This window comes from Carassius auratus, chromosome 37 (assembly GCF_003368295.1).
Source record: "Carassius auratus strain Wakin chromosome 37, ASM336829v1, whole genome shotgun sequence".
NCBI classification, from domain to species: domain Eukaryota; kingdom Metazoa; phylum Chordata; class Actinopteri; order Cypriniformes; family Cyprinidae; genus Carassius; species Carassius auratus.
The window spans coordinates 15,658,705-15,947,062 of record NC_039279.1 but is presented as its reverse complement, the minus strand read 5'-3'; the positions used below and the strand labels follow the sequence as shown (position 1 = coordinate 15,947,062).

The window sequence follows — 288,358 nt, the reverse complement described above, 5'->3', positions numbered from 1 at the left end:
TTCTCAGCTGATCAGGTCATAGTTGGTTGCTGATATTGCCGGCAGTTTCCAAACTCTTGATTTCTCCATGCCTTTGTTTTTCCTAGTTCTAAATGACTTCATCTTTTCTTTTAGCATCCAAATGGCTTGCTTTTCTTTCAAAGAATGTCGGCTTCCTCATATTTATACTATTTTGTGTGTGTCATTATCAAATTCAAGACTTAGAATGCAGAAGCAATGGATATAACTGATAAAACATTTTCCCTGCTTTTAATATCTGAAGATTTAATGCAACAGGACACAGCTGAACACTTAGAAAGACGTATATGTAATACATATTTTTGGCCAGTTTTCAAATGATTTTTTTCTTCAAATAAAAGTTAGAAATGTTAGCTGGTTGGCTTGAATCATGGCTTTTTACCACTTTATCAAAAACTTATAACAAAAATAAATTGAAAAAATACAGACAGGCATTTTTTATTTTTATTTTTTACAAACTACCTGGGTAAGTTTTGTTTTATCAAATTCTAAATGTTATCCTACTGAAGGACATATGCAAGTGTTCTTCATTAGTACAAACTAAGGGGCTCGACACACACACCCACACACACACACACTCAGACTCTTCCTCTGTCATATGGAATCTCGTGGGTGGCACTGGATAGGCAGAGTGCTCTGGAAATAGCTCAGGAGCAACCCCTCTGTTTCTCCAACCCAGATTTCCTTTTCTGAGGTCAGCGCAAGGGCTGGAAGTGCTGTGCTGCAAACCTCCAGTCTCCATGGCCGACCGCAGCGGCTTCTCTCACAGCACTTCAAGGGCCCGGCGGCGGTGACCAGATGGCCCACCTCGCTGGAGCATCACGAAGACTCTACACTGATTCACCAGGACTGTTGGACACACTCAATATAGTTGGGAACACAGAGTGAGGCTATACATGACGTGTGTGAAGCGTGAGAGGAGATGTGTGTGAAACACAAAAGAATGACGCCTGGTTAAGACATTTAAGGGATGAATGAAAAAGATGATTCTTATTCTTATGTCATTCTAAACTTACCTTCTTCTATGGAACACAAAAGAAGAGGTTTCATGTTGCTCTTTTATATATATATATATAATGAGACTAGATTTTCTGCGGCCACTGTGTGACTGTATTATTCTGTATATTCACTGAATGTCTTGCCTTGAAAATCTTTTTGACAGTTGTGGTGAACATTCACTTTTTACCGTATGGAAACAGCAGCTTGGCATTCAATACAGCAACATTCAGTTATAAAAATAACTTTTTTTTGTATTCCATGGAGGAAAGAAAGTCATACAGCATTCAAAAAAAGGGTGAATAAATGATGGCAGAATTTTCCTTATGAAAACAGTGGGTTCAGCTAAACCAATGTAAAAAGAGGACACATCAAGTTTTTTTTATTTTATTTGAAAATGTTAGTATAAACTTTATGTTTCCATTTTTACAGTCATTTTTACTCTGGCCAATGTTTTTTGAGCTTTTAGAGGGCTTTACATTTCCTTTTCCTGTGGTTTTCGCAGACAAGAACAGCCAAACCCAGATGTAGATGCTCCGCTGCGGACTTGAATGTGCCAGACAGACAAAGGCACAGAAGACAAATCAAGGCCATTTATTTGTATTTATTTCTTCTCAGTGGTTTTTGCATTTTGCGGCCCAGACACACAGACCCCATGGAGGATATTCCTACTAGACAGCTGAATATATATATATTTTTTTTTTGGACAGCTGACTGACTTTGTGGTGAAGGTAGAAATCACTAACGTCATTCCCATGCTTCTAAAGAGTGACAAACACTGTGACTTGGGTAGAGATGGTAGTATTTTCCTGCACAGAGCAATAGTTTACAACTCCAAATACCCATGCTCATCTTTTTAAGCTGCGATTTTTTTAATACTGACACTAAACAGAAACACACTGTCACCCGTGTAACACAGTGTAATGACCTCACTGTCAGCGAAACGTATGGAACCAATTTAACGCGCTCCCCTCTCCTCTTCCTGTGCGGATGTGTCAAATCTGCACACATCTGGGCCCTCCTCCAGATTTACAACAACCAGACCCCTACATATCAAGATGAAACAACAAAAACTGAGAAACCGCAACAGCCTGACGCAGACAGCAAATATGAGACCAAAACATGGGCAGGAACGCCTCACAACTGGACAAAAATCCCAAGCATGCATTCACGCTCACGTCACATCGCACTTTCGGACAATTATGATTATTAGAGAAGTGTAGAGGTCAAAGTCTTAAACAGTTATGGCAGTCACTCTTTCCAAATGCAGATCAGCCGGACAAGTAATGCATGCAACCGTAAATCAAGGACAGACAGGTTCTGCTGTTTGGCACACCTTGGATGAAGCTCTTGCCCCGAGGTAGATTCCCTCACACACATGCACACACACACACACACATGGCTCATTCTTTGGCCTGCTTTCACATGCTGTGGGGAGTGTTGGATGCCTGGCCTCTCTGGTCAGGTCTGTTGCCAAGCCTTAGCCCAGAACTGAGAGGTCTGTGTTTGCTAGCACGGAGCCTAAGAGCTCTCCTTCAACCTCGTTTCTAAATACACTGCGGCTTCAAGGAACAGCTCTCTCAGCAGCTGGGCCGGCAGCCATGGAAAATGTAGACGCAACTAGAAAAACCAGGAAGAGGGAGATGTGGAGGTGTTATTTTGTTTTCTGAGGTTTTTAACCCCCCCTTGCGAGGGGTTCATTTCATGCGCTCATAAGCATTTCTGACAGCTCGTGATTTTCTTAAAGGTTTCAACACGTTGTTAAAGCTGGCGTCCCTTGAGGAATCTATAACTGTCGTTTCTGCTCATTTGGTTTCTTTGTTTGCTGTGGCCTTTAAAGCTGAGTCATTTGTCCAGGTGCTCCATTCATGGGCAAATTCACCTGAGCAAGAGAACAGAAACCAAACGCAGCACACCGTCATGTTGGGCGACATGTAAAGTAGGCTGCCCGAGAGCCACGTTCAGGGGAACTGATGTAGTATTCAGCTGCTGAGTGCTATAATTATCTAATGAAATTACATACTGCTGATCTGGCAACGTGGGTAAGTTAGATTTTTACACCCCACCTGACTTCCAGTCGTATAATGACAGTCTTTCACTCTAATGATGTGTGTAATATGTTTATTTACTACGGCCCTTTCACTATAATGACATGACATTTTACACGTCAGCAATACTACGTCAATACGCACTCGAGGATCTGGCGTATAGAATGAAAATAAAATTTTGCATTTGTGTGTGGTGTTTCTTTAGTGGCTTTAGCAGTGCTAAACTCTCCACCATGATGTTAATAGTATTGTCTAGTGGCATGAATGAAAGAAGAACAGCTAACAGTTTATAATAAAAACAAACAAATGCTGAAACAACTTAAATAAATACAAATAAAAACAAACAAAAAAAAGAAAGAGAAAGAAAAACAAACAAATAAATGCTGAAACAAATAATAATAAATAAATTTATGCTTATTCTAATAAATAAATAACAAATACTGATAACTTAGAAAGAAGAAGGAAAGAAACAAACAACGTCGAAAAACGAAAAAGCTAATATTTTAAAACAAACAAATACAGATAACAAGAAAGAAAAAAGGTAAACATTTATAATACATAAGAAAACAGATCAATACTGATCAGAGCTTAGAAGAAAGCTGATAATTTATAATAAACAAACAAATAAATATTGATAACTGATCTTAGAATAAATTGATTGATTAATTAAAACTGATAACAACTGAGAATAAAGAAATAATTATAATGTTTCATAATAAACAAAGAAAGAAAAGAACTTTAGAAAGAAAGGAAAAAAATTAAATACATAAATACATATCACAAACAGGTATAAATAGATGCTGATCTGTATCTGTCTACAATATATTTCTTTAAAAGGTGTCCATTTGGGTGCTTGTGAAACACATACAGTGGGGCTAAACTGAGCAGCGTTCTTCAGAAAAATCTTTAAGGTCCTGCAGATTCTTCAGTTTTCCAGCATCTTTGCATATTTGAACCCTGTCAAGCAGTCACTTTATGATTTTGAGATACATCTTATCACACTGAGGACATTTGAGGGACTCAAACACAACTATTTAAAAAGATTCAAACATTTACTGATGCTCCAGAAGGAAACAAGATGCATTAAGAGCTGGGGGGGTGAAAACTTTTGAACACGATGAAGATGGCCAAATTTGTCTTATTTTGTGGAAATATATTTTTTTTCCATTTAGTTCTGCCCTTCGTAAGCAACAGAAGATACTTGTATGTTTCCCGGTACACAAATTAAGTACAATTTACCTTGATCTTCAAAAGTTTTCACCCCCCAGCTCTTAATGTACTTGTTTCAACACGGCCAAACTGTTTCAGAAAGATTTCATAGCAGTTAATGGTTTTACATCTGTATGAACTGGTTTAGAATAATATGTTGTAGGAAAAGTAAACTGTTATGAAGAAGCCGTTTAAATATGAGGCTTGTTTATGACGGAGTTTACAGATGAGGTCACTCCAGATCCTGATTAAAGAACCTTCAGTGAGCCTCGCAGTAATTGCAGGTGCAGACAGACCAGTCTGGGATTCTGTGGCCAGTCAAAGAGTGATTCAGTCGGATAAGAAACTGATGGAGCCATCACTCAAAATTCAAACGCAACTGGTCGATGTCGAGCCGAGATCACAAGTCTGTTGGCCTCCTCTTGGAAGCTTATCAAAATGTTTGATGGTGATGGCAATCAAAATCTAATCAACACAGTTTGGAGGTCGTCCAATAGAGTTCCTTAATCACTCACTGTCAAATCAAAATGAAAGCAGCACTAAACCACAGCTAATCAAACAGGTATCTGAAGAAAATCAGAAACCAGCCAATTTCCACAGCCATTTTCCCATACTGTAGGTTTTCTCTGGTGCTTTGTTAACACAGACATTGAGTGTTTGGAATAGCCAACTTTTATTCCATGAGAAAGCATACATGTTTAAAGAGCTGATGGATTCATATGATGTAATTAGTACGAAAACATTCAGATAAAAGTCTGAATCAAACTAAAAGGGAACGTTATAAGACATCTTAAGATATGAAGATATTATTTTATGTAAAAATCATTGAAACAATGTGTATTTTGAAAAGAGCCATACAAATTTAATTAAAAATAAAAATTTGAATATCACATACTACCGTATTACTGTTACTTATTTTTACTGCAATATGTACACAATTAGCAAATTTGCACTGAATTGCCACATGACCAAAATGTGGTGTATGTGTGTGCATATAAAGGCTATATATGAATGGATAGATGGATAGATAGATTTTCTTTTTTATTTCAGGATAAATATTTAGCTCCACTCACTTTGCATTAATGAAAAATGAATGCAAAGTGACAAGGTCATGTGATAAAAGTTTAGCATATTACGGTTTAAACTTATCTTTGCATAATATGTATGGTTTCATCTGTTTAACCCAAGAAACTCACAAATGAGGAACATTACGAGCAATTTCTTGGACCGGGCGGTCAAGCTAAAGTAGAACACAAACTACAGCAGAAGTGAAATGAAGAAAATGCATGCTAGCATTGTCTTCTCACTGAGTCTTTGCTGCTCTGTGTATAAATGTCCTGTGGCTTATTTGTCCTGGTGTGTGTGTGGTTCAAACTGCGCACAACTCCTAGTAACCCAGACTGCAGCAGTGCATGATGGGAGACGTGGGTTTGGTGCTGTTTGATCTCTATAGGAGAGATGCAGAGGGCTTCCTCTCTAATCACTCTCTCTAAATGAAGGTCGGCTCTGCAGACAGGAGATCCATGCGGAGGTGAGGGTGAGGGAGGTGCACTTCTCTGTCTGCTGTCTCAGTGCACAGGTGTACCCACATCCAACTCACCAAACAAACATGGATGTTTCTTCAATAATGAATTAGAAATATTAAAGAGATGATTTAAATAAAGCATAAAATAAAACCAGTGATGCATTACATTTTATTTCGCAATATTTATTCTGCATAACCCTGTAGGTTTGCTGAGGCCCTCTAGTGGGACCTGGACACCTGTTTGAGAACCATCTGAACAGAGCATTACATTATATAATGGTTTTGATAAGTAAAACTTTTGCATAACACCTCATCCATGCAACTAGGTGTCAATATAAAGGGCTGTTCACACCAAGGTTGATAACTATAACTATAACTACATTACCGTCCACATCATCGGATGATAATGTTCAGTTTATTGTAAGTGCGTGTTAAAGTTAAGACATCTGCTTTTTATTCGATTTGTAGTCATGTCAGTCTCAAAACAGCACTACTTGGTTAATCTATTCAAACAGCGCATTTGAAAATCATTTGCATGAGACAAAGGTCAGATTAGTGGGATTATTAAAAAATATTAGACTAGAGAATACAGACTAACCAATCAGAATGAAGTATTCCAGTGAGTCACTGTCACAACAAAGCAAGTTCTCCACCAAAATTTTCATTAGGACCCCAAGCAATCCTACTGGCTCAAATAACTTTTATTGGGTACTTCCTTTAGTGCCTGATTAGAATTCCTACAAAACCATATTATGATGTTTGAACAAATTTATAATGTCCATTAATGTCTTACATTGTAGCATAGCATACAGATACCCAATTAGCATGGTAGCTTAGCTTAATCACTTTGCACTTTATCCTACATGTTTTTTTGCAATAATTCAGTTATAAAAAGAACAACGTAAAGGTGTTCCATAATTGTTATTAATTAACAGTTTATCAGGTGAAAGAGGTTACAATTTGTTGTATAATGCACTATAGAATTTTATATTTTAGATGAATATCATTTGTATGTACTTGACAAATATAAACTTTTGAGAGACCAAATTCGAGGGGGGATCCTATTTGTCACAGCTCTGAAGTACACAGGCCGTACTTTATACTTTTAACATTTTTCTGAGCATTAGTGGAGTTTATAACCAGAAAAACGCCAGAAAACACCAAAAATTCCCAAAATGACTTTACAAGTGCGACAAACAGACACGCTCTCTCTCTCTCTCTCTCTCTCACACACACACAGAAAGCATTGTGCTATACTTAAGAAGAATTTGTGTTTGTCCCGGTGTCTTCATTTATTTTGGTGTAGGTGCTGTGGGTGGGTGGATCGTCTGGGTCTGTTTGTGCTGCGTCTCTTTTTTTGTTTGGTGTATTTAAAGAGACTCAACATTCCAAGTTTTTCTTTTTTTCTCTCTCTCTCTCTCTTAAAGGAGCTGTGATGTGTTGCAGCAGTTCTGAGTGTAAGGTGTGGGTTCTGGCACAGCTTTGAGCTGACTGAAGCATCGCACTGCCATGCTGACAAACAGCACAACTGACGGAAATATGGGACTGCAGGTTTCAAGAGTTTTTAATTGTGCGTGTATGTGTGTGTGTGAGAGAGAGTTGTACTTCCTGTCTACATTTCTCTGGCCCACTTAGACAGTGAGGGAATCTGGGCGGACTGCTGGCCACATGACATTTCTGTGCTCTTGCAGAGTGATGTGTTCAGTCCTTCCCTCCCTCCCTCTGCAGCTCTTCAAAGCTTCGACATGTCATCTTCCACCACAAAAACAGAGGTGGGAAGACTCACTGGCGCTACCGCTGCCTCAGGGTGTCTGGCGCTAAAGCCGCCTGCAAATACAGCAGGCAGCGGAGGAGGGGAAGAAACTTACCGTATGTATTAAACAAGCCTTGTAAAGTCGACGGACGGCATCAAACTCTGTGAATCTGTGCATGCTTGTGAGCAATAGTTAGATATCAGGTATAGTTTTCTAGTACACTTGGTGCCCTGGTTGTGTTTCTTAGTCAGAACCATTACATAGATAATCTACTATCCAGCCATTACCACAGCATGAACGGTAGCTCGTTTTAAACACATGAAAGTCTGCACAAGGCCATAATTTAGACTCTTTATATGTAATGTTGTGAAGATGGGTCAATAATGTCATTCTACACTACACTACTCTTTTTTTATATTATTCAAAGAAGTCTCTTCTGCTCACAAAGGCTGCATTTATTTGATTAAAAATACAGTAAAAATAGGTTTATTCTAAAATATTATTACAATTCAAAAAAACTCTATTCTATTTGAAAATATGTTGATATAAAATATGTATGATGATTTTCAGCATCATTACTTCAGTCTTCAGTGTCACATGAGCCTTCAGAAATGATTCTAATATACTGATTTGCTGCCCATGAAATATAGTATTATTATCAGGGTTAAAACCGTTTTTGCGGATTGGCATATTAGAATTATTTCTGAATGATTTATGTTTCCAAATGTTACAAATATTGATGTGTGCATTCATCAAGCTCAACTATTCACCACTGTTGTATTGTTATTATTTTGTTTAATGTTCATAATATTATAATTTTGTATATACAAATTTTATGTTTATGAATCACACATATCAAGGTTTTAAATACGATCTGACAGGTCATAATATTTTGTACCAGGGTTGCAAATTATAAACACTACATTTACAAAAATAAAAAATAAAATCAGGATGTATTTATTCATAAAAAGCCCCAACCTAATTGTAAAAGGACAGCACATAAATCAAATATTAATCTGTGACATACATCCAGGCTCATTATAATAGGCTAAATAGTCCAAAGAAAAATCCTCCTAGCAGCATGACAGACACTACAGCCATATTATTTTGAAACTAGTTATTATTAATGTGGAAGTCAGTATAGCTAACTGTCAAAATTTAGCATTACTTAGTACAGCTATAGCTACTGTAACTGCTAATGATGTGAAAAATCTGGTGGGAAAAAAAAGTATTTATTTAAGTTTTTTTTTTTTTACTGTTCTTGCAGATAATATAATATTAATTAAATAAAAGGGCACTTAAGTGTAATTAAAGAGTACACTTTTAAAGTACACTTTCATAATTGTTTCTGAACACTTAAATTCACTTAAAAAGTGCACTTTGTAATAATTTCTAATTTTAAATTATTATCTTTAAATAATCTTTTCGTTTTGATGTGCTGACTAACATACTAAAGCCAATGTAAACTACTTATGTGGGTCAAAAGAACTCAAAAGTTCAACTAATTGCATTTAATATAAACTTAAACTATAATACATTTTCATCTATTGTAAATATGCAATCCATGTCCGAAAACATTACATTCAGTTCACTCTTAAGTATATTATTTTAAAGTATATATAAACAATCCTATTTTTAAGTAAACTGTCAGACAGAATGCAATAGATGTAAGAGTAGCTTAATGTTCAAATATACAGTTTAGCACTGCTTTTACTAAAATATTCCATAATGCGACAATCCCACGATTGTTTTATCAGCATATATAAATTGATATATAAGTTGACTTATAAACATATCACATTTTTGTTGCTTGAATAAAGATTAATCTCTGTAGTTTATGCATATAGACTACAATTTGTAGTTTATGTGAAGATTGTTTTAAGTTCACTTACATTTATAGTTTATATTTATATTTATAATTTCTATTAAATGTTAAAAATAATGGCTTTCAATTTGTTGAATGGCTATAAATTAAATGCTAAAATAATAAGACATCAGTTGCAGAATTGGTATCAAAAATACTGGCCTTTGTTAATAATAAATTAAAGAGATCCCATTAAACATACTTAAAATATAGCACATTTATGTTTGTTTCTACATTAATTTGGAGGTTCACTGTGAAATTATGACGATATATTAATATGCTATAATCACGTTTAATTACAGAAACGTCCAATTATTATTATTATTATTATTATTATTATTATTATTTTGAACCACTAACAGACAGCACTAATGTTACCCTTTTATAGATGTTTGTGTTGGTAATATTAGTTGATTTTACTGCTGAATATCCATTTAAATTAAATTTCTAATTTTATAGGCCCCTCAGAAAGAGATCGGGATGCCCTTGGCCCCCTTCAAATTTTCAATTCTATAATCCGTCCCCCAAATGAAACTAACTGAATGGCCCTGTCCTAGAGTTTAAATCAGTGACATCCATTTTAATGACTGCTCTGTGGTAGTAACTGTAGGAGCACTTTAAACACACTAGATCTGATAATTACAGAGGAGGTCAAATAGACATGAGGGACACGTCAAGAACTAATCTATTCTGACATCACTGACACAATGCCACATTATGAACATCGTGGACATCTGTCCTGTTGTACAACGCTCCCAGTCTACCCATTATGCTCTTGGCTTTTGCACCTCTGTGGTTCACCAAAGAAGCTAGATATTGGCTGGAAGACAAAGTAAGCAACTTTGACCATGCAAAGCAGAGCACTGTAGGGTGTTGTGAACAGTGCAGCCACAAGATTGGACTAAAAAAATATTTTACTTCATTCATTATGTATGCTATCGAAATCCCAAACTGGTGAAAGGAAAAATGTTAGGACATAACCATGATAACAAGCTTGCAGGTTTGGTTTCTGCATGCAGCCGTGTGATCAGCTCTAACAGGCTAAGAGCTTGCCTGACAAATTGAAGTCAGTGACTGTTAAAAATGGTAAATAACTGCTTGTGATGACTGTTATATCGCTGGCAAGAGAATTTGTTGTTAATGACATAGTGTACGAGTCGAGTGTGTATATCAGTGCATGCGGGTTATTGTTTATAAGGCACCCACATCAACACACAAGGTCTGTGAGAAAATGTCATTGTGTCCATGTCTGATGTTTGTTTGAATTAGCAACCGTTCTCTGCACAACATCCTGGTTTGCACCTAGTAAAGTGGTGGGCATGTAAATACTAATGCCAAATAACCAAAATAGGTTAATATGTTCACCAGGTCTTTCTCAGGACCAAACATTCGCAGTGTTTTCCATTTCAAATAAGATTTAATTATAACTTAATATGTTTTATGTATATTTTATCTTTATTAATATTTTACATTTTTTATGTATATACGTATATTCTATTTCTTTATCATAATTGTTAACAATAACTTTATTAAATTATATTCTATATATATATATATATATATATATATATATACACACACACACATATATATATATATATATATATATATATATATATATATATATATATATATATATATATATATATATATATATATATATATATATATATATATATACACACACACACACATATATATATATATATATATATATATATATATATATATATATATATATATATATATATATATATATATATATATATATATATATATACACATCCCCTTTTTATGGTGCTCTTATACTACACTAAGTATACAATATAGTACATATTATACTGTATACTAAATATATACTACAAAATGCCATTTATTATCAAAAGACAGTGCTTGCATGTCTTGGATCTGCTTCATGTGTTTCTCAGGCACAATGTATTTTTGTGCTTTGCAACATCAGTAAATTGTTTTCTCGTGTGACAACAAAAATTCTAATAAAAAAATGACAGCTGTCTCGTGGGATCTGGAGGTTTTCTGGGTTGTGTTGGTGAAATAAAAAACCAATGTCACTGCCTCCTTCTGCTCTCATAGGCCACATAATGTGCCATGGGCCTCAAAATCACAGACAAATGACTCAAGGAACATGAGAATCAGGCCTTTGGGATCAAATATGCAATAGAACACTCTCTCTCTCGCTGACAATTTATAGCTCTGTGCTATGTTACGCCCGCTATTGTGACTTACTAAGACTGTCTGCACCGTGCTAGCAATCCAGAACATTAAATAACGTGGCACTGAGAGGATTTTGGCACCATTACCTGACATGTAGTTTTTATCCATGGGGAGTTTTTGGTGTGAAATTACATGGAAGTGAGGAACAGCTTGAATTGGGTCTTTGAAAACAAATAGATCCAACGAGTCTTAATAGTAACTTATAGGATAAAAGAAGGTGGTTTTTATTTTATTTTTTACATACAAGTGTGGTTGTGCTTAATTTTACACTCATCACATTTTAGCCTCTTGCCAGTACATAAGTTTAGTGTCAACGGCCTGTGAATGTGAAAGGACATAAACATGCTATGAGTCCGTAAAATCACAAACAACTACAACAACCATAAATAAGCCACAACTGTACAGTCAAAATGCCACTGACTAGTCATCTTCTTATGAAAGCATTGCTGGATATTTCCATGCATCCTTTAACAGTTACAGGAGATGATCCAAACATGAACGTCTAATATATCAAAATGTTGGGATTGTGCCACTGTTGTCACAGAAGAAGTATGATTGGGAATTACACAAGCATTCATAATTAAGCCGAAGGTAATCACATGCAATCCATGTTTCTTTGAAAATGCAAAATCCATTTGAAGTGTGTCCTTAACGTTTATGCAAGATAATGATTGGTTATTAATGTGTATCTGCAGATAGAGAGAAATATTAAATATGGGTTGCAAGTCAAGCTAATGTTGGTAAACACAGCATGACTTCTCTAGAAAAAAAAGAAGGCAACATGGACCTGTCAGGACAATTTTACCATTTCAAAAATGAAACGAGACTGCCCTCTAACGGTAAAATGAGAATCTGTCACCTAAGAGCAACTTGATTTTTAAAGGTTTTAGTAAAAGGGAAAAATAAAAGAATTTCTAGGCATGTTTGAGAGGTAAATATGATGTTTTCAGAGTTTATATATATATATATATATATATATATATATATATATATATATATATATATATATATATATATATATATATATATATATATATACTGAACTAGCCCTTTAATACTTGACAGTATTTTAATCTCACATATGCTCATAAGCATATATATATATTTTGAAAATAAGGATCTCTACCCCATGAGTTGAAACATTTTAGTTGCAAACTAAGACACTTAATGAGTTTGCTACCAGCAGGAGAAACCATTTAATCAGAAATTAAAAAAGGGCTTAGTACTGAACCCTGTGGGACTCCAGGATAGAAATTTTGTTTAATGTGTAAACCCAACCTGTATGACTTAATATAATTTCATAAATTTAGACACCAATAGTTTGTGCGTAACAGTCTTCAGTTCTGTTGCTGTTATTGAAGCACAAGTCAAGACAATGATGAATTGCGTGACTAAAACGAAGTGTCATCTCTGAAGAGATACTGGCCTCACCCTGGTAAGATCACACCTAAGATAAAAGGTATTGGTTGAAGCTACTTTGTCCATTCAGCCTGGTTATATGATGACTCCATGGGAGGAGACCTCAAAAATCTTCCAAGGTCAAGGACCAAGTAAACTTGTCAGACAGGAATTGTCCCCAAGCAAAAGTTTACAATCCTGCCTTTATACACAACAGCTGCATCTGAGTGGTGTCTGATTTCCATGAAAGGCACAGAAAATCTTGTGAACAATTATACCTGGTCAAATCAAATGAATAAAAACAAGCTGAAGTATTCATCCCTCTAAGAGCAAAACGAAAAGCGATTTACCAACCGGTTTAGCAGAATAATAACGAGTATATGTAAATCCTGTGTTTATTGTACATAATGTTCTTTCTAAATATACAAATTTTGGTTATTGACCTTACACGCATGGGTGTTTTGTTTGTCTATATTTTTAGAGATGAACCTGAAGCTAATGTTTATCTAAGTGGATTACAAGATGCCAATGTGTGTGTGTGTGTATATATATATATATATATATAAACTATATAAACTTTATATATATATATATATATATATATATATATATATATATATATATATATATATATATATATATATATATATAAAGTTTAAATGAATGCAGTAAATGGAAATTAATTTAAATTAAATTAATATAAAATTTATATTAAAATTAAATACAAATTTATGTAAATCTATAAAATAATTTATTTAAAATGAATTTGCATGTACCATCTATTTCAAGAGCAGTAAGTAATGAGACTGATGCATAATTTGTATTTCAGCCATTGGCATATAAATTTATTTATAAATATGACATTTATATTTATAAATGTTAAATGGAGTCTGATGGACTCGATGGTTGTTCTCACACACATGCCCAAACTGGCATTTGGCCGATTTGACAGGGAATCTGTCATCACAGAACTAAAGCACAAAGATTTAACAGTGTCTTCTTTAACAAAGGAGGCAGTTTTCATCTGTTGACAGGGTTCCTGTCTTTATTCTATATAGACACAGTCTATAGCTGTACATTTATAGTCTCTCTAAGTACATTTCTATATTAAAAATGTATGATGTTCACTTAAAGCACAAACCATTAAAACTGGTTTAACAGAATTTGTCCAAATTTGTGCTTAACACTAAAGACACAAAAATATTTTGCTTAGATTGTAGCTAATCATTTCCCCGAAAACTCAATTAACGGTTATGAACAAACGTCATATTTTAGAGATATATGATCTACTTGCACAAGGTGACACTCAGAGCAAACTGCTGGTCCATTTCTTTAAAGCTTTCCATAGCTTTTATTCTCGAAAATGAATCGCTTTAAAGGCTGACAAAACCTGTTCCAGCACATGCTGTTCTGCTCCTCTAAATGCAAACCTGGACCTGCAACAGGAGAAAAAAAATCACCTTACTTCATCTTCAACAGATTTCAAATATCAGATTCAACTGTCTGGTTCAAAAAAGGCTTCGGAAAAGACAGGACAAGTTGAACTACAGATACAAAAGCAAGAAACGTCTCGTCACATCTATTAAAAGCAACAATATCAGCCATCGCATGATTCACAAAGGAAGAAAGATCTTAAGGAAATGTCATTTGGTCAAAGTGAATGCACTCAAGAAATACAGATTCCCAGTCACGAATTCCCACCAAGATCACGACACTCCTCAAGAGAGCGAGAAGAGCTTAGCAGTATAAGTGCAGTATAAGCCTTACTTTAAGACTAAACTTACTTTAATTTGCTTTAGCAGGGCTATACAATTATACAATTATATATATAATTACAATGATATATATATATATATATATATATATATATATATATATATATATATATATATATATATATATATATATATATATATATGTAAATAAAGGTTGATAGTGAAATCAATTCAATTTATATTTTTTGTTTTTCAAGATTTTTCTTGTATATATTGTCTTCGATTGAAATCAATATATATAGTTCACACACACACACACACACATATATATATATATATATATGTATGTATGTATACTGGTGATGGTCATATAATTAGAATATCATCAAAAAGTTGATTTATTTCACTAATTCCATTCAAAAAGTGAAACTTATATATTATATTCATTCATTACACACAGACTGACATATTTCAAATGTTTAATTCTTTTAATTTGGATGATTATAACTGACAACCAAGGAAAATCTCAAATTAAGTATCTCAGAAAATTTGAATATTACTTAAGACCAATACAGAGAAAGGTTTTTTTTTAGAAATTTTGGCCAACTAAAAAGTATGAAAATGAAAAGTATGAGCATGTACAGCACTCAATACTTAGTTGGGGCTCCTTTTGCCTGAATTACGGGGTAGATCAGTCTGTGGCACTGCTCAGGTGTTGTGAGAGCCCAGGATGCTCTGATAGTGGACCAACACCAGCAGATGACATGGCACCCCAAACCATCACTGACTGTAGAAACTTTACACTGGACCTCAAGCAATGTGGATTGTCCAGTCCAGTCCTTTTTGAAGCGAGACGCTTCTGACGCTGTCTGTTGTTCAAGAGTGTCTTGACACAAGGACTGCGACAGCTGAAACCCATGTCTTGCATACGTCTGTGCGTATTCTTGAAGCACTGACTCCAGCTGCAGTCCACTCTTTGTGAATCTCCCCCACATTTTTGAATGGGTTTTGTTTCACAATCCTCTCCAGGGTGCGGTTATCCCTATTGCTTGTACACTTTTATTCTACCACATCTTTTCCTTCCCTTCGCCTCTCTATTAATGTGCATGGACACAGAGCTCTGTGAACAGCCAGCCTCTTTTGCTCCTTGTGCAAGGTGTCAATGGTCGTCTTTTGGACAACTGTCAAGTCAGCAGTCTTCCCCATGATTGTGTAGCCTACAGAACTAGACTGAGAGACCATTTAAAGGGTTTTAATGGTTAATTAACTGATTAGAGTGTGGCACCGGGTGCCTTCAATATTTAACCTTTTCACAATATTTGAATTTTCTGAGATTCTGAATTTGGGATTTTCCTTATTTGTCAGTTATAATCATCAAAATGAAAAAGAAATAAATATTTGAAATATATCAGTCTGTGTGTAATGAATGAATATAATATACAAGTTTCACTTTTTTAATGGAATTAGTGAAATAAATAAACTTTTTGATGATATTCTAATTATATGACCAGCACCAGTGTGTATATATATATATAATGCAAAAAAAAAAACTAACTAATACATGAAATGTATTAATTGGATTTAAAAATACATATCAAAAGCTGGTTATTGTATATTTAAAACAAAATTCAGATCTTAAATTCAGATTATTAATTTAATATAGTTTGTTACAGAAGTCTTACATGCTTCTTAACTGTTTTTGTTAAAAAACTGCAATCTCAACAGATGGAAATTTGATAAGCAATTCAAATACATAAATGTCAAATTAAGTGTAATTATTATTATTATTGTATATTTTTTTTGTCAAAATACTGATCAGCTACTATCAATGGTATATTCCACCATAAATATATTCCTAGTATGGGCAAACAGTTGAGTATTACATGGTAATATGGTGTCAGCATTGTCGGACCCCATTGAATGAACGGTTTTCATATGCAAATGAAGAGCCTCTGAATCTTTTTGATTCAGCACTCAACGTTAGACCTCTGTGGGCTTGGAAGCGCATGAGTGGCGTTCAGGTGAAATTATCGAAAATTGGTTTCTTGCTTTGTTAAGCACCTGTGGTGAGATCAAAGAGCACAAACCCTATGTGTCATCTAGGTTTCAGTGAGAGGTGTTTGTGTGAAGCACGATACGTTAGTCATTTGAAAAAAAAACTTTCAAACTTAATTGTCCACCGAACACAAACAATGCATCAAGCTTTTGAAGTACTTTTGTATAAGTGAATTTTAATTGCTTCAAAGAACCACAATTAATGGTTTCCCAGACGATTCTCAGACGTTGACGTAATCAAACACTAATTTCTTAATTTTAATAGCTACAGTACCAGTTCATAGACTTGTACGAATATGTACACTTTAGATAACAATATGTACCTTTTAAAGCTTTTTATGCACATCTTCGGGAGCTATCCATGCCAATTACGACAGTGGTATATTTTCGACAGTGGATCCACTCAAAAATCTACATTCAGTGGCTTTAAGCTATTATTATATGTAATTTAGGCATGAATAAGAACATTTGTAGACTGTTAGGTTAGGGTTAGTAGAATAAGTAAAAGTACTTGCAAAGTTACCTATAGATAATAGAATAGACTATTTCCGGCAACTTGTCTTCTTTCGGTTAGCACAGGTTTAGCATTGCTTTTTTGGAAGTCATTGATCTTAGCCCTCATTGGTCTAAGCTTGTGCACCTCAGCTTAGCTTAAGTTTTTGAGTTATTTTCTTTTTTTTAAGGGTAAGATAAATAAGGACTATGACTAATCAGTTCCAAAAGAGATGTGCTAATTTAAAGAAAACAGACTGATAAAAAGACTGATCCAGTATTTGGTAACAATAAAGCGTACTGATACATTCATAAGCACATTTTTTGTAGGCCAGTCATTTTGGGTAGTTGGCATACCCTGTGTAAGTAAGCAAAGTAAGTCAGTTTTATTCCAGTGTGTTAAACAGAATATATCCTTAAACCACCTTTTAACAGATCACATTCTACTAAGTGGTATAACAAGTTACAGTAAGCAGCAGTTTCTTCAATGGCAAAAAACAATTAGAGTTTACAGTTTTTGTAAATCCAGGCTCATTTGGAAGCAATGATTTGTTTGTATTCTTAAATTATATCCACTACCAATCTTACTTAATAATGGACTAAATAACACATCAAAAATAAAACACTGTTTCATGAATTATTTTGCATCTTCATTGACGTGTGATGGGTCGATAAATCAAAACCTGGGAAACCTACAACAAATGGAGTCACTGATCACTCAAGTCAAGTGGCGGTTATTTTGCAATAAATGCATTATGTGAATTGATTATGGCAGAGAGATGGTGTGACGAGGGTGGTTTTGGGGTCTGAGAGCTGGGAGGGGGTTGGCAGCCGTATGGTTATAAATGCAGCCGCCACTATCTGAAGAACAGAAAAGATCTGTGATTTCAGAAGACCCTCCTGCTGGCTGGACAGACTGTACTGACGGGGAAAAAAAAAAATCTCTTAGCTGAGAAAGATTTTTCTTTTGTCTTTTAAGCTCATTTTTCAGTAGTTTTTACTTATCATAATCATTTTATTGACACACTTTGGTTCCTTATGGAGATTTGGAAACTCTCAGCGTTTATGCTCACCATACTTGCTCTTGCATGTAGTGTTCAAGGATTGTCTTTCACTCTCAACAGAGACCACTGGATCTCAGATAACTGGGAGGTGAGTCAGGTTTTATTTGATTCGTTTATTATTAAGGAATCATAAAGGTTATGATTAATAAACTAATTACTGCATTTTTTTATCCACTACAAATATTGGTACTTGTTTTTTTTTTTTTATTCCAGCGTAAAGCCAAAATATACAGTGTCGTATTCACATCCATCAAAATGCTTTGCTTGTTTAACAGGATGAACCAGTGGAGGAGACACTAGCCAGCCAAGTGGCCAGTCTACTCAAAAGATCCAAATCTCATCCATTCTATGGACTTATGGGCAAACGCTCCAGTAAGATTTAAGATTTGGTTTTGTTGGCTCTGGGGTGCAAAACAGAGAAAAAAAAGAACTGAAAAAAAAGAAAGAAAGAAAAAAAAAACTGGTGGTTCCACATTGGTCAGTTTGTTATATGTGTTGCATTGTAGTTACTAATACTTTATTACCACCACCACAAAAAAAAAAAAAAAAAAACTGGTGTCTAATTTAAAATAAAAGGTAAAACAACTCAAAGAAGTATTAAGATTTAAAAATTAAGAATCAACTATTAGTGTGCCATTTCAGTTGTTCTTGCATAACTCGCTGTTTTATTACTCAAATAACTTTGTAAATGATTATATTTACAACATCTATAAAAAAAAAATTTGACAACCTGAATTTATATCCCTTACCCTTTAGAAGTTTTCCAGCCTGTGAAAATGGAACGAAGAAGTGAGTAAATTCACTGAAATTAAATACTTCCTTAGATTACTATATATATATATATATATATATATATAATAATCATGTTTATAACATATCAACACGCAGGGTTTGTGTAGGTTTTATGAGGGCAAACTGAAGACTTTTTTTATTAAGAAAATTTAAGGAATAAAATAAAGGGAACACAGTATTTCAATGTTCTCTAAGTGTAAACGTTTAAGGAGCACACACGGAGTTGTATTAGCAACTGTTTGAAAATATAACCCTCATTGCATGTTTCATAAATTGCAAATGTCTAACGATTCTTAAATCAATATTCATACAAAATGGCATATAGGAAAGATGCATAGTTTGTGTATTAAGCGTAAAATCAAGCAATTTCTCAGAAAACAAGACTCAACGGTCCGGTTTCACAAATGGGGCTTAGCTTAAGCCAGGACTAGGCCTTACTTAATTTAAGATATTTAAGCAACTTTTACAAAATTGCCTTAGAAGAAAACATTAAGCTGTGCATCTTGACAGAACAATGACACTGACGTATTTTAAGATATGTCAGAGCACGACGTTTTCAGTCGAGACCGCTCAAACATGCATTTTAGTTCGGGTCTAGTTTAAGCCTTGTCTGTGAAACTGGGGTTATATCTTTATTTTGCATGGATCTTGATTTAAGGATGTTCTTAGAATCAAGGCAAAAATATTGAGGAAGATATTAAGTTTTGCAGTGTACGCAACATTTAATGCCATGGCTATGAATTTGAGATTTTCGGCTTCTATTTGAGACCTCTCTAAAGCCTTCAAAGACTTTTTAAGACCAGCAGAAAACCCATACATCCCAACAGACTTTTTTTTGCCATGGTCTAAATGTCTTGATTAAAACCAGCTCTATTTCCTCAAAGGGCATAAGGGGGACATGTTTGTGGGACTCATGGGCAAGAGATCTTCAGGAGGTATGGCTTTCCTCTGCTCTACGTACACAGGTAGTAAATGTTTTCAGACAGTCTCTCTTACAGGTGTTGGTCAAAGAAAGTAAAAACCCACAGATTTACACAGCACTGCTAGATTCAAGGTGAAAAACTGATTTTCATATTAATCTGCAGGTGATTTCAGAAGAACAATCCCAGAGAGCAGCACAGCCATGGACAAATCTGGAGATCTGAACAAACAAACAGGTAGAACACTGAAAGAAGAACTGTATTTATGCAAACATGATGAAATGAACCAGCAGTTTATAAAGTTGAAATCATGATGTTTTTGACACGGCAGATGTGCGAGAGGAATGGAACAGACTGCAGTATTACTGATGACATTATCCAGCACTATTACAGACTCCACCAGTCTTCGTGAATCAATATACAATAATTCTTGACTCTTAGCTGGCACCAACATTAGAATTCAGAAGAACATCATTTGGGAGTAATTTTAAGCAAGGAAATGTCTTGCTTCAGGTATCAAATGTGATGTAATAAAAGTATCAAACAGGAGTTTTTTCTCCAGTTCTGATTTAAATGAAATCATTTTCACAAAGATTTCAAGAAATAAACTTTGAAGTGTGTAATTAAAGCAAACCGAAACTTTTTTTTTTTTTTTTGTGAGGCCCCCCTTATTTTACTACATTCTATTGATGAGAAACTTTTTTTTGTTTAAAAAAAAATAAAAATAATTGTACTTAAAAAAAAAAATACATTCTGGGGCATAGACAATACTTTGGCCAAATAAAAATATGAATGAAAAAAAGCACTGTATAAAACAAAAGTGAGAGATTCCAGAGTTACAAGGGGGATATAAAGAGACAAAAATGACACTAACAGCTGAAGCCATTGTAAAAGACATTGTTGACGGAGTCATAAAAAAAGTTATAACGGCAGTAAGAAATGTAACACGCAAGTCCATTAGGTTCCTTTGGGAGGGGTCCATTTCAGAGAGCTGGGGTCTATGGTCTTGTTGTTGTTGCCCCTTTTGGTCTCTTTGGCCTTCCACTCATCAATCAGGTCCTGTACCATTCAGAAACAAAAGAGAACCAGAGTAAGAATAACAAAGCAAACATACACTGGCAAAAAATATCCTGCTAATATTTGCCAGAGATTTCACATTTTATGACAATAAAACATGCACAGGGTCCTTCACACAGACAACATTAGGCTAACACACAACACTAAAATAATCCAATAAACGTTCACTGAACAACAAAACACCCAAATGTGCATTTACTGATTATAGAAATAAGAAGAACTACACATATAATCACACAGGGACCTCTTGGAATCTCCTTTTTCTATTGTGATTCATAGTTTTCACTTAAGTCTTGCCAAATTTGACTTTTACTGTAAAATGACATACTGTAGTGGTAAACTATTTACAGTTCATTATTACCTAATGCTTTAACAAGGAAGCCATACATAATTTGTATCACTGGTCAAATTGGTTGAGCAGGAACATGTGTACACAATAACTTAGTCTAAATATTTCTTTATTTATTAAACAAATGTGTAATGTCTATTTTAATGCAATATTTCTGCAAGAACAGCGTAATGCGTTAAGTAATGTAATTGCTATTAAATAAACTATAATGAAAAAAAAAACATTTTGAAAGATTAATCCATCATCATCAAAGTAGTTCATTCTATAAAAACAATAGCCCTATAAAATAAATAATAAATGAAAAAAATATATATACACACACACACACATTACAGGCTGTAAACATCTGTGGTTTTAATAAAGACAAAATTAGCTGATACCTGTCGCTTCAGGACCAGATGCTTCCCTTTCCAGTACTTGAGCATCTGAAGTGACTGCAGAGTACTGACAATGTCCACAGGATTCACTGCTGTCTCCTGACTGATCTCTGAAGACGACCAGAAATAAAAAAAAAGAAGCTGTGACATGGATGTCTTCAAACGCTTCCTTGTGAGACAGGGGCAACTTAACTTACCCTTGATGGAGATCTCTTTGCCCTTAAAGTTGCACATATACCGCAGCAGCACTTCCTTCCAGTAGCTGCGATAACTGATGAGACCCAAATCTGAGAGAGGACGTTCTGGAGAACCCACCTTCTCTTCAACCTTTGAGAGCAGGTAACCTAGAACCATGACAAACAAAGACTGTGATGCAAGTGCTGAGGAATAACAGTGGCAGAGATTATGACATCACAACTGCAACTGTTCTGAAATAACTCCAATATTAACGGGAACGGTTACAGTTTTAACTTGCAAATGTTTATGTCAAGTACTGATGCCATAGAGGCTCATGATATCGGTGTTGGTGAAAACACAGATGGTATTGCAGGCTGCAGATATACAATTGGATGTCACAGAATTTTGATTATACATTGGTTTGAAATGTTTAAATCCAGAAAAATTTAAACAGACAACACAGAATTAAAAAAAAAAACAAAAAAAGGAAAACCTTTCATAGGGCCCTATTATTGTAACAAATTTAAAATACAATAAATTACTAAATAATAAATTTAAAGTTTTATTATTTTGACTGATTAGACATATGTTTTGATTATTAAAATATAAATGGAATTCAGAAATATGAAAATTAAAAAACTAATTTGGGAAAAGCAACATTTTGGAGGAAACAAGTATTCATATAGGGCTTTAAAATGAATTTGTTAAATTTCTACTAAATGAGTGAAGTGAGTGAAGTGACATTCAGCCAAGTATGGTGACCCATACTCAGAATTTGTGCTCTGCATTTAACCCATCCGAAATGCACACACACAGAGCAGTAAACACACACACACACATTGTGAGCACACACCCGGAGCAGTGGGCAGCCATTTATGCTGCGGCGCCCGGGAGCAGTTGGAGGTTCAGTGCCTTGCTCAAGGGCACCTAAGTCATGGTATTGAAGGTGGAGAGAGAACTGTACATGCACTCCCCCCACCCACAATTCCGTCCGGCCCGAGACTAGAACCCACAACCCTTCGATTGGGAGTCCAACCCTCTAACCATTAATTCGACATGCTTTTAGATTACCATCTAGATCTTCATATCACTGAATTGAGCTCATATAGAGATGACACAGGAACTCACTGAAATCAATGAGCATCTTGCCGTAGCCCTGCCTCATGTACTGTGGCATAGTCAGGATACAGGACACATTGTAATTCAGGAATGAGTTCTTCTCCTGCAAAGAGAGGAGAGTATGCATAAGACACAACAACTCTTCTGTCTTGACTTAAAAGACACCATAGGCTAACATTTCTCAAAAATGTTCATAAAAGTAGCATTATATTAGCATGTTCTGCTGGGTCACGAGACGTACAGTACTCAATAGGGTGAAGAAGTGCTCTTCTGTCTGGTTAGTATCCCCACAAAACACTTAAGACTGGTTCAGATTTGTATTTTTTAATTCACATAATTTGGTCCTTACACTGGCACTCCATCCCTGATTCCTTATTTACATATTCAGAACAAAAAACCTCAAAGATCAAAACAGATGTCTTAAATTAACTGTCCCTAATTTAAAGCAGCATCCAACAATGGTCCAGTCAAAGCTGTTACAGCTACCAACAGTTTTTGTTGAGGTCTGTAAAATTAACAAATTAAGAATGAAAGAGGGGCAACAGTTTAAAACACTTCCTTTTGATGTGATGCTCAAACTAACATACTGCAGGAATATTTATTTTTTATATTGGAGATAATTATTTGTGCTGGCTCACACACTATGTAAATTAATCTTAAGGTTGAAATGCAAATGTGTTGACAAAGTGCTTATATTTTTGTGCATTTCAGACCAGATCATGTAATTCACAACAAGTAGCCTCAAGCACCTCTTTACCTTTGAGAAATATCCCACGAGGTGACAGCCTGTGTTATCAGCTTCAGTCATGACATAAAACAGGAAAGGCTCCACATCATAGTACAATGTTTTATGGTCCAGAAACAGCTTGGCCAGCAAACAAAGGTTCTGGCAATAGATCTGTTGGGGAGGGGAGGAATAAAATTCATGTTTATCATCAAGAGCCTAGAAGTTCATGTAAGAGTGGAAACAGTCAATGCCACAAATCAACAAACGCATCCACAACCAATCAATTACATTAACATCACTTGCCCACCTTGTTCTTTTTCCCATCAACCTCAAACACGGAGATGGCACCTTTTCTGTAGACTTCATCCCCAGGAGGGTGTTTCCACACACATTTAGCCTGCATAGATCACATATGACAACATGTCAAATTTAACCCCTGTATAGATTCAGCCAGTACTACCACTGAACTAAATGTTTAGACATGCAACCATAACAGATTATTTAGGAAAGTTTAATTTCATACCATGTGTCTGCGCAGGATGGTCTGACTCTTCATATACTTGAGGCAGAACTCACAGATGTACAGACGCCCCAGACGGGCGTATTCCTCAGGGTAGGGAGAATGGTACCAAGTGTCGAGCTCATAACGGCCAAACAGGATGGTCTTGATCATGTTACTGCCCTCTGTGATCTGACCCTGCAGACGCAGCTTCTCCTACAAACAACAAAAACCTCAGACATCAAATTTATACAAAAAGGCTAATTTAGCTAAAATAACACATAAGAACTAGGCTTGGGCGGTGAAACCAAAATCTAGTAATCACAGTAACAATATACCATCATATGGTTATTTATATTGAAAAAATAAAATAAAAATACATACACACACACACACACACACAACCAAGCTGCAATGACCATAATTTAAATACTTAAATTATGACATCTAAAATGACTATTATCTTCATTTGCAATTTGATGGGATGAAGCTAAAGGGTGAGATTTTAGTCCTTTTTTTTTTTTATTTGAGCTGCAGAGATGCACTGCTATGTCAGAAGTGTGTAAACTACGAGACATGTCTGTTCATACCAGATCCTCTGCTGCTCGGGCCTGAGCTTTCCTGAAGAGCTCCAGATCATAATCACTGGTGATGTTCTCCAGCAGTGGTTCACGCGTGGTTCCGTGTGTCTGTCTGTGTTCCTGATACATCAAAAAAGAAGAGATGTAGATCAATCACATATACAAACACATCATTAATACCACCAACACATAAAATATAATGGAATTATATATATTAATTAAAAGATAACAATTTTTAACAAGAGCTAAATTGGGTTGGCCTACAAAAATACATCACTGCAGGACTTGGCGTACATAAAAAAAAAAAAAAAACATTAATCAGGGATGCATACTCACCAAGTATTTATAAACACTAATCCTTTATTATTTTTAACTTATATATTTTAACTTACAGGCGTGCAATAAAATTACATTTAAAGATTCACTTTTCATTCACAAAGATAAAATGAAAAAAATATCTCTCCTGGTGGAAAACAAAGACTTTAAAGATGAAAATGATATTACCATTATAACCAGTAGATGGCAGCAGAGGATCACACATTAGCTAAGTTTCCTTTCCACTCCCTAGCTTTTTTTATGTCTTGCTTTTGGATATCTTATAAGATGACTATATTTATTTATTTTTTTTTACTTTTACTGTACTGAAATATAAAGTATAGCAAGTTCAATAAGCCTAGAATGGTTAATTATTCAAATATTTAACTAGTTAATTACAAATTAAGTTATTAATGGTAAAATAATTAAATAATGTAGTGAATATTTTAAAATATTTTTAGACTTAATTTAAAAACTTTTTTTATTTGCCGTAAAAAGGACATATCAAAAAGGGTGATTTAAGTTTTATCTTTATATTGATATAATCAATGACTACCATGTGCTTGCTTTTTTTCCTCAATATAATGGGAAGATCTGCGAGTGTGTAGGACTCTGTGAACCTGGGAAAACAAAAATGATTTCAGAGTGAATTCTGACTAACCTACAGCAAACACCTCTGACTGGCCATTGCTTTCAACAGAGATGCCTGTGATTAGCTATAATACTCTGCAACACTGCAAAAACACATAAATAGAATCTTTTGGTTTTGTCGAAACCAAAACGCACACACAGGATCATTTGAAAGTGGTTTCCTCGAATGGGTTCAGAATTGAGTTGGTACTACTGGTTCTATAAAAATACTCCCACTCCCCACCCCCCAAAACAATTTTTCAAACTCACCAGATCTACATGAATCAAAATGGCAAATTTTGTCAAAAGGTGACAAGTTTGCATCCCTGCATTTAGAAACATTTGAATATAACACTGAATGGATGCTATTACCATGTACTTCTCTTTTTGGTCTTTTGTCAGTCCAGAATCCCTCCTCTTCCTCATCTCCATGACCTTCTCTTTATATCGAACTTGTCTTGGAGTTGGTGCCTGTGGAAGAGTAATGCAAATTAATATTACATCCCACTTTACAAAAAGGTACATTGCGTCTCGTCCAGATAAAGCTCTTCATGGATAGCTCATCATTCATCACCTCTCTGTGGATACCACAGAATTTATGGCTTGCAAACAATCACAACCCATCTTAAAAATAGAAGGCACCATGCTGCTGATGTTAGGCCTTCACGCAAGTGTCATCTTAGTACAAAAGCACGCATGCATTTAAGAGGCATTAACACACTTGTGTGATGTTTGTTTAGTGTTGAGTGAACATCTGCTTGGCGAGCACCTGATGTCGAGTAGCGTGTCTGTTCTCCTCGTTCTGTCCCTGACTGCGCTCTTCCTCTTGTTTCTCACGCTCGATGGCTTTCACCTGATCAGGACGACAAGCACACAGAGATAAACAACAGAGACCGTGCTAAACAACACGGAAAAGGATAAACCACACATGCCCATGCAAAATAATCACTGCAATTTAGTGGTTGACAAAATGATGTTTTTAACTGTCGAAGCTCATTCCATCTAAGAAATACACAAAATAAAAAATAACAGCAAATAAAGCAGACAAAAAAAGTATACTTTGGGCTTAAAGCACCTTGCACTCATCTGCTGAGAGGTTATGGTAGAGAGGGCATCCTGATATGGCGAAATGTCGCTCATGTTTGCCTGTTAAATGTCCTGTACAAAAAAAAAATACAGAAAAGTAAACAGATTTTAGCTTTAAACCTGACAACAAATAATCCATTCAAATTTTAAATGTTTTAAAAAACTGTGAACATTGCTGTTTTCCAATTAAGCTCTTGTAAACCATTAGCACTGGATTTTATTATTAAGCAGATGCAAGAGGAAATTAATCTGAAGAGCAATTACCTAGAGAATTGCACCCAGGTGTGGGGCACTTCATATTGAAGTTGTAGCTCTCGTGAAAGCGGCGGCGTTTTGGACGATGGGAGGGATCGCTGCCAGAGTCTTTCTGGTCTTTAGTCACGCTCTCATCGTGGGATGCATTGGGACTGGATATGTCAATGTCTGATTCGGATGAGGGGGCATTTCCTGTGGGTGTCCTGGGGGGAGACTCATCTCTCTCTGCTACTTGTTTCACATCTGGTGGGGCATCTAGGAACAGAAAGAACATCTTATAAACATGTAAAGATGTCAAACAGAAAAGAATAAAAGCTTGGCAGCATGGAATTTAATACAACTGTAACCTTCATGAATAAAAGAAGAAAAACACATCACAGTAATGTATTATGTTCAGTATGTATGTATATAATTTCTTTTTGGGCAGGATACATTCATGTTTAAAGCATCCAACTTTGTGAATAAACTAATAAACTGATTAGACATTTTCTTGCTGATTTTAAAGCATTGTCCTTTTTTTTTGTTGAGAAGTTGATTTATTTATATATATATATATATATATATATATATATATATATATATATATATATATATATATATATATATATATATACACACATACATATACATACACACACACACACACACACACACACACACACACACACACGTGTATATATGCATGTATATAGATTTGTCTGCAATTTATATCTGTGTGTGTGTGTGTGATATATATATATATCACATACATACACACACACACACATTTATTTTACAAAAAAATGTACAGGACACATTCGTTTATTATTACAGCATCCAATTTTGTGATTTTCTGATTTATTAAAGAGTAAATCAACATCAAAATATTTTTAAGGGTGTGGTAATGCTGGTGAAATTTTGCAGGCACAAATGTCTATTCTCTTCAACCATATAGTAAACAATACTTAAAATTCTTTAACATGTTTTACTTTAACACATACGTTTATCCAAAGTGTATCAAAGTCAACACTTTCTGAAGCGTTTTGGACAACTAGCACTCCGAAGTGCTTCAAAATCTACATACTGACCAACTGTTGGAGGTGCTAATACATCAGCAGTGTGTTTCTACCTTGAGAGCTCTGGCTCAGGCGCAGTGATGCTCGGGTCAGACGGGTGTTATTGCGCTGATGGGCTTCACTGTGGGAGCTGTCGGTCTTCTCATGATCCCCAGAGTCATCAGAATCAGCAGTCCCTTCTGAACTACTGCCTGCTGTTCTCTGCAAACACCATGTAAACAGCTATATCACCACGCACAGGTAAGTAAGTCAGACTAGATAGAATAATTAAATTTGCCGAAAACATAAATACAGACAAAAACATAAAAAGCAAACAGAAATATTTAACTAATTATACAGTCTGAAATGTGTTTTTATACATCCCCACCTAAAGCCAAACAAGCTAATGTTAACTAGCTTCACTATAAGCTTAAAACACACAATTTCGGAACCACTTCGGTGGTTTTCGATTCTTCCGTGATAAAATGTTAACTGCTAATACTGTTGACAAATATTCTTAATATTTTAATTGAAACTATATTTGTCCAAAAATGTAAATAAACACTGAGTTAGCAGTTAGCGCGCGCTGAGGCTAATTTACTGACACAGCTCTCGCATTTTCTCTCACCTTTCTCCGCGGCATGTTCTCCTCGATGAGTCCAACCGCTGCACTTTACACAAATTTGTCAAATGGAAATGTCTGTTTTCCTCTGTCTGATGTAATACAGCAGCTGTGTGTTCAGAAGTTTGTGTGTTTCTGTTCTCTTCTCCCCGACTGTTCACTCTCTCGCGACTCGCGCCACACCGAACCAAAGCGGAAGTGACGTCAGAATCAAAAACATGATGCCCCCATACGGCATTCACGGGTGCTAGCCGATGGCATACGGCGAGTAGAGCCGCGAGCAGCGAGGACAGACGTGTAGAAATAAGTTTGGACTTGTTATGACGGAGCGATACTCGTACAAATAGGCTACAAACCATGATTTTCTGGTTAATAACATCTTTATTTGTGGATTTTATAGAACATTACGCAAATATAAGTATTTCAGCGTGAAACCTACGTTTTGCTCATTTCACAATGAGTTTATTTTCTTAAACTACAAAAACCCTAAAGATGATGTGAAATAAAAATGCATTTAAACTTTTTTTTTTTTTTTTTTTGCCATAGAGTAGCCCTAATATAATAAAAAAAAAGTTTTATTTTTCTTTTATGCAGCTGATCCTAGTGTTCTAATACAAATGTTGTTGCCAAGTTTTGTGTAGGCTACAAAAACGTATTGATGTTATGCGAAAATGTGTTTTTAATATTTCAGACTAGAGGCAATGTTTTATGTGATTATTTTATTAAACTTTTTATTTTTTATTTAACTCTATATTATTTCCACAAGTTAAAATGGCTGATATTTGTTTAAAAAAAAAAAAATAAATCAAAAGGTTATTTATTATGTTTACACGAATATCCTCTTCTGTTCTCATGAAATCAGTACTTTATTTTAAGGTTTAAACTTTATAACAATGATGCAACTTTGAATGTGCATTTGAATTTAGTTGTAAATTACAAAATATTGATATAACGTGCACAGACTCTACAGATGGCGCTGCAGGCATATTACATGTGCAACGAGAACATTTTTAATGACATGAAACATGTTTCAGTAACATCTATCTATCTGTCTGTCATCCATCCATCCATCCATCCATCCATGTCATTCCTCTGATCATTGTTTCCTTGTGGTTGTAGACAGCATGCATGGCTGTTAGACTTTGTTAACTGGAGAGACTGGGAACATGAGGAGGAAGATGGCATTGCAGAATATAAGCAGTATGTGGATGTAAGTCACTTCATCTGTTGATGGGTGATGCAACCTGTTATCATTTCATGCACTGACAAATTTGTGGCATGTTGAGTTTATGACAAATGTAAATAATTTCTGTAAAATGTAATGACTCTTTTGAAATGCAGATGCTTAATAAAACGAAGTACAAAAGAGAGCCTCCTGCAATGGATATAATGGACAATCTTGTAAGCATCTGATACAGTATCATATGGTTATACAGCCTTTAGTTATTTCTTTTCTGTATCGAGGTCATCATATGAAACCTGTTCTTTTTTTATAGAGTGACTGACAGAGCACCACTGCCCATGATGAGCCTGGACAGTTTTCTAAAATGTTAAATGAGCAGTAAAAGCCAATTCACATAGCCCCAATAAATTTGCCATTGTGAGCTAGACTAGACACACTAGTGTGTGTAATATGAATGACTCATGTAAGTGTATGTAATATGTAACTGTCTTTTATAACCTTTGTTACAAACAAATGTGACCCTGGAGCACAAAAGCAGTCTCAAGTCGCTGGGGGTATATTTGTAGCAATAGCCAAAAATACGTCAAAAATTATAGCTTTTTCTTTTATGACAATAGGATATTACGTAAAGGTCATGTTCCATGAAGATATTTTGTAAATTACCTACTGTAAATATATAAAACTTAATTTCTGATATGTGGTGTTAAGAACTTAATTTGGACCAATTTAAAGGCAATTTGTTAAATATTTAGAATTTTTTAGTTGTATCTCAGCCAAATATTGTTATATCCTAACAAACTATACATCAATGGAAAGCTTTTTTATTCAGATGTATAAATCTTCATTTTGAAAAATTGACATATATGACTGGTTGTGTGGTTCAGTGTCACAAATCATCCTTGCTTTGTCAGAAACAAATTTAGATGTGTATTTATTTGGGATTTAAAAAAATGCAACTAAGGAAATGTTTAATGTTTTTTCAGATGCTTTATAATGTTTAATATATATATATATATATATATATATATATATATATATATATATATATATATATATATATATATATATATATATATATATATATACACCATACATATAACTTTTCTATTTTACTCAGTACATCAATTACTGTCTTGTGAAGTGAAAAGCTGCCAGTTTCTAAGAAATCAATCATGAAGGCATTTTGCAGTAACTTTAAGATATCCCCTCTGGCTAAAATACCAATCTATAATCAATAAAACCTCTAGTGAAAAGGTCTCACATCAACATCAACATATTTGTTTAGAACTGTTTTCACTTGTAACAGTGCTGATCTGTGCATATTTCTCTCCTTATTCAAATGAGATTACTTACTATATATACTATACTATACTATATATCAGTACTATATATCTTACTATATATACTATACTATACTATATATCAGCTTTTTATCAGCTGTGTGGACTCTCATTCTGACGGCACCCATTCACTGCAGATGATACGTTGGTGAGCAAGTGATGGAATGCTAAATTTCTCCAAATCTGTTCCACCAAAGAGACAAACAAATTTAAATCTTGGATGTTCTGAGTGTAATTTTTTTTTTATGTTTGTTGACGCCCCCCCCCCCCCCCCTCCAAAAAAAATGCTAATAAATGCTAATTCACTCACAACAGGCAATTTATTGCTTTAAATCATCACTGAATATACAGTATTTCCTACAAGAAAATGGGACAGTTTGCATCAGAGGCCCACTTTAGTTTTTTGCATGCACAGCAGGTCTGCAAGCACAAGCGTTCACTACTGTTACGCATGGACAGCACTTGCTCAACTCTTTTTATTCAACAGGATTGTGCCATCATCCTTTACGTCAGCTGGAAAAAGTGACCCCCTTGACTTAGGCCGAGAGAACATGCAAAGATGTGTGTGTGTGTGTGTCTGGATAAGCTTTTGCCATTTTATTACAGCTCATTCATGCAGTGGAGCGGAAAACAGCTCAAGCAGTCATTAACCTTACCTCTCTTTAAATGACTCTTGGTATCATTGTTCATGCAGAAGTCCATTGGCCAAATCTTGTTTATCAGTGCGTACAAAGAGGAAGAGAATCACTCAAGACTCTGTACTACAGTGATAAAAAAAATGATAAGGAGGGAATGATTGCTGAGGTGGAAGCAAAACATCTTATGATTACAGTGCAAGTGTATTGTGATTTCTTGCAGAATTTTTCAATTCTGTCATCATTCACTTACATTCATATCATTCCAAAACTGAATGGCTTTCTTTCTTCTATAGTATACAAAATAAGATATTTGGAAGAATATACTGGTTGTGCTTTTACATAAATCAACTTTTACAGTACAGTGACTGGAAACTGAAGCTTTTAAGGACACAAAGCCAGCATCAATGTATTATGAAAGCAGCAAATCCATCTTGTGCACTATTTACCAAAATGTGTACATATTATGATTTTTTTTTTTAATGAAGCTGCTCACCTAGAAAAAACTATTTTCTATTTTAATATATTTAGAAAATAAATGTATTCCTATGATCAAAGCTGAATCTTCAGCGTCATTACTCCAGTCTTCATTGACACATGATACTTTCAGAAATCATTCTAATATGCTGATTTGCTGCTTAATTATTTTTGATGGTTCTTATATATATATAAATGTTATTTGATCTAAAGATCTAAAATTGCATCTTCATCATTACAAATGTGCAATTACAAAATACATGACCTATTTCAATAGAAGTTACATTAAAGTATATTTTAGTTTACCATAAATGCTTGTCATTACATGGGGCAGTACACTTTTACTGTATTTCAAAAACAATGTAATTATTAATTGACATATAAAGATGTACTGACGTCCTACATAAGTGGGTCAGAAAACTAATTGCATTTAATATAAATTTAAACTGTAGTACATATTTATTGAATTGTAAATAACATGAAAACATTATTCAGTTCACACTGAAAAGTATATAACTTTTTTTTAGTATTCTAATGTGTACTTCTTTTTCACAAGAGTGCATGGAAATACATCTCACCGTCTGATAGAAGAAATAAAAGTTTTACAGGTTTGGCATGATATGAGGGTGCAAATAATGCAAACATGTTTGCATTTACTAATATATATATTTTTTTTTTCAGCCAATGCATGGCCAAATAGCAAGTGGTGCATTGTTTGGGACAGAACAGCGCTGTGTGCAGCACACGTACCACCTGTAACCTTCAGTAAGGAGTGAAAAACATTGATAAGGATGTTTGTGCAGTCTGTGATGTAACGGGCCGGACAGATTCTCCAGGCCACAAGCCGCATAAACAAAATGTTCTGAACTTTGGCCTACTACGCCCGTCACTAACCCTTACAGAAGAACACATTTTTAAACATGTATAAGAGGTTAGAGAAAAGTAGGCAATGCAAGTTAATATTTAAAAGTAGGCCTCAGAAGGGAAAATGAATCACTGTGAATATGAAAAAAAATGCAAAGAAAAAAAAGTGTTCTAAATAAATTGAATACATTTTTAAAACTCACTTTTTAAATACGATGCATTGATTTATTTTCACTTTAAAACACTTTTACTCAGAAACTATTACATTTAGCTATTAAACTTAAGAAACCACAAGTAACACTTGTAAAAGTAATATTTTAAAGGCTAAACTACTATTTTCTTATAAAATGTAAAATAATGATTTTATTTACAAATGTGAAAAAATCATTTTTACAATGCACTACTGTAGGAAGCCTCTGCACCTGGACTCACTGGAACTGGAAAGAGGTGATAAGCTTGAAAAGTATCAGTGAACCAGAAGCAAACACCACTGCAAACATTGTTTCATTATTCAACATCATGTGCAGTTAAAGTAGTTAGTAAGTCAATCTGAAAGATATGCATGCATTCATTCAACTAAAACAAAAAAACAAAAATCTATCCGAGACACAATATTTCATAATTAAAGTCATAAAAAGACACCAAGAGATATCCAACATTTATTACTGCATGCAATCACTTATAATCTTAATATTTGAAGTAATACAATATAATTGAAAAATATATTAAAAAAAATTAAATACCCATTTGCAAAAAAAATAAAAAATAAAAATAAAAAATGCAATCTAATGTGAATCATCTGCTGTTCATCTAAAGCCAGTTTTTGGTAGGATATTAAAGTGTAGCTCCAAATAATACATAGATGAATGGTGCTATAAATCTTATATAAGTTACTGAGCTGAATGATCCCTTTAACAGCCGTCATATGAACAATGTACAGAACCCAGCCTAATGTACAGAGCATGACTGAGGGACCTTTGAACAGAAGATGTGAATGAAAGTTAGTTAGTGAATGGACCAGCCGCCTTTAAAACCATTCACAGATAACAAGATATGCAGAGAGCAGCCATAATCTGAAGACTTGCCAACAACTAGCTCCAGTTATCTGGGAGAGATCTGTTAAAGAGCTGATTACAGCCACATCGATTCATCAGAGTCATCATCTTCAAACGTTTCTAAAAGACAAGCTCATTATTGCATTAAAAGGATGCAATTCTTTCAAATGAATTATTAAGCAGTTTAGCATAACCTTTAATTATTTCTATGGGTTTTTGATATAAAAAAGAAAATTGTCTCTGACTATGTAAAGGTCAATAAACCTCTGCAAATGTTAGATTAGTTTAGGCTGTAAAATGTCATATGGTGCAACTCCCAAAAATGTATGAATTATTATTGTTATTCTTTATTAATGTATGAATAAAAAATAAAGATCAAATAAAAAATAAAGTTAAAATAAAAAATATTTCCTAATTTTTTCATGAACAAATACATTTTCACTTGCTTTATGAAATGTAATGCAGAACATTTTTCTAAAATATTTAAAAACTATACCTTAAAAAGGTTTTTTATATATAATGCTGACCAACTTTTCATATTTAATATTGTTTCTAAATGACATACTGTAGGGGGAAAAAATCACTAAAAGGATGAAATGCTTTATGAAAGTTCTTTTTTTCTCATAATCTTGTATAGAACTATTTTTTATTTTCTAATTATTTTTCACAAAACTGCTACACTGCTTATTAATATTTGAAAATCATTTGTCTGCATCAGAAAAATACCTGTTATAAAAATAAAAAAAAGTTGAGGTTATGAAAGTAATGTGGTGCGACTCCCAAAAAAATTAACCAATATGAATACAAAGTACATTTCAAAGAACTACATTTCTAAGATCTTTTCTTTCTCTCTTTCCTTTTAAATTGATAAATGGTCAGAGGGCAGTTTTGCAGCTTCCCATCCTGTACATGCCATATGAGGTATTTTATAAAGAGCACACTGCAAAAATGTTTGCTGAGCCACTGCATTTAACTTGAAAATCAGCATTAAATGTCCTTTTCATGCTTGCTTTTTGATGAAATCCAACATATGACTCCAGGAATGAGTGCAGTGGGAAGCACCAAGGCCACAGCGCTCTTGCAGAATGACAGAAGGTAGAAAAGTAACATGTTGCTTGAGGAAAACGTCATCTTGTCCAGGAGCTGCAGCAGCACCAATGACACGCCGATGCATGCTGCCCTGACCGAGACGCTACCGTGATTCTGGCCTGCTGTTTGACTGTAGCCTGACAGGTGAAGACCAAGCCCCAGACCAAAAAGTGTGCCCATGTTCCTCAGCAGGCTGGCGAAGGGGGTGCTGTCCAAAAGGACCCAATCTGGATTGATGCACCATTTCTGGGCCTTAGCCAATGTCCACAGCAGATCCACACCCACAGCTTTCAGAAGCACATAAAAACCCACGGCGAAAAAGAGCAGGAACAGAGTCACGCAGACGTACTTCTTCAGACTAGCGCTGTAGATCCACTGCACTCTGGAAAATATTTCTGCTACAATTATACCTGGGAATAAAAGACCATCTATGTGAGCACTGATGCACTAAAATGGATATAGTTGTGCTAATTTTCATTGTGCTTTTCCAAATTGTAAATAAAACAGATATTATTGTAGTAGGTTTTACATGAAAGGTTCTGTTTTAGACTTTTACTTTCAAAATTTAATGTTCAATGTTACTTGCAATTAATTTTTTATGTTAGTGAAATTTACAAGCAATTTATGAGTACAAATTGTTTAAAAGTAAATCCTACACCAATTCTCTTTCAGATGAGCATGTTTTTAATATCTGAATTAAAAGTCGTTTTGATATTTATTTTGGAGGCAATAAAAGATAAATACATAAAATAAAATAAATACATAAAAAAAGAAAGAAAAGAAAGAAAAAAATAAATAAATAAAAGAAACGCCCAAATAATGTATTAGTATTTCTAAAAAAATAATTGTAATAAAACTGCCTCATTCCTTAATAATAATAATATTAATAATAATAATAATAATAATAATAATAATAAAATTAAGAAATGTTATATTTAACTAAAACTAAAACCATTAAAAAAAGTTACTGAAGTAAAATAAACATTAACTAATATAAAATAAAATGTAAAAACATTTTCTAATTTAAATCGAGATGGATGACAAAGCAACATTTCTCATATAAATTCAACTCGATGTACTGGAATAACTAGAACTGAAAAACATTAATAGGAGAGGAGATACCTACCTGAACAAACTCCACTGATAACTTGGTGTGGGAAATGAGCTGCCAGATAGACTCTAGACATGCACACCAGTAACTCCACCAAACCCAGAAGCATCCAGAGCATCAGCTGCAAACATCTGGAGGCAGGCGTTGTATTAAAACAGTGGTCTTCTTTAGATGATCAAGCACAGATGTCTCAAACTCACCTATATTGTAAAGGAGGTGGTTTTCTTTCAGCGACAATGGAAAGCACTGCTGTAACCATCACATACCCAACACCCGCAGAACCCATGGCGTGACCCGACGGGCTTCCTGCCAAAATTTAAACAAACGTGAATTATAATAACAGATTAGAAATATCAAATCAGAGATTGTGTGGTAAAAGCAAACGCTGTTTGATTAGACATCTGTACAGGAGCCTAAACTGGGCTGCTGGTTTCTCAGTCCTGAACACTTGTCAGGCTGGGAGACCAGCTAAATCCAGCTTAAACAAGATAAGACCAGCAAACCAGCCTAGGCAACATACCAGCAGCTATTTAGATAAAATATCAGTTCAGGACATGTCATTTATGGGCCTTTTTAATTGATGCGGGGTACTATTTCAGTTCAAGAATGAGTGGATACTTGCCAACATGTGTAATATCGGTAGTAAGTAACACATATGACTTCATTCAAAGGCGGCCCTTCAACTGGAACACTACGATAACATGAGGCGGATCCGTTTCCACATGAAAGATTAAAACTGCTACCTTGCTTAAATTGCATAACTACCCATTTAGAAAGTAGCAGGTTTTAATTGGAGATTCATGCACAACATGAATGTAATAAGAAGGAGATTTAATATTCAATCAACCATGGTTTATTTGTGAAGTACACCCCAAAAGATTAGGCTTACCAGACATGAAATGATGATTTTTAGTTGAAATAAGTTTATTATGTGAGTTAAAAAGAGTCTGTAGAGTAAAAAGCCATTATACAAACCCGTTTGAGCACAAAAGGCTGTGACAGACCCATCAAAATCAAGTATTTCAGATAGTTGTGCAATAAATACTGTAATATACCTGGTCCAGTTTCACATGTGATGGAGAATTGCTGCAGTTCAGGACGTTTTATAGGACCATAAAACCTAGTCTCATGTACCCACCAGTACGGCCTCTCACCGAACAGCACCCTATGAATATATCATAAAATAATATGGAAATGCATCATTAAAAATCATTTGTTTTAATTGTATAGGAAAGAAAACATGCAGCATAATAATAATAATTCATTTAAATAAAATAATATAATATAATGTAAAACATACTCCAATGTATGTTTTTTCTTCACCTTGAAATATAATTTTTTACAGTGTAATAAATTGGATGAATTGCATTATCAGAAATATTATAAATTCAATTATCAAGTTAAGCATTAATATTTAAATGATTTGTTTATATTTATTCATTATAAATCATTAAATTGTGTTCTATGTTTTCATTGTGCTGTAATATTTAATTTATATTATATCTGATAATTCCCCTATTTATTTACTGTAAAATTTATTTTATTTTTTTTACTGTGTAATAAAATTGGTGGAAACTACTGGAAATATTATAAATTAAATTATCAATTAAAAATGAGTTATTTCTAATAACATTAAACATTGTGTATATACGTTATTACATAAACATTAATAAAGTAACTGTGTTCAATGTGTTATTTGTGCTGCAGTAGTTAAGTTATTAGATTTCTGATAATGCACCGATTTATTAAACCATAAAACTTATTTCACATGTTATTTGCCATTACTTAATCTTATTTGTGAAGTTTACTAGCCATTTCTGAGTGCAAATTGGTTCCAAGTCATTTCTTTCATCCAGCATAATCTTATCCTGTTTATTTACACAAACTGATGAGCATCTCACCACTTCAGCACCAGGTTCAGCCAGTCTCCAACCACAGCCACCCAGATGAGTTTAACACCTATGTCTCTGCGCAGATGAAACCAAATGGGAAAAAACACAAAGAACGTGGTGTGGAGATCGGCCACAGAGGACACCCACTGAAACAGATTCTCGTAGTCCAGGTACTCCGTCTGCAAATGGATGGCTAGGTTCACTCCCCAGCTGTGGAGCAGGTCCATCTCTGCAGTCTGAGATCGGGACGGTCACCCTGCAAATGTGGAGGACAGACACAGGGCACAGGAATGGGGATCAAACTGCAGATACGAAGGCAGCCTGCCAGGCTTCATCCAACCATTTCTTTTCTAGTTGGACTTTATTCAAGGCTAGATGGATTGGTTTTGTTTGCATGTTGACTGGAGAAGTCAGAGGCCCTCGATTTCAGGACCTTTCACCTGTGATGACGCTGATGGGACATATGCTGATAATATGCTGAGTGGACAGACTGATTAGCTTTGTGATGTCACTGGAATGATACATTTAATACAAATATTCTTTTTTAAAAAAATGGTTTTAATGGTTCTGTCTGGCTTTTGATCATTTGTCAGTCTGCAAATGAGAAAAAGAATGAAGCATACTGTCCTCATGACTAATTCATTTATCCATTTGTGTTTTGACTTGAGACATTTAGTTTTGGTGTACTTCATGGTATTGTTTCTTACAAACAAATGTTTTAAGAACATTGGGCTTTGCTTAAGCATAATATAGGCATATTTCTAAAGTTTAATATACTTTAAAAGAATATACTTGCATGCAAATTTAATGTAATGTTCAACGCCATTCGCCAGCCTGTTGAGGAACATGCGCACCCTGTTTTTTTTAAAATATACTTTTAAGATTTTAGGTACACTATAAATTTGCATTCTATGGAAGCCCATTTACGCCACTGAATAAAAAATAAAACAAAGTAATTGCGACTTTATAATCCAAAATTCTGACTTTTTTTCCTCCGAAATTGCGAGTTTGACAATGTCTGACAATTCTGAGAAATAGACAGATTTCTAATTCTAAGAAATAAAGTCAGCATTGCGAAATAAAAAAGTTTTTTGTCTCACAATTGCGAGTTTATATGCCGCAATTCTGACTTTCTTTTTTTTCTCACAATTACGAGTTCGTATCTCACAATTATGACTTTTTTTTTTTTAAGTCATAATTGTGAGCTTATATCTCGTAATTCTGAATGTATAACTTGCAAAACTTGCAAAAAAAAAAAAAAAAAAGTCAGAATTTTGAGATAAAAAAATCGCAGTTACCTTGTTTTATTTTTTATTTAGTGGCGGAAACATGCTTCCATCGCATTCAATACAATTAAGCACATTTCTTTTTCACAAGGGTTTGGATTTGGGGAAGTGTGTGAGGGCCCCACTTTTGTCTTGGAACCAAAATATCATAGAAACATGGGAGTGGGCTATTTTGATTAGCATACTGAAAAGTGACCAATCCAAAATCGTTGCAGGGCGTTTTGTACCAGCAAACGCCATTTTCTTCTATTCTGTGCGAAGATGATCTGTAAGCAATTGGAAAGATAAACAAACAGTACAAGTATCAGCAACAACAGACTAACAACTAACAACAGCTATGCTTGTCATTTAAGCATCAGTGATCAATTTAATGATTGATTTGTGTAACACACATGTAAACAAACAAATTCAATGCAAATCAGCAAGTACCTATGTAAGCAGTCTGTGAGCAACAGGTTCCCATAACACCGAGATTATCTTCTAAATAGGATTCCCCTGTTTTGTTTGGGTACATTTTTGCCCTGGTTTTTCCAAAAGTCAAAAATGACGTAGGCCTATAAAATAATCACAAAACGTGCTTGTTTAGTCAAAATAAATAAATAAGATACACTTGTTTTACAATAGGACATTATTTAAATTGTAAAGTATTTACACTTGAAATATCGTATTATGCTTATTTAAATGAACAAAAAATGAGTAACATTTATACACAATAAGGTAACATTTTAATATTAAAATAATGCATTTAGCAGATGCTTTTATCCAAAGCAACTTAGGTGCAGTCAGGCTAACATTTTTTACCTAACGTGTTTTCTGGGAATCGAACCAACAACCTTTTGCGATGCTAATGCAATGCGCTACCACTGAGCCACAGGATCCCACAATAAACATATAACACGAAAATATTGATAAATATGGAATGATGCAAACCTTAGGATTCATTTTTTTATGTAACAAATTAATATTTCATTTGTAAGAATCGCTCATAACCTAAAGTTTTATAAAGCATGTAAATAGACATTTTGATCAAATTTCGAATATTAATAGATATATTCATATCTTGTTATAAGTAAATACATTTTTATTTTATTAGTACACTATATATATGAAGAAGGTGTTCCTCAGATCCAATTATATATATATATATATATATATATATATATATATATATATATATATATATATATATATATATATATATATATATATATATAATTGGATATATTTAGAAATAGAGTTACAGATGTTGACAGAGGTTGGATGTGTTTCTGATGTCACAGGTTAGTTCAATGATTCACTGCTACGTCTTTTCTATGTTCTTTTTCTCCTGAACTTGTTTGTGTGTTATCTCTTCTGACAGGACACACACTGTCTTTTTTTTTTTCTGTTCCACTTTGTGTTTTATTACACATGTGCAAGGTTCAAAGATCGTTTTGTCCATGCGTTGCGGTGGTGGGCCTGCTAGTATAAAAACCACAGGCAGGCGCTGGAGGACTACCACTCTTGACCAGCTCTACAACACATAGGGCCTTAGAGAAAGTCTAAACATGAATGCTGTGATGGACACGGTGCACGGGTTTGGCGTGAGTAGCACCCAATACCTGCAGACCCATTACAAAGATGCCCAAGGATGGTTTCTTTTCGTCTCCTTCGCGGCAGATCTGAGGAACACCTTCTTCATCTTCTTTCCCATCTGGTTCCATCTGAAAGAATCAGTCGGGATCAAGCTCGTCTGGGTGGCGGTGATAGGAGACTGGCTCAATCTGGTCTTCAAATGGTAAGCATAACGTTTTTACTGTCCAATGATATCATATGTTGAATTTTAATGTAGTTCTATTTATCTATTTAAGGATCCTGTTTGGAGAACGTCCTTACTGGTGGGTCCATGAGACTTCTTACTACATCAACGGCTCAGCGCCACATATTGAGCAGTATCCCATGACCTGTGAGACCGGCCCAGGTGCGTCCTTCTCCTCTAAAGTACCATAGTAATCCACTTATCACCTGTTCCATCATACATCAAAAGAGCACTTTGATCACGTAGCTGCTTCTTGATGCAGGAAGCCCATCTGGTCATGCTATGGGGGCCGCTGGGGTTTACTACACATTGGTCACTTCAATACTTGCCATAATGCTGAGCAAAGAGAAGAAAACCTCATCTAAGAGCCTGTAAGTCAATCTTTATCACAATTAAGCTATTTTAACACCGCTTCCGTTTCAAAATATATAGTTGCCTCTGCAATATTATTTATGATGTACTATGTTTTTCAATCAGATACTTGCGTGGTTCACTTTGGACGCTCTTCTGGACGGTCCAGGTCTGTGTTTGTCTCTCTCGAGTCTTCATCGCCGCTCATTTCCCACATCAAGTTTTCGCAGGAGTTATTTCAGGTAAGCGGTTCAGAAAACCATCATTTAAAAATATCGGTTTTCTAATTTAATATATTTAAATATATAATGTTTTCTTGTGACGCAAAGCTGAATTTCCAACATCTTTACTCCAGTCCTCAGTATCACATGATACTTCAGAAATCATTCAAATGTGCTATTTTGCTGTTCGGGAAACATTTATTATTATCAGGGTTTTACTGCTTAATATTTTTCTGGAGACCGTGATACACTACCATTCAAAAGTTTGGGGTAAGCAAAAAACATTATAATAATTTTATTCAGCAGTGATGCATTAAACTAATTAAAAGGGACAGTCAAGACATTTAATTTTACAAAATATTTATATATATATATTTTTTAATGCTTTCTATTCATCAAGAATCCTACAAAACATGCATCACAGTTTCCACAAATATTAAGAAGCAAAAAAATTTTTTAACATGGACTATATTAAGAACCATTATAAATTAATTAAAATGTATTAATGGAGCACCAGTAATAATGGATAATAACTGGGCAGCATATCAGCATATTAAGAGTGATATATGAAGGATGCTCAAAATTCAGCTTTGCGTCACGGGAATAAGTGACATTTTAAAATAGAAAACACTTCTATACAATCTTTACTGTATTTTAGATCAAATAAATGCAGCCATGGCGAGAATAAGAAACTGCTTTTAAAAAAAACACATACACACAAATCACAATTATTCCAAACTTTTGACTAGTAGTGTACCTGTTAAGGAGCATAACAATTTTAAAAATGTTTTTGAGGTAATAAAATAAAGGAATTTGTTTCTTGTTTTTCACAGGTATGATTGTTGCGGAGGCCTTCAACAGACAGAAATGGATCTACAGTGCCAGTCTAAAGAATTACTTCAACATCACAGTGGTCCTGCTCTCTTTTGCGGTGGGCTTGTACCTGCTGCTCAAAGCTCTGGGTGTGGATCTGCTGTGGACGCTCGAGAAAGCCCAGCGGTGGTGCGTCAATCCCGCCTGGGTCCATTTGGACACCACACCGTTCGCCAGCCTGTTAAGGAACATGGGCACCCTGTTTGGTCTGGGACTCGGCCTGCACTCCCCACTGTACACGGAAAGCAAGAAGAGCAGCAGCGCTCAGGTCAGGATGGCCTGTATCGTCGCCTCTCTGTCTCTGCTGCATCTCTTCGATACCATCAAGCCTCCCACACACACGGCTGCCCTCTTCTACCTGCTGTCTTTCTGCAAGAGCGCCACCGTTCCCCTCGTCACGGTCAGCATCATCCCATACTGCATGTCCGGAGCCCTCAGTTTACAAAGCAAAAAACAGCTTTAAGCTGGAAAAGAAACCGCACAAGACTGTGAGCAATTACACAACTATCTACAGTATTCCAAACTAACGTGTTTTTCATAGTTCATCCCGTCAGTCGAAGGAGCACTACCAATGAACAACCTGCCTGTTTAAATGGGATGCAGATACTTAGTTTAAATTAAGCACTGGTATATAACATTAAGGTGAAACGTTGTGTGAGATTTGTAGTTTTAGTGTTTTTTATCTTAGTGCCTTTGGATCTTCATGAAAAGGTCTGGCATTTGTGTTTAGTTCTTTTTTGAGAACTGAAATTATGCATTACAGTATATGTATAGGACGAAAAATTCTGCCCTTCCTAAGATGTGGACGTTTTTGATGTATTTTCTGTAATATTTTATTTTTTTGGAAATGCTTTAGGTTGTTTTTAATAAAACACTGAAAATATAGCTTGCACAGTATTGTTGTTTAATTTTTTTTTTATTATTATTTTTTTACACATTTTAAATAATTTGTACAAAAACACAAGGTTTGTTGACACATAATGTATCGAGATTTTACACTAAATTTAATTTACAATATATATATGAATGCATTTTAAAACTATTAATATTTGGTGTTAAGTAGTGTAAAAAAAAAAATATGAAAGAATTTTAAAAACTTCTTTTGAACAGTTTTAGATGGCGTATTTATGTCACCCATAAACACATTTGATTAATCAAATCAACTCCAATAAAACAGGTGTGAGTCAAGTGAGGACCTTATCTGAATTGCACTATAAATCCATAGCTTCAAAAACAATATCAACTGGAAGATTGTTTATTGGCACAAGCTCTGTGCTACATCATACAATACAGTCTTCAATCAGCTTTATGTTTGGTGATCACTGGCCTAATAAAACAAAACTTCTGCTCTAAATGTCCACACACTGATTTTCCAGGTCTGTTTTGTGAATTAAAACGTGAACAGTTCACCCACAAATAAACACTGTCATAATTTAAATATTGTTCTGTTCAACACACATAGACCTCCAAAGACTTATAGCACATGACATTATAGCTTTTTTAGGAGAGAGCCAAAAACCTGCCAAATCTAACTGTATGGAAACGAGTGGCTTGAACATTCTGCAAAATATCTCTTTTCATATATCCATGCACATCAACAGTTATATGAATTTGGAATGACATGAGGTTGAGCAAATGATGACATAACTGTCAATTTCAGGTGAACTGTTCATTAAACTACTTTGACAAACAAAAGACAAAAAGATGATCCACAGCCCAGTGATTCAAAGCAGTATATTACATACACATATGCATACAGTATATAAAAGATGTCTTACTACTGCTGCTCATTCTAATTCACAATTCTTGCAATTATTATTACAAACCAGTTCAATGGCTAATAACTTACCAGTGAATTAAGTGCATTATGATGATTTCTGAAGGATAACTTCAAATGAACAAAGCAAAAAATAAAACTATTTCAACTTCATAGGCCATGGAGTCAACCATTCTGATCAAACGAAGACAATCATCAAACGACTCAATCATATAACCCTGAGTTGGTACTCTTAAAATTATTACTAGTAAAATTATTTAAACGTGAAGGTCCAAAAAAAATCACAAGCTGGCTTTGAAGCATCAAGTCAGAAGATTAATATACAGTACATTATATTTTTGTTGATGGACGGGAAAAATAGTTATGTGGTTCATCAAAAACAGAAAAGGAGCCTCTATCAACTGAAGGTGACTGTTTCATTGATTGCTACAGAATAATCTAGTTCTGATGCGTCGTAACATGAGGCATGTGTTTGGTGTAGACGGAGTCTGGATGATCACGACAGCACCTGGATGTCAGTGTGTGTCTGCCGTCCTTTTATTCCTCTCCTGCGGTGAGTTTGCAGCAGGTCTCCTTCAGTAAAGCCTCAGCTTCTGCTCTCTTCACCAAACTATTGGCTTTACCCTGGTAACGTCCAGCCTTCCCTGCTCCTTTACCCTGCAGCAGCTCTGACACCCTGCACACCACGACACAAACACAGGAGAATGTGTTTCAGAAGACTCCCACCTACTGGAAGAAGCGCTGCACAACATAAATCTACATGCAACCTTGGAACAATGTGAAAATTCAGTCAGATTTAATATAGCATCATTCGCTTGACAGTCATTCTCATGAAGTCAGTAACGCCAAAGCAAAGGAATATTAGCAGTCAAACTAGATGGAAGAACGGTTAACAGAGTTCAGTTGTTTCTGTGTCACGTCTATGTAACTCTTTTCTTTTCATGTCAGTGTATTATTGTGGTATCAAATATCTGAGATGTGAAAATCACTTTACATGCAGACTGACAGTATTTGCTCGTCTTAGTGGGTGGTTCTTGTTCAGATTAAGCTGTCACTATTAACCCATTAAAGGGGGGTGAAATGCTATTTCATGCATACTGAGTTTTTTACACTGTTAAAGAGTTGGATTCCCATGCTAAACATGGACAAAGTTTCAAAAATTAAGTTGTACGTTTGAAGGAGTATTTCTGTTCGAAAAATACTCCTTCTGATTTGTCACAAGTTTCGGAAAGTTTTCTTCGAGTATGGCTCTGTGTGACGTTAGATGGAGCGGAATTTCCTTATATGGGTCCTAAGGGCACTTCTGCTGGAAGAGCGCGTGTGCCCGTATAGCAGAGCACTGAGAGCACAACAGACTTCACTGATCAGAGAGAGAGCGTCGCCAAAAGTCACAAAAGGAGTGTGTTTTTGGTTGCCAGGGCAAGACAACTGCACAGATTACCAAAAAAAAACAGCATTAAGGGACCAGTGGATGGAGTTTATTTTACAGAGCATCAATGGAGTTGTGCAAGTGTTTGTTCCCTGCATTTCGAAGATGCTTGTTTTACAAACAAGGCCCAGTTTGACGGCGGATTTGCACATTGTTTATTTCTTAAGGATAATGCAGTCCCAACTAAAAAGGGTCACGATCGTGTGTTGGAACCGCATGCGGTGAGTAAAACTGCTTCAAATATCTCTGTGTTGTTAACTTAGCTATCGGCGCGTAAGCACATCAAGTAAACAACATGCGATGTTGTCATCAAACTGCACTTTCCACATGTACAGCTTGTTTGGTTGGTTTTTTCCTCACGGTAATGTCACAGCTTCCAAACGCGCTCAACACAAAAGCCTACTGTCGCTCGTGATTCTTTAGCTCCGCCCACACGTCACGCCTCCAGCTGGTCGTGTTTTTCCGGGAAAAATCGGTACAGACTATCTTTCTCTTATGAATATAATAAAACTAAAGACTTTTTGGAGTTATGAAGGATGCAGTACTACTCTATAGGTACTCAAGATTAACAGGATATTGAGTGAAAACGAGCATTTCACCCCCCCTTTTAAAGCCTACTGTATCATATTTGATATGCAAATTTCTAAGGCCTGTAAATGATCAAAATGACCAAAACATGATCAAAAACCTGTTTTACATAATCTACTACATGCCTTCTGTCATCTTGATTGACAGTTTAATTATTTTTTTTGTAAGAAAAAAGCCTTTTAGTGGCTTCATCTTAGGTTTAATTGTTATCCCTACATAACTTTTTAGAAAAATCATGTTAAAATGTGAGTATCACATGAGATACATGAGGCTTTTGAGGAATGCTTATCTCTCAGTTATCATTACATTACATGATATATTTTGACCCCACAACTAAAAACTACAGAGCTTTGATCATAAAACTGAACATCATGAAAATAATCTTAAGACAAAACTTGGTACAGATAGTTAGACAACTGCTATCTATAGGCATTTTAGCAAGTAGTCTACTTTACTGTTATAAAGATCTCCTTGATTTGCATTAAAAGCTATTTAATCTTACATATCGGCATTAGACCGTAAATCTCAGCAACTGCACAAAATTATATATTTTGCTTAGTTTGGGCCTATGAATAAAATGGAGATGTTTTTTCTTCCTCGAGTATGAGCTCCATATTCTTACCATATCACATTATGAGCCATAAAAGCCTGATGTACCAAAATTGATTAAATAAAAAACACATTAAAATATATGTTTTCTAGACTTTGTGAAAATTTTGAGTAATTATTCCATTTAAACAATTTTGATTTTGCTTACTATTATTTAATATGTCAGGCTTCACAGGGTTAAAAATTGGCAGAATGAAAGGGAATAAACTATCATAGGTCTCACCGAGGTGCCACTTCAGTGACGGTATTCTCAGGCCCTGCGAGCAGGAACAGTCCTGCACCCTTCTCCTCGCCCACGGTCAGAAAGATCACTGTATCCTACACAAACACAGCATTGACAGAATAAACCACGCTCCAACCTCCAGAACCTCAGAATAACAATGCAAATACATTCCGTTCAATGTATAAAAGATGTGCTTCACCTGAAATCCAATTTCATTGGCGATGATGTTCATGAACTCATTATCACCGTCTTTACTGTGAAAACAACAAGGATTATTATCAACCAACTTGGGTGCAACTTTTGAATCGACTAAAGGCTTCAACAGAAGAAGTCAAACACACTTGTGCATGCTGAAGAAGTTTCCTCTGTCCGGTTTGTTTTTGAAGTTCTGCGCTATCAGAACAGCCATTTCCCTCAGGATAATTAGATTACTCTGTCAGAGGAACATAAAGGTAATGATTAATAACTGCAAAAGTGAAAGATTAATCCTGCAGAATGAAGGTTTTACCTTCTGAAGTCGTTTGACCGTCTTCTGTAGCTTGTCCACAGCATCAACATGCTCATCTGCCCCTGTCCTAATAAAGCACAACGCCAAACATTAGTTCATGCTAGAAGAAAAGCAGACCGGTCACTTGACTCCAACTCACTTGAGAAGGCCGGTCAGTGATTTTTCAATGCTGTAACTCTTTTCAGCATATTTCAGCACTCTGTTGCCAGCTATGAAGATCAGATTGGTTTTATTCTTCTTCCCTTTTTCGGTCCCCAAAATCTTTATAACCTAAGGAGAATTGTTTTTGAGAGATTAATCAGTAGAATAGCTCTGAATAAGAGAGTAAACTCCCCAGGTTAAGGTAAGACAGGGAGAGGAGGGCGGACCTGAAGGTGACTGAGGTTGGACACATGAGTCCCACAGCACATGTTAGCATCTACACCCTCAATGTCCACGATTCTGATGGGACCAGCAGGGTCATCAGGAAGACCGCGGCTTCTCACCTGTCCATGAGAAGAGCCAAAATTGGAATTGATAGTGTTGCGCAAAGTAGAAGTGAATTTGGAGGTAAAATTAATTTTTTTTAAATTAATTTTGTTGTCCACAATTAGGAAAGAAGGGAAATATTTGCTAAAAATCTAATCAAATCAAAATAAAGGCAATTGAAAACAAAGAATGTTTTCATTGCTTGTCTCAATTTAAGATGGATTTTACATTTTGCTTTTAATTTCAGTTTTGCAGTTTTGTAGCTCAGTTTCTATTGAGTCATTTCATATAATTTTATCAGCAAGAATGCATTTATTCATTCAAAAGTTAGAGTAAAGACTATCATAATGTGATAAAAAAAAAAATATATATATATATTAAACAAATGTTCTTTTTAATCCTGAATTAAAAATGTATTATGGCTTCCACAGAACAGGACAACCCTTTTCAACACTGATAATAATGATGAAGGTTTCTTGAGCATTAAATCAGCATAGTAGAATGATTTCTGTATGGATCATGTGACACTAAAGACTTAAGTATTGATGCTGAACATTCAGCTTTGCATCACAGGAATAAATAATATTTTAAAATACATTCAAACAGAAAAAGAGATATTTTAAATTGTAAAAATATTTTACAATATTACTATGTTTACTACATTTTTTTATAAAATAAATCCACCCTTGGGAAGCATAAGAGACTTTCTTTTAAAAACAAATAAAAAATATTAGCAACCCCAAATGTTTGAGCAACAGTGTATATTACACTTTTCCACTTTAAATTTATTTTATTCCAAATTATAATTTTTTTTTGCATTGTTTTATTTTACATTTAATGCATGTTGTGTGATATATATTGCGCATATTGAATTACTGATTAAAGATAACTCACTTGTTCTCTAGTTTGGGTTGTACAACTTGAAGTGTGTAAATGTTAATGAAAATGTGATTCCTTTAAAGACTAAAAGCTGATTTCTGAAGGTGCACACATGCCTTCTCAACAGCAGGATCATCAATGGACAGGAGATTGACGGCGACTGGAACGTGTGCACGAATCTTCTCATTCACAGCCGCCTCCAAAGCCTCCATCTCTCCGGGCTTCACCGTGGCTGTGTCCAGCTCTATGCTGCTACGCTGACGTCCCAATTCCCTGAATCATAGCCAAGCCGAGTGATTTCACATTCAGAAATCAAACGTATTTCCCAAATCATTAAACAGATCCTGCCAAAGCTCTTACCAAGAAGTAGTTTTGTAGCCAAACATCGTATCAGCCAAAGCTGTGATCAAGTGTTGACCTTTAAAAATGAAAATAAGCATGTGATGAAATTAGTTTAAGCTTGATTTAACCCTATAAATCTGCTCTATCATATTTGATATGCATATTTCTAAGCCCTCTAAATGATCAACATCATCAAGTTTGTGGTAGAAACCTGTTGCACACAATCTAGTAGATGCCTTATGTCATCTGATTAATAAATAATTTTATTTTTTATTTTTTAGTAAGTAAAAGGCTGTGTGTGTATGTTTTTTTTTTTTTTTTGATTAGGCAACCATATAAATAACTTTTTTATTGTTAGTAATTACTGAGTGGACTGAAGCAACTTAGGTTTACTTGATGATCCATATCATTCATAATTTTGTTCCTCTCACGTCACAATCATCATTGCATTGCATTGCATTATATGTTAATATAATGCAATGCAAAATAAAAACTACAGAGCTTTGATCAGAAAACTAAGCATTAAATATCGTTTTACTGAGACAACTGATTAGGAAATAGCAATAATTGATATTTGCATGCATTACATAAGTAGTCCTTACCCGAGTGTTGCTGCATGTGGTCAAAGCGCCGTTCCCAGTTCAGTTTGATGTGCACCTCCTGACCCTCCTCCAGGGCAGAGCTGATGAAATGCACCGCATCTGGACCCTGTCTCAACACACGCAGGACACTGACACCTCCAACCGTCCCACGATCATCAGGCTGGACATGGAAAACAATAAAAAATCAAGCTCACGCAAGGAAAAGTATATTCAAGGATCGTTTACTTCTGTTTACCTGCATGCCATTAGAGAGGGGGAACTCACCTGTCCTCCACCCTCCGGAAACAGAATCGTGTCTTTCAGTTTCAGATTAAAGCCCTTCAGCTTTTCTTTCTTTCCATTATTCTCTAGGGTTAATTCTGCAGGCACGCAAGAGACTACACATGTGTCGAACTGTAAAAAGAAAATTGACAAACAACATGGACAATGGACTTGAACTCTTGCAGTGACAAATGCATTTTTTTAAAGTACCTTAAAATATGTTACTGTTAATATCAGCATGTGTAATTATTTTACATGAACTTTATGTAACGAAGGAAATTCTCTGCAGCTGTCACTGTTGTACATGTGCTGTCACTGAAAACATTGTTCACTCATTCAGATTATGTTCGACATTTATTGCTCAGGCGATACACGTGCAGTGAAATATCATACGATCTGAAAAAGCCAAATACCTCTTGCATATAACTGTCCCTCTGACACTGGAAAGCCATGTTTCGACTAAATGTAAAGTACAAGTGATCGGTATTTTTGCTACAGTAAAACGCAACCGAAAGTTAAAAGATGGTCGTCGTTTTCAAAATAAAAGTCTCAAACAGTAACAGTAATTTAGTGTGTTACTGGTTACTTGCGGTGTCTTTGTAATCATTTAAGAAATTTACTAGCAATTTTCTGAGTGAAAATCGTTCCCTAGCATTTTCAAGCAATTCTTACTTCAGAAGCGTGAGTGTCAATGCATTAAACCCAGAGGTGTAAAAATTTTACTCAAGTGAAAGTACAAGTACTCAGTGAAAACTTTGCTCAATTAAAAGTTCTGGTCAAAATCATACTTGAGTAAAAGTAAAAAAGTACAACTTTAAATTGTAGGCCTACTCAAGTATTAAAAAAGCAGAAGTACTTTTTTTCTCACAGACAATACAGAAGAATGGTTAAAGGGAGAGAATGAAAAAATGCAATGGCACAGGTCAAACATGTATATTTAGTTTAACAACAACAACAATTAAAATTAAACTCAGCGGAACACCAAAAGTAAATAAAAAAAAATAAAAAATACAGGGAAAGGGATTAAAAGGAAACTCCGTCATTTCCAGCCTCATGCCATACTATATGACTTTCATTTATCAGATGAACACAAACTAAGAGTTTTAGAGAATAATAATAATAAAAAAAACTTTATATAATGCAAGTGTATGGGACATCCAAAAATGAGACTTCAAAAATTATACACAAAGAGAATGATGACAGTAACTCATGCAACCCCTCTTAATGAATCACTGTCTTCTTAAGTGAAACGATATGTAAGAAAAATACAAATACCAATATTTTAATCTTGACTGTCATGTTCACTTTGTGTGGTTTCTGAAGTAGTCCTGTCCCCTTGCATTATATGGACTAAAAATATTTGCTAGTGTTCATGTGAAGAAAGAAAGTCATAAACATCTGGGATGACAGAGGTTCAGTAAATTAATGCATTTAGGAGAAATAACACTTAAAGCTGCAGTAGGTAACTTTTGTAAATATATATATATTTTTTTTACATACTGCTCCTGGTAAGAAAACAACCAATCAGAGCTGCGGTCCGTAACTTTTGTTGTGTTCAAAATGTAGAAAAATGTATATAATAAACGAGTACACCATGAATCCATTTTCCAAACCGTGTTTTTAGCTTGTCCTAAATCACTAAGGTGCACCTATAATAAGTGTTTATATTCGGACTATTTTAGATTGCTTCGGGGATACCGCGGCGGAGTAACCCAGTACCTTTGTGATTCTCCATAGACATAAACAGAGAGAAGTAGTTCCGGCTACGATGTTCTTCCGCAAGAACTTAAAGCTACCGTTGGAAATGGCAAATGTAAATGATATAGGCATACTTTATTTTTAATTTGTCTTTTGCACCAAACTTTGCACATACGGAATAGAATATTAACATTTAAATACTGATAGCCTGCATTTCCGTTTTGAAAACCTCATTACCATTTTTCATAGGTTATAGGCTACATTTTAAGTGTAATTTTGCTACTTCTTGCTTCATACGTTAACTGTCCAGAAGATGGAGCAATGGACCACAAATTACATTTAGACTAACGGCCTATTTCGTGGATATAATTATAGGCTATTAAATGTTTTAAATGCGGCGTACTAACGTTATATTATAAAGAAGGCTATTCATAAAACGTCAATATGTGTGTTGCATGTGTATTTATTTGATATATTATAATATATAGGTAATATTATTTATATGCAATAAAAAATAATGCAATAAGTCACGGACTATGGCAGGACGTTTTATCCGCAATAGAAAAAAAACAAAAAAACAATCAATAACTGCTTTCAACTGCAGACAACAGCTCATTAACTGTGAGATGATATGGCACGACTTCGATTTTCCCATTCTCATCCTTTTTGCTCCCCCCGATTTCCGTGCAGCTCCCAACACATGCGTAGTGAGCGGCCTAGAGACGCTTCGTTACGTCTGCAGGCTCTTTCAAAGGGAGCTTCTCCAAGATGAAGCTCAAGGCACTTGAGTCCTGTGGGTTTGTGAAGACGAGCGCTCGTGGTAAGGCTTTATGCAATCCATTCACTGTGTTCGCCGCGCGCGTTTCAGTCTCACAGCCGAAACTCGAACATTTGAATGGTGTTGCGATTACAGCGGATACAATGTTTCATCTGTTGATCGTCGCAACTTTCCGAATGCGTACAGTTACTCGGATTCATTCATGCTAGAGCTGCTGGTGTAATTTTGTTGTTTCATCTGTTGTGAATTCATCACGGCGCGTGTGCATGAACGTGGAAATGTTTGATTTATGTTGTGTTATCGAGAGGTGGCACGGTGATGGTATTTGGGTTTGAATCTCTCACAAGATGCAAATGCTAGCCTACTAGCATCTTCTGTGGTACGACGACTTCCTTTTTTTTATTATTTTATAGTTACTTCAGTTTGATTAAATTTTAGAAAAGCCCCTGGCTACAGGTTCCTGTGCCATGCATAACTGTCTACTGTAAATGTCATGAAATATCAGGTATTTGTTTTCAGCCTGCAGGAACCCAGCAGGAACCCCATAATAATGGATTTTTGTATTTTAAATGGAATTGTTTTTGCATTGCTTTTTTTTTTTTTTTTTTTTTTGCACTTTTCTTTTAACATTTTCAACCAAAAATATGATGTAGTGACTGTTAAAATCTGAAAAGTGGCCAACCAAAAAACTATAAATGAAAAATTAAATCAATAGTTTTAAATCTTACAAGCAAGTTTGGGCATCCTGACATTAAGTATGAAATACATTTATAAGTATAGAAAACTATACTATTTTGTCTAATAAAACAAGTGCTGTTAAATTATTAGTGTTATTAAAAATAAGCTGGAAGTGCAAAACACTTTATGATTAGGTTCAATTCATTTTATACATTTTAAGTTGTATAAACAATATTTGTTCATGTATTATGAACACACTCAAATTACCTGTATAATAGTGTATATATACATTAACCTAGATTAATACTTTTTTTTTTTTTTTAGAAAATGTTGATTTTTAAAATAATTAAATTAATAAAAAAATAAATTTGTTAAAAACTTTAACTAATGCTAATAAATTAAACCTGACTGTAGGGTGTTATGAGGATGAAAATGGGGGAAAAAAATGGCATGAACAATGAAATGAAATTGGCTGGGAAATAAAAAAGTTTTGTATTGCATTTTAATTTATATTTGTTTAACTTAAAAAAAAAAAAAACCTCTAATATCTTACATAATAGTGTTTATTTAGCTGCATGGCTGAAATATAAACCATATGTTTCGGGTAGAAATGGTGTTTTTGGTTTTGTCGGTTGAAATAATGCTGCATTTGTCTAGCTGGTTTCTGTACAGGCGTTCTCAGATGACTAATGAATATATGTAATTAGGATTAAGCAGGATACATTTATTAGCTGGTGGGAAAACTGTAGCCTGTGGTGATCTCTGGGTAATTGGATGTCTCTCAGGTGTGTGTGTGTGTGTGTGTGTGTGTGTTTGTGTGTGTGTGCTCGCTCTGGAAGTCACTGGAAACTCAAGGCCTGCAGCTGGGCTTCAGTCCCATAGGGCTAAACTAGAAACTTACAGAAATGTTAAGTTGTTGTTTGCATGCTGTTGCGTGTTTTCTATGCAGAAAGTTACTCAACTTTCCATAAAGCCGTTTCCTGCTGTATAAAAAGTCAGTTCCTGTGAAAAGGACAGAGTGGCATTCGTTATTGACGTTGTCTCTGTGGTTGTTGACTCTTTTATAACCAAGAGCTCCAGTCTGTTTATGGAAAATATGAGACATGCGCACTGTGTGGAGACACATGCTTCTAGTATAGACTTTTACATTGGAAACTGTTGTGTTGTCAAATGGCTGTGGATTAGGGATGCATCGATCTGATTCTCAGGATCGGTATGGGCTCCGATACTGGCATTTTCTGCGGATCGGGTATCGGTCAGACAAGACAAATCCAAATCCGATATTGTGCGTATACTATTATGTTATTGTTGAGCCACACGAAAGTCACAAAAACATTATAAAGCAACAAAACATTTTTGTGCACTATATTTCAGGTGTTCTGAAGCTGTTCAATGTGAGGTACAGATTAATATAATTACATTCAAGTTCACCTAAACTCTTCTTTCTGCTGCGGCTGTCTGTCATCCTCCATTCAGCAATCAAACTGCGTGTTGCGTTCGGTTACAGTCAAAACGATGAAATTTCAGACTAACGTGGTTTTGAGTTCTGAAACTTACAGGATGTTTTTAAAGTACTAAGACCTCTTACATGTCAGAAAAATCAAGCAAATTTTGATTCCTCAGTTAATGACCCCTTTAATGGATAGATTTATTAAGCATTTTGAACCGTATGCAACATGTACAGGCAACAAGGCAAAATAGACTTCACCTTAAACTATAATTGGGCAATTATTTTTTTCCTTCCAGGCAGCATCGCAATAGTTTCATGGTTCTTTGTTGTTATTGTTTTTAAGACAATTTTTTTGAGTTGCTGATCAGTAAAGCATATTTAAGAAAAAATACAGAAAGGTACCAAAAGATAAAAAAAAGAAAAAAAGAATGACAAACCATTTAGGCTCGGGCGAGTGATTTGACCAGCATATTTTTTTTCACAGAAATATACAACACAGTAAATTTTGTTGTGATCAAAGAGTTACATTTTTAAAAAAGTAGGGCAAATGCAATAAAATCAAAAGGTACAAATGATTCTCAAAAAATAAAAACAAGTAATTGATCTACATCCTGTGGTTGTATGTGGCTGTTATTCTTGAGGCACTCATAATGAAGCTCTCAGTGTTGGAAAGGCCAGAAACTGACTCTCCCCAAAGACTCTTAGCGTGTGAATGAGGTCCAGTCTTGAAACCTTAAACCAACACTGAAGGACCAGACAATGGAAAGTCTTGTTCACATTAAGATTGGAACAAAAAACATTAATAAGGGAAGTCGTGGCCTAGTGGTTTGAGAGTTTGACTCCTAACCCTAGGGTTGTGGGTTCGAGTCTCGGGCCGGCAATACCACAACTTAGGTGCCCTTGATTGTCCTGAAACTTGTTTTTAATTTGGCGTTTGCGTTATCTTTCATTGATAACAAGTCTAGCATTCATGCTTGTGGTTGCCAGATGTGAATAGCTTTAAGCCCCCCCCCCCCCCCCCCAAATTTTTTTCTCCTTTAATGAAACTCTTTCTTCCTGGTATTTAATTTAATTTATGCAATCTTGCAACACTCACAGATGACGGAACAAGTGCTGCTGATGATATGAAAACATAAGAGTTTAGCGATTTCTCCACAGCGATATTCTGCTTACATAAAGGTGTCATATATACTATATGTGTTTTTTCACAAGCCATTTGTACTGTTTGTGTTACCAAATGTGCCATGATCAAACTTTCACTGAGTTTCAATAATGGATCTGTTGTGTTTGAGGAATAAATGCGCTTTTCCTACTTGTGATAATAAAATGGGGAAACATGTACATAAATTGGAATTGTTGGAATTCATATTAAGAGTTTCTAAAGCTTTTACTGTGCATGTTGCTTTCCCGTTTGTGAACAAATTGTCACTTAGAAAATGTAATGTGAATACTGATGACAAAACACTAACCAAAACCATGAGTATTGCATCATCATAGTTGGTTAAATTTAGTCAGTGTATTGTCAGCTGAGGTTAGTTAAAGGACACATGAAATGTTATTGCATTTTCCTGCTGAAAAAACAAAAACAACAACAACAACAACAACAACAAAAAACACCCTAAACCCAGCCTAAGCTGGTTGACTGATTTTAGTTGGTCATCCAGCCCGGTGTTTGCTGGTCAGAAGGCTGGTTTTAGAGGGGTTTTGACCACTTCCTTAGCTGGTCAGGCTGGCAGACCAGATTTTTAAATTATTTTTTTTCAGCAGGATAGAATAATCGTTATTAATAATCAGGATTGTAATATAGTGGTCATGTGACGTAACCGGTGAAGCTGCTTAACACCGGTAATCCCGTCAACACTGGAGTAATTGCCCAAATCAGACACAGAAGCCAAGCATTGGTTTTGCTTTATAAAGCTTAAGTTCATAGTTACATGTAGTAACAAGTGTGTTTATTACTCATATCAACAAGTGCAATTCTAATTGTTGTTTCACCTTGCAAAGTCAAGCATGCAGAAAAATGTATCCGTATAAAGCAGCATCTCCCACTTTGATATCCGACTTTTTGAGCTGCTTGATTTGAAGTGCTTCCAAGTTTGTGCTCATGTTTGTTGGTGTGAACTCAAGATATGTTGGTAATGCTAATTCAGTTACAGCCTATGGAATGTGTGTGTTGAGGAGTTTCAGAGAAGACAGAGAGTGATTCAGAGACTCAATGGGTCTATTGTGGTCTGTCCTTCCCCATCAGCAGTAGTTTTAAAGTAGTTGAACATTTAATTAACCTTTCACTTCCCAGGTTTTTGGGGTTGGGAGATAGCAAAACAACGCAATACAGCCTTTTCATATATGCCTGTGTATGTATGCACCCATATAACAATGATGATCAGTAATATTTACCCAAATACCAACATACATTTTTAGATTTTTGTTGTTATTATTATTGTTATTATTGCTTTATTGTTTTAATTTTGGATATTTATATTGCAAGCTCATTTCCCATCTCAAGTGAGTGCTTGAAGTAAAATAAACTATAATATATTAAAATACAAGTAATTAATTATTTATAAGTAATTATTTATAATATATTTTTTATTTGTTATATTATTGATGTATTGGTGGATTATAATTTTTTTTAAAAAAATTTTTAGTGATTTAATTATTAGATTTTAATCTACTTACTAACCAACCCCCTGCAGTATTCTCTTGAACCCCAGTTTGGCAAACCCTGGTTTAAAGGATAGAAATATATATTTTTACAGGAACGTCCCTCTAATTGAAATCACATTAGCCTGACTGCACACTACACACTTTTGAGAGGAAATCTGATCTACAGGAATAGGATCATGTTGCGTAACTAGTATCTTGGCATTGGAAATGGAGGGTTTTTCTACTTTGGATTTTGAGCTGGTTCTTTTGGCATTTTAGCAGCTGTTAGAAAGGCATGGCTCATGGCTGGCCCAGGAACTTGAAGAATGTTTATGCCACAGTATAAACAATGAACATTTGAAATGTTGTGCAACTGTGAAATTACATGTTGTATGTCTGAGGAAAACAAACAAACATTGAATGTATGTTTGAATGGGAAGATTCCAGTGAGACTCTCATGGGACATGATGCAGCTGATTGTGGCATAGGACAGCTGAATTCGGGATGGAAGATATGTGCGCAGGAAGTGGGAGAAAGTATTTTAAAAATACAATGTTACTTAGATGTTATGTTTTAAGGTACAGTTATTTTGATAAAAACATAAACAGTTTACAGTAGTTATGTGTGAAAATGACAAAAATAGTCATAATATCTCAGTATTTTCTGGAATTTTGTCAGTAAGATTATTAGACCACATTTTGCTGAGGGTGATATTGTGCTGGTATTTTGACCGGTTTTGGACTGCCGTGGACAGCTGACCCCCAAAGCTTTTGATGATCTTCATATTCTATGCTGTGGTTTCTTTGCAGGAGTAACAGTAATTAAATTTTCCAACATTTTAAAATAGACTTTTACCTTTTATGGGCCTTGTTACCTTTACAAACCCTATTTTTTTCTAACTAATTAAATGCATGCATTATCTTTTGTGTCAAATTCTTATGTTTAATCAGTAAATTCAGTTAGTAACACACTTTAGGACTGTCACCAATCAAAAGAAATCAGTATCAACAAAATTTGTGTTTGCTATGCAGAGATGGCATAGAATCTGCATCTGAAGTTTAGACTGTTTAGAGAATGCAGGACATAAATGCATGTAACCTTAATTATTTAACTTAGCATTTAACAGTTTAAAATAATCGGTAGTGTCAAAATTACAAAGATGTAATTTAATTTAATAGCCTAGTAGAGAAATTTAAGGAACAAGATGCAAACAACTTTTTTAAGCAAAAATAATGTATTCAATCATTTAAGCGCCATGTCATTCCAAACCTCTGACTTTTTTCCCACACACACGCGTGTGTGTGTGCACACACTCACACATACGTGCACGCACACACGCACACAAAACAAGATCATTCTAATTCAAGAAAGATTTCAGAACAGTTTTGTGAGCTCAATCGACTTCCTTAAATTGAATTAAGGCATGATGATTAGTAATATGTAAATTTTTATGTAATGTTATCACATTTTTGTTGCCACAGCTCTAGTTATCATAAATTATTCAAATGTTTATGTTTTAAATTGAGTGGGCAATTCATAAAACTTTTTACCCCATTCTTGTACAAATCTAGATAAAGCAGGTGAAAATAGCTGACACACAATACACTTTTATTCAGTCTTACACCTTCTGTTTGCTTTGAACAGGAGAAACTGCTCAGTAACTTAAAACCACCTTAGTTAAAAAAGTCTGTCTGAATTCTATAGATGGGTTAAAGAAATAATCTTATCTAGAGGATTGCATTGTTATTAGGTCCCTTTTTACCAGAAGTTTTAACTGTTTTAACTGAATGTTATCTTCAGGAAAGTGTAACGTGTGTGCCATGCTCAAATAAATACAGCAGTACAGTAGTTATAGCAACTGTATTTTTGTAATGAGTAACTAAGTAACTGGATTACGGAGTGAAGCAACTTCCTAAAATTGCAGTACTGTGGAAAAGCCTTAGGTCACTAGTATTTTCACCCCCCAAATATTTTTAGTCAGTTATTTCTGTATGTTGCTGTAGTGTGTCAGTAGTAAATATCAGTTTACATTTCTTAACATTATTGAAAAAACTAGTGGCCTAAGACTTTTGCACAGTATTATACATGTGGAATTTTTTCCTTTTAATTATCATCAAGTTAATTGGTGTGGTTACTTATGAAAAGCTGTCAAGTATGTGAACTCCTTCAATACTATTTAAAAAGCATCCCAGGATGCACCTTGTAAAGTTGGTTGAGTGAACAGTGTGGTAATGTCCAGTTAAACATTTGCCAGTACATGATTCTTATATGTTGATATGTTTTGCATCATCGTTTTTGTGACATTAGTTATTCTATTTTTTAATAGTAAATATAACAGGAGATATTTTGAATGTGTAATATTTCATTATAGATGATATTAACCGCATTATAGATATTAACCGCAGTTAATATTTGATAGCCTGATCACAAAATGAGTCAAGAAAGGGATGTCATAAAATCTTCCATGACTACTGGTTTATCTTGCATATTGCAAATGGAAGGTTCAATATGGAGGCATTGTATTGTGGGATACAATATTTCACACAGTGTGCTGTGTTGTATTGGGTATAATGAGGATTAAGTTGCATCTGATCTTTTATTTTTATAAAACAACAAACATCACAGAACTCACAGTTCACTATAAACCTGGATGTTTGTCTGAAATTTGACACGATTGTGGTCTTGTTCATGTTTTTCTGTTTCATTCAAAGTAATTAAGTAATTTTTTAAAGATAACTGAAATAGGGGTTTGCCATATCATACCGTCCACGATAATATCAGTATATATTTTTAAATTATAAAAAGTGTCAAATTGCGATATCAAGGATATAGTGACGCAATGACATATGGTGCATTTACATTCCCTAGCACGCACAACATAAACAACACCCCAAACCCAACAGGTGTGTTCAGACTGATCGGTGTATGACATCAAAGAATCGCGAGAGCGGTTCTAGAGCATATTCGAGTGCACACTCTTACTGTCAAAAATAGGCGCGGCACATATCTTTAGCGAAGTGGCGCAGAGTGTAAACACAAGCATTGAGTGGCCGTGTTGGAGTCGTAACGCTGCCTGCAAAGTCATTGCCTGATAGGGCAAATAGGCAACAAGCCTGATGCCTAGGCTTTCGGACGCAGACACTTTGAATTCAGCCTCAGATGTCATGCCTACGGAATGTTGGCTAAACGTCTGATGCATATGGGACAAAGTGGAAACTGTCGTCATCGGATTGGTTGCATTATACAGGATTTCTGTGAGACGTGTGTGTCGCGTTCGTTAACGTTCCACCTGTAAACAAAAATAAAGCCATCCAGTTTACAAATGTGACATCAAGGATCAACTAAACAATATAGAAAAGAATGTCAAATATTTAAAGTTTGAGGCATGGAATCATTTAAATACGTCAGAGAGTTTTACTCCCTGGTCTGTTATTGTGGCGACCATTCCGCGCCCTGAAAAGTGACGCTGAACGAAACAGACTGTGATTGGTTGTTTGACATGTCGGTCAAATGGCCTCATGGGCGGTCATTGGCCAGTGAAACCTGCCATGGATTCCAGACCTTTATCCGCCATTCTGTAGGTCTGGTGATGCGAGATTACTTTGAATTAGGTAGTCTGTCATCAATGACCGAAGCTCATTGGAAAAGGATGAAAAATGCCCTTCATTTTGTTAGCACTAATAAATGTTGCTGCCTGCCAGCTGCGATCACCAATAAAACATTGTTCTATGTTTTGTTTCATCATTAATATCATTATCGCAAATATTCTTGAAATATTGTGATATAATTTAGAGGCTATATTGCCCACCCCTAACCTGAAGATATGTAAAGTATGGTATTTAGGGTAATTAAAGCTAAAGAAACAAAAATTGACTTGATAAATAGCTGACTGACACTTTCATTTGTTATAGTTGGTGTATATAGTTAATGAAAAAATAAAAAAAGTCCATTCCCCTAATGTTGTTCAAAGCCCATAAGACTGAAGACCCATAAGTAAATTTTCAGAACCCAAATTGATGTATTTAATGAAAGCTGAGAAGTAACCAAAACTTAAAAGTTCATAAAAATGAATCCATATAAATCGAGCAGTTTAATCCTAGTCCTGTGATTAGATATGATCACATTCTAGGTTGAACATATATTAGTCAACAAAAAATGAGTGTCCTTTTATGTCATTCAGTAGCTATAACTGAAAGCCATAAACTAAAATTATAAGTTCATAATACATGAACCTCATGTTTTGTTGTTTGAACACTGTATATGATTACCCAGATTATTGTTTTACGGTTGTTCTAGTCACTAAACAGTTGAGCAGTTCTGTTCTGGAAAAACTAATTCATCGAGTTAATGTATAGCTTTACTCATGACAGTTGATGTTGCAAAGAAAGAAGCACATGAGATTACATGATTTAGAGCAGGTGACTGGCTCTAATGATGATCATGGAGTTAAATGTTCCATTCTCTAACATTGTTCCACATCTTTATATACCTCTTTAGTGACCCTTTTTTATGTAATTGATCTTACTTAATATAATCAAGTTTGTGCTGTCAGAACAACAATGCAATTCTGTCTAGTAAAACTATAAATTCAAATCTAATAATCTTTAATTTGTTGTTATCGTTCGCAGTGGCAACTGAAATGTTTGTGGTTTGGTTTGTTCTTTGTTGATTATCATTCTTGGGTTTTGACAATTGGGTGTTGCAATAGATTGTTTGCTTGTTTAAATGGATTACTCATTCAAAGTTTTTGAAATAATATCTTAAAGCCCTAAAAGCTCCTCCCACAGTCCTAAACTTTAGTTATTTTGTTATTCAGTGGTTACAACGCTCATTTCTTTTTACCCCTCTGAATATGGAGGGAAGAATTCTATATGTGTGTCAATCAAAGCTTAATTTGCATTAAATTAGAAAAGCACCCTGAATACTTGACTTTTTGTGTCATTAAACTGCTAGTAAATGTTTTGCTTTAGTAGTAAATTTATTACATTTATTAATATATATTTTTTTGACAATATAAAAAGTGCCTTTCCAATAAACATAATAAATCTAAATCATAAAAATCTTGAAAAAAAGGTTAATAAAAAATCGTTTTGCAACTGTTATAATACACTATAAAGTTATAATCTATATTATTATTAATTTGCAATCAATTTAATTTGTTGGCTAACTATGCAACATTTCTAACATACCTGTGGTATTTTTCTTACAAACAGTAGGTATTATTTGTGCAAAGTGCATTAAAATGTAAACAGAATTTACTTGTTAAACTGTTATTTATTTTGTAAACATAGCTTTGTACTCCATTCATATTCCACTCTCCACAAGAAAGAGCAACCTTCACATTTCTTTTTAACCACCACCACTAATGATTGCCTGCAGCTGCGGTGTGTGGTTGGCACGTGCACGGCCCAGCTCTCGTATCTTTTCTTGTTCTTTCCAGCAATGCTTTTTGCTTTAACCTTCTTTAAAATTGTCAGTATAGCATACATCAAATGCTACATCAAATTCATTTTGAAACCCTCCAAGGCCATTTTTACTACAGTCGGCAGTATATGACAAAAATACATGAAAATATTAGTCCAGTCTAATAGTTTACCATGAATATGCTTGATATGATGTGACCAATCAAAATGATATATTCTTAGCGTTGACAAAGCAGCTGTTTTAGAATAGTGCCATTGTTATTTCAATGCATTGATCTCGCTCAGTTGATCAGTAATTATTTGATACTTGTTTGCTTGTGAGGTTGAGAGATTTCAGAGGAAACCACAGTTATACGCTGATATAAGTTTTGCATGCGAGCTGTTTTCATTTAGGCCCATTCTTATTTGCATATTCATTTAATTTGCATTGCAGATAACTGAAAGTTTTGCACTTCTCTTTACACCTAATCTTGTATATATATATATATATATATACTTCTGTTTCCTGTAAAATGGGGAAGTGTTTCTCATGTCTGAAGCAGTTTTTGTGTTACATAGTTTGCACTCAGCAACATGTTGTTGCAGGAAGGAAGGCCCTTGCAAGTGTGTGGCATTTTCGATATAAAGATCCCTCCCATTATTTCTTGTGCACATTTGCAGTTTGATTTACGATTTTCCTGGAAACAAGATCACAAGTTCTGTGAATACAAATTTACAACCACATAAATACATAAATACAAAAAGAACTTGTCTGTTGAGCAGTGTCTGTCTAAATTGTCCTTATTCAAAATGAACTGTAGCATGGACTGGGTTTAATTCCAATTCGCAAAAACGTTCTTTATCGTCGCAATGAAAATGAAGTAGTGACAGATTTTTTTCCTCTGAATTTTGATGCACATCCAAGTGGATTATCAAAAAAGAGCGATGTCGGGTTGGGACTTTTATTAATTTGTTGTTAAATGGGAATTGAGATGTGGTCGTGGCACTCAAAATTGGAAGCAGATGATGCGTGCTTGCAGAAAGGTGTGGGGTTTAAGCAGATTAAATGATTGGAGAAATCCTGCATATGTCACCAGGGACAATGCTGTTTCACCAGAGGTTCTAGTAATGGCATTTTGATTAAACATACAATTAAAAAACATTTTTGTAAGAAATGTAATGTGAACAAGTGTGAATTGTTCACAGTAAGATTTGTAACATGTCGACTGTTTGTGTGTGTGGGAACTACGTCAAGAATCACTGTTAATATTCCTCATACTTAAAGGGTTAGTTCACCCAAAAATGTATATAAGGCCATAAATTACTCGCTCTCAAGTAGGGATGTAACGATTCACTTAACTCACGAATCAATTCAAGATTTGGATTTTACGATTCGATTCGAGTGACTTTTTTAAACAAAATTATATTTAAGACAAATGAATATATATTATATAACTGTTAGGGTTGCAACAATCAGATACTCAGTATCAGTATCTGCCCCGAACACTGGCATTCTCTGCGGCTCTGGTATCGGTCAGACGAGACCGATCCAATTCTGATATTGTACGTATAGTCTGTGTTATTGTGTTATAGAGCCCCACAAATGGCACAAAAACATAAAACACCAAAAAGTTTTCCTTCACTATATTTCAAGTGTTCTGAGGCCATTCCAGTTCAATGCGAGGTACAGATGAATATTTAAGTAATTCAATTAAAGTTCACAAACTCATCTCCCCGCTGCGTCTGTGTGTCATCCTCCATTCAGCAATTTCAGCAGTTCAATTACTACAGTCAAAATGATCAAACTCTCTTCAAGAGCGCACCGTAAATGAGGTTTAAAACTGTAAAAAAAAAAAAGCTCAATAAACGAAGGCACGTATTTAATAGACAATACTGACTGTTGTTTTAAGGGCATCATTCTGCACATGCTCTTTATTGGAGCCTTAAGTATTATAATACTTTTATGCGCAATGAAAGATTATTAATAGTGTTTCTTGTTCTGTCCTATTTATCATATGTTGCTGCTTTCTAGGGATATGCCGGGATAAAATTTTCCTGTTGCGATTAATTGCTATTGCTTTTATCACGGTAAACGTTATTATCACAGTATTGAAATTTAGTAAAAAAGTAATAATACAGTATAACGGGTTAAATAACCTTTTTCTTTTAACAAAAACAACTTAACATTTAATTACAATAAAGCAGTACAGAAAGATATACAAAGTTATTAGTCATTAGTTAACCATTAACATTCACAATGAGCAATAGTTACATTTGCTACAGAAGATATTCATCTTTGTTAAAAAAAACAAACAAACAAGTTGTTCATGTTAGCTCATTAAATAACACAGCTGAAACTTTCGATTTTAACAACATGTTATTAAATATTGGAATACCAAAGATAAATGAATGTTCAAAAGAATTTTTCATTGGCAGTTTAACTAATGAATTAACTAATGTTAACTAATGTAGTCCTAATGTAAAGTGTAATTTGAACATTAAATAAAAACACTTTCAAAAAATAACTAGGGCATGTTGTAATTCAGATAAAAAAACAAAAAAAATTGCCTATTAAGTCTTAATAATGAAGTATTATGGCAAACACCATAGAATACACATCTGAATGGCTATTTAACATTATTTAAATATGTTTTAAAAAGTAGCAGCTGCATTATTTTTAGGGTTTCCAGGGTAAAGGCTGCATTTTCTGCAGTTTAGCGCCATCTGCTGTCAGAGAGTGAATGTGCTTTTTATACAGCATCTCAGGTGTTCCTTCTCATGTGTGCTTGTTTACATCAGAGCGCACACCTGTCTTTCAAGCAGCATACAGTGCTGTTGTGCATTTTGACCAGTTGATGGTGATTTAGCGGTAATCACGGAACCAGATTTACTGACTAGATGCGCATGATCATATCATTAGATATATCGCCCAGCCCTACTCAGCAGGTGTTGTAGAGCTTCAGTCCAAAAGAAGTGAATTAAAAGTGACCATCCATTAAAAAAAAAGTAGTTGGCAATGTCACTTTGTAAAGAAACACTACATGCCTGCGCAGTGCCACATAAGCAACACACCGTTTTCACATTCAGGTTTTTGCAATTCACACAGAGTTGCAATTTGAAACGTTTAACGTGAACGTTTAACAGTATGCATTTTCACACCCTAAACACTATTGTCGTGTAAATGAACAGCCATGAATAAAACGTTTTCTGTTATTAGTTGAAAACGGTGTTGTGTAAATCACCACTAGCAATGTGAGGTTCTATGTGAAATTGTATTTATTCATCTTATAGGTATATACAGTTCTCCTCTGACCAGACGAAACCAGTAGTTCAATTCCAGGCTGCAGCAAAGTCAGATTGTGCAGAAGAATCATCTGTTTCCTGTGGTCTTGTCCCGGTGGTCGTCTGAGACAAGGTCTTTACAGGGGATCTGTATCTGGGGCTCTAGTTGTCCTGGTCTCTGCTGTCTTTCAGGGCAGTAGAGGTCCTTTCTAGGTGCTGATCCACCATCTGGGCTGGATACAGACTGGATCTGGTGACTACAGTGATCTCGGAATAAGAGAGAAACGGACCAATATTAGCGTAGATGCCATTCTTCTAATCATGTAGCAAGTACATAGGGTGTTATGTGAAGTGTTTCCGGTTCCGGTTTACCTAATTAATGCAGCCTAAAAATCCTTTAACGGATTTGGATATTAAAAGCATATTAGTATGTTATGTGTAAACCAGGTTAAAGAGATGGGTCTTTAATCTAGATTTAAACTGCAAGAGTGTATCTGCCTCCCGAACTATTTTAGGTGGGTCATTCCAGAGCTTAGGTGTTAAATAGGAAAAGGATCTGCCGCCCACAGTTTATTTTGATATTCTAGGTATTATCAAATTGCCTGAGTTTTGAGAACGCAGCGGACGTGGAGGATTATAATGTAACAAGAGCTCATTCAAATACTGAGTTGCTAAACCATTCAGGGCTTTATAAGTAATAAGCAAGATTTTAAAATCTATATATGATTAATAGGGAGCCAGTGCAGTGTTGACAGGACCGGGCTAATAAGGTCATACTTCCTGGTTCTAGTAAGAACTCTTGCTGCTGCATTTTGGACTAACTGGAGTTTCTTTATTAAGCGTGTTGAACAACCACCCATTGCATTACAAAGAATTACAATCTAATCTAACCTTGAGCATTATAAACCCATGGATTAACATTTCTGCATTTGACATTGAGAGCATAGGTTGTAATTTAGATCTATATTTTTGAGATGGAAAAAATGCAGTTTTACAAATGGTAGAAACGTGACTTTCTAAGGAAAGATTGCTATCAAATAGCACACCTAGTTTCCTAACTGATGATGAAGAATTGACTATAAGGAGCATGACATTTCCCGACCAGGCATTGAGTAGTGCCAATCAGAACACACACTGACCCAGCTAACCAATCACAGCACGTTTCGTATTTCAGAAGGCAGGCCTTCATTTGATACAGTAACTATTCGAGCCATTCATACCAGACTGGGGAGAGAGTTGTTGTAATAATGAAAAATAATGTGTTTTTTCGAACAGCCTGGAATGAGAGCTCTAGTTCTAGTACACCCCCAAAACACAATCAAGACCTTATAAAAGAGCATAATAAACAACTGTGGTGAAAAACAATTATAAAAAAATTCAACCAAAATCCACTGGGCTCAATTAGAATATCAGTGTGTAAGGCAAAAACAAATGCAAAAGTACGATTTTTAGTTGTCATAAAAGTCATAGTCATAAGAAGCATCATCTGGAGGACTTTACACATTGTTCATTTACTCATTAAACTGACATAGTAAAAATACAAAGTTGGTTGAAAGTGATTGAACTTTACTCTTTTTGAAGGAGCAATATTTAGGTACTGTGATATCATGAAGCAGGAAACAGATGATTCATTGGCTATTGTTATTTTTAAACCACCGGAAAAGCTTGAAGGCCCGTCCCATATCATAATATATGGAGACTTTAGGGTAGGCTTTTTGACTCACCCTAAATACCCTGGCAACCGTGTAGCAACATTCTTTAGAGTATTGCTTGGGGCAAGCACTAGATAGACTTTTGGTAAAGTTTCTCAAAATGATTTTTATGTAGGGGTAATCAATGAGCTCATGGCAGACATCCTCACAGATGCAAGCCAGATAGATGGTTCCCTTCCCCCTACTGCTGTAATGTAAACAGCCCTGCCACACCCGGGGAAACACTCCACAGCTCCTGGAATTCTTGCAGTCAGATGATGCATGTGGTCCTGATCAGTGCGTTTCTGCTCCAGCTCGCAGCCGTTCAGAGAAATAAATGTTCTTCTTTCTGCAATCCACAAAGATTCAATGTAGCAGTGGTTCACGTTTGCTGTGTTGACTCTATGGCTCTGAGATTATGTAGTTTGGAAAAGTTTCTTTTTAAAGAGTTTCTGCTGTGAATGTAAATTATGCTGAACTCTGGAGGAAAGTGAAGTTTGTGAGTACAGTTTCACATGCTTTTAAACTCTTACCTGTCTCATAACGTTAGTTGTCTGCACATTGTTGCACTCTTTTAACTATGAATATTGAGTTGTTTCATTCAGTTGCTGTTTTGTACATATAAAAATGAAATGCATTTGAATAATTTTTCATCTTAAAGACATTTAAAGGTCTGAAGCAGGATTAGCCTATTCTTAAATGCCGGAGAAGCTAATATAAATTGTTATTTCATAATTTAAATGATTTTACTGTTATTTTATTAACTTTATTTTATCTAGTTTACAAGGCAGCATTTCTCATTTTCATTTAGTTTAACTTTGCGTGATAACATAGCTAAAACTAAGACTGTAATAAATAAAAACAATGTAGATATTTAAGAACAAAAAAAATAGAAATGACAGAAACAACAAAATCGCAACCACTTAAAATGACATTAAAGCGGAATGTATATTATAATAGTACGCCTATAGTTTCTCTATAATATTATCTAAATGATACTAAGATAATACTGGTGGAAATAATTGGAAATAAATGTGCTTTTGTCTTTTTTGTTACAGGACAGACATCTATGAAGAGGCTGTAGATGTGTGTCATATTTGGATTAAACATCTGAAAATTGTGAGCCGTTCCTCCCTAGAGGCCTTCACATGTCAAGAGCATGTTCAGAGAAAGACTTTGTGTTTCATAGCAGTGTGTGCCTATGTCAGAGTCTCCATTACATTTCTACAAGCTCAAGGGCTGATATGAATAAAGCAGCGTCGTGGTCAGAGGAGGAGGTCTCGCTCTGGCTGACCGATCAGGGCCTGCAGGAATACTCCGAACCTTTACGAAACTACGACGGACCAGCTTTGTTAAGTCTTACGACGGATGACTTCAAGAGGTCACCCCTCTCCAGGGTCACATCAGACGGTGGTCATTTGCTCTTGGAAAAGATTGAGACCCTTAAGATCGAGCATCATATCGACGTCCACAAGAATGGACATGCCAATGGGCACATGGTGTTGAATCATAACGGGAATGCTGGGAGTGCCGGAAAGCCTCACCAGAATGGCATGGTGAATGGTTTCCACAAGGAACTGGTGCAGATTCACATACCAGAGCCAGCTTCTCCGCAGTTTCCTCCTGAGTGGGGAAAGACCGCCGTGGCTTTTGTCTATGCCTTATGCTGCTTCGTCTTGACCACCGTCATTATTTCTGTGGTCCATGAACGTGTGCCTCCTAAGGAGGCATCTCCACCACTCCCTGACAAGTTCTTTGACTTTTTCGATCGTGTGGAGTGGGCTTTCACTATATGCGAGATCAACGGAATGATTCTGATGGTCTTGTGGATTATACAGTTGAGTCTCTTAAAACACAAGTGAGTTTTCTAAGTAGCACACACTGTGTATGTGAATCATTCATGAATGCTGTTTGTAGGTGATTCTCATAAAACCTGTAATGTCCCAGGCATGTTTACTTCAATTTCAGAAGAAACAAATAATACATATTTTATTTCGTGAGGAGACATAATTTTCATGACAATTGTGCATTTTAGCTTAAATTAACAATAAAGTAATGAGAATAATATTTTATTTGATTAGAATAAGTTGTGCTTAATTGTCACAAAATATTTAAATAATGTTATTCATAAAATTCAAGAGTAATGTAGAAAAAAAAAAAAATAAAAAAAAAATAAAATATATATATATATATATATATATATATATATATATATATATATATATATATATATATATATATATATATATATATATTGCATTATAGTAATTAGATATTAAAATAATTACCATAATGCAAAAAATTATTTTGATTATATGAATAATGTTATATTAATAATACTGTTCTTACTGTTATATGAATAATATATTAAAATAATATTTTTGTGGCAATTAAACAATTTTGTATTGCAAAAAGTTAGATTTTAATATGCTAAATGTTATATGAATTACATATTATTTAAATAATATAACTTTTGTGACAAGCACAATTTATTTTTTACTAAAATTATTATTATTCCAAGAAAAATAGTATTCTCATTACTGTAACTTAAAAAATATTAAAATTTCTTGTTTTCTGAATAAACTAGTTTAAATAATATTTTCATAATTAAGTTCAAAGTTCACTTAAATTATCATTACTGTAATGAAATAAAAAAAAACTTTGATGTAATGCGACAAATAAATCATATTTAAAATTGTATTTGATAAAATTAAAAATTTATAAAACAAATATTTAAATTTGTCAATTCAGCACAATTAATCATTACCGTGATGCAGGACAATGTAATTCTCATTACTGTAGTGCAGTAAAAATGATTTGAATTATATTTTATTGTCATAGCTGTATTATGAATAAAATATTATTTAAATGAGCATGATTGTCTTTTATATTGTCATTACCATAATGCAAAAAACTTTTCTCTTTACTCTAGTGATTGAAAAAAATCAACAAAAAAAGACCAAGAATTGCTGTATTTCTTTATATAATCATCACTGAGAATCGTCATGTAAAATGTCTGGATGTCATTATGGTAATGAGAATTCAAGAGGAAAATGTGCTTGATTGTCATGATCGTACTTTCACAATTCAAAACAGTAATAAACCAAGTCTAATATTTTGTGACAAAATGTGACTTGTTTGGACATGTGAGACGCAAACTCGTAGTACGGTAGTTAAATTAAACCACCACATCTGCCTTCTACAGATCGATTGTTGGCCGACGCTTCTTCTTCATAGTCGGGACACTCTACCTCTACAGGTGCATCACCATGTACATTACTACTCTGCCAGTTCCTGGCATGCACTTCAAATGCTCTCCTAAGGTAAATACAACATAATCTCACTCTCCTTTCCCATTCTCATATCACTTGTTTACTTTTTAACGTTGTTAAACCTTCATAAATTATCATTAATTTAACAAAATATTATTCTCATGTAATGCAAAGAATTATAAAATCAGTAAACATAAGAGAATATTTTGAGTAAAATATTGTTTAAATAATATTTTTATGATGGTTAAGCACAATTTCCACTTAAATGATCATTACCGCAATGAAAGAAAATATTCTTTTTGTTACTGTAATGCAATATTTAAAAGGCATTTTGTTCATATTACTTTTATATGAATAAAACGTTATTTATATAATATTTTAATATCAATTAAGCACAATTTTCATTAAATGATCATTACCGACACGCAAGGCATTCATTATTCTAAGAAATGAGAAAATTATTGGAATGATGCTTTCTTATCTTTGCTTTAATATTAATAAAATATTATTCAAATAATATTTTTAGGATCGTAAATATGCCTGGAAAGTTGTGTACAAAATGTATTTTTATTGTTGTGATGTTAGCGAGGCAGTTTGATCTGCAAATTTCATGGTTTAAGACAGACCCCCAAAAATATTTTTTTTTTATGTAAGTTTCTCAACTACTCTGTTAGGGTTTTTACGCTTAGATTTAAATTTTTACAAGAAATGTAGACTGTGTTGAAAACATAAATTTGTATCAGTTTGTTTGTACAGTTTGAATTTTCCTGGGAATCAAACCTCTACAGGAAAACACGCGCGCACAAAAAAATTAATACATATTTAAAATATCAATTCACATTTTTGTGGAAATCAAATGTTTTAAAAATAGTTATGCACTTTTAAAAATCAGACTAGTGTAATCAGACTACTATTTTAGTTTAATTTATTTTTATTTGTAATGGGTAAAAAGTATTTTTGTCAGTTAACAATATTTGAACGCCATTCCACAACACCTCAGGTTCTTGAAGCTTTGCAGTCATGTTCACCACCCTAAATGATAAATAGTCATGTGATTTCAAGAAAACATTCTAGGTTAACCTATGCTAGTTACTCAAAATTAAATCACAATATATAATATAAGGGTTAATATTAGGGTCAATTAAGAAAACAATGTAAGTTTCAGAATATGGCAAATAATGAAATCTATGGTAATTAGCTATTTTCTTCTTATAAATTAATAGGGAACCATTTTCTCCATCATTGGCACACTTTCCAGACTATATGAATGCTAAGTCTGCATTTATCGGAAAGAATGAGAAATATTATTGTGAAATGAAATATGATGGTTTTTTTTTTTGTTTGTTTGTTTTTTTGAGTGCAACTCCTCTAGTGTTGCCATGCTGACAGTGCACTGGTGTAACTGATGAGATATGAACACACAGCATTAAAGGCAGGAAATCCACACCACGGGACCTGCAGGAAACACTTATCCTCAAGTCCTTTATAGAACCTGTTTTCCTGTTGAATGCAGTTGCTGAAAGCCAGACAATACACCAAGAACTTTTTTTTACCAGGAGCGGGTGTTTGCTTTTATGTTAAGTCTCAAAGGTTTTTTGTTGTTGTTGATTTAGGCTCTCGACATGAACACGAGCTGAGTTCGTAGAGACAAAATATGACAAGCAGTGTATGGAGGTTTTAAGGAATTATGGGAGAATGTCATGATGCTAATGTTGTTCTGTTGTTCCTGGCAGCTGTATGGTGACTGGGAATCTCAGATGCGGCGGGTGATGAAATTGATCGCCGGAGGAGGCCTGACCATCACAGGCTCTCATAACATGTGTGGAGACTACTTATACAGCGGCCACACAGTCATGCTCACCCTCACTTATCTCTTCACGAAGGAGTGTGAGTAACTCTGCTGTGAGGAGAGATTTGAAACAACACCATCCTCTAGTGGACAGTTGAAACACACATTCTGGTTATACAGTTGGACCAAAAAGTATTTGAATATTATGATGCTTTATAACTTTTATTGCCTTGGGCGATTAGGATTTTTGCATTCCTGTCTCTGTTTGGATCAGATGAAACCTAAGCTTAAAGTAGTTATGTAATTTTTGTCAACCAAAACCATATTTTTTTATATATGTATTTACATGATCAATATTTTCTCAAAAATTTGTGATTTTGCAAATATATCCTTATATATAATATATATATATATATATATATATATATATATATATATATATATATATATATATATATATATATTTTTTTTTTTTTTTATTATTGTTACTGTTTTAGTAACATGTTATTACTACATTTGCGTCTTTTTTATTTCAATTTTTTTTCAACTTTACATGAACTACAGGAAACACATTCTGATGCAAGAATATTATTTTAATACACACAAAATTCTATTGGAATATATCCTGTGAAATTAATAAGAACATTTGAGAATTTAAATTGAGAATCCGTTAGAATCGATGGATTTGAATTTCTTGATATACTGTATATATCATGATAGAAAATATGAGTTCAAAATAGTCTACATTTATGAAACCTCAAATATTCTATGTAACATAGCTCTATAAATATTACTCTACAACGTTTTCAGATAAAATATACTCATTATACTTGCATGAAGTTTCACTTTATCAATGGTTCACTAGGGGTCAGTGGATCACTATGGGTTAATGTTCATGTTTATTAACAATATTCAGTCCAAAAAGTGTGTGAAAGATGGGAAAGAGGTTAAATATATTTTATGAAGTATTATATTAATAGGTATTTTTGAGACACTGAAAGCCTCTGGGTCAAACCCAAACACATAATGTGTATTATTATTTTTTTTTTAATGTACAGTACATCTCATGTATATCTAATAAATCTAAAAGTTAATCTCATTTTGCAAAGTTTAGTTCCTGTGCTAAAAAATAATAATAATAATAATAATAATAATTCCTTACATTTATATAGCGCTTTTCTAGCACTCAAAGCGCTTTACATAGACAGGGGGTATCTCCTCATCCTCCACCAGTGTGCAGCATCCACCTGGATGATGCGACGGCAGCCATAGTGCGCCAGAACGCCCACCACACACCAGCTTACTGGTGGAGAGGAGACGGAGTGATGAAGCCAATCAGTAGATAATTGTATGCTGTATTAATCACTTCCATTTCTCTTCTGTATCTACACCTATAGTTGTTCACTATTTTGAGACATTACAGCATTGACAGTTTGGACAGAAATGTGTTGAAATGCTCAATGCTCAAATTACATTTTGAGATGACTTTATGTAAGTTTTGCTTGCTATCAGTAGATTTTTATCTTTTTTTATTCATTTTCTGTTTGGTAGACTCAAACTGCTGTTCTCCTTGCATTTGCCCTGAAGCAAATAGTCTGTATTCTGTGTTCTTCATGACAAGAGCCCTAATTTTCTTGCTCCTCACAGATTCTCCTAGACGGTTCTGGTGGTACCACTGGGGCTGTTGGGCTCTGTGTGCAGTGGGATTGTTTTGCATCCTCCTTGCTCATGACCACTACACGATTGATGTTGTCGTGGCCTACTTCATCACCACACGTCTCTTCTGGTGGTATCACACCATGGCCAACCAACAGGTACGTACAGCACACATGCCAACAGTTCCATTCATAGCTCTGTGTCAGCTTGTTTTATTTGAACCTTCTTCATCTGCATCTTTTCTAGGTGCTCAAAGAGACGTCCCAGACCAACTTTTTCACCCATGTATGGTGGTACCGATTTTTCAGGTACCTGGAAAACAATGTTCCCGCCGTCGTCCCCCGCAGCTACCAGAAGCCCTTCTCATGGCGATTGCTGCATTGGAGCCATGTGAAGTACACACGGATAGACTCCGACTGACTAACGTGCAAATGCTCCATTTGGATCTCCAAAACATGTGTCCAAAGTGCCAGAACAAGCCTGATCCCTTTAACTAAGCATCTCATTCCTCACAGGATTGGTTTTGGATGTAAAACTGAGAACAATATGGCTGTAGGAGGAACCACTGTCAGTGATTTTCTTCTCTCTAATTGTGTTATTGGGCTTGTGTTGGCCTGTAGTATCATTTTGCATTGCACCAACAAAAAACACAAGAAAAAGCCAGCAAACTAAATGCCAAGTTATTTATTTTCCAGAAAAACGTGACAATGTGTCAGAGTATCTTTGCCCCTTTGCACAAAGCTATCTTTTCAAGGAAGCAATTTGACAAACTAAATATTGCATTTTTCTAATCATCCGCTAAATAAAACGTGCTGTCAGACAAGGTTTATATGCATATAATTATTTTTTTATCTAATTCTTTACTTCGAGAGCTACAGGAGATGTTTATCGTTTGGATAATCGAATGCTCTTCAGTGCCTTAATAGTTGGGGGCGAACAGTGTTCAGGTGGTCAACTGTAGTAATGTAGTTATGTTCGTTCAAAGCTAATTTCAGTGTTTTGTACTTCATATTCGGGGTTGTCGTGCTGTAACTACCCTTTGCAGATTCATGTCCCAAATATGCTTGAAACAGAACTCACCTCGAAGTACGTGTATTTTCATGACGGTGTCAGCAATGCTAATTCCTTTGTCCATAACCATTTCTCTGATGTTGCTTTCGGAATGTATTTATTTATGTTTTTGTTGCGTTTTATTTCGTATTTGTCTGTGGAATGTTTTTTTGGCACGTTGTTTGTCTGTCGGACAGCTGCTGCTTTACGGCTCTGACTGAATGTTCTGGGTTTGACTGACGTGATATGAAGCGATCCATCGTTTCTACAAGCCAGAACAGATGATCTGTCCCATTGACCATCCAATACAATAAGCTGCTATATTGTGATTTAATAGTAGGAGGTGTTCGTCCATTTACAAACAAATAAATGACAAATTATTAGCACAAAACAGCTTTGCTTGATTACATTTACATTGTCATTTAGCACATGCTATTTTTGTAGTAAATAAAGAGAGGACAAAAAGATAGCATATGAAAAGAATAGGGCATGTTAGTGTTAGAGAGTGAGAATAGAGATTGTTAGAGTTCGAGGGTCAAATGAAGATGTGTTTTCAGCTGTTTATTGAAGATGGCTAAGGACTCAGATTACGCTGCTCAGATTGAGTTGGGCAGGTCATTCCACCAGGAGGGAACAGTAAGTGTAAAAGTCTGTGGGATGGCACTAAAATGTGCTGTTCGCCGATGATTACTGGATTTTTTTTTTTTGTATAGTTAGAGTATAGATGGTCTAAATTCAAAAAAAAAAAAAAAAATTCCATGGTATTAAAAAGATTTTAAATGCTTGTTTAAATAGTTTGGTAGACTGTATATCAATTTTTTTTTTTACTTGTAGAGCCTCTTACTGTATTGCCGACAATTATAATAAAATTAGTTTTATTAAAAGGATAGACAAGAGTAACTGACAACTGCAAGAAATGAATAAAGTGCAAAAGTTCGATAGATGCAAGTGACTGAATGGATGTTTCTATGGATAGACGTTACTAGACAGATGAACTGAAGATTCCTGGAAAGTAATAAGGTAAACTTAATTCTAGATTCAACAAATCGAGAGATTATTTGTTATTATTTGGCATCAGCTATATAAAATCTAATGCAAATTACATAAAAATATACTGACAATGCACACTTATGCCAGCGATCTCTTGGGAAGAGTGATATTTATGTTCCATGTGCTGAGTCTGAGCGGCGATGTCTAGAACACGAAGCACTGGTGAACGATGAACTCCTGAGCACAAGGTCACTGGTCTGGAAACACACAGATCTTCTGAAGTCTGTGAAGAAGATCCAGGCAAACTGGAACATGCAGCGAGAGGAACACTGATGAGACGATTCTGACGTTGGTGGAGAAGATCCTGGCAGTCCGGAACACGCAAAGACGATCAGTGAAGAGAAGGTTCTGAAGATGTTTCAGACGATGTGGGGCACCAAGGTTGTGGGCTTTGTTGCTGATGCTGTTTCCAAACTCACCGAATGTGCTTCTTTCTGAACATATTTTAATCTTTCCTGATAAGAAGGGATTTGGTGCCTTTCAGATCCAGTGTTTTGATTGGCTGAAGCTGTCGGAGGTGGCAATGGTATGGCCCTCTCTAGCCTGAGGTCTATTTGCATAGCTTAAAGTCCACATTTAGTACAATTTCTGTCGAATAATGTCTTTAAGGTTTTTCCTATGCATTATGCACATTCCAAACCAATTCCAGATGAACCTACACATTGTGCTGAAAATATGAAGATCAAACATCAACGGGTAATGCTGAACTTTGACCCATGCATTTATATATACAGTATATCCCTTAATGGGTAAGGTTGCATACATTGTTGTGTTACAAATAGCACTCATTAAGTATATACAGTTCTTTAAACAGATATGAAGAAGGTTTAATCACTTTTGTGTGAATGCATGTGAAGATCTGTTCTTCCTTTGGTCACATGGCAAAAGTTATATCTCCCGTGAGAGGAATTTATGATCAGTCACACTTGATGAATAAGGGAGCGAAGCAGTTCCTACCCACTCTCCGTAAGAGGTAGTGTTTTTTATCTTAAGGGAAAAGTCGTCCTTTGTTGTCAATAAAAGCCTGATCACATCAAAATGTATTTGCACAACTATACAACAGTTTGCCATTACGCTGCAGTGTAATTATACATTTACATACCGAGTTATATTAAATAACATATAAATACTTTAGGGTTAGATTTAGGGTTTGTATTAGAGTTAATTGCATGCAGAACTTATTGCTATAGTAAGCAGTGTCAGGGGTAACGCATTACAAGGTGACATGAGTTACATAATCAGATTTCTTGTATCAGATACAATAAAATATCTGAGTAGACTAAACGTCAACATGCATTTACTCATCTCACTTGCATTAAACACACTCAGTATTTCTCAAAATTAGCACAAACAGAGAAAAGCACACTCAGAATATGATGCAAACTTGCAATAATTAAGTGTTACCACAAAAATCCTTTATGTATTGAATTCCATTTTATTAACTAACGATTAATGAATAATGACAAATAATTTTGTATTTATTCCCCAATGTATTTATAGTTCAGATATTAATTATATTTGGTATTTGACAAATATTAATATTGGACCCCAGGCATACAGTATATTAAAAAATTTGCATTTTATCCATTTTTTTTTTTAATGTGCAGAGTTGCATACTTATTCTTGTGCACACCTGATGGAAAAAAGCATTTTACATAGGACAAGAGGGTATTTCTATTATGGATATTAATTCCCAATTACACAATTTTACCCATAGAATAATATACATTTTATTAGTTTTATTTGCTGCATCCACCAGGACCTCCCAGATTTTTGTATTTTATAGTTTAGATTAAATCAAAGAATTCTGAAATACGGATCCAATTTTATTATATTTTTTTGAAGAGAAACTGTACTTTTTGTACTAAATGCATTACTACATATAGAAATGTATTAACTTTTGCATTTATTTTGTTACTTTTATCATTAACTGAGAATGTTCTCTGCGGTTAAAATTTAACGTAAAATTAAAATGAATGTCTTGATATGGTCTGTGGTATCTCAAATGTTGTGCAGCTTAATCTAATCTAATCTCCAAGTTTGGTTTCACACTGTCAACATGAAGTACGGCTATAAACAGAAGAAGGAATATTACCTTTGTCCTTGCGTTATATACACTAGAAGTGTGCACTTCTTCCACACTTGATTCTCTTGTTTCTTCTGCACAAAACCTACACCTTTCATTGAGTTTGAGTCCAGACAAAGGTAAGTTCATTCACTACATATTATACAGATCAGGAATATGTTTCACCTGTTTGATATTATGTTATATCTGCTATATCAGTGTGGATGAATCAAGCAGAGTAAGCATGATGCTAATAATTTAATAACTTAAAACAGTATACAAGGGATCATAAAAAAATGCAGGATATTCATTGTACTGAATAAGGTGTTATACATGAAGATCAATACATAAAGTAAAACAAGTAATAATAATTAATTTTACACAAATTAACTGGTTCAAATGTTTACATACTCTTGAATCTTGATGTGCAATAAAAAAAAAACATAGAAATCCATAGAAAAACACAAAATGTTCCTGCACAAAATTACCTGTACAACTTCTATTAAATTTATGGACATTTCCTTTAATCCTAAAACAAAACACAATGCACTGCAATGCGTAATTCAAAATACATGTACAACATATTTGAATAATACAGAAAATTCATATTAACATACATTTGGCCATTTTTATGCATCTAAATGAGCATCATAAGTCAAAAATAATTATTTTATACAGCAAGGGAGCATTCAGTTGATCAAAAGTGACCTCATATTACTGTAAACTACTTTTACTTTATGACTTTTTTTAAGTAAATATTATTCTTGTGAGCTTTGTTTTCATCAATGAATCCTTCAAATATTTATGACTGTTTCTACAAAAATATTAATTGAAAAATATTAATAAGAAGAATAGCTAAGCACAAAATCAGCATATTATTATGATTCCTGAAGGATCATGCGACTTTTATGATTCTGAAAATTCAGCTTTCCATCACAGGAATAAATTAAATTTTAGAATATATTAAAATAGAAAACAATTATTTTAAATGTATGTTTAAAATATTTCTGTTTATTTATTTTAACTGTATGTTTGATCAAATAAATCCAGCCTTGGTGAAACCTCTTTCAAAAACAAAGTGTAGTTTTACCACATTTGGCAACATAGAAATCTGGATTTGTGTTTTTAAGTGTCAGTGTGTTCTCAATGCTCAGTGTTCTGAATGGTATAGTGTTTATATGTGTTTCTGTTTTGTATTACAAGCATGTGTGTGTGTGTGTGTGTGTGTTTCAGTGAAGGGTGATGGCGCGGAAGACTGCGTACTGTAAGCTCAACGGGCTGGAGATGTCGCTCATAGTCCTCTTCCTTTTGATGACAGTAGTCTCAGTGGGGCTAATAACAGTCCTGTCCCTCAAACTGGATTCAGAAAAACGTAATCATATGTCTTAAAGCAATTCTGAACTGTACACATGGTTTAATTACAAGACAACTATAGATCATAAACCAACTTGTATTTTTCTTAAGCAATAACTTTTGTCCTTAGGCATTCTAACACTTAGGGAGACGTTTTGCTGGTTTTATTTTGACAAATGTAATATTAAGAGATATTTGTATTATTTGGGCACCAGAAGAAGTGACTCCAGAGGAACCGAGCCCATCAGTGAGTCCTCCAGAGAACCCTTATCTGATCGGTGTGGGTCGAGCAGACTGTACCGGGCCTGTGGCAGATCTGCCTATGGTCAGTTTCGTTTCTCTCAATGGTTTTCTGTTCTGTTCATTTCTTAGACTTTGATCATTTGACTGTACTCTGAAACTATTGCCCGCTGTTCTGTGTGATTATCGGTGAGGCCTTAGTAGGAAGTTGTTATTCATCAGTTGTTAAAGTCTGATAATGTTTATGACATTGATCAGATGTGATGATAAAAGACAGATATCGATGTCAATGGCCTTTAAGATTCTTGTTAATCCTGATTTTGTTTTTTGTTTTCGTGGAAAAGATGGGTTACGCCAGTACTGGGCAGACAGCGAGAGGGCTCCACACACGTCTGTTCAGCAGAGCCTTCATCGTGGACGATGGCAGTAAAAGAGTGGTGTTCATCACTGCAGACATCGGCATGGTCTCTCAGAGACTAAGGCTTGAGGTAGAACACGCATCTTTGGATTCTTCTTCTGTAGACATGGGAAAAGTTTACATAAAGCACTTCTTTCATAATAGCACTTGGGTCATTGACATACATATATATATATATATATTATAAGTGGTCAGGCATAGATAATTTTTTTTAATCTAGATTAATCTCACTGTAATCTTGGAATTAATCTAGATTAATCTAGATTAAAATGGCTCATTTGAATTCTGCCGAAGGCATTCAGAATATGTGTGTTACCCAAATAAAACAATGACTAAAAGTAACATTAAGTCTTTGAGAAGGGGTTTCTCAAGCCAGGAGGTGCATTAGAAAAGGGGCTCATCTCCTGTTTCCAAAATGTATCACAAAGTGCTTGAGAAATCTGTAAATTAATTCCACATTGCACAAGGTGCAAACAACCTTAAGCCTGTTTCACACATACTCCGTCTGCAGTGTGTATGCGTTGCTTATTTTTTATGCACCCATGTTAACAGATTCCAGCTTTCAAGCGGTTGCGGTCCGTCAGTGTGTTCCAGTATCTGCAGCAGTGCAGTGATCGTTCGCGTACCGAGTAGCGACTGCAAACGCGTCCTGTGTAAAAGCACAATGAGTATGAGTCCGTGCTGCTTCTGCACCACAAACATACCGCACACGGACTGCATACGCACTGCAGGCGGAGTATGTGTGAAACAGGCGTGCGTCTTGTCAAGGTTTCCATTGGGAAGCTTCTTTAATAAATTTTTTACAAATTCCTTGAAGCAAACCCGGCGGCATCTTAGCTGCATCCGTGTTAGCACGTCACGTTTGATGTGGTAATTTGACAGTAGGCATACACACAAGTTTAAAGACTCGTTCTCATCCCCTAAAGATTCGGCTAGGTATACATCCACGCTAAAATATCAAGGTGAAAGTCATCATAGCTCGCGTAGTATAGACCCAGCTTGATAAGAGTATCCCGTTAATGCAGCACGTTAACACCAATAACAGCCCACCATTAATATATATACAATACTAGAAATGTTTAATAAATAATACTACATGTTTACATACCAATAATGTGTTTATTTCCAATAATCAGAGTACAGACAGTAGAATGTTCACATGCCTGTTTATTATTTGCGACTTTAAAATCAGTATGCACCACAAATTGTACTGTTATAATTGTTACAATTATAAACTTAATCGCATCAATTTGATCGTATCGTGTTTGCATGAGGTAAAGTTTAATCTCAATATTGAAACTCATAATAATCTCATTAGAATTGCATTACATCATTGTCCCAAACCATTTTAGGTTCTTCAAGAGCTGAAGGCGAAATATGGAGACCTGTACAGACAGGACAATGTGGTCATGAGTGGCACACACACACATGCAGGTGTGGGTGGATATTTCCAGTACACCCTCTTTATGATCACCAGTAAAGGTTATATTAAACCATCAATACAAGCCATCGTCAGTGGAATAGTCAAGGTATGCTTTACTGGCCAACTCTCACTTGAAATGCATTTCTGATATGTTAACATAGAAATGTGTACCATTTGGATTAGTTCATGTAAATGCCTTCTGCATGTCACTGATGTCACAATGCTTTCTATTCTCTGTATCAGAGCATTGATATAGCTCACAGGAATTTGAGACCTGGACGCATTTTCATAAATAAAGGACAACTAGCTGACAGCAACTTGAACAGAAGCCCACATTCATACATGAACAACCCCGAGGAGGAGAGAAACAGGTTTGTTTGTTTGCTGATGAGCTTATATTGATCCAGCTGTATTTTAAAGGAACTCAAATCCCACCAGTATCAGAAATCAGCTTTGATTATTAAAGGGATAGTACACTCAAAAATAAAATATTGTCATTATTTACTCACCCTCATGTTTCTTTCTTCTGTGGAACACAGTAGTATATTTTGGAAGAATGTCTGTAACATTCAAACGATTTCAGGTCCGGACTTCCATCATAAGAATGATTATCAAAGGTACATTTCTGACTCTGTTTCCAACCCAGATATGAATTCAACACAGACAAGCAGATTGTCATCATGAAATTCACAGATCTGGACGGGGATGGTATCGGCTTGCTCAGGTACAAAACACCTTTTACTTTAAAAATTATAATAATTAAAGTTTCAGTGCAAACAGAATAAGATCTTAGGGATTTATTGGCCATGTATCTGCCCTCAGCTGGTTTGCCGTACATCCCGTCAGTATGAATAACACCAATCGCATGGTGAGCTCGGATAACCTCGGCTACGCCTCCTACGCCTTCGAGCAAGAGAAAAACATTGGCTTTCTACCCGGTGAGGTAAAAGGTCAACCTTTTAATTACAGCCTTTCCCTCTGAACCTCATCTTCAAGGTTAATTAATTGTCTTTATTAGTTATAAACTACTTGAAGAGTTCACAAGGACATTTTGCCATTCAATAAATCAATAGTTCCCCTGAGAAAGCTCTGAACATGGAGGAAGTTTATTGAAGGTGGTTAATTAATGTTGTTATTATGCAAGATTTTTGCCCTTTAAATTAAACAGAAGATAACATTTCTGTTGCTTATGTCTGCAGTTATTTTTAATAGGCTTTTTTGCATCTGGTATAGTATGAAAAGCTCAGCAGTAATGCAAGCAGATTGTCTGTTTACCTCCAGGGCCCTTTTGTAGCCGGCTTTTCCTCCAGTAATCTTGGAGATTCATCTCCCAACATTCGCGGCCCTGTCTGTGTGAACACCGGCGAGAAGTGTGACTACCTTAACAGCTCCTGTCCCATCGGTGGAGTGAGTTCTTTATCAACAATCTTGTGCACCATTTAGATTTACTGGATTTTCTTTTGTTTAGTTTTTTTTTTTTACATTTGTCACACTTCACTTATTAAAATCTTCTTGAGTGTGATTGTTGAATTTGCAATCCAGTAAATTTCTATTTTCTGTCATTCAATAAAAAACCCCAATGTCCAAAATATTTAAGATATCTTTTGTTATATTTTTCTATTATTTTTCTTAATATCTATATTATATAAAGGTCAATCTTTTCAAATAAAATTATATATATATATATATAATAAGTGGGGCTCAAACCCAGGTTTCCGGCATGGGAGGCGGACGCACTAACAAGGTGGCTAAATGGCTACAGCCACTAGTGTCTGTCGCTAGTGCGTCTCTTGAGATCGGGGAGAGAGGTTTACCTGCACAGCACTACTCGCTGGCCTCTGTTACACTCACCCCCCTAAACCTCACTCACATCCGGGTCACGGCACCAATGTAACCCCTCTCTCCCGGGTCCTCTCTGACGCTCCGAGTGGGGCTCGAACACAAATTTCCGGCATGGGAGGCGGACGCACTAACAAGGTGGCTAAATGGCTACAGCCACTAGTGTCTGTCGCTAGTGCATCTCTTGAGATCGGGGAGTGAGGTTTACCTGCACAGCACTACTCGCTGGCCTCCGTTACATATATATATATATATATATATATATATATATATATATATATATATATATATATATCTTGTTATACATGCATATACACACATTTTAATATTTATACTTTAATTCATATTTTTTATTGAATATTTTTATTGAGTTTTATATGTCAAATTAAATATTTGCAGACACTTGGAAATGTTTATTCTCCATTTGCCTTTCAACAGAAAAAAGCATGCATAGCTTTTGGACCGGGTGAGGACATGTTTGAAAGCACCAGAATCATAGGAGAGAATATGTCTAAAAAAGCAAAGGTTGGTCTCATTTGTTATATTGCTTGATCCTGATGTGTATCAGTGATTTTGGTGTGAGTGCATTACTTCACGTAGTCAATTTGTTTTGCAGGAGTTGTACAGCAGTGCAAAGCAGGAGCTGCATGGGCCCGTTTACGGCGCCCATCAGTGGGTCAATATGACTGATGAGACCGTCCCACTGAACTCCACTCATACAGTGAGTACAGGGTTCCTGTGCATGAAATACGGCTAATGAGATCAAGAACATGCACTAAAAGAGTAAAGTGCATTTTATTTGTATACCATTTTTTATAATACACATCTATATTAAATTACTCATTAATTTATATAATAATAATAGAGTTTTACATCTTGGGTGAACTACCCTTATAAGTTGACTACCTGTAAAAAGTTTGTAATAATAATGATTTTCGAATTTTTTTGTGTGTGTGTGTGGAAATTGTAAAAAATGTAATGTAATCATGCACGTTAAGTATTTAAAGAAGTAGTCCTCAAAAGGACAGTTTTACGGATGAAATAACACATTTTGCACTGCATAATTCCTGTATGCACTTCCAAATTGTAAGTGCATCACCAAAACAGGATTTTCTGTAGTTGTTGTCTGAACATCACAGATGCTGTTTGTAGAACTTAACATGAACCAGAAAATTCCTCATTTTGATGTTTGTGCTGACACGGTTTCTGTCATCAGGGACGGACGTGTAAACCTGCTCTGGGCCACAGTTTTGCTGCTGGTACAACTGATGGAGGAGGAGAATTCAACTTCATACAAGGTAAGGTTTCATGTCACACGCTTGGTAAGCACTTCGCCAATTCTTATGGGTACATAATTTGACAGATTTTTTATGGTTATGCTTTTTCTTGTGACCAGGGGATACTGATGGAGATCCTTTCTGGGATGGAATTAGAGATGCAATTTTGGGACCCCCTTCCAACGAGACGACGGCTTGTCATCAGCCTAAACCAATCCTCTTCAGCACTGGGGAGGTATGAGGACAAGTAAAGCTCATAAAGAAATTGAATAACAAAACCTGATATACAATATTGTTTCTTTTGTTATTATTAGCATAAGATAAAAATGTGCCAAAGGGGAAAATAGCTCCAGAATTGGCACTTTTTACACAGTATATGACAATAGGTAATGGCAAATATTCATAATTCCTGCCGGGCTGTTTTATTTGTTTTGAAATAATAACAGAGATAGTTGTTTCTGTGCAGATGGATTCGCCCCTCCCATGGCATCCAGCCATCGTGGACGTTCAGATCATCACTATCGGCTCTTTAGCTATAGTTGCAGTCCCAGGAGAATTTACGTGAGTTCTGTTAATTGGTATAGGAAAATCTTAAATAGTAAACAGTGGCTCCATAACCAGCCAATGTTGTTTACCCCAAATTGTCTTCTGTGATCTAGTACCATGTCAGGAAGAAGGATACGAGAGGCAGTCAAAAAGGTGAGACTTGCACATTCACTACTGGTAAAAAGTAGTGAGATTTGTAAATTATTATCGGTGTTCAGTTATTTTTGCTGCGTAATGTTTTTGTGGAAACTTGGTAAGCAGCAGTCCTGCGTTAGGTTGGGAGTGGGGGCTGTTTTAATTTAGTTTAAAGGGGGGGTGAAATGCTCGTTTTCACTCAATATCCTGTTAATCTTGAGTACCTATAGAGTATTACTGCACCCTTCATAACTCCAAAAAGTCTTTAGTTTTATTATATTTATAAGAGAAAGAAAAACACGACCGGCTGGAGGCGTGACGTGTGGGCGGAGCTAAAGAATCACAAGCGCGAGTAGGCTTTTGTGTTGAGCGCGTTTGGAAGCTGTGACACCGTGAGGAAAAAAACATCCAAAACAAACCATGGCTAACAGTCAGATTCAGCGTATATTTATGATCCAGAATCAGATCCAGAGGCTGAAATTTAACAAGAGCAGCATCAGCAACGACGGCTCTATGTGGTATGTACTGAAACTGTATATATTTGCTTAGCGGTTTTGGAAAATGACTAAGTTCCACTTTATGTCTATTTTTCTTTGTTTTGTTTTTTTAAGCTGTACATGTGGAAAGTGCAGTTTGATGACAACATCGCATGTTGTTTACTTGATGTGCTTACGCGCCGATAGATAAGTTAACAACACAGAGATATTTGAAGCCGTTTTACTCACCGCATGCGGTTCCAACACACGATCATGACCCTTTTTCGTTGGGACTGCATTATCCTTAAGAAATAAACGATGAGCAAATCCGGCGTCAAACTGGGCCTTGTTTGTAAAACAAGCATCTTCGAAATGCAGGGAACAAACAAAAACACTTGCACAACTCCGTTGATGCTCTGTAAAAATAAACTCCATCGCATGGTCCCTTAATGCTTTTTTTATGGTAATCTCTGCAGGGTTGTCTTGCCCTGGCAACCAAAAACACACTTCTTTTGTGACATATCGCGACACTCTCGCTCTGATCAGTGAATGTCTGCTCTGCTATACGGGAGCGCGCGCTCTTCCGGCAGAAGGACCCATATAAGGAGATTCCGCTCCATCTAACGTCACACAGACCCATACTCGAAAAAAACTTTCCGAAACTTGTGACAAACCGGAAGGAGTATTTGTGGAACAAAAATACTCCTTCAAACGTACAACTTAATTTTTGAAACTTTGTCCATGTTTAGCATGGGAATCCAACTCTTTAACAGTGTAAAAAACTCAGTATGCATGAAATAGCATTTCACCCCCCCTTTAAATATTTTTTAACCAATAGACGTTTCTCTGTAAAAACAGGATGTTTTTCTTCTTCCCCTCGCAACCTATTACGTGGTGTCCCTCAAGGCTATGTCTTAGCTCTCCCTCTGGGTTCCATCTTCTGGAAACATAATGTCTCATTTCACTGTTATGCTGATGATAAGCAAATCTATATGCCTGTGTCTAGGAAAAATAAGAGTGGTCTAGGTAATCTAACAGCATGTCTTGAGGATATGAACACTTGGCTTGCCAAGAACTTTCTTTTTTTGAACTCAGACAAAACAGAAGTCATTGTTTTTGACCCTTCAGAATCCAGTCCAAGAAATCACCTAGACCTTGAATCTTTAAATTAATTAATTTCTCCCCAAGTATGAAATCTAGGTGTGATGATAGATAGTTGCCTCAAATTAGACAAGCAGATCGGCGCGGTCATTTGAAGGTCAACACCTTTTCTATCTTCGTTCTCTATCGAAAATCAAATCCTTTCTTCCTAAGTGTTCCTTGAAGATTGCTATCCATGCTTTCATTACATCTCACCTGGATTATTGCAATTCCGTGTTTTTTGGTATATTTAGGTCCCAAACGGCATGCTTACAAGTCAAAATGCTGCAGCGAGTTTCCTGAAGGGAAGGAAGAAATTTGATCATGCTACCCCCTTCTGAGATCTCTTCACTGGCTTCCGATTAATTTTAGAATTGAGTTTAACATTTTATTACTGCTGTATAAGTCATTAAATGACTTGGCATCTTCTTACTTGTCTTATCTACTTCACCTGTACTCTCCCTCCAGAGGCCTTAGATCCGAAGGTAGACTCCTCCTGCAAATAAAATCGAGGGGAAACCGAGCATTTGAAGTGACCGGCCCCACATCGTGGAACAATCTCCTACTCTATTACAGATCGGCTTCCGCTTTGTCTGAGTTCAAGTCATGTCTCAAAACTTATTAATCCTCTTTTGCATTTAGATAATAAGATTGTTTCGGTTTTACTGTTTTGCTGATATTAGTGTACTCAACTTTTAAATTTGACCTTTTCTTGTAGATAACTTTTAAAATGTTCTCTGTACATAAATTGAACTTGAAAATGTTGTACATTTTTTTCTCAGAATTATTTGATGAATAGGAAGGCCAAAAGAAGAACAGTATTCATTTAAAACAGAAGTGTGACATTGAATACTGGAGTAATTATGCTGAAGATTCAGCTTTTTTTTATATTTCAAACCCCCCCCCCCCCAAAAAAAAAAAAGAATTCATAAAAAAATGTCATTATTCTAAATGTAATTCTTATTCTAAGCCAGCAGTCTACATATAGAGATAGTTCACCCAAAAGTGAAAACTCTATTTGTACAAATATAATAATTACATTTGTTTAAAGCTATGACTTGTTTTAGAGGATTCCATTTTAAGTTTAATAAACGTATTTTGACACAAATATCCATATGTTTATGCATTTAACAGACGCTTTTATCCAAAGCAACTTACAGTGCATTCAGGCTAACTTTTTTTATTACTATTATTATTAACTAGTCTGTATTCCCCTGGGAATCGAACCCACAACCTTTTGCGCTGCTATTGCAATGCTTTACCACTGAGCCACAGGAACACTGTATGCTGTGTGTATGTGTCTATATGTTTAGGAAGAATAGACAGAGGTGCCTTTTGACTTCACAATAATTTCACATTATTTCCATAGGAGTTGGAGGTAAAAGAGTCTTTCGCAAATGCAGAGGTGGTTGTCGCTGGTCTGTGCAACATTTACACCCACTACATCACAACATACGAAGAGTACCAGGTATGTACTGTATGCCTCAGTTTTAATGAACCATCGACGTTTACCAAAACATACTGTAATATAGTCATGGCATTTACATGGTGCTCCAGCGTACATCAGTGATCCAAAAAATATATATGTATCTGTTTTTTCCTCTATCCTCACAGATCCAGCGATATGAGGGCGGATCCACTATTTATGGGCCTCACAGTCTCTCGGCTTACATCCAGCGTTACAGAGGCCTGGCCAGAGCTATAGCTCACGTAATGATCCACTGCCTCACAGTCATTTTGGACTTTTTGATGAACTGAAATGGCTTACTAGATCGCATTAATGAATCAATTTTTCACAGGAAACAATTGGAGATCTGCCTAAGGGTCCTGAACCCCCGTTCTTCGATGAAGACAAACTTTTTAATCAAGTGAAGGACCCAGTTGCAGATGTAGCTCAAAATGGCACAACATTTGGTGATGTCTTACTGCAAGTTGGCCCCGTCTATAAAGTGGTAGGTCAATAATTCGGAGGTACAAACAGTACGGTAAAGGTGCAGTCACATTTACCATTGCTTGGTGTAATTTTGTGGAAAAAATCAATAATTTTTTAGAGTTTTCCCCATGTAGATTTAGCTCTTGTTCAAGTTGCACATGTGAATTTGATGCACTTAACTGGTTTGAATGTGACTTCTACGCTTCTTCTTTGCCCATGAAAAATGTGACTGCATATGAACACTGTCCTAGTGAAAGCTTACTATAATAAATTGACAAGCTTTATGTGATTTATTTATTCTAAAGGGAGAAATTGCATCTGTCACATTTGTTGCTGGAAACCCAAGACACTCTGGAGATATCGTGAGTTCTTTAGTAGCAGTAACTGTACAGTAATCTCTTGCAAAACATGCTCTTTTATGTATGAGATATAACTAATCTGTTTTGATTATCATATCAGAGAGACAAGACATTTGTCACAGTGGAGAGGTTTCATAACGACACCAACTCATGGGAAATAGTTCACACGGATGCATCGTGGGAAACAAGGTAACGTGTTTTCTACAGACACTACAGTACATGCTGCAAAAAGATGCAGTTTTTAATGTTTTTTAAAATAATATTTTATAATGTTTGTATCATTGTATAGTTTTACTTTGAGGTTGAGTTAATAAAGCCATCTTAAAGCTGTTGGTATCTTTCAAGGTCTATCCCAGATAAGGCAAACACTGAGTCTTATCAATTTTAGGCAATTCAGTCTTCGGGCTGAAATCCATGTGTGATCCCTAAAGGAATTCTAGATTAGACAGTCTGTAAATTTATGTTGACATAATGTGTTAAGGCAAAACACAGTCAGCAGATCTGGAACTGATAAAAGGGCATCAGAGTTTTTAATTGAATGTTAATTTATTTGTTATTAGTTTTCAAAATTCTGTTCAAAATTCTGTGAGCATTGAGACAGAGTTTTCAAACTGGGATAACAACAAATAAATAAATAATTGTGTACAAAATTGTAATTGTAATATTAATAATTAAAAATACATATATATGATAATATGGACTGATTTTGTGTATTCAGGTTTGACTGGATTAAAGGATTTTTTGGCCTGAGTCAGGCAAAAGTTGAGTGGCACATCCCGCTCACGGCACAGACAGGAACCTACCGGATTCAACACTTTGGACACTACAAGCAACTGACGGATAGCACCGCCACACCATACGTGGGCACGTCTGATGCTTTTAAAGTCACCAAAAGCTTTTACTACTATTGATCAGTGTATCACTGAGAGAGTACATTAGACACATATAAGCTGCTCGTAATACAGTGCTCAATTAAAAACATCAATCTGTAACTTAATGTTGTTGTTCTTTACACTGAATGTGAATCTTTCACACAGCAAGAGCACTAAAATGTCAATATTGATTTTGAAGGTGTAGTAATTGTTTTGTGAAGTATAAAAATATCTTTAAAACTGTTGTAGAAGCTCTTGATGTCTTAAGAATTTATTTAATAAAAATGTTTCATTTAAATTGGTGTCCTACTAATTATGCACTAAGCCTATTCATCTTGTAAAAGTAGCAAGCACCTTGCAAATAGAAGAAAAAAAATCCTCAAAAGTTTGAGAAATCACCAGTGTCAGTTTAAAGTAGTAAAGCCTCAGTTTTAATTTTTATTAAAATAATAATAATAATAATAATAATAAAAATAATAATAATACATATAAATAATGTTTTTGTAGTTTTACACATAAACGTTTCCATTACATGTGGTGCTGGTCAGCCCCTCTATGTATTACGCCAGGTTGAAAAGACTTGACCCACGGTTTTCAATAAATGTTGATGAGATGTAGATATATGCTAGTAGCATAGTTGGTTTTAAGTTATGCAAAGACCGAAAATTAGGCAATGAATCACACCTACTGTACTGTCATGCTTTACCAATGGGAGAATCAGTAGCCTACCGTTAAAAAACGTCTGAAGCCAGAAGACGGGAAGACCAACAAAGAGTAACACACACACACGAAAACTTGTGTAAACATCGGTACAATGAACACAAGGTGGAAAGATTCGAAGTCTAGGGATGCTCAAGTATTATTGGACAGGTAAAAAAAATAATTATTGTGTAGAAGTCTTGTTAGTATCATCGAAAATTGACATAAGACTCAGAGTTGTCGGTTGCACTTTATTTTATAGTACGTGTACTAACATGTACTTATAGTGTTCTTACAGTGTATTTATCTAAGAAATTTCTGGTAATACAAGGTAACTACATGGGGTAGGGTTAGGTTTAGGGATAGGTGCAGGGTTAGTACCTAGTTATTACATAGTTATTGTTATTACTATAATAAGTACATAGTATGTACACAAGGAACAGGACTGTAAAATAAAGTGCTACCGAGTTGTCCATTAAGCGAATTACACAGTGCAGAGTAATTATGGTATCGATACTTAAAAGCAGGCCTACACAAAGAACAGCTATGCTAATGCTAGCTCAAGAACTACTGAATGTACAACCTGTACTTACACTTGTAGCATATCAAAAATGTTTTAGGGTTTCGTTATAATTTAAATTGAGTCACAAATGCAAAAAAAAGTCAAGAGACATGTCAAGAAGTGAATTTGATTTATTGATGGTTAGTTGATTTTGCCTAGAATTATATTTTCATAACTCTCTTACTTTGTAGCACTATTAAGACCTCAGCTTATTTTTATTTTAAAAAATGTTGTCCTGATGATGCCGTCCTGATAATTCCCCCTCTATTTCTGATGCCAATCACTTAGATAATAAATTATTTCAACATGCCATGATCCATTAACAAAGTTCATACAAACAGAGTTGGAATTCAGGTATAAAAATAAGTTCTAAGGGACACACAAACTTTAATACTGTCACCTTTAAGGCATTTTAATATTTAACAAAAATGTGTCCATGTGTATTTAAACAATTGCTCTTACATCCCCCACTTAGAAGTGGGAAAATATTAGTAGCAAGCCTGTAAATATCTTATAAAATATAGCAAAACTACTTCTCAAAGAACCAGATACACAGTGTCAACCATATCTAAAATGATCATAAAACATGCAGATACATACAAAGGAGTATGAATGGGTTTCATCTGTTAAATCTCTCTGTACTTAGGTGTTAATGTAAATACTGAAAGAAAAACAACACAAAAACAAACCACTTTAAATACAGTACCAAAGCTTATAAAGGTATATATAAAGGTGGGTCCGAAATCGCATACTGTCTGAGTAGCTACTACATTTTAATTTACTTTACGACTGTTAAAAAAAGTGCATTTCATATGAAATCTGGACGTACTTCATCTGCAATGCTGCTGCTGTCACATGACCTACCAGTGTCTGTTGTGTCGCTTCATTTCCACTCATAAATTCTCTCCCGTGGCCTCATGGGATAGTAATGTGTCTATCATATTTGCACTTCAGAATCAGAAGTAGTAGGTCATCCGGGTTCTTCTCCTGTTTTTCAAATACTCTGAATTTGGACATACTATTTGGCTCACATACTGTTTTTCATATACTATATCATAGGGAAGTATGCCATTTCGGACGCAGCAAATGTCTGGATAAAAGTCTGTATAATGTAGCACATAGTGCTATGTGTGTCGAAGTTACATTCAGTTGTAATAATTCATTGTTAAAGGCAGTCGTTCAAAGGCAGCAGGCAGCATTGAACAAGGGTCCAGCATAAATGTTGTTTATTTAGGGTGCTTTCACACTAGCACTTTTGGTGTGCACCCGGGTTCGATTGATGTCAGAGTTCGGTTTGTTTGGATGATGTGAACGGTGGTCCTGGGTATGCTTCATGTGACGCTGCTTCACGGTTCGCTGCTTATGTGACCGCAATCGTACCAAATCGTGGAAGTGAACCGCTTTTAATGAGCAACCGAACTCGGGTCTGGACCAGGCAAGTCAACCAAGTGTGAAAGCACCCTTAGTCACAATTCAAATCTGATGGGGTCACCATTCTGAATGAGCACAATTTATGACACAAGTTATGTTTAAATCAAGGGAATTGAAGCTTTGACAAATGTTTGGAAATGTTTGGGATTGAGATGTTGGCAGCCTTCAGACGGCCCTCTTCCTGAGTTTAGTCAAAAGATGACTCATGTTCCTCAATATTGCAAAGATCCTCAAAAACACTTGGGAAGAAATAAAGTTATCATAACTCTAAACAAACAATCACTACTGAACCTAGAAACACAACAGAATGGAACAGATTAACATAAAGATTACAGAGACCGTTAGTTAAAGGTTTAAAACACTCCATATGCATCTCCACGGGTTGCCACAGCAAAGGCAGGGTAACCCTCGTATGTTGCATAGGCAGTCAGGTCCTGGCCCAGAGAAACAGCCTGCTTCAGCTGGGTAGCAGTGGTGCTGGCAATCGTATAACCTGTGAAAACAAAAGGAAAGACTGTTGAAAGGTGTTTTATATATATATAATTGGTAGAGCACTGCGCTATCAACCGCAAGGTGGGGGGTTTGATTCCCCGGGAACATATGATATGATATGTAAAAATTAAGTCAAATAAGTAAGTCGTTTTGGATAAAAGCATTTGCTAAATGCATAAATGTAATATATATATATATATATATATATATATATATATATATATATATATATATATATATATATATATATATAATTATATAGTAAACTATATTTATAGTAAAGCAAACTATATTTAAACTATATACTTAGTTTGCTTAACCTTAGAAGGCACATACAGTATGTGGGTATCAGATGACAAGACCACTTTATCTAAAAAAAATATTACTAAATAAATAAAAATGGATGGGCAATTCTAATCCATGTAAATAGTTTATGGTTACAGAAATAGAGTATCTATATTTCTGTAAACATCAGGGTTTCTGCATGTCTTAAAAATGTCTTAATTTGGCTTTATACAAATTAAGGGCTAACAAAAGAGCAGAATATCTTACATTTATAAAGTCATGGCCCTAGATGTGGCAAAAAAAGAATATCTTCCTGTATATATGTATATACATAAAACAAAATGCATTCAAGCTTCAAACAGAACAAGGAAATTTTTTTTTTGTGAGAAGCTGAACAAAATTAAAATAGGATTAAAATAATGACAAACGTCTGTTACTGGGGAATGACAACTTGTTTTCCCATTGAATTAAGATGATACGGTGCCTGGGAGGCGACATGTTTGATACACTTTTTTCGTAGCCACAACATAACTTGAGGAAACGTGATAATTTTTTTGAGGTAACAAAATCCTTATGTCGTGGCCTGTTGAGGGAACGGCATATTTTTCTTGAGGTCATGAATTTAATGTGTTAAAAAACCTGCATGACCATAGCATGGACAATTTTTATTTTATTTTACATTAATTATTATTATTATTACATTAACTTATTAGAGCTATATTCTTCAATTTATTGATATATTTGCTTATTTCCCCTTTAAATTTGTGTATCGCTTTACTTAGTTAATGTTTTGTATAATTATACTAGTATTTACAACAAAAATATGTTGTTCCCTACACATAAGAAGTCATGGATATTGTTACCGCTACAAAATGATCTCATGGCCATGACATAATTGTCATGATTCTGCCCTCGTGTCCTTGATTTTCTCTAGTCTTGAGGCAGGATCATGACAGGCCCGTGTTTTGTGTGCAAGCATGGTCATGGGCCTTGTGCTTGTGTTTACTTGTTCCCTTGCCCCGCCCCCTTGTTATCCTCATTTTGTCATTATTGCTTTATGTGTTATGTTATCATTAGTCTCCTTATTTCAATCCCCTTGTGTTTGCTGTCTGGTGATGTTCTTTGTTACACATTGTCAAACATTGAGAGACCTGTGGATTGTATTTCTGTCGAGTGTTGTGTGATTACCTAAGTTAAGAGTCTTTTTGTTATACTGTTTGTTTTTAGTCCAGTCAAAGTCTTGTAAAGGTTTTGTTTATTCCCTTGTCGTTGTTTGTCTAGTGCATTCTGTCTGTGCTTGAGTTTATCCCTGCACCGTCCTGACAATAATTTAATGTTCTCACGAGTTAATACCACGTTCCCGCGACAAATCTTAGTGAACTGATCATGTCACCCCCTGGGCACCATAAGATGACTGACTGAGCCCATTAATATTATTATTTTTATTATTTAATATTTCTAATGCTGCTAACAATTCTTTGTCACAGTCATGCACAAATTTAAAGAATAAAATATATAGCTCGAGTAAATATACTCTGTGATGACATAATGAATTGAAAGCAAAGTCAATTAAGCAGCAGTCTTACAGACCTCACATACCTGGGAATGCAGCAGCGACGGTCGCAGCAGCGGAAGCGTCAGCGCCCTCTGTCTGAACACCGAGGATCTGCAGCGTGTGTTCGGCTGCATGCAGCTTCGCCTCATCCACTGATGCGCAGAGCTTGGCGGGGGTGAACGGATGTCTGATTGGGCACACAGAGAACATCAGTGGTAACAACAACAAAATAAATAAATAATAATATATAAAAAACCTTGCTACGTTCTGCTCTTGTTGATTTTGTTTGCTTCCATTGTACTTATTTGTAAGTCACTTTGGATAAAAGCGTCTGCTAAATGACTTAATGTAAATGTAATATAATGTAATATATATATACATACATATATTGTGTCTTACTGAAGAGTGGCTGCCTCCCAAAACATTGTGCGCTGTATTCACAGACACCATGCTAACTGAAAAATAACGTCTTAAAATAACTGATTTGAGCTGTGACTTGGTTATTCTTGTGCAATGGACTCCATGCACACCAACTGTCTATGTATTTCTTTGAACCTTCAGAATGATATTCTGCCTTACACAGTTTCTACACTGGACGTGAGCGGTGTGGTGGAAACTTGTTCTAATAGCCTCATATATCTAACAGTCTAACTGTGAATCACAACTACGTATTAGACTATATATATATATATATATATATATATATATATATATATATATATATATATATATATATATATATATATTACTACTTATTATATACTATTAACTATTGCAACACATCAAACTCAGCTCCTTGAGGGCCACAGTCATACAATTTTTACCCTCCTCCAACACACTGTAGTTTTTAAATAAGCATTAAGGACTTGATTAGCTGGATCATGTCTGTTTTGAAGCTAAACTCTGTCAAACCTCAGAGAACTGAATTTGACACCCCTGAACTTCAGTAAACATTAAATTTTAGTGTATAATACTAAAACAGAACATTAGTGATCAATTCCAGAAGTTTTAAATAAAAGTAGATGGAAGCTTTTAAATGTAGCTACTGTTAATGTAGAGCTACAGAGAACGGTCAAAGCAATGGAAATGTAAAACAGTGGTTCTCAACATTTACACACTAATTGACCATTAACCACAACTTTCAGTCATCTTTATTTTACAGCTAAACTGTTTTACAATAGAACACAGCCCACAGGTTTGTGGGATATCAAAAGCGGTGAAGGATACATCTGTGCTACCTTAAGAAATCGATTAAATGAAGGCATCTCAGTAGACATGCGGTCACCCTAATCTAGGTAAGTGGTTCCCAACCACATAACTGGGGTATCTGGATCACTGCACATTATCATTGTGCAAAATGTGTTTTAGGGTTCTTCAAAATGTGTTTTTAGGGTTCTTCCAGGAACGTGGTTGGGAGCATCTGATCTAGGCAGCTCACTAGGTTTTGTCACACAGTTAATGTGAGTGTTTTTGCTTTGTGATGATGTAAAGGCCTACATATTTGGATATTGTGTAGCCAGAGCTGGGATGGTGACTTTGTAAAGGAACAGTTGCCTCTGATCTGGTGCCATAGCAGAGTGAAGCTGGTAAACGGGTTGCCCCCAGTTATTCTTTTGGCAAATATCCTCCAAGATCTGCAAACACAGGCAAACTCATCCTTGGAAAAAATTTTCCTTTGAAAAATTCCACCTTTTAAAATCCACAAGTGATCTTTTCAGTGAGGCTATGAGTGTACCTGTGGGGCGTGTTTGATGCCTTGGGGCTTCAGGGTGACTGGGTTCATGGGTGTGAGCTCCATACCAGGAAGAAGGTCATAGAGTTTGTCATCTGGGTGTTTGTCTGTCTTGAGTTGGTATGTGGCACAGCCACGACCCATGCCTGCATAAGCGAGGTACCCTCGCCCACCCAAACCACGTACGCCCGCTGCCCCTACAGGTACATTCATGTAAATTTCTAGGAATGCAAGAAAGCATTAAATCGAATCAAATCACCAGAAATCACCCGGGTTTCAATCAAGATTTAGAGAAACTGATCATCATACAGATATATACCAAGCCAGGACATTACAGATGCTGCATCTCTGATTCGTGTTAGATCATTTATTTTATAAATGTGATGGATTTGATTTTTGGACCCCATTCATTCAGAACAATATATTATTGTCATTGGACTGTAATATGCAGGCATGGATAACAAATTCAAATGCTAAATAGGACAGAACAATATAGTAAAATGCATTATTTTTATGGTTACATGCAAATGAAGATTCAAATATTTTGCAGTTGGACTGCTACAGTGAACAGATAGATAATGAAAGATCTTTACATAACTGCAATTTGACCTGGCTCTTTAAAGTCAACATGACAATAACATTTACTCAAGTTACTTCCTGATCTTACTGTACACCATCGTGCGCCATGTCACATTATAAAAGTCAAATATAATTTGAAAAGCATTTCATATTGATTTTGTTACTTGTATGAAGTGTATTTTTTGTTCAGAGTGATTTTATATATACAGATTTTTTTTAGCAGATTCTTCAAAAGCTTGATTAACAGTTACAGAATGATATTTCTTTTAATCATGTCTGGAACAGATTTCTACAACTGAATCAGATTACCCACCTCTCACAGAGGGGGAGCGCACCAGCCCCCTGGAACTAATGTGCCCTTTGGTACTGGGAAAGCGGAACTGATTAGGGATGGCTGGGTAAGCATGGGGGGCATAGAATATTGGTGCTCCTAGGTAGGCTGCTGAGGGGTCGTACATCTGGCCTACAGTGTAAGCATAGTCTCCTTGGAGCACAGTTCCGCCACGACCCCCTGTGCCTCGGGTGTACCGAACATAGCTGTCCTTATCCACAGGCTTGGCTAGAGTCACCTCAATGGGAGAACCATCAATGACCTGGAGGGAAGACAGAGTTTTTTCTATGGAAATATTTCAGAAGGATTCAAGTGAGTTTCTGGTAGGTTGTCTTGCCTTTCCATTCAGTGCGTTCATGGCATTGATGGCATCCTCTCTTTGAGAGAAATGCACAAAAGCGTAATCTCTGATCTTCTTCACCCTTTCAACGGCACCTGTAGATTAGCAAACACTGTAAATATTGAAATTAAATCCTCGAAATCTTTTCTCCAGAGTCCAGACTTAGCGTGCTCATATTTGATATAGAAAACTTAAAAAGAGTTGCACTGAAGGATTGACCTGAGCCATATGCAGAGATCAGAATATTAAAGAGACTTCTTGTTAGCTAGCTTACCATGTTTGATGCTGTTAAATTCTTTCTCTAGCGTTTCCTCTGTGGTGGGCAACATCAGATTGCGAACATAGAGGATCTTCACTGTGGCCATGGTGTCCTCGTCCACCTCTACTTCAGGTTCAGCCCAGTCTACTGCAATAGGATGACCCCACAGCTGAATTCTCCCTGGAAAGAGATGTCAGTGGCTAGTCTTTTATCCCTCACTCATCTTCTTTGGGCAGTGAACACAGTATCTTTGGAGTCAACAGGAGTTCAGCCTGTGGGAAATCCATAAAATCCTGCCCTTCTCTGGAAACTGACCATTACTTTGAAAAATTTGTGTAATATCTAATGTGATATAGCTCAAATTATGTGATGTATATTGGGTGTTACCTGGCAGCAGTTTTCTCCTGGCCATGGCGGCAGCTCTATGGCTCTCATACTCCACAAATGCAAAACCTCGATTCTTGGTCTTGTCAGCAGCACTTGGATAAACGATGACATCCATGACACCATCCGTCACCTTCTTCATCTCCGCCAGGATCTCTTCTCTCTTTTTGGTCTTTGGAATGCCGCCCACAAACAGACGACAGTTGTCTACACTTGCGCACACACCAAGAAGTCTTCCATTCCTGTTTGAAGATGGAGAATTTTTCATCAGTTGTTGTTTTTTGGTTTTGCATTGTCTACAAGATATCCAGTTTGAACAATGACTGACCGGATTTCATAATTGTTCAGTTGTTTCATGGCATTCTTAGCTTCTTGTTTTGTGTAGAAGGTAACGAATGCGTAGCCCCGATTGTTTCCACTGAAGTCCATCATCATCCGTACTTCGTAAATTTTGCCGAACTGCAGAGACAGGTTCAACACACTAAAATATCTACAGAAGCCTGTTTATATCTCAGTTAAAAATAGTGTTAAATAAATCAAAATTATGGAAAATCAAAGCACATAAATGTGCAATTGCAAGATTTAGTCACAATTACCTTACTCGACAACATATTTAATTATTTTATGAATTTGACATTTTAAATGTATTTATCTAAAATAATAGAAGTTGACCAGTTTTCCCCTTTACTTTTTCACAGAGCGGCACCAATTCATCCTCAAAGAGGTCTCGAGGAAGCTTTCCCACAAAAATCTCACTGCCTCTCTCTGGAGGTGGACCTTCCCAGCCCGGTGGTGGACCGCCATATCTCCTCTGGCCATTTTCCTGAGGAGAAACCAACTGTGATGACTCTGTAATATACTTCAAGTTCATGTGCACACTGAGATGTGGGCGAAGTACAACCATGAATGAGTATGCTACTGCTGTAGACCTCAAGGATGAACAAATCATTCTACTGATCCACAGACATATGCGGCTGTTTTCGTTCTCAGATGGAAAGGAAGGAGGTTTTCCATTTTCACCACATGATGGTGCCACTACTACATGCTAAAATCTGCACAAGACCACCACATGGATATCTCCAGTCGTGAAAACATGAAAGAAATGGATCTTATAGACCAACGGCACAGAATTTCAGTCACAAGCAAGAGTCCAATTAAACAGGAGTTTCTATCCCATAATCCCACAGTGGCACCTGTCCTGTTACTCCTACCTGGTGTATGTGATATCCTGTGCGCTGGATCAGAGCACGCAGCGCAGTCTCTTTCTGCGTACCCGCCAATCCATCCGCGCTTTTTTGATTGGTTTCCATTGTGAGTGATTATCAGCAATAAATCAGCAAAATTAGGTGTGCTCACTGAAATTAAATCAAAGTTCAAACACACATAAATGACATGGCAGGGCAGCATTCTCCTGAACATGATAAGAAGCCAGTTCATGTCTCTCGCGGACAGGTACAAAGGTAAGAGATTCATATGCCCTAACCATGCTCTTTTAAACAACACCAATCCATAAGAAAATAGCCATTCTATTCGTTTATACGTGAGAAAAAACTTTATAACAAAGATCTGATCCATCCTAGTGGAGGAGAAACATGATAATTTGGTCTTAATCTAAGCATCTATCATCTTAATTTAATGAGTGTCTCTGATCAAAGTCAGTTTGAACTGCTTGAAGAAAACTTTGGGTAGATATTAGCTTTTTATCAGCTGGACAGCATTGGCAAAAAAGTGGGGATAAAAAAGAAAGAGAAAAAACACACTTTTCCTCACCTCCAGGCCAGTATAATTATTAACTGAAGAGAGCAAATCAAAAAGCAGACATTCATTGGGTCACATATGTTTCTATAGGAGGACATCTGTGTCCTGCCCTTATTTCACACTTTGTTTCAACCTGTGTCCCTCAATCAGAATTTAGAAAATATTAAATCATAATTTTATTATTTCATCAGAAGGTTGCTATAAGGTGACTATAATATCTCAGGAGACTAAAGACATAGTTTACACACACACACACACACACACACACACACACACACACACACACATCGATTCTATTGTCATATACTAATACTCAGGTTTTAGTATATGTAAAAACTCAAAATGTAAAAACTTTTTTTTCCTCTTCTGTGGAACACAAAATATGTGTATAATTGTTTTTGTCCATGCTGTGAAAGCATGATCCAAATCAACTCTGGACCCCACTGACTTTCACTGCATAGACAAAAAACCATAGACAATGAAAAAAAAGTATATGTGTGTGTGTGTGTGTGTGTGTGTCTAGGTGCGTGTGTGTGTGTGTGTGTTATATGTCTGCTATTTGTATTAATTTTGTACCTCTATTGTCTAGTATTTTTATTATTTTGTATACATATATATATATAGCTACACTGTGTATGTATGTATGTATGTATATGTATGTATTCCAAAAGAGAACTGTGCGTGTATATATATATATATATATATATATATATATATATATATATATATATATATATATATATATATATATATATACAGACACAAACACACACACACACACACACACACACACATATAATTCTCTTTTAGAATACAAAAAAAAAATATTAGATAAAACTATGAGATTAATACGAACAGCAGCTCTGATAAATATTTGTTTCATTAGTTGGCAAGTTCACATTAAAATCTATGACTTTTGACTGCAGACTTTGCTGACTGAGCAAATCTGAGAACAATGCTGAGTTCTCTTCAGAGACTACTCTGTCTGTTTCTGATGAGAAAAAATTGTGCAAGCAGACCATTTGGAAAAGTGTCCATTTACCTTTATCTAATGTTAACAAGATCTCCCTTGTGTTTTTTCGTTCTTTTCAGATGAGAGTGATATCATATCAATCATGAATGAATCACATGGGCACGGATCTTTAAAATCATCAGTGGCGTGTCTATTTGTCTTTCTCAGCTTTATTTGATCAAAGAGAGATGCTGAAGGCAACAAAGGAGTGTGAGTACAGAATGGGGTCAAAGGTGACACGACTGCAAGTCATTTTTCAAAACATCTACATGCAATCATGAAAGCATTGATGAGACCACGATCATTGTCTCTCTACAAGCATCTCAAAATAGTGGAAAAAAAGACATAAACCAAAAATTACCAAACTTTAATTATAATAAAAATGAAAACTAAATATACAACAGATATAAACAATATGTCAATGTTTTTTTTATTTAGCAGACGGTTTTATACAGAGCAACTTACAAATGAGGACAATAGAAGCAATCAAAAACAACAAAAGTGCAATAATATGTAAGTGCTGTGACAAGTCTCGGTAAGCCTAACGCAAAATACGTAACATTATAATGATACATATATTTTATATTTTTTTTGCATGTAAAGTATAAGGTTAGGATTTGAATCCAAGATACATTTTACACATAAAAATAATTGTTGTTAAAATATACTTTTTTTCAAATCTTATATTGCTTAGTCCACTGAGTGAGGGAGGACTGCAGATGGCATCCCCTTAAAAATAGGTGCATGATGCCCCTGGAAATATCTGTGTGCTGTTTTGAATTTTATCTGGTTTCCTTTACATTAATTTTTCAATGCAACACTTCCCACTTGCAATGACAGTGCTACGGTGTTTGCCTCTGCAAATTCAGTATCTTGTGCAAAGCACAAAGAGTTTAGCTTGACTGAAATGACTCGTCATAGAAGACTCACTGAGTGAGATGATATTACCGCACGCTTTTGCAGTTGGCAAATGTGTCCTCTCATTCAATCCATACAGTACATGAGACCAAGAAATCTTTACTAAGGGTCATAAATGACAATTTTCTTGAAGCTCAAATGTAAGGGATTTAAAAGAGATGGCTGAACATTAGGAATCCATTAAAGAGAGCATTTTAAGACAGTAGTGAAAGGACTCCATTAGTCTGCAGTCCATCCACTGCTCTCTTCTGGACAGCCTGGTTACCGTTTGAATAAACAAGATAACTAGACGTGTGCTTATCGGACATGGATCTCTGGCTGCTTTTCAGCCTATGTTGACTGAAGCTAAATACACATGTTCTGAAGGCCATTGTGCAGTACTCAAACTGCAACACAAATACAGCGAATATAATATTTGTAATTGCACTTCAGTTGCATGGTACATTTGCTGCCTGCCTCTGTATTTAAGCTTTTAAGACCATGAATCATAAATTATGTCATATGCACTGTAACCCCCCCCCCCCATCACACATGTACACACTGCTGCTGCTGGTTAAAAACCATCTGTGAGGTTCAGTGTGGCGTGTTCAATAAATACTGTGTGTTGGAGAAGTACCATATGTTTCAGTAGCTGTAGTGATAAGCTCTGGCTTTGTGTTATAGCTGACCTTCTCACAACTATATTAAAACTCATGTGCATGTATGTATTTTGAAACATTACATTTGAAGAAAGGTTAAACACGAGTAGCTCATTTCTGCATTATAAACACTGATGAAGAATCACAAGAGAGTTTGTGCTGTTGAATCTTAAAATCGAATCTTAAAATTATTAGTCAAATTAATGTTTATAATTCATTGATGACCCCTTGTGTATATCTTATCTAGACAGCACCCTCAATCGTACGATAAAATAGCTTAAATGCAAGCGGATTAATTGTGTTGCACAATTAAAAACATCAAATACAAGCAACAGAGCTGTATGAAATAGCACAGTGTTTCCACTACCTTTACCTTGCCACTACCTGACAAGGCTCCTTCTGTCATATGATTTGGTATTAAAGAAGCAACTTACCTGAGCAATTTCAGAGATCACCACCCAGACGACTCAGACCCTCATTCTGCTGAATTTGGCAACGTGTCACTGGGGTGATTCTGTAATCACATCATATCAAACTCCAAAGGTTCAGTGTCCTGGGGCTGCTTTACAAGCCGGCGTGGTTAAACGTTAACCAGCTCTATCTCTGCCTCTCGCTGTAGGCCAGCCCTTTGACCAGGAACAGCGATCATGGTTCGTCTGCAGCAGGGATCAAGCCTCCTGAACCACGGTTAATGCTGCAGAAGACTTGTAATGCTCTTTTTTTCCTCATGTATTTATATATATTTTCTGCCAAATACAATCTACAGGCTAACCAAAAGCACAAATAAACTTACTTTTTTTTTAAATATATTTGCTTGAATTCAAGGGGTCTGAAACAGAGTTATAAAAATGGGCCCCAGCAGTTCGGACATGTTTTGTCAAGGACAACATTTTAAGTTGTCATTACTGATGACAGTCCTGATGTTATTTTATTTGTAAGGAGACATTTATTGACTATAAACACCATAGGTTGCCGTGATCTATTTAAGAGATTTTATACAAATGGTTTTGCACGACGGGGCCACGAGAGGTTGTTAGAGGGTCCATGGAACATTTGTTTTACAAAATGTATATACTAGTCATTGTATATAATACATTACAAAAATGGCAATAATGACATTTATAATGTTACAAAATATTTACATATAAATTATGTTCTTTTGAATGTCCTATTCATCAAAGTATCCTTAAAAAATGCATATTAGAACGCTTTCTGAAGCAGCATGTTACACTGAAGCTGTTGAAAATTCACACTCTTAAAAAAAGATTCTTTATTGACGTTGATATAAATAACTTTTCCATGTCCTTGGACCATTTCTATTTCTCTATTTGTGATCAAATAAAACGCAGCTTTCGTGAGCATAAGGAAATTTCATCAATTAAATATTTATGATCCATAAACATTTCTCTGACAGAATAAATGTCTTTAACACTGAACATATATAGCTGCCTTTATATTTAAGGAACAATACCATTACAAGTGATCACCATTGAGCCTTAGAGAGTCTGAAAACTGATGTATACATCATAACAAGTCTGAAAAAAAGACCAAATGCTATGTTTTTCTGGTTTGAACTCCTAGATTGTTCTTACTTTCCACTCAACACCAGGTATTGACAAAGTAAACATGCTACTGCTGATGTCTTGTCATGGCCCAATGTTTGCTGTCTCCTGACGTGTTTGTTTGACTTTGATATGGGCAAGTGACCCCATGGTCCCTGTGCTCTCAAGACAAACTCTGCTGTGCACTATGTGCTACATAGGATCTACTGATGTGAATTTCATGTGAATACAGCATTAACTGACATCCAACAGTGAAGTTCACTAAGTGTGAACTGAATTCAATTCCATAGCGATTTTTATGATACAAATCATTGCAAAGCAACTTTACAGAAAATTTAGTTTCTACAATATTTAGTAGTAGCTTATCAGTTGTGACTGTCAGTTTATGTGCATATGATTTTCAGCCGGATGATTAACACTATTAACAGCAATTATTATATGAGGCAATCACACTTGTAGCAATATCTGTTCGTTCTGTTTGTTGATTCAGGGTTAGCATCATCTGAGGTCCTCTGAGGGTCAGCATCATCTCTTCTCAGGTGTTCTGGATCCAGACTGGAGCTTGTGTAAATCCTAGTTACTCGTGGCAAAACATAGAAACAAAATAGAGACATCATTGACATAGCTGCTGATCCAACAAAGAAAAATGTATTAGTTTAAACCAAGCTAAAGAATAATAATGTGCATTTGATTAGATACAATTGCAGTCACAAATTATTAGATGCATTTTCTAAATGCTTGGCGAAAGAGATGTGTGTTTAATCTAGATTTAAACAGAGAGAGTGTATGAACCCCGAACATTATCAGGAAGGCTTTTCCAGAGTTTGGGAGCCAAATGTGAAAAGCTCTACCTCCTTTAGTGGACTTTGCTATCCTAGGAACGACCGAAAGTCCAGCGTTTTGTGACCTTAAGGTGCATGATGGGTTGTAGCGTGGTAGAAGGCTAGTGAGATACGCAGGAGCTAAAGCATTTAGGGTCTTATAGGTAAGTAATGATAATTTGTAACTGATACGGAACTTAATAGGTAGCCAGTGCAGAGACTGTAAAATTGGGGTAATATGATCATATTTTCTTGACCTTGTAAGGACTCTAGCTGCTGCATTTTGGACTACCTGTAGCTTGTTTATTGACGAAGCAGGACAACCACCTAGAAGTGCATTACAATAGTCCAGTCTAGAGGTCATGAATGCATGAACTAGCTTTTCTGCATCAGAAACAGATAACATGTTTCGTAGCTTGGCAATGTTTCTAAGATGGAAGAATGCAGTTTTTGTAACATTGGAAATATGATTTTCAAAAGACAGTTGCTGTCTAATATAACACCCAGATTTCTGACTGTAGAGGAAGTAAAAGTACATCCGTCTAGTTGCATATTGTAATCTACAAGATTCTGTGTAGTGTTTTTTGATCCAATAATTAATATCTCTTTCTTATCCAAATTTAATTGGAGAAAATTATTTGTCATCCAATCTTTTACACTTTATCACACTCTGTTAGCTTAGATAATTGGGAAGTTTCATCTGGTCTCGTTGAGATATATAGCTGAGTATCAACAGCATAACAGTGGAAGCTAATTCCGTATTTTCTAATAATATTACCAAGGGGCAACATGTATATTGAAAATGGAAGGGGACCTAGGACGGATCCTTGTGGCACTCCATATTTTACTGATGATAAATGAGATGACTCCCCATTTAAGTAAACAAAATGGTAGCGATCGGACAAGTAGGATCTAAACCATCTTAGAGCCTACTCTTGAATACCTGTATAGTTTTGTAATCTATCTACGAGTATGTCATGATCTATGGTGTCGAACGCAGCACTAAGATCAAGTAAGACTAGAAATGAGATGCAGCCTTGATCTGACGCAAGGAGCAGGTCATTTGTCATTTTAACAAGTGCAGTTTCTGTGCTATGGTGGGGCCTGAAACCTGACTGAAATTCTTCATACAGATCATTTTTTTCCAGGAAGGAGCTCAGTTGAGCAGACACAACATTTCCTAACATTTTAGACATAAATAGAAGATTTGAAATGGGCCTATAATTTGCTAATTCACTAGGGTCTAGTTTTGGTTTCTTAATAAGAGGCTTGATAACCGCCAGCTTGAATGGTTTTGGGACGTGACCTAAAAATAACGATGATTTAATAATATTGAGAAGCGGTTCTTCGGCTACAGGCATCAAATCTTTCTGTAATTAAGTGGGTACAGGATCTAATAAACATGTTGTTGGTTTAGATGCAGTGATGAGTTTTTTAGCTCTTCCGGTCCTATAGTTTTAGTCTATTTTAGTGTTAGACACTGTAGAATCTACATTCGTTATTGTATTTCTGATGTTATCTATTTTATCAGTGAATAAATTCATAAAGTCATTATTATTTAACGTTGGTGGAATATTTGAATCAGGTGGAGTCTGTTTATTTGTTAATCTAGCCACTGTGCTAAATAAAAACCTTGGATTGTTTTGGTTATTTTCAATGAGTTTGTGTATATGCTCTGCCCTAGCAGTTTTTAGAGCCTGTCTATAGCTGGACATACTGTTTTTCCATGCAATTCTAAAAACTTCTAAGTTTGTTTTTCTCAATTTGCGTTCAAGACTACGAGTTACTTTCTTGAGAGAGTGGGTATTACTGTTATACCATGGCACAGTATGTTTTTCTCTAATCTTTTTCAATTTGATGGGGGCAACAGCTTCTTATGTACTCTATTAGAGAAAACAGTGCCAAATTTGGTTTAGTTCATGTGTATTTTGGGGTACAAATCGCAGTTGAGATAAATCAGACAGGTTATTTGCAAATCTGTCTTTGGTGGCTGGAACAATAGTTCTGCCCAGACGGTAACACTGAGCCATTCAGTTAATATCAGTTATATGCAGCATGCACGATACAAGGAAATGGTCTGTAACATCCTCACTTTGAGGAACGATATCTATATCAGTAAGATCGATTCAATGCGATATAATTAAATCTAGTGTATGATTAAAATGATGAATGGGCCCGGTGACATTTTGCTCGACTCCAAAAGAGTTTATTAGGTCAGTAAACGCAAGTCCTAATGCATATTTTGTTTTGTCAAAGTGAATATTAAAATCTCTGACAATTAGCCCTTTATCAACTGAAAGGTCTGAGTGGAAATCTGCAAATTCTTTTAGAAATTCTGTATATTGTATGGCCCTGGTGGTCTATGCAGTAGCCAGAGCAAGAGATATAATAGATTTCTTTTGCATGTCTGACAGTGTAACATTAAGCAGAAGTTAAACCTGTACCCTGTTTTCTGGGTAACATTGAGAATATCACTATATATTGTTGACCAGTCTGACGGGGCTCATGCTTATAACAGTAGTTTGGTGTAGTAGACTCATTTAGACCAATATAATCATTTGGTTTTAGCCAGGTTTCAGTCAAGCACATATATCAAAATTATCTGTGATCATTTCATTTAAAATAACTGCTTTAGGTGTGAGTGATCTAATGTTTATGAGCCCAAACTTTAAAAATTGTTTTTGTTAATTTATTTAAAATTTTTCTGGTTTAATCACGATAATTTTTTTCTAGATCCTACATTAAATTTATATTTTGACCCCACTATTCGGGGAACAGCAGTCTTAATAGATTGGAAAACAGTTACTGAAGATCAAAAGCTTTTATATTTCATAAACATCATTTTTTTATAGTTTATAGATACCATTTTAATGAGTCACGATTCAGATTTAGCAAACAAAATGGCACGGCGAGTGAAACGGCTCCCCCTTGTGCAAAAAAGAACCTACTGTCTGAAGAAAATGAGTTGGAGTTATTTATTTATTTATTTATTTTGATTGCATTCAAGTCTCTTTGGATACATGCATCTACTAAATGACTAAATGTAAATGTTGTTGCTCTTATTTTAAATTCCTTCCTTACATAGTACAAATGGTACCAAAACTGAAGTTGGCCATGGCTAATACAAAAGGAAAAATAAAAAAATAAATGAAAAAAAAAAGATGAGTGTAGCAGGAAGTCAGCAAAATATCAGAGAGATCTCATCATTTTAAAAAAATATAGCTCCCCTAAAACTCGGACCCATTATTATTTTACTTTCCATAAAAAAACACACAAAATGAGATGTTAGGAAGAATGTCTTTATGCTGGCAGACTCCAAAAAGGCACAATAAAAGTCATCCATATGAGTTATGAGTTATATTAGTAGTCCTCTAAAGCCATACAGTGCAGAAATTTAAGCCACCCTTCACTATTTCCAACAAATTATGGACAGGAAGTTATTCATTTTCAATGGAGGGTAAAATGGGAGCTGCTTTGAGTTCCAATCAGTTGCACATGCAGAAATTACTGATCAGATTTGAGCTTTGGGAGAGTTGAAGTATTCAAATTTATAACTGCTAGACCAGATATAATGAAACATTTAAATCAAACTACCGGTATGTGCTTGAGGTGAGAATTACAAAATTTTTGGTAAAAAAAAAAAAAAAAGAAAAGAAAAAAAGTTGATTAGCCATAGAAAACAAACAATGCTTTTCTTTCTAACATACTGGCTGTTATTTTATTATTATTATTATTTTTTTAGTTAATGTATGTATTTATATTATTCATTATTCATTTATTCATGTAACTCACACTTTTTCTTAACATTTGATTTATGTTCCACTCACTGATCTCCATAGATTCATTTATTATATTAGATAGTGTTTGAAATCGATACGCCCCTTCCACAATTCTGCAACTCATGTAACATCTAGAATACCAAGTTTCCCACTTGTAAATGTGACTTTACTTGATCCTGCATGTGCTTGGAACTTGTAATTACTATTTTTTGACTCCACATGAATGACACATTTAGACGTGTTGCACCAAGTCCTCATGTGTCACATTACCAAGTTTAAGAACACCACCACAAATGAAAGCTATAGCATGGGTAAGGAGTATCCTTAATGGGCTTTAATTGTTTTTTTTTGGGTGAACTGATCATACAGTCCTCTCCGGCAGGCTGCTGTTGTACCCAGACCACAGTGTACTGTAGCTAATAGAATGATTTCCCACTGGAATAACCAAGCCATTTAACTCACTCTTCATAACATGAGGAGACTCAATTACAGACATGATTGTTGTGCGATCAGCTGGGAGTGAATTGTAGTTCTCTCAAATCAAATATCAGCATGGAAATACCATGAATTCACCTTTATCTGATTTTAATTCAGGTTAACTGCACCTTCAGAAATGTGTGCTGATTTGTAGATTTTTAAATCTATTTGATAGCCTGCTATACGTATTATGAAATACTGCAGTAGCATATTTTATGTGAATTAACAACCCAGCCTGCTTTGAGTTATGTTTAAAAGAGCGGCTTTCTTAATGAGAACTGTGCTGTCTGTCCATGTGTCTGCTCCACCATGGCCTCCTGACCTGTGGTGTTCCAACACCCTCCCAGACACTTGTTTGGGTTTTGTTTTCGTGTGTTAGGAGCCGCCATATTGCCCTGTTCTTTCCTTTGTAGTGGACATTGTATTTTAGGGAATTTCTCTGAGACCTCACATGTCACAGTCTGGATGTCCTGTACAGAGCACATTCAGGGCTTATCCATTGGCCCTTGTCTAGCTTTGTCATCGTGTTCATGTTCAAGTTTATTTCATGGTTTGGTATCAGTACAGGTATTTGTTTATATTTGTATAGTTTGTATACTTGTATAAGACTTATTAGTTTGTAATAAGTCTTGTAAACATAGCTGCACATGGGTTCTGTAGGGGACTTTATTACAGGACAAAAGTGTTTAAACTTTTTGAAACAAGTCTCTTATGCTCACCAAAGCTGCATTTGTTTGATCAAAACGGTAATATTGTGAAATATTATTAACATTTAAAAAACCTGATTTTTATTTAGATATATTTTAAAATGTAATTTATTCCTGTGATGCAAAGCTACATTTTCAGCATCATTCATCCAGTCTTCAGTGTCACATGATCCTTCAGAAATCATTCTAATATGCTGATTTGCTGCTCGCTAAACATTTCTTATTATTATCATCACAAGAATAAATAAATAAATAATAATAATTATAAGAAGAAATACAATAAAATAAGAAAAGAAATAATAAAAAGTTTAATATTATCAAAGAATCCTGAATAAAACATGTATCATGGTTCCCAAAATATTTTAAGAGCATAAACTGTTTTAAACATTGAAACTAATAAGAACGATCATTAATAATTGAGCATCGAGTCAGCATATTAAAATGATTTCTTAAGGAAAACTTGACACTGAGACTGGAGAAATGATGCAGAAAATTCAGCTTTACAGGACAGAAAAAGGAATACAATAAAATAAACTGAGAAATATCACTTTGATATATAAAACCGTATTTGCAGCAGTAGGAAAGAGGTATCATCATCTATGAGTTCTTCGGGGATTTGTATGAGGGCACTTGAGAATCACAGCCTGGCAGCAGCGAGATCTGAGCAATGCAGCTTCAGCCGATGAGAGAGGTGTTGAAAAGATGAGCTTCATCCCCTGGCAATTATAACAGCCACGGAAGTAATCTGTTCCACCACAGGGGATCAGAGTGAGGGTGCTGGCCTTAACATAAATCCCTGTCATTGAAGTCCCATTGAAAAGCTGCAAAATAACAAACAATGCCCACACCATGATGATTTTCAGCAGTAGTTGTTTCCTTTACTCTCTCTGGGGTCAAAGGAACAGTTCAATTCTGTCATTAATTACCCATTCTCATATCATAAGAGTTTGAGGAATCAAATATTTGAGGAATATTCATGCAGCTTTCATCCACTTCATACATGCCTGTCAAGCTCCAAAGAAGACAGAAAAACCAATAATGGACTGCCCGAACAAATAGAGTTTGGATAATGTGCTTTTGTAGGCCAAAACCAAGAAATAAGTTAGTATTCATCACTTCTGGTTCCATCGTCCAAAAGTAAATGGGTTTTTGGTTAAATGCCTAAAATAAGGTCTGTGATTAAGACAATCGTGCAATATTTTGTTACTTTTTACAAAAAGGCGTCTGCTGACAAGAGGCAAAATGGAACTATAAAGGTTATTGGATATAATAAATGTCATCATTACATCTACTGACTAGTCCACTTTTGCATCTTTACAGTTTATAATCACGCTCTTGCAATCTATTCTAACTCAAACTTTCGGGGAAATTAGTTAAGTTAAGATTGAAAGAGATGTTCATTGGTTCATGGTTGTGAGGATGAATTGACTGTGGTGAAGTTAATTTACAGCTTACATGTAGCTTTTTACTCCTGTTAATTGCATTTAGGCTTCAAAATTCATAAAAGTTTTGTTTATTTCTGAAGACTATGATATGATAAACAAAACAATCATACCTCGCATGATGCATCTGCATGCCTCAAGCCAATAGTTCCCCCCAAAAATGAAAACTGACTCTCAGCCCTCAGGCCATCCAAGATGTAGATGAATTTGTTTTTTCATCAGAACAGATTTGGAAAAATGTAGCTTTACATCACTTGTTCACCAGTTGGTCCTCTGCAGTGAATGGGTGCCGTCAGAATGAGAGTCACCCATCACAATTATCCACAAGAAATACATACCACTCCTTTCCATCAGTTAATGTCTTGTCAAACAACATGTTTGTAAATCCTCTATCCATAAAATTGCATTCTCCAGTTGTTTCATCTGAATCAGAAGAGAAATATGCACAGATCAAGCAAGGTTTACAAGTGAAAACAGCCCAAAAGAGTGTGTCGACTGATTTTAATTTAACATGACAACATGTGACTTTTTCACTGGAGGAAGTTTTATTATGTATTATGGACTCATATTAAAGTTATGTTTTAATAATGGATTTGTATGCTACAAACACACAGATTTTTGCTCCTCAAGACATTGATTGATAGAATGGTGTGGTGTGGATTACATGTGGATCATTGTGATGTTTTTATCAGCTGTTTGGATTCTCATTCTGACGGCACCCATTCAGGATCCATTGTTGAGTAATTGATGTAATACTTAATATATCTGTTGTGGTGAAGAAACAAGCACATCTACATCTTGGATGGCCTGAGGGTGAATACATTTTAAGATTTTTTTTGTTTGTTTGTTTTAATTTTAATTTTTGGGTGAAGTATCCTTGTATATACTTTGGTATGATTGTTGCATAAACCTATTAGGTAAATTGAAACTCTTGAAATATATCTCACAAGTTGTATGTATGGATGATTTGTATGGACATAAGGGCACACAAATTCTATTTTTGGGTGGACTATACCTTTAAGTGCTCTTCTGCATTCATGATGAGTAAATGTGTAGTTAAGAGCCCCTGCCCCCTCCTTTCCCATCACAGTCTCTCAGCAACATCAGCTCAGACAATGCCTCCTCCTCCCTTCATTTAGATAAATCCTGCTGTAGAGGCAAATGATGACATACACATTATTGATTTTGCGACATCCTGTCTTCACTTAGGAACGCTTTACACTTTCTATGAGAGAAATCGTATGCATTACAGGAAGAACATTGACTGTCTGTCTGAAAACTGATACTCCTTCCCCTAGAGAGCTGTGACTGCATTGCCTCATTGGGATGAGATAACCAGCCATGCTCAAATTTTGTGAATCACAACAGGTTTTCCCTTATGTGACATAAACAGAGCAGGGAGAACAGAAGTCAAGGTGACCTGATCAGTCCGATGGATTAGAAAAATAACTAAACAAACAAAATGAGCTACATTTTTGCTAGAACTTCACAAAGAATGAATTAATAAAGTCAAAATGGAAAACTGACCCAGTAACATTTGTTGTGCACTGAAGTCTCAGTATAAAGGCTTGGACAACGAAAGCTTTTTCCATATTTTAGATCAGTGGGTTTGTAAAGATTATATATAATAAAAAATAAAAAAGTTTAGCGTGCTGATTCTGATTAAATAGTTACATAACTATATGTGATGTCCTGAAGAAGCCAGAAGAAATATATTATAACTCCTTAATAAATTGCTAGAGCCCAGATCCTAAAACTAACTCACAAATAAATAAATAAATAAATAAGTAAATAAATGAGTGAATGAACAAATAAATAATTACTATTTATATTTTAGTAGCATAATGTATATACTGCAATGTATTATTATTTATTTTAATGAATACATGAAATATAAATTATATATATATAATATATATATATATATATATATATATATATATATATATATATATATATATATATATATTATGCAAATACATAATAGAAACAATACAAATTAATAATATTTTAGTAACAAATAAGAACCAAACTAACACGTTTCAATACAATTTATTATTTATTTTTAAGAAATCACATTGTTCAGTTTCAGTAAACACCAACCAACCAACAAACAAACGAATAAATAAATAAATAATTTACTGTTTTCAAGAGCACGTTGTCTTCCGTACATTATTGTGTGAATACATTAGTGTTGCATATACTTACACACTGAAGCACGTCACCACCAATCATATAGGCTAATATGGAAATTGATCTGAGGTTTGAGCGAGTTTGCGGTAGAGAGCGGAGTGCAGGTTTCTCTGGGGAAGGAGGCAGAGGACATCTAATTGGTTTCTCAATGAAACAATCGTCCTAGTCTGCAGGAAGGTGCGCACGGAGCGCAGTTGCTCTGCGCTGAAGTAAATCCGGACTGAGATAGTTCATCATTCAGCGGGAATCGAGTTCAGTCTTCTTCGGCTCAAACTTCAAACATGAGCGAAATAGACGAAGAATTTGCCAAGATGCTGCTCATAAAAGAGGAGCGGATAAAGGCTATGGAGAGGCTGCTGCTGGCGAAGGAGCAGGAGGTGAATGACCTGAAGAGAAAGCTGCACAAATGTCAGTCAGTGCTGCCGAGCGCTATCGGACCCAGAACCAGGCGCGCGAAGGGCATCTCCGCGGAACCGCAGACCTTCAGGTCCTTCCAGGACTTAAAGAGCGAAGCTTTGCGCAAACACCCCAAGTCGGGCAGGTACGAGCCATTCATGTCTAAAGACGAATATTCTTTGCATTGGTGTCACAACCAAGCTGTGGCTGCTTTCTCTCCGAATCGAGTCTCAGTTACTTCGCTGTGTGACTTCACTATTACACTATACAAGAGTAAACGGTACCGGTTTATTTTAAGTGGCCGTTGTTACAAGGTTATATGTAGGTACCTACTATAATAATAGAAATAATTACAAGTAACTAACCATATACTATACAAACACAAACACACTATATACGTACATATAGTTAATTAATATTACTCAGCAAATACATTTGCAATTACACTGTAACAACATCACCTTAAAATAAAGCTAGCCTAAAGTTTGCACACGTGACTGTACTTCACTATACTATACTATACTATACTATACTATACTATACTACAAGTAAAACTTTATACAATACAACAAAGGGATATGCAAGATTGGATCACCACATTGTACAACGCTACTATACTATAGTATACTATACTATAATCAATTTTAATTACTGTTTTATTTGTGTGTTTGTGTTTGTGTGTGCGCGCGCGTGTGTTTGACAAATGCTGATTGTTGAATATTTAATGCTGGCTGTTAAATATTTAATGTCACAGATATCACTGCTATATTTAGGATTCATATATTGTAACTTTCAACTTTTTCTGGAAACATATGGAATGTCCCACATTTAGTGGGAATAAGTCAACTCAATTTCTTTAAATGAGTATCTTTGTCAACCTCTGCAGGAGTCAGTGGGAGCTGAACTTACTAAATATTACTGAGATCAATACTACATTTTCATTTTTTTTTTTTGCTTTTAAATGTAATAAAGTGAATAAGTGCAGTTTTGGATTAAAATAAGCAGTTTTGCCAGTTGGATGTCCATAAAGCGCCTAAAATTTAAATAACTTCCTGTCAGAAGCCACTAGATGTCAGTAAAATATCATCGTTATTAAAACAGGAATCTAATGCACTATGACAGAGGGTTCATACTGAGACCTATCGTGAAGTGTGGATGGAAAAGATAAGGTTTTTGGTTCACGATGACATTTTAATACCGTACTTACAAGCATATGTATGATTGTGTAAATAATTTATTCAGCAATTAAAAGTGACAGAGGGTAATTGAGTGAGTAGTATTTGTCGGTGTCATGTGATCTCAACATGGTGGCCCCATGTGGGATACAAAAGCTTTTTTAGGCCACAGGTATGACTGGAGCCTTTCATATGAACTATTAATTTAGGGGTATTATTTTATTATGCACAGTTAATAACTTTAATTGAGGTTAAATGAAGCTCCTCTGAAATATATGCAAATATGTATGTTTATGTATCACAGTTTCCACAAAAATATTAGGCAGCAGAAATGTTTATAAATTTGAACATCGATAAGAATAAAAAATGTTTCTTTGGCACCAAATCAATATTCAAAATAAATTCTAAAGGATCATGTGACACTAAAGACTGGAGTAATGATGCTGAAAATTGTGTTAAATAAATAATAAATGTTTATGTATATGTATAGTGTTAAATATATGTATGAATCTGAACATAAAGCTAATAACATTTAACATTTGCTCTTATTGCACTGTAAATTCAGTAGATTCAGGTTCTTGTGACTGATCCAAAGCGATCTCTTTGACAAATACTGCCCACCCTTGTCTCTGATCCTGTGTGTTCTCATGTAGAACTCCTTATATAATCAACAGGCTGCTTGAAAAGCACTTGAGAATGGAAAGTGTGTTATCTTTCCCGTGCTGATAAAAGGCTGCAGGGTTAACGGTGGCTTGTACTGCAGATCCAGACTCTGGCCTTCCACATTAGCATCACATCTCTCACGTCCGCATTGGCCCAGACACTTTGATCTGCGCCTGGTCTCCAGTTCTTGTAAATGGTTTGCGACAAGGACAGAGCCTCATCAGTCGTGCTTAATTGGTCTTTTATGCTATGCATGATAAATGGGATTCATGTTCATTTTAGGGCAGTCCTTCATAGATATCAGAAAAAAAAGGGATGGACTAGATACTGAATTGAGGATTGTGTGCTACAGTGTGGGTTTCTAAATTCAGGAAATGTATTAACCACTTTATTAACGTCTTGTATGAAGTCTTAAGATCCTTTCTGCCAGACAAAACACTAAACACATAAAACAATTACACAGAGCACTGAAATATATAATGTACAACACATAAATGTAACAGTTGGCAAACATAATTTCTACAGCCTTCTGTTTATTCATTTTATCCTCATATTATGATATGATATGATATGAAAGATTTAATTCAATCTTAGTTATCTTATTAAATCTTATTATGGTTATCTCTGTATGGGGTTGTTTTCTCCACTAGAGGGCGCCTTTGGTCCACATTTTTTAGTTGCAATTTTTTTTAACAATTCTTACCATTTTCTTTTCTCTGGCATATAGAACCTGTTAATATCTGTGTATGTATGTATATGTGTGTATATATATATATATATATATATATACACACACACACGCACACAGATATGTGCATATATATTAGGGAATTTTACTTTAAATATACATATTTATTAAATATAATCAATTATATATATTTAAACATGTTTGTGTAGTTTTTTTTTATAAAGTATAACATTTAGTTTAATTTAATCTTGGTATAGCTATTTTAGTCATTTAAATTGAATTGCTTATATTATATAATGGTGTGTGTACACTGTAAAACATTTCTTGTTGTTTTTACAAAAACTTTTTGGCAGCTGTGGTTGCCAGAATAATTTTGTAAAAATACAGAAAACTGTAAACACATTTACGTCAAAAACTGTTAATTTTACAATATAAAGCTGTAATTTACAAACAAGAAAATGTGAATATAAACCAGTAAATTCAACAACACACAAAATTAAATCTGTTTTGTACCTTGAAAATACTGACAACCACCATAATAATAAAGATGGTACTGTATAAGAGAAAGCCACATGAAGTATCAAAGCTCATCACAAGTAGCTTCACCACAAGCAGAAGTATATATTAACATATAGAAGGTGCACATTTATGGAAACACAAAACACCATCATGGTAACACACGTGATACTTAAATAATGCAAAAAACTTTCATTAAGCAACAGAAGATGTAACATAAAGCTCAAATGTACATAACTGATAACAAGAACTATTTAAAAACATGATTATTTAAACAAAATACTTTCAAACGTGGAGTGTCACGCAGGGAATTCTGGGAATATCAGTTTACAATTTTAGACTGTAAATTATACATTGATTTGTTCTTTTTTTACTTCTAAAAGCTGTATAATTAACAGAATTTTACTGTAAATTTACATTAAATGCTTTGTTAGATCTTTTACAGTTTTTCCCTGTATATAGTATGGGAACTTACTGTTAACCTATTATCAGTTTTTTTCCGTAGCGTTTTTACAAAATTTTACAGTTAAAATTACACTTATTTTTTACAGTGTAGTATATATATATATATATATATATATATATATATATATATATATATATATATATATATATATATATATACTTAATATTATTTTATAAAATATATATATATATATATATATATATTTTTTTTTAATAAAATAATATTAAGTAATAAAAATGTTTTTATGATTAAGTTAACTATAATAACTCTGTTTTGAAATGATAATGTGCCACAAGATTCCAATAGGTTTCTATCTAACATGCTTTCTGATGTGTTTGCGTTCAAGCATACAAGTGCAACAATTTAATTCTCAGAGCAAAATTTTAAGCCCTAGAGAGTGGGGTGGGGGCAGTTCATGAGCTGGTCACCAGCTGCTCGTCATTAATGGGAAGGATCCAGATGATGTTAGGGACTGTGAAGCAGAAGCATGCGGCAGAACTCCAGAGCATCATCTGGACATGCAACTTGTTCTGTGCAGATGAATTATAGAAGGATAGCTGCTGCAGTTGGTTGTGTAAACAAATCCTAAAGAACCCTTAAAAATAATTAGTGTTGTATATATAGGAATATTTCGTCCAAAAATGATAATATCCTGATTATTTAGTCAGCCCCGAACCATGCAAGATATAGTTTCAATGGGAAACATACCAGAATATGTCTTCAACTAATGCAAGTGAATGTCATTTGTAGTAAAAAGTATATAATTTATATAAAATACCCCAAGCAGAATAATTACAGCAATGTTAAACTGATGGATTACTGTTTTTGGTACATCATGTAAAAAAGAAAAAGAAAGAAAAGGACAAATTACAATAGATTGAAGTCTTTAGTAATTATAATTTCTTAACTAGTACAATTAATCAGGCTGATAGCCAATGGGATTTTTTAAAATTGTGATTTTTAAATCACCTTAATCAGTTACATTTTGATCATATTACAATATTTTGTGATCATGCAGTCTAACTGTACATTTTGCAATGATTCTTTCTCAGCGTTTAATTAATTAAATACCATCTAACAAGCTTAAACTCAAATAGAAGAGTTGAAAGAATGTATTTTAATTAAAGGTAAATGATGAGAAACATGTTTAGTTCTTAAAAAGCGTAAAAAGCAATTTCAATTAAACCGTGACATATATAGCCTATTGTGTCCATATTTAATTTGATGCCGTGACATGTGACGTGCACATTTTCGAAGTATAAATGAGTAGGCTAACAATTTATTTGATCGTAGTAGAGAAAAGTTTAGGAAGTGCGTAAAGTTAACGTAAAGGAACTGAGCTGTTATTGAAAGTAGGCGTCTGTGCTTGTGGAAGGCACCGCACTTGAAGTCTCTCAGCGGCTGTTACAGGTGCGCGCTTGAGTCTCTCCTCATTGGCTCATCGGGGAGCCACGAGCGTGCTGCTCTCACTGCGCGCTCATGGCGTTCCTCTCGCGCTCGACAGCTGCGACTGACGTATGTGGACAAGAAATGTATTCCCTGTGAAACTTCGTCGACCTCGTCTCCCGAATGTGATCTTTGCAGACGCCGTGGGTGTTTCCCCGCTCATTCCTCCGGTATAAGTCAACCGAGAGCGCGCGCCGTTCTTTGGGCGATATTACCACGGAAAAATACGACCGAAAGGGGTTTGTTTCAATTACATGACCGAAAACTGACCGTTCGCCTAGTTGGTAACGACTCCGTATCGTTAACCGTGGGGAGAAATGGGCACTTTACGCGATCTCCAGTACGCGTTACAGGAGAAGATCGAAGAACTGAGACAGAGAGACGCGCTGATTGATGAACTGGAGTTGGAGCTTGACCAGAAAGATGAACTCATCCAGAAGCTTCAGAATGAGTTAGACAAATACCGATCCGTTATAAGACCTGCAACTCAACAAGTCCACAAGCAGAGTGTCCTTCAAGAGCAGCAGAGGACCAAGAGACAGGCGATCTCAGCCGAACCTACAGCCTTTGATATCCAAGACCTCAGTCATGTCACCCTGCCTTTCTACCCAAAGAGCCCACAGTAGGTGCCACTTAAATCTGATCAGTGTTGTTATGAAGCTGTCCATCAAATTAACCGGAACAAAGTGCTGATGATCTGCATTACTGATGCAATTATGCATATGCAATCATATGATGACACATAAATCATTGCCTTTTTGCAGGGATCTTGGTCAGTAGGACACCACGAGTTCTGTGGTACGAATATAATCATAACCATCCATCAAACCTGTCTCCATCCAAACCTTCATTACTTCACTGGTGTTATGTAGCCTATTGTAAATATAGGCAGACAGCCAGCCTGGTGATGCCACCTGTTGATTCTGTTGATTAACTTCAAAAGGGAAAAAAAGTGCACTGGTGTTTTTAAGAGAAAAGTGTGAAAGTCAAAATCTTATTTTTCTTCGTCATAAATATTTTATTAGATTAAACTCAACTTTATGGTGCTTGTGCAGAGCAAGTCTAACCAGAAGTAGTATTGCAGCATACTGTGTATCCTATAAATAAATCATGGTAAAATGCAAATTGGAAAATGAGGTACAAATGACAGAACAAATGACTGTGGTAGTGCAGAAAACATAACATTTAGTACATGATTTAGTTTAGAATAGTATAATGCAGAATGACGTGTTATATGGACATAGAGATGCAGTTCTTTTTTCATTAAAATGTTCATGGTCATTTCATATGAAAAAGAAAAAAAAATACATTAGAAAAATTACAGACCTCACTGTATAATATACAAGGCAGTATATGATTAACATATATATTGGCTAATAGTCCTTTAAAGATTGTTTTCGGACCCCCCCCCCCCCCCAAAACTAAAAATGTAAAATAAAATAAAATAAACTTCAAGTTATTTCATATAAAAAATTTGCAGTAAATTTACATCACCCTGATGTGCTAAAATAACTGAAACGTTAAAATAAAATATATAAATAAATGAATAATAACTATGGAGACATTTAAATAATAAAAAAGAAAAAAAGAAAAATGACTTAAACACAAATTTAAATATAAATTAAATATAAATAAATATAAATAAAAATGATAAATGATAAATTAATATTATATCAACTTTATGGTGCTTGGTGCAGAGTAGGTCTAACTAGAAGTTTGAGTCGCAGTGATACGGCAGCGTAGCTAATGAACAAATGATGGAGGAGTGCAAATTTAAAATCAGCTACAAATGGAACCAAAACCCTGGAAATAAACAACGTTTTAGGATTTTTATAAATGCAAGTCTAAGAACCATAGAATGGATATTAAATATGTAACATTCTGTTACTTTTGAATGTCACTAGTGAAAAAGCACATTTGTGACACTGACATCATGAACTCTGTACAGATGGCCAGATTGCATCCAGTGAAGCGTTACATCTCAAATCATGCTGGAGAGAACATCAGGTTTCGGTCATATCAGCACTAGTTCTGCTTTCAGAACAATACTGATCCCACTATATAATATAAGCATATATAAGGCAATATATGGAAATTTTCGGCTAATATTCCTTTAAAAACTGTTTTAGGAACATATTTCAGTCTCATATATCAGCCACAAAGGTGTACATAAATGTTAAGCATTTAAAAAAATTTTTTTAAGCCTTTTAAAAATATATAGAGTGCCATGAAACTGCATGTTGATCTGAAATGAAATGCACACAACTGGAAAGCGGAGTAGATTCTTAGCACCATTGAGAATCTTTTCATCTTCTCCTCAGCTGGATCTCTAGAACGGTATTATCTAAAAGCCTCTCTCATCCACCAGAAATGCCATCATTTGCTTTTTGCAACTGTCTTTTCTTTCACAGTTTATGTGCATTTCAGTTTTCCTTGTTTTTATGTCACAAAATTATATTTTTCTTTCTTTAACCTGATAACTGTCACTCAAGTTTTTGAAGATAGACATGAATGTGCATGATACAAACCTAAATTTTTATATTTCATGACTGAAAACATTTTGTAACATGATTTTGATGTGCCATTTACATGGTAATTTTTACAATGGTCTGATTTTAAAATGGGTTTTGAAGGATGAATTTTGAGATTTTATGTTTTCAAGTGATATATAACTTCTGATGATTTCTAAAATGTGATAGAGAAAAAGGCAACGAGGAAGTCTTATTTTTAAACAAAGGTCAAAACTCCTTTTGTAATGTAGATTTCTGAGGGTGCACTCTTGTCATAAATTGATCTATTACTTTTCCTACATAATTTTTAACAAAAAATATTGGTATAATATATATTTGGGAGTCTTAGACCTTTCCAACGATATATAGTTTGTCAAGATTAGATTAAATTTGATTGTAATATAGTATAGTCAACGTAGGTGTCCCGTATACGGGACGGGGTGACATTTAACAGGTTAATGACATGATGCTCATACCAACACACACACACAAAATAAAAAATAAAAAATTCCTAAACCCTATCACCTGTTCTAACTTAAATTGATTAACTTCCTTAAATGTTTAAGTATAATTAACTCAGTTGTACAAGTAATTTCAACAAAGTATATTAAACTGACTGAGCTGAATCTAATACAAAAGTTGAAATTGCTCAACTTAATTTGATGAGTTAATGAGTAGGATAAGTTACTTTTTATTATTATTTATTTATTTATTAATTTTTTTATACTATAAAATTTTTTTTGGCGGAGGGCATAATATCAGGGTAATACAACTGTTTTGCTATCAAAGTTAAGAAACAAGTGTCATTAAAAAAAAAAAAAAAAACTATTCCTGACAAGAAAACATTACTTGTTTGCCACAATGTTACGAATAGAACATTATAGCTTAATATTAAAATCAATATTTTGACAAATCTGATTTATTGCTTGTAAACTTTTGTTTCAATATTAATGTGGTACAGTTTTTGCAAGAGTTTTTGCAAGACTGACAGCTGTATTAATTAGAAAAGGAGCGGTTTTTATTTGCTCTCTTTATGCAGTTTATTCACGATCATTTTTCATTCTGCTAAAAATAACAATGTGAAGTTAATTGTGTACTCAATGTCTTGATTTATTGTAGCTACCACCACTTCTCTCCACTCTCACACGATATAGAAGCAGGATATTATTTTCTCTGTTTACGGATGTGAAGTTAACATAAAAACAAATGACGAAAGCTCCCTCCAAAACCAACCATGCTCAGAGGTTTACTGTAGTGAATAGGGGTAAGATGAGAACCTTGTAAAAATTAATCAATTCTATTCCAAAACCATGTCAACTCAACAAGACTGCCAAGACTACATTTCTTGACATGTGTTGTAGATTTTTGCCTTTTTTAAATTATAGACAGTGTAAATTGTCATTGAACCTTTTTGGGGGGTGGTAACAAAAAACAATGATGTTGAAGACTCATTTTGCAAATTAACAATTGGAACCCCCTATAATTTCTTAATACTGGCTATTAAAAAAAAAAAATTGTTTGACTGTTTGACTGTTGTTGCAAACAGAAATAGGATTAAGCCATTTTACATCCATTGCAACAACAGTTTGCCCCATGAAATACTTGAGAGCACAATATATAGCCTACCGGTATAATAGCTATATTCTTTTGTCCTTAATTGCACTGATGCACAGCACCGACCTTTAAAAACAAATGCTGGAACACCTGACATTTGTTTTAGTGTTTGTTAGAAACGCAATGAACGACCATGAGCCGGATCCAATGTGTCTTCACATTGTTCTCTCCCACTCTGGCGCCCCTGTTAAGTTTTGCGAAATGTATCCATCTTGCTTCCTACCAAAAGAGCATATTTTCTCCTTTTATGGAAATGGCTCAGTGTGGTTCTCTGTGTCTGGGCAGACATGAATCTTTGTTAAACAAAAGAGTGGAGAGTGGTCTAAGAAGAGCTGTAAAGAGTGCTGAGAGGGAAGGACTGTTAGGTAGGAGATGGCAACACATATTGCAAGTGTGCCAATCTACACTATCTTTCAGCCTATCTGAAGTTGTTCAGCGTGGTTTAACAAAGCCATGCTCCATCTGGCATCAGAATCACTTCGGCATTCCACCGAGTGGCCTGCCAGGACAGCATAATGATGCCTCAAATATCCAAACTGATTAAATTGAGGCTCCTGATGCGAGGTGGCATTTTCTGCGCTTTTTGCTATGGTAACCCCTTCAGAGCAATACTGTTTCCCATCTCTGAAGACTTTGAAATCTGTCCACCACCTGCTGCATTGAGCTCAAAGAGAAAGTTTGGTGAATGGCTGTTTAGTTTGTTTTAATAAATGTGAGGTTTGATGTTGATCACCGTTTCTGTTTTTATTCCCCCCTTTTTATTTTCATCATTTTGATTTCAGTCAGCACTGTTCATTTCCTCTGGAGACAGTGTGTAGGCTTCAGTCCACATGGGCTTTTTTTGGTTAATGAGCCTTTGGGAACCTAGAAGCTAAAATTAGGCAAACAAGAAGGAACTGCACTCTTGCATGAGAACACTGTTACACCACAAGATACAGTATCAATGGACTTTATGCTTATGAATGTGGCCTGACCTCTGATCATGATCTGCTAAGCGGAGTACTTGTAAATGATTTTTGGATTAGTGATTTGCTATTCAAAATAGGTCATGATACAAACAGTCTGATATTGAATCGTGTGGGACACCGAGAGCAGGGTAGGCAAATTTTGAGTGAAAGTTTTAAAACAAACCAAAAAATGCCTTGGAAATGGAATCACCATTGGCTAGTCATTTTTTTTTTTTTTTTTTTATCACCAGACTACATTTTTATTTGTATTTTTTATGATAGAACTCAGTAATGTTTGTAGTGCAATAATAGTCTATTTGTAGTGCAATAATACTAATAAAATATTACTAATATTAATAATTATACTACTACTGATAAGCTGGTTGTCTGTTCTTTGTGATTTGCTAAAATCAAAGTGGTAATATTCTATAAAAATAATAATGTAAATGTTATGTAAAGGTAATATAATGGTAATGGCCAGGGGGGCAGGGTTTCATATTTTATTGAAGCACCCCTGGGCGCCGCCATTGGTTAGCGGACCCCAACCTGCTGTTAGCATTCCATTGACTCCCATTCATTTTGGCGTCACTTTGACAGCAAATAACTTTACATCTGAGGTGTTTTAAGACTCCATTTGTCCATTCATTATTTCTAAAGAAACACAAAAATGTATAAAAGGCGGCATTACCTTGTATCTTACGTAGTGACCCTGTAGAAGCAGTTTTTGTAAAAATAGGCTTACGATTGCGTCATAACCTGCGACTCTCTGTCACACAATAGAGAAATTACCGTATGGACAGGAGGAGATGCTCGCAGGCAATCTTTTACTGTCTATGAAGCTATAAGGGGGACGTGGAGGCATGAAGTCAAGGGAGAAGCCCATAGAGAGTCCATAAAAGCAACAGGAAAAAATGATTCAACAACATCTGCAAGATTCGGTGGGTGATTCAGATTTCCTTACAATTGAAAGGAAAGACTTACAATTGTCAGACAGGTTGCTCACGTGACATCGTCAAGCTCACGTGCTCACGTGCTACGTCATCAAGCTAAGTTTGAGTCTGTGCAGTACGCTCGACCACCAGGAAGTGCGTGCTTCTAATTGACTTCACTTGTCTCCGTTGAATCCTATGGGATAACTGTGTCCATCTCTTTTACCGTCTATGGTAATGGATGAGTGCTAGCCAATCGAATTGCCGCCTGTGCATTATTCCCCTCCCACTACTGAATGAACCGGCAGAGTCGCCTGCGTGTTCTTAAAGAAACACTCCATGTTTTTTACACTCAAGTCTGCTATTGATGCAACTACACAGACTAGCTGGGGCATCCAAGAGAAAATATGCAAAAACCTCATCTACTACCAAGTTAACAACACATGTAAACAATCCTGTTTCACCGCCAGTGTCCTGCCAACATGGTGGAGACTGTGATATCGAGGGGAGGGTCTCTGTGCTATGATGACAACTCCTCATTCTCAATAGGAATAATGTGCTTACTCTGCTGTCAAGACACTTGGAGATAAACTCTAAATCGCTTAGTGTGTTCAAGTGTATGCAAGTGAAAATAAATCTGTTCTAAACTTTTTTATCTTTTAACTCAATCATTGGCGAGTGAAACCTAACAATTTATTAGCCAGTGGCTAACAATAGACATTGTTTGGGTGCCCTTGCTTGAAATTTGGTTGCATATGCAAGTGATTTAATAGCATTGTAGAGGGTTGTAATGTCACCATAAAATTAAAATTGACTAGGCCAAATTCCCAATAAAATCAAGTACTGTCTTCTAAAACAGAGTGAATACTTTAATTTAATACAAGGATACAATTAACTTTTGTTGTTTTTTTACAGACATTTAGAATGGACTTGCATCATTTTGAGTGATCAAGTCTTACTTGTCTTCTGTTCCCCTGTCCCCTTGTCTTATTTACACCTCTCATTATTGCTGGTCGATGGCTCCCTATGTCTGTCTGGGAATGATAGATTATCTCAATGTAATGTCTTCATCAAGTATGAAAAGTAGAATGATTTGTTGTTAATCCCTCTTTCAGTGTCAGACAGAAGGAACGATTGAAGCCATATCTATCCTGACTATTGCACAATCGGGGTGTAAGAAAACAGCACATGAAATGAGTTTATGTCCTATTACTTTCAGTCATCAATGTTCCACTTGGAATTCATATGCTTACAAAGGATCATGCATATCTACTCCTGCCTGAGTTTGATTTGAACAGTTATTAGCAGTGATTACTCAGGAGATTTATCAGCTAACCACAGCTAAAGACAATACACGTTTGCTTTTTTGTGCATTTGGTCTTTTTCAAAATCAGTAGTTCACTGGTTCCTGAGTACTGGAAAAATGGAAATAAAGAGCATTATTTAGTATTAGGGATCCACCTTATTAGATTTTTGCCGATATCTGTTATACAGATATTTTTCAAATAACTTTGGCCATTAGCTGATGGCGGTGCCGATACATATACCTATACTAATATAACCAAGTCCCTCTTGTGCGGAAATTATTATTATTTTTTACTTTGGTTAGACAAAAAGTAAGGACATACTTGCAAAACTTTATAAAAGAGGTACATTAGTGCCACAATTTTTACACTTTCTAGTGTAATCAACATATAGATTTTTTTACTAAACAGTAGTCTTAAGCCCTGTCCACATCAAGAACGTTAACTATAATAATAACTACATTACTGTCTATACCAGTGGATGTTTTTGTCTGTTTATTCTAACACACCCACCCACCCGCTTTAACCCTCTGAGGTCTAAGGTTATTTCTGGAGAAGTTTTGTCATTTGTGCTTTTTTCAGTTGCTTATAAACATCTAAATGGCTAAAGTCTAATATCACTGTACAACACACAGCACAAACTGGGCTATAATAATATGTGAGCAGCATGTATGTACATGATTGTGTTTTTGAGAAAACAATGTTTATGTGTGGTTAGTGAAAAACAAAAAAATTTAAATCACTTGAATAAGGCCATCAAACACATAAAGAACATTGGTTCCCGGGACTTTTGAGAACTGGAACTTGTAGCCTAGAATTTTTTTTTCCTAAATGATGTGAAAATCATCTTGTTTACTCACTCAAAGAAAACAATATAGGCCTGCATAATGAGCCTTTCAGTCAGCTTGTGTCACTGAGAGGGAAGAGTTACAAGAAAGAATGTGAGGACAAAATAAATGTATATATTTTTACATTTGTATCTTATTTAGATTATATTTAATTATCCCACAAAATAATTTAATATTCACTTGCGAGTGGAGTTAAACAGTTTATTAGGAATAATCAAAGCTGACTTTCAAAGCTGAATTTTTAGCATCATTGCTCCAATCACACACTGATTTTCTACAAAAAAAAACAAAAAACAACAATATATATAAAAAACAAAAAATATTATTATTATTATTATTAATGTGGAAAAGAGCTGAGTGTAATAATAATAAAATCTTCCTAATCATCGGGAAGAAGGAGGCGGGAACCGGCGGACAATCAAAAACATTTTAATAATTCAAAATAAAACAGCGCATCAGCCCCTCACGGACGACTGATGCGCACAAATAAAAACCAAAACATAAAATAAAGCCCAGGCCTGGTCCTCTCTCGTCCTTCACTGTCGTCGCTCCAGTTTTATATCCTTCCATCTCCTACGTGGGACTCGAGACCGGTGGTGGGTCGCAGGTGTAGCTCATCTCCAATCACTCCACCGGCCTCACTCCTCGTTCCCACGTCCCTCTGCCCCGCCCCACTCGTCACAGGGACGCACATTTAAAAGGACAGGAGCCTATAGGATGCATTTTTAAATGTCCTGTAGTCCTCAAATAACATTATAGTCAAGTCTTGTCTAGTTAACGAAGACGCGGCATAAATTTCATCATAATCTCGTCATCAGATATTATTTTTAGCCTGTCAATGTCTCGTCTTAGTCACATAAAAAAAATTCGTTAACGGATATTTTTTGTCGTTGTCTTCGTTAACGAAAGTCACACCGATTTACATCAAGATTTTGAATGGTATAGTGTATATTGTTACTGAAATTTCATAATGTTTCACTTGATTATACATTTAGTCAGGAATTATAGTTTGGAAAAAGTCTAACTAGTAATATGTTTACACATTATGTGAAACCTAATACAAGTATATCAATAAAAAAAAATATATATATTTACTCATGTTTATGATCTCTGCTGAATAAAGCGCTTCATTGTTTTTTCTGAGGAAATCCAAAACGCAAATCCTGAGGTAAACCACAGCGGATCTTTTTGGGATGATTTATGTCTTATTCCTACCAGCGCGAAGCAAACAGTAAAATAAAAAATAAAAAACATCAAGAACAGTCTGGCTGCTTTGTTTTCATTAGATATAATGAAGGGAGATATAATGCATTAGATATAATGAAGGGGAAACGTGAAAGACTGGACATTGCGTTGTTGCGTTACTTTATCATAGAATATTTGTTTACAGTAGCACTTGTTTAGTTAAAAAGTAGACATGTTTAGCTTTCTATAGATATCTCTCTCATGTCTCTTTGTTGAGTATTCACTGAGTTACGGTTAATTTTAATGACGCGTTTGTAAATGAAGATCAGCGCAGACCAAGGCTGTAGATAGCACACCTTGTTTGTTATCTTTATTTTATAAATGCACAAAGTTTTGTTGTTATTATGTCTGTATACAAATAAAAGTCGACCCTTTACAGATTCGATTGATGTATTGCTCTTATCTGTACGATCAAAACTGAAAGTGTAATTTAAGTTCTTTTCAGGGTTATCAGGTGAAAATGACTCATCGACTCCAGAGGGTTAAATTCTCAAGCTCCTTATAGCAGGATTGATTCGGATTGGGTGTCATTGTTTTTATCATCATCAGATGGAAAAATATTGTTCAGTAAGTGATTCCAACAATATTGTTTTTCTGTGCCTTGATCGTTATAACTGTGATGTGATATCTGATATTGAGAACGATTTTTAGAACTATATCTCTATCGTTATTTTCTATAGTAATCGTTCTTGGTGTGAACAAGCCTTTAGATAACTTTGAGTTGAGTGATAATGTAATCTTATTTTGATATAAATTTGACATCGGTACTTGTTTTGTCTCATATCTCAAGAATTAGTGAGTTATATTTAGGGAGAGGTCAGTTTCTTATACAAAGACACCATTGTTTGTAGAGCTGGTGCCCACATGGATGACGAATCAGAAAATGTGCTGATAGTTAACGTCATTAGTCCAGGCAGATCTACAGATCGTGAGGTCTTATCATCCGCCCATGGGACATTAGTACCCAGCAGGAGTGTGTGAGTGGTAGTAACGCAGTGTATCTGAACAGTCATCTGTCCGCCCCATATCCTCCTCGGGCTCAGTACTCTTGCACTCTTGCACAGATGGTCCATTCTTGCCATCATCTCTGCCACGCTGCCATTTCTAATCAAAGGAGAAAAAAAGATCCAATATTTCCACAAGCAGATCTGCTTGTGCAATGATTGAATAATCAAATTTGCCCAGTGCATGATTAAGAAGTAGATTTGTGGAATGGAACTTGGAATGCAGTGGCGCTAGCAAGGCCATCTGACAAGTATTGTCCAATAAACTGATGTTGTCAATGAAAATGACTCATCGTGTATAGCCAAGATGCACTCCATATGAAGGAATTCATCCATTGATGTGGTGATGAGTTATTGATTGCATTCACAAACCCAGGTATGGGGGATCCTGTCTGATTATTTCAGCAGCTGACACTTTTCTTTAAGTAATCTCACACGCTGTGGCGTTGAATTGAGGTGTCTGGGATTTCAAGAAAAAATAAATGAGTTCTGTGAGATTTCAGTTCTTTCGGAGGAACCCAGTAGCTTTGCTTATGGATTTTCAATCATTTCCTGATGATTTTGTTTCAGATCATTGATCTACTTTTCAAGCAAATCTTAGATATGGTGACCAAATGTGTCCTATTTATGTCTATACTGTATGTAAATATATCCACACATTTTTCAGTTGGCAGGATTTTTGAAAGTTATTAACAGAGCAATAGACTAAAGCAAAGAGTGTGACATAGTTGATATTAAAAGCGCAATAAGCTACCGAATCCAGTAACAAAACATAATAGCTGTGTCCCAGTTCTGAGGCTGCATCCTTCTACGGATACAGACCTCAAAGGTCATGGCTTAGCAGTTTATTTCATTTAGTCATTTTTATCCACAGGTCTAAAGAACTAATCAAAGAGGCCATTCTTGACAATGACTTCATGAAGAACTTGGAGCTGTCTCAGATTCAGGAGATTGTGGACTGCATGTACCCTGTGGAGTATGATAAAGATAGTTGTATCATCAAAGAAGGTGATGTGGGCTCCCTGGTCTATGTCATGGAAGGTAGGTCATGTCAAAGTATTCTTGCTGTTTATTTTACTGTTTTTTACAGCTGTAACAGTTGATTTACAGACAGGACAGTAAACCACAATAGGCTGTGCATTACAGTGATTTTACCTCGGGTATGGGGTGTTCTTTGGAAAAACCTCTTAACTGTGTAACACACGATGCAGTATTGCTTTACTTTGGATACTGAAAATTTAATGGCCATAAATAATTTGTACATGAAACAGCATATATATATATGAAATAAATAAATATATATTTATATATATAACATGTTCACATTTATCATTATTTACATTATTTATTTGCCAGTGTATTAAGTGAATTCAGTTAAAGGCCCAATTTACCTTATTTCACCCTATGTAATAAAAAAGGAGTCAATTAGTGATAGTGGCAGTGATACTTCAGAGGAACTATTTTGGGTTCCCCAGAGAACCTTTCTGTGAACAATTTTTTTTAAATGTCAAGAACATTTAATAATTTAAAGGACATTTTTCCTCTATAAAGACCTTTTTTTTTATGTAAAAGGTTCATAAATGTTAAAGGTTCTTGTGGAACCATCAATGTTAGTTGAACCATTACCATGAACCATTAGTAAGAACCATTACTTTTAAGAGTGTATGAGATCAACCAGTGGGTAACACTTCATAATCAAGTCAAGTTCTGGAGGGAAAACCTTCTTTCCTAGAGTTTGGATTTTAGTTTCTGCTCTCAGTAGATATTAATTACCACTTGGATGTAAATGTAAATGTCCCCCTCGTTAAGTAAATACAATTTTTTGATGATAAAATTTGTAATCGTTCTCATAGGCCTACTTCATTTTTTACAATTTGTTAAATTGCTGACTCTTATGAAAGCATTTCCATATAGTTACTCACAAATCAATTTATTTTCAGTAGAGAGCAGCAGTGTAAACCCCAGCACAGCTTCAAACACCAAACGAGAGTCCGTTACAACAAAAAAAGGTTCTAACTACTGTTTTAGAATGTTTAAATGATACAAAAGGCTGGATTATTATTATTTTTTTGTAATTAAATGAAAACAAAACAGAGATGATTATTATTGGGCCGAGTGAGACTGTTAACCTTGGCCCTCTGGTCTCGGATAATAAGATGGTGGTGAAAAATCTGGGTGTTCGATTTGATAAAGATTTCAAAATTGATATGCAAATTAATGCTGTCGTTAAATCCAGCTTTTTCCACTTGAGACTTTTGGTTAAGGTAAAGATATTTATCTTTTTTAAATACCTTGAGAAAGTCATCCATGCTTTTGTTTTTTCAAGGCTTGAATGTTGTAATTCCCTTTATATAGGAGTTAACCAGAAAGCGTTGTCACGTTTGCATGCAGTCCAAAATGCAGCAGCTAGGATGCTGACAGGCACATGAAAACAAGAGCACATCACACCAGTTCTGTTTTCCCTTCATTGGCTGCCAGTACATTTACAAATAGATTTCAATAGAAATCATGGTTTGGCACCTCTATACCTTACAGATATTCTTAAACGACACATACCTACTAGATCCCTTAGGTCCTCTGATCAGCTACTTCTAACTGTCCCTAGGTCTAGACTAAAACTTAGGGGTGATCGGGCCTTTCGGTAGTTGCACCTAGACTGGATTTCTGTATTCCTGTATTTAGAGCAGCTCCATCTATATTTACGTTTAAAACTCGGCTAAAAATGTATTTATTATTTCAGGCTTTTAATTCTACTGGGTATTGAGGGGTGTCATTGAATATTTTAGTGTTTGTTTTGAATTTATCTTTGAATGTTCTTGGTTTTATTTGTTTTACTTTGTCTGTACAGCACCTTGGACAGCAATAGTTGTATTAATGTGTGCTTTAAAAGTGAAATAAATAGAATGTAAAATGTTTCATACACATTTAAAATTCACCATTACGTGCTGTAGGGTTTTGGTATTTACAAAAAACAGAAGTGCCTAAGTAAAAATATCGCATGAATGGTTATGAATAGGCATTCAAGGGAGGCAGATGTACCATTCTGTTAAGTAGAGCCACTCACTGTGGTGTTTTTTCACAGCACTGCACCCATGAGCCATTTTTGCCTCTCCAAACTAACCCCTGCCAGTCACAACAGGAGGCATGCTCTTTACCTCCAAACCTTTCAGTCTGCTCCCAGTAATGCACACAAGGCAGGTGGCTCACCTCCTCCTGGTGTATTATTGTAGCTGTAGAATATGTGTCGGTAGCTGCCTCTAGCAAAAAGAGATACTAATTTCCTCTAATTTATTGCCTTGCCCTTGTGTCCGCCCTCTCATTTGATTCCAACCCCCCTAAGACTGACTTTTGGCCTCTTCATGAATGTACTTAGTAAGCATTTTTGGCAATTATGTGTACACCCTAATGTGAACTTTGAAAGTGAGTGAATGTGTAATATTAAATGTCAAAATAGTTCACCCAGGAATGAACATTTGCTGAAAATTTACTCACCCTCAGACGTTCCATAATGTAGATGAATTTCTTTTCTCTTGATTTGGAAAAATGTAGCATCACATTACTTGCTCAACGATGGATCCTCTGTAGTGAATGGGTGCCGTCAGAATGAGAGCTGATAAAAACATCACAATAATCCACAAGTAATCAACTCCAATCCAGTCCATCAGAAAATATCTTGTTGAAAAAAGTTGCATGTTTGTAAAAAAAAAGAAAAAAAAAAGAAAAAAAAATCATTTAGATGCTTTTAATTTCAAACCATTGCTTATGGCTCAATACGAGTCCTCTACACATAATATTGCTTATTCTAGTGGAACAAGTAATCTTGTCTGAATCAGACAATTTTCAGTTTAGAAACAAAAACAGTCCATAACAGTTCTAAACAAATATGTAGGCGATTTTGATCTGAGATGACAACAGGGGATGAACTTTTTCACTGGAGGAAGCCTTATCATGGATTACAGACTCTTGGTTAGAAGTAACAGTTTGAAATTAAAATGCCTTGATTAATTTGTTTCTTACAAACACGGTTTTTCACTTCACAAGATGTAACTGATTGACTGGAGTTACTTGTGGATTATTGTGATGTTTTTATCAGCTGTTTGAACTTTCAGTCTGACGGCACCCATTCTCTACAGAGGTTCCATTGGTGAACAAGTAATGTAATACTACATTTCCCCAAGTCTAATTTGATAAAAAAAAAAAAAAAAAAAAAAAAACTTTACATCTCTTAATTTTTATTAATATGCTGAATTAACTTCAGACAGACCCCTTTGGTGCACAGCAGTCTGAATTTGAAGCAATTAAATATTTGAAGCAACAGGTCATCTAGTTTGCTGGGAGGCAACTGAAGGAATTAAAGGTTAGGAACATATTAATCTGTCAGCTGTTAATGTTAAACTCTTACAGATACCTAGATATAGAATATAAGATATAGGAGCAGAATGTATCTCTATTGTCTGACAGAAGTTACTTGATATTTAGTAGGCTTTCACTTTTTCCTGGTGTTGATATGGATTTGATACACATACAGACAGAAATGTATATTTAAAATGTATTAATTGTACTCTGGAAGAAAAATGCATTTGAAATAATTTTCACTCCGAAAATGCTAGTAAATTGAAATGAAAGAAATCAAAGAAATGGCAGTAAATACATTGAATTAAACATGCAATTTAGAATAGAAAAACTGAAGTAGTATTTTCTTGTAAAACATCCTCCAGCAATCTTTGCTTTACTTGTGATATTTATTGTGTCATGTAAGAAATGTGAATACTTAAACTGCTTAAAGAAATGAATGTAATTATTTCTTTTAAGGCCAAACAGAACATTATGGGAGTATCTTTTCTTAAAGTTTTGTACCAAGTGACTTTGAAACCCTGGTTCTATAAAATGATTTTAGTTTTGTTAGATCCACTTCTAATAGTGGCTTCGTCACAGATCTCAGATTGTTGCAGACTTTCCCATCAAAGTGGTGAACAATGAGCGAATCAATAACAGTTTTAGTAAACTGACAACAAAATCACCACATTGTTTTAGTAGAAGGAGTGTTTGGTTTTCAGGCTTATCTTCTGCCCGTCATTTGCAGTTTCATGCGTCACATGCTAAAGCTTTATTAGAAATCACTGAAGTCGAGCCAATGATGAGTAGTGCTGGATTATAAAATATGTTTCAGGTTGAACATCAGTGACATAAACTAATGTCAAAATATTGCACAAGACTTCCTTTCCTGCTTACGTATGAGGACTTGGCAAGAGACCCACTACATTTACAGCACACAAGTGTGATCCAAACAGGAAAGCCTCCCCATTATGCCCTCTGAAGACGGCAGAAGCGAGGATGAAACTGATCTATACTTAGCCATGTGAGATCTGAACACTGAGAGCATGACTTGTTACATTTACTTTGGAAGACGCAGATGCAGTGGATCTCTGCTCTAGAAAACAGCAAGTAACAGTTTCTCCAGTCTTCTGCCAAACTGCCACAAACTGTCCCTGCATGCGATGGTTGCATAGCAACTCCATGAATGCTCACCCGGGGTAGTTTATTTACATCCGCATTAATATACTGTGCCCCACAAACCCAGCATGGGATATTGCGTAAGATTGTCTGAAGTTTAAATCATGTGGAGCACAATATGTGTGAACTATGGCAAAAAAAAACATGTTAGTCATCCGGAAATCTGACTGTTTATGTGACAGATCCAATTCCAGGTGATGAGTTTTAAATGTAAAAATGCATAAAGTGGCTTATTGATTTATTTTGAGTCTCTAATTAGTTTCTATACTTCTTACATGAATTGGTGCATGTCATGGCAATAGTTCACCCAAGAATGGAAATTCTCTCATTATAGATTTACCTTCATGTTTTTCCAAACTACTCCTGCTGGTATTTTCTCCATGGAATGCTATTAAAACATATTTTAGTGAATAATAATAACTCACTTTAATTTCAATTTGGTTCACAGACAAAAATCATATGGCTTTAAGGACTTGAAATATGGTTCACACTTTGAAAGAAAATTATTGTTTTAATCTCTATTATATAAGGATTCTTGGAGAAAAAATTAGGTTAGGCTGATTAAATAATGACAGCATTTACATTTTTGGCTGAACTGTTTCTTTAAGATTATTTGCAAATGGGACGAGGCATCAAGAATGTGACTTCAATCATTTAGTGATCCAGGTTTCGGACAACATGACCTGGACAGTCATGTTTAGAGAGATGGGAAGTTTCTACTCCAGATTAATGCTATTTAGTGATGTATTCTTCATTAAAGGTGACAGATCATTACAATCAAGGTAGAGGGATCAAAAACTTGCCATCATTTGCTCACCCTTATGTCTTCCAAACTTTCTTTGTGTAACACAAAATAAGAAGTTCTGCTGAATAAAGAAAGCAATTTAGATTTGGAATTATTTGAAATAATGCTAGAATTTTCATTTTTTGGGATGGTCCACCAAAAAAATGAAAATTCTAGAATTATTTCAAATCATTCCAAATTACATAATGCATACTGAGACTGAAGTGAGATTGCATCTTAGTGGATTGTAAAGCTTAAAATACCAACAAAACACAGACAAAACACACAGGAGTGTTTACATGTGAGATCTTACAGAGATGACAAGTAGGGCTGGGACAACGCGTCGAGGTCATCGATGACGTCGACGAAAAAAATATGTGGACGCAAAATATGCGCATCGATTCGTCGACCTGTTTTTATTTCTCTTTAAAAACGTTTGCAAAACATTTACCTTATGTGCGCTGAATATACGCGATGGCCAGATGGCCGGTTTTTCTGCATTGATCTTTTTTTTGGCGCCTGTCAAAGCCTTATTTGATCGGTGAGTGATGTAGAATAAAATGACTGCTGCGCCTGACAGGGCGCATACGAGAGAGAGCCCCGGCTGCGCGCGCTCTCACCGTCTTCAAACAACACAAGCGCTTCTTGCTCTCTCTCTCCCTTGTGCGTAATAATCAAAATCATTTAACACGATAGAAAAAGGGTGAAACACCAAAGTTTCACGTGCGCTCGCGCACTCACAGTCTTCAAACTACACGTGCGCTGTCTTGCTCTCTCTCTCTCTCTCTCTCTCTCTCTCTCCCTTGTGCATATTAACCAAAATCATTAGACACGATAGAAAAAGGGCGGAGCACCAAAGTTTCACGTGGAGCATTCAGAGATTTTTTTTTTTTTTTCTCCATGACAGGCTGCTGGCTCCCACTGTTAATTTTTTTTTTTTTTGAAAAGCACTCTCTGTATTAGCTTAAAGGTGCCATATGCAAAAATTGAGGTAAAAATATCCATAACATGACCTACACGCATCAAAAGAATAAGAAGAAATAAGGGCGATGATGTCATTTAAAAAATGTCAAGTTATAGTGCTGCAGCGATATCAACCTTAATTAGCATTAGCATTACTAGCCCCGGCCCGACAGGTGTCGTAATACCAGTTTCGGCCATGGGAGGCGGTATGCGGGCAACATAACCACCAGCCAACCTACAATACACAAATAACTCGCACGGCTTGTGGCCGTGTACTTGAACCTGATGTCAATCATGTGGAAAGTACAGTCCACTAGTTCATTTCAGTTAAGGGAAGAGAGCGTCACCCGCTACAGGGAAATAACCGCGCTCGGAAACACAAATCAAGAGTAAACATCGGCACTGCTTTTAATCACTGGAGACAACTGATGGACCTGAAAGAAATGAGGTTCAACTCCGATCTTGCAACATTTCTTTTGGATTGGTAAGTTAGATGCTGTTAGTATTTCACTAGAAGTTTGTTTTATATGTTTGTGTATTTGTTTTCGGGAAGTTATAACATAGAAATGTATCGAAGGCTGTTCGATAAACGTGCTAATGTTAGCGTTGGCTAACCGTAGCTGCGTTTGATAATTAGCTAACTATAACTTAACGTAACCCATTTTATTATATAGGGCTGTGCATGCCTTTACTCATGTACATCTCATCAGTAAAGACGCTCCTGTAATTAGAAGTATATCTCCAGCACGTGTGTTCAGATCAGGGCTGCCAGGTTTTCACAACAAATCCTGCCCAGTTGCTTCTCAAAACTAGCCCAATCCCGCTTCCAGAAGGTTCCCCGATAAAACATTGCTTCCCGGGGTTAAAATATACGTTTTTTAGCAGGGTTGCCTTGGTATAATTCGCATTTTAGGGGCTAAAGATCACGTTATTTGTATTGGGGTCGCTGCGACCCGCAGACATGAAAAACAACCACCACAGACTTGGCAACACTGGTTGGCATTTACTACACAGAGCCGTAGTCTACCGACAACTAACACAAAATCGCTTTCAAAATCGACAAAGAATCGCCTGCGATTTTAACATCGATTTTGTGTAGATTGTCAGTGAACTGCCGCTCCACCTGAACCAGTGTTGCCAAGTCTGCGGTTGTTTTTCATGTCCGCGGTTTGAAGCAATCACAATACCAATAACGTGATATTTAGCCCCTAAAATGCTAATTTTACCAGGGAAACCCTTCCCAGAAATGTATATTTTAACCCCGGGAAGCAATTTTTATCGGGGAACCTTCCGGAAATGCGATTGGGCTAGTTTTGGACTAGTTTTAAGAAGCAACTGGGCAGGATTTGTTGTGAAAACCTGGCAACCCTGATCTGAATGCACAGGCTGGAGATATACTTCTAATTACAGGAGCGTCTTTACTGATGAGATGTGCATGAAAATCGCATTCGATTTTTTGCACAGCCCTATTATTATGTCATAACGAACCTGCTCTGCCTAGTCTGTTGGTCTCCGTGTCCTCTTTGCTTCGTGGTTTTTCTGTGCGTGAAAAAATTGATGTGTGGCATGAAAGCGTGTGAAAAGAGTCAATTGCGTGTGTCTCACGGTGAATGCTTGAGAGTTGGCACATTAGTTTCCAAGCAGAATAAAGGACAGGTTGATTATTGCTGTTTAGCGTTTGTGTTAATCTATGATGTGTCCCTGTTTACGTACAGGGACATAAAAAATAAATTAAAAGTGATACGTGGACCAAGGTGTCTGAGATTGTTCATTTTAAGTAAAGGATCCTATTATTTCGTCCACAACAATATTTAATGAGGTTAACTTATAACTCCTTGTGGTTAGTCTGCACGAGATCAACAAGCTTGTATGCTTTGCGGCCGCTTTAAATACAAAATAAGCATTCGATCTACGTTAGAGCGTCTGAGCGCTCACAAATCTTTCTGCAGCATCGTGAGCAGAGCGTCAAGAGCGATTTTTGACGCTCTCGACGCCGGCGGTGTGAACGCACAGTTAGGCTTCGGCTATGGCTGTAGTGTTGTTGTGAAAGTAGGGGCGGAGCATAGAGACTATGCCGTTTCTCGTTTGTTAATCTAGAGTAGACCAATTCACTGTATTGAGGCATACTGCCCCAATCTGTTATGGAATGTGCAGTATGACTTGATTTTTTTTGCCAAACATTACAGATGGCACCTTTAAAGCCCTCAAGTTTACATTGGTTACTGTATTCGTTCAATTGCTCTAAACAAGTATTTTGGGTGACCTTTTTTATTGAATGCTAGACATTAAGTTGATGTTATTTTCATCTGAAAGAACTTTTTTCAGTAAGCTAGGCCCTATGTGTTCAGTAAGCTTGTTTCAGTAAGCTATGTGTTTTCAAGGCTTCAAGGTTTTATTGAATGCTATCTCTATACAAGTGCAAAGTAATGCATTCTTAGTCAGTCTTTTATTTTGTAATTTTAAGAGCAATAAACATATATTGCAATGTTAAGGAATTCATGTTTTTTTTCATTCAGATATGTAAATCAACATGTATAAATTGTTAGTAGTCAATTAATGGGGAGATAATCGAAATCGAATCGTTCTGAAAAAATTAATCGTTAGATTAATTGATGCATCGAAAAAATAATCGCTAGATTAATCGTTTAAAAAATAATCGTTTATACCAGCCCTAATGACAAGTGCCATAAATCAATCAGATTAGCCTTCTTTAAAAACAAACGTGACATGGCCTTAGAAAATATTTCATAAAATTCATAGTTTTACAGATTAGATTATGACATTTTTTTAATAAAAAAAGAACTCACCTTCATGTCACCCTCATGCTTTTTAATAAAAGTTAATAACTCACCCTCATGTCGTTCCAAACCTGTGACACCTCCGTTCATCTTCGGAACACAGTTTAAGAAATTTTTGATTGAGTCATAAACATCATCAAGGTGGTCCATGTGACATCAGAGGGTCAGTTAAAATAACAAAAATAAAAAAAATTACGACTTTATTCAGCAAAGTCTTCTCTTCCAGGTCTGTTGTGAGTGTGTTCACGACGCTGCTGTTGTATGACGCTGCTGACGTGCTATCTTTGTTATTGGGTGCACCAGAAAACACATCAGCAGCGTCATACGCAGCAGAGTCATTAATGGCATAATTTTGGTTTTTGGGTGAACTAACCCTTTAAGCTGTGTCACCTTGTTAGCCTGTGTATTTAAGTTCTTGTGTTTTCAGTACTTGTTGTCCGGTCTCGTCTATGTTATTTTAGTGTTGTGTCTACACTACCCTGTGTTTTGGATTACCCTTTTGTTTGATTAAGGACTTTTGGAACGTTTATTTTCTTCCTCCTGCCTTTGTATTCAACTACTTGCTGACATGAGTAAATAACAATAGTATTGAAGAAATAAATCAGTCAGTGATTACACTGGATTCAGTGCCATGCGAAGTTTAAGAAAACTCTTACAAATAATTGAAATTGTTCTGTTTGTAATTTCATGAACGACTACACTGCTATCATACTATTGAATTATTCATTCAGTTAGTCTATAACATGTTGATGATTGGCAGGAAACAGAACCTGGGGTGCTGCAGCAAAACAATTATTACACTTCCAAAACAGAGGAATTAATTTTGAGAGACGTCTGGGGTGAAGAATGATATAGATCCAGTTTAATAAAGTGATGCTTTTATAATGTGCTCTATACAGTGTTCCTGTGGCTCAAGTGGTAGAGCATTGAGTTAGCAGCGCAAGGTTGTGGGTTTGATTCCCAGGGGACACATGCTAGGTAAAAACAGTTAGCCTGAATGCACTGTAAGTTGCTTTGGATAAAAGAATCTGCTAAATGGATAACATATGTTATAGAATTTTGTAATATTTCGAACTGAAATGGGTGGTTTTTGGCATTTGTTGCGAGTTGCTGTGTGGGTGTTCGATATTAAAAACTGGACTTTAGAATACGGTTCTAGATCCAACCTCAGCATTTCATGCTTGCGTTGATTCATAATTGGTCAGGCCAATGTGTGAGGCCTCCCCAGGGCCAGCGCTAGCTATAGATAGAGCAGGTGATTGCCTAGGGCCTCAGGCTTTGAGGTGGGACCTCCATAACAGTAATATCTCCTAAACGTTAATCCACCTGTCACCTATTCAAGAAAATCATCCATTTACTATCGTGCTCGTGTGTTTATTATTTGGATATTTCGTGAGTACATAGGTATCTCTGTGTTGTTGTTGTCAGATATCAACGCGGAAGTGTACAGGAAACATGTGACATGATGACGTTGTCCTGTTATGAGGCTCTAAATACTGACAAGGTGAAGGACCAATCAGAGTTTGTCAGAGTCACAGCACGAACATGGATCACTACACACACACTCACATACAGCGTTGGGAGAGGCTATCTATCATCAGATCACGTAAATCAGTGGAAAACGAATAGAAATTATGATTCTGTCAGAATAAATATGAAGTAAACATGAGTAAATATATCCAAATATCTCCATGTACATGCATCTTTGGACTATAAACCCTTATTGACGCTGTTCAGTGAATTTATGTGGACACAAATAAACCGCTGCTGAGGTGACTGAATATGAATGAGTGGTGAATTTCTATTCAAAATTTGACATAATACGGATTTATTGTTTCGCACTACTAACATAAATGACTAAATTACTGTTACTTTAAAAATGTTTTAACAACAATTTTTTATTAAGTGGTCAAATATCGAAACTAGAGTCTTTAATCTTTCTACTGACTGGAATTAGGATTAGGAATCATATTTGTTTCAAATGCTTTTTATTGGGGGTGGGGGCCTCCAACATGAATTTTGCTTAGGGCCTCCAAATGTCTAGAACTGGCCCTGGACCTCCCACTCGAGGATCAACTGTCAATTAAATAGACTTAGTCACCAGAAGGCACCAGTAATGTGAAGGTTAAATCCAAAGGCATGAACGTTTTGCAATCAAATGAAGGGTAAATCTAGCCTGAAGCTATGCTACGGTAACATGCTAGAGGTCTCAGTGAGGGCAGACGGAATAGAAAAGAGTATTTTAGTATTCAGAAAGTAGTATTCATCTTTTTTGTGGATTATGTTCCTCAATGTGCTTGTAGAGAGAGATGACATAAGTTTATTTCAGCTGTGAAATGTGTTTTTTTTTTTTTTTTACTTTCAAGAATTTATTCAGATGATGTCTGAACTTATCCAGTTGCGAATCTTAAATATCAAAGCACCATTATTTTATGAAGGAAGATGTGAAAGTAGTGACATTTGCCAAGTATGGTAACCTATACTTGGAATTGGTGCTCTGCATTTAACCCATCAAAGTGCATACCCACAGCAGTGAGAAGTGAACACACCGTGAACACACCCCCAGAGCAGCAATATCCAGCGTGGGGGAGCAACTGGGGTTCAATGTCTTGCTCAAGGACACGTCAGCCATGGATATTGAGGGTGGAAGAGAGCGCTGTTCATTCACCCCCCCACCTACAACTCCTGCCAGCACTGAGACTTGAACCGGCAACCTTTGAATAATAGTCCAAGTCTCTAACCATTAGGCCACAGCTGCCCCAAGATGTTATTAGTGTTAGACGAAAGACATTTTATGGCCACATTTTATATGAAGGCAAGGCAAGGCAAATTTATTTATATTGCACATTTCATACACAATGGTAATTCAAAGTGCTTTACATAAAAAAAAATTAAAAATAATAATCACAAGAATAAAACAATTAATTTAAAAACTTTGAAAATGATTTAAAATTTGATTTAAGAGGTTTAAGATGAATTTAAAACTGTTAAGAATAGAAATTCTACATAAAAATATAGTGCAATCATTTTGGACATTGCATGGTGCTCATTCAATAAATGCACAGCTAAACTGATGAGTATTGAGTCTACATTTAAATGGGACTGTTTTAGCACATCTGATCTCTTCTGGAAGCTGATTCCAACTGCAGGCGGCATAGTAACTAAAGGTGGACTCCCCTTGTTTTTTGTGAACCTTTGGTATTTCTAACTGACTTGATCCTAGTGATCTGAGTGCTCTGTTAGGTTTATATTCAGCGAACGTATCTGCTACATATTTAGGTCCTAGGTCATTGAGTGATTTATAAACGCATAAAAGTACTTTAAAATCAATCCTAAATGTAACTGGAAGCCAGTGTAAGGACCTGAGGACTGGTGTGATACGCTCAGATTTTCTGGTTCTAGTCAGAATCCTGGCAGCAGTGTTCTGGATGAGCTGCAGCTGTCTAATGGTCTTTTTGGGAAGGCCGGTGAGGAACCCATTACAATAGTCCACCCTGCTGGTGATAAAGGCATGAACAAGTTTCTCCAAGTATTGACTCGAAATAAAACATCTAATTCTTGCAATTTAAAAAAAAAAATGATAGTATGCTGATTTAGTTACTGCTTTGACATGACTACTGAAACTAAGGTCTGTCTCCAGAATCACACTAAGATTCCTGACTTGATTTTTACTTGTTTGAGTCAAGGTATGCATTCACCTTGAAAATGTCATCTTTGTTTTCAAATTCAATGACTTCAGATTTTTCCTTGTTTAATTGAAGTTCTGGCTCATCTAACTGTTAATTTCATCAATGCATTGGCAGAGGGAGTCAATGGGGCTGTAGTCATTTGGCGATAAGGCTAGGTAAATCTGGGTATCATCAGCATAGCTTAGCAATTTGGTTCTTTCTCATTGTTTAACTTAGTGGGAGCATATACAGGCTAAACAAGAGCGAAGCAAGAATCGAGTCTTGTGGGACTCATTTGCAAACTATTAAATTTACTACTTTGTCAAAATAAAAGGCATTGCTACATTATTATTTATAATGTAAAAATTAGGTTGAATGTCTAAGACATTCTGCCCTTTTGTATTTCAACAAAGATTAAATAATACAGGGTTGGAATCGATGCTGAATGTTCCCTCTAAGCTGCACACATGCGATGCTGTGCACTTCTTCAGTCGTGACTGCGCAGAAGAAATTATATGCCGTGCACACACAAAAATGAGTTGGGAAAGCCTTTTGATTGAAAAGCGAAATGATTGCAATGATAATTACGATGCGGCACAATACTATAAAACCCATTATAATTAGTCATTTGGTCTACACTACACTACACTTTTGGCTCAATAATTATTTTAATGACCACATGAACAGAGCTAGAAAAACTTGATGTTGCAATACAACAACAACAACAACAACAACAACAATAATAATAATAATAATAAAAGATGTAAAAAAAATTATAAAACAAGTACTTTGCTGAAGAACAAGGAGCAAGTGTTGGGTTTGACTTGTATCCACATCCCTGGCCACCCAGAACAGGAGTCACAGTAGTTTTATTCCTTATGAGACAGGTCAAAAAGCAAATGTTCGTCATAAAATCAATGATTTGCATCTCAATATCCTGAGCTTTTGTAATATTTATTGCATGAAAATTGCATGAATAACCATTACGTATGCCTAAGCTTGATTTGCTTGCCAAATGAGATGTAGGATGTACTCTTAAATGATAGACTGCTGCAATTGTCTTTGAAATAAAGTAGGTATAATCACAATAATCATAATAATTGACTTTAATGGTGTATTTGTAAAATAGATTCCATAAAATTGTCCTTTACTTATTTCTGTGATCTCAGTGAGGCTGAGGCTATCTGTAATTTTACTGAACATTACAGATGCTTTGAGCTGTTCTTTATTCTTGCTTTAAATCCCTCCTGTACAATTTATTGTTTTGCTCTTCCTTTTTTTTTTTTGTCGAAGGCTGTCAGTCTTAAAATATAAAAAAAACATGAAAACATTTATAAACAACAGTTTAATCCCTAATCAGATAAATCAACAAAATCATAAGATTTATGACCAAAATGTGGCACATAATTTCTTATAAAGGTTAAACTGTCAAATTGTGAATACAAAGGAAGAATATTATCTTGTATCTTTTGGATATAGTTAATTAACCACAGCAATACAGTAACAACCATTTTATTCTAAATCCGTCACTTCCATCACCAAATAAAATATTATTTAAGAAGGTTGTAGGAATGTTTATGGAAAAAAAAATAATAATTCTATATTTTTGAACAATGATAGTTGACAAATTAAATAAACTGAGTTTTAAGGGAGTCAAGAGGGCCAAAACTGTTGATTAATTGAAGAAGCACCCATTTTTGTATCGCGCTTTAGCCAGTGTTTATGAACTACATATAGGGTTAGCAAAAGCTTTATTAATGTAAAAATGAATACACATCATCCCAGAGAAAGGGCAAAGAAGAAGCATGAGATTGAAAGTGTTTGACACTTGAACATCTGGATGAAAAATAAGTGGCTTCCTCTGAAATGTCATGCTAAAACAGGGGTAGACTGCTAAATTATTTCCAGACGTTTTGTTTACTTGTGCACAACAAGCATCAGTGCGCCAGTGTCGACTCCTCTCTCTTCGCAGATCAGATAATGTGCAAAAGGACCTGTCGGGATTTGCATTACTGGCTTTACTTCAGCTGCCACAGTTTAGGAGGAAGTGAGGGTATCTTTCTGTAGTTTCAGATACAGGATATCATTAAAAACAACATTACAGGAGTTAGGACAAAACTTGTCAGCAGTTCTAAAACAAAGGACATCATTTTTCCTTGTCTGCATTCAAACCTTACAGGTTCAACCTTTGAGGGGTTTTAAGCATCAAAACAATAAAAGTTTAATACAGCTTTAAATTTTAAAAAACATTGTTTGATGATTTTATTTTCAGACACTTTTCTTGCATTTAAAGGGGGGGTGAAATGCTCGTTTTCACTCAATATCCTGTTAATCTTGAGTACCTATAGAGTAGTACTGCATCCTTCATAACTCCAAAAAGTATTTAGTTTTATTATATTCATAAGAGAAAGATAGTCTGTACCGATTTTTCCCGGAAAAACACAAGCGCCTGGAGGCGTGACGTGTGGGCGGAGCTAAAGAATCACAAGCGCCAGTTGCGTTGAGAGCGTTTGGAAGCTGTGACAGCTGTAAAGGCTGAAACTGAACGAGAGCAGCAGCAGCAATGACTCGCTCCGAGCGGGGCTCGAACCTGGGTCTTCGATGGGAGGCGGACGCACTAACAAGGAGGCAGAGATATTTTAAGCAGTTTTACTCACCGCCTGTGTTTCCAACACACAATCGTGACCCTTTTTCGTTGGGACTGCATTATCCTTAAGAAATAAACGATAGGCAAATCCGTCGTCAAACTGGGCTTTGTTTGTAAAACAAGCATTTTAGAAATGCAGGGAACAAACACAAACACTTGCACAACTCTGTTGATGCTCTGTAAAAATAAACTCCATCCACTGGTCCCTTAATGCTGTTTTTTCTTTGGTAATCTGTGCAGGGTTGTCTTGCACTGGCAACCAAAAACACACTTCTTTTGTGACATTTCGCGACGCTCTCGCTCTGATCAGTGATTGTCTGTGCACAGCTTCTCTCTGCTCTGCTATATGGGAGTGTGCGCTCTTCCGGCAAACGTCCCCTCAGGACCCATATAAGGAAATTCCGCTCCATCTAACGTCACACAGAGCCATACTCGAAAAAAAACTTTCCGAAACTTATGACAAACCGGAAGGAGTATTTTTGGAACAGAAATACTCCTTCAAACGTACAACTTAATTTTTGAAACTTTGTCCATGTTTGGCATGGGAATCCAACTCTTTAACAGTGTAAAAAACTCTGTATGAAATAGCATTTCACCCCCCCTTTAAAATGCTTTCAATGTTTTTAAATGACATCTCATCTTTGACCCATATATAGTCTTACTTATTGGCTTGTTTACTCTTTAAAACTGTATTCAAATATATAGTCATTTACATAATTAATAAATACATTTATATACATAATATACATATTTTCAAGACAAATATGTATTATCTCATGAAATGTAGTATCTAATCTAATCATTTATTGAACTGTAATTTATTATCCAGCTAACAGAGTTTTACTCTAGATTTCTGCTTCTCTCTCTCTGTCTCTGGTTTGGTTTATCTGGCGGTACAGATTATTATGCAAGTTATGTTTTCAAAATGAATTAGCCACACACACACACACACAAACTGCATCTGGAGATAATTGTATTTAATGCATAATTTTGAAACCTCTTTTGGGTATCGTAATTATCATCATCATTTTTGTTATGTTGACGTACAAGCTTAAAAGCAAATTGTCCTCTTTGTGATTATGTTTACCGTGCTAATTGAGTCTGTACCTCACATGTTAGCCTGAACTCAACTTAGAGAAAGGAAACCTAGCATGATTATGATTCATAAGTGCAGTTATATGCTTTGGTGTTGTATGTAATGGCAGTGAGTGTAGGTGTAAGTCATTGTAGTAAAGCACAGTGTATCTGCTTCACTTGATTCACTGGTTCTAAATGCATTGCTCATACATCGGTTCCGTGCAAAATATCTCCAATACAATTAATGCAGTTTTGGAAAGGACTAATTCTAGACTGTCAATATAAAACCTTTTTTTTTATGCAGTGGTGTATTTTTATGAAAAAACAATTTTTCTGTAGAATTCACGATTTTAGGGTTACATGCTTATGACAAAAAATAAATAACATTTATTTTCTGAGTGTAAACACTGATACAGCATATACACGTTGAAAAGATTTGATCAAAAATTAATTTCTACAACACTGAAAAAATAAAATAAAATAAAACTTGCTAGTGAATTTTACAAAGAAAAAGCAAGTAACACTTTGAATTAAATGTGAAATTGAAAGACTGAAATAGTATTTTATGCCCAAGTTGCAACTTTTTTGTTGAACTAACATAGTGGTATCAGTACTTAGGGTGCTCAAAGAAGAAAAATACTTTAAAATACGTATTTTATTGACTGATTTTCATTACGGATAGGCCAATGCATTCATGTACTCAATGGGAATGTCTCTGATTGGTTACAATGCTCAACTTCTATAAATAAACCCATTTTTGATGCAACGAAACCAAATGGATAATTTTAATCTTCACTTTTAATGATTTCTTAAATGTGGCAGCTGTAATCTGAGATAGTTAATTGATTAATTGTTCAGCCCTGCCAGATTTCAAACCCAATGTAATTGGACAGCCATGAGACGGTGGTGCTAACCGTAAGCAGCATGACACTATGGCAGCTTTTCTCCAGAGGCTGAGCTGCTTTAATTCACTGCCATGTTTGCCAGTCTGCAGATGACATGTGTGATTTAGGGCTGCTGGCTGTCTGAAGGGCTGGGATCAGCTGTAGAGCAGCCAGGAGGTGCATAAATCCTGTTTGTGGATGTCAGCTCTACACCTGGCATCACTCACAGCTACAGGTCATCACTGGACCGGAACCAAACCACTGAGTCCAGCTGGAGCTGCTGTTGACAGACTCATTTGTGTGTTCCCTGCTTGAGATAATGAGCCTATACAGCGGATGGAGCTACAGGTCATAGCCATTACCTTTGCAAATGTTGCTAACAAGATTTAGCAATGGTTTAAGCTTTTTGCACAATGGTGATTGCTGTTTTGTCTTCCATAAATTTACATTACTTGAAGGCAATGACTGCAAGAACCAATTTTATTACACTTGTAAATGGGCAATGAGAAATCTTTGGAGCAAATACAAAGAAACAAAGGACATTTGGGGAATTCTTTCATCATCAAATTGTGTATTGGGGAACAATTTTTTTTTTTATCATCACATATATGTTAGGGTTTGCAATTAAATGGCAACAATTTTATTTTACAATATTTACACATTTTGGAGCACTAAACACAACCCCATACAGTACATTCAAACCTATCTTTTTCTCAGTATAAAACTCAGTTTAGAACAGGCAAATACAGCTACAGTCGAATTCATAAAAATAAATATATAAATAAAAAGTAGCTTTGCTTGTGAAATGCTATTGGCTCTCTTGTAACGTGACCGACTCAGTCATGCAGAATTCTGGATTTATCTTTTGAATGAGATACAGAAGCACTGAATAAACAGTGTAGGATCATTTTTAGTTTCACTTTGTTTCTTATCTTAGAAGGAAACGTCATATGGATAGAATTGGAATTAAGTTTTTTATGCAGTTTTTGCAATAAGACTTTTATCTGCCTATTACTATATATATATATATATATATATATATATATATATATATATATATATATATATATATATATATATATATATATATATATATTTACAAAATGGTTGGTTTTATAGTAGGGGTGGGGTTAAATGCTATATCTGTAAAATATAAGTGTATAAATATAAATAAAATACATTTTTATTTTTTACAAATGCATGCAAATATTTTAATGTTGCACAAGGCAATTTAGAGAATTTGATGGACTTTCTAGTTTGTTAGTGCAACAACACCTAGGGGTATTTTTTAGTGCATTAATAATGATATGCAAGGCACTAGACCATGCTTCAGTTTTTTTGGGAATGGGTTGTTTTAAGTTGTTTTCACATTTCATTTGGTTGCTTTAACTGCAGGTCTGTTTTCACATTGCACTATTTTAAATCACAGTATGAGCACTGATGTAAATGCAAGGGACATCTGTGTAATAATGCAGTTAAAGACACAAGCTTTAATGTACTTCTTGAAGAACTGGTCCCTTTGGCACTTGCGTTTGCTTCAAATGCAGTACAGGAGATGCAGAGATATGCCCTCCAAAGATAATTTATTCAGAGTGAAGCAGGTTTGAGAAATACTTGTTTCTGTGTGACCGGGAACATGGCTAGAAGCAAATTATATGTCTACAAAAGCCATTCATTCAAGAGATTCAAGATGAACATTTTAAATTAGACTTAGTGGTGTGCACCCAAAGTCAAAAACCGCTTTCACACCAACCAAATGAGTTGCACTCTGATGTCAAAATTGGTTTTGCACCAAAAGCTCTAGCATGAAACAGCCTTGTTTTTTATCTTTAAAGAGCCAGTCTCTGCAGTGTGGTATTTTAATGTCAACTGGTCATCTAGAAAAAAAAAAAAAAAAACCTAACAAACTGGGTATTAATGCCTGTGTGACATTCAAACAAGAGAAAGGCTGTGTGAGAGACATCTTGTAGAAAGAAGAGCTCACTCTTGTAAAGACTGACCCTTAGTTCACTTGCACATTCAGTTAAAATGATCTAATCTAATTTAATACCAGCCGAGATTGGAGATAGAGAGGAGGATATGAGATGTTGAATTGGGTATTGGTGGGAAAGGCATGTGTTGTAATTAAGAATTCTAGCAGATGTGCCTAGTAGATGGGGGAAAAAACAGTGGTCTAAGAATAGAACCCTGGGGTACGTCTGAAATGAGGAAGAGTATACATGCAAAATACAGTCAAAGATATTTATACTATCATTTAAAAGTCTGGCATCAGTGATGTTTTTCTTTTTTTTCTCCCTTTTCTTTTTAAGAAATGTATACTTTTATTCAGCAAAGATGCATCATTTAAACAGGAGTATTGTTCCATCTGAGGTATATCTTTTAATTCCCTTATCATGTCCTATTATGCCTATGTCCTGCACTAGATGTAAAGCCTTTTTTTATCAACATGGCTTTCAGATGCTCACCTCATTCACAAGTGTATGCCTCCTTTGTTCTACTGTAAGCAATGTCGACTAACACCCTATTGCATTGGTAACAGAGGGGTTACCAGGATGTCATGTTTGGGGGGGCATTTGGCTTTTTTGGGGGGGCAACATAAGCAACTGAACAAATCGGTGCAAAATAATTTGTAGCCTACTACACACAATCTGTTTTAGTGCATATCTTTTTCTAAGCCAGGAACCCAGAGATAGGTACAGGGCCCCTATTAGACTATAGGGCTGTCACATAAAAGTTAGTTAAACATTAATAATATGATGATGATATTATTATTATTATTATTATTCACAGATTCATATATAGAACAGATCACGGTGATTGCCTGATGATGAGTGACAGGTGTTTGCTTGTGAGAAGACTTGCTACAGGAGTAGACTTTTTTTAAATGAATCTGAAGTCACATTTGTATAGACAAGAGGTAAATTAATTAGTTTTTTTCTAAGCTGTTCCAGACGTAGGTGCTACCATAAATTCGCCAGTTAGCCTCAAGTTTCTTTGTGAATGCGGCCCCAGGTAAAAAAAAAAAATGCATATGCTCATTTGAACAGTATGAGAACAATATTTGATTTGGTATTCTCTGGTTGTAAGTGGCTTTGGATAAAAGTGTCTACTAAATGAATAAATGTAAACATGTAGGCCTAGATAAAAGGGAACATATTGTAGCAGAAATGAGTCGAACCAGACAAATCAAAGAGTCCATCAGAGCTGTGTGCATTGAAACGAGAGCCGAACTCCTCAGGAAGTCATAAATCAGTTCTAGTGCCACAAGAACCAAGCAAGATAACCAACCAACCAACTTGTTCACAGAACAGCTTTCAACATTAACACCAATAGAACAATTATTGACAATTTTAATTCAAAGAAGAGATTGTCAAATGTATTGTTCGTGATTGGAATGCAACGCTGGACATCACATGTAAACCCAGGAGATCAAGTTAAATACTTGCATTGACTTCCCCCCAGCCAGTGAAACCAGACTGAAATTCCTAAGGGGGAAGGGCTTTAAACCTTTGTCTTCCCAGAAAAGTCCCTTTGCCAGAGAATGGCAAAGAAACTGCTTTTTATACATTATATATGGACCAGAATGAACTCAAAAAGACTTGTAAATGAATCATTCCATTGCTTAACTCCATATTCATTTATGTGTAACCCACACATTTGACTATCATGTATAATCACTTATTGTGTATGTCTTTTGATAACTATAGGATACATAGTCATGTCTAGTATTGACATAATCGAATTTTCTTGCTTGATATTGTCCTGACAATCATTTATTTGTAAAATATATCATAATTGTGTTATAGGAATCATGTCCAAAATTAGATCCTGTGAGGCAAGAACCACATGCTTGGTAAGATAAACAAATGATTTATGACCCCAGACCCAAGACCATATCTGATTGGTCAAGGCAACATTTGAGGGGTGGCCAACAAGGAAGTTTAAATACTTTGGACACGATGTAATTTCGCTTTTAGTCTGCTTTTAGTTCCAGCCTTGCTCGTGCTATCAGTCATGCTATTAGTCATGCCTGCTCTTAGCTTTTAGCTTGTAGCTTTGCTACCTAGCTTTAGCTTGTAGCATCTAGCCATGCGGTTAGTCATCATTGTTCTTTGAGCGCGGTTCCAGCGTGCCTGCCTGCTGCTACTATGCCACAATGAGAAGGAACACAACCTAGTCTCGTCAAACTTTATTTCTTTTCTTTTCCGTTTGAGAGTTTCGTGTTCTGAGTTAAGTTTTGTAACGTCGACCTCGTCTGCGCGTTTGAACTCCAACCAGCCACACAACTCCAGCTTCAGCCAACGCCCAAGCACGGGCTCCCCAAGCCGTCACTTCAGCCACTACTGAACTTCCAGCCAATCAGCGACACCGGGATACCCCTTTCAACGGGAGTCCCTTTCACAGCAAACGAAGGCAACGTATCCCCAGATATGTGTTGTGCTGGTGTATCTAATATAATTTTAACCCCATTGAGGAACTCAATGCGAGCGCTAATTACGTGATTGATGGTTGTTCATGTCTATGCAATTTAACGTATTGCTGTAAACTTGGGATTCCATATTTCCATTCTCTTAAACTCATATTTTCCTAACTTTAGATCTTCCTGCAACTTGTGTGAATGTGTGAGTGCGTGCGTTTATGTGTTAGATTAGTTTATATGTCTTAGATTTATCTAATAAAGCCTTATTCATATTGAAAAGAGAAGTATCTTGTGTTTTGTGCTTACAAGTTAATGTCTTAAACTGCCGATCTTGTTACTGTGCTAATTGATAGTGTTTCATTATAGTTTGGATATTAGTATCCAGCGCAGATTTGATGTTAAACGGCTCGTTCACTGAACCGCAGGCGCGTCTCCGTGAACAGCCGTGAAACAGTGATTCTGTTCAAATTCCCTTTAAAATCTTAAATGATTCCCTTTGAGCTAAATTGACCTGTTTCCCTTACAATATTAGGCTACGGGGGTAAAGAGACTTAGAGAGTTGAAATAAAAGATATTTTTGTGAAACTATAAGAATTAAATTTATGATCTCATTAGCAGAGGCAACATAACTATTTTTAAATATGGTTTTTGGTTATGGTGATATTTTTATTTTATCTGTTTATTCAATTTTATTTATTATTAGTGGTGCTTGACATAGGCAAATGTTATTATTATTTTACAGGGGTGTGGAGTCTGTATGGGTTTGTTCTCCCTCAGGATGTGGGTGATATAATAAAAATCTAATAAGTGTTTTTTTTTTTTTTTTTGGAAATCATGATTTTATCCTGATTCTTTGTCATGTTGGTTTTTCTATTTTGCAAGCTGTTTGAGCATCACAGCCAAACTAATTTCCCTATTATAAAGCATTTTAAGGTAACCAAATATGAAAAAGTATGGCGGATATTTAGGCCAAAGTGCATGGGTGAAGATAAAAATCTTTGTAATTATTTTATCTTTGTTATTAAAAAATGAGAACAAAGATACACATTAAAAATACAGATATTATACAAATAAAGTGTTTTATTTTCAGGTACAAGAGATGTATTTAGCAGGAGCATTAAAAAAAAAATAATGAACAAATATAAAAATAAAACACTATATACACTGATTCCTATTAAAGCAACTGTATTATTTTTATTTTTTTTCAGTCAAGAATATTGAGTGATTTCTCTCTGTGGGTTTGGTGTTTTATTAACATTAAAGGAATAATTCACCCAAAAAATTTAATTGTGAAGAAAAAAACCTGAATGAGTTTCTTTCTTCTGCTAAACATAAGCATTATTTTGAAGAAAACCAAACAGTTGCTGGTTCACAGTGTCTTCCAGAGTATGTTTTACTACTATCAATGTCAATGTGAACCAGAAACAGTTTGGTTACACAGATTCTACAAAATATCTTATTTTGTGTTCAGCACAAGAAAGAAGTTAATATAGGTTTTGGACAACATGTGAGTGTATAAACAATGACAGAAATAAAATTTTAGGGTGAACTATCACTTTAATTCACACGGCAGCATGTAGCCTACTGTCCCTTTAAGACCTACATGCATACAGACATGTTCAGTTATTTACTTTCATTTTAGACATATCCAACTTAGTCTATACATAAACCTTGTGTGTTTTGACAGTATTAGCACAGAACAGAACTTAGAAATCAGGCACAGTTTGAAGGGCTTTTTCGTTTTCGTGCCGCGCTATGATTGTGCTTAGAAGAACCGAACGTCAGAAAAGCACATGAATGAAACTTTTAAATAAGCAGATAAAAAACGATGTTCCGCTCTCAATGCACTTCGATCCCATATGCTGTTTTGGGGTGGCAACTGGAGTGGCAAAGCTCATTTGTGCCACCCTTGTGGACACGCCACTGCTCTAAGGCTCTGCCAGTTAAACATTTCATTTCTTAGCCCGTAAGCCTGAAGCACGCGCGCACTGTCAAACAGCACCAGACTGGATTTTTGTTGGGTCAGACTCATCTGCTACTGATGGAAAAATATGCACAAAACAATCAACTTTTAAATGTTTATTTATCATGAGAGGGACAGTCCGTTTCTAGGGAGGCAGGGCTTATCCTAGGGGAGGCACTGCCTCCCCCAGCCTCCCCCTAGACACGCCCCTGATTGGTAACATTTATGTTGAGAGCTACATATGGTGTGTCAAAAAAAAAAAGAATAATATGCAAAAAAGAGATGGTGCCCTTTAGTTCTTGTCTCATGTGTGATGCTTTCGAGAGGGTAGTGGGCTCAGGGTGAGATGAAACAAACAGGTTTGAGTAAACACTAAAATTAAGAGTGGCCGTTCCATCGATCAACACCTCTTTTGCTCAAATTCCTTTAACACTGAGGCACTTTTAACGTGGAGCGCTGCAATGGGACTCCTACACAAAATCATCAGAAGTGCCACAGGTCACACCGAATGTTTGAAATGATCCAGCTTTCTCAGGACATACTGTGGCCTGTGCGACAAAAACAGTGCTTGACTCTTTAGGGACATGAATGTTGGGTTGTCCCATATGGGATCTCCAGCCACATATTTTCCACTTGTCATTCATAAAGTCCAGTGTGACCCTTGCCCATTGCTTGTTTGCTTCATAGTTTCTTTTTTTTCTGCCAAATTTATATTCAGATACCAATAAAAGTGGTAAATGTTTTGTGTTTAATGTATAACAGGGGCGTTCAGTTCATATACCCTGGGAATACTTTACATTATGGTTTTGCTGATAGACGATACTATCGTGAATCGATGATAGTCAGAGATATTGCCTGTGGCTGATGCCTTTGACAATAGCAAGATTATTTTCAATATTATAATTATCAAGCTAGTAATACGATCTTATTAATATTTTTTTTGCGTGTTTTTACAGTGTTATGCGTTATAACCAATCACACACAATTCTGTTGAGTTTATGAATGCAGCATCTAACCAGATGCATTCAGATGAGTCATCACTGAAACACTGGAGTTTTGTTCTTCAGTGCCTGCACACTGACTGAATTCTGCTCTCTGCGAATTCTCTCATCCCTCATATATAGGCAAACATTATTAAGCAGCAATTTAGCAACATGCAAGCAAACTAATGAAAATGAAAAACTCTGTAAACCTGGTAAAGAATTACCACACACCTAAAGCCGATCTTTCCTAAACGCAAAATATGCAAGCTGCATAGGGCCCCCGAAACTTCAGGGGACCCCTTGCTCTTCAAAGATGATTTAATTTCAGCTTAGTTTTTGAATTTGGCCAGTGGTTATGAAAACATGAATGATAATTTATTTTTATACGGTGTGCTGTTGCACTTTCTACATAAAAATCCATCTAATCATGTAATGTGAATGTCATAAAGTCTTGCTCGAGACTAAAACAACAAGTTGAAGGCATACCGAGCAACAGACGCAACACTGTTTCTCAAGCACTTTCCGCGAGCATGATTAGAGATGAAGTTAAACACAGAGAGATGCGTTTCATTCATTCGTTCAACGCCACTCAGTGCGTTCAATTTTTCAGTGCGATTAGTAAATGAACCATTCAGTCCCATTAGTGAATCAGATTAACTGGTTCACTGAAAATAACTAACCCACAAGAATGATTTTTTCACAGTCAGTCTTGGCCACTATTGTATACAAAAGAAGAGTTGCAGAAAATTTTATGAGTTGTAGAATTAACATGACGTGGGTGAGGAAATAATGACAAAATGTCTGTTTTTGTATGAACTATTTCCTTAACTGTCCCATTCAATTTTTCCTTGAATAAAAGACATACAGGTGGGAGATTGGTATCCTCAGTCATGCTGGTTTAGGGCGAGTCAGAGTATTTGTCCTCCAGCCGCTGGATTCATCAACACACAATCAAATCCCACTGACTCATTTAAAGTAGTAGAAATGTGTTGCATTCTATGAAACAAATCCTTTGAGTACTTTCTTTACTTCTGAGAATTACAGATCACAGTCATATGATAGAGAATCTTGAAGATACTTATCCTCAGAGGATCTTGAACATATTCTGTAATTAAGAACCCTACGTTTAATAAAAGCCACCTGCTTAAATATATATGTAGCTCAAGGCATGTTAGTCCAAGTGTCATCCTCAATATTGAGAGGTCACCTCAAACGCTTCCTTCTTCAAAACCATATTTCCTCATCTTTTTTCATGAGAACAATGACTCGATCAGGGTTTTTCCTGGGTCAAAATTGGTCTTCGGTGGTGGCTGACTGACATGGTCATCCACACACAGCAAAGAGTACCCTAGTACCCACAAGTTCTGCAAGTCCAATATTGACAATAAATGTTAAATTTAAAACAAATACAAAGAAACAGTTTTTTTTTTTATCCTATTCATATCCTATTTTATCCTATTTGAATAATTTTTGGTCCCAATTTTGTTATTATTATCATTATCAATATTATTATTATTATTATAAATCAATTTCACTAGTGCTCCACTGTATGAAGAAGTTTTGGGTATAATATGTCGCAGTTCACTTTATTTTGCTATACTCACTTGCATAAATGTATTATAGTGTCCTGCACCTACTAGTAAAAAAATATATCTGGTGTCTGAATAATTGCTGGTGTGACTGTGCATTAATTCTTGGTAAAACTACTGAGTAATTCAGTCAAGAGCAGTGTGTGATTTTCTTTTTCATTTTCTTGGATTAACATTACAGCAGCTATATAGCTAAATTAGGCGTGGTCACTTTAAGAGACGATGAATCCATCCAATATACTAATACACGTAAATTTTTTTCTAAACGTTTTACTTTCACTTAAGACATTACCGACAGTTTTTTTTTCGAACATACAGTACTTTCCAAGACGGTATGAATTTGACGGTATTTGTATTTGACAGTACAAGAGCAAAATAAGGCAAATTCAGTGTTTAGGCGTTTTGAGACGCCTCTCTCTGCATGAACACCGCGGTGCTGAATTGGGCTCTTTCACATCCTTTTCTGTTTGTTTAAACTGCGATTGTATTTGTTGCAGGGGGAAGTTCAGTTCAGTGTTGCTGTCTGTGAGACGTGGCTCTCTCTCTCTCCGCGTGCTCACCGAACATAGCGCGTGAGGAACAGCATCTCAGTTTAGCTTTTCTGCGTCTTGTGTTTGAATGCTTTAAACTCTTTTTAATGTTTAAATCGACAAGTGGCAAGGCTTAAAAACATGTTAAAATGGTAAGCTTTTGTGACCACAAGCAACAGTGGCCTGTCAACTGTCCTGAGCGTCTTTTTAGGCTGGCCAAACTGTTGAGATCGCCATGGGCACCCCCTCAGCCGTGTGCCGTTATAATCGTCACCACCTTTCACCCCACTAGCGACGACCCTGGGATCAGCTGATTTTGTGGGGTTTGGGCGCTGTGCTTGTTCTCTCCGTCAGTCCGTCAGTAGTCTGCTTCACTCACAAAACCCAATTACACATCAAATAAGCTTTGGCAGGACAAAAAAATCGTTTTCCTAATTTCTTCCATTCGAATTGACAAGATTTGCAATGCCGCAACAGCTTGAGACTGTCTACATTGGACATGACAAGTCCTTCTTGTCTTTCGTGTCAGAAATACACTCTATAGTATACAGTACATGCTCCCAGTTAATTGATACTAAATTAATTTATTAAATTATCAGATATACAGTTAACAAAATTGTCATGTTTTACTTGTAAAAAAATTTGTTTGTTACTCAAAAAGCTGCTCTTTTGGGGGAAAGAAAAAAGAATAGTTAACATTCTAATAATTGTATGTTTTCACATTATGATTTGTGAAAGTGACAAAAGCTAATTATCAAAGTAATTAAAAGCTGCAGATATGCCAGCATAGAAGATGCCCAGCATTTTTTTTTTTGCATATACACATTTTTTTTTTAATCTTGTTTTCTCTGAGCCCTAAAGCATGCCACAATTTGCTTCCTAGTTACAGTAGGTTATTTCCCTTGGTTCTGGATGCAGGCAGTGATAATAGAGCACAAGTCAGTATGACCTGCCCGAAAACAGGCTGACAGTCACAGCTCACTGATAACAACATCCATCTTTTGTGCCCGGACTCATTCCCCATATTGCCCTGCCAAGATAAAGCCGTCAGAACATGATGGAAATCTAATAAAACTTTTTGCTGAAGAGAAGACATTGACAGTGGTACATTCAGTGTGATGTGTTACTGTGATGCAGGTGTTAGAGTGGAGTCAAAACGTGTTTTTTATTTATTTATTTGAATACTTGAGACTTTGACATTCGAGTTGCCATTACTTTTGACTTGACTCGAACTTGTGTGTCAAAAAATAATACCACCCTATGATGTCATTTAAAACAGGGTCTCATTGTTCCATGTCAATTACGGAGTTAGCTGGAATTAATTGCTGATGATTTGACACAATCCTGGATTATTCAAAGCTCATCTGAGTGGTTGTCATAGCAACAGGTCCCTAAACTCAAACCTGCTCAGTAGCAGGTTTACGTAACATAAACAGGATTAGATTGCTTGTGAAGGTGCTGCTCAGAGCCCAGCACACCACTTCATTCTTCATTCTCAGAATAATATTCAACCAGAGGCAATGATATTTTAATGTTATTAAAATAAGTTTTAGAATAGTTACGATTTACAATGCCATTAGTACCAAAAGTATATCTGACCCTTAAGAAATTATCATTATGTGCTTCACATCTGCCTAAGAATTTAGCTTTAAGATTTTCAGTAATACATTAGTATAGGGTCCAAATCTCACTAACAACTAGTTGCTTATTAGCATGGCTATTGTTAACATATTTGCTGTTTATTAGTGCTTATAAAGTACATATAATGCATGACATCCATAATCCCCTAAATTCAACAACTACTACTACTACTATAAACTAATAATAAGCATCAAATTAGGAGTTAATTGAGGCAAAAGTCATAGTTAATGGTTAGTTAATAGTGAGAATTGGACCTTAAAATAAAGTGTGACCAGATTTTCTAATCCTGCTGAAAAAAAAAAAAAAAATTAGTTGGCTGGTTTTACGTATTCATTATAGGGGTCAGCTAACTGTGAGATGTCATTGCTAAGTATATTTTTTTGCAAGTGTGTATATGTGTAATGGGTTTGTTAGTTGAATTAATTTGTTACCATACAAATAAATAAACGCTATGGCCCTTCGACGGGTGGTTCGTACGCACACAGGTAACGTTACTGAATGTGGATGAACAAATACTTAAGTTACAGTTTTATCATGATATTGTCACGATTGCACACAGGAAACAAGAGATCCAATTGCAGTGTTTTAATAGGGTAATCCAAAAATCATTATCCAAAAACAGGCAAGAGGTCATAACTCAAAATCAGTCCAGAAAAACAAGAAAAACACAAGGGAACACGAGAAAGCCGGGTGACGGAAAACAAGGAGTCCATGAAACAGATAGACACAGACCGGTTTATATAGACAGATCAAGATGATGAAAGTGGAGACAGCTGAGGGCAATTAACAGGTGTGCAATGAACCGTGATGAAAGGGACAAAGGCTTTGTGGGTAATGTATTGCCTGCAGTTGGTTGACTATGGGGAAGTGAGACCACTACTCGACACCCAGAGAAACACAGACCAGAGACCAGAAGGGAGGTGGACCGGCGGAGGACCAGGGTGCGGTCACAGCCGTGCGGTCGAGACAGAAGCCCACCAGGGTGGCGCTTAAGACCACCACTGCTGTGAAGTTGAGACAGAAGCCCACCAGGGCGGTGCAGAAGACCACCACAGCCGTGCGGTCAAGACAGAAGCCCACCAGTGTGGCGCATAAGACCACCACAGCCGTGCGGTTGAGACAGAAGCCCACCAGGGTGGTGCATAAGACCACCACTGCTGTGAAGTTGAGACAGAAGCCCACCATGGCGGCGCAGAGGACCACCAAAGCCGTGTGGTCGAGACAGAAACCAACCAGGGCGGCTCAGAAGACCACCGTGGGACAGTGGGATCGATGGCACAGGAGAGCAAGTCTGGTTAGGTAAGCCTGAAATAGAGAACATGAACAGGTTAAGGGTGGCCTCCGTGGCCCTGATGAGATGATAGATGGTGTCCATGGCCATGACAGGGCCGGCGGTGAGTTCCTGGATGACCTCCATGGCCATGACAGGACGAGTGCTCTGGAAGTTCCGCAGAGACGTGAAGAGGCTCTGGTAGTTCAACAGAGACGTGAAGAGGCTCTGGTAGTTCAGCAGAGACATGAAGAAGCTCTGGTAGTTCAGCAGAGACGTGAAGAGACTCTGGTAGTTCAGCAGAGACGTGAAGAGGCTCTGGTAGTTCAGCAGAGACGTGAAGAGGCTCTGGTAGTTAAGCAGAGATGTGAAGAGGCTCTGGTAGATCCGTGGTGATTTGACTGGGTTCAGGTAGATCAACTGTGGCTTGACTTCATTCAGGAAGATCAACGGTGACTTGACTTGACTCAGGATGATCAACGGTGACTTGACTTGACTCAGGAAGATCAGCGGTGACTTGACTCAGGATGATCAACGATGACTTGACTTGACTCAGGAAGATCAGAGGTGACTTGACTTTGCTCATGAGGATTAACGGTGACTTGACTTTGCTCATGAAGATAATTGGTGACTTGACTTTGCTCATGAGGATTAACGGTGACTTGACTTTGCTCATGAAGATAATTGGTGACTTGACTTTGCTCATGAGGATTAACGGTGACTTGACTTTGCTCATGAAGATAATTGGTGACTTGACTTTGCCCATGAAGAACACTGGTGACTTGACCTTGCCCATAAAGAACACTGGTGTCTTGACTTTGCCCATGCAAATCATTGGTGACTTGACTTGACTCCTGAGGTCTAACTGTGGTAGTACTTGACTCATGACTGTTGTTGTGCAGTGGCGCTGGGCCGACAGCCATCGAGGGCAGTGACTCTGGCCTGGCGGTCACCTGGTGCTGGGCTGGCGCCATCTTGTGCAGTGGCGCTGGGCAGGCGGCCATCTTGTGCAGTGGTGCTGGGCTGGCGACCATCTTGTGCAGTGGCGCTGGGCTGGCGGTCCTCCTGTCTGGAGACACAGGTCTAGAGTCGACCATCACACCTGGAGGGACAGGTGTGGCTGGGGTATCCCACTGAGACCGATGTTGTAGATACATGATGAAACCCCAAAAATCCAGGATCTCCAGCTCCTTCATTTACCACTCAAGCACAGGGTTATCCAAACAAGCGTTAAAAAGGTATTTAATTGCCTCATCATTGTATCCAAATCCTACCGCCAGGGTCCAGAATACTTGCGCCAAACCACCCACCTCACTCCCCTCTTGACGGAGGGCGATCAAATTTAGGAATCTCCCCCTCCGCTCCTCCATGCTGGCTGGGGAACGGACACGAAATGCCACACTGCTGGATCTGGGCATTGAAGATTGAAGATCCAATTGCAGTGTTTTAATAGGGTAATCCAAAAATCATAATCCAAAAACAGGCAAGAAGTCATAACACACAATTAGTCCAGAAACAAGAAAAACACAATGGAACACGAGAAAGCCGGGTGAAGGCAAACAAGGACTCAATGAAACAGATAGACACAGACAGTTTATATAGACAGATAAAGATGATGAAAGTGGAGACTGAGAGCAATTAACAGGTGTGCAATGAACCGTGATGAAAGGGACAAAGGCTTTGTGGGAAATGTAGTGCCTGCAGTGGGGTGACTATGGGGAAGTGAGACCACATGTGGACACCTAGGGAAACACAGACCAGACACTGTGACAGATATATATATATATATATATATATATATATAAAACATATACAGGTCCTTCTAAAAAAAAATTAGCACATTGTGAAAAAGTTCATGCTAATTTTTTGAGATAGGAATTTTGGGATGCAAAAATCAATAATAAAACAATAACAATAAAAGACCTGAAATATTTCAGTTGGTGTGCAATGAATCTAAAATATATGATAGTTTAATTTTTACCATTACATTATGGAAAATAATGAACTTTTTCACAATATGCTAAATTTTTGAGAAGGACCTGTATATATATATTGATAATTTTCCATAACTGTGCTTTCAGTCATTGATTAAATGATTTACTTAAAACTGTTAAATTAGATAAAATATAAATCTGTATTTTTTGGTGTTTAATTATAATTTGATTAAATACTATGTTGTGTTTCTGAATTGTTTAATGTGAGTCTACTTAAGTCAATTTCCATGTGCAGTTATGCTCAGTAATGTTGTTAAAGTAGTTTTGTTTACTGATATAGTGCACCAATAATAAAATACATTTACAAGACGAAAAAATATGTGTGTGTATTAAGTAAGGAATAATTGACGACGGGCCGTTGAATTATTAGAAAAATAATGCACACTCAATTATTCCGCTTATTCTATGATTACCACACCTCAAGACATCGATCCAATGATTTATTTAAAGGGATTAGTCCGGTTTTTGTACTTAAATCGCTATTGTGAGTAGGACTATTTCTTCTGAATTTCATCCACTGCCTCTTTTGCTAGTACCTAAATGTTGTTTTAAAGTGGTTAACGGAGTATTGATCCATTGATAGCATTGTAATGCAGTCATTAATGGAGTTATTAGAAAGAGCGAGAGAAGAGAGAACTTGTATGAATTAGGCTAAAATTACCTCTGTGTGTCACTCAACACTCTTCTGCCTGCAGCGTCTAAACAGCGCTGAAATGTCATGTGTAGCCTTTAAGTTGCTACACTATATAGGCTAACTGATAAAATCGTCAGGCCAGTGCTGACAACACCCTTTTGTGCAAACTGTGCGACCGTTATTACGCTTTTACTATGCAAAGTGATATGGAACTGTAATGCGGTCAGGAGAGCTACCTGGAACTATGTTCGCCGTGCGTTTCCAAGAATGTTCATCAGCCATTCAGGTTCAAGCATTCAATGGCCCCTAAGTATAATAATTAATACATGATTAGTGTGTCTACTTTACTTTAAATTTCACTTTCACAGGATAATAATGATGTTCATCACTCATTAATAAATGTTTCATAGTTGTTCACTTTTAAGGTTCGCTTGCACAGGTTACTAACATTTATAGATCATTAATAAATGGTTCACAGGTATTCACTTTACATTAAGGTTCACTTTCACAGGTTATTAACATTTATAACTCATTAATAAATGGTTCACAGGTGTTCACTTTACATTAAGGTTCACTTTCACAGGATAAGATAATACATTATAAAAATCGAAACAAGAAGACAGTAACATATATATTTTATTTTATTAATATAATAATTGTTTAAATTAATATAATAATTGATACTTTTACAGGCTTAAATGTGAAGTTTATCATTTTATAAAACTTTTGCTTAAATATCTTACAGAAAACCTGGTCTGGCAAAAAAAACAAAAAAAACATAAATTCACGTTTTTATGTATATAATTTCCCAGACCTTGGCTGGTGAGATGGGTTCATTACTGGACCTCAAGCAATTTTAGTTGCAGATCCCTGGTTGATAATGTTACTAGCATGTTTCTGGTAAGTTTATCATGGCTAGAATTTTTAGAACAGTTAAGTTGCAAAATAAATATTTTATATCTTATATTGCCTAATAATGTTAAATGTACAGAATCTAAACTATTTTTATTGCTGATTACAGATTTGATTATTGATCTGCCCGGATAACCCAGTCAGTATATTTTAATAAAAATATGCATCTGTGCTTAAAGAATCATATTACCTAGAAAGCCATTAGCACAATTAGCTGATCTGGAATTTATCATATTATATCAGATTTACAGTATAAAGTGATGGAGAACAGGGCCTACTCATTCATTGACAAACATCTCATTTATCAGATATCTCTTTGAACAAGCTATTGAATAATTATTGGAACTATTTAACTTTGAAAAAAAGGTTTAGGTTAAATAAAATCACCAGTTTGTGTTTGAACCCTCTGGGGTCTGTGAGTTTTAGGACTCTGGAGATGTGTTGACCAGCCCTGATATTTGTGCCTTTTTCAGTTTCTCATAAACAAATGGGTATTTAGCAAAGTGGTGTCCCATGGTTACATATGTGACCATGATTCCCAGAGGGAATGAGACGCTGCATCAAGAAACACTTTGTGAATGCCCCTGTTTCCAGGCTCTGAAACGCGTGTAATCCGTATGAGGGAATCCTGGTCGACGTTACCGGTGGGGATGATGTAGCAACCAGGAAGTATAAAAGCACGTGCAGTGGACACAGCGACAGCTTCTGGAGAGCGAAGGAAGCGCTTCATTCCAGGGAAGAGATGGCTAGTAGAAATACAGTCTTAACTGTAAGAAATCTCAGAGAATCATTTTCCTGGGGTTCAAAATGAGCTTTCAAAAGGACCTCTAAAACCACAGCCAAATCCCAAAAAGTCATCATTGGGTATACTGGAGCTCTCAGCCTACTGGTACCCTGGAAGAAAATGTGTCACCAACAGGTTTGTCCCCAGAGACTGCTCACCCACATGGGCATGGTGAGCAGCAATATCATCCACGTAGACATTTAAAGTGGAGGAGGATAACCCTGTGGCAAATGTCCCTTGCACAAATTCCAGCACTGGCCCAACATGGCAATTGTCTGGGTCTAACTGATGGCTGTCACACCATAAAGTCAAAATAGATGCCACTTAGCAGTGTACAATTTACTCGTGGAAGGAGCTCTGGACTGGAGGATGGTCTTAACAGGTTTGCAAACCATGACCAGCCTGGCCAATACAGGGCTACTAATATGAGAAAACTCCGTCCCAGCAAACTCTCTCTAGAATTCCCGCAGCAGAGCAGTCGGGGGAAAGGCGTACAGACCTTGGCCATGTATGTACCATGGCATCAGTGTCTACTTCTTGTCCCATGACCAGAGCCTGCTTGGGGCCCACAAGTGTGGAAAACACCTCGTTGAATAGAGGCAGACGCGCCCCCAAACTGAAACTTTTAGCCTCTTCCTACAGTGTTAGCCTATTCCATGATTCAAGGTGCTGCTCTGACTCAGCAGAGGCTGGACCCAATCCGTGGGGAATGCTAGCGAGAGCACCATCCTCAAAGAGTGCTCTCTGGGAAACAAAAAAGCTGTGCACAAATTGTGTGTATCCCCACCAGTGATGAAACGAGGGCAGGGAGGAAGACAGCCTGAAACACTGCTTGTAAGACTCAGAAATCTTGGCAGACTTTGCCATTATAAGATTGCAACAGGGTGTACAAAGATAAATATGATGTGAAACACAGAGTGCTTACTGAACAACAGAAACTGCTGCTGTCTCCATCGCACGTTACTTAGAAACATGCAGATTTTCACTCCAGAAGATGTTAATTTGTCGACTGTTGGTGTGGATTACTTGTGGATTATTGTGATGTTTTTATCAGATGTTTGGATGTCATTCTGATAGCACACATTCACTGCAGAGGATCCTTTGGTGGGCAATTGGTGAAATGCTAACCTTAATACTGATCAAAGTCTAGGATGTTAGAAGTGTCTACGACTCATGTCTGATATGTGTTTGTTTTTTAATCCAATTTGTAAATTTAAAAGCACTACATCATATTTAAACATCGAGGGCCCTATTTTAACCTTGGGGCCTGGAGAGGTTTTGTCATGCCCTGACATTTGTGTTTTTTTTTTTTTGAGTTTCTTATAAACATCTAAATGGCTACAGTCTAATCTCACTGCAGTCAGCACAAACTGGGCTATAATAATATGTGAGCAGCATGTAAGTACATGATTGTGTTTTTGAGGAAAAAAAAAATGTTATGGGTGGTTAGTGAAAAACGAAAAATGTTAAAACACTTGAATAAGGCCATAAAACACATACAGAACATTGGTTCCCGGGACTTTTGAGAACTTGAGCTTGTAGCCTTAGAATTTTTCTTTCTAAATGATGTGAAAATCATCTTGTTTACCCACTGACAAACACAAAGTGTAAAGCGCATGGTGCAGATGCACTCAGGGCGTGTTAAAATCCAATTTTGCTATTTTAACGAAGGAAAAATGGTTGGCACTCCCAGGCGCATGGTCTAAACGGGTTGTCCCTATTCTCTTAATGAGTAATGGGTGTCTTTTGGGCGTAACGTGTAATAAACCAATCAGAGTCTAATCTTCCATTCCCTTTAAGAGCCAGTTGCGCTCGTGCCATGACGGATTTGCTATTTACACAGCGGAATTTGGCAAATGCAAAGACAGAACGCGTCTCCGAGATGAAACGGAGCTGCTCGTGTTCGAACAAATAGATAGCCTACTTCTGATACATACTATGACTATTCATTATGACATGTAGGCATTTTTGTATTTAATTAGCCTACAAAAAATTCTTATGCATTTAAAAAAAACAATGCGCCCAGGTTTGAGTTGGTCTATGGAGCAATCTATTTTCAGCTCCTTAAAATATGCCCCAGCAATGCACCTGAACACACCTCTTTTTTAGACCAGCATGCCCATGGGCACAAATATATTTGCTAATTAAACGACGTGGCGCTGGAGGGGAAAATGCGTACAGCGCTGGACTGAAACTAGCAAACACACTTGCGCTGCACCTTGCGTCACATTGTGCCGGGTGTATGATAGGGCCCTGAGTGAGTGGGCTGGTGTTCATGGTGGGCTTAAAGTGAATAGTTTTGTTTCGTGCTGTTAGAACTTCGGATGGCAAGTGGTGTTTCAGATCCATCATTAGATTGACCCCAGGTGGCAGGAGAGTAGTGGCAACACAGACTGATTCTGGGTCAGTGTATTTGTGGCCTGTTTGGATTAGCCTTGCTGATAGCATCAGAGATCTAGAATAGCCTACCAAGAAGTATGATGAAGAAAATTTGTGGTTCCTCCCCTGTGGAGAGGAACCTTACTGTTAGTGTTCAGCTTTGAGACTAAGTTAAATCTATATATATATATATATATATATATATATATATATATACATATATATATATTAGTGCTGTCAATCGATTAAAAAAAATTAACTAATTAATCGCACAATTTTTAAAAATTAATCGCGATTAATCGCGATTAATCGCAATTAAAAGACTGAAACTTTTTAGATATGTAAATGTAAAATGTAAATAATTAATGTAAACTCAAGACATTTAAATTTAAATTCAAAATATTTAAATTCAAAATATGATTGTTTATTGGAATTTTTGTTTAACTTGTAACACAGATTTTCTCATGTAAACAACATACCTGCAATAAACCATCAATATCCTCCAAATTAACTGTTGGCTTGAAAGCCATATTTATTACAGAAATAAAAACACAGGCATGTAAGTACCATTTGAATTTCAAAACAATCAATGCCAATGAAAAACAAAAATGATTTCCATGTTGAATTCTAAGTGGACTGCAAAAAAATTCCAAAGTATAGTCATTGCCAGTGCTTTAAGTGGGCCTGTATGCACAGGTACTCAGTACTGCCACTTCCAAATATAGCTCTTGAGCGTACCGCCACCTCTCCGTGCGCCCAGAACGTGCTTGTAGCGTACCGGTACGCTCATTTGGACATCTGTTTTAATAGAGGTTTTAATCTTTTACCTGCACCGCCGATTTTCAGAGCGCCCTTCACAATGCAAGCTTCCTAATTCATCCCACCGAGAGCAGAAACTACATTACCCATTCACCCTTAAGTTATACAAGTGAATAGCGCATGTGTCGCTTTTCCCGCTGTTAAGTGTCAACAACTCAACGTGGCCGGAGAAGGTGTGTGAAACTCGTTGTGAGTTATACTAAAGCAAAATCTTGAGTATTTATTGTCTGATAAACATTAAAAACTGTCTGCGGAGGTTGAGTCGTCCTGCAGCCCCCGCTGGCTGTTCATTGGCTGCAGCATCTTTTTTCTAAGTTCTAAAAAAATACCGTAGACGGCAAGACACAAATTTAGATATTTATTTATCTAATTAATCTATAGCCTATGCACAAAGACAATATGATCTTTTTGTCCCCTTTTTGTTTTAAAGCTTGATGAAGAGAGAGAGCGCAAGTTGCTGCAGCTGTGAGGAGGACAGTGATGCACGCGCACAGGAGTGATTGACAGTTCGCGGCACTGTGTACAAAAAATACTCCGCTACACAATTATTTCGTTTAAGCTTATTAACGTTAGCGTTACAGAAAGGTCTGATTTACGCACTGTTACAGTCATTGTTTTTTTTGTTTTTTTTTTAAACAATGACATTTGAGTTCATGATTTTAATGTTGCTGTTTCTTTTGGCAGACTAAATGAAGAGTAATGTTTCTTGTGGCAGACTGAAGAGTAATCCGGCAGAGTTTTATACTGAAACTTTCCGTCTAAAAGTCCTTCCTTGGTCTTATCCATATTTCTTTGCACGTTGAACACACATAGGCCACAACTGGAAATAAAAAAAACTGCAACCGCGTTAATTGCGTTATTTTATTTTAACGCGTTAAATATTTCAAATTAATCGAATGCGTTAACGCGCTAATTTTGACAGCACTAATATATATATATATATACACAGTGCCCTCCATAAGTATTGGAACAGTAAAAACAAAATTGTCCTGTTTGCTGTGGAGTCAAGAAATATGTAAATATTATTAAAGGATGAATATGAGACAAAACTAAAAACTTTTATTATTGGGTGATTCACCTGGAAGTTTCATTGGAAGTTTCATCTTCCTATCTGATGTTAGCATAAGTCTTGGAACAATTGCCTCACAGGCCTTTCCAAGTGTTCAGCTGTATCCTGTTGCATTAATTATTCAGATATTAAAAGCAGGGAAAATGTTTTATCAGTTATATCCATTGCTTCTGCATTCTAAGTCTTGAATTTGCTAATGACACACACAAATCAGGATGAAGACGAGGAAGCCAATTAGAACTATAGGAAAAACGAAGGCATGGAGAAATCAAGAGTTTGGATACTGCCGGCCATATCAGCAACCAACTATGACCTGATCAGCTGAGAAAAACAACAGTAGTTGATGAAAGACAAATCATAAAAGCTGTGAAAATGAACCCTAAAATACATGTCTGTAAAACCACCAACTACCTCCAGAAAGCTGGGGTAATGTTCTGTCAATCTACAGTCCGCAGGAGAATTTGACACAGAATTACAGAAGCTACACAGCAAGATGCAAACCTCTGATCACCAGCAAAAATAGAAAGGCAAGATTCTTCGCAAATGTGTGCCAGTGGAGTTTTGGAACTGAGTTGATGGACTGAAGAGACAAAGATTAACCTTGATCTAAGTGATGGAAAGCAAAAGTACGGAGAAAAAAGGGAACTGCAAATGATCCTAAGCATACGACCTCATCTGTAAAGCTTATTGGAGGTGGTGTCATGGCATGTGCAATTTTAATGATGACTTTATTTATGATGTCAGTAGAAGACTGAATTTGGAAGGGAACAAAATCAGATTGGATCAGGACAATGACCGAAAACACCCAGCCAATTCAGTCAAGGACTTTATCAGGGGAAATAAATGTAAAGTCTTATATTGCCCAAATCAATCTCCAGATTTCTATGCAATTGAAAATTAATTTCACCAGCTGAAGAGGACACTAAAGACATAAACTCCCCAAAACAAGCAACAGTTGGATTTGTCTGCATTAAAGGCTGGGGAAAGCATTTCAAAGCATAAGACCAAGAGATCTATCTATCTATCTATCTATCTATCTATCTATCTATCTATCTATCTATCTATCTATCTATCTATCTATCTATCTATCTATCTATCTATATATATATATATATATATATATATATATATATATATATATATATATTAGGGCTGGTAATTTAGCACATTCATTAGATTAATTAATTATTGTTAAATATAATGCGTTAAAATTATTAACGCATTTAACACACTTGCCCCGTCCCAGACCTATGCGGATCATCTGCCATTTCACACAGTCGATTTGTGACTAATATGAGGCAGGGCAACAGCTTGCTGCGTGATGGAGCCTAGAAAATGTCCCTAAAATTCAAGATTTGAGGCAAAATGCCCCTGTTTGAAATTTTTGTCTTATATTTACATCACATAGTTAAGAAATATCACACGATCTGCAGGCTAAGTGCATTATCACAAGAGTGCGAATTTGATACTTTTAACAACAGTTCATTATGAAGTTAATATTGTGATATGTTAGACTCAATTTTGCTAACCAGAAGATAAACACAAAGCAGAACTGGTCATCTCCGATCAACCCACAGCAGCATTTCATTTCTTATTCTATTCTTTGACTGAATTTGGGAAAACATTTGGCGTGGCACTTGGCGTGGCACTGCACAGGCTGATCGGTGACATCAAATACCGCGAGAGTGATTCAAAAGCACAAGGAGTTGACTGTGGTACTTTTATGTCAGACACCGATCGGATTGATGGTGATGACCCACTTCAAGACGGACAAGCCTAATGATTCAATGAACCATTCATAAAGAACCATGTACTTCACTCCTGAATGAATATTTTTTTTGAACCATTTTTTTAGACACACACACACACACACACACACACACATAAACACAGTGATTATTACACATAATACATTACACATTACTGTTGGTCTGTACATAAATATATTTGCCTTTATGTGCTACATTGCTGGCCATCATTTACCAGGAAGCGCATTCTCAGACCTACATTATTCTGATCAGGTGCCCCTGGAAGCTTTGGTTTAATTCGAGGACTGCGTGAGGTGACAGATGAGCTCTTCAGCTAAGACTGTTGCTGTATTTCCCATGAGCTAACGCAGAGGAAGTTACGTGTGTCTTACGCATGACTCCTAAAATAACAGTCTCAGACCCTCTGAGTTTGGTTACACTGAATCTCTTCTAATAGTTTAGGCATAATACTCTGCTAATCCTCTACTCCTTTCCTTTTTTTTATCTTTTCACTGGCCTATTTCTCATTGTGCCCATTACAGGAGCTCACTGGGAAGAGCTCCTGCCCTTCCCAGTGATTCCACCTCCCCCACTCTTGTCTGCTGGCCTAATGAAATGAGACTGATATTGGAATGTATTAGACCAGGCTCGGTCTGATCCAGGCAGCTGGCACGGATGCATTTCCAAACTGTCATGCTTGCTTTTATCAACAGAGCATCATCAATGAACTTAAGGATTTATCTTCTGATTGCTTTCAGATGGCAAGGTGGAGGTGACCAAGGAAGGCATGAAACTCTGCACTATGGGGCCAGGGAAGGTGTTTGGAGAGCTTGCCATCCTCTATAACTGCACCAGGACTGCTACAGTACAGAGTGAGTGAGGAGAACAACAATGCACCCGCACATCTGCAATTCCAAATTGTTAAACATGAAACACAGTTTCAGATTTGTATACTATGTTTCTCAAGGTTAGTTTATAAAGTTTGCACAGGTTTTTGAAGCAAAAACTGTCTAGTATTAATTGAAAGAAAAAACAAAACATCAACATAATTTTCCACCCCCTTTTTACTCTTTGAAAAAAAAAAAGCAGTCTTGGGGAGGTTAAATCTTACAGAAATGTAAGTAAATACCTCACTTCATTGCACCACATAAAATATATGCATTAATATGTTACTTTAAATCATTAAATACCTTATCTCTCAGCAGAGTACTCTTATAGTTTAAACCATTGTGAGTTCAACTTTAAGAATGGTCATTACAATGTGAAGTTAAGGTACCGTACCTGAAACTTTTAAATGATATTCCCTCTGCACTTCGAAAGCTGTGGTCCTCCACACACACAAGCATACATCACCGTTTCTCCCAAATGAGAAAAGTTTCTTTGAAAGGATAACCACAGATTGACTCAGAAATACTAATGTAATGAGGTCGAAGGTGTATGTTTATCGTGTAATTTAACATGTTTTTGAATGTCGCTGAACCAATCAGAATCAAGGACTGTAAGGTACAACTTCTTCCCATTGACAACATTCTGGCAGAGGGCAGCAGATTTTTATAATTTTTAATCGTGATTAATTGCATTATTTTTCTTTGATTAATCCCATTATGCACAAAATTCAATCATTGACACTCTATCTAAAACTGCATTTATAAACCTGTGATCTGCCAAAAAGCAAGCAAGAAGAAGAAGACGCCTCACACTCCTGCTGCTAAGAATGAGCACAACAAGACGCGCTCAGGATAGTTCTAACAGTTCAGACACTGCATGAATCAGAGGTAAAAAAAAAAAACTATACAAATACTGCACAGACCGATCGTTTTGTGTCTTTACACAGCAATGCATCGTCCCAAGCCGCAGGGTTTTATTTGGTTTTCTGTATGTTTTTTTGTTTTATTGTATGTTTTAGCCGTGATTCCCATCCACTTCCATTATAAGACTGAACGACTGCAATAGTTTAAAATTGAGTTAGAAAATAGAGTTAAAATAGTTTAAGCAGATAAACATCAAATTTTCATTTTTATAGAAACTATTTTATAGTTTGTTATAGTATGCTAAAACAAGTTATGCTCAGAGTCCAGAGCTTCGATCATAACATTATAACAGGTACCTTCCGAGTAGAGACTTGCGCTGTCGCAGGGCCCAACTCAGAATGCGGTGAGGGACAAATCCTGTTGGTCGAGTGCAGGTGCGGTTAGGTAGAGACTCGCGTGTGAGGGATGCGGCGATCTTAACCATGCCAAAACACATTTGACCCCCAAAGGTTGACTTGTGTGATCTTTAAAAAGCAAGAATAATTTATAAAACAGTTTGTTATAAAATGCGAAGCACAATTCAGGCACATTATTAAAAATAAACTTCAGCCATGATTTCCAATGCTCAGATCTTTAGGAAGGCTATGCAATGTTTTTCGAGTTGCAGTTTCTTTAAATTCACCGACGGAACAAGTGGCATGATTGTTCAGAACACACTTGATTACATATGACGATGACACGTTAAGGTGTGTATCGAGGGGACATTTTGATTCTCCATTTCATGACCATCTTAAAAAATGTTGTACCTCTTGTGCACAACATCAGTTACATAGGAGCACATGAGATTGCATATGCAAATATGCAAACATACATGCATAAGCATGAAAATACACATATAAAGACACCTTCACTCTGCAAGAATGCAAAGACAAACCACAATCTGGAGTGAGTTACCATGGAAACACATACAATGTGTTGTCATCCTTAACTTAGCAAGAACAGCTACTCTCAGGAGGGAGTAACTATGGAAACCACACACACACTCTATCACACACACACATACATCTCCGTTAGGAATACATGTACATATATGAAGTAGCCTAAAGTACTTTGAATACAGTTTTTATTACAAAACTGAAAATTAAATATGAGGCATGATAGTTATGATTTTTTTTATTATGTCTGCACAATAAATAATTTAAATATTGTCCTGTATTGCTCTCTTCATGTTTGACAAGTTTCATATGTGTTGTGTTTCTAAAACAATATGACAAGCTAATTTGTATGCATGTCAGCATGGCAAAATAATTAGCAAGTCTCACTTAATTTAATTATCAAAACACAATGCATAATGGTTCTGTTTCTTCCCCTGTTAAACCAGAGGCAACACTGCGTTTATTGGAAAATTCTGTATTGTTTGTCTTGCTGTGTAATGCTACTTCAATCTTTGCTAAATCTTTGATATATCCTTTGTGTCCTTGTTATTGACACTGGTAGGGATGTTAGTCTTTGTGTGCCTAGCGTGAAATAGTGTGATATATACCAGCAATGGAAAGAGGTGAGTCAGAGTCTCTGTGTCTCATCTGCAACTCTTAAGTGCGACAAATGCCAGGCAGTGACCAAGATGAGAAACACAAAGCTGTTATTTTGTCATGATAAAATACTTATTCTTTTTTTTAGCTTTTTGCCTCTGAGACAAATGCAAATACATGTACTCCATATCTCTCTCTCTCTCGCTCTCTGTTTTCTTTGCAGCAGCAGTTACTTTATAAAATCTTATCAAACATCAATTCAGTTTTTCTTCCAGATTTTAAACTAGATGCATGGCTGATATGCTTTTCCGTCTTTTCTTTTTGCACACATGCAATAAAAATATGTATGGCAAGTAATATATGGGAAACAGGAATGGGTAAAAATAATAATAAAAAAATGGTCCATGTGCCATAGGACGTTAAATTGGAATCTTAATTGGAATTACGTTCATTTTTTTAATTTTTATTTAAGTGATTACATCATAATATATAATTACATCATTCATTTTGACGAAACTGTTTACAAGCTATTACCATTTTTTTTTAAATTTCATTATTAATGGTTAATCTTTATATTAACCTTTTTTGCACATAAGTTTAAAATATACTAGATGAGCCCCCAGTATGAGTTTTTAGGCAACAGTTATATGACTGCTCTGTTTCCACGGTGACGCATCATGTTTGTCATGTGAAACTCCACAGACACAATAGTGCTGTATAACACATCCATCGGTTTTATTTAATTTTTCCTTTTTCATTTAAAATACTCACTAATGTGTTTACTATATTATGAAATATCTGATAATATATATATATATATATATATTTTAAAATGTGTACATTCATGTATTTGGCAGTTTAAATGCCTTTATAATGACCATGTTAGTTCATTTTATAGTGGTTGACTTGCGCTGCCATACTAGTTCGTGCTGAATCTGAGCTTCAGGTGAACTGGGAGAGGAGTAGACTAAACTTTATAGTTACCTACACAATGTGTATATGATATCAATAAAACATGTTGCCAAATTATAGTTGAATGGATTATTATTGCTGCTTCCATAGACATCGGTGTGTATTTTACAAACTATAAATGTATTGTTTTGCTAGTATTTATGTGTATTTAGATGTCTGAAACCTAAAATAAGCATTACATGGTTGAAAACACTGAATTGTTATGATAACATGACAAGAGCTATGCATGTCCATCTCCATGAAAAGTGCGAAAGCAGATTTGAATTCAGCAGTTGATCAAGTGATGAACTGAATGTTCTAATAACACTGGTATGATCGTACGTGTTAAAGGGTTAATGGTTTATCACTTTTGATCAATTTGGTGGCACTGTTGTCAAATTGATGTGGTGTGGTCAGAGTGAAGTGATAACAGCACATTGTAAGATTGGTGTCAATATGTCAAAGCTTTGCAGAGATTTGTTTATGCGTTAAACATTAAGTATTTTATATTCTGACATGAAATCCATCACCTTTTGCCGGTATGTTCTGAAGATAATCTGAGTCAAATTTGGTGAAAATCAGACCAATCGTCTAGGAGGAGTTTTGTTCGACTTGGTACTGTATGTTGCATCAAATCTAAACAGATCTAGTCACATGTAGCCACACCTGACGTGACGGCAGAAGGTCTGGGAACCTTGGCCACTTTGAATAGAGAAGGACTGCCCAAGAGGCTATATGAATGACAGATAAAACAACCAGTCATGTTTTATTTTGAACACACTCTGTTAGCTTAGATAATTTAGAAGTTTCATCTGGTCTCATTGAGATATATAGCTGAGTATCATCAGCATAACAGTGGCTAATTCCGTATTTTTTAATAATATGTATATTGAAAAAAGAAGGGGACCTAGGACAGATCCTTGTGGCACTCCATATTTTACTGATGATAAATGAGATGACTCCCCATTTAAGTAAACAAAATGATATTGATCGGACAGGTAGGATCTAAACCATCTTAGAGCCTGCCCTTGAATACCTGTATAGTTTTGTAATCTATCTATGAGTATGTCATGATCTATGGTGTCTAACGCAGCACTAAGATCAAGTAAGACTAGAAATGAGATGCAGCCTTGATCTGACGCAAGAAGCAGGTCATTTGTAATTTTAACGTAAGTGGGTTATAATGACTTATACTGTCTTTTTACACATTGCGTTGCAACGCACTGTGTAAACATAAAACCATGTGCATTTGTGATCGGAGAAACGACAAACAACAAGTGCTTCTTTAAACTGCTCAAAACTCGCGTTTGAACTAGGGCTGCACGATATTGGGAAAAAATGATATTGCAATATTTTATTTTTCTGCGATATATGTTGCGATTTCGAATCATATCAAATTTTTTCTTACAAACAAAAATGGGGTGAGATCACTTAAATTTTAAATGATTTAAACATTGACTAATATGCGCGAGGGAGAGAAAGCAAGACAGCACTCGTGTTGTTGGAAAACAGTGAGTGTGCGGCCAGGGCTCGCTCGTTCGCTTTCTCTCTATCTCTCTCTCTCCCACGCTCTCTCTCTCTCGCTCTCTCTCTCTCTCATGCTTTTTTTCTCTTTCTCTCTATCTCTCTCTCTCTCTCTCTCTCTCTCTCTCTAGCATTGACCTGTACAGTTAATGAATAATGGATCAACTACGACAGCCTACATTGCACATCCTGCGATGTGACTATCGTGGATTCGTACATCGTGATGTTGATGCTTAAATGAGACATCGTGCAGCCCTAGTTTGAACCATAAGTGGCAAATTTTATACATATGTAAACGTACTTAGAGACTGTGAGTCAGAACAGATGGCATTGTAGTCTTCTCTCCCAGGATCAGGAAACAGTCCTCCATAAAATGTGCTGCACACATCTGAATATTTGGGTTGAATTGTTTTGGAGAAGCACTGTAAATGCAACTTAACTACTGATTTCTATTTGTGTCCTCCTTTGGAAGGCCAAACAAAGTATTTTCGATTTCACAATGAAACTGCGTCTTCACAACATGAAGCCGGGGGCAAATGTGAGAATCTAAGCTATGCCTTCTTTCTTTGCGAGAACATTTGGGCGGTGTTCTTTCCATTTTATTAAACGAGGCATTTTAGGAGGGTGTGGATGAGTCATAACTTTTATAAAGAATATCTCTTTGGGATTGAGACTTTAGTCTTTGCAACTTTGGGGATCTTATCTATTCATGAACAGTTTGTAACACTCCGAAGAGAAAGGATTTTTAATTGCATCATATGACCCCTTTAAAAGAGACCAGTCTTATGATTATTGGCCAAACCGTTTAGAAATTCTAAGTAAAATAACCATTTTACATACTTCCTGAACACTAGGTGGTGCTGAGCTGAAACTGTGCAGGTCTTTGTCAAATTAGTTCACACATTATTCAAGAAAAGTTTGACTAATCAACTTGATTTCCATTAGTTTTTCCCAGCATAGTTTGAAGATGATCTCAGCCAATTTTGGTGAAAATCAGACAAAATTCCTATGGTTAATGTTGAGACTGTCCTCTATCTGTGTGCCAAAATTAATAACTTTACCATAAGAGGTTTTATGGGCTGCCATAGACTAAAGCAAAAGAAGAAGAAGAATGCCAATGATTCCAATAGGTGTCTACGTACCTTTGGTGCTCGGTCCCGAATAACTGAGCTCTAAATTAGCATATTAGAATGATTTCTTAAGGATCTTAAATATCCCAGTAAAATGCGGCTAAATTACAACATTCTTGTCATTCTCAGTAGACACACAAAAAAATATGTGTTTGATTGATGAAAAGTGTATGTGGGTCACATAAAAAATATCTTAACACATGTGTTGTACCACATCTGCCTTATCTTGAGTAAATGGAAGTATGAAAGTGCGGTAGATGACTCCCATTTGAGTCCTCATTAGGTCTCTATGGAGAAAGGTCCCATTCAAAGACAGCCAGCCACACAAATCTAGCTCTTTGATTTTAGCATCCAGACTCATTAAGGGCATTAGCAGCTAAAATTCAGAAAGCAACGCGTTATCTGTCACTCCAGTTCATTGTTGCATTAAGTGCCATGAGTCGCTTGTTGCCATAGAAACCCTTCCACATTGAAAATTATTCGCGAAATCCCTAGGGGAGATTGTTTCACCCTTCGCTTTTTGGCAGTGTCGCTTCGCTCAGGGTTGGTATGACACAGAATGTGACTTCATTAATACTGTCTTTTCTAATGGAAATACATGCTCCGAGTTCAAGGCTGTTTAAGGTTTTCTCTTAGATGTAAAGCAGTGTTACTGAAAGGCAAATTTATCTAAACAGGCATGTACTTTCTTATGCAGCCTTTTGAGAATCAGTTTTCAAGTCAAATGTTTGGATCATTTTTTTTGATAGTGATGTTTATTTCAAGCTTTTGTGAAAACTGACATTTCTAGCTCCCTTGAAGTCATTTTGCAATGATTACCTTTTTCCTTACAAAGTTAAAGCCTTTTCCAAAGATGATCGTTTAGGACTGCCCATTGCTTATAATGATCACAAGCCACAGGAGTTTCTGATTCTCAGTCTATGATTTAAAGTCATTATGCTATCATAAAAACAGTTTTCCCTCTGCCAGACTGCCAGACTCTAATGACCCAAACAAGGATGACATGACTAACTTTTTAAAGTTGAACTAATGGGCACCACCATTATAAAGTTATAATGAGCTAGTTTTTTTCACATTTTATAGACCCAAAATACCACATTCTTATGATTTTTGAATCTAGTAACCTCTTGTGACCTTAAAGTTCCTGTAGTGCTCACCCTCCTGGTGTTCTTCAGTGCTGGATGTCTTAACAGCTATGTTGAGTGGCTTATGTAGCAAAGTAAGTGCGATGCTAGCCAAAAGAAAGATGGATTTTGGACAAAGTGGAATTCATCTGTAATGGTCCTCAACACTACTGCAATTCAGGAGTGACTGTACACATTCACCTCCTTCAAAACCAGCGTTTTACAGCCAAAAGAGAAACTAGTGCCATTGACAAAGAAATGTGCACCTTGTGACAGCTGTGAATATAATTTATAGCTACACTGATTCTAAAAGATGGCGACAGTCCAAGAAGTTTAGTTTTGAAAGCAGTTGTCACTCTTTTCACACCAAACTCTGTGTGTGGAAAAAACCTATATTTAGTACGCTATAAAAGAAGAGTGATAGCCGTATTATGCTCAATGTAGCCATAGATCATTGTTGGTTTTCAGCTGGCTCTGGAAACCCAAGTCTTTTTACATGCTGAAATGGTAACTGATCTGGACACAGATTACTGAACCAAACACGGAGACATCAGAGCCCGAGGGTGAATCAAGGATTTTTGGTTGGCATGGTGCTGTTTATCTTATTGCAAAGATCTGTATAAATTAATATTTTGTTTTACATTACTGGCCATTCACCAGCCAGACTATGACAATATCCAGATTCCTTTCAAGAAAAAAAGGTTTAATGCATCAAAATATTTACTGATACAAACTGATGGAAATGGCATTTGCTGATAAAGGGTTGACAATCTTAAGTGCATAAAATGTTATACTTCAGAACTAAAATTTGCTTGAAAACACTTTAAGAAAAATGTTTTTATTGTAAATAAATGTCTTAGCAGAATTAGTTTACATGATTTCGCGGTCACAATTTTGGTCCATTTAAAGTGCCATTTCTTGGTAATGTTTAAAGTCTATTAAATTACCATTATTAAACTGCATAAATAGTTTTGTTATATCAAAGTGAAAAAAAAAATACTTGGGGCTTGACTCTGGGGCTGGTGCTGATACTGGGACTCTTTGGAGCCCCTCTTGGGCTCAACGGGAGATTGGGATTGTTTCTTCCTCATTTCGGTCGGGGTGAGTGTGGTGACTGGAGATAGGGGAAGGGTAGCAGCTTTTAGCGCTGATCTGACAGATCGTAATGTCGGATCATATACTTTGGCCCCCAGGCCAGCACTGTTTGAGGTATCTCCCCGACCACCGGAAGGCACAGGAGACGAGGGGTGGCCAGAACCATTGGCTACGCATGGGTAGGATCCCGGCATAGGGTGAGTAGGAGTGGCTAGAGCTGAAGATACAAGGTTTAGGGCCAGGGAGGAGATCTGGAGGTCTCAGGAAGAGTAAAAGGATGGAGTGAGCTCTTTGCAGGGGTATGTGGAGGAAGCTGGCTGATGGTGAGCTGGAGCACCCACATGCTTCCGGATGGGAGGAAGAGAAGGGTCCTCCACATCGACAAAAGAACTTGGAACGGTTTAAATCTAGGACATAATTAACAAACTCTGCCACGGGTCTGCAGCAATTTTCAGGAGTCAAAAATTGAAAACAGATCTCGCTTTTACTCCCATCTGGAAGCGAGCATTAAGTCTAGATTCGCTCCATCTCAGAGGTATCAAGCTCAGGAACTCCACATACTCCAAGGCCTTTTATCCTGCCAGAGGTCATAGAGGTAGTCGTCCACCCAGGTCATTCTGTTTTTGGTCGATCTTCTGTAACAAAATGGACTGACGGCAGAGGGTTAGGGGAATGCATACAGGTAATATTGAGACAGTGGGAGAGACCTTGGTGAATGGAATTGAAGAGAGAATGAGAACTTAAATCCAGTGTATCTTCTTACGGAACGGGGGGTGACCAGGACTGCCAAGTGACAGCACACACCTCAGTAGGAGTTGGATATGGAGACTTGGACTTGGGATCGTTCGTTGGGGAATCACAGGAGACACTAAGGATGAGGAGATATTCACTGGAGAGAAGGTAAGCACAAAGGTAAGTTAATGGAGTCAATGCAGTGAACTACAACAGAAGAATGTTCCATTGTGTAGCCATGAGATCAGACACCTTTCTGACTGAGGTGTGTGGTTTTATAGTGCTGGGGAATTGGTGACTGAATTGTAAACAGGTGCTGGTGGATAACTTATTGGATTTTGTACAGGTGCTGGAGATGAGTGCTAGAGTGAGGGAGTGCACTGAGGGTGATGAGCCTGACTGACTTGTGACACCAGGGGTCTGTACCATGATGGTAGCTGAACAAATTCAGAGTTATAGGATTAGTTTTGAGTTGACAAAACCAAACCTCTCCAATCCGGCTTTGTTGGTACCATGATGCTGTTCATCAACTTTCTTTGTCAACTCAGGCTTTGATCCTGAGTTTGTGGAGCGCATGCACATGAATGTGTGACATTGCTGGCGAACAGCCAATCACGAGCCTTGCAACACAAAGCAAGTTTGATTTACTTCTCATGAGAGACCCAGCGAGAATCAAAACTAAATGTTATAGGTTTTGCTAAAGGTTAAGAGATTGAAGAATATGACAAATTTAAATGTCATATGAAAAATGGAGGACTAATAAAATAAATGATCTTGCTCCATCAGTGTAGTCACAAGTGGAACTTGTTAACTTAGTTTATACATTTGAAAATATATAGTGATAGAGACTTGAACATGTAAGTTCAGATTTGTAATTTTTTAAATCTTTTGATACTACAGCTTATTTATATTACATGATCTGTATACATTAATATTTATTTAAAATAATGTATAATAACTGTTGAACTAAAATTGCTTGTGTGTAAGAGATAAATAATAATATGAATCACAATAATTATATAATTCATAAAATGACTCAGTTATTATCATTAAAGCCAGACTTCTATTTTTTTTTTTTAAGCATAAGTGACCTTTAATTTGGAGCCAGATAAACTGGAGTTACTTTGTGTCAGACATGTGTCACTTCTCTCACATCTGATTGGTTCACCTTCAGTTTGAGATCTTGAATCCAGAACATAACCTGCCCCGGAGCAAGTTAGCCATGCAGCGTAAGATACCATGGCAACGAACACCGATTAAAGCCGAGCTACTTTCATAGTACCTAAAACCCAGAGTTGGCGGAAACTAAGCTGAAACATAGCTGGCTAGCCACCTAATCCAGCTTCATGGTACAGGCCCCTGTATTTGTCTCTCTCATTATTTACACTACATGCACGAATCGGTGGGTGGGGCTAAACAGGCACTATTGTAGAAGCAAGTGTTGTTCTTCTTCTGCGGAGGCGGGGTTTAGCCACACTTTTGCATCATAAAGTGTCGTTTTGGCAGACTGGCTTCAATATAAGCTGTTTTTAGACTATCAAGAAAGTTTTAAATTCTGAAACTTAAAGGATGGTTTTATAGTACAATAACCTCTTACATGTCAAAAGTAATTTTGATTTCTCAGTTCATGACTTCTTGCAGGATTGACAGAAGATGAGTTCAGGTTTCCGATGTGCATTACTGTGACAGAGCGCTTGATTGTAACCACAGGTTTGCTAATGAAGATGCGCGGTCACAGTCTGAAGTGGCAGCGTCATGGTGTGAAAAGGACATGGAGATGCTGAACTAGACCTCATGTCTTGCTCTCGCTTTGCTCTTCTCGAAATGCTAGAGGAGGAAGACTTTATTGAGTTTTATTGAGTCATGTACCCTGAGTCATGTTTTATTTTCCTTTCCTCCCATTTTAATATTTTTATTTTAATGTTTAAATTCTGATATTCAAAAAAAAAAAAAAAAAAAAACTTACAGTAGTAATAGTCATCTGGCTGGCACTTCAGAGCCACAAATACCAGGACAGTCAGGCACAAGAACAGTTTCTTCCCCCATGCAATCTACCTCATGAACAGTTAAATGTTCCCCACTTGTGCAATAAATTTATTTGTTACCCCTCCATCCTAGTACATCCCTGCATCTTATATATCAATTCTATTCCAGTATAATTCATAGCACAATGGTTTATACACTTAATTATTTGCAATTTTTTTGTGTGTGTGTGTGTGTGTGTATGTGTGTGTATTATTGTCTCGGTGTACTGGAAGCTTATGTCACCAAAACAAATTCCCTGTATGCGCAAGCATACTTGGCAATAAAGCTCTTTCTGATTCTGAAAGGTTTTTCAGGTTACTAAAATGTTATTTTTACTAAGATAAGATGGTTCTTTTAAGAAATTCTCACTGAAACATTCATTGTGCAACCAAAAATGGTTCTTCCAGTGCATTGGTACAAAAACCTTTTGGAACGTTCATTTAAAGAGTGTAGCTGCTTAATTGTCAGCTCTATTCATACCTTATTCTGACATGTATACGAGAAGTGTGCATGTGCACATCAACATGTTCTTTTTCTGAGGAATGCATCCTTAAGCTTAAACTGATTATCACATTAAAAGGTGTAGCGCATCAAGCCAGTTGCCTTTGATCTGGAAACAAACTAGTGTAAGGGGAGATTTTCCACGATCTGCTTTCTCCTCTACATCTCTTCAACAAACTGCCAACCACTTAACTGCTCACAGGGCTTGTAGCTCTTGTTGTGAGGCCTGTGTTATATCAGTTCGCTCCTTGTTAAACAAGGGGAGGGAGGCAGAATGTGTCCCCCGCTAGGCACTGCTATGTAAACATGCCAGAAGCCAACCGAGAGGAACTAACAAAGGTACTCACACTAAAGCAGATGGATTGTCATGCACTGCATTCATAGATTGTCTCGGCAGCTGACGGTGCACTCATGCACCACCCAGCACGTTCATTGGCTGTCAGGTGAATATTGCTCAAAGATGCCAATAGTTGGCTGAATTCACCAGCTCCTATCTGATTCACTGGTTTTTGTGCAACTTAAAAAAAAAAAATATATATATATATATATATATATATATATATATATATATATATATATATATATATATATATATATATATATATATATATATATATATATATATATATATATATATATATATACTTATTATTTTTCTATAAAAAAATAAAAAACCTGAACCTCGATTGGGTTCAGGTCCGGTGACTGTGGAGGGCAGGTCATCTGGCGCAGCACCCCATCACTCTCCTACTTGGTCAAATAGCCCTTGATGCCTTCAGTGTGACTGAAGGCATCGTAGTAATGAAAATAAAGAAAACTCTTTGAATGAGAAGTTCTGTACTATATATATATATAAAGTACTTTCAAAAGTTTGGGGTGGATTTATATATACAGTACTGTGCAAAAGCCTTAGGCCACTATTATTTTCAAAAACAAAAAATGGTTTTAAGTCAGTTATATCTATCTTTTGCTGTATTGTGCAGTAGTAAATATCAGTTAACATTTCCCAACATTATTTTTGCCATTAATCGTAATAATCCAGTGAGATTTTTGTTTGCACAAGGAGTCTGACACAGCCAGTGCTCTACACAGAGATATGATCTCATCTTCATCAGTCTGTCTGGAATAACATGAAGAAACAGATCAAACTGAGACAGACTCAATCCAGCAGAATGGTGGCAGTGTCTACAAAGCTACAGTACTGTGCAAAGTTTTAGGCACTTCTGTAAAAATCCTGTAATGTGGGGATGCTGTCAAAAAATAATGCCAGAAATAGATTGTATTCATTAACTTATATTAACCATAAATAATTTGCTGTGACCACACTATGCATTCAAAAAAAGCTTTTGTCCTAGGTTCACTTGCGCATAGTTTTTCAGGTAGATTTGCAGGTAGGTTTCTTGAAGTGTCTTGAAGACATTGCCACAGTTCTTCTGGATTTAGTCTGTCTCAGTTTGTTTCCAAGGGTGGTCCAGTCTACTGACTGGAATATTGTTCCAAAATGACAAACATTTTTTTTTTTCAATTGTGAATTAATGTATGCTTCTATTGGTGTGACCCAGAAACATTTACTGTCTTCTGTGAGATAGGATTGGACAGTATTCCTACAGTACAAGCATGTTTTCTCATGTGTTTATCAAATCTGGACATTTTTATAATAGGTATTGTAAATGTTTAGTTGGTAACTTATTTGTAATCCATAGGGAACTGAAAGTATTTATTATTCCAAGTCATATTATTCACAATGTACTCAAAGATATTAATGTTTTCCATTGTGGTGCGTTTGTTATAATGAAACAGGCATACTTCTCAAAAAAACTCTCTCTCTCTGTTAATCTCTCTGAGTACAGACAAATTTAAAACATTGCCTGGTTATGTATGGAAATCATTCAAAGTGGGAACGAGAGAGAACAATTGTCTCTTTCACTGAGACGGAGGGCATAAGAATGTGTGAAAGAGAGTTATTCACTGTTCTGCAAAAAATATTAGTCATGACCGTCAAACAACATCAGAGGAGAATGTTTTAGAGACACGGAGTGTGAACAAAACTACTGGAACTGTGCAGGTTTTTACTACAATTTCAGAATATCAAAGGCCAGCACTCTACAATATTTTATTGAAAATTGGTAGACTCTAGATAAATTAGGTAGATACCAACATGGACGTGACATGATAGTGTGTTGGGTCCATGGTAGGGCAATTTGCATGATTACTTAATTAAAAATATCTTTGATGTCAAATATTTACAATTAATACAATTATTCATTCAATCAGAATAATGTCTGTTGCCACTAAAATGCAGACCAATAGAATTGCCTACTTTAAGTATATACATAATACGAAAAAAGACAACATTTTGATGAAAGGATGAAATCTTATGACAACAACCATTGTCGTTTATTGTCCTTAATATTGGAATGCATTATAAACATTTATAAATGTGGGTAAATGGTATATTTGTGAACTAAGAGTCATTAATTAATTCATTCGTTTTTTTCTTTCTTTAATGCTTTTAAAAAATCAAGACTTCACATTGGACATTACGAGTGGATAAAAAAATTAAAACTTTAGCATGAAAAACTAAACATCTCTGACTGGCCATGGCCATGTTTTTGGTTATAATGTTCGCCACTACAAACAAAAATGTGAGCAATGTGAGTATACAGTATCTGAATCTAATGCCACAATCATCACGTGTAACCAATTTTTTTTTTTTTTACATTTCACTTTAGTCTTGACAGTCATAATCATCTTTATTGTGCAAGTGCCTTTTTTTGTCCCCATATCTCAGTCCTCAAACTACAACTTGTGGTGTTTGTCTGGCATATAGGGGGAAAAAGACAAAAAGCTAAAGCTCAAAATAAAGCTACAAGCAACAATTAGTAGAATAAATCTGGTAAAGGAAGCTTTTGTAAAGAAATGGGTGAAATGGAATTAATTACTGTGTTCGTAACTGAAAAATCAATCCAGAGGTCCAGATTTTGCATTGTTTTCTCTGACACCTGTCTACAGAGCCATTCATCAGTTGACTCTTGTAGAACTGATGGGTGTTGTGTAGGGGAAGTGCTGGATGTTCACCTAATATAATGCAGCTCATCAGGGGGTCAGTTCATATTCTTGCAGTTTCTCTGGGAGCCATGGGCATGTATACCAAATGTGAATGATAAACCAGAACCACTGCTTATACAGATACCATCTTTACCACATCCATGAGAATCAGAGTCCACATTTATCACTTTTGAAAGCTGTAGGATGGATTGGCACAAAAGCAAAATGACTTGGGAAGCTAATTTGTTTTCTATGTTGGATATCTGTGTAAAAAGGAAAACTCGGCTCTTAACATTAAAGTCCATGATTTTTTGCATTGCATTTAATTACAGGGTGACAGGAATGCTACGAATTTATTTAAACTTTGTGAATTTAAAAGATTAAAAAAAGAAGAAAAAAGGTAAAACCCAATCAGTCAATCAATCAATAGATTCATTGTTTTTGCATTTAATTTAATTTTTAGATCATGGGTTTTGAAACTTTATTAAAGCAATAAAGGACAAACATTTTCATTAAGCATTTAATGTCTACATCACAAAAACCAATCTATTTACATTTCACAATTCTATGTATTTATTTATTAAGTTTTGTGAATTTATTGAAACATTGTAAGTGAAAAAAAAAAAAAAAAAAAAACTTAGATCCACTGGTTTTGCATTGTATTTAAGTTCCAGGTACCAAGAGTGCTAAAAATGCATTTAAATGTTGAGACTTTATGTTAGACATTACAACAGGACAAAAAAAAAAAAAAAATACATTGGGTAATGATAAAATCTCCATATTCATCCGGAAGAAGGAGGCGGGAACCGGCGCACAATCAAAATGAAACTTTAATATTCAAAATAAACACAAAATAAAAAGCAATCATAAAATATGGTCCAGGCCTGGTCCTCTCTCATCCTTCACTATAGTCGCTCCAGTTTTATATCCTTCCATCTCCTACGTGGGACTCGAGACCGGCGGTGGAGCGCAGGTGCAGCTCATCTTCAATCACTACACCTGGCCTCACTCCTCGTTCCCACGCCTCTCGGCCCCGCCCCACTCGCCACATACCCCCATCGGCCCTCGCAGGCCGGGGGGTACTCCTTCAGGGGGACCGCTCACGGGGACCTGGGGGTACGACAGACGAGGCAAGAGAAAAGGAGATGGAAGGAGGAGCGACAGAGACGAGAGAGGGGAGAGAGAGAAAAAAAAATTCTGGTTCACAGACGCACTGCTGCTCGGCCCTCCACCAGCTGGGTGATCTCCTCTGCGGTGCCTGGCGGTGGCACTGGAAGGCCCTCGGCGGACGGCGCGACACTCCTCCGCCGCCCGATGGACGGCGACGGCTCCTCCGGTTTTGGGCAGCCGGCAGGAGTCCCCCGTTCCCTGCCCCTCCGGATTCCTTTGCAGAGGCAGCATGCTCCGGCCCCCTGGCGAACGGCGCCGACTCCTCCGCTCCCTCACGGACGGCAGCCGCCCTTCCATATCGTGGGCGGCCAGCAGCGAGCTCGCCCGTCCCCGGCAACTCGCCCCAGCCCACCGCCTCGAGTGTCCATGGCGGCCCACTCTCCGCCTGCTCGAGGGCACCGCGGATTCACCACAGCGGCAAGGGATCTTCAGCAGAGTGTCCCTCCTTCTCCCGGGCTTCGGCACCACTGTAATAATAAAATCTCCATATTCATCCGGAAGAAGGAGGCGGGAACCGGCGCACAATCAAAATGAAACTTTAATATTCAAAATAAACACAAAACAGCGCACCAGCCACTCACGGACGACTGGTGCACATAAATAAAAAGCAAAACATAAAATATGGTCCAGGCCTGGTCCTCTCTCGTCCTTCACTATAGTCGCTCCAGTTTTATATCCTTCCATCTCCTACGTGGGACTCGATACCGGCGGTGGGGCGCAGGTGCAGCTCATCTCCAATCACTACACCTGGCCTCACTCCTCGTTCCCACGCCTCTCGGCCCCGCCCCACTCGCCACACATTGGTTGAGCTGTTTATGAAAGGAAGTTTTTTAAAGATTTTGCCTAAAAAGTGAAATACTGCGAAATGTACGGGTCTTCAATCAACATTGACTCCCTACATGGAGAAAAACTCCAGGCAAAATTTGGTGACAAGTTTGATGTTTTGAATATTTCACATGTAACTGCTGGTTTCTAGACAACCATACTTCCCATCCATCCCAAAACAACTCTAAATGCAATTAGCCTTCAGTTTAAGAATCCAGTTTTAGCACAGTGGTTGACAGAAATGCAAGTATGTTTACACTACAATTGTGTTGTGGTCTCATGCGTTAAAGCATTTTGGACCCTATTTAGGTGTGAATTTAGTGCTGTCCCCATGTGGCCAAGTCACCCAAGATTGATGATAGAACCAGGTTAAACATGGCTGTTTTTTAATAGTCTTCCCCCTCGGGACTTCTAAAAATGAAAACTGATAACTGAATGCCACAGAGAGATAAACATGTCTGCTGTTTGAGATGCTCTACAGATATTGATTATGTGTCTGTGCAGCCAGACAACAGAGGATCTTTTAACCTTGTGTTAGACAAGCAGTATAGACTAATATAGATATAAAGGTCTCTTCAGTTCATGGGTCACTCATGTCTGGAATCGAACCTGCAGCATTTGTAAGCTCAGAAATTATGGCCCTCAGCTGCACTACATTAAATCTCTGTTTTTATTGTATTCATACTATATTTGGATCAGCGTTATTACAGTTAAATAATAAATTAAAAAAAAAAAAGTATAAAAAATATTTCAGTATAGTTGACAGGAAGCATTTCATATTTTAATTTAGTTTAACAATGTACTAAAATAACTAAAACAACACAACAACAAAATATAGTAAGATTTATAAAAGCTATATAGACATTAAAAAAAAAACTAATATTAAAAACTTATAATTACAAGCATACAAACATACAACGAAATGATTAAATCACTAAAAAGTTCAATTAAAATGAAGACAGAAAATGTGAAAAAGACTAATTCAAAATATACACTAACACTACAATATTAAATACTGAATATTAAATCGTGTAATGGTATGCAATCAAAGGAATGTCAAGTAACACATTTAATTAAATATTCAAATGTGTTGAATTGGGCCGGTTGAGCATACTAGTGAACTTTAAGTGATTTTATTTTCACTTTGTAGCAAAAGCATTGAATCTGCATGAATCTAAAGTGAGTAGTATGATAAGCCAGGGCTTTTTTGGAGATGATGCTCAGAGTTATTAATGATCTTTTTGATAAGTCCAGAGTGAGTCCTGCAATGCAATCTGATCTTGATGGGTTTATTCAGGTGATTAAAGCTGCCTCCGCTGGAAAATGTGAAGTCCTGAATCTCCGGCTCTGGTCTTTTCTACAAAGTTGATGCATGCCATCTGTCCGGTTTTCCGTTCAGATGTATTCCCAGGTGCATGTGCTTATGAGGCTGCACCTCCACTACATCATCTCCCTGGATGGTAATTAAGTCTCTGGTGTTCATTTAATTCACCACCAGACAGGACTGCAGGTCACCAGATTCCTGTGTAGCGGTTCAGGTTCTGATTGGAATCTGCATACATGAAAATATATAGCTGCATTTATATTTTAGGAAGAGGGTGCTGATTTTCTTTGGCAAGTCTGCCGTGAATAGGAAGAAGAGACACTGAACCTTAAAGTGCCAGAGTGTTACTCCCCACCATCTCTGACACAGTCCTTCAACCTCACGACCAGCTGCCTGCATGGAGGTTATTGCATGATTCGAGAGACTGCTGGGGCATGTGCTTGCATCTCCCCGCGGATGTCTGTGGGTGGGAATAAGTTCTCAGGAGCGTGTTAATCAAAATGTCGTCCATACCTCTGTGTTTCTTCAGACAGATAGAAAGAGGCTGTGCCACAGGTCAGAGGTTAGATGCTGGATGCAACTCGGCTGGTTTTTCTTATCTAAACACCACAGGAAGTACACCACATAAAATGTATATCTTTACTGACGGGGAAATGTATACCTCTCAGCTTCTCAAACTGTTTTCAGGAGTTCATAGCACCTGCTCTGGCACGTTTATGCTCTTTCTACATTTGCAGTAGCACATGGATGGTTCTGGCAGACTGTCAATGTGCTGAAATAATTATTGCTGTAGTATCAGACTCGTAGAGAAAAAAAAAAAAGAAAAAAAAAAGTTTTCTGGGACTTTCTAATTTAAACTAACAATTAGCAATTAGTATGGTGGCCCCATACTAGTAGGGTTAAGGCATGTTTTTAAAACCACATTAATCATGATGAAATGATTGTAAAGCAATAATTTGACACCGGTGTTTAATAGGTAGTTGATACAAAATACTTTTTTAAAGTTGAAATGCTCTGAAATGTATGATATGCAAAGTCACATGGTATTAAAACTGCATTTTCTAATGCAGACTGCTTTTATTTAAGTTTTGATGTTGATTTAAAAAAATAGTTTCAAAGTTTAGTGGTCACATTATTTACATCAAATACAGGTGCTTCTCAATGAATTACAATGTTGTGAAATAGTTCATTCATTTCAGTAATTCAACTCAAATTGTGAAACTCATGTATTAAATAAATTCAATGCAGACAGACTGAAGTAGTTTAAGTCGTTGGTTCTTTTAATTGTGATGATTTTGGCTCGCATTTAACAAAAACCCACCAAATCACAATGTCAAATTAGAATACTTCATAAGACCAATAAAAAAAAAAAAAAAAAAAAAAAAAAAAAAAACCTTTTTAATGAATTGTTGGCCTTCTGGAAAGTATGTTAATTTACTCTACATGTACTCAGTACTTGGTAGGGGCTCCTTTTACTTTAAATACTGCCTCAATTCAGCGGGGCATGGAGTTGATCAGTTTGTGGCACTGCTGAGGTGATATGGAAGCCCAGGTTTCTTTGACAGTGACCTTCAGCTCATCTGCATTGTTTGGTCTCTTGCTTCTCATTTGCCTCTTGACAATAGCCAATAGATTCTCGATGGGGATCAGGTCTGGTGAGTTTGCTGGCCAGTCAAGCACACCAACACCATGGTCATTTAACCAACTTTTGGTGCATTTGGCAGTGTGGACAGGTGCTATGTCCTGCTGGAAAATGAAATCAGCATCTTCTAAAAGCTGGTCAGCAGATGGAAGCATGAAGTGCTCCAAAATTTCTTGGTAAATGGATGCAGTGACTTTGGTTTCCAAAAAACACATTGGACCAACACCAGCAGATGACATTGCTCCCCAAATCATGACAGATTGTGGAAACTTAACACTGGACTTCAAGCAACTTGGGCTATGAGCTTCTCCGCCCTTCCTCCAGACTCTAGGACCTTGGTTTCCAAATAAAATACAAAACTTGCTCTCACTTGAAAAGAGGACGTTGGACCACTGGGCAACAGTCCAGTTCTTTTTCTCCTTAGCACAGGTAAGACGCCTCAGGAGTGGCTTAACAAGTGAAATACGACAACTGTATCCAAATTCCTTGACACGTCGGTGTGTGGTGGCTCTTGATGCCTTGACCCCAGCCTCAGTCCATTACTTGTGAACATCACTCAAAATTCTTCAATCGATTTTGTTTGACAATCCTCATAAGGCTGCGGTTCTCTCGGTTGGTTGTGCATCTTTTTTTTTCACACTTTGTCCTTCCACTCAACTTTCTGTTAACATGCCTGGATACAGCACTCTGTGAACAGCCAGCTTCTTTTGCAATTAATGTTTGTGGCTTACCGTCCTTGAGAATGGTCTTCTGGACAACTGTCAGATCATCAGTCTTCCCCATGATTGTGTAGCCTAGTGAACCAAACTGAGAGAGCATTTTGAAGGCTCAGGAAACCTTTGCATGTGTTTTTGAGTTGATTAGCTGATTGTCATGTTACCATATTCTAATTTGTTGAGATAGTGAATTGGTGGGTTTTTGTTAAATGTTAGCCAAATCATCCCAATTAAAAGAACCAAATACTTAAACTACTTCAGGTCAATGTGCATTGAATATATTTAATACCCGAGTTTCACAATTTGAGTTGAATTACTGAAACAAAATTAACTTTTTCACGACATTCTAATTCATTGAGAAGCACCTGTAGTTAAGTGAAGTGAAATACAGACAAGTATAGTGACCTATACTCAGAATTTGTGCTCTGCATTTAACACACAGCAGTGAATACACACCCAGAGCAGTGGGCAGCCATTTATGCTGCAGTGCCCAGGGAGCAGTTGGGGGTTTGGTGCCGTGCTTAAAGGAAACTCAGTCGTGGTATTGCTGGTCCGAGACTAGAACCCACAAACTAAGGAGTCAAATTCTCTAACCACTATGCCACGACTTCCCCAGATGTATGTAATGTTAGATGTATTAGTCAATTGAAAACATATTTCTTTATAAAGCACATTTAAACAATAGACACAAAGCTTAAAAAGTTTATAAAAAAATGATAAAAAATAATAAGATAAGCACTTACAATATATAATATATTGTTATAATAATAATAATAATAATAATAATAATAATAATAATAAATTAATAAAAAATGAGGAAATTTTCCATTAGGGGAAAAAAATCTATATCAAAGAACAAATAATATATGTGTGCCTGATTAATATGAACTTTTTTTTTTTTTCCTCTCATCACAGTGTCGAGCCATAAAATGCACTTCTTCCTTTGCTATAATGAATGAACTGTGTCCGACAGGATCCTGCCATCACGATAGCCTGTTTGTCTTAAGAGACTAAATATAAGAGAACAATGAAAGTCTGACTGCTTCTTAATATGGAAGGAGTCTCTTTCCAGTCTCAGGAGAACAGGAGAAGCATCATCATACAGCTGAATGTTTGAATTGTGATGGACGAAGCTATTTCTTGTGGGAAGTAGGTTGAGGGCTGCTCTTCTGTGACCTGCATGAGTATTAAACCTCAGGTCTCTAGAGAAGAGCCCTGCCAATCATTTCTTGGTGGCGAAAGGGTTTTCTGGAGAGTTCCTCTGAATGCGACTCACTGATGCATCTCAGAGCAAAAGCAGCCCGTGTTTGTCATATCCTCTGGCAGTTTAGAGAGGTTACCTGGTAACCGAATGCTCTAATCCATGGTCGCACAGCCATGAAAATACATTTTGACGGCAGTCATGCTGCTCTAATACATTTGGGTTAGTTTGTATGCACACAATAGAGCAGCGAGTCTGCTTTACTTTCAATGCATTCCTTCTGTTTTATTTTTAATTTTGCTGAATTCTTTCTCATGGAGGAGCATATCCAAACTATCTGTTGATGCAAATGTGGTCATCTTGTCTTCAAAAGGAACGTTTTTGTGATCATACGCTTAAAGGAATATTCCAGTTTCAGTATAAGTTAGGGTCTGGTGACACATTAGTGACATGATGTTGATTTCCCACAGAAAATGTCTCATCCTTCAACTTGCAAAAACTATTGAGAGAAAAACTAATGCTGTATGCATATACAGTACATATCTATTGCATGTAAATTATCAACACATTTTTGTTTGTTTTCTGTGACAGAGTTTAACTTCTGTTTAACCCAGAATATTTATTTAATTATTGGTTTAATATTAAATTCAATGTAAATCATGATACATTTTGTTCAAAAGCAGCTTTACAGAAAATTCTGTGTTAAAATTATGAAGTATTGTGTTTGTGTTGAAGAAATCCCAATATGTCAGTAGTATATGTTATATTATAACATATAATAAGCCATAATACATGCTATGCAATTAGTTAATGTCGTCTATTCAGTTAAGCAGACACAATGAACAGACGTTTGGAGGTTTAATTTTCTTTGAATGTACACATAAATCCAATATATATATATTTTTTTCTTTTCAGTATACAAGTGTTCAACTGAAAAGTTTCACTGAAAATAGTTTTAGCTTTATTGCTTTAATTCATGTTTTATTGATTTCTGATCTTTTAAATAGCTTTGTGTGAGTGATTCATAGACTGTGTTCTCCTGGAGTGACTGCAATTATATTCTCTGTGAAGGCATTTGGCTGCAAAGGTGAGACATTATTCAGTTTGCCCTCAAAGTCAAATAGAAAGTGACATCTAGATGTCTGGATTCAACAGTCTGAACAAGATATCGCTAATTTGATTGGTCCGACAGCTGTAGGACAGATGGAAGAATCTTTAAAGGAATAACACATACACAAAGAACTAAATAAATACAATTACCAAATATAATACAAATCAGAACAGATTTGGAGAAATTTTGCATTGCATCACTTGCTCACAAATGGATGTTCTGCAGTGAATGGCTGCTGTCAGAATGAGAGTCCAAATAGATGTCTTGTGAAGTGAAAAGCTGCATGTTTGTTAGACACAAATCCATCATTAAGACATTTTACCTTTAAGCCATTGCTTCTGGCCAAAATATAAGTCATAATTAATAATAACACTTCCTCCAATATTTCAGTTTGAAGCCTTAATGCCTTAACGATGGATTTGTTTCTTACAAACATTTCACTTCACAAGACATTAATTGATGGATTGGAGTCGTGTGGATGTTGTTATTATTTTATTTTTTTTCTTTTATCAGCTGTTTGGACTCTCATACCGACGGCACCCATTCACTGCAGATGATCCATTAGTGAGCAAGTGATGGATGACTACACTTCTCCAAATCTGTTCTGAAACAAACTCATTAATTTTAGGTTAGATGTTGTCCAAACAGAAGCCCTCTAGAAATAAAATGCTCTTTCCCATAAGAACACCTGCCCCTGGTTAATAACAGCAACTTGTAAAACATGTTTGTTTTTTTCCTTTAAGAGCTGTTTAGTTTAATCATCACAGAACAAGCTTTTAAAATGCATCATCATAGGAATAAAACTGAATTTGCATCAAAAAAGTAGTGAAGTACAAAGGAAGTCATTGCTGTGACTAGGTGGGTTCTTGGATGTTCTGATTTGATCAAAGGTACCTGGCTTAAAAAGTTTGAAAACCAAACTACTGCTTCTCTGCACAGGAGAGATTATTGACTGTCAGAAGCAATAAATACACTTGGGGTGTTTGTCAAAATCAATCAAATCCCCTCATTCTCACCTTGGTAGAACAAAACTGACATGTGTTATGATTTATTTATAGAATTGCACAGGGTTGTAAATATATTGTATTTTATGCTGCTGTTTACCACACCTAGTCACATTTTAGAAGTGCTCAGCCACAGCGGTGCACAATGGTTCAGTTGACATGGAATAAATAATAGAATGCATGTAATCTACTGTGTATTTCCATACATGAGTTTATGTTAGGGAAAAGGGAGCGTTTACTAAAATAGTTTGGAGAGGCAAAAAGAGAGCAGAAATACAGGAAAGATATGGTTTGAAAGACTGTTTAATATGCAAGACACGAGTGTCACTAAAGCATATTAGATGTATTATTGTCTCTCTGCCTCTATATTGCAAAAGTATTTTTCTCTTCTGAAATGGAACAAAATGCAAATGTGATTTGATGTTTTTTTTTTCTTGGTCAAATCAGCATAACTATCATACAGAGATATAAAAAAAAATATGGTGGTTGTTCTGGCATGCAGGATAATTTAAGAGTTTGAGCCAGTGTAGTTCATTAGATGCTACTGCCAAATGATTTGTCTAGGCAACTAACAAAATATATATTTATTTTATATTTATTTATTTAGAAAAATACAAGTTTTGTGTTGGTGTTGGTGAATTTATATTTATATTTAGCAATAAGAAGCACAGAATTAAACTGTAATTTTAAATCCACGCATAATCTTCCTCTCCCAACAAAGTGTTATTAATTTAAAGACTTTTTGTTTCTCAAGTGGTTTTATATAAGAAGATGATCAGTCTTTTGCCATTTTCTAGGCACATCAAACCAGGAATTACCAAAGACCGTAAATAGGCTGTGGATTTCTTAAGAGGTTTTTATCATTCGGTCACACAGGCATCTCACTCTTAAGTGTAATCTATATTTTGCAGCATAACTTAACCAAATAAATTAGTGTAGCATTTAATATGGTTTAAAGGGTCAAGTAATTCATCTTAAATTACAGTTAGTGCACTTGAATTCAAAATATGGCATTCACAACACGACTGCGGCTGCTCTCAAGGGATAGCTTTAATTTGTTAAATAACAGAGATAGATAGACCTTCTGAAATGGGCCAAATAATTGCTTTGGACAGCGTTCAGATATCAGTTTGACAAAATTCCTTTCCTCAATCTAATAGCAGGTCTCTGTTTACTGTACACATAGTGAAATGCACATGCCTTTCATTGCTGTGGCATCCTTTCATAGGCTTCTGTAATTCTTTAGCAGCTTTTGAGTGCAGTTTGCTATATATTTATCTATTAGTCAGTTGTGTCATTTGAAGCCTGAGCTCCATTCTTCTGTAAGAGATCCCTGCAGCGAACTCCTCATCTCACTGTAATCACAACAGACTGTATGTTTCCAGTAGTAATTGCCTCAGATGTGTCTGCTATGTTGGAAACAGACTTTTTTCAAGATTGTGTGTCAGAATAACTCCTGTCAGTTCAATTGAAAAACAAATTTTTCTCTTTTTTTTTTTTCTTCTTGTATTTGGCAAATGCTTTAATACAAACAAGCACAAACCCATGATCTTGATTTGTTTACTGTTTGAGATACTGGAGCATAATTATATATTTTTTCATTAGAGTGACAGTATAACTCAGTAAATTCTTAGTTAAGAGTTTTCCTCACTGCTTTTATACTATACACTGCCAGTCAAGGTTTTTATTGTAATGTTTTTCATGTTTCATGCTCACCAAGGCTGCATTTATTTGATCAAAACTACAGTAAAAACAGTAATATTGTGAAATAATATAAAAATCGCAAAAACACTGTTTTCTACTTTAATATATTTAAAAATATAATTTATTCCTGTGATGCAAAGATGAATATTCAGCATCTTTACTTAAGTCTTCGGTGTCACATGATCCTTCAGAAATCAATCCAATGTGCTGATTTGCTGCTTAAAAAAATTCCTTATTACTATAAATCTAGAAAGCAAATTTTTACTGCTTTAAGGGTTAGTTCACCTAAAAATTAAAATTAACCCACAAATTATTCACCCTCAATACATCCTAGGTGTATTCGACTTTCTTCTTTTTAGACGAATCCAGTCGGAGTTATATTAAAAATTGTCTTTGATCTTTCAAGCTGTTTCATGGGACTCAGCGGGTGTTGCAGTACTTCAGTCCAAAAAAAGTGAAATAAAAAACGCCTATCAATAAAAAAAAAAAGTATATCACATGGCTCCGGGTAAACAAAGTCCTCCTGTAGTGATTCGATGCATCTATGCAAAAAAAACAAAAAAAAAACAAAAAAAAAACATATTTAAAATGCAATAATCAATTTTATCTAGTTTGAGCTCACTGGTGTACACAGAAGCAGCTCAGGGTGGATGATGAATGAGGTCGGAGTTAGTAACTGCCATTCAAATGTTTGGAGTAATTTTTAAAATTATAATAAGAAAAGAGATGCATTAAATTGGTCAAAATGTTACAATTTAAAAGACATTTATAATGCTACATAAATGTATTATTTTAAATACATTTTGTTAATTTTATATTTTACAAAAATATCCTAAAAACAAAAACAGTTTTCAGATTTTATAATAAGAATCATTATTAATAACACCAGTAATAACTGATAATATTTGAGCACCAAATCTGCGTATTACAATGATTTCTGAAGTAACATGTGAGTATTGGCTGATGAAAATTCATCACATCAAACATCAGATGTTTTTAGTTGCTTCTGAAGGGCAGTACTAAAAAAAAAAAAAAAAACCTGCACATCTTAATTCTGTTCAAAAGTTTAGACCCCACCCTCTTTATGGATCATTTTTACTTCTGGATTATCAGTAACCATTTTAATGTTTTTGAAATAGTTGGATATGAGTCCCTCCTTTGTCCTCAGTGTGAAAAGATGATCTCAAAATCATACGGTTATTGTTGGTAAAGGGATCACATATGCAAAAGATGCTGGAAAACCAAATAACTTTTGGGACCTGAAGGATTTTTCTGCAGAACAGTGGGCAGTGTAACTGTCCAGTACAAAAAAGGGACTCATGAAAAAAACAAACAAACAAACTAAAAAATCAAGCGTATGTAAACTTTTTATAAAAAAATTTATAAATTCAGCAATTATTTTCTCATGTGGACAATGTTAATGTCTTTGTGAAATTATCTTATGCAGGTCAGTAAAAAATAAAAAGAATCACATTTAACACAGTCCCTCTTATTTTGATAATATAATTAACATTTTGCAGATATTGCAAACCGTATGTAAAATTTTGACCACAACTATATATGCAGAGACAAATTGCTCTAAATAGACAGATTTATTAATTATATTCAGTAAATGGCTGGAAATTCTGTAGAGCCCTTGCTTAGGGTTAGGACTGAATGTTTAATGTGTTTTGACCTGATAAACATTTAAGAACACTCTGCTCATTTCTCTCAAAGACTTCAAATCACATCATTGTCTAATACAAAAACATTTGACATCCAATTTGACAACCAACTGACATGAAAGCAGAAGGTACTTAGGTCTCCAGATTTTCCTCGTTTCAGTGATGCCTCGTTTAATCAGGTTGACAGAAAAGCAATCTCGCATAAGAGTGCTGCAGTGATTCGTCATCATGAATAACATTAAGACAGCTAATCAAGAAGTAGATTAGACTTGATTTAAGTTGACCGATCATCCTCTCTGCTGTGCCACTGTCACTTGCTTGTTTTCTGTGTTTATTCTCCTCCCCAGTGTCTCCCACCACACATTAAATGGGTTTGATTGACATGAGGCTGGCCGCTTTGCTCGTTGAACAATGTTGAAAGTTGGCTAACAGCTTGATGACAGATTAAAAGTTGCCTCTGCTTTTATGATATTGGATATTCATCAGAATAACAGCGGCTAACATCTGCTTGGAACTGGCTCTGAGCCAGCTGTATTATTGTCTTACCACTCGTGTTTATCATTGGGGACTTTATCATTATGTTATTGGCAGGAGTTTTGTAATTACCTACGAATTGAACATTTCCAAAGCAGGAAGACCGGATCATTGTGGTACATCTCACATGTGTTATTCTAGCCGCTATCGTGACGTGTATTCAGGGCTTGTTGATTAGAGGTTTGACCTGTTGGCATGATCCTAAAAGAACAGTTGGTTCACATAAGAATGCTAATTCTGTCAGTGAATGAGAGCTGCCAAGCTTCTATAAATGGTGTAAAAGCACTATTCAAGTTCATGAAAATGGTCCATGATTCATGTGACTCATGAATTTTATTTTAGATCTTTATACAATAGTTTTGTGTGGGAAATACTAAATGTAAGTTGTCACTCTTTGGATCATTGTGTGAATTTGAGAGCAGAATTAAGCTAGTCCAATTTTGTGAATGAATAATTATTGTGAACTAGATCAATTGATTCATTAAAAATATCTGACTCAGAAGAACAATTTTGTCTTGCATCCTCAATATGCACTAAGAAGATATGTTAAGATTTTCATTGTGTAATTGTCTACCCAGGCTCACTGAAACATTAACCCCTGTCTACATTTCTGCAAAAATGTACCTATACATATGAATTGGGGCAGTTTCCCATTGAAATAGATGCTAGAAGCAATCAAACTTTTATTCCTTTTCACTCAAAGTATGACTTACAGGGCCAGAGTTTCTGTTAAAAAAAGCCTAATTTTTGACTTCAAAACATGCTGCAAGATTTGAAAACTGATACTTTTAATTGTTAGTGTCACATGTACTGCTTCATATTTCATGAGTTTTCTAATTCAGGAGGTTTACTCAGCAGCTCATGTGATCCGGCATTGCACTTGTGAGATGAAACTCTCCAGTATGAATCCTGTGAATCTAAGGTTTGACAGAAAAGCTCAAACTCATGAATAAGGAAGTTAAAATAACACAGTTGCATCAGCAAATGCATTTGTATATCACTTTTATGTTTGTTAACACTTTTAGATAGCTTTAGGGTTGGGTTTGGTGTAGGAAATATTTTCTAAACAATAGAGCGATAACTTTTTAGCGACACTCCCTGGACATTTAAATTCTGAATTGCTGCAATATACCTGAAAACAGAGAAATCCGTGCCTGTACCGAAGTAATAAAAACATGCTACAGTCACGTATTGATTGAGCATTTTAGTGCCGCTCACTGTACATTTCACTTTGAAATTGCCATAAAACATACAGTAAAGTACGTAATATTGATTCTGCAGAAACGACGACACAAGCACAAGTATTTTTAATGGCCAGTAGTTTTTACCATGTCCATTTGCCAAGATAACAGCTCTTAGTCTCTCCTTTGATGCCTGATGAGGTTAGAGAACACCTGACAAGAGATAGAGACCATTCCATCATGCAGATCACTTCAGACCCTTTAGATTCCCAGGTTCATGCTGGTGCTTCTCCTCTTCAGTTCACCATACTCATTTTCTACAGGGTTCAGGTCAGGGATCTGGGATAGAATTAATGTAAAACCTTCATTTTGTTCTCAGTGACCCATTTTTTGTTTTTGATTTAGATGTTTGCTTTTGACCATTGTCCTGATGGAAGAGCCAGTAATGGTGCCATTATAAGATTTCTAACTGTTGGTATTTGATAGAATCCAAGATGCCATGTGTTTGAACAAAATTGGCAAGGGATAAGTTTTTATTTATTTTTTTATATTTATTTATTTTTGTCCCTGTATATCCCTTTGAACCAGTATTGTGTGTACCAATTTTAATTTTAATTTTTTTTTATCTGACCATAGAACCCAGTCACAATCGAAGTACCATTAGTGTCTGGCAACTGGATATGCTGGAGTTTGTTTTTTGATGAGAGCAGATTATTTTTTTATTTAATTTTTTTAAACCTTCCCACACAGCCTGTGGTGATGTACAGTAGGTGCTGTTTGATATTTATTTATTTATTTATTTGTTTTTTGGGACCCAAGACTCAACTGATTTCTGTAACTTTCCAGCTGTGTTCCTTGAAGACCTTGGAGAGTCTTTGGCCACAATGTCTTAATTATTGCCTGATGGTGGAATGGGAATTTTCAGTGCTTCAGATTTATTTTTGTTTTTGTCTTTATTCCGTTGTCATTTTAGAGCTTGTCAGTCAGAGTCTTTCACTTTTATTGAACAGTCTAGCCATGTTCCTCATAAAATATTTCAAGTGCTTCATGTTTTTTGCTCAAGGGCACAGCAGTGATTTAGCAACTCAACTCTTCTATACAGTATGTGGCAGTACTTTCTAGGTATTCCGGTAGGAATTTGTGTGTGTGTGTGTGTGTATATAATATATATATATATATATATATATATATATATATATATATATATATATATATATATATATATATATATATATATATATATATATATATATATATATATATATATAATTATAAGAATTATAATAAATATAACTCTTTCAAGAATTTAATTTTAACATATTTTTTTTTAGCTGGGTCAATAACAAAGTTAAAATCCATGTTCCAACTTAGAAATATTTTTATTGTTGGTTTCATATGTTTTTGAAAGCCAAAAAAAAAACTAGAAACTTTCAGTTAACAGCTTAAGTATCTGTCCACCACATTACCATCTTCCCTGCAATTTTATTTGGGGTTCTTATTATCTTGTGGCATTGACACAAGATGCATTTACATATGCTTTTAATGTATTTTTTTTACATCATCACAGCCAAAATGTTTTATGAGAATGAAGCATCTGCAAAACTAAGGGAATCAGGTGCTTTCATCTCTAATGTGATTTGCAATATTAATCATTATTTCTTGGTCAGGCTCATTTTGGTCTCTGCAGGCATTACTGGGAACTGAAAATATCAAGGGGATATGTCTGCCGGCTTAGCCAAAAATGAGTCTGACGAGTTTAATTTGTCCTCTGATACCGCAGAGTCTGTCTCAAGCACATATGCTTGTGAAGCAGAGGCTTCTGGGAGTTATTATAGTGGTAGTCTTGCATAACCTCAACACTTTAAATTGTACCCATGTTAAACCTCCACATGTATTTGAATGATGACTTCCTTTTTAAAATTCATGCTGACAGTGATGGGCAAATTGAATATCAGTTATATTTGCTGAGTCGATGTGACTGGAATGAAAGTTCTTATTATGTTTTGCTCTCTGGTATGAAAGCATAGGCATTTCAGTGAAATTCTTTATATTTCAAAGTTAAAATCTGTGTTTCACTCTCAAATATTTGGTAAAAACAGATGTTGAAGTGGGAAAAGATACTGTTGTTTTTACACTGTAAAAAATATTCTGTTAATTATACGTTAAAAAAACCGCAGTTGTGTTTGCCAGAATTATACCATAAAAAATACGGTAACACTGTTTTTTGTTTAACTGTTTTATACTGTAAAAAATACAGCAACACCATTTTAGGATTAACGGTTTTACCTTAAATGTACAGTTTAATATTGTAATTTAACTGTAATTATATGATATTAATATACCAACTTATTGAAGTGTAAAGTTTGTAAAGTTTACAGGAAATTACCGTTTACCATTTAACAGGTTTGTACTGTAGCACTTTTACAGTTTTTTACCGTTAAAATCACTGTCATTTTTTACAGTGTATGCACATGCTGTCTGTGTTGTTTCAGTGCCCAGTTCACTAAAGGTTCACTATTTTAATAAAAAAAAATGTCAACTGATTTCTGTGATGCAAATCATAATTTTACGGCATCAGTACTCCAGAATTCAGTGTCACGTGATCCTTAAGAAATCATTCTGATGTGCTGATTTGCTGCTCAAAAAACATTTCTTGTTATTATCGGCGTTACAAACAATTGTTTCATATTTTTGTGGAAACTGTGAAATACTACCATTCAAAAGTTTGGAAGAAGATAAATACATACATACTGTACATGCATACTTTTATTTAACAGGAATTGTTAATCATTACATTGATCAAAAGTGACACTGAATACATTTATAATGTTACAAAAGACATACAGTATGAAACTAGAAGCTGTAAGCTGAAGATTAAGCTTGAATTTTAAAATATATTACAATAGTAAACTAGTTAATTGTAATATTGCATAATATGCCATTTTACTGTATTTCTGATTAAAGCAAAAAAAAAAACAAAAAAAAAAAACAGTAAAAACAATAATGTTGTGAATACTATTATTATTGTTATTCCAAACATTTGACTGGTAGTGAATGTAGTATTATGCTTTAATTGCACATACCATAACAATATTTTTCAAATGTCCTTTCTACTTTGTTTCTTTGCAGCTTTGCAATTTCCTGGTTAATTAATTGTGTTACCTGCCACTTCCTCATGATTCTTTGTGGTATTGATTAGCTATTTCTGAGTGAAAATTGTTCCACTTTTTTCGGTGCAAGTGTGCTACCAATAAATGTGAATCAGGAAATGTCATGCCTTCATAAAAATGAACAGCACACATGAAGAAGTCATCTACTAATATTTTTTTCTATATTTTTAATCCCCAACTGTTAATATTGTTTAAAAGGCTTCTACAGATCAGATGGTTTTGAATTAAGTCAGGGTGCAAAGGTTTCTACCAGTTCTACAAGAGATGCGTCTCTTTGTATGTCAGTTAGTTGTTCTTCCTCCCTGTCCTAGCGTGCAGTTCATGGCCAGAATAGCAACCTGAAGTCACAATCTGGCAACATAATGCCAACAATCCCAGACACTAAAGAGCATTCAAACCCTCCATTCACGCTCATCATTTCTGCTCCTTTCCTCAACGTTGCCAATATCCTATAGAGAAAGAAGATTCAATTGGTTACCTTGTATCGCTGCTGCTGACATTAGTGACGGAGAGAGTGATAAAAAAGAATCAATACGTGCTGCTTGCGTGAAGTATTCCTGTCGATAGTCTCTCTGGGCAGGCAGTGCTGTAATTGCTTGGCTCTTATTTGAGATGCTGTTGGTCTACAGTAGTAATTGACCCCAAATGTGACCTGCATTTCATTATTAAAGAGACAGCTACTAAAAACACTATGTGAAGATGAACTCTTTGACATCAGGTGCTACACATTACACCATGTCTTTACTAGGTGCCACTGAAGGGAGTACCAGTGACTGCCTGTTCAAACTGAAATGCTGTGTGTCAAGACAAAATCTGAACTTTTTTAATGTTTAAAAAGGATAGTTCACCCAAAATACTTTCCCCTCAGCTCATTCGAGATTTGGAGTAATGTAGCATCACATCAGTTGCTCACCATAGGAACATCTGCAGTGAATGGGTGCCGAACCGTCCAAACAGCTAATAAAAACATCATAATAATCCACAAGCTATTCATATGATCCCAGTTTTCCACAAATAATCCACATGACCCCAAATAAAGTCTTTAAGTTTTTCCAAAATAAAGTTTATTTGCATTGATGCCATAGAAGTACCATTCAGAGTTGCCCAAAGAAAATAAGAATTTTTTTTTTTTATAGCGTGAAGAACATTTCAATTATCTAAAGACCTCATGATTTCATGGTTGTTGAAGGGAACCATCAATGCCAATAAAGACCTTTTATTTTTATTCAGTGGCATATTAGTTTTGGCTGTTTTAAAATCGGTTTTGAGAATCATTGCATTTCAAAATACATCATGACATCTCATCTCTACAGGAAAGAGATGCTGGAGCTTTTATCACACGTCATTTTGTCATCACACATCTGGCTAGGTCACATTGTTATTAGAGTCCAGTATTGATGTCCTTACTTAAAACATTCAGATAACTGGTCTTTGCGGCACTGAAGATATCTGCTTTAATTTACACATTACATTACAATGACTGATTGTATTTTGCATTGATGATAACTGTTAGCGAGGCCTGTCTGTGCTGTTAATGGTTTCTGGAGTAATTGCAAACCTGTATAAAAGCACACTGGCAGAACAAACCCTCTCATGAAAGAGCATCTGATCCATAATCTTCATTCTTAGGATCTTAGATTTATGACTGCAAAATCAACATCCTTCTAATCAATGCCATGACAAGGGATCAAAAAGAGCCTTGTGTTATACAATCAGAGTGTAAAGGTTCCTGTGGAATAGATTTTCCCCCATCAAATGGAGGGTTTGCAGGATCTGAATGACAAGAACAATAGTGTGGCTCGTGACCAAACCACTCAAAGAGACAAACAACCATAAAGACGTTTAATTTTCTGTCTTGTATTTTGTCTCCCATTGAACAGTAGAGACAGATCAAGTACTCAGACAGTATTTAATAAGGTGTTGGGAAATGGTTTTGATGTGGATTCATGGATAATTAAAGCCCGAAGCTGTGCGGCACATTCAGATTAAACAAGACGTTCTGGTCCAAGAGCAGCCAAGCAGCAATGTTCTGTTCATTTTGTATCAAAATGAGCCAAATGGGCCTGTCTACAATTGTTCGGTGAAGTATGATTTTTTTATTCTAATTTTGATTCACTGCCATTGTTATTTTGACTTAAAAGCAGCATCTTAATTGGGACCACTTGTCTCAAGTGTGGTTGCCAATTATATTTGCTTGCACTGCTGTCAGTTCACAATGTAGATGCCTTAATTCCTCTGGAGAACAGCATGTGCTCAAACTTTGTAATTTTTATGTCTCAAATGGTGGTAATAGTAATTGGTACTGCACAGTATTGCTAAAAATATCTAAATCTCAATGTTTTTCAGCTTTTTGATGATATACAGTATGTCTTAGGATTTATTTATTTGATCTGAAATATACGTTTTTTTTTTCTTTCTTTTTTTTTTATTTTTTATAAGAGGACTTATGATCAAAATATAAAACAATTTTGCCAAGTAGCTTAAATATTAAAGCAAGGATACATTTCAGTAAATGAATGAATGAACAAACAAACATGTTGGTATATATGTAGATAAATATGTAGGTATAATAATCATATATTTGTACTTTATTAAAATCTATTTAAATTTTATCATATGAAATATTTTTATCAATAAATTAGAATGTCGTTGAAAAGTTAATTTATTTCAGTAATTCAACTCAAATAAATTCAATGCTCACAGACTGAAGTCATTTAAGTCTTTGGTTCTTTTAATTGTGATGACTTTGGCTCACATTTAATTAAAAAAAAAAAAAAAACACCAGTTCACAATTTGAGTTGAATTACTGAAATGAACTTTTCCACGACATTCTAATTTATTGAGATGCTCCTGTATATGATATTTGGTAAACATTTTTGCTTATGTTAATTTTGTTAAGTTATTCATTTTGTGTATAAAATATTCATGTGATACAGTGCATTTACATTAGATTATTTTATTAAATTGTTTATTTATATTTAATATTTATATATTATAATCTTTATAAAAATACACTGTTTTAACTAAATAAACATTCTCATTCATATGGGTATAAACACACACACACACACATAAACACGTGTGTGTGTGTGTGTTAAAATAAATAAAAAAAAATATATATACATATATATATATATATATATACACATATATATACATATATGCACACAAAAAGTTACATTTAATTAAATATTTATTTTTATTGATTTACAAGTTCATGGCCAGTTTGCTAAAGTGAAATTATCTTTTTTTTTGCAACGTACACAATCTCAAAATGTCAATATTCTTGACTTTTATAACATGAACTAAATCACCCAGTCCTAATGGTTATTTGATAACTAGAAAGAAGTATGTGAATTTGTAAGGTTGTTACAAAACCCAGACGTTTTTGGACTAGCAGAATTCCTGTCCTATACAATAAATCCATCATAATTGGTCAAGACTCAATGGGTTTAAAAGTACAGTATTAAAACAAAACACTAATTTAAAAGCTAGATAACGGTTTCTACATGAGATAAGGTGTATTAACGTGGACGTAATGGTTGCTCTGCAAAATGATTAAAGTGTGTGAATTTTGTTCTGAAAATGGTCTTGTGAAGTGTTTCTTGTCAAGTGTCATTTGCACTCGCTCAATTATGGTGCAAGTGTTGCGTGCTCATGAATGCGATCCTGGTAAATGAGGGCTTATTGAAAGGGAAACACTTTTACTGCTATTTCATATGATTGCATGAGTTTGCATCCGTAGATGTGCCATCATTTCGGTCCTTCAAGCAATAAAGCGATTTTAGTATTGTTCTTCAGATGCATTGCAGATCTTTACAGTGATTGGGTAAAAATAAAGTTTTTGGCTGTGATTGGAATAGCATAACAATATGCTATATTAATATTTTCTAATACTCACTTGCATAATTTATTGTTCAAAAATGAGAACACTGGAGTCTGTAGTGGACAGTCTGACATTTAAGGCTTATAATGTGGTCCCATGAGTGAGCTGTAAACAATATAGCTGTTCTGAAGAAAGTTTATGCTAATATCTAACTTCGACCTGTCAGATTTTGAGGCCTTTTCATAAAAAAAAAAAAAAAAGGGGGCAAATCCCCCCTCCTGAAGGCATGTCTTAGAGGACAAGTAATATATTGGTACTGTCTTGGAGCATTCCCAGACTGAAAAAAATCAAGTCGGCTGAAACTAAGTGAGTGACAATGACTTTAAAAGTTGCTTTGTGGGGAACGTGAGGATCTGCAAATCATTTTGCAAATGGATTAAGGTTTCTTTAGGAATTTAGACTGAAGTTAATTACTTTCTTTTTATGAAAAGGATCTTAATTGTTTTATTTACCCAATTCTTATAAATAAATAGGACAATTGAAGATTAAGGTGTCACACTTACTGTGCTGGTAAACACACATACAGTAGATGATGAAGATGAAGATAAACAGGCTTTAATAATCCACAGATAGGTAAATCCACACAGAGGGAAGATTTTTAACACAGGTTGCATCGAAAGGACCCGACAAACTCAAACTGAACAGACAGGAACTTTAATACAAACTAAAGGACAATCCAAACTAAAATAATGACTAGACACACCTGAACTGAATGCCGAAATCAAATCCAAAACCATGACAACAAGACAGTGATAACGGTGCAAACTAACTGTGACATAAAGTTTATCTAAAATAATAAACTATTGTAGTTTTTAATTTATATTTTCTGTTTTAATTATAGTTAAAGTTTTATTGTTTTTGTCATTTTTGTATATATATATATATATATATATATATATATATATATATATATATATATATACATATTATATATATATATATATTTTTTTTTTTTGTTTTGTTTTTTTTTTTTTTAGCTGAATCGCTGAAATAAAAACGTTGTTATATTTTATTTTGAGTCACTGTTTATATTAAAAGTTTTTTAATTATTTCCATTCTTGTTTCAGAATTATAATAGCCCTATATAGAATATTATGTGTATTAAGAGGCTTTTTAATAAATGTATTAAATTACATTCATTTTAATTGTGAAACAGGTGGAGCTACCAAAGTTCGTAAGATTAATTAAACATACGTTTTTATTTAAATGCTTTTACTTAGGCATCGAAAGAAATTCAGTGGATTTATTTTTACATTTAATTCATAATTAATTTAATTCAGATTGGACATTTAAGAAATGTCAAGTGATTAGCAATGTTTGTACTGAGAAATGATTGTAGATGACAATATGGTTTATGTGAGCAAAACACCACAATTTCTCTTCTAATGATATGTCGACAGTGATATTGTTAGCGCATATTTTTATACATAATATATTATGTTATTGTAGATAAGCAGATGAAGATAAAAAGATAGGTTTGGCTAGATAATTGTGTGTGTGGGTATTATTCACTTATTTATATTCACATTTTGTTCTCTAGCCCTCACAAATGTGAAGTTATGGGCCATTGACCGCCAGTGTTTCCAGACCATCATGATGAGGACCGGACTCATCAAGCATGCAGAGTACATGGAGTTTCTGAAGAGGTGGGCTGCTTCTCCTTTTCCTTTCTGTTTATTCTTCCTAACCCCTGATGGAAGAGGTCTGTCCCTCACTAATATGCAATAAAAGAAATAGATTTTCTTCATGAATGAATAACACAGAACTGAATGGTTACACAATCACAGATAACTCAGGCTTTACACTCGCTGTCCGTTGCTGTGTAACATTAATCCTCCGGGTTATGAGTTTTGATTGTAATATTTTGGAAGGTGAAATGGCATATTACTCTCAAATATTTCTAATCAACTCTCGTTTTATTTCAGCGGTTTTTCTAAGGAAAGTGAAATGTGTGTTGGTTGGACACAGACAGAGGACACATAATGATTAGAGTGCTGTTGCTTTCTGTAGATTCTCTCTGTTAGTTTACATCTAATTCATCTCCTTCCACTCACATTTTCCACTCAGAAAATCCATGAGCTGTTTATACATAGCTTTGTTTTATTAGAATATTCTTATTTTTATTAATTAATATGAATTAGTCTACAGTCCACCATAAAAATGCATTCACACTCATGTTCTCTCCCAATAATTTTGCCAATTTTATCATCTGGTAGGCAAAAAACATAAATCTGACTGCATCGAAATGTAACGCAAACTTAGAAATGCAATAAACCATGTGATTCAATGGTGAAGGATGAGTTGTGGGAAATCTCTAACCTGCAATATAAGCAATAGTAATAGCATTAGCAAACACCAACTACAGGAAACTGTGGTCTAAAAAAGACAACAACGTTACGGTTTCATGCGTAATGAATTATTGAATCCTTGAATGAAGAGGTCAGGGTTTGTTTGATTTTTTTTTTAAACAGTCATTCAATCATGGACTACAAAGCGTCTGGTGACACAAAACAGTGACATTTTGCAATATGATTCTCAAAGAAACTTACATTTCCCCAGAGGCCCCAAACCAGCATTACTGAAAACCACAGGATGATGATGTCAAGGCATGGAAAGAACTTGGCTTTTGAAGGAAATGTAAGATGCCTATGAGCTGCATGGAGCAGTGAGAGAGGAAGTGTTGCATTCAGAATCAAAATACTGTTGCCCCTCATGGACAATGTGACTGCAGAAATAGATGTAAATTGTGCTGTATCCTTTGAGGAGTTTAAGGTATTCAGAAGTCCATATTCACTCATGAATATGAACTATAAAAGTGCATTATCGCATATCATTATATTTCTATCTCTCTCTTTTTTTTTTTTTTTTCAAATATAATTAATTACTCCAACGAACCGTTCGGTATACATAATGCGTACCGCGTACCGAACCGAAAGCGTCGTACCGAACGGTTCAATACGAATACGCGTATCGTTACACCCCTAATATATATATATATATATATATATATATATATATAAATAAATAAAAAATAATAATAATTGTGTGCTAGAAGTAAATAGAATCAGTTTTGATTTTATGTTGACTAGCTAATTTAATGTCCCCTAGCTAATTTAAATCTGGAAAACCATATATTTTTAATTTGGAGATTTTTTGTTTCTACTGAGAGACAACCGAGAGATTTTCCAGTAAAGTTATTTCTGGTTGACTGGTTTTCTTAGCTATTTAAAATGATTGGCAGCCCTTTTTTTTATTTATTTTTTTTATGAAAACCTGTGAGAAGTCCACCCACACCTCAACCTGAGACATTATTTCTGAGACTGCAAAAGTGTGCTGGTGTTTTTTTTTTTTTTTTTTTTTGCAATTACAATGTTCATTTAACAGCTTTGATAGATTTTCATGAATTTCTGATATTACTAAATTCATTTCATAAGACTCACATACTTTTCTTTTGCAGCCCATTCTTTTCAAATGAACACTCGGCTGTTTTTCTACTGGTCACATATGATACTTTGTGACCTGACGGAAACAGCTTGATTTGTTGGCTTACAAAACCTTAAACTTTCTCTTCATCTTTTTTTCACAGCGTTCCAACATTCCAAGGCCTTCCAGAAGAAATACTTAGCAAGCTAGCTGATGTGCTGGAGGAGGTAATTCACTGAACTCTGTTGTATAAAACATTGTGTATTATCTCAAAGAAGCCTGTTAACTCATAGTTCTTTACAACAACAAATGTATACTCCATATTCTATTAAACATTGGGCTGTCATTCATTAAATATCACTAGGCAAAGGTTTTGATCAAAAAGGTTATTTATTTAAAAGGTCTTATTTTGTAAAAGGTCTTAATAAAGTTTTAGATATATACCCTAGTAAAAAGTAATACATTTATTTCATACTAAGTATAGTTCAAATCTATTGATTTATTTATTGACATATAACTCATGTAACTCAAAAAAGTAACTTTATTTGGCATAATGCTTGTGCACATTGCACATTTCATAATATTAAGTATTAAATGTGTTTAATGTCACTTTTAAAGAGGACGGTCTGATCTTTGAATAACATCGGTCTTTTAATGCTAAATATTTAAAGTGCACTTGAAGTATACTTGCAATAGTTCCACATTAGCAAAATCAGATATACAAAGAATAGCTTTAATTGACTTCAACATTACTTCCACAAAATTAAAATTCATTAAGTGCTAAATTTGGCAATTTAGCAAACTTTAAGTATACCAAGTTTAGTTTACTAAAAGTACAATTGCAGGGTATTTTATGAAGTATATAATTTTTCTTTTTTTTTTTTTACTATACTTAGCATGAAATTCATGTATTTCAAATACATTTAAGTATATGCATTTTTCACTAGGGTATGTGTGTCTGTGTGTGTATGTGTGTGTGTGTGTGTGCTAGAGACCAAATGGAGAAAACAAACTATTTTATTTAATTGTTCATTTTCATAATGTTGGGAAAGTAATGGAATTAACAGAGTAGCCTTGGGACATCCTTGTTAATTAAGAATGCATCAATAAATTAAAACGGCTTTGTTTTTTTGTTTTTTTATTTGCCTGAAGGCCATTCATAACTTCACATGCTTGTGTTTACAATGCAGCTGTTGGTGCCCTAATATAATACACATCATCACAACCCAGTGCATTACAATAAGTAATTAGTGCTTGCAAGCAAATCCCTGTTTTTTTATTATTTTTTTTGTTCATAATTTATTTTGTATGAAACCACAACAACAGTCGTAGATGTACTGTTTAATCTTTTTTAACTCTGCATATACTGTATATTAGTGGCGGCTCCTGACAATTGTCTCAGGGGGGGCAAATGTTTTCTCGATTAATGAGGATAGGTTACCCATTCAAATGATACATTAACGGCTAGTTAAAGATGTAAAGGGAACTGAATTACTATAATATAAATTGAAAAATAATCTGACATTAGGAATCAATCTCTTTTTCTCCTTGTTTCTATGTGTGTTAACATAATTCAGCACCCACCAAAGCACCCCAGCACCCACCCACCCTGGTCCGCGATTTAGCCCTCGTAACGCCATTTCTCGAATTAAATAACATATACATATATTTTACTGTATCCTTCATTGTTTAAAATTGTATAATCTTCTTGTTAATCCACCAATTCACATTTACAACTTTGTTTGTAGCTTAAAAACATGGATTGATTTTCACATTGGTCTGAATAAAAACAACAGACCAGCTGATTAAAAATGCACATTCATTCTCTACCAGCAGGAGGTGCTTTCAGAACGGCAGAAATAATGTGGTTTCCCTGGTAACGGAAGTACACAAACCAGCAACTGACTTTGAAACATGCAACACACATATTTATTCAATGAAATCATAGCCTTTGTAAGTTTAATCGTCACATTAAAGCTGCAATATGCGATTTGTGTAATTGACCACAAGAGGGCGCATTTCCAACAATAACAAAGGCGAAGCTTGATGACGCTATGAAGCAGGTGACGATGGGAGATACCGTTTTTAATACGTTTCCACCATAGCAATGTATCTAAATTGGATAAACGAATCATGATCACGGATGAGGTAATTTATTCGTTTTTGTATTACCTGTATATCTGATCGTATTATTTTATGTCATCATAATGTACTGCAAGGAACGTACTGTTGTACTGTTTTTATAATTTTCATTTTTAGTTTAGTAACTTCTACTTTAAAATGATTATTTGACAACGTTAGAATGTAATGTGATTTTAACCCTTTTTTGCACATAATATATGCCTACATGCTGACATTCATTTTATTTGTTTAATCCAAATCCAAATTACAGAGATATATAGGCTACCATCGCAAAACAGCCCAAAAATAAAGAGATATGAATTTTTGCTCATATCGCCCAATGCAATTTTTCTGCCACAGCAGTATTTCAAGATTGTAATGTTTTTATTCATTTTGCATTCAGTACAGTACAGGCCAGTCAGTCATATGACAGTCATCATTCCTCACCAGACCACTCTTATCAAGAGCCGACAGGGCAGAATGAGTAAGGAGCTGTTCACAAAGGATGCATTGTGTTCCAAAAACATTACTATTTTCCAACTTCTCTCTGGCAGTTAGATTTAAATTGGTGCTTTTTTTGCTGCTGACCTCACAAAGAGCGAGTCAGAATGAGTAATTAATTGCAGCTCAGTTTCAATCAGAGGTGGGTAGAGTACCCAAAAACTTTACTCAAGTAAAAGTAAAAGTAATTCTAGAAATATTTACTCAAGTAAAAGTAAAAGTACTAGTCTTGAATAGTTACTTGAGTAAGAGTAAAAGAGTATCGGATAAAAAATCTACTCAAGTAGTTAGTTACTAGTTACTTTGGGTCCAATATACGGAGCCTATTTTTATTTAGATAGGCTATATAGAAAAAATTTATGTAATGTATGTGTGTGTGTGTGTGTGTGTGTGTGTGTGTGTGTGTAAATGTATATATTTCATCAGCCTTTACTCCAATTTATGTAATTTGTTATAAAACCCTGTCTGTTTACTTAAGTAACAAATATAGGTGTCATGCCATAACATATTTTTAATATGACTGACTTTATATTAAATGTGAATTTAACATTGAAAGTTAATGTGATATAAATATTGCTACTAATCTTTCATTGTTCAGAAAGAGAGCAAATAACATTTACATTATTAAAGATCATTTTCACTGACAGTGTAGATTTCAATCACTCTCAGAAACTCCCATTAAAATCACTGAAACTGTTAACACTGTGAAATCAATATCTTAATTATAGATTCGTACACACATCTGCACTTTGTTGTTTCTGACAAAAGAGGTATTCAGTCAGTGAGCGAGTGAAGGAAGCACCGGCATTTCAGCGATGACTCATCGGAACACTTCTGATTGGCCACTGCATTCAAAAGCTCAACAGAACCGTGTGTGATTGGTTAATGCACAGTGCTGTAAAAACGTGTCTGTCTCTGGCTCAGCGCCAGCAAGCGACCACGGATCTGAATTTAGCAGCTGATGATATGACTCGCTGAACGTACACGCACCGGTGTGATTGTATTAAAATTAATGAAATCTTAATCGGTTATTTTTTTGTCTTTTGGAAGCTGCATTCAACTTGACTCCGCTCTGTTATAAGCCACACACGTACAACAAACTAATGTCACAGTGGTATCGTGTACTGTAATCAAATGTAGCCCAAGTTATTACCTGTTAAACAGTAGACAGCACACGCGTTCATCTAACAAGGATCTCCATCGCAAGCAAATAATAGCCTTTGCAGATTTGCTTTCAATTCAGTGCAGTTCCATAGCCACGTTTTCAACGCTGCTGGAATTCTTAAACATTACAACTCTGAGTGAACTGCTTCAGATGCTCAGCGCTTGCGGCAGGGAGTTGAACGACTCATTCAAACTGATTCATGAACAAATTCACTCGTTTGCCAATTGGTTCGATCAAGCCTTTGAACAGAGTTGACTCAAAAGAATGAATCATTCGCGAATGGGCATCGCTCATTGCCCAGAGAAAAGTAGACGGCGCGTTTGGAATAAACTGAAGCATTTATAACATTTATTGCATTAAGATAAAGTAACGAGAGGGGCATCGCCCACAGTAACGAAGTAAAAGTACAGATTTTTCCCAAAAAAATTACTCAAGTAAGAGTATAAAGTACCCATCTTTAAATATACTCCGAAAAGTATTAGTTACCCCGAAAAATTACTCAAGTAAATGTAACGAAGTAATTGTAACTCGTTACTACCCACCTCTGGTTTCAATAAATGCATTTTGTTTATACAGGAAACGAGTAGTATTCAGTTTAGTGCATCTGACTCAACATTAGACATAAGTACATAATACTATAATAGTATACTAAATGTATTACTGCAGAATCTTTTTGATGCTATGCACCTAGTGTTAATGAAAATTATTACAAAAATATTTATTGACAAACTTTTTTCATGACTAAGGAAAAGTGCCATCAAACCTTCTCCAGTATGATCTGTAATAAATCCAAAGACTCAACAAAACTTCTGTGCCAAAATACAAAGACTTGTATGTCATTTTAATATAAAGACATAAATATAATTTGGAATTATTAAAATTTATATAAGGAATTTCTCTGTCTGCTTCTGAGAGAAGCTATTGAGTTTTACCAGTTTTTACAATGTAGAGAATGTGTTTATTTTTATGTAAGGAAACTAGATCAAATAAACCATGCATACTGTATGAGTTGGCATTGTCGTTATTTGTGCTTAAGTGCAAAAATTCTGATATAATTTCTCAAGTGATAGCAATCATGATCAATAATTGCATTTATAATGTTAAGGAAAATAATTATCACCCCCCGGAATATGCGATCGTATTTTAGTTTCACTATCACTTTCGAGATTTGCGATTGCACGTACTCTGTTTATACTATAGAGCAGCAGTACTTATCACACATTTTACGAGATTAAATGTTTGTCAGTGGAACTTGAGGATCTGCAAATCATTCCCCATCGTTCTCAGTCATCTCTCATTACACAGTGTCTACACCGGACGTGAATGTTGTTGTGTGGCACTGAGCTGCATTAGCTAAAGTCTGTCTAATTTTGTGTCAGCACGTCATAAACCGAACGTGGCAGCAGTTTACTGTCAGGGATTTGTGGTGTCATGCCACGCTGCATCCAGTGTAGTCAGCATCACTGATTATACTGAGTTATTTTGACTGATCTATGTATAATAAATCTCTATTATAGATCAGTGGATCTGTAGTATTTTGTCACGTCGTACTGCTCGCATCCAGTGTAGACACAAGGTTAGAAATTGCTGGTTGTTTTCTCTTATAAGGATTCACGCTTTGGGCACACCTCCCCCAATCCCCCTGCCAATGTCATCGTCCATTGCAATGTTTCACTGTAGACATCATCCGATGCCAAATTTGGAGACATTGCAAAACCCTAATTATCAGTTTAAACATTATGAAGGATAACTAACTAATCCAGTAATGCAACCACAGTATTAGTCAGTCCAACCAGGATTTTGCGATTTTGCGATCGCTGTATTTATTTAATTTAAATCGAGCAAACTCCGCAATTTTGGCAAAAGATCGAAAATTTTCACCATGAATTTAACAGTAAACTACAGGGACGACTGGTGGCAGAAATCCTCTAATGTTTGTTTGAGTGATTTTAAATGCTTCACACAACTTTTCCCAGCACTTCAATACATTCAGTATTACCGAATTTGAAAGTTATTTTTATTGTGACTATATTTGTTCATCGCAAAAATCAAAAAGAAAAAAAAATTGTGAAATCCTGGAGTGACTGATTAGTTATTATCTCCATGTCAAGACCTTCTGATCCAAGTGAGTGGATGTGTGGGATGTGCTGCATTGCCAAGTTTCTTGGCACACTGAAAATCTTTTCATACGCTTGCAAGCCTGATGGTGAAACTTATCGTATCATATATTTTGCAGTTCAGTGTGGAGTGGGTCAATGCAGAGAATCGCTCAGCTTGATGTTCCAGTTTGAAGATTTATGACTCTTTAATTGATGATTCCTGAAAGCCATTTGAAGTAGGAAATTACAGCAAATAGTTTTACATTTTTTAAAAATGAAGCCAAATGGATGCTTGATGATAATGTCCTCCTGGGAAACAGAAGGGCAAAGACACGAGGTGAAATACAAATGAGAATTCCACTTCCAACTGCCCTTTTTCAAGATGGGCATTGACTTTTCACTCAAAAGTTTTCTCTTTCCACAGCATAATCATTAAGTTATTGATCAAGTCTCTAAAACTTTGAAAGACTGTTTACTCACAATATCTGTCTCACCTTTAATACAATAAGATATGGTTCAAGTCAGGAAAGTTTATAAAGACTTTAATGTGAACTTTAGTCAAATGTTTTGTACAATAAGACATTGATTTTCCCTTCAGCATCTATTAGTTTTTGACGAGACCACCTTGTCTTTATCTAGTGGCTCAAAAATAACTCCACAGACCTGGAAGTGCTAGAAAAGTGCATTCAGAGACCTAATTGATAAACAACAGAGATCATTGGCAACGTTGTGGGTAAGTTGAAAAGCTAGCCACAAGACATTCTTAGTGAAGTTCCCAATGTAAAAATGGTAATTTTCTTCATGAAGAAATTGAAAAAAAAGAAAAGAAAAGAAAATGAATTGCTGAATTCCCTGTTAACAGCTACACTGTCCATAATCCCGAAGACAGATCCACCAATCAAATAAGACGCTGTTACCATGGAAACGAGAATTGTACCAAAAGAGCTCAGTGACCAAAAACTCTCAGTGATTTAAACAAGACTATTCATACACTGAATAAATCTGCTATAGAACTGTCTTTTCAAACAGTTTTTGGAAAAGTAGAAAGAATGAAATGGTATTTTCATGTAAAATATAAAGGGCATTTCCTCTGAAAATACATTAATTTTATAGCCTTGTGCTTTTGTCTTCTTTTCTGTCTGATTTTCACATGCTTTTTGGTTTCAAATCTAGTCTGTTTGGTTTGTGTATTAGAACTCTTTCTTCTACTTCTAATTTTTTTTTTTTTTTTTTTTTTTAAACAAAAAACTGAAACCAAAGCGACTTAAAAGCTGGCCTCTATATTGCTCTCTGTTATCCTGCGTACAACTGTTAGCTTTGTCTGGGCTTTATCCCAGACATACTTGTGAAGTGCTGGAGTTGGCAGACATTCCCACACTGCACTGTTCTTCTTGGAGCAACATGGGTCAGAAAGTCAGATTTTTCCATTAGATGAGTGAGGCCTTATGGTAGGAATAAAAGAATGTAAAGCAAAGGTTGCGGTTAAAGTTATATAGCTAATGCTAGTTATATTATGTGCTTATAATAATATGCTAATATTAATACTATTAATATTATTACAGTTGAAATAAGAGTTACAGACTTTGCTCACAAAGGGGAATATATCAACTTTCCTATTTTTGTACTTTTTAGGAATTTTCCCCCACCTTTTTAAACTTGTGGTGTTCCCAGTCAAGAGGGACTGACCTACAAAATTGCTTGTAAATGTCTCATTATGCTATATTATTACCAAGAGTTGGAGTTAACTTGTTTTCTTTCAATAAGCACATGTACTTTTTGAAACTGACTGATCATATGTGTCTTTGATATGAGCTTGTGCATCTCAGTTTTTGAGTGAACATTGTCAGAATGATTCAAAATAATGCATCTTTTACTCCAAAACAAAGTGCATAAGCTCATGTCAAAGGCCCACATCCAATCAGTTTAAAAAAACTGATTGCAAAATCTGTGCTAGTAAAAGGAAAACATGTAAGATATGGTGATACTATAGAATAATGAGAGATATACAAGCATTTTTTAAAGGCCAGTAATTTTTGACCAGGATCACCAAATTAGGCAAAGGATTTTCAGCACAGCACAAGGGTTAAAATGATTGGATGTTTGGCAGTCAGATAATGTCAGGAACAAGATACAAATCACAGCTGATATTACTTCCCCTTTATCCATCGCACAAAGTAGGTCACATTGAGTGCATTAAAAGGTATCCCACACAGTCAAAGCTGTTATATATACATTATTGTATATTTTAGCTCATTTAGTAGGTCTTTCAAATATTTTATGCAAACAGAAAATTTGCATTTTGTTTATATTGCAGCAACTATTCTTCAATGGTATATTTTAGTAAAACTCCACAGAGATTAATTGTATAGGAATTTTAAAATTCTGTAAAAAAAAAGCTTTACACTGCTAACATTTTACAATAAACACATTTTACAATAAATAATCAAATAAAATTTACTCAATTCTTTATGCTAGAATTTCACATTTCTGCTTTTAAACCCTCTGGAATACCTTGCACTGTGAACTTCTATTGTATGCACATTACTACAAATGTGATTTTCATTTGTGCTTAAAAATGCTGGATGAGTCAGAATTATTTTCAGATATAATCCACAGATATACTGTTGAGAGATATAGAGGTGGTATTTAATAATACATACTTATAGTACAAAAGAGAGTCAAATTCAATCCTGAACCTCAACATTATTACTTCCTCAAGGTGAGCTCAGCAATAGCCCTATGAACTGCACAATGCTGCAGGAGCTGCCCATTCATTTTGCTGCTAAACTGAACAACTAATGTGAACTCAGATCTTTCAGGGTTTCTGGGCGTTAGAAAATGGGATTGATCTCTGAAATTATGAGAAATGTGTCTTGATAACCAGGTCATTGGGTTTAAGATGAGCTATATAGAGGAGAAATAGAGAATAAATAATTCAGTTACAAAGGCTGCATTTATTGCATCATTTATTATCTATTAAAATGTATTATGTTCATGTTAGTTCAAAAAAAAAATTTGTTCACTGTTCATTGTTCAATGTTCATGTTATGTTAGTTCACAGTGCATTTATGTTCACCGATAAAACTTTGGATTTTTAAAAGGCATAAGGTTGATATTAACATTAACACTAAGTTTAAAATCAAAAGCTTAAATTTAACGCAGAAGAAAAAATGAAGAGTAATTTATATCGTTTGCATTTGAGTGCCAGTAGTTTGTATGTCCAAACATTATTTTTGCCATTAGTTATAATAATCTATGGTGTACTAGGTGATTCTAAGTGGTTATTGACCCAAGTCAACAGATTGCATCCCAAAGCCTTTACAATATCTTGCTCTATATAATCTGAAGTCCACGTGCTTATAATGGCTCATTTCCACTGAGCGGTACAGTACAGTACTGTATAGTTTAGTACAGTACGATTTGGTCAGAGGTGGAAAGAGTACAAAGCATAACTTTGTCTCATTTTGTTAAATGTAAGTTTTAATTAACAATAATAGCCATTATAAAAGTACAGTCTTGTTCAAAATAATAGCAGTACAATGTGACTAACCAGAATAATCAAGGTTTTTAGTATATTTTTTATTGCTGCGTGGCAAACAAGTTACCAGTAGGTTCAGTAGATTGTCAGAAAACAAACAAGACCCAGCATTCATGATATGCACGCTCTTAAGGCTGTGCAATTGGGCAATTAGTTGAAAGGGGTGTGTTCAAAAAAATAGCAGTGTCTACCTTTGACTGTACAAACTCAAAACTATTTTGTACAAAAAAAAATTTTCTGGGATTTAGCAATCCTGTGAATCACTAAACTAATATTTAGTTGTATGACCACAGTTTTTTAAAACTGCTTGACATCTGTGTGGCATGGAGTCAACCAACTTGTGGCACCTCTCAGCTGTTATTCCACTCCATGATTCTTTAACAACATTCCACAATTCCTTCACATTTCTTGGTTTTGCTTCAGAAACAGCATTTTTGATATCACCCCACAAGTTCTCAATTGGATTAAGGTCTGGAGATTGGGCTGGCCACTCCATAACATTAATTTTGTTGGTTTGGAACCAAGACTTTGCCCGTTTACTAGTGTGTTTTGGGTCATTGTCTTGTTGAAACAACCATTTCAAGGGCATGTCCTCTTCAGCATAGGGCAACATGACCTCTTCAAGTATTTTAACATATGCAAACTGATCCATGATCCCTGGTATGCGATAAATAGGCCCAACACCATAGTAGGAGAAACATGCCCATATCATGATGCTTGCACCTCCATGCTTCACTGTCTTCACTGTGTACTGTGGCTTGAATTCAGAGTTTGGGGGTCGTCTCACAAACTGCCTGTGGCCCTTGGACCCAAAAAGAACAATTTTACTCTCATCAGTCCACAAAATGTTCCTCCATTTCTCTTTAGGCCAGTTGATGTGTTCTTTGGCAAATTGTAACCTCTTCTGCACATGCCTTTTTTTTAAAAGAGGGACTTTGCGGGGGATTCTTGAAAATAGATTAGCTTCACACAGACGTCTTCTAACTGTCACAGTACTTACAGGTAACTCCAGACTGTCTTTGATCATCCTGGAGGTGATCATTGGCTGAGCCTTTGCCATTCTGGTTATTCTTCTATCCATTTTGATGGTTGTCTTCCGTTTTCTTCCACGTCTCTCTGGTTTTGCTCTCCATTTTAAGGCATTGGAGATCATTTTAGCTGAACAGCCTATCATTTTTTGCACCTCTTTATAGGTTTTCCCCTCTCTAATCAACTTTTTAATCAAAGTACGCTGTTCTTCTGAACAATGTCTTGAACGACCCATTTTCCTCAGCTTTCAAATGCATGTTCAACAAGTGTTGGCTTCATCCTTAAATAGGGGCCACCTGATTCACACCTGTTTCTTCACAAAATTGATGACCTCAGTGATTGAATGCCACACTGCTATTTTTTTGAACACACCCCTTTCAACTAATTCAACTAATTGCCCAATTGCACAGCCTTAAGAGCGTGCATATCATGAATGCTGGGTCTCATTTGTTTTCTGAGAATCTACTGAACCTACTGGTAACTTGTTTGCCACGTAGCAATAAAAAAATATACGAAAAACCTTGATTATTCTGGTTAGTCACATTGTACTGCTATTATTTTGAACAAGACTGTATAATTACAAAGTATAAGAGGCTTATATAAAAGGAAATAAAGACAAAAGCAAACAATTCAATCAAACGTATGCTACAGCGATGTACCATGGTAAAGTTCAAATTAAATATAGAAAGCCAAATTAAATATGCTCAGCCAAAACAATATGACCAGAAACAAATAAAAGATTAATAAGACCTTGAATGCCTGATAAATATAGCCAACCCAAAACAAATTGTATCTCATGTTTAATCACTACAGAGACATCAGAGCCAGCGGCCAAGCTAAGGCTGCTCTTGGCGGATACATGAGCACTGAGCACCTGGTGATCGCCTGGAGCTCCAAAATCAGCATAGCAAATTTTCAAATAGGTGCTATCTTTATAAATAAATTGAAGATTTGAGTTTTAAACAGTTAACATTCTCACCTGAAAAACTCTTGAAATTACATTTCATGACACGACTTTTCACAAGTCCACAAGAACAGACAAGAACTGTTTCAGACGGACGCTTTACAATGTTTCACTTCTAAGCAGAGACTGTCTGCGAGGCGGGGTGAGGGTACACACAGCAGCGCTCTGGTTCCTCTTCAGGAACTCGAGCTGCGTCAAAAGCGCTTTGGGGAACGCGCCCAGCGTGCGCGACTCTGAATATCGTGTGAAATCAGACCAATGGAAGAGCGTGACGTCACCGGCGGAGTGACGTAAGCGACCAGGAAGCTATAAAAGCACGTGCCACGCAGCTGGCGTCAGCTTCGCGTCTCTCAGCAAGCGCTCTGTGTGTGATTGTCAAACTGTTTGTCTGTGAGTCTTATTTACTGTTGTCTGTCCAGTTTAAGAGCTCCTAGACAATGCCCAAATCGCGTTTTAGGCTGTGTGTTCCTCCCTGCCCGAGATATATAACGGGTGGGGATACACACAACCTTTGCGTGGTTTGCCTGGGTTCGAAGCACGCCGAGTCGGCTCTCGAGGGGGCCGACTGCCCGCACTGTTTGCGGATGTCGGTGCGTATGCTTCGTTCCCGGAGGGCCCTCTTCGAGGAGGGGGCCTTCGCCAGCGTTCCCCGCGGTGCTGGTCCCGCTTCTGCTGAGGCAGAACGGCGGCTGCACTCGTGGGGTTCGCAAGTGGATCTGGTGGAGAGAATGGAGACGGGCCAGTCCCTATCTCCTTCCACTTCTGCCAGATCCGGCACCCAATCCCTAGAGTCGGAAGCACGCTCAGCGGTTCCTTCCACTCAGGGAGAGGGGTCGACGCTTCGCCTCTCTTCCTCCGAGGAGGAAGTTGATGTGGAGTCGCTCGACAGGGATTCGCCACCCCACTCGCCGCAGTATGAGGAGCTCTTGGAGGTGGTTACTCGCGCGGTGGCCAAGCTAAACATCGATTGGCCCACCGAGAAAGCAGCTGAACCGCAGAGAAGCAAGCTTGATGAACGCTTCCTGCGCGCGAGTCAGCCACCTCCCAGCCGGGGCCTGCCATTCTTTCCCGACCTGCACGATGAGATCTCCAGGTCGTGGAAACGCCCATTCTCGGCCCGCCTCTACATCCCCTCGTCAGACTACTATGGGAACGTAGTGGGGATGGGAGAGCGCGGTTATAGAGCGATGCCCCGGGTGGAACAGACGCTCGCGAGCTATCTGTCCCCCGGTGCGGCGTCGTCTCTAAAGGCCCCGGCATTGCCCTCAAAGCCACTAAGAACAACTTCGGCTTTGGTGGGCAAAGGGTATGCGGCAGCAGGTCAGGCTGGTGCGTGTCTGCACACCATGGCGGTGTTACAGGCGTACCAAGCCGATCTGCTCAAGGAGCTAGATGAGGGAGAGGAGATCAAGTCCCATGATATCTCTGAGCTAAGAAGGACCGCTGATCTCTCCCTCCGCGCCACCAAGGAGACCGCTCGAGCGATTGGGCGGTCCATGGCAGCTATGGTGGCTGCGGAGAGGCACTTATGGTTGACCCTGTCTGATATGAAAGAGCGGGACAGGGTCTGCCTCATGGACGCCCCGATCCAGCCGACTGGCCTGTTCGGCGACGCAGTCAATTCTGTCGTCGACAGGTTTCAGGAGGCCCGCAAGCAAGCGGCGGCGTTCCATAAGTTCCTCCCTCGTCGCTCCCTCGGGGCATCTGGGCGGGAGATGCCCCAGCCGCTCCCTAGCTCCTCGTACCGCGAGGCTCAGAAGCAGAGCGTCGCCTCTCGTGCTCCTCCGCGTCGGGAACGAGAGTCTCGACGACGCTCTCGGCCGAGGACTTCCCAGCCCAAACAAGATCTCAGGGCGGTTATTGAAGCTAAGAAGTCCTCGGCCAAGAAACCCTGACGCCAACAACCCAGGGTTTCAGAGGGCAGCCTCTGCTGGGGTAGAGCGGTACACACCGCAGTACACGGTGCCCGTCTCCCCTCAGCGCCCTCTAGGGGCCGGTCTGCTAACCCTGCCAGTGACCCAGGGCGCAGCAGGTCCCAGCGAGCATCGCTCTCAGTATCTTCCGCCCGTGCGCGTAGCGGGGCTGAGACGCTCGCCGCCCCTGCGGGGGCCTCTTACACCAGAGATCAGTCTCGAGAGACTGATTCCCTTAGTAGATTATTTAGCAGCGTGGAAACTACTGCCAAATGTATCTCGATGGGTCCTGCACACAGTAGAAAAAGGCTACCGCATTCAGTTCGGCTCCGTGCCGCCAGTATTCAACGGGGTTGTTCAGACAGTAGTCGGCCTCAGGCAGGGTCTGGTTATGGAACAGGAGGTGAAAACCCTATTAGAGAAGGAGGCCATCGAGGTGGTCCCTCCTCAAGACAGGGAGTCCGGATTTTACAGCCGGTATTTCATAGTTCCCAAGAAGGATGGGGGGCTGCGTCCGATTATAGACTTGAGGGTCTTAAATCGTTCAGTTATGAGACTAAAATTCAGAATGCTCACAATCAAGCAAGTTGTAGCACAGATCAGGTCCCAGGACTGGTTTGTCACGATAGATCTCAAAGACGCATATTTTCATATATCCATCCTTCCACATCACAGGAAGTTTCTGAGGTTCGCTTTCGGGGGCGAAGCTTACCAATATCGAGTACTTCCCTTCGGCCTTGCACTCTCACCCCGCACGTTCACAAAATGTGTAGACGCGGCTCTGGTCCCCCTGCGCATGCAGGGCATCCGCATTCTCAACTATATCGACGATTGGTTGATCTTAGCTCAGTCAGAGCAGGCTGCGGTTCGGCATCGAGATGTCGTCCTCGCACATATGGGGGAGCTGGGTTTGAGACTGAACGCCAAGAAGAGTGTACTTTCTCCGGTTCAGAGAACCACCTATCTAGGCGTAGTATGGGATTCGACCACGATGCAGGCACGATTGTCCCCTGCTCGTATCGAGTCGATCCGCATCTCAGTCGAGAGAGTCAAACAAGGCCAGTCACTCACTGTCAAACAATTTCAGAGATTGTTGGGTCTGATGGCAGCTGCGTCCAACGTGATACCTCTTGGCCTGCTGTACATGAGGCCCCTGCAGTGGTGGCTCAAGACCAAGGGATTTTCCCCGAGAGGCAATCTACTCCGCACTATCAAGGTCACGCGGCGCTGCCTACGTGCCTTAGATGTATGGAAGAAACCTTGGTTCTTGAAACAGGGCCCGGTGCTGGGAGCTATTTGTCGTCGTGTAACGCTAGCGACAGATGCATCCCTCACTGGTTGGGGTGCAGTCATGAGTGGCCACCCTGCCCGTGGTCTGTGGAGCGATCGTCATCGAACATGGCATATCAATTGTCTAGAAATGCTAGCAGTTTTTCGTGCACTGAAGCACTTCCTCCCAGACCTAAGGGGTCACCATGTGTTGGTGCGCACCGACAACACATCGGTGGTCTCCTATATCAACCACCAGGGAGGTCTGCGTTCGTGCCCTTTGTACAAGCTGGCGCACCAGATCCTGGTGTGGTCCCAGAGCAAACTCCTCTCACTAAGAGCAGTATATATTCCTGGGAAACAAAATGTGGGAGCAGACATACTGTCGAGGCAGGGGCCGAGGCCCGGGGAGTGGAAACTTCACCCACAAGTAGTGAAGCAGATATGGAGAATATTTGGCAGGGCTCAAGTAGACCTATTTGCATCTCAAGAGACGTCTCAATGCCCCCTTTGGTTCTCTCTAGTTCATCCAGCTCCTCTGGGACTGGACGCTATGGTACAGACCTGGCCGAGGCTTCGTCTGTACGCATTTCCCCCTATTGCTCTGCTCCCGGGAGTTCTGGCGAGAGTACGCCGGGACGGGGTCCGTCTGTTGTTAGTAGCCCCGTTCTGGCCAGGCCGAGTATGGTTCTCAGATCTAGTCTCGCTCCTCGACGGCTCTCCGTGGGAGATACCGATCAGGACAGACCTCCTCTCGCAGGCGCAGGGTACGATAATTCACCCTCGCCCGGAGTTGTGGAAGCTGTGGGTGTGGCCCCTGAGGGGGCACAACTTTTAGCAGCCGGTCTCTCAACCGAGGTTGTTGAGACCCTTCTCCAATCCAGAGCTCCCTCAACGAGGAAACTGTACGCCCTGAGGTGGAAACTCTTCACCTCATGGTGCAGAGACCGCCAGCTAGACCCAGCAAACTGCCCGATTGGTACAGTTCTGGAGTTTCTACAGGCTAGGCTCTCTGCAGGGTTGACCCACTCCACGCTGAAGGTTTACGTGGCGGCTATTGCGGCCTACCACGCCCTTCTCGATGGCCAGTCTTTGGGAAGACACCCCTTAGTTACACGTTTCCTCCGCGGTGCGCTGAGGCTGAAACCTCCAGTACGGTCCCGTATTCCCCCGTGGGACCTGGTGGTGGTGTTAGAGGCAATGTGCAGACCCCCATTTGAACCTATTCAAGATATCTCAGACAGACACCTTACACTTAAAACCTCCTTTCTGTTGGCTATCACCTCTCTGCGGAGAGTAGGAGACCTTCAGGCCCTCTCTGTGGCCCCTACTTATCTTGAATTTGCACCAGGCATGACTAAAGCGTTCATATACCCTCGAGCGGGATATGTTCCTAAGGTTCCCTCTGTTACACCACAACCTGTCGTACTGCAGGCCTTCTGTCCTCCTCCCTTTCGGGAGCCCGACCAGGCGAAGCTAAATTGTGTCCAGTTAGAGCGCTGGACGCATACGTCCACAGAGCTGCCCTGTGGAGAAAGACCGATCAATTGCTTGTATGCTACGGTCCCCCCAAGAGGGGTTTTCCTGCTTCTAAGCAGACTATCAGTCGTTGGATAGTCGAGGCTATCAACGCTTCCTATGAGTCCTCTGGTCGTCCCCCGCTGTCGGGAGCCAAGGCTCACTCTACCAGGGGTATGGCGGCCTCCAAGGCCTTCTTAGCAGGTGTATCCATGCTGGACATCTGCAACGCTGCGGGATGGTCCACGCCCTCCACGTTTGTCAGATTCTATGGCCTAGACATGCCAGTCACTCCAGGCGCTTCAGTCCTCCTGACCTAAGCTGTGCTCTTCGGATACACACTAGGCAGGGGTTTGGTAGTCTGGCGGCGTTGGTACTCGTTCCCCAAAGCGCTTTTGACGCAGCTCGAGTTCCTGAAGAGGAACGTCTCTAGGTTACGTATGTAACCCTAGTTCCTCGAGGGAACGAGACGCTGCGTCTCGGAGCCATACCCCCCGGCACCCCTGCCGGCGCTTGCTGGTACTCGAAGCTGACGCCAGCTGCGTGGCACGTGCTTTTATAGCTTCCTGGTCGCTTACGTCACTCCGCCGGTGACGTCACGCTCTTCCATTGGTCTGATTTCACACGATATTCAGAGTCGCGCACGCTGGGCGCGTTCCCCAAAGCGCTTTTGACGCAGCGTCTCGTTCCCTCGAGGAACTAGGGTTACATACGTAACCTAGAGACGTTTTATGTTATAATGTCTGTTTCACACATAGTCCGTCTGCAGTGTGTATTAATGGATTCATTTGCACGAGGTTGCGGTGCGTCGTCTGCAGCAGTGCAGCGATTGTTAACATACCGAGTCTATTTTTGCTGTGCTGCAGGCGCTGAATTAAAGTGAAAGCGCATTGTTCGCAGGAAAAATGAACATGGATTGACATGGAAATGCAGTCACATGGGTTTTTGGCTAGGTTTAAAACAAGAAAAAGTGCACTTTTAGATAAACAAGGAAAACAATATATATGTTCACTTTTATGGAAGCAGAAAAAACAAAGTTCATTAAGACCCGAGGGACTTCTTATGATAAAGATTTAAATGCAAAAGGTTCGAGACTGTTTCTGTACAAGACAAGTAGGCCAATTATTGTGTTTAAATGTTTTGCCGCTTGCTTGAGCAGCTTACAAACCTAGAAGTGAAATATTTATTTATTTATGTATATTTATTAAGTTTAAACTAATGTCTATATGAAAGATTGTTCCTGGTCAGTGATAAAAGACTTACAATGCTGGAAATTTATATATATATATATATATATATATATATATATATATATTTTTTTTTTTTTTTTTTTTTTACATGATATGAAATCAAAACTATGAACAAATGTTGTTTGTGGACTAAACCGACGCGGATCAGTAGCGGACTGCAAACGCGTTATGTGTGAAAGCACAATGAGTCCGTGCTGCGGACTGCATATGCACTGCAGGCAGATTATGTGTGAAACAGGCGTTACAGCCAAAAAGTTTCCAAAAATCCGACGTCGACTAAACATCCATTTTATGCAAGTGCTGTCGGGCTAAAATTGTCACCAAAGGCGGCAACACGAGCAATTTGCTCCAGCACCTTAGCCGCAAGCAAGTCTTGGAATATCAACCAGCAGAAAATGCATTGTACACATGATTACGCATGAAACCCCCCCCCCCAAAAAAAAACAACAACTCATAAACCGGAAAACCGGTATAATTTTGGTCATTTGATTTTTTTACATTTTTGGTCAAACCGCCCAGCACTACTGTATTGTACTGTACCAAACCCTGCCGCTCAGTGGAAATGAGGCATAAAAGTAACAACACACCCCTCCTCAAAAAGCCACCTAATTTGAGGTATCTTTAATAACTGTAGTAGAAACAAAGCTGGAAAAATTGCACACTAGTATTTAAGGTAATGGGTTTGTTTTAGTGATGTTAAATACCATATAATTGTTTGTGTAATCAGAAATCTGCATTTAAGCACTTTTGTAGGGTTTATTTCAGGCCTTAAAATGACTACAGTCTATAGTATAAGTTTTTCAGAGTTACATTTGCATCGGTGCCATTGTGGTTTTCCGGTAACATGAATTACTGCTATGGGGACTTCTGTTCTTGTTTTGGTGTTGCAGCCCTGAAGTGGCCTGTTGTGTGTCTTCGTGATGGAGAAACACTGTGAAAATTGAACTAGAAGGAAAAACAAATGACACTTTAGTAATGCTCTCTCTTTGCCTCTCTTTCTTTATCTCGTTTCACAGACTCACTACAGTGATGGAGAGTACATTATTAGACAAGGTGCCAGAGGGGACACATTCTTTATCATCAGCAAGGGAAAGGTAAGATCTTTTCCACCACAGAGAGCGAATATCACAAAGGTTGTGTGCATGAACAACTTTTGAAGAAAAATGTATTTCCTGTTATCATTACTCACCTTCATTTCGTTCCAACCCTGTGTGCCGGTTTTCATTTTTTATTTCGAAGACAAAGGTCTTTAAATGGATCTTCAAAAATTGTGAAGGATCTTCATGCAGGACTGTCACATACAACAATACAGTACATCACTGTGACCACGTCTGTCAAGCTCCAAAAATAACAGAAACCAACATAAAAAGTATCATAAAAGAAGTCCATTTGAGTTGTATGCTATATTCCAAATCTTTAAAATTATACAATATCTTTGTATGAAGAATTTAGTGAAATTTAAGTCATTATTCTCTAAGAATCCTCCGTTAATGAAGGAAATGAAAATAAGCTCTTATTATGTCTTACAAAGTGGTTGGTGTTGTACTGTTCATTTCAGCTGAAAGCTGCAGAGAACTGTATGTATAAGGATTTTTTTTTTCTCCCTCCAATGAACGTTTTAGATTTAAGAGACGTGGTCTCTATGAATTATTGTAAGGATAAGAGCTGTGTGTCGATTCTTCAAAATTCTTCCTTTCAAATGTGAATTTTTGTGTGAACTGTCCAATAATCTGAACACATTTTCAACACTCTTTGTTCAAATAAACTCACCCTGTTGTTGCTCTGTCATTTAATATAATTAGAGTGATAAATGCCAACCTATAACAAATGTAAATGCCAAATAATTGAGATTTTAGGATCTAATCAATGGACTATTCAGTCTTCCAGCTTTTCATGACCAATAATCTGTAATTGCAGGTGAACGTTACTCGAGAAGATCCACCCAATGGGACCGCTGTCTATCTGCGGGCATTAGGTAAAGGAGACTGGTTTGGAGAAAAAGCCCTTCAAGGGTAAGAACGTTTTGCACCACTACTTATAGCTCTGTAATCGCAGCTGCCGCTGTCCATGTTTACGAAAGCAACTGTTGACATCAATTATGCGCTTGATGGATTGTTTGCTGCAGGGTCAGCCTAATGGGCTGTAAACTGAGAAAAATAAAATGCACATCTAAACAAAGCATCTGCTTTGAGTTGTGTTCAACTTGCTGTGGGAATTCTTTTTGAAAGGAATTTGAAAGCATTTAAAGTCAACATGTGATCAGAATTGATCTTGTATGCTTCCTAAAACCATAGTCGGGATGTATTAGAAATAAATCGTAATCTTTCATCAAAATGCAATAACTTGCTCCACCTCCGAAACAACTTTCTTTTCCGGCTGACATTACCGATCTCCCTTAGTTGTGAAGGCTTCCGCTACACTTTTTTCCTTCTGCCTCACTCTGTAATATTTCATATTATGGAAGTGAGCTGTGAACTGCATTTAATTTGGCTTCTAACCTGATTTGAAATGGGCTTATATAAAAAATATCTGAGGCTTTATTTGCAAGGATACCATCTAATGGACTGGGAGCACTCATCTAATTTCAAGAGAAGATGAGACCGGTTGTGTCAGAACAGTCAGATGCACTTCCAATCCAATCCAACTTATATTTCTCACAGGGATATGAACATTATCCTCTGCTCTATTTCCATATTCCTGCACAATCCCTCTGCTGCTGATTCAATAGTGGCCAACTGCAGGTACCTTCACTCAGTTTCCATTACGGCTTTCAATTTGTGTTTCAAGTGAGTTATTCCTTCTAAGCAAAGAGATGCTTTTCAGATGTCATTTCCACATTTATTTCCACATGATGGTTTTAGCTTCAAAACTTTTTGAACAGCTGCTGCAAGGGATACAGACAGAACAAATGCATTGGGGACCCCTAGTGGAGATCAGAGGAAGCGTTAGTGCAGTAATGGTGGTGGTTGTGACAAACAACAATCCATTTTATTGTTATTGTAGGGAAATTACCCTAATGCGTAGTAGAGCTGTCAAAATGGCTGAAAAACTACATTCAAATTATATTCAAATTTAAAACACAATTTAAAACACAAAAACTTTTGGTTTCTCTTCTGAGGTCACAAAAGTATTACTAATATACATGTATCCAAAGAATACGATGGCATGGCTTTCAGTGAAAAAGTGCATAAAGTTTAAAATAATGTTTATAAACCAATTATAATTAAGTTGCTTAAGCAACTTTAAACAATACAGCATAACGAATGTATACATAGTTTAATACAAAGGGTGGAAAGACAATCACACAGAGTAAATTTTTCATTTTAAAACATGAGATGCAGTGGGATGGGGGTTAAAATCTACCATGGCATTCTAAACATGCAGCTCCTTTGTGTGAGATGCGAGTGCAACGGTGATAGATGTCCCTCTAGACAATGCATGAAATATGTGTTCGGTGTGAACGGCTTGGTTTCAGTTTTGATGTAAACAAGATCTTGTCCACATTGATGTTTTCTTTTTCCACAATATTTTGAATGAACAATGAAGCAGTGCTGCACCTAGTGGCTTCAACTAGATTGATAATGTAACTGATGTCAGGTAAACCTCACTCCCCTGATCTCAAGAGTTGCACTAGCGACAGATGCTAGCCTCCTTGTTAGTGTGTCCGCCCCCCATGCAGGAGACCTGGGTTCGAAGCCCACTCGGAGCAAGGCTGAGGAGTGGTGGTGAGGACCCTGGAGAGAGGGGTTACACTAACAAAAACATTATAATGCAAAGACACTTACATTGTCATTGCATTTCGTGTGCCACTGATAAGGTGGCCTCCTTAATGCACAACTAAAATTTTAATCCAATGTTTTTGCAAACAAAGGTGTATTTTTATTTTAAATTCAACGAATATTCAAAATTTGAATTTGAAAGCCCTAATGAGTAGTAATAAACACAGTCATGGGTTTGTACAGTGTTTTTTTTTTTTTCATTTAACAAGCACGCGTCAATGCACTTGGCTGGTGTCCATTGACCCTGAAAAAAGGGGGAAGCTGCTAATGGACCAAAATAAAGAGCCTGTATATTTCACACAGAATGAAAAGTCCGTGCTTGGAAAATTAAGATTTGCTAGGATTAGCTTGAATGAGAGAGTAGTAGGATATATTTTGGCCACAGGGAATAAATCATCTCTGGTTCACTATGGTAGACTATGCCAATCTATAAAGCCCAATTTATACTTCTGCGTAGCTACGCCATAGGCTATGTGTAGTACGCCGTAGCCTGAAAAGCACCTCTCAAAAAATCTATGTGGGCAGCAATCACTGTGATTGGTCTGCTAGAACCCCTCCCTCCATATGTACTTGAGTTTTGTGTGTGTTTATGTGCACTTTAATATATTTTAATGTTACACCTTCTTATATAAAATAAAACAAAGTGAAGTGACATTCAGCCAAGTATGGTGACCCATACTCAGAATTTGTGCTCTGCATTTAACCCATCCGAAATGCACAACACACACACACACACACACACACACAAGAAACGAAGAACAAGTCTCTAGATCGAAGAACAAGTCTCTAATCATTTATTATACTACACAGCATTATACAATATTATATCAGTTGTTGTCTGTGAGAAACAATATTGATCTGCCGTGATACAAGTCCTTGTGGAGATGGAAATAATGCCATCTATTGTTCTGATGTTATCTCCTTTTTGTAGTTTTAATTAATGATTTAATGATTTGATATTTATTTGCCATCATCACGGTTATAACACTTCTCAAAAGAGCCACTTTTTCTTCAGCTTTTGTTGCAGGACTGCAGGTTACACCAGAAACATGCCCGTGGACACTGCAGACTAGCGGTTTGGATGTGTACTGAACGTTGACGCGGACAACAACACAGAAGTATAAATGAAAACTGACAAATAGCCTACGATGTAAAGGCTACGGAGTAGGTCTGGCGCAGAAGTATAAATCAGCCTTAAGACACAAGAGAGTAAAATTTTATTTTTAAATATATTTAAATATAAATATATTTTTATTTAAATATAAGTTTTATGATTGTATCAAAATTGAAAACAGTGCTGAGAAACTAATCTAGACCTTGTTGTTGTTAAGTTTTAGCTTGAGTGTTTGGGTTCTAAAAGTATCTTGAATTTCAGTTTTTCAGTAATTGAAAAAAAATAAAAAATAAATGTCACAAACAACATATTTGACTAGCCTTTCTACCAAGTGGCAGATAAACTTGCACCAAAATAACTTTAAGTCTGAATGGATGCACCATATTTTAATTGGTGACATTATACAATAACCAAACGTGTTAACATTAATGCATTTGATATCACAAGCTGACAATAAACAGTACTTCTACTGCATTTATTTATCTTGGATAAAGTTGATTTTTAATACATTTACACATTTAAAATTACAAAAGTTAACTTAAAATAATAAACTATTAATTCATGGTTAATGCATTAGCAACGATAATGTTAAATTAATGATTGAATTCTGTTTCTGATTATATTGATGGATAGTTCCTAATTAACATTATTTTATTAGCTATGATTTATGTAGTTACTATTACATTTAAGCACAATCTATTTTTACCACATAAATATTTTGAGGGGCAAGGTATTGTCATTGAAGTGCATTTTATTCTAATTGTTTGTTACAAATGTGTCTAGCAGCTGTGTATTTATAGTTATATATTTTGTGATCTATTGATCAATTGTTACTTTGTTTCTATTCACAAAGCTACCTAGTTAGATTGCTCTTGCTTTGATCTGAGCCCAAGGACGACGCAAGCTGATGAGTTGCAATATGGTGTGTAGTGTATTAGTTTTCGCCTGAAGAGGTGTCACTCCTTCAAATGTGTGTTGTTGATCCTCATGTCTTTTGATCTCACCTCTCACTCTCAACTTTAATTAGTACACAATCTTGCATTTTTGTTTTGGTTGTTGTTTGTTTAGTTTCTCTCTTTTTTAGTGGTAGTATGTTTAGCAAATCAATCAGCACTCTGTTGAAGTGGATCAAGTCAGTCTTTCATCTTAAACATTTTTTTATGCTGTTCTGAGTCTTGTTTGTATGATATGGGAGTTGCCTTGGATTTGACTAAGTAACAGGCATAACAATAGCTTTGGTCTTGTGGATTAAAGGCTGCCTGCTGCTTTGATGTGCAACAGCCTGTATGCTAAGTAAACTTTCATGTCCCTCTTAAGCAAAACACTTTGTTGAGCCAAAACAAAAAATGTGCTGCCAGTTAAGGAGATGTTGACCATATCTTAGAATAATTGTCTTCTTCTGAAGTTTACACACCAGAAGGAAGTATACAAACACACACTGTATGGATAAATCTAATGAAAACATGTCCGGGTCACATTATCAAAATCATCGCTAATTAAAGTAGAAATCTTATAGTTTATTGAAAATGTTATGTAATAGGACAACATATAACCATTTAAAAAAAAGTTTTTAAATAATATCTCTTCCAATGTGCAATATTCATAAGAACTGGGAATGAGGGTTTTAAATTATTTCATGATATTTACTGTATAGGATTCCTTATCCTGCTATTTCTTCTATTTGACTAGCAGTCCTGCATGTTTGTGATTATATTAGTTATCTAGTTCAAACTCTTGTGTCCGTAGCTACAATTAATTTTCACTGACAGTACACAGTGCAAAGTGGCTTTATTGAAAGTTCTTTTGTTAAGAATGCATCTGAAAATACATTTATGTAAATACATTTCCCAGAAAATTAAAAGCATTGCTATATCAATGCTATTTCCTTGTCAGAAGAATCTCAGCTAATGTTAATTACCACATAATGCTTTAGTTCACCCAAAAATAAAATTTAGATTTTCCTTTATCCTCTTACTGTTTCAAACCCTGTATGATTTTCTATTTGCTTTGAACCCAAACTGATCACATACTATGTTTACATATATGAAACATACAATGAATAAAGGTTATCATACATTTATTTTTGAGTGTGCTAACCTATAATTACTACATTGAAGACCTCTCTCCATAGCTGGCACTTTAACCTTGGTTTCGGTTTCTTGGAGTAGCTTGCGTCGTGTCACTTTTTCCTGTTATTCTCCAGGCTTGATTGACGGCTCTGACCTTTCCTTCATGAACCTCACTCCATACTTGCTGTGATGTACGCTCACTACATCCAGACTTTAACTGACAGCTGAAACATGTTTGTACTGGCTGGTCTTAACCCACCTCTGTCTTTCTTTGACTCCATCCTGCTGGAGTCCTGAATGCTGTCATTGTAATTCAGAGACATCCCTCTGCCTCTGAAGTATGCCATGCTAATTGAAGGATGTTTCCCTGTGCTGGACTTTATCAGTGTCAGTTTTAATCTTCATGTGCGATTGATGTGATAAGTGTAGCTGTGATGTGAATAGCACAGAACTGATGTAATAGTCACTTTAGGTTTTATAATTGGACCTTATTCGCAAGAGCTGCGGTATCTGTGATATGTTCTATCTCAATGGGAGGATCTTTTTCACAGTTGTACCGGGATCATGTCATATCTAATGATAGCCAGTTTGAGGAAGTTGAAGTTGAAGTTGAATGCCAGCACATTCAGATGCATCTCAAGGCAGCAAACACTAATGATACCCTAAAAATAGACATGTCTACACAACTGTGTGGTGCAAATAGCAGACCCACATGTCAGAGTTGAGGATGAGGGTGGCATGTCACTGTTTTTGTCTTTGTATTATATAAAGGTCACATTGAAAATATTTGGACACATTGGAAACTCAAAACATTTTACATTTTGTCATTTATTTTGACACTTTTCAAATGCATAGAAGCAAATGCATTGCCCCATAACCAAAGTTTTAATCCTAAAACATGAAATTCCATAATATTTTTATTTTTATTATTATTATTTTTTTTTAAATGTGTTTGTAGTTTCATAATACGCCATGTATTTGTGGATGTGGCAGGCAGTTTACAGGCTTTTTAAGGTAATTGCACATAAGTGGTTTACTGTCTGCAGCTGGTTTTGTTGATGTCCTTGTAATTTGTTATAAAGTTGCTGAACAAATCAGTAATTTAAAGAACAATCAGTGTAATTGTAAAGATGCAGCATGATTTTTGCTCCTTGTTTGAGTGGTGTTTTTTCCTCTTTAAAACTCTCTAGCACAATGCAAGGGGGATGTGGGTGGTTGTCAGGGAATCGTTATGCAGTTGCAGTGGATTTTCGTGTGTTTCAGTTGCTATGGAATTCAACAAATCACATGATTTGAGGTACACATGTCCCTAGCCCAAACAGGATGTATTGCACCTGAAGTATAATATCTATAGTTTTGGTTTGTTCGAAAAGCATCAGTAATGATAGCTTGCTTTAGTAAAGAGCACTGTGTCTTGTGTTACATCAACACAATTTCATAGAAAAATATTGACTCTTTTCTTTGCCAGAAACTTACATATACTCAGATTATTGAGTAATAAAGCCTTTCTTTTTTTTTACAAGGTTCCTTGCATAATACCATTATTACCTCAAAAAACTTTTACCATAGTGAAAGCTAATATATTTTGGTGTTTGCGTCACAAAACCAGCTCCATATATATGTTATTTTTCAGATGTAGTAAACATGCTCAGTAGCACAACTGGTACAGCATTGCACTTGTGATGCAGAACATACACACTTAATAAGCAAGATCTAAGACTCAGAGAATCAGGTTGTTATCAATGCATTTTTATTTCATGTTTTATTTTATTTTCATTTCTTGTTGGCTTTGTTGACACATTCTATTTAGGGTTGGGTTTAGTGTAGGTGTTACATTATTTCCAAATGCAATAGAGCATAACTCTTTTAGCGCCAGTCACCGGATATTTAAATTTCCAAACTGGCACAATATGTACAACATCTAACATAATAAAACATTGCCAGATTTACATTTATCTGTTGCAAATAAAACTGAAACGGCGCCTCACAATGGGCATTTCAGTTTGAAAATGTCATTTCATTTGCAGAAGTGTAGCCACAGGCATGTTTTTCCAATGAGACTGGGTTGTTCAGTTAAGCCTGGTTTAAGAGTTAGGATGCACTTCCTGTCTCTGTGTGAAGACCATTTTCATCTGGTCATTGTGAACAGGCAGTGTGCAGCTGCTTGGAGGTGACATTCAGAATTTTGGTTCACACACAATTAATTAATTTTGTGCCATGCGGTAAAAAATGCTGCACATTAATAATGGCTTATGAATAATACTACTCCATTTGTCACTGATTAGGACAAATTATGTACTTTGATTGCAAATTTTTCTGAAACAGTACAATAGACCATGATTTGTTGTTTTCGTCTTATTATGTATGTTTACGTGCATAATTATTAACTAGCTCGAATGAGTCTTTTTAGTAGCTGAGTTACAGTGTTCATCTGTCCCAGCAGGCCATACATGACACAGTTTGTAACTGATTATTTGAAGGAATAAATCACATTACGTTTTGAGCTACTGTTAAATTTGGTCTGTTAGCCCAACTTCACAAAAATCTGATCGGTATGATTTAAGTCATGCTAAAGTGTTTACATGACTATAAAAAATCAACATTAATTAAATAATGGCGGTAAAAAAATTGTATATCTCAGTAACCATATGTGTCACAGAATAGTTATTTTTGTTGGAAAATCAACAAATATATATGTTGAATAACTATATCATATAAATGTGTGTATATTGAGTAATTAATCAAAAATGAATACATTTTAGATCTTGGCTGTGTATGATTGACATGTATTTTTTGTGTCTCCACAGAGAAGACATCAGGACGGCTAATTTCATTGCTGCTGAAGCTGTCACCTGCCTCGTCATCGACAGAGAGTGAGTTATTTGTCTGTGTGTGTGTGTACTGATGCTGTGAAATTTGATTAGTCTTTCATCTTTTCCACTGTGTGCTCACTAAATTACCGCCTCTAACTCTCTAATGACCTCATACAACTTTCACTGTGGCAAATTCATGCTAGTTTATGCCAGTTAACTTCAGGAAGCCAAATCTTCTTGTTTGCCATCCTTAGACAGCAGTCTGTCTGGAAGCAAACTATGTCCTCACTTGAGTGGCACAGCGTGTGACAAGCCAGAATAGAAGCACAATGCCTTGCTGCACAGTGGGACTCGCAGGCCTCCTATCGTCTCTGTAGACATCATACTACAGAGACTTTGACTTTACCTTGGTCTGAGAAGTAGATATAATAAGCAACCCCTCATGCAAACTAACTTTCACTCTAACAGCAGGAATTTGTCCATTATCTCAGTCCTGTCAACAGTCAGGGGTTTATGGTAATGCTCATTAAAAGACTCTTGTTGTTATTATACTGTATGCCAGCTGACCTGTGATCAGTGGGGATTTTAACCACTGATTCATGCAGCTGATTTCCTACAGGAATAGAACACAACACTAATGCTTACTTTTTAGCAACTTGGGATGTAGAAGTATTTGTACCTTTCATTTTCTTCATGAGGATGTCAGGGGATACAGAAAAAGAAGCGCAGAAGATCCACTTGCGAGTTAACAGTTTATTAACACAAACGATTCAGAAAGTTTCAGAGAAGCAAGGTACTGAGAAGCAGGTGCCTGCAGGGGTGCTCCGTGACGCATGGACTGCAATGGGCAAACGACAGCAGGAATCACAGAGGATAATGATAAAAGTTAACTTCACCGGCACTTCAAGCACTTCCACATCCAGAGCCGACAGTGAGAGAACACGAACATGACCGTGGAATCGCTTGAAATGTCCAGTGCAGACAGCGAGAGGACACGAACAGAACCGTGGAATCACTTGAAACATCCAGTGCTAACAGCGAGAGAACATGAGCAGAACACCAGTAGCACCTATAATGAACTGACAAACAAGACACGCAAACACACACATTAAATAGAGTGCTTGATGAGTAGCAGCACACAATCAGCACTCTGACATGGTAATGACAATCATACACACACAACAGGGCGAGTCAGTTAATGATGAACTGTGACAGTACCCCCTCTCCTAAGAACGCCTCCTGGCACTCCCAGGAGAACCTACCTGTAGATTGTAATCATCTATCAGGGAGTGATCCAGAATGTCCCTAGCAGGAACCCAACTTCTCTCCTCTGGACCATAACCTTCCCAGTCCACCAAGTACTGGAATCCATGTCCCCTCCGTCTAGCGTCCAGAATGCGATGAACCGAATAAGCTGGTTCCCCATCTATGAGACACAGTGGGGGAGGAACCAGGGTAGGCGGATTAATGTGGGAATGAAAAATGGGTTATATTTTGGACACATGGAAGACGGGATGAACTCTCCTGTACACAGGAGGAAATTTAAGATGGACTGTCACTGGACTAAGGATTTAAGTGACAGGAAACGGGCCAATGAATTTAGGTGCAAGTTTATTACAAACAGACCGGAGAGGAATGTTCTTAGAAGAAAGCCACACTTTTTGACCAACGATGTATATGGGAGGTTTCAGCTGGTGGCAATCAGCCTGAGCCTTTGTGCGCGCTCCCACCTGAAGAAGAGTCTCACAGGCTCTTCTCCATGTGTGACGACACCTCTGGATGAAGGCTTGAGTGGAGGGGACTGCAACTTCGGATTCCAGACTAGGAAAAACTGGTGGCTGTTAACCTATACTACACTCAAAAGGGGAAAGACCCGTGGATGATACTGGTAACGAGTTGTGAGCGTAACCCATGAGAGTTGTTGGCTCCAGGAGGAAGGATTCTGAGCAACCCTACATCGTAACATTCTCTCCAAAACCTGGTTGGCTCTCTCAGTTTGTCGGTTAATCTGGGGATGAAAACCAGAAGACAGACTGACAGTCGCTCCCAGTATCCAACAAAATTCTTTCCAAAATTTGGAATAAATTGGGATCCCCTGTCTGAAACCACATCAATTGGGAGGCCATGAATACGAGAGATGTGATTAACGACAGTAACTGCTGTCTCCTTGGCTGAGGGTAATTTGGGCAAGGGAATAAAGTGTGCCACGTTCAAGAACCGGTCTACTACGGTTCAAATTACTGTATTGCCCTGTGAAGAAGGGAGGCTTGTGATGACTATGTGGGACCAGGGTCTCGAAGGGACAGGCAGCGGTTGAAGGGGCCCGTCTGGGGGACAACTGGAAGTCTTACCACAAGCACAAACCGAGCAAGCCAAAATAAAATGTTCAATGTCACGAGCCATACTGGGCCACAAAAATTGTTGCTTGACCAATAACCTGGTCCAACTGACTCCTGGATGACAAGCCAAATTGGAACTGAATAACATCTGACCATAATCCCTCCGGCATAAATAACCTACTCAGTGGACCCCCGGCGGAGGTGTAACCCTTTCTAAGGCTGTGCGGACCTTCGATTCGACCTCCCATGTGAGTGTGGAGATAAAAAGTCTCTCAAGTAAAATACACTCGGGAGTAGACTGGTGCTCGGAATGATAAAAAATATGAGACAGCGCGTCCGGTTTGATGAATTTGGACCCAGGACGTATACGAAAGAGAGAAATCAAAACGACCGAAAAAAGAGCCCACGGAGCCTGTCTGAAGTTAAGTTGTTTGGCGGATCTGATTTATTCCAAGTTCTTATGATCGGTCCAGACAATAAAAGGTACCCCTGACCCTTCTAACCAGTGGTGCCATTCCTTAAATGCTAATTTACATTTGACAAAATGAATGGGAGTCAATGGGAATGCTAACGCAAGTGAAGTTCTGCTAAAAGATGGCAGCCCCCACCCGACTTCAACTTCCGGTCGAGTTCCTTGCCCCTTGGCTGTCACGTGATTAAGGAACGAGTCAAAAACCCGAAAGTCCCGAAAGATGAACTAATCAATTCTCTTTTCAGCTAAATACTGTACTGACAGACACAGGTAAACTACTACTAGCAGAACAAAATGAACGAATCGTTCAAGAACGACACATCACTAGTTAGTGCAAGCCTGTTATATTTACAGAAAATGCACTCACTTTCAAAAATCATCTGATTGTACTGTGCATAGAAAACTCACTTTATGAATTACACAGACGAGAGCATGAAACAATAAAAAAATAACTCATGGTGCAATTGCATGCTATTACAAACTTTATAAGCCCTACTTGTGATTACGAGCTTGCCTAATTCCAGCAGTCAACTTCACATTGCTTTCATATGCATTTTTGACTTCCACTTTCCCATTTATGATCATTCTTGTAGCATGTGACAGCAGCATCAGTTAAAACAGACAGACAATGGTAGGCTTAGCAACATTAGAAAGGCCATTTGGAAAACTAAAGTGTTATAATTACTTCCTCTGGAGATGTAGCTGGATCACGAACAGTTGGCACTGCTCCATCCTTCAGGAGCAAAATCCTTAAAGGGGGGGTGAAATGCTATTCCATGCATACTGAGTTTTTTACACTGTTAAAGAGCTGGATTCCCATGCTAAACATGGACAAAGTTTAAAAAATTAAGTTGTACGTTTGAAGGAGTATTTCTGTTCCAAAAATACTCCTTCCGGTTTGTCACAAGTTTCGGAAAGTTTTTTTCGAGTATGGCTCTGTGTGACATTAGATGAAGCGGAATTTCCTTATATGGGTCCTGAGCGCACGTTTGCCGGAAGAGCGCGCGCTCCCGTATAGCAGAGTACTGAGAGCACAACAGACATTCACTGATCAGAGCGAGAGCGTCGCGAAATGTCACAAAAGAAGTGTATTTTTGGTTGCCAGGGCAAGACAACCCTGCACAGATTACCAAAGAAAAAACAGCATTAAGGGACCAGTGGATGGAGTTTATTTTTACAGAGCATCAACGGAGTTGTTTGTTGAAGTGTTGAAGTGTTTGTGTTTGTTCCCTGCATTTCTAAAATGCTTGTTTTACAAACATGGCCCAGTTTGACGACGGATTTGCGTATCGTTTATTTCTTAAGGATGATGCAATCCCAACGAAAAAGGGTCACGATTGTGTGTTGGAACCACAGGCGGTGAGTAAAACTGCTTAAAATATCTCTGCCTCCTTGTTAGTGCGTCCGCCTCCCATCCGAGACCCGGGTTCGAGCCCCGCTCGGAGCGAGTCCTTGCTGCTGCTGCTCTCGTTCAGTTTCAGCCTTCACAGCTGTCACAGCTTCCAAACGCTGTCAACGCAACTGGCGCTCGTGATTCTTTAGCTCCGCCCACACGTCACGCCTCCAGGCGCTCGTGTTTTTCCAGGAAAAATCGGTACAGACTATCTTTCTCTTATGAATATAATAAAACTAAATAGTTTTTGGAGTTATGAAGGATGCAGTACTACTCTATAGTTACTCAAGATTAACATGATATTGAGTGAAAACGAGCATTTCACCCCCCCTTTAATACTGACCCTCATTCAAAAAGCAGTCTGGTGTAAAATGATTCGCACAGACATAAACAAATTTCGGAAGAGTTGAGGGAGTAGTTTCTTCCAAAACAAAATGAATCTACCTCGTCTTCAGCAGCTCAGATTTCAGGAGTAAATTGAGAGAGCTATGTGGATTCATACATCCAGCTTCATTACACCTAAAGTGCTTGGGAGACATTCTTGTGTGTACAACTCGCTCAGGGCAGTTCTATTTTAAAATGGTAGTGTCTGTCAACTTTCATGGGCGGAGCCTCTGGCTAATGTGACATCACATTATCAGCAATGCTGAAAACAGGTCGCTGTGATCGCTGTGATACACCGCTTATTATTTATGGGGATTCAAAAAAGGAGTAGGTGGATTTTTTTCATTATAGGGTGGTCGTGTACACACACTGTCAGCACACATTTTTGTCCAAACAACATGTGAAAGTGAATTTTGCATAATAGGTCCCTTTTAAAACACATTAAAAAACAACTGTTTTGTGATGCATGTTTTTAATTTCTTAATTAAAATTTTTTGTATTTCTTTAAGCATGAAGCAAAAAATATCATAAAATGTAAATTAAAATTATATTATATTAAAAACTGTTTTATTTAAATATTTTTATATGCAGAATCATATCATGTTTCAACATTAATATACAAAAATATATACTTAAAAGCTTGAAAATAACTATGATGTGAACACGTACATGTACGTGACTTATTTTATATATAAGGAAAATATGTTTTCTATGTTATATGCCTACTTGATGGTTACACCATATTATATTTTTCATATGTTTATCTAGTTTATATAGCATTTGTTTGATTATAATGTCTATAAAAAACAAGCAAAGCTAAATAAATAAACTTAATAAATGTAAAGATTTGTTGAAAATATTTAGTTTTTTTAAGTCATATTTTAAGTCATATGAAATCGAGTGAAATCATGTGAGTGACTTTGGGTACACACCCCAGAACATTTCTGCTACTAATTCTGGTGCTTCACTTGGGACTGTGCTAAGAATACATTGTGAAATGGGTCAGAAGTGCAGTGATATAAAGTTATTCACATTTTAAATGTCCATCAAATCATTATTATGGCTCGGGTTACCGCTGTCCTGCCTGACCTCAGCTGCCAAGACTAAAAAGACTGTAGAAATCACGGTAACATCCAACAAAATGATGCCATTAGGATTTAAAGCTTTCAATTAATCCTACAATTTAGCTCTTAACCATAAAAATGATTGTTCCCTTTTTATTTTCAATGTTTCATCAGAGTTCTAATAAAAATATGAGATAATGTGAGAATTCTCTGGTGGATGAGTCATATCCTGAAGCACAGCAGCTGAAATAATGAACACTATTACTTTTTCCCTCTCATGTCTAAATCTCTTATCCTGTAGCAACATAGGTGATACAATATTTCTCTGATTTAATAAGAGGATAGGGGGGAGGGGGGATCACTTTTTATGTATTGTGCTAAGGGATTTTTTTTTATCCACTGGCAAATTGTGACATGACATTCGATGTCGAAGAGTATAAGACAGGAAGTCCTAAATTTCAGGTCAATATGAAATTAAAAGTGACCCTATTTACTTGCATGCAAACAGGACTCTGGTGTGAATACAACAGTCAATTTGTATATGAAACATGAGAAAATGTAAATAGGTTAGGATAAATGCTCAGTTTAACTTTCTTGTTGATTTATCACATCAGGCCAGATTAGGACACTACAGTTTCAAAGCAACTCGACGATTGATTTGCTAATGATGGATGAATACTTAGTTTGGTGAAAGAGATGTAAACATGAGTAAGAGTCAGACTTAAATGACACTTAAGCTGTTATTTGAATTTTTTTTAAGCCATCATTTTATTTTTTTCACTCCACTGGTCACAACTGAAAGCTAAACTCATAACATGTATAAATCAGACAGGCAATAATTTAAAGTAATAATAAATTAAATAATTTATGAAATATTAGGCTCAGCAGCCTTGGCAAACTGACTATTTTTAAACTTTTTAAAGATGCTTGCAGCCCCCCTTCAATTAATGCACAATGGGAAAAACCTTTTTCCTCATCTTTATAATCATTCTTATAACAGTCACATTAAAACACACACACACACACACACGTTTGTTTTTGTGAAAAGTGGGGACATCCCATAGGCATAATGGTTTTTATACTGTAGAAACTGTATATTCTATCGCCATTCACCAACCCTACCCCTAAACCTAGCCCTCACAGGAAACTTAATGCATTTTTACTTTCTCAAAAAAACTCATTCTGTATGATTTATAAGCGTTTTGAAAAATGGGGACATGGCTTGTGTCCTCATAAGTCACCCTCTCCTTGTAATACCTGTGTCATACCCATGTCATTATACAGAGTTGTGTCCTGATATGTCACAAAAACATGCCCACATATATATATATTTTTATTTTTTATTATTATTATTATTTTTTTTTTTACTATATCCCTCATTATTTGTTTGTGCTACTATTGAAATGCCTTTCATGTAGACATTTTATTATCTTACCCTTCCCTGTCCCAGAGTTATGCAAGCCAAATCCTTGTTCTATCTGTGAGCTCAGATATATTCTGCCTTATAAACAGATGGGAGAGAGAAAAAGCCACAGATGTATTTCCTTCAAATTAAGTTTAATGGGATGAAAAGCATTTGGGATGCACTGTGCTGTGACTGAATTTGCTCTGTGAAGATCATAGATCTACAGTCATGCCCAAAAATTTAAGATTTTCAAATGGGGAAAAATATCATTATGAAATAAATGTTTTTCTCTAATACACATTGGCCACAAATAAGGACACCCCTAGAAATTATTATGAGTAAAATAACTCTGAAGTATATTCCCATTCATATTCACAATTTTGAGTACTTCAGGGTGATAATGAACATGAAATTATCCAGCCATTGCTTCCTGTTTCATAGAAATATAAATGGGGGAAAAACAAAGCCCAAATGCCCTTAATCATCCATCACAATGAGAAAAAACAAAGAATATATTTCTGATGTGCAGCAAAAGATAATTGAGCTTCACAAATTAGTGAAGTGGCTATAAGAAAAGAGCTAGAGCAGTGAAAATTCCCATTTCCACCATCAGGACAATAATTAAGAATTTCCAGTGAACAGAAAATGTTACCAAACTGCCTGGAAGAGGACGTGTGTCTTTATCGTCCTAATGTGTGGTAAAAAGGAGAGTTTGAGTGGCTAAAGACTCTCCAAGGATCACAGCTGGAGAAATGCAGAAAATAGTTGAGTCTCGGGTTCAGAAAACCTTAAATAAAAATTGTCAAACAGAACCTACATCACCACATGTTGTTTAGGAGGGTTTCAAGAAAAATTCTCCTAGCTCATCCAAAAACAAACTCCAGCATATTCAGTTATCAGTCACGACTGGAACTTCAACTGGACTGGCTTCTATGGTCAGATCAAACTAAAAAATTAGTTTTTTTAGCAGCAAACACTCAAGATGGGTTCGGTGAAAACAGGGATAAAAAGTACCCCATGTGTACAATGAAATATACTGCTGTATTTTTGATGTTGTGGGGCTATATTTCTGCTGGAGGTCCAGGACATCTTGTGTAGACACATGGCATCATGGATTCTATCAAATACCAACAGATAAAAAATCAAAACAAGACTCGATTAGAAATCTTATAATGGACCATGTTTGGATCATCCAACCGTACAATAATCCAAACACAAATCTCAAAAAGAACACAAAAATGGGTCACTGAGCTCAAAACCAAGCTTCTGCTATGGCCATTCCTGTCCTCTGACCTGAACCTATAGAGAATGAGAGGAGTGAACTGAAGAGGAGAAGCACCAACATGGAGATGTTAATCTGAAGGGTCTGGAGTGATTCTGGATGAAGGAATGTTCTCTGATCTCTTGTGAGGTGTTCTCTAACCTCATCAGGCATTATAGGAGAAAATTTTGACCTGTTAAACTGGCAAATGAAGGTTTCAAAAATAATTCACAAGTGTGTCCTTAATTGTAGCCAATGTGTATTAGAGAAAAAAAAAATTCATAATGATATCTCCCCCTTTTTAAATTCTTATTATCCAATGAAGGTTAGATTTTTGTAATTTTTTAAAATAAAAGATCAAAAGGATTAACAATGCAGATTAATTTTCACAGCCTTCTTTGATCATATTTACCAAGGGTGTCCATATTTTTGGTCATGACTGTACACAGCATGCAGTCAAATAGTTTGTTCCTGAATGATAGTTGTCTGTGTATGGCAATATTCAATACAAATGGTTCCTAAAACGGCACATTTTGTTTCATTAAGTCGGGTGGGGGGTGGTTTGAATTAGTTATTTATAAATAGCACCGATTTATTTTTCTGTTCATATTTGCAGGTCCTTCAAACACTTGATTGGAGGTCTGGACGACGTCTCTAACAAAGGCTATGATGATGCTGGCACCAAAGCAAAGTAAGTCTGATACTCAACACTTTCTGATCGTGCTATCAGACTATATGGAGTTCTGTACATTTAATTATAATTCAGTATGATTCAATCAAGTATAGTCCATTCAGAAAGAATTCAGTTTTTCACATTTTATGTTGCAGACTTGTGGTAAAACTACTTTATTATTATTACTATTATTATTATTATTATTATTATTTAAAACTCCGTCTACACTCCATATCCAAATTTTAGTACAAATAAAAAACTGAAACATCATACCATAAGTACTTATGAGACATAAGTACCATGCGATTGCACTTGAAAATGAGTTTAGGTTCATCCCATTACTCTGGATTGTCTTTTGAGATTTGTCTACACTTTGATTGGAGCGTGTTTTTTGCTTTGTCAGTATATAAAGATAGATAGATAGATAGATAGATAGATAGATAGATAGATAGATAGATAGATAGATAGATAGATAGATAGATAGATAGATAGATATCTTTACACATATACGAGCTTCATACACAAATACAACATGCTCCCTATATTATTAACATATCTGTGATATGACTCTCTCCCTTAATGAGTTTGACAATGTGGTGTATGATTTAGGTCCACATAGGAGAAATTAATTGGTCTGTTTTTCATTTGATTTGCTTGTCTGGCTGTGCTCTAACCTCCTTGTGGCTATAACTATTTCAGCTGGACAGGTTTTCAAGAATGAGCAACAGTATGACTAAATGCATTGTAGTTTTCAACATTTATCTATCTATGCTCAATGCTATGCATAATGCTTCGTAACATTCAATCTTTGTAAGCTTCAGCCATAGTTTTGTTTATGGCAAGACGTTTTAACATTTAATCTATAAACTGTTCTATTATCTATTTTTATGATACTATTACTTATGTTTTAGATACTAGTATATTTACTATTAAGTAATATTACATATACATTAGCTACTAGTGCTTATTATTTATGTACTAGTTTCTTTTTTTTAAGATATTAGTACTTATTAGTACTTATTCATTAGATATTAGTTTTTTTTTTATTAGATATTGGTACTCATTCATTATATACTATAAACTATTAAATAGACACTAGTAATAAATTCATTTGATACCGGTACTTATTATTAGATACTAGTACTTATTTGTTAGATACTAGTACATATTAAATAGATACTAGTACTTGTTCATTCGATACTAATACATTTTGCACTTGACTTGTGACTTGTAACACATCATTTTGCCGTTGACTTATATGGGGATCTGTCCTTGAGATATCAACTATTCTGTTTTGAATAGTATGTATCCAAATAAAGCTGCATGTTTGTCCAACTCTGCAACCTTCCCCATACCCCACCCCCCACCAGGAGATTGTTCAGGCTCAGATTATTTATTTATTTATTTATTTTTGTTAAACCCCACTATTGGAATAAGTACTAGTATCTAATGAATAAGTACTAGTAACTTTACAAAAGTCACTGGTATCTAAAAAAATAAGTACTAGTAGCATGAAAATAGATACTGGTGTGGGTTAAATGTTAAAAGGGCTTGCCATACTTTATCCTAACAGACTTTCCACATGTAGTTTAGCTGAAAAAAACTTTCCATTTCAATGACTATTTTGCTTCATGAGGTATCGATGTTATAAAAAAAGGAGTATACACACAGTGAGTGATCTAAGAGCGCCCTCATGTGGCCATAGCTAGATGTACAGTGTCCAGTGGTAAACATATTGTAGGCTATTTAGAATCTCTTATCAGTTATAGATTTCAATTTGATTTTAATTATATTATTGTTTTTAAATTACTGTGGACTATAAACACTGTTCAACAGAGCATATATCTGAGCACTATTAATTAGTATTGTATTTTTATAATGTTCATACCCACTACTTTTTCTATGCAAAACAATTTACAGTGAACTGAACAATATAATTACATGACAGTAACTTGCTTGATATGAGGGGGTGGTTTTAATATGCATTAAATTAAATTGCTGCATGTTGTTGAGCTCTAGATGTAAACAGAGGCTAGATGTGTGTTTAATGAAGAGAGTGTCTGTTAAAAGCACAGACATGGCTATTGCTATAGCCGTAGTCAGTCTGTTTTATATATTTATTTTAACTAAAAAGACAAGTTTACTAAAAAGCCTTCTTTTACTTCGCTATTTTTGTTTCAAACCTGTATGACTTACTTTCTACCATGACACACTAAAGGTGAAATTGAGATATGTTACATTAGTTCAGATTTGAATAGATCATTAATGACGGCTGTATTTTTATTTTTCATTTATACATATTTTTTTCTCTCTCCTGTGTACAAATATCAAAACTAATAAAATTACAATAATAGAAAAAAAAGATTATTAATGACAGCTCAATTAAATACAATGTCAGTTTTTTTTTTTTTTCTCCAGTATGCGAGATAAATTCCAAGAAGTTTGTAGTGCTCATATTTTGGAACAGACGAATAGTGGTGCATCTAATTAAGTGATAAAAGCAGTTGCAATCTGTTTTAAATACAGCAGATATACAGTATACATGTCACACCCTCAGCTCGTTCCCTCAGCCCCAGTCACCATTGCCAGTCACCATCCACTCAATCTCCCATGCACCGCTCACGTGAACCGTCACCTGAATACTGATTACCTGCACCGGCACCAGCAATCACCACACCTTTAAATACTCACCTCACTCATTCACTCACCGGCTGGAATCGAGATTGCATGGACGCTCTTATGGATCTTCTGCCTGCTTCTTGTGGATCATATTGTGACTCTGTGGAGATTCAGACACAGCGATTAAGGGAAGTGACTCTTTGTTGTCTGGCCTAGCCTTGTGCTTGAACTCACCTATTTGATCAGTGCTTGAAGATTCATCGTCTGTGACCACACTTACTTGCTCTGTTAAAAGTCCTATGTTAATAAAGCCTCACGTAAACACTTACCCATCTCCTCCTCTCCTTGTGTGGATGTGACAGGATTCCAGCCCTAAAACAGAACTTCATATCTCCATGGATGTTAACGCTGCTGCTCAGGGAGCGGCTTCGGACCCGTTCACCGAAATGGTGACTGCCCTCCGCCAAGTATTACAGTCAGTTTCACCACCCACCGAAACTAGTGCTTCCACCACCAACAGCACGCCCCTTGCACGTCCCGCGTGCTATACGGGTGAACCGAGTGGCTGCAGTGGGTTTATTCTGCAGTGCTCACTATTCGTCAACGCGAATACCAGTAAATTCCCCAATGAGGCCACCAAAGTCGCCTTTGTGATCTCTCTCCTCACCGGACGAGCTCTACAATGGGCAGAGGCTCTTTGGAACTCCCAGAGTCCGGTTCTATCCTCATTCGATGCCTTCGTCACCCACCTCCAGGAAGTGTTCGGAGTGGCTCTAACTCCTCTTTCAACCCATGATGAACTCTTAAATCTCCGCCAGGGAGCCACGGAAATACACGACTACACTCTCCGTTTCCGGACATTAGCCGCCACCAGTGGTTGGAACCAAACTGCCCTGCTAGCAGCATACCGTAAAGGTTTAAAGCCCCAGATCAGAAAGCAAATGGTTATTTACGACGATAATATCAATCTCGAGACATTCATCAGAAAAACTATAAATGTTGCTCAGCACCTCTCGGCTTGTGCCTCCCCGGCTTCATATAACATCTCACCATCGGCCAGAACGCCCTCGCCCCAACGAGACCAGGAGGAACCCATGATCACCGACTCCTACCACCTAGATGCCTCTGAACGGAGACGCCGCATCCAGCAGCGGCTGTGTTTATACTGTGGCGAGGCCACTCACCTGATCCACGCCTGCCCGGTCCGTCCGCCTCGCCCAATGGTGAGTACAGTTTCCATTACCCCATCTGTATCTCACATACCTCATATCAAAGCCCAGATAACAATTAACTCACGCAATCTTTCCATCCATGTCCTGGTGGATTCCGGAGCCGCAAGCAACTTCATCTCATCTCACTTTGTAACCAAGCACCGTATACCCATCGTCCAGAACGAGACCACTTACCGTATCACTACCATCCAAGGATCACCATTGGGCGGTGGCAAAATATCTAAAAGGACACACGAGCTGGAGCTCGTTCTGCCCCACGGACACCAGGAACAACTGGCCCTCCTCGTACTTCCGCGCGCTACCGTTGACGTTGTCCTGGGTAGGCCATGGCTGGCCCAACATAACCCCCAAATCAACTGGAGCACAGGGGAGATCCAGGCATGGGACCCGAGATGCCAGAGTCACATTCGCCGTTCACCAGTCCAGAATTCACAGTCTGCGCCACCGCACCTTCAATTACACTCCACTACCATGGGAAGACCTGCCCTTTACTCCTCCTACTCTGATGTGTTCAGCAAGGAACAAGCCACCCGATTACCACCACATCGGCCCTGGGACTGTTGTATCGACCTGCTGCCAGGTGCCAAGCTACCACATGGGAAAATATATCCACTCTCCCGTCCTGAGCAGGTGGCAATGGAGGAATACATCCAGGAGGCTCTCGATCAGGGGTTCATCAGGCCATCCACATCTCCAGCTGCATCCAGTTTCTTCTTCGTCCCCAAAAAGGATGGCGGACTTCGACCATGCATCGACTATCGAGTGCTAAATGACGCCACCGTCAAGTTCGCCTACCCGTTACCACTCGTTCCAGCGGCCCTGGAGGAACTGCGGGAAGCCAAGGTGTTCACCAAACTCGACCTCCGCAGTGCCTACAATCTGATCCGTATCCGAGAGGGAGACGAGTGGAAGACTGCCTTCATCACCCCTGCCGGGCACTACGAATATCAGGTTATGCCCTATGGGCTTGCTAACAGTCCATCCATCTTCCAGAGTTTCATGAACGAAATATTCCGTGATTATCTCCACCAATTCGTCATTGTCTACATAGACGATATCCTGATCTACTCCCGGAACATAGAAGAACACCAAACCCATGTCCGCCACGTCTTACAACGACTCCGAGACCACCATCTCTACCTAAAAGCTGAGAAGTGTGAGTTTCACTGCACTACCGTCTCCTTCCTCGGATACGTGATCTCTGCGGAGGGAGTTCAGATGGAATCAGCCAAGGTAGATGCTGTGGCCAACTGGGCGGAGCCCACAACGGTGAAAGAACTCCAACGTTTCCTTGGCTTTGCCAATTTCTATCGGCGCTTTATCAAGAACTACAGCCTGCACTCTGCTCCTCTAACATCCCTCCTAAAAGGTGGTCAGCGCCGGCTGCGCTGGACACCCCAAGCTCGAGAAGCCTTCAGCCATCTTAAACACCTCTTCACCTCAGCGCCCATTCTTCGACATCCTGACCCGTCCAAACCATTCGTCGTAGAGGTGGATGTGGCCAGTCACGGCATTGGAGCCGTGCTATCCCAAAGGTCTGGTGAACCTTGCTCACTCCATCCGTGTGCGTACTTCTCTAAGAAACTCTCTCCTGCCGAATGCAATTATGGAATCGGAGACCGTGAGTTGTTGGCCATTAAACTCGCCCTTGAGGAGTGGCGGCACTGGCTAGAGGGAGCTCAGTTCCCATTCACTGTTGTCACCGACCACAAAAATCTCCAATATCTGCAGAATGCCAAAAGACTCAATGCTCGTCAGGCTCGGTGGTCACTCTTCTTTGCTCGCTTTAATTTCCAGATCACGTATCAACCCGGTCACAAGAACACTAAAGCAGATGCCCTGTCCCGTATGTACTCACCAGATCCAGACACCAACAAGCCTGATTCAATTCTACCACCCTCCGTTTTCCTCGCGCCTATCCTCTGGCAGATCGACGAGGAAATTCGAGCCGCCACCCTCGAGGAGCCTGCACCTCCGGAGGTACCCACGGGTCTAATGTACGTGCCCACCAACCAGCGACTCCCCCTACTGGAAAGTACGCACACGTCACCTGGCTCAGGACACCCTGGCAGCAGGCGAACCCTCTCGCTCATCCAGCAGAAGTACTGGTGGCCTAACATGGTTCGTGACGTTACCCGGTACATCCTCGGATGCTCGGTCTGCGCCGTTACCACCACACCTCGTCAACTTCCCGTGGGTAAATTACAACCACTGCCCATTCCTCGCCGACCCTGGACCCATCTAGGGGTGGATTTCGCCACTGACCTTCCCCCCTCAAGGGGGTACACTACCATTCTAGTTGTTGTTGATCGTTTTTCTAAATTCTGCAAACTAATCCCATTAAAGGGTCTTCCCACAGCGTTCGAGACCGCCGAAGCCCTCTTCACCAACGTGTTCCGGAATTATGGCACTCCAGAGGACATTGTCTCGGACAGAGGACCTCAGTTTATCTCCAGGGTCTGGCGAGCGTTCTTCCAACTCCTCGGAACATCCGTCAGTTTATCTTCTGGATATCATCCTCAGACCAACGGCCAGACCGAGCGGAAGATTCAAGAGATCTCACGGTACCTCCGTACTTACTGCTCCCAACACCAGGATACCTGGAGCCAGTATCTGCCGTGGGCTGAGTATGCCCAAAACTCCCTTCGCCAAACCACTACAGGCTTAACCCCTTTTCAATGTGTTTTAGGCTATCAACCACCGCTGTTTCCCTGGTCAGGAGAAGTCTCTGAAGTGCCCGCGGTAGATCACTGGTTCCAGGAGAGCGAGAGGGTGTGGGACTCAGCTCACGTCCATCTCCAACGGGCAGTTCGGAGGCATACAGAGACCGCTAACCGACGCAGATCGCCTAATCCCGTCTATCTACCTGGAGACAAGGTTTGGCTCTCCACTCGGGATATCCGCCTCCGACTGCCCTGCAAAAAGCTGAGTCCCCGCTACATAGGGCCGTTCACCATCCATTCTCAGATAAATCCCGTCACCTACCGCCTGGACCTACCACCACACTACCGGATCTCACCCACGTTTCACGTCTCACTGCTAAAACGTCACACTGATCCAGTTTCTCCTTCCTCCACAGAACCAGAACCGCCTCCCCCTCCAGACCAACCCGAGATCCTCGGAGACAACATCTACCAGGTCCAAGAGATCCTCGACTCCCGGCGGCGGGACGGCCACCTGGAATACCTCATAGATTGGGAGGGGTTCGGTCCCGAAGAGAGGTCGTGGGTACCACGCAATGACATCCTGGATCCGGCTCTCCTCGAAGATTTCCACCGACAACACCCAGACCGCCCGGCTCCCAGAGGTCGTGGTCGTCCCCGTCGCCGCTCTAGGATGCCTGGAGTCACCCGTGGGGGGGGGGGGGGGGGGGGTAGTGTCACACCCTCAGCTCGTTCCCTCAGCCCCAGTCACCATTGCCAGTCACCATCCACTCAATCTCCCATGCACCGCTCACGTGAACCGTCACCTGAATACTGATTACCTGCACCTGCACCAGCAATCACCACACCTTTAAATACTCACCTCACTCATTCACTCACCGGCTGGAATCGAGATTGCATGGACGCTCTTATGGATCTTCTGCCTGCTTCTTGTGGATCATATTGTGACTCTGTGGAGATTCAGACACAGCGATTAAGGGAAGTGACTCTTTGTTGTCTGGCCTAGCCTTGTGCTTGAACTCACCTATTTGATCAGTGCTTGAAGATTCATCGTCTGTGACCACACTTACTTGCTCTGTTAAAAGTCCTATGTTAATAAAGCCTCACGTAAACACTTACCCATCTCCTCCTCTCCTTGTGTGGATGTGACAATACATCTATTATTTTATCCAAAGTACAAATTTTATGTATAAATGTGGCTGCATGATAATTGTAATATAGCTTAATAAGTAAGTAATTACATATTGTACAGTATGTGCTATGAGTTTAATGTGAATTTGAGAGTGTTCACTTTTTTTTTTTGTTTTTTTTTTTTTGTTTTTTTTTTTACAGCATTTCACCAGAATTCATAAATATTAGTAATGGAACTTGTAGTGTTAAATAAAATTATAGTTATTATCAAATATTTATTTTTATTACAGGGTAAATGTTTTGTAATTGATATTTGAGACACTATCACAACTAAACAGAGGTTTGAGTACACTTTACAGTCCAGTGGTCAACATAAAACACACACACACAAAATCTAGTTTATTTGCATGTTTACATGACCATGAAACAACATCAGAGAACCATGGACATGCAAATGTGTTGTTACATTTTTATTATATTAACATCAAATATCTTGAGGTACTTCAAGTAAATATTTAACATCTATGGGGTTTGATCAGAGATGGTTAGTAATGAAGTTACTATTTACACCATTATATTTGCTTGAGAACATTTGTACTTTTAAGAGTATGTTTAAAGTTGTTTACTTTTACTTTAACTCAAGTAAATTCCTAATGAAAAAAAAAAAAAAAACTGTGTGTGTGTGTTTGTGTGTGTGTTCCCTTTTTTCCAGAATGCGATATATTCTCTCAACCAATTACAGAGCACCATTCCACGCACTCTAGAGAGTAATGGCGGCACTTAGAATATACTCTGCATCTTAATATTACTCATTTACCTTTTATTTTTGAACAACAAACAAGAGCTGGGTGATAAATCACATGTGATTGTCATAAGCATCTCATCAGTAAAGCCAGTTCTGTGATTACTAGTACAGGTAAATCTCCATCACAGGCTTTTAGATGGAGTGACATTTAATACACAGAGCCATAGATCACTGACAAGCTACGCTATATCACGTTCATTAGATGAACCACATTTGATTATGAATGTGATATCGCGTATCTTGTCATATTGATTCAATGGATTTATTGCATTTTGAGAAACAAAAAAGAATCATGGATTTGTTGCATTTTGGGAGGGGGGAATAATACCATTTTATAATAAATCTTTGAAAATCAAAACCTGTATTTTAATGTTATTATAACCTTAATATGCTATGTGAAAGTTGGTGGAATAGTGGTTCACTTTCTCTGTAAAGAAGTCACATTTTTATTCAAATGAATCAAAATGGATTTATTGCATTTGGGAACCAAACTCTTCATATATATGTATGTGTGTGTTTGTGTTTGTGTGTATTTGGATACTGTACCCACCTCTGGGTTTGACTGGCAAAAATGTTTGGGAATCTCTGTACTAAATTATTTAAATGGTTTGTGGCTGTGACATAAACTAAAGGCTATGGGCCCTTTAAAACATGGGCCAGGTCATTCGATATGTCTGCTTTCTGTTTCAAAGACATCAACGATGAATGAAAACTAGTAATTCATTTATTTCATGTCTTTAAAGTGATAGTTTACCCAAAAAATAATAATTCTGTCTTAATTTATTCACCCTTAAGTTTTCCCAAAACTGTATGTGTTTCTATCTTCTGTTGAACACAAAATAAGGTATTTTGAAGAATGTTGATAAACAAACAGTTGATGATAGCTCATTTAATTCCATAATATGGAAAACAATAGACAATGGTGGAAGTCAATGGCTACAATCAACAGTCCGGTTACCAGGATTCTTAAAATGGTTACCAGTATTCTTTAAAACAAAAAAATCTAACTGGTTTGGAACAACTTGAGGGTGAATAAAAGAAGACATAATTGTTATTTTTTTATTTGAACTATTATTTTAAGGAGAACATGAACATGTCAAAACTGATATCCATTTAGCTAAAACTGCTGAAGAATTGGTCATGTTCATATGTAGGTCTGGAAGTGGCCCAGCTGAATGAACAGTTCCTGGCTGAAAGGATAAAGCCATGTTTGCTTAATTCATATACTGCTGTTGGCTCAACACAGCTGGAAGTGTGACTCATCATGCAGATCATCTGCTTCCAGTCCAATCACAGTGTTTCTTTGCTCATGAGAGTCGCACAGCCCAGCGGCATAGTGCTAAAAATGGGACCCAGGTGTGTTTCTCGAAACACTGGGATTAGACAGTGCTCTGTTTTTGAAATGCAAGCCAGTGGTCAGCTTGAAGGAAGGATGGCATAGTGTACATACTGTATGGTGGTCTTGTTGCCGTGGCGGCTGGTCAGTGTGTGTATTCAGCACCTCTGTTCTCATTAGAGTGTTTGGCATGTGGAGGAGCTTGAGTGCTGAATACACAGAGAGATCTGAAGTTGTGTTAATGAAATGCACTCTGCTCACAATAGCAAGTGTCTAAACAACCTCTATCACCCAAGAGAATTATCTTACATTCATTAGTTACTAGGATACTGGCCTTTGGCTTAATGTTTGTGTGTGTGTGTGTGTGTGTGTGTGTGTGTGTGTGTGTGTGTGTGTTTGTGTGTGTGTGTGTGCGTGCTTGCGTGTGTGTGCACTCTTGTTTTTGTGACATATCAGGACACAACTCTGTATAATGACATGGTATGACATAGGTATTACAAGGAGAGGGTGACTTATGAGGACATAACCTATGTCCCCATTTTTCAAACGCTTATAAATCATACAGAATGAGTTTTTTTTTGAGAAAGTTAAAATGCACAAAGTTTCCTGTGAGGGTTAGGGTTAGGTGTAGGGTTGGTGTAGGGCCATAGAATATACAGTTTGACACTGGCAAGAAACGGATCTCCGTTCACCATCTGCATCGAGGAGCCATCGCTAAAAAGAGTGCCAGAGCTGAGGATTGCCCTGGAGCAAGAGCCCCACATGATGTCTGAACAGGTGTGATCCCGCCATGGAGGATTCCACAGTGGAGTGCGCGAGTACTGAAAGAAACCTCGCCCAGTGCACCAACACTGGGGGTGAGTTGCTTCTGGACTCAGGGGACTTAATAGACCGGGAGGCAGATATATATGCAGACATGCCCATCCTCCTCCTACCTTCCTCAAAATTTCCAGTCTGCCCTGAAGTGTCTGCCCGGACTGTCGTTCCCCTGTCTGCTTTGCTCCCAGTGCAGCGAGTTGTGATTTGATGTGTGTGGGTAGAGCACACCAGCCCAGAGAGCCCGGAGGCTAACAAATAAAAACACTCACCCTACTGCTCCTGCCTCCTCCACCATTGTTGTCTGGTAGTCCCTCTGCTCACCCTCAGCCCACCATCTGTATGGTGCGAGTACCACGGGTCTGCCAGTCTCCATCGTCGGCGTGGCTGGGAATCCCTTAACTCCGCCTCCAGCCTCTGATTCCCAAACTCCACCTTAGCCCATCGACCCAGCGGCTCCACTATGGCTCCTAGCTCCCTTCTCTCCGCCGTGGCCCATCAGTCCACCAGCTCCGCAGGGCTCCCTCATCCCTCCAGCTCCACCTTGGTCAGTCGTCGACCATCCACAGCCTTGGTTCTCCGTTCCTCCGGCTTTGCCTCATCCCTCTGTCCCTCTGGCTCTGAGAGGCTCCTCCTTCCCTTCTGTTTCTCCCTGGTCCTCTGTCACTCTGGCTCCACTGCAGCCTTCCGGATCCCCGTCTCTGCCTTGGTCGCCCGAGCCATCTGCTCCACCTTGGCCCTCTGGATCTTCCCCATCACCCTGGCTCATCAGCTCTCCGTCTCTGCCTCAGGCTCCTCCAACATGGCTCCTCCCTCCATCGGCTCCACCGTGGGTCACCTTCATGGCTGTGGTCTGGGTTGCCCCCTGGCTCTGCCTGCTTTAGGTCCCTCCTGGCTCCTCCCTGGCTCCTCCCTTCACCTGGTCCACCCGAACCTCCTCCTGAGTTCACTTCCGTCCCTGACTGTCTGTGTGACCAAACTGTGTGACCAAACTGTCACACCCCTTGACTGTCTGTGTGTGTATTCCTCCCCTTGACCCAGTTTCTCCCTTGTGTGATTGTATGATTTGGTTCAGGTGTGTCTCGTTTATTAGGCCACGTTAAGTCTCATATTTAAAGTGTTTTCCATTCCTTTGTTCCTTGGTCCTGTGTCGTCTATACTATGTGCTCTGTGTGTTTTCCTGTCTGCCCTGTGTTACCCATATTCGGATTGATTAAAGACTACAATCGTGAATCTCCTACAGAAGATATTTTTTATGTATTGCTATGTTTTTGAACTAATGCCTAATGTTTTGAATGTTAGTTGCAAGTTGTCCTGCAACAGGATTTATAAAACTAACCTAGTGCATGTCGAAAACCGTTACTGACTTGGACTTGTGACATAGGCCTTCAGACTTAGATTTAAAGGCTTGGCACCATATCTGCCAAAAAAAAATGACAGTCTGATCTGAGGTTACACCAAAAGTTGCTTCACATAGCTTTGGCTCCGCTGGCTGTGCTGAGATAAGACAGATGTTATTTCACACTATGTTGTAGCAGAGAAATAAGGACACTGTGTTCTGTCCTTTGCAATATGGCAGACACATTTCACATTGGACTTATGCTGTCAATCAACAAATACTTAGGGATTACTTTTATTCTCTGTCTTGACTTCACCAAGAGCACACTTCATGCATGTTGACTGTGTTTGGGCTGGACTTGTGGCTGACAGCTGTCTCCTGTCCCTCTTACAAGCATGTTGATTATCTTAAGAATCATCTGACGTAAACAGCCTCTACTGTATGTAGAAGCAGAGGAGACCCTGCAATGTGTATTGCACAGCTGATTGTGTAACACATACTGAATGGTGATTGGCAATTGACCAGCCTCAGCAATTGTCCCAAGGAGTGTTTTCATCAGATTTATTCAAGGCAAACAAAAGATTTATTCAAGAAAAGTAGCTATATTTTAAGTGTGATACAGATATTATACAGATATTAGATCTGGTTTTTGGTATCTCAGCCTGTTTTTTTGTTGTTGGTGTTGTTGTTGTTGTTGTTTGTTTGTGGTTTTTTTTTTTTTTTTGTTTGTTTTTCATCTCGTCCAGTCTGGAGCACTGCTAAGACCAGAAAATATTGGTGAAGATCTTGGTTACACTAAAACAACTTGGGGGGTCTTTCATATAGAAAACATTTTTTGCATTCAACTGCACTTTGCCTGCATCTCACACATGAGGGGGCTTTTTTTTTTTTTAAGATTTTGTCAAGTGAAACAGGTAAACCTTTAAAGAAAGCATTTTTTTTATCCCACTGCTCTGTGTCTCATGTTTTTAACCACAAAAGTACATTATGCACGAACAGCCCCTTAAAAAAGTGATGAGTGGCTGAATTTATGGAGTTGAAGGCAAAACTTTTGATACTTGGGATTTTTTTGGGTTGACATAGTGAATAAGTCTATAAGTAAATAAGAAGTATTTTTCCGCATATTGTTGATATGATTTAATATATTACTAATCAGGTATGTTTTTTTGCATTAACCTTTGCACAAAAACAATGATGCTGTTTTGTTTGCAATTTATGAAATTGTACTTGTTTTATTAAATACATTTGTTTAAAATGTCATGCAGTTTCTTAGACAGTAATATCATTTAATTCCTATGGATTAACAGTTTACTGCTGTGCCTGAATGCTGAGGAGATATTAAAAAGACTTCTTTAAACTGTTATAAGCCTTGAACCTAGCCAACCAGCTATGAAATGAATCACAACATTACAAACTCAATGACAAAATGTTAATTAAAAATTCCTAACTGTGCTCTCTTGTGGTCTCATGAGACAATTATGTCTTTAAAAAATATATATGATTTGAGTATTAGTAATATTTAAGGGAAAAAAAGGAGAAACAAAAAATTTTCAGACCTTTTTTAACAAATCATGTGCAATTTCACCAACACTATTCATACCACTGTTTACAACCATACAACATTTTTTTTTTCAAAAACATTTACATGCACTTAACATAAATAAATATATCATATTTACCATATTTGCTTGCATCATATAGTAATATTTTTCCAGACATACAATACGGAAACAGTCTTGGCAGACGCTTATGTAAGTCGGTTATTTTTGCACCTGTCCTTTCACTCTCAAGTACAACCTATTTGACAGCTCAGCTCAGTTACTCACAACCTCCAGAGGTTCAGTTGTATTCTGTATCACTGACTATAAGTCCACATCCATCAATATGCCAATACATGTGTTTGGCATGGTGTTTTTTGAGCATATAGTTTAACATACCTTTACTTCAAGAACATTGACTTCGGGATCTGGGATCTTGGTTTATGAACAGATGTTCCCATTTCCCATTTATCATAAATATTTCAGTCCTTACATCTTCAAATCTTGAGCCTTTGGACCAAACAAACCATCTCTAAAAGACAAGAACATTTGTGTGTACACACACACACCTCCACACAAACATCCATTTCACTATAGATAAAATGAATGGGACTTTTACTTTCCAAGCTTGACTCCAAAGCAAATTGCTAATAATTTAATTGCCTAGTATGGAGAGCTATTTCAATATAATTATTATCTGTAATTAAATTGTGTAATAATTATACAAGCAGTCAGTCGGTTGAAGTGCTCATGTGTTATCACTGTCACGCTGTAGTTTGGAGAAAGGCCATTAGTCCATCATAATGACAGTTGTTATCTGTGGCCTCAGAAGAGGGAGTTGAAGGAACAGGGCTTAGATTGGTGAGAAGTCAGTACCGCTGTTAGGATTCATGTGACTGAGACCTCGCACATAGATCTAAAAATACAGGAAGAATCAAACCCCATGTAAGGCCATTATACCAATGATACATGACCCAACTGCTAATGGTTGTTATATCAGGGTGCGAAGCTGATAACCAAGGTCCTTGGTTCTCAACTTTGGTTTTTTAGTCTGCATCTACATGACAACGATGTAGTCAAAAACAGAAAAGTTTTTCACTTGCGTTTTTAAAAAGTTTCACATATTCAATACAATGTTTTCAAAATGATTTGTTTTCAAAATGAACATGGCCAAAAATGCTGTATTATGTTTACCAGGACAGTAGTTAGTGCTGTCAATTTGTTAGTAAACAGTACCTGTAGGGAAGTGACAGCTATATGTTGTATATGATGCATCTCTGCTGGTGGCTGTAATATTGGTGAACTAAATCCAAACTTTGCTCAAGAAGTGTTGGCAAACTCTTGATCAGCAACAAAAGTACCATATACTCCGCCATTGTTGTGTATGTTGGTTCGAGCTTGCCTTTAAAATCGACACTTAGTGCACATGTCTACATATATAAAATGTATTATGCACATGCATGATGTCACTGTTTTCAAAGATTCCTGTATTGGCTGTTTATATGGAACCAATAATGGTGGCGTTTTAAAAAACTTGCACATTACAAATGTTCATAAGTAGATTAAACAGAAATTCAAGTCAATAAATAAAATAAATACATTTTACAAATAATAAAATCAATATTGAATACAAATACATCTGTCTTTATACATTTGTGTCAGTTTAAATTTTAGTATCAAAGCCTAAAAAGTATAGTATGTAAAAAAAAAAAAAACAAGTGTTGTTTATATTGACGGGTTTACAGCGTGTCAGATTCCACACATATGTGGAACGGTCACATGCATGCACTGGATTTAGCTCACCTCTGTCATGCTACTTGACAACCATTAAATTATATTTCGTGGTTGCTCTAGAAAGGTCTATGCTGGACATTTTACAAGGCCTTTGAATTGATATTTTTATATTGTTTAAAGTCACTATGTGGTCAAATAGGTCATCTAAGACACGTGCAAACTTAAATGAGTAAAACATAATGTGACAAGAACCAAGTCAACAAAAGCTAACCTAGACTTAAAGAGGTCGTCAAGTGGATCTAATGCAGTCAAATGCTGCATTGTGGAGAACACCTGGGCAGGATTCCTGCAGCACGCTGTTCTCATCCTTCTTTTCTTTGTTGGGTATGAGGTCAAAGCCCAGCACCCAGCCGTTCTTAGCTAACCACTGACCCCTGAGGAAACTACCCACGGTCCGACTAGAGTTTGGACTTAGCGCTTATTTTCACAGCTGTAACAGCAGTAGTGGATATGTTGAAAGGCTGCCACGTCTGCAAAGAGGAATGTGACTGCTCTTCAGCTTTTTGCTAGAGACTGGAGGCCAGTCAAGGTATAGAACATTCCTCCCGAAAACTCTGAGCTTCATGCTAGATAGGCAGCATTATAAAAATATTGTTCTAAACCTGTAAAATAGTTTTAATTCTGCAAATCACAAAATATGTCACAAAGGCTATGTGTTTTGACCATACAATGGAAGTCATTTTTGTCCAATGTTGTTTTCAAACTTACTATAGGTCTTGCCTCAAAACAGATTGTTTATAATTGTGCTGCATTTTTTTGGCTAATTCTAAGACAGTATCCCCTACATCCTCCAGAGAAACAATTCTATAGTGCAAGACTCCTCACAAAGAAAGGTTGGGCCGAGCTGTTAAGATGATGATTTTGAGCACTCTTTGAGTTGATAAATATCATCTAAAATAGTACTCAGTATATATGAAATATATTAATGGCAAGTTTAAACAATTATGTTATTAAAATAATAAATAATATAGCATTTAATAATAAATAAACAATATATTAAATTAATTAATACAATTTAAATTTTTACCTGATATTTCTATGAGTGCTACGTTTGTGTAAGTAACCAATTAATTATTATTATTATTTTTTTTGTTATTATTATTATCATTAGCTTAGCAAGATGTACAAACAATTAATATCAGTTACATGACACACAAGTTTTGACTTTTCAGAGCTTTTATTCATTTTTGGATTACATTTTGTGCATACCACTTTTTTATTAAAATAATTTTTAATGAAAGTGTTGTTGTTGTTTTTTTGACAGTCTTGACAGACAGATTGACAGTCTATGTATGCAATCAACCATTTCAAGCTTCAAAATGTATATAATGAATCCATATGAACTGAGCAGTTTAATACAAGTCTTCTAAAGAGACATGATCAATAAATATGTTTAGTACTGAAAAGAATCACTGAAATTATTTAATACATTATTAAATAATTAAAACAATACAAATATTAATAAATGCTAAATATTCCAATGAATTCAAATAGATGTAAATTGTACTTTATTTATTTATGTATTGTTTCAGTTAAAATTGAATCAGTTGCTTGACATTCAAGATTGCCAATGTAGTGCATACCAACTCAGTCAATCGATTTCAGTTTGTCTAAGCAGAAGGCAGCAAGACTGCTCACTAGGTTTGGAATGGAGCCTACATCAAAGTTTTTTGTACTGTAAACTGGTTCTGGCTTTTTCAGATTGTCTTATCATAGCATCTCAAGCCAGTATCTCGGACTTGTTTACCGTCCCATGAAGTACATATGAGTTTTCATAACACACTGTAACTCATGCTTTCAGCTAAGGCAGTGGAAAATCGCTTTAGTCGACCATGTAATGTCAGTCATCAGTCGCTTTTCTCAGAGCTCACACCTAACATATCACCTGTCAACAGCTTATGTGAAACCCAGCCCACTCGCCTCTGCCCACTTATGGAGCTCTTGAGGGGATACACTTGTAACCATAACAATGGAGAACACATTAGCTCTGAGACACCTGTGCAAAAATGGCTGATTCATAGAATCAGATCAGATTGTGTATGTAAAAAGTTAATAAAATTCCGGAACTAATTTGAATGAATAATTTATTTGCCATAATGATTACATAATTTTCATTCTGGAAGTGAACGACTCCTTTCATCCATTTCTTCTGAAGATATGCGATCACTAAAATTGTTCCTAGTTCCCGCGGTGCAAACATGCCAAAAAGCGAATACTCCTGCCAATATTTATTGGAACTATGAAAATGTTCCTCCAATGTAAAACCCCTTATGTGGGGCTGGGAATCAAGAACTAGTTCTGATTATTCTCAAAATACTGAAACTGGAACCATTAGATGTGTTTGCTGATATAGAGTGTAGAGCTTAGATTCTCTGCCCGAGCCCGAGCTCGGGCTCGACCCGTTATTTCCCGCCACCGTCCTTGATGAAGCACGTCACATGTCATGCGCAGCGTCTCGTCCACTCGCAAGTCTCGTATGCGTCGCACCTGCTGTGCGCGCTGTAGCCTACTATTCAGTAGATTAAGTGCAACATGGAGCTTGAAGAAGCAAAGAAAAAAACCAGGAGAATTAACTTTGAGCAAGTTTGGAGGAAAATCGGAGGTATGGAAACATTTTAAACTAGTCGTGGGGAGTGACAACATATGTGTTGGCTTTGTCTCGTGCATTAAATGTGGCACGCATATATATATATATATATATATATATATATATATATATATATATATATATATATATATATATATATATATATATATATATACAGTATATATATATATATATAGGCTATACAGCTCCCCCGTAGCACAGCAGCACCTGCGGTAAAAAAAAAAAATCTGGCGCCGCCCCTGGTTATAACGGCCCAAATATTAAAAATGGTCGGGTTTAAATCGGGCTCAGGCTCATAATTACAGTGAACGTGTCGGGCCGGGCCGGGCTCGGACACAACGTGCTCGGCCTCGGGTAGGGTCGGGCTTGATTTGTTGGGCCCAATCTAAGCTCTAATAGAGTGGCCAATGTACTGGAATACTCTCTTCTGTCCAAATGACTGTGTCGACCTTGGAAGACACAGCCATGTCACTATGTGGCGTGTTCTTCTTATGCGGACAACTGCATTGGTTGGAGTTCTCTCATTGCCTGGAGAGGTTGGAGAGGGCAGCTGTCCACCTGCCTGGAGTCTTAGATAAATGTGGAAACTTACTGCAGATACTGTGTCCTTGCCGTATCAAATAGCAGTGGTGGTCTTGCAGGGTTTTCCAGCTTCTAAAGTTACATGAGGGATTCTTTGCTTGTACTGATACTTTGACCTTGAGACTTTTGGTCATTTTACCATTTAGATTTGTGAATGGCAAATAGATATACTCAGATTTGTGGAAGAAATATTAATTATATATAATAATTATAAATTGAAGAAGTGAAAATCAATGCAATCAAAGAACCAATCCAAAACACATGGTATCCCAATCCTTTAACTCTTTGGGGGGGGGAAGGAAAAAGAAAAAAAAAATTTGGGGGGTGAACTATCCCTTTGCCATGTATGTGCCATGTTTAACCCAAGTCCATAGTATCTAGCTAGATAAAAATAAAAAAAAATACCTTTTTAAAAATGGATAAAATATGATAAAAATGTAACTTTCATATATTTTAGATTTATTGCACACCAACTGAAATATTTCAGGTCTTTTATTGTTTTAATACTGATGATTTTGGCATACAGCTCATGAAAACCGAAAATTCCTATCTCAAAAAATTAGCATATCATGAAAAGGTTCTCTAAACGAGCTATTAACCTAATCATCTGAATCAACTAATTAACTGTAAACACCTGTAAAAGATTCCTGAGGCTTTTAAAAACTCCCAGCCTGGTTCATTACTCAAAACCGCAATCATTTGTAAGACTTCCATCCAGAAGGCCATCATTGACACCCTCAAGCGAGAGGGTAAGACACAGAAAGATATTTCTGAACGAATAGGCTGTTCCCAGAGTGCTGTATCAAGGCACCTCAGTGGGAAGTCTGTGGGAAGGAAAAAGTGTGGCAAAAAACGCTGCACAACAAGAAGAGGTGACCAGACCCTGAGGAAGATTGTGGAGAAGGACCGATTCCAGACCTTGGGGGACCTGCGGAAGTCTGGAGTAGAAACATCCAGAGCCACCGTGCACAGGCGTGTGCAGGAAATGGGCTACAGAGAAGCAGCACTGAACTGTTGCTCAGTGGTCCAAAGTACTTTTTTCGGATGAAAGCAAATTTTGCATGTCATTCGGAAATCAAGGTGCCAGAGTCTGGAGGAAGACTGGGGAGAAGGAAATGCCCAAATGCCTGAAGTCCAGTGTCAAGTACCCACAGTCAGTGATGGTCTGGGGTGCCATGTCAGCTGCTGGTGTTGGTCCACTGTGTTTTATCAAGGGCAGGGTCAATGCAGCTAGCTATCAGGAGATTTTGGAGCACTTCATGCTTCCATCTGCTGAAAAGCTTTATGGAGATGAAGATTTCGTTTTTCAGTACGACCTGGCACCTGCTCACAGTACCAAAACCACTGGTAAATGGTTTACTGACCATGGTATTACTGTGCTCAATTGGCCTGCCAACTCTCCTGACCTGAACCCCATAGATAATCTGTGGGATATTGTGAAGAGAAAGTTGAGAGACGCAAGACCCAACACTCTGGATGAGCTTAAGGCCGCTATCGAAGTATCCTGGGCCTCCATAACACCTCAGCTGTGCCACAGGCTGATTGCCTCCATGCCACGCTGCATTGAAGCAGTCATTTCTGCAAAAGGATTCCCGACCAAGTATTGAGTGCATAACTGAACATAATTATTTGAAGGTTGACTTTTTTTGTATTAAAAACACTTTTCTTTTATTGGTCGGATGAAATATGCAAATTTTTTGAGATAGGAATTTTGGGTTTTCATGAGCTGTATGCCAAAATCATTAGTATTAAAACAATAAAAGACCTGAAATATTTCAGTTGGTGTGCAATGAATCTAAAATATATGAAAGTTTAATTTTTATCATTACATTATGGAAAATAATGAACTTTTATCACAGTATATTAATTTTTTGAGAAGGACCTGTACATTAAATTATCCAGTGCCAGGTTTTATTATTGTTTAACATTTGACTGATAAACATATTTCTTTAGGTCAACCCAAGCATGAATTGTTATAGCCTCGAAACAATATGCATACACTGTAAAATATGTAGCTGGTTTATTAAATTTTATAGTGTAAAAAAATTTTTTTTTTCCCCTTGCAGCTTCAAAAGTATTCGAGCAATGTATAAAATCATAAAAGCAATACTTTAAGTATAGTAATGAAGTACAGTTACTAAGTAAGTTTCCTAAGTCCTGAATTTTTCCATCTCATATATCTCCACAGCTGGCAGCATCAACATGGAAATCCTATCTTCCTATCTAGCTGAAGATACATTTCTTCCAGTCTTCCAGGTTCTTCCTGTCAGAAGTCCTAGATATAACACTTATTTCCAGGATGAGCTGATTTTGTTATCGTAAGTGTTAATTGAAAGGTTCATCCTCTACACTCTAAAGCATGCAAATGGGAACTGAAATGAAAACGGCTCATAATAATACAGCACCAATGTCCTTCTCAAGTTCAATTTGAACTTTAAAGAGAGATGGTGGTGTGAGGGTAGAGTAGGGAAACCTTTTCTGACTAGGAGAACCTTAAGCCAAGTTCCCATGCTAAAAATAAACCTGGATCAGGCAAGGCAGTATTAGTAGAGACTCTCACACAGGGAGCACAGTCAAGCTCAGTTTAAGCACAGGGACTGAGACTTAGTCAAAAGGATAGCACTAGTCTCACTAGTCAAGCGTACTGTCCCTCAGAATACGCTCCTGCTGCTACAAGGAAAGAACCTCTTGCTTTGTGAGATTTTCAACGAGGACTTTAGTTCGACTTATAGTACTGTCTCTGCTGATGACTGTGGAAACTTTGGGTATTTTTGCATCCAAACTTTGTGTCCAGAAGGGCTTTCACAAACTGATATTGATGCGGAGAGACTCCACCAATCTGGATCACTCTGTTCTTCGATCTGCGCTTCACCCCGAATCCCAAAATGTAACCTGGAAATGGCGCCTTAACTCCACATTTGAACAAAGACTGTTGTTATTATTTTGCCATACGTACTCTTGAGGCGAGGGCTGTACTGCATATTGCTAGCCATATATTGCAAGATCTTCTTTGCAATATTGCTAGCCGTTTTGAGAATTGTACATTTAACTGTTTCACAGTATTTGGTTTGGTCAAGCCACAAGGAGGTCAGAATGCGTGAGTTACTTCCTATCCCGGTAAAGGAGAGAAAAGAGAGGGAGCGAATAAACAGCCTTCCTGCCCCAATTCCTGCTCCAACATTCCCTATTACATACTCTATCCAAACCTCTAAGAAGTTTCCTTTTTTCCACTTCAAAAAATGCAGATACGAGGCAGAGAATGCCTTCTTCTCCAACCTGAAGCTGGTGGACTTCAACATCATCGACACTTTGGGAGTTGGAGGATTTGGAAGAGTTGAGCTGGTAGGATGAGCTACTTCCATATACATGCATTTCATGATATGTTTGCAAGTAAATTCATAAATAAATAAAAAATAAAAAAAACTTAAAATTCATCAGTCCCTTCCATAATTAATCACTAAAAGTTCATTTAAGTAAGAAAAGGTTTGCCCAAACTTGTTCCTGAAGGGCCACTGTCCTGCAGAGTTAAGTTCCAGCCCTAATTAAACACACCTGAACCAGCTAATCAAGGTCTTCAAACTCACAAAAAATTTCCAGGCAAGTGTATTGGAGCTGGTTGGAGCTAAACTCCACTGGATGCTGGCCCTCCAGGAGCAGGATTGGAAACCACTGCAGTTGTTGCGCTATTGATTTCTGGTATTATGCAATACCTCAATACAAAAACCTATGTCAACCAATGATAAGAATACATTTTACTAATCTAATGTACACTGTGCTGGATGCATGAGCAGCTCTCGTGTGTTCTACTGTGCTGAAGGACAGATCAGGTCTGAGAATGCTATAACTCTATTCAGGGTAACTTTCCACAACAGAGCTGATAGGGCAGACATCTGACTTGCTGCCATTCAAAGTTCAAGAAGACTAGTTTAATGGGTAGATAGATGGATATGCATTCTGGCTTCCCATTACATTATAACAACAGTAATGAACAACAGCAACAAAAAAGAAACATGGACAAACCAGTTACTCTTTGTAAGTGCCATATGCTCGAATATGACCAGTCATTTACGGTGTTATCTCCGGCTGTTGACAGCGCGCATGCGGAGGTGAGACCTGAACAGAACACGTTGCTATCTGTTTAAGCTAAACACATTGCCTCACCAGTTTATACATTAAAGAGCCAGAATACACAAATGAGAACCTGCGCATGCAGAGAGAAGATCCACATCTCAGAAAGTGCACAAAAACTGAGTTCTCTTTCAAGACTTGTGCTTGAATGGACAAATTCTTACAAAAATTATGTTAACATGACCATCTTGGTTAGTTTATAGAGTTAGTAATTGGAACCGTGACACCCCTAATAGATAGAAAGATAGATAGATGTTCCAGCAAAAATCATGAATGTATGACCATTTATGTTGAAAGAAGATGATGGAAACTTTGACGTAGAGAGGAAAGCAGAGATCCGCATTGCAGATCAGATTCTGTTGTAAAGGAAAGCCCAGTGATCTGGGTAGAGGATTCCCCTTTCCACTTGCCTATTTCTGGCACTGCGGCAACATAGTAAAAACAAGTGTCCTTTCACCGGGGCTGTGATACTGTATATGTCTGTAGTGCTATCCATTTGCTAGATAGCAACAAGATCGAATGAACATGCAAGTGCCTTCACAGAGACGCAATGTGAAGAATTCCTGCTTACTTGATCTATTTTGAGGACCCCTTTACGTTAATAGACCCTGACAGAAGTGCTTGTTTTTACAGCTACTTTCCATTGAAAATGTGCTTATTAGCACTTTCTCATTGTTCATTTTTTGTGTGCCTTCGGTGTCCACAGGTGCAGCTCAAGAGTGAAGAGACCAAAACATTTGCAATGAAGATTCTGAAGAAGCGTCACATCGTGGACACGCGGCAACAGGAGCACATCCGCTCTGAGAAACAGATCATGCAGGAGGCGCATTCAGACTTCATTGTAAGGTAGGTGCTCAAACCTCCCAAGAGTATCATTAGAGATCATATCCTAAATCTATCAAGGCAAATGAAAAATACATTGATGGACAAAATTGTGTGGTTGTGTTCCCCTAGGTTGTACAGGACTTTCAAAGACAGTAAATATCTGTACATGCTGATGGAGGCCTGTCTAGGCGGAGAGCTTTGGACCATACTTAGAGACAGGTAGCCAAATTGTTCCAGTGATGATGGCTGATTTTAATCACTCTAAATGATGGAAACTCTTCAAAATACTAGTGGTTTTCTTTTTCTTTTTTATTCACAGAGGATCATTTGAAGACTCAACTACACGGTTTTATACAGCCTGTGTGGTTGAAGCCTTTGCATACCTGCATTCCAAGGGAATAATTTACCGTGATTTAAAGCCAGAAAATCTCATTCTGGACCACAGAGGGTATGCCAAGCTTGTGAGTATACATCTCAAGCACTCTCTAATATGAGATGACACATTCTGAGGCTGGTAAAATTTGTTGTTAGTTGGTATCAAAGGGCAGGACTTCTCATCTAATATGCATCTTATTGGACTACAGCTTGCATTAGTTCGACATGAGTCATCAGTATATTTGGTCCATTTTGACCTTTTTTATTGTCAACTTTGGAATACAATAGTATGTTTAATGCTAAAGAAACAACAAAGGAGCAGTTTTGGTATGAATATGCTGTTTGTCTCTTGTAGGTAGACTTTGGCTTTGCCAAAAAGATTGGATTTGGAAAGAAAACGTGGACTTTCTGTGGAACGCCGGAGTATGTAGCCCCAGAGATCATACTGAATAAAGGACATGACATTTCAGCAGACTATTGGTCATTGGGAATTCTTATGTATGAACTCTTGACTGGAAGGTAAAACGTGTTTCCTATCATTGGGTTTGACAAGAAAAGCTCAAATGTTTTCAGTTTGTGTGTTAAGATTATTCTTTCTAGTTTTATAAAATCAAATGTTTATTTCTTGTTCAGCCCACCATTCTCAGGACCAGATCCAATGAAGACATATAATATAATTTTAAGAGGAATCGACATGATAGAATTTCCAAAGAAGATCACCAAAAATGCAGGCAATCTAATTAAAAAACTATGCAGGTGGGTACATTTTAATAGCCTTTAAATTCAATCTGTGCAGATTTATTGTTTAATATTGACACATAAATATACATTTCAGCCAAGTTTTAAATTAACTGAAATTTTATTTTGCTTTAACCTGTAACACATTTAAACATTAAGGTAAATGAAAAAAAAAACTTGCTGGATCTAGATTTATCGAAGGCATATTTGACAAAACAACTTTAGCTCCATAAATTAAATCTGTTATGAAATATACTGTTTCCCTCAGGGACAATCCATCTGAGAGGCTAGGAAACTTGAAAAATGGAGTCAAAGATATTCAAAAGCACAAGTGAGTACTGTAATATCATTGTTCTTTGGGGATTTTTGGAAAAACTGTGGTTTTTAAATCTGGAAAAGTGCTGAAATGTATGAGTATATATGTATATATATATATATATATATATATATATATATATATATATATATATATATATATATATATATATATATATAAATAAATTAGTAAGGTCAAGGAATTCCTAAAAAAAACTTGTCTTATTACACTGTGGTTAAGATTTGTTTTTCATTTTGATAACAACCCTGTTCTAAGTACAATTGTTTAAATCTATTCATTCCAAAGACTGAAATTTCAACTGAAAATACCACCCTACCCACCATTTAAATTCTGTTTCTATGAGACATGCTTTAATTATCTTTTTCCATCATAGATGGTTTGAAGGCTTTAACTGGGAAGGACTACGCAAAGGAACTCTCACCCCTCCAATTATTCCTGATGTAAGTATAAAAACATCTCAGTTTTAAACATGCTCCAATTTAATTCATTAATGTGAATTTGAATATGTTAAAGGAGGAGAAACTAAGAGATTTGCATTTGAAACATATTCAAGTATATTCAACATAAATACATTGTTAGTTAGGATAAACTAGAGTTTCAACTCCATAGTTTCTTCTTTTTCAAGATTAAATCTCAACCTTTTGATATGGTAATTTCACTTTTATTTTGATTAATTGTGCAGCAGGTCTATAAAATGAAAGTTTATTATAATTAAATATATATGAATTAAATACTAATTTATATTTGTTGGTATTTGAGACAATGAATAATGAATAAATGTGCAGGCTCAAATTGTGATTTTTACAGTTGTTTACAACATTTACTGCTCCGTCTAACATCCTATTTCCTCCATTCATGCACCTATTAGGTTGCAAGCTCGACTGACACCAGTAACTTTGATAGCTTTCCAGAGGACAATGAGGAACCTCCTCCAGATGACAATTCCGGCTGGGACACTGATTTCTAAAAATGAAACTTGTAACGTGCCCTGCCCTGGAGTGTCTCGTGTGGTTTGTCAGCGAAGAGAAGAATGGAAGACGTCTAGCCCAGCTCTGTGACACCAAGTTGCCTTCGCACATACTTCTGTCCTGCGATGCCATTGGGGCGTCTCAGCTTCCCGCTGCACCCCACAGCTACCGTGAACTGTCCTATTTAGAAGGACTGGAGTCCATATTTCCAACATGGCTTTAGAAATGGACTCAGACCGCCTCATGCTGGAACAGATGTCTTATAAATGACCCCTTTATTTTATTGTTTTTATTTTTTTGCTGTTTTATGTTTGACTGATTGCACGAGCAGTGGTTTCAGGTTTTAAGTCTGGGTCCTAAAAAGAGAATCATAAGTAGGGACCGTACTATAATCTGGAGTGAGTTTTGATAATGTTTCTAAGATGCATTTTAGGACGGAATTTAGTTTGTGGTTACTTCTGATAGTATGACAGTTTTGTATGAATATAGTTAATATATTTGGTACAGAAACACACCAGTGTCAAATACTTAAAAAGTTAAAAGGTATGGTACATATGATTAAATTAATTTCAATTTAGTAATTTTATGCATATTCCTCTTAAAGGAATATTTCAGCCCAAAAATAACAATTATTTTGGAATCATGTTGTTCCAAACATTTTAGAAAAAAAAAAATGTTATATTAAGCCAATGGGAAACGAAAAATATCTTCTTTTGTGTTCCACAGTAAAAAAATAAAGTCATACAGGTTTGGAACGACATGAGGGTGAGCAAATTACAACAATATTAACAATTGTGGGTGGACTACCCTTTCAAATTCTTATTTAAAATATTATTTTAAGGCTTATGAATATATTTTCTTTTTATAATTGGAAACATTTTTTTTAAGACAATGGAAATCTGCTCAAATAATGCACCACTAGAGGGCAGGCTTTTTTTTTCCTAAAATACACACTGTACTTCCCCAGTGGAAGGGCAAAGTCACAGGATCCCAGATAAAATGTGGGTAATGTGTTTATGAAGATACATAATGAGCTCTATTATTGATACCAGACATACATTCAGAATATTTTCTCCAGACTTTTTCACCAATAATATTCATAACTCTACTTGACTCATTTAAACAATGACGAGAAGACTGCCTGTAGCTTGAACACAAAGTGCTGTGTTGGAAAACCAATTATGTAATCTTATTTATTGTAGGACCAGGAGTATATATTTATGTATATATATATACAGTGGTAATATTTTTGTGATATTTGTAGAGATTTATTGTCAGAGTAAAACCAGTCCAGACCAGCTATTTTAGTTCTCTGTTATCTTTACTTTTCAAGATGGATTTTTTTTTTTTTGCTTACCATATATCTTTTGGCATTGTTGAAAGTGCCTTAACACAATGGCATCCAGAATTCACCCTGCTTGTTTTGATGCTGCACGACTAGGTCAGAAACCTCAAAATGTTCTTCTTAATCAGTTGTGGCTTTTTTAAGGTACAGAAATTTATATGCCATTTTCTTACAATAAAAGCATCTTTCAAAGTAATGTTTCTTCATAAAGCTTTCAGTGTTTGAAATTTGCACCTGCTGTTTTCATTGCATGTTGCGTTCATTAGCCTATTTTTATACTCAGAAGTTCAGAAAGTCCTACAAACAAGATTTGCTATCTTGTCCGACAAACAAGATGTAGCTCGAGGTGTTAGTACTATGAAGGGTCTGATTCATATCAGCTGGTGATAATGCTCTGTAAACATCCTCCCTCCCCTCTTCCCAACAGATAACACATAAGCTTGGTAGCTCTTCATTGCCAACACTGTGGCCCATAGACATCAAAAGATGTAAACCCAGGGGGTAGAGAAGACATCTTTGACCTCCAATTCACAGCTAAAGCCATCAGTCAATGGAACATCTACTAATTGGTGATTTTCAACCAATATATTAAGATTTAAATATATTTATTATGGCGAGCGGGGAAGACATTCAAATGAATTGTTCAAAATCAGTCATGTTAGACACAGTAATCACAATACTCTTCCTGAAAAAGAAAATGTACTAGAAATTAAGTTATGGTCATTTTAAAATAATGCACCAAGGAGAGACCTACCTAAGAGAGATTTTTCTCAAGTTAAATAAAGATCTGTTTTTACTCTTTATTTATATTCCTAAACCTATTACTACAATTTTGGGCTGGCTAGTTACAGTAAACCCCTTATCCAGCTTTAAACATGAAGTCTAACAAAGCATCAACAAAGAAACAAGTTTGTTTTGGAGAGTCATCAGAAGACATGCACCCTGCTTAGATACTGTCACATTGAAGGAGGACAGCAACTTACAAAAATAAACTACCTACCTTTGCATGCCATCTGCAGAATGCATAACAACACACCATTAGCCTACCACAATAGAGGGACTGTCGGAATCCTGCAGGATCATTTGAAAATTTAAAATAACACAATAAAATAAAATAAAAAAAACATTGCTTGGGTTGATATTATTTTACAAAAAGGAGTTCCAACTGAGCTAAACTAGAGATGCCCAATGCGTGAACAAATCGTTTGAGTCTGAGATTTTCCCAATTAATATATTTACAGTAGGCCTACAGTATACAAATCCAGTCTGAACGATTCATTTACGAATCACTGAATTAACTGAAAGACTCACTGAACCCAGAACCGCCTGATCTAGCTATTTGAACATGTAGGCCTATACGATAGAAATAAGAAAATAATGAACATTTAGGGTAAAAAGCCCCAAATGTTACAAGTAAAACACGTTTGGAACCACTGCAGTTTTATTCACATGCATAAACTGTTATTAATAACATTTTAACAAATTAAAAACACAATTAAAAAGTTTTTCCCCTAGGTAAGTAAAGGACACAGGGCTGAATGCAACCATAATATGGCTCTAACATTTTCATAACCTTAAGGCTGCAAAGAAATGAACTGTGGAACATTAAATTAAACCATTTTAGTAACACAACGCAATAATAAAAAAAGCTTAATACCTAATATGTCCCTACATAGTATTATGTACTATGTACATTTTGGAACATGCATGCCACATCAGGATTTCAAGTAATGAGGTAATTATCTCATATTGTAAAAGAATCACTAATTCGATGTTTTGAACCGGTTCTTTGAAAAGACCTGTTCAAAAGAACCGATTCTCTAATAAGTTTTTTTTTTTTTTTTTTTAAGCCATTGCAATAAACTGATAAAGGCACACCTGTAATTAATACATCAAGTTACTCTGCTTGGAAACTTAAAATCGCGGAGGTAGGCTAATTATTTTGTTAATGAATATTAGGCTACTAGTAGGCTATTTAAAACTTTGTCATTTATCGTTTTGCTGTTGCCATCTCCTTCAAATGTATTTTATAACCAATATTATATGTATAATTATTATTATTATTTGTTATTTTTATTCTGTAGTGAATAATAGGCTTAGGCCTACTCAGTGGTCACTCAGAAGCCCTGACCTGAATAAGCCGTCATCAGGAATTTTAAAACAGGATTACCTGGCATCCCACTTAATGAATCTGCTGAGTACAATGTCTACAAAAAGCCGCTAAAACCGAGCAAATGGACTGTTTGCGAAAATGCCAACGCTGTGGAAGTCTTATTAAGACACGGGCTTCAGTCCTGTTTGATCTGAGCTCATCAAAGGCTCCTTTACACACGCTTCATTTTACACCACTGTAGGCTTTCGATGTACAATTAAATCTAAGCCAATAGACAAAGGGATGGGGATGAACCCTGTCAATTCGCGTTTAATGAAGTGTAGGCTATTCGGTGTGTGTCATGTGGTCGTCTATTAGAACTGACCCATGTCAACAAGATCAAAGACATTGATTTGGGAGCTACCTCGGAGTATTGGCTAGACGGATATTTTGGAATTTCCATTCGCGCGTTTTATGTCCACCGATATGTCATATTATCATGATACTATTACTGTTCATTTAATGGAACAATTTTAGAGCAGACTTTTCAGAATGGAGTAGATAGCGACTGTAAATAAACACAAATTTAGTTCAAAAACTCTCAAATCTGTTAGTTAGGAGGTCACCAAGCTACTAAATAGACAAATAAATGTCTATCTTTTGATAAAGATAGGCTACATATGAACACATGGGTTGCTCACTTAATTTGGATAAAAATTGGATTTTTAGAAACGAGTTTATTCATGTAAAATTATTTTATTCTGTTCAAATCTTTATAATCAGATCAAAAGATAAACGACGTCATCTAAGAGCATCCCATCTTATCTCAGATTGTTAATCACTCACTGTTTGTTTAAAAGCACAGACTGAATGATAATTAATTCGGTAAACTTCTCACTTCTTCTTATTTGCATGTTCACTTTGATCTCTGCACAATCAAACGCATTTTTTAAAGGGCCCCCATCACGGTTATGACAATTTCTGCAAAAGCTATGCTGCATTTCTTACATGGAATATACAAACTTACTCTGAAAAAAAAAAAAAAAAAAAAAAAAACGTAAGTTACGAAAAATAATTATCGGGATAATTAATGTTTAAATGTCCGATGACTAATATCCAGAAGGGATTTTAATTATTTGATAACTATTTGAATAATCAAGAATTAAGAATAATAATAATAAAAACGGTAAATGTAGCTACTATACTACAAAATGTATAATACATAATATAGAAAACTAGAAAATTACTGAAACAATATTCAACATTTCTCGACTGATGTTTCTTTCCCATGCAATACGTATTACTGTGGTGGCTGTTTGATGGCAGCTCATGAAGACAGACAGACTGATAGACAGACCGCTCATGACACAACTCTTTGAAATTTCATCCAGCCCTTTGTTACTCTCAGCGAGGGGCGGGTGCGCAAACAGCTCCGCGCGCGTATAAATAAAGCGTCTTGGGCTCATGAGGAACTACAGAAGAGCTCCGCTCACCTCGGGAATACATCCTCCATCCTCCAAGGAATACCAGCCCTGAAGATGCTGAACTTTGCCATTTTCTCTACCGCATGCCTCATACTTGTGGTCTGTATCAAAGCGGCATCCGCCGGTTCTGTGGTGCTCAACTCCAACGCTATTAAGGTCGGTCCAGGTGTGGCGAGTCCCGCTTACCCGGTCAGCCCGAGTACGGATGAGACACCTGCGGACAGCGGCAGTCTGAACTTCGCCATTGATGCACTGCAGGTAAGAATTTAAACGAGCGCATGTTTTCTCAGACAGCTGCTTTGACTTTGTGGTCGTTCGACTAATAGTGTATTTCTAAACTCCAGCAGCCTTTAATCTGCGAGAGTGATGAGGAATGCGGTGGCGACGAGTTCTGCTTCCTGTCTCGCGGTGTCTGTCTCCAGTGCAAGAAGCGCAGGAAGCGCTGCATCCGGGATGCGATGTGCTGCCCTGGCAACCACTGCAACAACGGTAATGAAATACGAAGATTAAAAACCTTTTATCGTTAGCCTTAATCAAACAACAAGCAGTGTTCGCTAACATTTAAAACGTGTCTTCTTAATAGGAGTTTGTCTGCCAAATGATCCTGACATGATCCACCAGATTGGAATGGAAGAGTTTGTGTCCATCTCCCAAGAAAACTCAACTGTTGTGGTGCCACCAAAAGTTGCAACTCAAGATTCCCCACAAAACCAAATGCTAAAAGGTAAACAATGATTACAATATTCAATGATGCATGTGTAGAATAGCACATATTTTTGAAGCTCAAATCCTCTGTTGCCTCATAATGGTCATTCAAACCTAAAAAAAACATTTAAGTTGTGCACGGTATTCATGAGTGTTGTTTTGTTTTTAAAGGTCTGGAGGGAGAGAACTGCCTGAGATCATCAGACTGTATTGAGGGACTCTGCTGTGCCCGTCACTTTTGGTCCAAAATCTGCAAGCCTGTCCTAAAAGTAGGCCAGGTCTGCACAAAGCACAAGAGGAAAGGCACCCATGGCTTGGAGATATTCCAGCGTTGTGATTGTGCAGAAGGTCTGTCCTGCAGAACGCAAAGAGATGGCAGCAAGTCATCACGAAGTCTGCACACTTGCCAGAAACACTGAATGAATGTTCGAGGAATTTTCTTTCACAAAGCTCCCAGAGAAGTGAAAAAAGAAAGACTTGAGTCCACGAGTGACTGAGGAGAAGCTCGACTTGGAATGGGATACACTGTTTTTCCTCCATTTTCTTGTGTCAGCATTGCAGAGTTGATATAATTGTTTCTCAACGGAACTTAAATTTTGCAGTAAATTACTGTATTATACTGTAAATAATATAAGGCAGTTGGCACTTAATTCAGATATTTTTGTCAACCCTGAAAGAAGGTGCATCGGGTCTTTTGCTAGTCTTAAATCTTAAATGTGTATTCATCTAGTTTTACAGTCATACAGAGCTGATTTAAATGTCTATTTTATTCCAAATAAAGATGATATAAAGTATGCAATGTCTTAAATCATGCTTACATTAACAGAGAGTATATATTTCACTGTGGTAGTTTGTTATATCGTATGTAAAGAACATACAGGTGTGGTCGGAGCTGAGGGCTGGAATGCATTCACGTCTAGAAGTTTAATTAAGGTATTTAATAAGGTGTGTCCTTATTTAATAAGCCATTAGAAACCTTTCCACTACTTAAAAAAAAGGTAAAATTGTAAGTCATTGGGTGGTCATTATTTAACTGCATCTCGGAGGCTATTTTTACTTTTTATTACTTTGAAGTCACTTTGTGTAAAACCTGTTGAAACTTATCAAAGAGAACAAGGAGATTATAATGATCAGTGAAGGATCTATTATTTTAAAAATGTTTTTTCAGAGATCAATATACAAAATCTCGAGGAAAAACATGAAAGACCAATGTCACAACAGATAAAGAAAACAAAATAGCAGTAATGTAAACTAACCAGCCTTGGAACAGAGATTAAAAAGCCATGCATGTCTGATTGATCCAATGATTTCAAAAGCATTTATATAGACAGGTCACACATTACAAACAAGCATCTGTTTGAAGTCTGCTTGTGAATTCTGTCTGTCTCACTCTTTGAAGGTGAGAGGCTTTAATATGGTATAGCACATGGAGACTGGCTATAGTCACCTTTTCTTTAAAGTTCAATTATGCTTACAGATAGTGGCAGTGTTTAATGGCACAATGTTCACATAGCCGGTGCTTCGAGTGAATCATTATGGCACATATATTATACTTCAAGCAATTTACTGGCTTCTATACATGGTTAAATTATTATTATTAAACTCTTTTTATGTTTCAATGTTTGTCATTTTAACAGTTCAAACAGAACACAATGCTGCGATAGAGCAAATACCCTTCCTCTCAAAACACGCCCTCATTCAGAAAGTCCTTTTTCCGGGTATTGCTTCCTTTTGAATTTCTCCCAGCTGTAATTGGAAACTTTAATCTTTTACCTGGAGCTGTCAAGAGAGACAAAGCAGTAGGGTAAGCATTTCAAAGCACAGGATGTACAGTTTGCAATTATCCCTTTCCCATCCATGTGCTTCGGCTGGCATTGGAGTGGCTTTCTCCCAGCTTTTGTCAATACCGTCAACCGCTTGAAGACCACAAACATCTGTGGATGGATTCCCAAGTTGCACAATGGTGCAAAAGAAACCCAAACCTCCGCAGTCTTGCATACAGTAAAGCAGTTAAGTCTTGCAACAGGTCAAGGCCATTTGATCTTCTTCACTAAGGAATCAGGAGTCAATAAAGGATGTTTTAAAAGTTCAGGCAGAAATGATCTGCAAACATAAGTGTGAAAAGGTGGATTTCCCACTTTATTTTCCAACTAGATACAATAAAGCAGCAATACTGGGGCTTCTGAACATAGTAGTGTGAATGTTTGCAAACTGCCCCTAAAGCCTGGTTAACTTTGAAGTTGAGATCAGTCAACACTTCATGGCACATACTATTTTTCAACAAATAGTTAAGTAACTGGGGCTCACACGCTGAGTTACTTAAAAAGAACACATTAATGTGAAATGAGCATTTAACCTCGAAAGTATATGCTGTTGAAGGTAGTCTGGTTGTTTTCAATGACATTTGGCAAGATGAATGGGACGCATGGCTGTATATGTTGTAATATTTGATTTAACTTCTTTTTTTTTCTTCTAATCAATCACTGTATTTGATTTACTTATCTGAAGAGTTTGAGTAAAAGAGAAGGGACCAGATACATGTATATTTTTCATTGCCTTATTTAAATAAAATTAAAAAGAGAATTTCAATCAAAATGAGTTAATTTAGTTCTCATTTTAAAGCTCAGATCTCCTTAAACAGGATGCAGTGAGATGAAAGTATACAATTAAGGAAGCATTTTGAACATTAAAAGGTGTTTTTCACAGCTCTTTATTATAATATGCAGCATAAATGAATGACATTTGAGTAGTTGTCTTTAATTTTAAGGTTGTGTGTAATTACTAGTATGATCTTACCTACCTACCAGTCACTGATTTGATGTTTGCATCAAAGGGGAGAAAATACTGATGCGGTTATTAAAACTGAACATCCTGGAATATTATGAAAATAGCCTAATTGCATTACCTTTCCAAGAATTATTAAAATTCAGATATGTTGTATGATATTGTATTCAGTTTCATTTAGCATTTGTGAAATTATATACCCGAGTCTCTGCAATGTGCATAAATACAGAGATGTCTCTTCTGTGTCACATAGTAGAGGTTTGCTGGTCAGTGTTGGCTGTAGGATGGCTTGGAATGACCCTGTGCTGTTTAACTAGCTGACTGACTGCCATGCTTGCAAATAAAAGACAGCAAGATCCGACTGCAAGGATGGCAGGGATCACAGACATGAGCTCTTTAAGATGCATGGTTTTCAACAGCCTGAGAGAGTCCAAACCCAGACTTAGAGAATAATACGCCACCTCCTCTATGGGTCTGTTTACCTCGAATCAAAAGACTTGGATTGGAAGAGGGCAAGAAACAGTTAGTCAACAACTAGGTTTATATGAGAATTATAATATATCCCTTGTTACCTTTTATTACCGAGTTTCCAGAGGTATCTCAAGATGACAAACACCATATTTACAGTCAAATAGCTTTCTTTTCAACACTTTTAAAATGTTTGGCCTGAAGAAGACTTTTGGCCTGAAGAAACTCCCAGGCAAAATTCTGAGTTGCTTTGTTTAATGGAGAATTAGATGTTTAGATATTTCTCTTCAAAAATTATCCTCAATTTCTGACATACAGTAAGAGTATAGAGCAATAAAAAGATTAATTATAGTATAGTTCGGATAACTTTAGAATTTTGAAGATTTTGAGTAACATTTGAATTCATATTGAGCCCTTTGTCTTTTGATTGGAAAATGTGCAGTCTTGGCAAATTTGAGCGCAATTTGAGACATTGTTGAGATCTCTTCTGAAACTTTAGATGGGGCCTTTTTGAAATGTTTTAAATAGACCACAGCCATATGCAAAAGTAATGCTTTGGTTTGGATGCTTGGCAGAAAATTAATGCAACACTTGGGTTAGTTTAATGGTGAAAAATGTGTTAGCTTTCTAAGACATAATCTTGACACATTATCTGGTTGTTTATATCATCATTAAACTAAAAGGGCTTGTTATGTCATGGAACATCTGAGAATGGTCTGAATGCTCGCTCTCGTTTCACTCAGTTTGACAAGGTGATTTATGGACATCTTGGTCACTAACGCCTGTCGGCATATACATGATAAATATTTGTCATGTTTTGATGTCTTGTGGAAAAGTTATTTCCATTCGTGTTGATAAATGACTGACTCAGAAACAACAGAATTATGCCTTCAGAATATGATGTGAGAAAAAGACAAACAGCCTCTCATTTTTCACTCAAGAAACACTGAACAGATGCTGGAATGGCTTTATAAAGTTTCATGGCAAACATCACTCATGTACCTGTCATTTACAATTTTAGAAATCGCTAAATCTCTCAGTCACAGAAAAAAATACAAATTTATACTTCTCATAGTTTTGCAAAAAAAATAAAAATTAATTACTCCTATTTTTGTATTCGAATTAGTTACTACTTCTTATTTGTTTTTTGGAAGTATGTGATGAGAAATTATTCAGAGAAAATTTGTATAAAATAGTAAAATTTGAGTCATTGGTCCAATCTCTTTTGAAACTAAAGGTGACTTAGAGAGAATACTGGGATGTTTTTCTCTGGAATAAATTTTATGGATGCCATGTATGTCAGTACCATATATATTATTGCCAATGTATTAATATTTTATTTAACATTTATTTATTATTAAAGTAAACATTAATGCATCCATACATATACATTCAAAAGAGGAACCAACACCTTGTGTGCAACAGTGATTTTAAGTGATTACTGTGTAGTCTCCTATAGCAGCACTGTGCTGATGATGTGGCTGGCAATGAGCGTGTGGTTGTGTCATGTGGAGGACAGAGGCAACTTCTTTGCTGTCACCATGGTGCTGGGTGTCTGATTAGTGCAAAAGCTTCCACACCCACTCATAAAAAGTCACTATTGAGTATCAGTCCATTAGCAGAGGGGGAAAGGAAACATGCTGGTCTCCATTGTGTATTAAAGGCCACACCATAAAGTAATACAGAACTTGAACCCTTCGTTCCAAGTCTTCAGATTCAGAATTTGTACTTTATTTTTTTTTATAAATATAGTTCTGATATCACCAGAATAATCGGATCAATAGGAAGCAATTAAGTATTTAAATTTTTGAATCTGACTATATTTTCAATCAGATTCAAAAGTAGCTTGCATACATGCACAGTGTCAAGAATACATATGTTTACCAGTTTACCAGCCCTTTTATAATAAGATCTGATGTTTACATATGTTTTGCTTCTTATGAACATGCATATGTTTATTTACATCTTACAAACTTGTCAGTGGAAAAGACTGAATATTATCTAATTATTGGCTAAAAAAACTCATCTGACATTTACGTTTGTTACTTTATTTTAGACATTATGAACATTCTGATTGGTTTCATTTGGACTGACGAAAGTTAGCGGATGTAAACATACCTAATGATAAGTTTGGATCTGTCACACACATGGCACTAATCATATGATCCAGGTCACATTGGCAACATTTATGGGAGTTGTTTTTTTGTTTTTTTTTGTCAGTTATTGAGCTTGAGGATGTTTTGATTCTTTCACAAAAAAGACTGCTCTTTTGATCGTAAACTATTCCTTTAACACAGCAACTAAATATAGCCCACTAAATATTTTAAGGTGCTCCACATGCGATGCCCTTCTTATAAGGTTGGATCAGCGATTCCCCGAAGTGAAAATGCTGTCTTCCTCTTTGAGGTTTGTAGGTCACCCAGAGTTGAAGTCAGATAACTCTGCAGACCTCAACAGAGATTTACACAATCACTTCGGAAAAGAAAGGCATATCTCCTGTCTCCCTCTGAAAAGAGACAATGTCTTTCCACAGGAGCGCTCAGACCGCTGATCTTCATCATTAAAGACAATTATGTCACATTCACTTCTCCTCTCCCTGCTCTGAAGGGAAATAGCCAAAGCCAATTTAATGTTCCTCAATTGTCTCCTTTGTACTGCGTACAGTTTACTGAGCTTAATAGCAGAGACCGCTTCCCTTTGATAGTACCTCTTCCTCCGCCAAAACCCATAATGCCCCCATTTGTTTTACACAAAAGCCCAACTTAAACTACACAAAGAGGTGGTTACACAGAATCTCATTTGCCTAAGTGATTGCATCCACAAAAAAGGCTTGAATCTTTGATCTCAGTGAGGTGCAAATGTGTTGGCTTTACTCGGTTGTGTGTGGCACTGACCGAAACAATGGCGCCCCTAATTCGAGCTATTACCCCCACATTACTAGCTCTGCGTTTGCTCATTTTTGAAAGTGTTTAGGAGAAAAGAATACGTGTCAACGGGTGGACTTGAGTCCGACTGAGTCTGTCGAGTTTATCTGTGTCATCTGAGAGGAACAGTGGGCAGCCTTAATTTGGAGGGGCCACTTCAAAAAGAGCGGCTTTGGCTGCTGTCGAAAAGCAAACAACATTTAGCACCTCAGTGCCTAGTGCTAATGACAAACAAGCTGCTCGGATCCACATGAAAGAGGGGCATCCTTGGGTCTCCATCAATGACCTTTTCAAATACACTTCCTCCACACACAAAAGAGCCCGCCATCCATCTCCTCAGAGGAGCAACTGTGCTCCAACCCAGGCCTATTCACCGGTCCTCACTCTAAATATGAATGCAAGGATGGGGGAAAAGTTTTTCTTCTCAACTACACTTGAAACAAATACAATTAAAGAGAATGAGGGAGGGGTAGGTGTACATTACATGACTTCAAAGGCTCTCTCTCTTCCCCCATAGAGCTCGGGCAGTGTGCTTATTTTCAAGGTGCCTATTCATGTGTGCAGAATTAACCTCCCATTTTACAGTTGGCTGCCTTGTGAGAAAATACACACCAACACAAAGGCTAAGTATCATCAATTATATCATAAAACAACAGAGTGCCCTTACATAAAAGAGGATAAACTGCCGGATATTATTTTATTTGAGAGTTTTTATATCACGTAATTTCAAGATGACAGATGGTGACATTTATATTGAGTCACAAATCAGCGCCTTAAGAGAATGAGTGCTATTCATGGTGGTAATATAATCGCTGACATCATACTTTCTTGCATTACATATTTTAGCTCTATGTTACTTCCCAGATTTTTTGTCTTTACCCCCTCAGGCCCATTGGTAAGGGACAACAATATCAGTGGCTTTTCTTTAGAAAGCTGGTAAACATCTGCATATTCTCTTCTTACACACTGTTGATGGTTTATTGAAACAGGAAAGATTGTCATCTGCAGGGAAACAGTTTCACAGTTCAATTCACAGTAGTTAGTTAATTCTAGTCTAATCTTGATCTCTGATTCTGTATTGATTATGGCTTCTACAGGACTGCCTCTGTTTTCAAAGGAAATGAGATTGGCCTTTATTCCAAATGCATTGTTGCTTTTTTCCCTTCAGTCCATTGTGGGATTAGATCTTTTATGTAAGTTGTAGAAATATGAAATTGAAATTCAAGCATATCTGATGCCATTTAAAACATGAAAATATTATATTAGAATTGCACATTTTTAATTGCATCATATTGATTAGAATACATGGAATATTAGTACTTCTAAAAAGTAATGTGTAACATAACTGTAAATCTGAAAAATTGTGGAAGGTAAATGGTCTGATTAGTACCAAATATGAATATGTCTGCACATTCTCACTGTTATTCGTCAACTTAATTTGATATTACCTGAATACAATATTTAAGTTTCGTTGAAGGGGGGGGGGGGATGCTATTTCATCCATACTGAGTTTTTTACACTCTTAATGGACAAAGTTTCAAAAATTAAGTTGTACGTTCCATTTTTTTGTTTTTTTGTTCCAAAAATACCTCTTGCGGTTTGTCAAAAGTTTCGGAAAGTTTTTTTCCGTATGGGTCTGTGTGACGTTAGATGGAGCGGAATTTCCTTATATGGTTCCTAAGAGCACTTCTGCCGGAAGAGCGCACGCTCCCGTATAGCAGAGCACAGACTTCACTGATCAGAGCGAGAGACCGAAATGTCACAAAAGGAGTGGGTTTTTGGTTGCCAGGGCAAGACAACCCTGCATAGATTACCAAAAAAAAAACAGCATTAAGGGAGCAGTGGATGGAGTTTATTTTTACAGAGCATCAACGGAGTTGTGCAAGTGTTTTTGTTTGTTCCCTGCATTTCGAAGATGCTTGTTTTACAAACAAGGCCCAGTTTGACGCCGGACTTGCATATAATTTATTTCTTAAGGATAATGCAGTCCCAATGAAAAAGGGTCACGATCGTGTGTTGGAACCGCAGGCGGTGAAAAAAAAAAAAAACTACATAAAGTGGAACTTAGTCATTTTCCAAAACCGCTAAGCAAATATATACAGTTTCAATACATATGACATAGAGACATCATTGCTGCTGCTGCTCTTGTTAAATTTCAGCCTCTGGATCTGATTCTAGACCATAAATATACGGCGAAATCTGACTATGGGCCATGGTTTGTTTTGGACGATGTTTTTTTCCTCACGGTAATGTCACAACTTCCAGCTCTCAATGCAAAAGAAGAAAAAAACGGTACAGACTATCTTTCTCTTATAAATATAACAAAACTAAAGACTTTTTGGAGTTATGAAGGATGCAGTACTACTCTATAGTTACTCAAGATTAAAAGGATATTGAGTGAAAATGATCATTTCACCCCCCCTTTAATGTTTTTTTTTTTTTTTTTATATTTGTATTGAATATATATATATATATATATATATATATATATATATATATATATATATATATATATATATTCATTAGATAATTTTA

At 36.7% G+C, this 288,358-nt stretch overlaps 9 protein-coding genes and 2 long non-coding RNA genes across 17 annotated transcripts; 7 read left to right on the top strand and 4 right to left on the bottom strand.

The window, feature by feature from the left end:
* Nucleotides 1–19,275: 19,275 nt before the first annotated feature.
* LOC113056367 (uncharacterized) lies at nucleotides 19,276–20,629 on the top strand. Its single transcript, XR_003277688.1, has 2 exons — nucleotides 19,276–20,097; nucleotides 20,248–20,629. It is a non-coding gene; the product is annotated as an uncharacterized LOC113056367 (long non-coding RNA).
* LOC113056344 (histone acetyltransferase KAT7-like) lies at nucleotides 20,329–29,142 on the bottom strand. The gene is made up of 14 exons (XM_026223081.1): nucleotides 28,937–29,142; nucleotides 28,383–28,530; nucleotides 27,284–27,529; nucleotides 27,009–27,091; nucleotides 26,703–26,786; nucleotides 26,306–26,404; nucleotides 24,998–25,108; nucleotides 24,432–24,623; nucleotides 24,216–24,305; nucleotides 23,939–24,079; nucleotides 23,191–23,284; nucleotides 22,083–22,229; nucleotides 21,889–21,995; nucleotides 20,329–21,141 (listed from the first exon to the last, which is right to left on the bottom strand). Exons 1-14 carry the CDS (start codon nucleotides 28,949–28,951, stop codon nucleotides 21,040–21,042), a joined length of 1,659 nt encoding a protein of 552 aa, XP_026078866.1. The 5' UTR covers nucleotides 28,952–29,142; the 3' UTR covers nucleotides 20,329–21,039.
* Nucleotides 28,436–30,739, top strand: LOC113056366 (uncharacterized). Its single transcript, XR_003277687.1, has 4 exons — nucleotides 28,436–28,569; nucleotides 30,050–30,140; nucleotides 30,272–30,331; nucleotides 30,427–30,739. It is a non-coding gene; the product is annotated as an uncharacterized LOC113056366 (long non-coding RNA).
* A 3,336-nt stretch (nucleotides 30,740–34,075) lies between these two features.
* On the bottom strand, nucleotides 34,076–38,964 carry g6pc1a.1 (glucose-6-phosphatase catalytic subunit 1a, tandem duplicate 1). Its single transcript, XM_026223100.1, has 5 exons — nucleotides 38,586–38,964; nucleotides 37,740–37,849; nucleotides 36,885–36,990; nucleotides 36,700–36,815; nucleotides 34,076–35,983 (listed from the first exon to the last, which is right to left on the bottom strand). The coding sequence occupies exons 1-5, from the start codon at nucleotides 38,801–38,803 to the stop codon at nucleotides 35,472–35,474; spliced, it is 1,062 nt and encodes a 353-aa protein (XP_026078885.1). The 5' UTR covers nucleotides 38,804–38,964; the 3' UTR covers nucleotides 34,076–35,471.
* A 2,367-nt stretch (nucleotides 38,965–41,331) lies between these two features.
* Nucleotides 41,332–43,839, top strand: g6pc1a.2 (glucose-6-phosphatase catalytic subunit 1a, tandem duplicate 2). Its single transcript, XM_026223099.1, has 5 exons — nucleotides 41,332–41,639; nucleotides 41,713–41,822; nucleotides 41,923–42,031; nucleotides 42,138–42,253; nucleotides 43,066–43,839. The coding sequence occupies exons 1-5, from the start codon at nucleotides 41,410–41,412 to the stop codon at nucleotides 43,566–43,568; spliced, it is 1,068 nt and encodes a 355-aa protein (XP_026078884.1). The 5' UTR covers nucleotides 41,332–41,409; the 3' UTR covers nucleotides 43,569–43,839.
* Nucleotides 43,840–44,344: 505 nt separating this feature from the next.
* Nucleotides 44,345–51,332, bottom strand: aarsd1 (alanyl-tRNA synthetase domain containing 1). Its single transcript, XM_026223089.1, has 12 exons — nucleotides 51,205–51,332; nucleotides 50,795–50,923; nucleotides 50,531–50,690; nucleotides 49,947–50,004; nucleotides 49,703–49,859; nucleotides 48,608–48,724; nucleotides 48,379–48,509; nucleotides 48,240–48,306; nucleotides 48,073–48,164; nucleotides 47,931–47,985; nucleotides 47,732–47,826; nucleotides 44,345–45,558 (listed from the first exon to the last, which is right to left on the bottom strand). The coding sequence occupies exons 1-12, from the start codon at nucleotides 51,241–51,243 to the stop codon at nucleotides 45,420–45,422; spliced, it is 1,239 nt and encodes a 412-aa protein (XP_026078874.1). The 5' UTR covers nucleotides 51,244–51,332; the 3' UTR covers nucleotides 44,345–45,419.
* A 1,816-nt stretch (nucleotides 51,333–53,148) lies between these two features.
* Nucleotides 53,149–76,574, top strand: LOC113056349 (phosphatidylcholine:ceramide cholinephosphotransferase 1-like). 2 transcript variants are annotated; one of them, XM_026223086.1, is made up of 6 exons: nucleotides 53,149–53,309; nucleotides 69,475–70,274; nucleotides 71,622–71,739; nucleotides 73,422–73,575; nucleotides 75,125–75,291; nucleotides 75,380–76,574. In XM_026223086.1, the coding sequence occupies exons 2-6, from the start codon at nucleotides 69,565–69,567 to the stop codon at nucleotides 75,551–75,553; spliced, it is 1,323 nt and encodes a 440-aa protein (XP_026078871.1). In that variant the 5' UTR covers nucleotides 53,149–53,309; nucleotides 69,475–69,564; the 3' UTR covers nucleotides 75,554–76,574. The 2 variants fall into 2 exon arrangements, with proteins under 2 accessions (XP_026078871.1, XP_026078872.1); XM_026223087.1 differs by lacking the exon at nucleotides 53,149–53,309 and adding an exon at nucleotides 68,659–68,915.
* A 3,935-nt stretch (nucleotides 76,575–80,509) lies between these two features.
* On the top strand, nucleotides 80,510–91,607 carry asah2 (N-acylsphingosine amidohydrolase 2). The gene is made up of 20 exons (XM_026223109.1): nucleotides 80,510–80,670; nucleotides 80,867–80,976; nucleotides 81,236–81,379; nucleotides 82,662–82,838; nucleotides 82,976–83,103; nucleotides 83,379–83,456; nucleotides 83,555–83,675; nucleotides 84,014–84,139; nucleotides 85,010–85,096; nucleotides 85,188–85,292; nucleotides 85,788–85,869; nucleotides 85,968–86,083; nucleotides 86,315–86,409; nucleotides 86,508–86,547; nucleotides 89,515–89,613; nucleotides 89,760–89,855; nucleotides 89,945–90,097; nucleotides 90,384–90,440; nucleotides 90,538–90,626; nucleotides 91,156–91,607. The coding sequence occupies exons 1-20, from the start codon at nucleotides 80,541–80,543 to the stop codon at nucleotides 91,346–91,348; spliced, it is 2,226 nt and encodes a 741-aa protein (XP_026078894.1). The 5' UTR covers nucleotides 80,510–80,540; the 3' UTR covers nucleotides 91,349–91,607.
* Nucleotides 91,608–92,686: 1,079 nt separating this feature from the next.
* Nucleotides 92,687–104,844, bottom strand: LOC113056343 (APOBEC1 complementation factor-like). Of its 4 annotated transcripts, none has more exons than XM_026223077.1 (12): nucleotides 104,719–104,844; nucleotides 101,170–101,313; nucleotides 100,647–100,781; nucleotides 100,287–100,417; nucleotides 99,962–100,200; nucleotides 99,590–99,754; nucleotides 99,313–99,410; nucleotides 98,958–99,237; nucleotides 98,069–98,286; nucleotides 97,831–97,967; nucleotides 96,378–96,520; nucleotides 92,687–94,494 (listed from the first exon to the last, which is right to left on the bottom strand). In XM_026223077.1, exons 2-12 carry the CDS (start codon nucleotides 101,266–101,268, stop codon nucleotides 94,355–94,357), a joined length of 1,785 nt encoding a protein of 594 aa, XP_026078862.1. In that variant the 5' UTR covers nucleotides 101,269–101,313; nucleotides 104,719–104,844; the 3' UTR covers nucleotides 92,687–94,354. The 4 variants fall into 4 exon arrangements, with proteins under 4 accessions (XP_026078862.1, XP_026078863.1, XP_026078865.1 ...); XM_026223078.1 differs by having other exon boundaries at nucleotides 98,069–98,262; XM_026223079.1 differs by having other exon boundaries at nucleotides 94,356–94,494; nucleotides 96,369–96,520.
* Nucleotides 104,845–115,416: 10,572 nt separating this feature from the next.
* Nucleotides 115,417–274,701, top strand: LOC113056342 (cGMP-dependent protein kinase 1-like). 2 transcript variants are annotated; one of them, XM_026223076.1, is made up of 18 exons: nucleotides 115,417–115,806; nucleotides 131,891–132,057; nucleotides 172,845–172,958; nucleotides 210,172–210,277; nucleotides 212,218–212,281; nucleotides 230,438–230,515; nucleotides 231,339–231,433; nucleotides 239,191–239,256; nucleotides 248,131–248,205; nucleotides 269,896–269,992; nucleotides 271,485–271,624; nucleotides 271,733–271,822; nucleotides 271,923–272,064; nucleotides 272,334–272,497; nucleotides 272,612–272,734; nucleotides 272,985–273,047; nucleotides 273,427–273,493; nucleotides 273,922–274,701. In XM_026223076.1, exons 1-18 carry the CDS (start codon nucleotides 115,547–115,549, stop codon nucleotides 274,018–274,020), a joined length of 2,010 nt encoding a protein of 669 aa, XP_026078861.1. In that variant the 5' UTR covers nucleotides 115,417–115,546; the 3' UTR covers nucleotides 274,021–274,701. The 2 variants fall into 2 exon arrangements, with proteins under 2 accessions (XP_026078861.1, XP_026078860.1); XM_026223075.1 differs by lacking the exon at nucleotides 115,417–115,806 and adding an exon at nucleotides 120,593–121,237.
* A 4,195-nt stretch (nucleotides 274,702–278,896) lies between these two features.
* LOC113056360 (dickkopf-related protein 1-like) lies at nucleotides 278,897–280,441 on the top strand. 2 transcript variants are annotated; one of them, XM_026223106.1, is made up of 4 exons: nucleotides 278,897–279,200; nucleotides 279,290–279,431; nucleotides 279,526–279,666; nucleotides 279,819–280,441. In XM_026223106.1, exons 1-4 carry the CDS (start codon nucleotides 278,997–278,999, stop codon nucleotides 280,064–280,066), a joined length of 735 nt encoding a protein of 244 aa, XP_026078891.1. In that variant the 5' UTR covers nucleotides 278,897–278,996; the 3' UTR covers nucleotides 280,067–280,441. The 2 variants fall into 2 exon arrangements, with proteins under 2 accessions (XP_026078891.1, XP_026078890.1); XM_026223105.1 differs by having other exon boundaries at nucleotides 278,901–279,200; nucleotides 279,287–279,431.
* The last annotated feature ends 7,917 nt before the right edge of the window (nucleotides 280,442–288,358 follow it).

What these genes read in the sequence shown, in the direction of transcription:
- LOC113056344 (XM_026223081.1), bottom strand. An exon ending in ACCTGGGTGCAATTCTCTAG is followed by an intron (nt 27,092 to 27,283) that starts GTAATTGCTCTT and finishes TTTTTTGTACAG; the next exon opens with GACATTTAACAGGCAAACAT. An exon ending in ATCTGGTCCTGAAGCGACAG is followed by an intron (nt 21,142 to 21,888) that starts GTATCAGCTAAT and finishes TGAATGGTACAG; the next exon opens with GACCTGATTGATGAGTGGAA.
- g6pc1a.1 (XM_026223100.1), bottom strand. Translation starts at nt 38,803, where the DNA reads ATGGACCTGCTCCACAGCTGGGGAGTGAACCTAGCCATCCATTTGCAG. An exon ending in CACATGTGAAACTGGACCAG is followed by an intron (nt 36,991 to 37,739) that starts GTATATTACAGT and finishes AAATTTTGGCAG; the next exon opens with GAAGCCCGTCGGGTCACGCC. An exon ending in TATCAGTGGAGTTTGTTCAG is followed by an intron (nt 35,984 to 36,699) that starts GTAGGTATCTCC and finishes TTTTATTCCCAG; the next exon opens with GTATAATTGTAGCAGAAATA.
- g6pc1a.2 (XM_026223099.1), top strand. Translation starts at nt 41,410, where the DNA reads ATGAATGCTGTGATGGACACGGTGCACGGGTTTGGCGTGAGTAGCACC. An exon ending in GACCTGTGAGACCGGCCCAG is followed by an intron (nt 41,823 to 41,922) that starts GTGCGTCCTTCT and finishes TTCTTGATGCAG; the next exon opens with GAAGCCCATCTGGTCATGCT. An exon ending in AAAACCTCATCTAAGAGCCT is followed by an intron (nt 42,032 to 42,137) that starts GTAAGTCAATCT and finishes TTTTTCAATCAG; the next exon opens with ATACTTGCGTGGTTCACTTT.
- aarsd1 (XM_026223089.1), bottom strand. Translation starts at nt 51,243, where the DNA reads ATGGCTTTCCAGTGTCAGAGGGACAGTTATATGCAAGAG. An exon ending in CCACATGCAGCAACACTCGG is followed by an intron (nt 50,005 to 50,530) that starts GTAAGGACTACT and finishes TCATTTTTAAAG; the next exon opens with GTCAACACTTGATCACAGCT. An exon ending in GGCTACAAAACTACTTCTTG is followed by an intron (nt 49,860 to 49,946) that starts GTAAGAGCTTTG and finishes GCTATGATTCAG; the next exon opens with GGAATTGGGACGTCAGCGTA.
- LOC113056349 (XM_026223086.1), top strand. Translation starts at nt 69,565, where the DNA reads ATGTCAAGAGCATGTTCAGAGAAAGACTTTGTGTTTCATAGCAGTGTG. An exon ending in ACTTCAAATGCTCTCCTAAG is followed by an intron (nt 71,740 to 73,421) that starts GTAAATACAACA and finishes TGTTCCTGGCAG; the next exon opens with CTGTATGGTGACTGGGAATC. An exon ending in TTATCTCTTCACGAAGGAGT is followed by an intron (nt 73,576 to 75,124) that starts GTGAGTAACTCT and finishes TGCTCCTCACAG; the next exon opens with ATTCTCCTAGACGGTTCTGG.
- asah2 (XM_026223109.1), top strand. Translation starts at nt 80,541, where the DNA reads ATGGCGCGGAAGACTGCGTACTGTAAGCTCAACGGGCTGGAGATGTCG. An exon ending in GCTCCTGTCCCATCGGTGGA is followed by an intron (nt 84,140 to 85,009) that starts GTGAGTTCTTTA and finishes GCCTTTCAACAG; the next exon opens with AAAAAAGCATGCATAGCTTT. An exon ending in TACGAGAGGCAGTCAAAAAG is followed by an intron (nt 86,548 to 89,514) that starts GTGAGACTTGCA and finishes TTATTTCCATAG; the next exon opens with GAGTTGGAGGTAAAAGAGTC.
- LOC113056343 (XM_026223077.1), bottom strand. Translation starts at nt 101,268, where the DNA reads ATGGAAACCAATCAAAAAAGCGCGGATGGATTGGCGGGTACGCAGAAA. An exon ending in ATTTAACAGCATCAAACATG is followed by an intron (nt 99,411 to 99,589) that starts GTAAGCTAGCTA and finishes GCTAATCTACAG; the next exon opens with GTGCCGTTGAAAGGGTGAAG. An exon ending in GCTACACAATATCCAAATAT is followed by an intron (nt 96,521 to 97,830) that starts GTAGGCCTTTAC and finishes GTGCCCAATCAG; the next exon opens with ACATCCGTTCACCCCCGCCA.
- LOC113056342 (XM_026223075.1), top strand. Translation starts at nt 120,933, where the DNA reads ATGGGCACTTTACGCGATCTCCAGTACGCGTTACAGGAGAAGATCGAA. An exon ending in TTCTACCCAAAGAGCCCACA is followed by an intron (nt 121,238 to 131,890) that starts GTAGGTGCCACT and finishes TTTTATCCACAG; the next exon opens with GTCTAAAGAACTAATCAAAG. An exon ending in CAGGACTGCTACAGTACAGA is followed by an intron (nt 172,959 to 210,171) that starts GTGAGTGAGGAG and finishes TTTGTTCTCTAG; the next exon opens with CCCTCACAAATGTGAAGTTA.
- LOC113056360 (XM_026223105.1), top strand. Translation starts at nt 278,997, where the DNA reads ATGCTGAACTTTGCCATTTTCTCTACCGCATGCCTCATACTTGTGGTC. An exon ending in TGGCAACCACTGCAACAACG is followed by an intron (nt 279,432 to 279,525) that starts GTAATGAAATAC and finishes TCTTCTTAATAG; the next exon opens with GAGTTTGTCTGCCAAATGAT. An exon ending in ACAAAACCAAATGCTAAAAG is followed by an intron (nt 279,667 to 279,818) that starts GTAAACAATGAT and finishes TTGTTTTTAAAG; the next exon opens with GTCTGGAGGGAGAGAACTGC.